Below are 208,829 nucleotides of genomic sequence, written 5' to 3' on the forward strand. Positions count from 1 at the left end.
TTCGCTGGGTTCAGTATGGGGACACATTTAGGACTGGGAACACATAACTACATTTTTATTTTCCAAGTGAACTTCGTGTAAGAAAGAGCATGTTCATCATGTTCATGTTCATCAGACTTAGGCCTGCAGCCAGTTAGATCTAAGACCCTTGCAGAAAGGAGTTCAAAGACTTACACCAGGTAGGACCTTTAGCCCAGCCACTGCTCACAAGCCAAGGCCAAAATACAAGCTAAAATATCTGTCACTAATACTCTAGAAACACCCTCCTCCTCACAAACCAGCTGCACAGGGACTGGACTAGAAATGAAAATCTAAAATTCCATTACAGCCTCTACCCTTTACAGCCAGCACAGCACACTCCAGAGCTTGTTTTAGACAGGGAAAAAAAAGTGGTTCAAGTTTCAACAGGCCATAGGCAAAGTGCATTAGCACAGCCTATCTGAAAGAGTCCTTTTTAATGTCAAGGGAGAGAAACACCTCCAGATGAATCATAACTGATTTCATTGTAGTCAGGATAAAGGCTTTGCTGGAAGAACATGCCTAGTCTGTTTTCTTTGTCAAAATGAGAATGGAAAGAGAAAGAAAACAGAGTGTCATCTCCCTTCTGATGTCTCTTGGGAGCACAGCTCGATGTTTTGAACTGGAATTTTGAGAACAGGAAAACAGTGATGAAAGATACACAATAAATCTCAGGGAGATGTTTTCTCCTCTGAGCTGTGCAATGTAAAAACCCTGACAGTGACTCTTCAAGCTACAATCATATTTGAAAAAGGGCATGGTGGAAATAAAATGAGTGTGAACTGATATATTATGCATGTCATCTTATCACAAGGGAATTCTGTATTTTCATATAAATCTGACTCAACTAATCTGTAGTAGTGGTTGACTCATATGTGTATGAATATTCATAATTCTTTAGAAATTAATTAAGAAATATGTATTATTAATCAATTAATTTCTATTAATTAAGAAAAAGATTGCTGAAGATCATTAAATAAAGAAGTAGCAGCATTTTATCTGGTTACATATCTGTATAATGCTAACTATTTATGCAGAAGAGTGGTAATATTGATATATTTACACTGATTATATACACAACATTTGAATGCATTTTCTTAAGTCTGTATTGTTTTTTTAACTCTTAAGATGAAACAGGTAATATATTTCACAATTTGCTACAGGTATGTCAGATAACAGTTTAAAGGAGGAAAAATCATGTCATTAAGGTTAATAAGTGATAACATTAAATTCACCAATGCAATATAATTCTGCTCAGAGGCACACACATTGTCTTAAATTCCTAAATTACATGACCATGTACCACTTTTCCCAAATTGCATAAGACAACCCTTTTCTTAAAATGACTCAGAGTTGTGTAGCTGTAACCTTTCTGCCAGATGTTATGAAGTGCAGCAGTGTTTCATAAAATTACCATTTTAAACGGGCTTGACTGGCTTGTCTTCCCCCAGGAAGTTGGGGGAAAAAAGTTTTTCCCAAGTTCTTAAGAAAAGCCACACACATCTCCATCTGGAAACACTGAGTCAGAGCATTGAAAGAAAGGGCATAAACATCAAAAGAGAAAACAACACTAACTAAGTGAACCGAGGGAATATAAGCGGCAGGGAATCAAGGATGTAGAAGTAAGAGGTAAAACATCCTCAATTTACCAAGACCTTGGCAGTAATTTGCCTGTTTCCTATTCTGGCAATAAGAGGGTTCTGTGGGTTTCTTGCATGCTGCACTTCCCCCCTCCCTCTTGTGACTCAGGCCAGTTTTTTGCCAGTCATTAAACTGGAAGCCTTTGATAAATCCCAGGAAAGCGTGGCAGTGCAGGTGTGTTCTGAGCTGTTCAATACAATTCCCTGATTTCCACCTCTGCAAATTGTACCAGGGGGATTTTCACCAGAGTCTGTTCACCTCTTTTATTCCCTCCATCACCAAGTCTCATTGCAAAGCTTCCACCATCTCCCAGCAAAACCTGGGGCTTGGGAACACTCTGCTCAGTGCACTGTACCATGCTGAGATGCCTGCTGCCTTCTGACTTCCTTCCCCTACACCCCTGGGTGTTTCATCCATTACAGTAAAGTATTCCTAAATACTTGTGCTTTCTTTCACTGAATTATGGAATGGTTTGGGTTTGGGTTGGAGGGGACCTTCAAGGTCATTTAATTACAACCTCCCTACTACTGGCAGGGATATTTCCATGGACTGTGGAGAGGCTCAAAGCCCCATCCAACCTGCCCTTGAACACTCTCAGGGATGGGGCATCCTCAGCTTCTCCGTGCAACCTGTGCCAGTGCCTCATCATTGTCACAATAAAGAATTTTCTTCTAATATCCATTCTAAACCTATTTTTTGTCCAGGTTAAGATCATTCCACCTTGTCCTATCACTATTTGCCTTTGTAAGAAGTCCCTTTGCAGCTCCCCTGTAGCCCCTTTCGGCGCTGGGAGGCGCTATGGCGAGGAAGGACCCTTCTCTTCCTTAGGCTGGGCGACCTCAATTCTCTCAGCCTCGAAACCTCTTGTCTGTAAATTGCCGTGGCGACATTCCCACGGCAGGAGAGCCCGCCGGTTCTCCCGGACTGAATCCCGCCTCGCCAGTCCCGGCGGCACCGAGAGGCGGCAGCAGAGACCGGCGGGCCCGGCGGAGTCCCGGTCCCGGGAGTGCCCCGCCCGGCCGCAGAATGGGTGTCGGGGGGTGACTCCCCTGACCCGCCCTGGGTGACAAATCCTGGTCCCGGCACGGAGTGTCCGAGCCCACCTGCCGCCACCGGGGCCACGAGCTGCGGCTCCGCGGAGAGGGGCTGGGGAACGGAGCCCGCGGTGCCCGAGAAACGGCGTCTGGCGTCCCACAGGACACGGGAAGGTGGCCTCAGCTCGTCAAGGCTTAGGCTGGATACTAGGAGAAATTTCTTCTCTGAAAGAGTGATCCAGCATTGGAACAGGCTGCCCAGGGAAATGGTGGGATCACCATCCCTGGAAGTGTGCAGAAAATGTGTAGGTGTGGTGCTTAGGGACATGGTTTAGCAGTGCACCGGGCAGTGCTGGGTTAATGGCTGGATTCAATGTTCTTAGAGGCTTTTTCCAGCCCTAATGATTCAATGATTTATTTGTTCAGTAATCTTCACACTGAAAAGGTGACATGATTTCAAGCATTCTCTTCCTTTCCCGCCTCCAATAGCCACCAAATTCCAGTTTCTCTGTCTCTCTGCTTTATCATTCACTGATTACTGGCTTTTTTTCCCCTCTGGCTCCACGGCCACCCCTTCCAATCTCATCCCTCTAACGAAAACTTATTTTCCTGTCCTTCCTGCCTGTTATTCCAAGCAGTCTCTCTTCTCCTTCTACACTTAATCTCTTGCTAATGGTTATTTCTCTCCCCACCCTCTCTGTGCTTTTCCTTTGACATTGTTGACAACAGCAGACTTCTGTCGTATTTAATTTTATTCTGGCTCTGGCTTTTCCAGTATCTTCCTCCTCCCCATCAGTGTCCAACCCTAATCCCACTGCCCAGACAGACACCTTGCCCCGAGTAGCCAGCTCCTCTCCCATGGCCATTTCGATCAGCATAGGCTCCCGTGCCTGCCTGGGAGAAGAGACACTGTCAAGGCAGGGCACAACATTCCTGTTCCAGCTCCTCAGCACACAAGAAATGGTCCTGGAAGGAAAATCTTGAAGAAGCATCTGGGGTCTTGTGGCTCTGGTGTGTGGGAAAGCTGCATGGAGCCACTGGAACATGGTCAATGGAATTGGATTTGCAGAAGCTTCAGCAGCTGCATTCCCACTGTGCCACATCGAGCTCATGTGAACCTCGAGCTTCACATTAATACCCGTGTCATGTTATGAAATTATGGTATAGCTAAAGGACAGCAAATCAAGAGTTATGGCTGCAACCCCTCCTCCCAAGAACAACACTGCCCTGATTATTAAAATAATAATAATACTGCTGAAAATTTGTGGTGCACTCATCTTGTTCTGATTCTTAAAACCTACTCTCAGAGCTACTGTGCTCTGCCTCCAAGTGACTATCAAGCGTTTAATCTAAACAGGTCAAATATAGCAACATTTCAAGCAACTGGAAACAATCTTGCAATGGAAATTGTTGGGCAATCTCAGGAACAGATGCTGCTCCTGAAACTCTTCTCTGACAACAGTAAATTACAGGACTAAGAAGATCATTTCTTGTCAAACGTGCCTTGAGCAGGGTCAGACAGCTGTCACGCTCACATAGAACTGATTTACTTAGGAAAGTGGCCTAAACACCATAAACACACACTGAATGTGGAAATGATAGCTATGCCTTGAAAAGCCAGTCCTCGGGCTTTGCAAAAAAATTGGCAAATTTGTCCACTAGTTAGGGTGGACAAACACAGCAGCTTGTTTGTAGAGCCTAACCTGACGGAGTGAGCTACCCAGGAGAGTTTTTAAACCCTTGCTATTCATCTTGGCCTGCCACTCTGCACCTCACACTGCCTTCAGGGGACTTCTGGAGGAGAGGGCCAGGCTCTCCCCTTCTTCACACAATTCCTCACTCCCCAGTGCAAGAGAGGTGAGAACCAAGTGGAAGGAGCCCAGTGGATAGGCGACTAGAGCTTTTTTATTGAGAAATCGGGATTTGTTTAGCCCGGGAAAGAGAAGTGCAAGGAGAGGCAAGGTCTTTAGCCTGTTCTCCTGAGTAAATGACATCTATGTGGCCATACTGCCAGTCAGTCCCCTTCCCAGTCAGATTTGATAAGAAATGGCATCTAGCATTGGTGCTGCTACCTAAAGGGTGGTGATAAGGAGGATGGACCAGTATAAAGAGGATGATTCAGCACTGGTTCAGGAGCCCAGAAAGTCTGGGAGCTTTCCAACCATGAAAATGCACAGCAATTACCCAGGCACTGCCCTGAGCAAATGGCTCCAGCCTTGAGTCCTGCTTGTGAGCTGCAGTTTGGATCAGAGAACCCCAGAGGTGAAACTCTGTGTGAGCCTCTGGCTGCTCCTCAGCTGAATTTGTGCACCCAAGTGACCCAGCAGGAAAATGGGAACACAAACAAGGGAAGAGGATCACATCCACTGCACCTGAAACTTCGGCTGGGGAGAACATGGGGCGCACACATGGACATGGACAGCTGCATGAGGGGACACACCTAAGAAAAGACCATCCAGCAGCTGAGTTATAGGGAGTCTGTGTGGGCCCAGCTGCTAAGTGATCAGAGAGTCACAGAATCCCAGAACTGCTAGGGTTGGGAGGAACCTCTGATAATCCAGTCCAGCCTCCCTGCCAAGACAGGGTCACTTAGAGCAGGTGACACCGGAATGCATCCCCGCAGGCTTTGAAGGTCTCCAGAGAGGGAGACTCCACAATCTCCCTGGGCAGCACGTTCAGCACTCGGCCACCCTCAGCGTAAGGAAGTTCTCAGTCATGGAGGTGGAACTTTTTGTAGTTTGGTTTATGGCCACCACTGACACGGGCCTGCTGCTGTGGCACACTGAGCCGGGTGCCACAGACACAGGGCATAGCACAGCTGCTGCCATAATGCCCGTGAGGGAAGCAGGCCCTGCTGGGCCACAGGAGCCAAGGACTGGGGATGTGTCCTGTGGGAGCCCCTGGGGCAGCGGGACCTGGCAGTGCCGGGGAGCTCCAGCAGCACTGCAACTGCAGCTGAGGCAGAGGCTGAGGCCAAGGCCAGGGACGGGGCTCTGGCCAAGGTCACGACTGAGGTCAGGGCCAAAGCCACAGCCGGGAGCCGGAGCCAATCAGCAGATCTGGACTCAGAGCTGGGCTCAGGCTTACACCCAGAGCCAGAGACGGGTTCGGGCTTACACCCACAGCCAGAGCTGGGCTCGGGCTCACACCCAGACCCGGAGCCGGGCTCGGCCTCACACCCGGACCCACGGCCAGGCTCGGGCTCGGGCTCACACCCAGACCCAGACCCGGGCTGCGGGCCCCGCGCGCGGCCCACGCGCCGCTGCCGCTCCCGCCCTCCCCGCGCGCGCCTCGTGTCCGCGAATAACCCCCGGCCCGCCCCGCCGCTCTCCTGTCCCTCCGCAGCCAATCGGGAGCCGCGCTCCGCCCCGCCCTCCCGGCCCCGCCCCGCCGGGCCCCCGACCCCGCCTCCGGCCGCCGTTCCCCCAATCATTGGCCGGCGGGGCCTGCCCGCGTCACCGCCCACTCGCGGGCAACCTTTGCCTTAGTGCGCGCAGGGCCCTGCCCCGCTGCCACCGCTGCCCAATGGCAGGCGCGGTGGGGCGGGGCCGGGCGGGCGCCGCAGCCAATGGGCGCGCAGGGGGCCGCGCGCGGTGCGGGGGCCGCGGTGGCTGGTGCCGCTGCCGGGTTCGGGGCGCGACCGGCCGGCGGGGCGGCCGGCGGCGAAGATGGCGGTGGCGGGGTCCGGCTGGAGCCTGGCGCGGCTGGCCGAGGCCCTGGGCTCCTCGGAGCAGGCGCTGCGCCTCATCCTGTCCATCCTCATGGGTAAGGCAGGGCGGGGGGAGACGGGGCTGGCGCCCCGGGCGGGGCTTCGCGCCCGCCGGGGGAACGAGCGACCCCGCCGCCGCCGCCGTGCCGCGCTGCGCGGTGGGCCGGGACCGGGCATCGCTTCGCCCGCGCGGAGCCGCACCTGTTCCAGCGCCGCCGCGCCAGGCCACGTGTGCGCGCCGAGCCGGCGGGCGAGATCCCGCGGGCAGCGGCACCGCCCGTCCCGCCCGGGCAGCCCGCGAAGTGCCCCCGCTGCGGCTGCCCCGGCCAGCCCCCCGCCCGGCCGGGGCGGAGGGGACCCCGCTCGGTTTCCCCGCGGAAGGTCGGGGTGCGGTCCTGGCAGGCCGCCTGCGGACGCGGGGCAAGGAGGAGCCTGCGAAAGACCCCGATTTGGGTGCGTGTCCCGGGCACGGGAACTTTGTTTGGGATTGTCCCGTGAGTGCCCGGTGATGCGTGTGCATCCCGTGCCCCGTGAGCAGGTGTCCGGAGCGGTGTCCGCTCGGTACTCTCCGCAGCCCCTCAGTGCTGCCCCGTCCGAGTGCAGGGACGTCACTGTGCGGGGACATCACCCGTGTGTGCGGCGGTGGCGGCACTGTGCAGGAAAGGCGTGTCATCGGGGCACTACCGGGCAGGCTGAGCTAAACCTTCCAGCTCCGTGCCAGGAGAACTGGGGTGATGTCCTGCGCTCCACCTGCAGCGCGAAGCGTGTTGCAAAACACAGGGTGCCTGCGCTTATGTAAACACGAGATACTTGAGTTCCATGCGAAATGGTTAAGGCAGGGCTGGAGTTGTGATGTGGGCTGGCGATTGAGGGGGAGGTTGTAGCTCCCAAAACATTAATTCAAGTGTGTGTATACATGCTATCTGTGTAAATCTCTGCAGATGCTCAGGGAAACTTTGGGTTGTGAAAGCATTTGGTGGTGTAGTCACCTAGCAGGAAAGAAATACAAGCTTTCCTCTGAACCTGAAAGTGTATTCGAAGTGATACAGCCACTACTGTGTCATCTGTCACAATAAAGTTGCTTTGGCTAACTAGAAGTATAATATTTTTAAAGGAAATGCAAGCAAGAAAAACTGTGCCACTTCATAACCGTGGTCTGCACCAGATTTATTTCTGCCTGATTTAGTTTATGATGTGTGAGATCAAACTGAGCCAAACATTCTTCCCATAAAGGGTCAAGGACACTGCACTGGCTATCATTTAGAACTCAGTGTAGAAGTTTGTTAAACCAGACTTCTACCAAGAAAAAAATGAAGTAATAGGAAACACACAGGACATGCACACAAGTCAGCATTAATTAGTCTAGCAGCTCCCCACCTCCGAACGAGAAAAGTCCTGCTTTCCTTTCTCCCACATCTCTCTCTGGTCCTTTAATTGCACTCTGATTGAATTTACTTGTTTGGCAGAAACCTAAACCAGAAAAGGCAGATAGCTCACTGCAAGGTTAGTCACCCGGATCAACCAAGGGACCAGTCTAACGAGTGCTGATGCAGAAAAGGTCCTAGAAAGTGTGTGTGGAGGCAGCCACAGCAGCAGAGATGGCTCTGCAGAATGCACCACCATCGTACTCTCCGAGTTGCTTCTTGCTAGCAGTAAGTTGGGGACATGACAATTCGGGAGGGTGTTTCCTGCTCAGCGTCTTGTGGGTGTGCAGCACCAGTACTTTGAAATGAACAGCAGATAATTATTGTCCCAATGATGATAAGAGCTGCCTGCTGCAGTCAGCAGATTAAGGAAGCGTGAGACTCCTGTGTGCTGTTACAAATGTTCCGTGTGCAGTGTCAACAGTGAGCCACTGGGATGCACAGTGTCCCTTCCCGAGGCAGGCCACTATCTGTTTTACATAGGCTCAGTGGATCTTTAGAATTTGTGTTAAAATTCTGGGGAGCAGGGTCCAGAAGACCACTCAGGTCCCTCCCTTGCGTGCCTCAAATGGATAAACCAAACCAGGAGGCTGGAGCTGCACTTTTCCCTGTCCTTCCTCCCTAGCTCTGTATTTTTTAATTAGATGCAGTGGGAGGCATAACTTCAGACAGAAGGCTTCAGGGCATGCAAAACAGCCTTGCCTGCAGTTTGGCACTCCTGCAGGTCATGTAGGTTGAACCACTCAGGCAGAGGGGACTGACTCCAGCTCTCCTGCTTAATGGATGGGTGAGCACTGGGTGGGAAAGCGTTATACCTGTACCATGACTTTAAAAGGAAGGGCCAAACACCACTCCAGAGCAACATGAGAGGAGAGGGAGTTCCTTAGCCCTGCACAAAGAAATGTTCATTTAATTGCAGCTTAGTTTACAATCCTTTTAATCTCACTGGTAATGCAGCTAGTGCTGATGACCACTTCAGAAGATGGCATGGGGTATAAATGAAAGGCATTTCTAGAAGCTGGAAGTGGCATTAGGACGTTAACTATGGCTTTTCCTTCACTTCCTCCATTTCAGGTGTTTACACAGATTCAGGAAGAAAACTATTTTTGTTGGCTGCAGTTAATGCTGCTGAATTATTTCAGGACAAGGCCATGAGGGTGAAGCATAGTTCCAAAGATGGACTAAAAAGTCGTTGCTTATTTCTTCCTCTGTGATGCAGTTTCCCATCGACACTGTGCAGTTTTACTCTGACAACAGTTTCTAGGGTTTCGCTTTCAGAGGATCACCACAAACGGGTAAAAATAGTCTTCTGAAAAAGAGGAAGAATCACAAAGGACTTTTCAACTTCTTACATTGATTTCTGAAGAAAGCTGAGTTATTGTTGAAAAAATAGTCTGAATTTACTCTCTTGATTCAGGATAAGTGTTTGCTTAGTAATGATCTGATATAACCGAAAGAGGTCATTTAAAACTGTTGGCATTCTGACATGACTGGAAAAAAAAAATAAATACAGGAGAGAACAAGAGAAGGAGAAAGAAAATTCAAGAACTAAGACTAGAGTAGTCCTAAAGAGCACCACGTTGTTTCAGTGGACAAGTAACAGCACATTGCTGAGCAAATTATGGGGATTTTAGTCACAGTTTTATATTTAAATCAGAGACAGGTTTATGCATGCTGCAATTTTGAAGTAGAGACTACAGCTAGAATAGAGTCCCTTACCTGGATTGTACAAGATGAAGAACTTACTGCAGACTTCCCCCACGTAAAAATTTGCATAGACAACCTTTGAAGAAAGTAATCTGCAATTTGGCAGCAGTGCCAACAGCAGGAATACCTGAAGCACTGTTCTGGACCCTGCCACAATAAAAATAGTGATATATCAGTTCGCTAATGTCTGCCAGTTGTGTGAGAATGTCTTTGAGAGATGAACTCTAGCTTGCACTCTTCAGTAGGTCCCAGTGTTCCCACTGGAGCTGCTCCAGCGGTGTGAAGGAGATAACAGGGTTTCTGTGCTGCTGCTCCTGTCCTCACATGAGAGGGGACACATTTCTTTCCTGCTGTCACTGCTCAAAGCATAAGCCAGGGTGCAGGAGGCCTTATGGCACTGTGTATTTAATACTTCATGTTGCTCATGTTTCTTGCACGGCAGTACGATCCCAAAGAATTAAAGCTATTTATCTGACCATAATATTACACAGTGCCTTGTGAGCTACCTGCATAATATGGAGGGGAGCCAACATGCTGTTTACAGCCCTGAGCCAGAAATGACCCTGCTGGTTTGCCCAGACCTGCCAGGAAAAGCACTGGGAAAGTGTTCTTTCATTCCGTGGACATAGCAGGGACCTGCAGAAAGTAACACATTCTTACCCAATGGGTGCCAGAAGCCTACTGCTTCCCTTGTAAGTTGTCTTATCTCCTCCTCTTCTACCTCTCATCAATTTTTCTACATGCTCTGCTTCATGCTCCCTGCATGTTGAAGATTTTTAGGGTCAGTGAAATTCTTGTGGTCACCCAAAGCTTATCCCAAATCAAGTTCCCAGCTGCTCAGCCAAGCAGGAACCTTTTCTGCAAGGGCCTGTGAGCAACTGATTCTGATGGGTAAGGGATGGGAAAAGTTTTAAGAGGCAGCAATGTCCTGCCATAAAACCAGGCCTGTCACAGTGTGTTTTCAGCTCAGTTTCATGTGAAAAGAGCCCTGTTCACATGCTTTGAGACAGTTTTGTTATGCAAACTGAAGCACCATAAGTGGACTTTCAAGGTAAGCTCCTGAGCTGAATTAAAATACTCATGTTTATGCACCCAGTGTTAAACAAGGTGTGGCACTTCTGCAGTGTTAGAAACAGAAGGGAATAACTTTGGAGTTAAAATCTTAGGTAAGGCTGATATTTTAACACTTTTCCCCCCTATTTTCCCATTCCTTTTAGTTTTAGCATTCTTATTAAAAATGGAGACAATTGCCTGTTGGATGTTAACAAGGGTGGAGTTAAATGTTCAGCAAAAAAGGGGAAGAGGAAAAATAGAGGTACTGGCTTGAAGATGAGATAGAGCTAGTGCATATCAAAGGGGAAATAAAGGGAGCAGAGATGAAATGAATCTTTGTGCTGTTCTTATTTGCAGCATTATCTCTGGAAAAAGAGAGGCATCTTAATCACCCGGTCCAGAAGATGGCAAACCTGACAGCACTATTTTTGCTTGGGATTAGTAGAACTTTTTTTCTGCCTAATCCACCTTCTTGATGATTTAACTTCTTTTGCTCAGTTAGATTCTTGTATCTGTGGACAAGCTGGGCTTTGTGCAGTGGCCCATTACTCTCCCAAATGGCCGTGGCCAAGAAGCTGAGCTTGTCCTTTCCTTCCTCCTCCATGGTTCTCTTAACCAGAGATCATCCTCTTGTTCCTGTCAAGTAAAAAAATAAAAATAATCTCAATTGCTAATTCTATTCTACAGGAGGTGTGCCTAGAGGGAAAACCCAGCTCTATGTGCAGGCTGTTTTTCAGCTCCGTGGTGCATAGGGAAGAATGAGTTTGGATCAGAGGTTCCCTGCTGTTTTCTCCAGGAGTCTTTCTGCTTGATCCACTCTGCTTAGGGAGCTGTGAAAGGGGAGTTTGGCAGAGTGGGAGCTGCTGGGCAGAGCCTCTTGGCAGCAAGGAGCAGGGACTCTTGTCCTGTTGCCTCTTAATGGCAGAAGCAAAGCAGCGCAGCGTTTCCTGCTGCTGGTGTATCCAAAGGTGCCATCCAGCTTGCCAGAAGGCAACCATAGCTCCAAAAGCTGCTCTGCTAATTCAGGCTGCTTCAAGGACGTGGTAGTAGGGCTGGAGTACTGGTGTTGTTATCAGCAGAAATTGTTTGTTGTTTAGTAGATAGTTTATCAGTGTTCAGAAGGGCACAGGCCACATCAGAATGACCATTGCTATCCACTGCTGTTTGGGGGTTAAAGTTTGTATCAGCAGCATGCATCTGGCCCAGTTGTAAAACTGAGAAAATTATCCCATGCAACAAAACTGTAGGTAAACTGCAGTCCAGAGTACTAACAAGCTACTCTAGATATCAGAAGAATTTAGGCTGATGTTGTGACTTTTGGACTGGAACAGCAGCCACATAGTGCAAGACCAGGGTTAAAGTTTATAGTTTCTAAAACCATGGATGCAGTGTGTATTATTAGTAACTCTCTATTTGCAAGGGTTCATCATTCTTTTTCCTTCAGAGCAGCATTACCCAAACCATGACATGATCTCCTGCGTAGAGCTAAAAAGGAGCACAGCTGACAAGTGAGACAGGTCTCAGAAAGAGTAGGAACACTAGTTGCGTTACAGTATTCAGTCATACTTTAACTATGTCCATAGAAATGGCTAGAGGGAAAAAAATTGGTAGAAATTGACTGGTTTGCAAAATATTAGTGGTTTTTAAGAGAGTGGGAGACTCCTTAAAGGGAAGGTTTAAAGCCATGCATATTGATGAGCAGCAATCAGTTGTGCTTTGCCTGTATTTATGATTTTTTTGCCCTTTGCTCAGAAGGGGGAAACATTTTTCCACAGTAAACCTCAGCTTTTAAACTTTTGATCTAATAAAACTTCATATTTTTTACCACTTTCCATTTGTCAAAGCCAGTTCTTCCTATGTTTTTTAAACTTCAGCAGGAAGATTGGCTCATGAACAAAGAATCCCCATTTGTATGTTTCTGAGTAAAAGGCCAGTAGAAAATACTACTTTTTTTTTTTTAAATCATTTGAATTGCTCTAATTCTTTGAGTTACTCCTGTATCCCCAGAGAGCCCGTGTGATGAACTCTCTTTGCCAATTCCCTCTTTCCCCCTCAGCTGGTGTTCAGGCCAGCAGTGGGAGTGGAACAGGACAGAAGTGGGCTGTGTAGAAAGCATGGAAGAGCGGGAAGGGAGAGGGATGGCCTGGGTAAGGCATTTTGTAGGGGAGTTTGGAGCTGCTGTTTTGGAAGGGAGGGCAGGCTGGATGTGCAGGAGGGAGGTTGCCAGGCTCTGGGAGCAGAGAGCCGTGGTATGTGGGGCTGGCCAGAAAGCAGCCTGTGGCATGGAAACCGGCGTGGGACACAAAAGGAGGAAGGAACAGCAACAAGGAGGCAGGGAAAACCAAAAGAGGGGTGGCAGGAGGCTGAGGAAATGGGGAGCAGCAGCTCGATTTCAGGAGACGGCAGGTACACATCTGGATGCAGCAGAACACGAGCCAAACAGGATCTAGAAAAGAGCCCCGAAGTCCCCAATTCCAGGGCTCCCTCCCAAGGGATTTGTAGGGTTGGAGAGGGCCTTAAAATGGCTCCAGCCTGTGAGCACTGCCAGGCTGCCAGACATGTATTTAAATAACATGACAGAGTTTCTCATTTCCTCTCACAGTAGTGACTAGACTTGGCCTTGCTTATTGGAAGCCTTCCATCCATCATACACTTCTCGGCAGAATGTGCATTTCATCACCTTTTATTACTGCTCCCTATAAAACATGACCACCTCCTGCTACTGCTGCTCCATTAGTGCAGGTAGCAGAGCTCCATCCACTGCTCCTGATCCCAGCCAGGATGATAACTAGTGTGGATGCCAGTATTGTGGTATGTGATGAATCTCCCCTTTTTCTGAGCAGGATAAGAGAACACACAGGCTTGCAAAGTACAGCAATAAAGTTACAAGATGCCAGAATTAAAGTATCCCAGCTTCTTGTATCCCAGTTCAGCGCCTTGTGCACATGCCTTTAGAAAAGCTAATTGCAACATTTCCTGTGCCACTGTGCATTAAGACTTATTATATTTACGGTCTGCTATGTGGCAGTGTTTATTGCATGCTTCATGAAACTCACCTAGACAACAGAATTTAATTGAATTGTGGTGTTCTGTGTGACGCTTCTCACTGTACTACCAGAGTGCTTCACAAATATTTACTTCTCACTCGTGCCACAGATGAATAATCTGGAGGCATTCCTAACTTAGACTAGGAGTTACCTCGCAGAAAATGCAAGGAAAAAACCCTTCCACTTTTCTTAGCTGCACCATATGAAATGCTTCTGACTGATTTTTTTTTCCAAAAATACCACATACGCAGTACCAGTGGATTTTAGCACAGCTTTGTGTACCCAGTAGTTCACAAATCAGATGCAAATCCAAAGTTGCAGAGTTAGAAAAGCAAGAGTATCTTACTGCAGGTCACCTGAGGAGATCTGAAATTAAAGCTGAAAGAACTCAGTGAGGTGGGAGTAGGACTGAGGTTTTTTGGACGTTGTAATGGTATTAAACATAAAGTTTTTCCCTTCCCCCTCCTTTTTTTTTTTTAATCTAGCTTCTTGCCATGTTCATTGTGTTTGTCGCATAATTTGGAAATGAATCACAGGCTACAGTGTGATTCATGTATTTCAGCATTATCCATCTCATACATTGAATGAGGCCAGAAAATGTAATCCTGTAATTTTTTTGCACTTCAATGTCAGTTTTGCTATAATTATGTTCCTGTTAAAGTATTTTCTTCTATACAGAGTAATTCATCTGGGAGTCCCAAGATGCAAATGCAGTATCAGGAATTAACACCATGCCCTGTGTTGATAATGTGTGATGTAAAGTACCTGTTCAGAAAAGCTATAGTTTGGTTCATGACAAATACTTGTCTAAACTTATTTACAACTCTTCCTTTTTTTTTTTTTTTCTCTCAGGATATCCTTTTGCCTTGTTCCAGCGCTATTTCCTCTTCCAGAAGGAGACCTACCTCGTTCACCTCTACAACGTGTTCACAGGACTCTCAATTGCTTACTTCAATTTTGGTAAGATGAGTTTGGGAAGAGAGAGCTGCATGTCCCAGGGCATGCTGCAATATGGGAGGATCTATATGTGTAATTTCTATTTCTCATCTCTCTCTTTGTTTTTCCTGCCCACAGGGACGCAGTTTTTTCACTCCCTGATATGTGTCCTAATCCAGTTCCTGATCCTGAGGCTAATGGGTCGCACAGTCACTGCCGTCATCACCACCTTTCTCTTTCAGATGGTAAACCCTCTTTTTTTATTCCCTGGGTTTGTAGAAGGGAGGCCTCTGTTCAGTTTAGCACTTCAGTAGCAACTGTGGGTGGAAAAGTGGAGGCAGATCAAAACCAGCTGGAGGAATTAGTTTGAATAACCCAAACAATGGTTTCTTTCAGACATACCTTATGGCTGGATATTACTTCACAGCCACAGAGCATTATGACATCAAGTGGACAATGCCACATTGTGTCTTGACACTTAAGTTGATTGGTGAGTGACACCTCTCTTCTCTTTCTTGCACTTTGCAAGCTGTGCCCATCCCAGGGCTTCAAGTTTTCACTGTTTCTCATGTCTAGGTCTGGCCATTGATTACTATGATGGAGGAAAAGATCCGGTGAGTTAGACACCATTTCTCCGTCATTCCATGCTGTCCCAGTGAGCTAGAGATCAGGAAATCAAGTTCAAAGGATGTGAGTTAGCAAGCTGCATTGTTAGGTAAAAGCCACAGCTGAGAGGGGAGCCTCTGGGAGTGTTTGAGGGCACTGAATTCTAGATTGGAACAAAATAATTTGGAACAGAGGCAGTAGTGATTAGAGATGGACGGAAGTTGTTCCAGTTATGTCAGAATATTACTCTGCACCCTTCCAAATCCCCCACCATCTCCTTCCCCCAAATCTGTTGCTTTAGATTCCCAATCCCTGATGCTCTGTGTCTTGTGGGTAGCATACCTTTAACTTGCAGACAATCAGTACTGGATCTCAGTTCCCATCTTCCTTTCCTTTGATTAGTCTTACCATGTCCTTGTCAATGGTTGCCCTTTACCATTTGTTAGGACCCTGTTTTTAGCTCAGACAAACAGAGAAGTTGCACAGTGTATGGGAGAGGGCACTACACATGCTACAGTCCCTCAATCCTGCTCCAAGTACCTGCATTCCCCATCTCCTGTCTGAGGCCTGACCAAGTCTGTAGCATCCATGGAATCACTGCTGACTGCAGGAAAATGAGGTCAATATGAAACTTCCTGAGCTGAAGCTTCAAGTATTTAAAAACAATTTTGGCATCAAGAAGTAGGGATTGTAGCACGATAAGGTCTTGGGAGTGTACATGAAATTGCAGTCAGGGACTGGAATAGGTCAGGTACTGCAGTGCTCCTACTATGCCTACTCTGCTGCCAGGGATGCATGTCAGTGGATCCCTTCCACGTTGGGAGCTTATTTGGGAATAGAGACCTGTGCAACCGGTCTCAACCATTGGATCTTGTTGCTGTTTGGAGGGGGTGGGCATAGAGAGGGCTGGGAAGAGGAACGGACATGAAGTACAAAGTGTAAAGTTCCATGTCCATGGGGAGCAAGAACAGAAACAGTAAGGAGGCAGGGTGAGGACATAACATGGAGAGCTAGGATGAAACCCCTGGGATGATGTTAATGCCACTCCCTTTGGTGCAGGAGTTCCTGACCCCTGAGCAGCGGCGATTTGCTGTTAGGGGGGTTCCTACCTTGCTGGAGGTCTCAGGATTCTCCTATTTCTATGGTGCCTTCATGGTTGGGCCTCAGTTCTCCATGACAGACTATCAGAAACTGGCAAGGGGTGAGATGACTGACGTTCCAGGCCAGAGACCCAATAGGTAATACAAAGCTGCTTGGCTTCTCCCCTTCCTACAATCCTAGAATGCCGACTCCTCCACATTCCCTGCAGCAGACTGCCTTCTTACCTGGACACAGAACTACTGGGGCCAGGAGTGATTTATGAGACAAGGCAGTCTTTCAAAAGTCACTCATAACTCTGCTTAATGTCCCAGCATTGTTGCAGGGCATGAACATCAACAACCATTTGACATCTTTAGTACAGACTCGGCGATGTTTGCATCCCAGCTTCCAAATGGAGGCAGCTGCTGCAGTGGAATGTGGTGACTCCCTGTCGCTGTCTCCCCCACCTCCAACTCTTCACCTCTGTTTTTAAAACTATGAGTTTGATGGTCTCTTTCCAAGGCATTTCTTTGACCTTGGTATTTTTCTTTCTCAGTTTTGTGCCTGCTCTCAAGCGCCTGAGCCTGGGTCTCTTGTTTCTAGTAACCTACACCTTGTCGAGCCCATACATCTCTGATGAGTACCTCACCTCAGATGACTATATGGTATGTATTCACTTGGCTTTGTGGAGTGTGGAAGAATTCCACTTCTCTGGTGGGCACTACATCTACAAGAGTAGAATTATTTTTTTATTTCTTTTTTTTTTATTTTTGCCTCAATTTAAAAATAAGTCAGCAACTAGTGATAAGATTTTCTACAGCTAATTTGGCTTTACTGCCTGTCCTGATGATTCCACCTGATGCAGAACAGGAATCTGTTAAACAGAACTAAAACAAATGAAAACTTTTACAAAGAGATAATTGATCTTAAATGCTACTGTTTTCATACCTAACATACGTATTTTATGACTTTTAATGACTTTCCATTTAACCATTATGTGCAAAGAATTTCACTATAGTAACTTGTAAGGCTTACCGTAATCTTTGACGTTCTTGGAAAGCTCCTAACAAGTAATTCCTACTGGCAGATTATCAGCAAGCATTTTGATTATGCTAATCCCAGAGTCTTCCCAAACTCTACCTATTTCAATACAGCCAAATATTACCAAAGAGAATGATGTGTAAGTTTGCATAAGCCTGGCAGCCCAGCCTGTATGTCTTAACACAGATTAAAACAAAAGATGGTGATGAAATACCATGTGTCATAATGGCCACTCAACTCCAGGTTTTATTTTTACTCTGTTTCACTCTTCTCTCTGCAGGAGAAGCCTTTCTGGTTCCGTTGTGGTTACATATTGATCTGGGGCAAAATTATACTCTACAAATACGTAACTTGCTGGCTTGTTACGGTGAGTCTAGATGTCGTTCCAGAAGCAAAAGACAAATGAATAAAGGTCCAAGCCTCTTGGACTTAGCACTAAATGGAAGAAATCCAAATATCTGGAGATCAGTGCGGGTCAGTTCTGCTTGCTTTAAGTTAGCAAAAGCTAGCTAACTAAAAGGCAGTTTTTAATCCATTTGTTCCATCTGTAGTGATGCTTTCAACACAGTGAGAGTCAGCATTTCCTCAGCTCTGCTTCTCCAGCAAAAATAGGGCAATATTTTCATCTTATCTTTCTTGTGCATTTTCTCATAGGAAGGTGTCTGCATCCTTGTTGGTCTGGGGTACAATGGCAAAGACCAGAATGGAAAGCCTTTGTGGAATGCCTGTGCCAACATGAAGGTCTGGCTGTATGAGACAACACCTTTGTTCACAGGGACCATTGCTTCTTTCAACATCAACACCAATGCTTGGGTGGCCCGGTGAGCAGGACACAATTCTCCTTCTATAATGTGTCGATTCTGTTCTGCCAGCAGAACCAAGACCTTAGGCTAAATGGGAGCACTAGAGGAAGAATCTGCCAGTTTTCACTTTGTGCACCTTTTCCCATGTTTTGCTGCTGTGCCCTTAGAAACAGGTTATTGGGGTACTGGGTTAGAGAGATCTCATAATTCACCTGGAAAGGCAGTTCATTAATAAAGGCAAGCAGCTGATGGCAGCAGAGACTAGAATGGGACTACAGCAAGCCCTTGGGGCTGCCTGCCTGCTCAGCCAGCCAGAGAGCTGCTCTGACAGCTGCTTCCTGCATCATGGCTCTTGGTGCTCCCCACTCCAAACTCAGATGGGTTTTGGTTCAGCACTTGCTGGGACCCACAGCCAAATTCTCCCCCTTATAGCTGGAATTTCTTTAAGATTGTTTGGATGTAGGTTTTGCCCTGGTCATGCTGTTCCTGCCACCACGGGGTGTGCAAAGGCATTGGGTCCCCTGGGCCCTTCATCCCTGACACAGCAGGGGAGGGCAGAGGATAACCTGCAAGCACTTTGTTTCTTTTCTGCTCTAGCTACATCTTCAAGCGCCTGAAGTTCCTGGGCAACAAACTGCTGTCACAGGCACTGGCCCTGTTCTTCCTGGCCATCTGGCATGGGCTGCACTCTGGCTACCTGGTGTGCTTTCAGATGGAGCTGCTGATAGTCATCGTGGAAAGACAGGTGAGCTTTGTCTGACTTACCAGAAAGGGGGGGAAGCTGTGTTAGCCTCTGCCCCTGGGTCTGGAAAGTGCCACACTGAAGGCTTTACTTGCGTTAAATATGAAAAATAGCTGCTCACTTTGGAATTGGTTTTCAAGCATGGCAGGGTTTTGTTCTCAAGAGTTTAGTAGGTTGCTGCCTTCTGCGTGGGCAAACCATAAATATATTGCAGAAGCTGACAGGGAGAGAACTGGAAAGCTTGGCATATGAGCAGAGGGCGGCTGAAGTGCTTGGCAGCTGGAAAGACTGGAGGACAAACACATGAGCTGAATGCCTCTGTTAAATCTCCTAGTACTGCAGGAACAATATTCCTTATTAAAATGTATTTTCTTAATTAAAACTTTGGCCAGGACAGGGCATTTAGCTGCTTTTTTAGACTAGCTGCCCACTAAAACACATTTTACACAGCTGGATAGAGAACTTTAGCCCCAGAGCCTGCATATACAGCCACAGGACATCCAACTGTTGAGAATTCTGGTTTCTCTCTCTAAATTAGGCCATGAACCTTGTTCGGGATAGTCCTGCCCTAAGCACTTTGGCCTCCATCACTGTCTTGCGGCCCATCTTCTACGTGCTGCAGCAGACTAACCACTGGATGTTCATGGGTTACTCCCTGGTGCCATTCTGCCTTTTCACCTGGGACAAATGGATGAAGGTATTTAAAAGCCACAAACAGACGACCCCACATGGTCAACCCTGTTCCCTCCATCCCCTCCCCTGTGTTCTTGGCTCAAAGATGGTTGCTGATCCCCAACCCTGCCTTTCTCTTTACAGGTGTACAGGTCTATTTATTTCTTTGGCCATGTGTTGTTCTTCACCTTACTGCTGGTGTTGCCTTACATTCGCAGATTAATCGTGCCACGGAAAGAAAAGCTAAAAAGAGCAGAATAACAGCCAAAAGGTGAGGCTGTATGAGGTAGAGACCAAGAGGTAAAGTGGGGCAGCAATGCTGCAGCCCAAGGTGAAAGGCAAACATGGAATCAACCGAAGCAAATATAGGGCACCTCTGTTTTTCAGATTGTACCACCTGTGCATTCGTAGGAGTTGATTTGACACTCCGGAAGCAAAGCATCACCTGCCAAGTTTGCTGTGTTGAAGTATGACTATTTTTCAACGCAAGGAGGGGGAAGGAGAAAGCACAGGGTCAGAGACCCGAAAGGAGGGGATGAGCAAGCCTCCTTGAACCCCTCCACCTTCTGTCCGTTGCCTTATCTTTGCCGCCCGCGGCCGGCGCTCGTCTCTCCGCTGACACCAGATGATTGTACCACACTCACGGCAGGTGCTGCATTGGATTGGAGCCACCTTCTGACTTTTCTACGTTTGTCATCTAAGATAAAAATTGCTCCTGGTCTTTTTAACATCAGCTTCAGCTCCTTTCCTCTTGGGTGCCTCAGTGTGGGAGTGTGAACTGTCACATGCCGCCGAGCAAGGCGATTCTACAGGACCGAGTGACACCAGGGTGAGCAGGGCACAGCTAAGAATTCCACTTCTATGTGACAAATTCGGGCCAAGTCCCTGCTGTAAGGGGATCCAGCCTGCCCACATATGAAAAATGAGAAAGTAAAATTCACGAGTGCTTTTTACTCAAAAAAGGTACCTTTAATAGGAGGAAAAAGGGTCAGTGGGGCAGTCCATTTAAAGTCTCATTGCTTCAGAAGCTACAAGGACGAAGTTGAAGTGTTTTCCAGGAGCCCAAAGCCCAAACCAAGTCCACACCCAAGTCAAAGAGCCCTTCCAGAATGTGAAGTCACTGTATACAAGTCCATCATGACAGCAGTAGCAGCAGAAGCTCATACTATTCCCCACACTTCCTCAAAGGCAGTAGTAATTTTAGCACACGTCAGGGCAGCAGAAAGGGGATAGTTGCTGATGGAGACCATCTTTTCTGTATAGTCAACATTGACCTGGGAGAAGAGGGGGGGAAACAGAACAAAAAAAAAATTACCAAGTTGCAAAAAGCTTTCACTGAGCCCCATCTCCATTAGTACAAGAAAGACAAGGAACCACTGGAGAGGGCTCAGCAGAGGCTGGACAGATTATTGAGACATGGAACCATCTTTTATGAGGAGAGACTGGAGGGCCTGTTTTGTCTAGGGAAGGGAAGACTGAGAGGGATCTCGTTAAAGCACATAAATATCTCAATGATGGGTGCCTAGAGGATTGTGCCAGACTCCTTCCTCTGGTGCTCAGTGACAGGGCAAGGAGCAGTGGCCACAAACTAAAACACAAGAAGTTTCACCAAGACAGGAGGAAGAACTTCTTTACACTGAGGGTGGCAGAGCACTGAACAGGCTGCCCAGGGAGGTTGTGGAGTCTCCCTCTCTGGAGGGATTCAAAATACACCTGGACATGTTCCTCTGTCACCTGCTCCAGGTGACCCTGCCTTGGCAGGGGGTTGATCTCCAGAGATCCCTTCCAACACTAACAACTACAGAGGCACAGTTTTTCCTCAGCAGGGAAACTGCCAGTTCACTTGGGAAGGACAACAGTCGCAAGTGTTGCAGTTGTGGGCCTTTTTTCTGATAAGCATACAGGGGAAAATGGGGGGCTGGGTGGAGGTGAAACCAAGCCAAAAAAGAGCAGATAAAACCTCCATACTCAGAACAAGACTGAAACCTTTTCACAGCCCCAGGTAAGGGATATACACACTTACCGAGCCGTGGGCAAAAGCTCCCACCACGATGACAACTGGCTCTGCTGCAGGAACCAGCTCACGCAGATCTGACACCTGTGATGCTGCAAAAGAGGTGCCAATCTTCATACAGCCCACGGGCAGATGGTCAGTCACTGGGTTTTTAATCACCTACAGAAAGCAGAAAATTAATAGGGGTGTAGAGGCAACAGATCCTGACACATAGCTAGATGCATTGTTTGCTAAAAGCAACAGACAAACAGAAAATTCATCAGCTGGTTGCAGGCTGCAGCTCATGACTGGTGCATCTGGAGCAGTCCACCCTCATTGTCCTTGGTGGTGCTGTTATTCCACAACCAACACTGTGTACGCAGTTCGACATCACAGACTGCCCTTGCCCAAAAATCAGATCCCCTTGGGGTACACACCCTGTTTCCCTGTCCCCCAGATTACCCACCAAGTACACCCAGGTCCTTGAGCAAAACCAATCCCAGATGGTTGAGATGTGCCCAGTATACAGGTGATGTAGAGGTAGATGAGTCTTGGCTGTGGGGAGCAGTAGAATGAGTAGCAGAGCTCCCCATGAGCAGCAGTGCAATTCCTCAGTAATTCAAAAATCAAAAAAGTCCACAAGACCTTCTCCAAGTGACAGTAGGCAATACAGAATAGCCAGGAGAAGCTGAATAGCCAGGCACAGCACTGCTCCCAGAAGAGCATCCCAAACACCACCTTCTCCTGCAAAGAAGCCATGAAGGACACATTGGGCAGCAGGGTCAGGATCCCCAGGCACAGGGACAGAATGAACCCCAGCAGATGTGTCCAGATGTGTGCCAGTCTCAGTGTGTACCTGGAAGATGCTCTTGAAACAGGCACAGAGGGATGGCATGGAGGACCTAGAGTCCCCTTTAGGCAGCTCTGTTTCATCTTGGCTGGCAAGCAGGCTGCTGCTGGGATTTAAAACCACTCTCCTTTGGGGAGTCTGAATTTTCCACAAGAAAGTTACAAAATACATTTAAGTCATGATTAGTTCTTCTTTGCTTCTGGGAGTCTTGCTGACCTGCCTGCTGATGCACTGGCTGGGGCCAAGCCTTCTCTGCCAAGGTGACATCACCATCAGCTTCCTCAGGCTGCTGCTTTTCTGGCATTTCCAGCAACAAGGGTAGTTTTTCATCCAAGGAATCCGATATCATGATAAATCCTTTGTCCCTGTGGTTAATCCAGTCTTGCCCTCTGTGACTGCAGAAGATGTTCAAGTTAATTATATCTTCATTTCCACCTCTCTCTGCCTTTTTGAAAGCTGTACCCAACACGTGTCAATGTCCAGGCGTGGCAGTCAGGCTCGGGTGAGGAAACAGATCCCTCAGCTACAAGGACAGGTGTGTTTGGGGTTTCCTTCCTGCAGCAGCAGCTCCTAGCCAGGTAGCACGTGGGAGAGCCCCCCTGAAGCCAGCACCCCCAGCAAGGATAGGACAGGAGAGAATAGCAACCACATCCACAACCAAAAAAAAACCACCTCCCCTCTAAAAAATCCCTCCTGCATTGCCGTTAGAATGTTGCAACATCAGCTGTGAACAGTTACAGAGTATTTACCTTCAGCAGTTTCTGAGGCCCATCAGCGGCTCTAACACTGAGCTTATGCAGCAACTGAACTGGCAAAGGGAAAACAAGAAAAAAATCACTTAAGCTGCGTGGTGATTTGCTGGATGAATCCCATGCTGTGCCTGAGCTGAGCTACACAAAAAGTCTCCCTTTAGAGTTCCCATCACAGTCTGAAAATCCTTATTTTGCTGACAGCACAGCCTTCTGCAGGCAGTCCCCACTGTGCTAGGGAGCACACAGCTGGAAGATGCTTTCACTTCCATGCTCTTTTCTCACCTTCACATTTTAAATTCAGTGCCAGTTTTTGACTTTTCCCAAAGTTCCCCCAGTCCTGACCAGCTTCTATTCCATAGCTGGTGTAGGGTTTGAATTGCTTACCCATAAGTCCACAGAATCGATCAAAAGTTCTTGGGATTCTGGTCTGGGGATTGACTTCAATGAGAACATTCTTCTTGGTGTGGATATAAACCTGCAGGAGCCCAGCCCGATTCAGGGGGCTGTCCATCAGCATCAGGAGACTCTGAAAGCAAAAAACACACGGTAGTGGAAATAGAAAGGCACAAGAGAGAGAATGCTAGGGAAATCGACAGTTAGCCCCCACAAATGCAGAAGGGACCGATGCTGAAGCTGAAAGCTCATCCCACTATGGGATGTAACGCTGTAACGCTAAGAAATCAAGCCCAGACACCAACAGCGACTGAACCCAAAACCCACCAACGTAGCGGGGAGGCCAAACTCGCCAACGGGCTCCAGGGGCACAAGCGGACCCGCGGGACGACGGCCCCGATCCGCCGTGCCGGGTACCCCGAGCAGCCCGGGCCGCCACAGGCGCGCCGCACCCCGCGGTACCTGGTGGGTGATGTCGGGCCGCACCTCCCCGGGGTCCCGGCCGTTCCGCAGCAGCAGCGCCTTGTGCTTGTCGCAGTTGAGCAGCTCGAACGTCTTCCCCACCTACGGGCAAAGCGCGGACAGGTCAGCAAGGAGCGAGAGCATCCCCAGCGCGGCCCGGCCGGACCCGCCCCGATCTCCCGCCGCCCGCACCTTCACGGTCTCCAGACTCGCGCCCTCCAGCACGACCAGGAGCCGGCGCTGCCCGCGGGGCCGCTTGCCGCCCATCGAGCGCCCTTCATCATCTTCATCCTCCTCCCGCGCGTCCCCACGTGCCCGCCTGGGCGCCGCCATTTTGTCACGCGGCCCCGCCGGCCCCGCCCCGGCCCCGCCCTTCCCGCCGCGGCCACCCAAGATGGCGCCGGGGCGCGCCCTCTATCTGGCTCCGGCCGGACCCGCTTCCGGAGCGCCTCGGCCGCCGCGCCGGAAGGCGAGTGCTGGGGGCGGGAAGGGGCAGCGGGGGCGCTCCCGGCGCCGCGGTTTCCCGCCGGAGCGGCACGGCGGTCGCTCCTTCCGGTGTCCTTCCCGGCGGGGGCGGCGGCGGGGCGGCCATGGCGCAGAACCTGAAGGACCTGGCGGGGCGGCTGCCGACCGGGCCCCGCGGCGTCGGAACCGCGCTTAAGCTGCTGCTGGGCGCCGGTGCCCTGGCCTACGGCGTGCGAGAGTCCGTCTTCATTGGTGAGTGGAGTCCCCCCCAACCCCTCGGATCCTTCGCGCCCGCCGCCTGTGCTGACCAAGCCTCCGCTCTCTCCCCGCAGTGGAGGGCGGCCAGCGCGCCATCTTCTTCAACCGCATCGGCGGCGTGCAGCAGGACACCATCCTGGCCGAGGGGCTGCACTTCAGGTAGGGCCCGGCCCCCCCGGCCCCCTCCCGGGCCCGGCGGGGCCCTCGCCCCTAACGCGCCTCCGCTCCCGCAGGATCCCCTGGTTCCAGTATCCCATCATCTACGACATCCGAGCGCGGCCGCGGAAAATCTCCTCCCCTACCGGTTCCAAAGGTGAGACCGAGGGGCCACGAGGGGGGAGGCACGGGACAGGAATTCCGCCATAGTGCTGGCGCTCCTCAGACAATTACAGATTGTTAAGGGCTTAGAATAGACCTTAAAAATCGTTTGGTCACAATCTCCTGCCGCGGATAGTGACACCTTGCACCAGACCAGGTTACTCAAAGCCCTATCCGACCTGGTCATGAGCACCTCCAGTGCTGGGCCATCCACAGCTTCCCTGCACAACCCGTGCCAGTGCCTCACCACCCTCACCACGCCCCTCTCCCCGTGGGTGCCGCCTGCTCCTTGTCCCATCCCGGCTGGGGGGCTGCAGGAGCTCTCGCTCTGCCCCGCGGCGCTGACCCGCCTGTGCCCCGCAGACCTGCAGATGGTGAACATTTCCCTGCGGGTGCTGACGCGGCCCAACGCGGCCGAGCTGCCCAGCATGTACCAGCGCCTGGGGCTGGACTACGAGGAGCGGGTGCTGCCCTCCATCGTCAACGAGGTGCTCAAGAGCGTCGTGGCCAAGTTCAACGCCTCGCAGCTCATCACGCAGAGGGCCCAGGTGAGCCCGGCCCGGCAGGCTCGGGTCGGAGCTGCTGGGTGGGGGAGCCTCCTGGCAGGGGAGGGAAGGGTGCCTGTGCTCAGCTGGGGAGTGCATCCACGTGGGAAGCGTGTCCCACGTACAGCTTGATTCCAGTACAGGTACAAAGACTGTGTTGGCAGCTTCCCAGGGGGAAACTGGGTCTGTTGGTGCACAGAGTGCAAAATTGCACCAGAATGTAACACTAGGGGAGGGAGAGCTGGTTTGCTTCATTGTCCACAGGTGTGGCTGTAAAAACACAGATCTTGGAATGACTGTCAGAGCAAATTAAAGAGTTTTGAAAGTTCTGAAAAACAATGGGAATGAGCAGTTAACAAAGCACTAGCCTGACAGTGATGGGTGCTTCAGAAGGTCACAAATAACTTCTGTTCACGATCACAGAAGGGGTCAGCTTGGAAGGGACCACAGTGGGTCATCTGGTGCAGCCTCCCTGCTCAAGCAAGGTCATCCCAGAGCACATGGCACAGGAGTGCATCCAGATGGTCCTGGAATGTCTCTAGTGAGGGAGACTCCACAAGCTCCTTGGCCAGCCTGTTACAGTGTTCTGTCACCTGCACAGTGAAGAAGTTATTCTTCATACTCAGGTGGAGCTTCCTGTGTCCTGGTTTCTGCACATTGCCTCTTGTTTTATTGTTTGACATCACTGAGAAGAGCCTGGCTCAGTTGTCTTGGCACCCTCCCTGCAGGCACTGATTAGAAAAGGCTTAGAGTGTCCTCTGGGGGAGTGTTGCAAAATATTAGAAACATTTAGCTTAAAAATGCCTGTTGTGAAAGTTTGTATTGTAATAGTTTGATTGCCAGGGATTCTGAGAGCTCTTGTCCCCTTTAGCAGCTGGTGCAGAGAGGGGGTGCTGGCCTTGTAAAAGGTTTTAGAGGAGGTCCTGCAGGACCAGGAGGGTGCTGAAGAGGAAGAGTTGTTAGATGAAGTACAAAGCATCTCTCAGCTACCAGAGACCACATCTCTCATCCATGTCAAAAGATCCAAAGAGTAAAACTGAGTGTCCTTAGGTTTTGTTGTAAGAAATGATCTGCATCCCCCTGGTGAGGGGCTTCAGCTTTTTGTGCTCATCCACATGGAGTGCACTGGAGGAATTTGTTGGTCTTCATGTAGAAAGAGAACACATGGAGAGGATGGGACAGCAAAGAATGTCTGTGAGGGTTTCAGCTGTGTTGGAACAAGGGCTGTTAAGCATCTGTGATCTCAGATAAGAATCATTCTTTGATCTCTGGAATTTTGGAACAAACTGAATTGCATTTGTCTTCTTGTCACGTATCCATCCAGTGCTTGTTATGATAAAGTGATGTGGTATTGAAGGGATTGATAGGAAAAAAAAATCAGTGATTTCATGTAGTTGTGCACTCACAGTTTCCTCAGGAAAGGTTTCTGCCACTATTTAGAGTTCTGCTCAGAAACAGCTGCAGTAAAAGTAAAAGCAAATGCTCTGCTGGCCAAGCATGTGATGCTGTAGCAGTAGTTTCTGTTTAAGTCAATATTTGGTGCAGCACTTGTCAGGCTGCCTGAAAAAGGTGCTGGGAACTAAGGGTAGAATAAATCAAAGTATCTAACAGCAACACCCGCCCAAAGCAGCCAAAAAAAGTGGAGTAGCTACACTAGACAAGTAGCTACTGTAATTAAGAGATGTGATACAGGTTAAAAAAATTATGTGGTCATTTCTTTTTTGTGTTGGAGTACAGTTATGAAAGCACAGCCTGCAAACAGTGGCAAACCCAGGGTGGATAAAGAAATGCTTATTGCCAAACTGTGGGAACTATGGAGCTGGATGTGGCAGGATGTGAAAGCAAAAGATGCTTTCAAGGTTTTTTGCTTTCACAGTGTTACTTGCATAGAACAGTTTAGTAGTAACTATAAATGAGCTGTAACAGAGTCTTGGAAATGCTTTTTGTGGCTGTGGATGTGTTACTCAGAGAAGATGTTGGTGTCCATGGTTTGGAGCTGGGGTTGGGGAATGTCTCTCCCAGCACGGTGAAGAGCAGTTGTGCTTTGCTTTTGGAGTGCTCAGGAAGTGAGAGCACCCTGGCTTGGTACTACTCTTGTTGCTGTGTGTGTGTTTCAGGTGTCTCTGCTCATTAGGAGAGAGCTGACAGAGAGAGCCAAGGATTTCAGCCTCATCCTGGATGATGTGGCTATCACAGAGCTCAGTTTCAGCCGTGAATACACAGCTGCTGTGGAGGCTAAGCAAGTGGGTGAGTTCCACTCGTGCTTGAAAAGGGTGGATTGCCTTTGCCTTTTCACTGAGCTGTTAAACAGGGAGGTGGAATTTGGGCTAGTGTGTCACTGCTGTGTCACTGTATAAGTTCAGGCACAGGGTTACAAATCTCTAAGCCTCCTTTGTAACAGAGCTGAACAGGTTTATTTTGCAAGTGTTACCAGAAAGCCTTAGCCAATGGAATAGACCACAGGAGGGGCTGAGTTCCCAAAACTAAGGTTCCTCTTCAGACTGGGACTCTGTCACTCACTGTGGAGGGTACGTGTGGAGGGTCTGGGTGCTGTGGGTTTTACGCAAGAAAAGGTAAAGTGCTCTCAGGTATGTTTTGTACTTGGATGTGTTCTCAGAATGTTACTGGTTCTTTGGGGAGCAGAGCCCTGGTCTCAGCTCTCAGGTTCTGATGGAAGACACAATGTGGTTCCAATGCCTGTGTCCCTTCTCCCTGCAGCCCAGCAGGAGGCACAGCGTGCCCAGTTCCTGGTGGAGAAGGCCAAGCAGGAGCAGAAGCAGAAGATAGTTCAGGCCGAGGGGGAAGCGACAGCTGCCAAGATGATATCCTGCTTCGGGAGGTTTTGTGGGATGTGGCTTGTGAGCTTGGCAGTGCTGAGAATCTGTCACACTGGGCTCATGCTTAGGAGACTGGGATCTGTTGATAGCTTCAAGTAGGTCACTGTTCTTTTTTCCCCTCCTGCAGTCGCCTGGAGCGAGGTTTGTCTGAGGTTACAGGCCATGGGCCTGCGCTCCTTGTTGTAAAGTTTAGCTTTCATTGGCTGTGTGTGACTGTAATCCATAGTGTTCTTATCTGGGCAGGTGAAAATATGCCTACCCAAAGGCCCATGTTACTGGGATAGAGATTGCTTTTTACCCACTGAGATGTTCTTTAATATGGCTTAGGAAGAATTCCTTGAGGGTAAGGCGCTTCTGTTTGCGGGATTTTCCTTAGCTTTGGTTCCCTTGTACCTCGGGGAAGCGCTCAGCAGGAATCCAGGCTACATCAAGCTACGTAAGATCCGAGCGGCTCAAAACATCTCAAAAACGGTGAGCGTTTGGGCACAGAATTCCCTTTGTCTTTTTGCAGTGCTTGTGTCTCCCCAGCCCAGTGGCCACATGATGAATTTAAGGCGAATGTGATTGCCCTGTCCTGATCTTTGTTCCTGCCCAGCCCTTCTCTGCTCAAGTAGAGCTTAAGACTTAGCAAGGATCTGCAATTAGATGTGAGGCTCAGAGTTCATGCCCTTCATATGACATGGCCAGATCCACATCAGATTCCATCACCCCGCCTCTGCTGCAGGCACCAAAAGCTTCTGGTTACCTGCAGCTGAGAAAGGGGGACAGATAAATGTGGGATCAAAGGTCTTTGGGACAGAGAGACAGAATGAACACTTCTTTTAGAAAGTCTGATGGCTCTGGGATGGGAACTCAGGAAGTAGGGAGTTGTTTTGGGGAATTGCATTGATTTAAATGAGATCTTAAGTAATTATGAGAGTGCTGTATCTGAAGGGGGAGATGGGTTCCTAGTGCTGTTTGTCCATGTGCATTTTTAGTCCTTGATGCCATGTCTGTAATGTATTTCTTTTTTAGATTGCTGCCTCACAAAACCGTGTGTATCTCACAGCAGATAACTTGGTACTGAACCTGCAGGATGAGGCCTTCACCAGGTAAAGGGGCTGGGTGCCTGGGTTTGTCTGCACCCTTCCTGGGAAGCTGCTCCCCTTTCTGGAGCTCTCTCAGGATCTTTTTCTGAGGGATGCCAGAGGATGTAGCCAAGTTGGGAGCAGCCTCTCCTACTGTGGGAATGGGGATTTTTGTTAAATCTCATCAATTTACTCTTGTTTTTTTTTTCTTTCCCACCCTCCACCCCTTACTGCATCTGCTGACGCAGAGGAAGGTAAGGCACTGCACGTTTTGATCCCTTTGTTAGTACTGGAGCCGGGGTGTTGCTGTTTCCTGGTGCCTGGCATGTTTCTGGCCTGGGCTGTTTTGGCCCCAGCAAGTTTATTCCAGTCTCTACCTCAATTCCCATTTCTGATGTGAAACTTGAAGCTTTCCTTGCAGGGAACCACACAAACATGTACATGGAGTGTGCAGTAATTGGAGCTCCATGTGTGCCTCGTAAGGAGCCTTGCATGGGAAAGGCAGCAGTAACTGTGGAGCCTTCTCTGAGCTACCACATGTACAGGGCATCCTGTGGTTATGGCAGACAGGGCTGGAAGGAGGCAGGCAGATGATCTTGGGAGTTTGTGATGGTTTGGGCTGATGATCTCTAGGGAAGATGCTTTTGTTATTCTCCAAAAGCTTTCCAGTTCGTGTGAGACCACCCCATCTCCTGCTTTCAGAGCTGTCAGTTTGGTGGCTTTGCCTGATCTGTCCAGTGTTTACTGAAAAAGGCAGTGCCAACTGAGCTGACAGGATGCAGCTGAAAGCTTAGATTTCTCAGAACAGAGAAGGGAAACCAGAGTTGGTTTCTTTTCTCTGGACTCTCGGATTACAACGTCCTTTTTCCTCACCTCTGACCACATTCTGTTATATTTGTTCCGGAAGATTTAAGGGGCTTTGAAAAAAAAACACCTGCCTAAGAGGAAGGACTTGGAAGTCCAGATCCTTTGGGTGTGACCCATACCTCAGAATCCATATTGAGGAGCTGGTAGAGCTTTGCTTGTCCTTTCTGGTGACTTGTACTGATGACTCCCTTCTGTCTCCCTTTCAGTGACAGTCTCCTACCCAAAGGCAAGAAATGAAAGAAGCTGAAGATTCCTAGAACCAGCGTTGCTGACCAGCAGAAGATAAGAGTGAGGATCTTTGAACTCCCTCCACTAGTATTGTTTGTCCTCACTATGAAGTTTTTAATCCAGTAGCCAGATTTTGTCCCCATGCCTCTGCTCCATCTGTGGTGATTCAGTTACAGGAATGGGCCCTGCCTCTAGGCAGCCGTAATTCCTTCCTCATCCCACCAGTTAAATTTGGAGAGGGGGCAAAGGGGTTTACTGGTATTAACCCACGTGGATATTTGCCTCTAATCTTCATTAATATTTAGATTTGTATGTAGGATATCAAATTATTTTTTGGCCAAGTGAGGGAGTTCTTCTGCCATCAGCACCAGGCTTTTTTTCTAGTAAATTTTGTTTCTCTTTCACTCTTGATCCCAAGAGAACCTGGGAGTGAATTCAGGACAATGCCATTCATTGGGTGCCTGTCACTGCTGGAAAATCTTACTTGTGTCACTGTCTGCTCAGTGATGCTTTCAGATATTTGTAAAAATTAAAAAAAAAAAACAACCAAATTTTTATTGTGTCTAAGTGTGCTTAGTGCATGGTGAAAAAAAAAAAAAGTGGTTGTTTTATGTAGTCGGAGGTGGAATAGAGATTTTATTTGGTTGAAATACACTTGTAGTCACTGGCAGATCATCACAGTGTGGGGAGAGAGATGTTTGGATGCTCATAGAGCTGTGTGGGTGACAGGCTGGTTCCTTAGCTGCCTGTGAGGGCTGCAGATGAGGGTAGGTTTACCTGCTTTTCCAGGTCACAGCAGCATCTCTATGCTGTGTCCTGGCCTCCATTGTTACACCTTGGGCTTTTTCCCCTCTCTGCTTTCGTGGTTGAAAAGAGGAGGAGAAATCTTCCTCCACTGACTAAACTCTCCTTTGCTTGTGTTTCAACAGCAAGATCTTGTGTCCTTCAGGGGGAGCTTCTTTGCTGTTTCTCTGGGCTGCCCTATACTAAGATTTAGGGCTTTCAGGTTATCACAGCGTCATAGAATCATAGAATGTCCTGAGTTGGAAGGAACTCACAAGGATCAAGTCCGGGGCAACCTAGAAGTTAAACTTTAGGTCAGAGCTTTGTCTAAACACATCTTGAACAGAGACAGACTCAGGGTTATGGCTGCTTCCCTGGGGAGCTTGGCCACCCTGTAAATTACTCTTTTTTCTGATATCCAACCTAAACTTCCCCCTGTACAATTTAATTACCCTTTTTTCTGATATCCAACCTGAATGCCCCCTGTGCAGCTTTAAGCCATTCCCTGTGTCCTGTTGCTGGACACCAAAGAAAAGAGATCAGCACCCCCCCTTCTGCTGCCCTTGAAGAGGAGGTATTAGGTCAGCCCTTGGTCTTCTCCAAGCTGAATTAACTTTGTATCTACAGCTGCTCCTTGTAAGTCACACATTTCCTTGCTGTCTTTGTTGCCCTCCTTTGGAGGCATTATAATATTTTTATATCCTCCTTGTATTGTGGAGCATGAAGCTGCACCCAGTGGTGGTGAGGCTGGAGCTGAGTGCAGTGGGACTCTCACTTCTCTGGCCAGTTAACTATTCTGTGCCTAGCACACCCCAGCATAACACACCTGGCAGGGCCTGCCATCACTCAGAATGCCCAGAGCCTTTTCTGCAGGGCTGTACCTCAGTCTCATCCTTTAGTCTGTACTCACATCCAGGATTGCAGCATTCTGGGTGCAGAATCTGGCATTTGCTCTTGTTCAGTTTTGTGTGGATGAAATTGTGTACACGTCTGGCTGTGTGCTGAACACTGTCCAGAGGGAGATGGTCACACTATCTAAAGCTTTGCCAAAACCAAAAAACAAACCCACACATCTGCCTTTCCTTTGACTGCTAGGTGGGTAGCCTTGTTGTGAAAGGTTATTAAATTTGTAAGGCAGGACTTTCCCTTCAAGGACTCGTGCACGCTTTGATCAATGACTGTGTTGCCTTTCAAGTCTTTTTCTTGATAGCTTCCAGACTAATTTTCTCCACTGTTTTACCAGGCACCAGTGAGACTGATTGACCTGTAATTACCAAGATCTTCTTTCTTGCCCTTCTTGAAAACTGGGACAACATTCCAGCGTCCATCTCAACTTACAGAGATTCCCAAGGCTGTTGATTAATAACTGAGAGAGGTTTCACAGTTAAATTGACCAACTCTTCAGTACCCTGGGAGGAATCCCACTGGGCCCCATAGACTTAGGTGCATGCTCTTGTAGCAGGAAATCCCATACAAGTTCCAAGTCAGCTGGGAGTTCATCGTTCATCATTCCCCCAGCCATGGCCATCCAGCCCAGGGCTCTGGCACCCCCCATCACCAGTGTCAGAGGAAGAAGCAAAGGCAGCATTAAATGTCTCTGCTTCATCACTGTTTGGGGATGAGGTGACCCACCTCATCAAGTGACATGCCTTTAGTCTTCCTTCTGCTCTTAACATGCTTAAAAATGCCTATTTTTACCCACCATAGTACCAGACAGCTTCAACTTGACCTTGGGCTTTTTTTCCCTAGATTGGCAAGGGGCATGTCTGTCCTGCTGCATAATCTGTCCTTTCCAAAGTCCAGACACTTCCTGTTAAATTGCAGAAAGAGATCCTTGCTCAGCCAAGCGAGGCCTCCGGGTCACTGGCTAGACTTCTGACACATAGTTGCCTGCTCCTGTGCTCTTGAAAAGAGGCCCCTTAAAAAGTGAGCAGCTTTTATGTACCCCACTATCCTCTAAAGCAGATTCCATGGGGACCTTACCAACTGCTTCCCTGCAGCCTAAAGTCTGCTCTCTCCAGGTCCAGGGCAGTAGCATTACTTACAGTTTTTCACCTGTCTCCAGGATTTTAAACTCAGCTGTTTCATGATCATGATGGTCAAGACAGCCACCCCAGAGACCATGTCTATTTACAACAAACCATCTCTTTTTACAAATAGACAATAGCTCCAACTTGAGCTCTCCAGGGAAGAAAAGAGGCCTTTGGGGGCTTCTTCCTCCGGTGAAGCAGAGCACAAGATCTTTAAAGGAACAGATAAAATCTATCGATTCCTGCTTTAAAGCTTACTGGCAATCAGAGCCATAACCAATACCCATATGTTTTGACTTGCAGTATCAAGAAAGCACAAATTCTTTGAACCAGCTTTGAAAATGCATTCTCAAATAGTCACCCCAAAGTATTTGTGTGTAACAGATCCTATGTAAAGAAGAGTAGACTGCTTATGACAGTGCTGTATTTCTTGATGTGCAGTCAGGAAAGTTCTTGTTCAGTCTAAATTTTTTGTAGACCGGACATTATGGGCACATTAGGCTCAGGGATTTGAACACAAATAAGGTTCTCAGTAACCTGAGCTTGTTCCACACAATGTCTTAATTTTCAAGCTTCAGGTAGAGTTTAAGCTAACCCTTGGTATGCCTTGGTATGCCAGGCTGTGGCAGCTGTTTAAGAAGACAACTGGGTCCTTGTCCTTTGAAGCTACCCAGGGGTCTCAGGCAAAGGTAGGTATTTCCTTAGGCTAGGACTTTAGCCATTCCCATTGCTTACAAGAGGCTATCTGGCATTGTGAAACACAGTACGTGTCCCTCCACCCATTTTTACTTCTGCCCCTTATTTCCCCCACTGCCCCTTTCCTGTTTCTTCCTCTAGTGGCAATGGAATTGCAGAGCCAGCTGGGAAATGCACACACAGGCCTATGGGCTCACAGGCTAAGGGAAGCTAAAGGCTGGCACACGGAAAGAGGGTCTGCTCACAAAGTGTCTTCTGCCTTCCAAATGCTTCCAACCAACTTTCTTGCCATATCAAATGACAGCAAGCAGTGTCCTTCCTCCCAATGCACTGTGTATAAATCCTGGTGGGAAGGGGGCTCTGGAGGCCTTTGGACCAGGCTGCTGCTGGAAGTGGCAGTTACCAGCACGAAGTCAGAGCAACTGTGGCTTTGTCTGTTCACATTTTGAAAACCCACAAGTAAAATTTAGATATAAAAGCTGTGTCAAAGTTTGTCACACCTGACTTGCCATGCTCAGACTTCCGTGCTGACCACCAACACTTGAGCCTCACAGCAAGGGGCCACCATAATTGGTCACAGCTTCTGTTCAGAAGCCTGAAGGCAACAGGAAATCAGGAAAACTAAGCTGGAGCCATCTTCATGAGTCTTTTCAGGTCTGCAGGTGAAATCAGGAGTACAGCTAACACTTGAAGAAGAAAACCTTTTGGGACCTGCTAGTCAAACACACAAGTTTATTTACAAACAAAAAGGAAAACATGGCCATCACATCAAATTCTGGTATATTTACAGCATCCAGGTGAAGGATGAGATAGCAAAAGGATAAGAGGGGCAGAAGGTTGGTATTAAGGAAGGAGGAAGTCTCCTGTTGAATTGCAGAGGAGCTGAGCTGAAACAGGCCAAAACCTTCATACTTGAAAAGCTGAGGCTTCAGGGAACACAAACAGGATAAACTCTTAACTCACAGCAGTAGGCAGAGATGTAGCTCCTGGATTGACCTTCCTTAGCTCTTGGCTGACAATTCCTCTGAAGCTGACACAGCAAAGGTGGGTTTGGGCCCGGTGCTCAGGGAGCAAGGGAGGGAGGGGCGTGACCTTTTCCTGCGAATGGATGATGAGGGGCAGTGCTTTGCTGGCCTGCACAGGCGCGGGACCATGGAGTCAGTCAGCTGAGCTACTGACTCCAGGGGTCACAGCACTGAAAGCTGGCACGGGAGAGAAGGGGAAGGCTTCGTTCCAGTCCAAGAGCAAGGAATGCGAGACAGGCCAGCTGGGATGTGAGCTCCAGTCCTGCAGCCCAAGTTCAAACCCCCATGGGGCTACCTGCAACGTATGATTATTTTTTCTTTAGTGAGCCTTTCAGCTTCTTCTCTGAGGAGCGTTGTTTCCGCACCTTCTCCTCCTTTTTCCCCAAGTTCTCATACACAGTTGACTCCTCTTTCTGCCTGTAAGACCAGGGAAAAAGTGAGGAAGAGGAAAAAGCCAGCCAAGCCAGCAGGCAGACTTGCCAGGGGCAGGCAGAGCTGGGTCTCTGCTTTGGGTGGGCTCTTACTTGGAGGGTTTTCGGGAAACCTTGGGGTGTGCATTCCTCACTGCAGGGGGGTAGGCGATGTTCCCATACTCACACTCGTTTGGCTTGCCTTTCTGAGACTGCAGGAGAGGAAAAACAGGCTTAGAAGAGTGATCTAGGAGAGGCACCGTGGAAGAGTTCTGGCTGTTAAACCCCACTTTGTGCTAGGATCCCAGTGGAAGCTGGTGGATTGCTGAAGTGCCTGGGCTCAGCACACTGCCACTGCCAGGGGTGAGCAGCAGGTGCAAATGCAGCCTTGTACAGGGGCAACAGTGGGGCAACATCTCTGGAGGCACTAGAACACCTAAAAGTCCCAAATTTCTGCTAAAGAATATTAAAACAGTAGGAGCTACAGCATGCTGCCAGAAGCTACAAGGAAAGAGAAAAGACACCACTTATCAAATAGCAGGAAAAGATTCTGCAGCTGCAAAACTGGGATGTGAAAGACAAAGAGGAAAGAAGAGGCAAGGAAAGTCTTTGCTTGTCCTAAAAAAAGTTTGTAACAAAACAGCACTAGGTGATATTATTCAGAACATAGTTAAAGTAACTGATTAAAATTTAACTGCTGTCTAGCGGTTCAGAAGGGATTGGTACTTGAACTGCTAATGAACTTGTCCTTTGAATTTAAAAGTCTTAGAAGAGAGGAACAGGGACACAGATCTTACTGCACGATTGTAGTCTGTGTAGGTCTCAGTATTAGCTTAAAACTTCTGAAAGAGAGCACTTGGGCTCAGAGCCAGCAGCATGCAGGACTTAGGCTCACAGGGCAGCAGAGCCCCTTTTCTCTCACCTGGATAACTTCCAGCTTTTTCTTGGTTGCCTCTATGAACTGGCAGATGGCCATGTAGATGAACTTGTACTGGGCCTCTGTCTGCACCATCCCAGATCGCTGGGCCCTCACCATCTGGATGGTCTTCTGGATGTCAATGTCGCAGTCCAGCCCTAGCAAGGAGCACCAGAAAAGCTTACGGACATATTCACTGCCCCCTCTCCCAGTTCTCCACCAAAAGCAGCCACAGTGGAGGACAGTCAAGAAGTTTCCACTCCTTCCATACTCTTTATTCCTGTATGGACCTCCCAGCTCTCCCCCTGCTCAGTATCTTTGAAGTCTGGCTGTGGATGAAAAGCCAAAGCTCAGGGAAGACTAAAGCCATAAGAAATGGATATGGTACAGAGATCCAGCAGAACAATTTTCTTAGGGCTGTGGCAGGATCTTCTCCCACTGACAGCTGATAGTTTTCATCCCTCTGCAGCTGAACTTAAAGGCAAAACCCTACTGGGTAGTCCAGTTCATTTTGAGTCCTCTTACCCTTGGTAGAGATTGTTTCCACTATCATATCAATGACGATGATAGTCCCAGTGCGGCCAATCCCAGCACTGCAAGGAGAGGACAAGCAGAGGTCAGAGCAAGACAGCTCCTGAAACAAAATGCAGCTGCTTCTGGGAAAGCTTGTGCCTCTTGTAGCAGCTGTTCAGCAATGCCACAAAAGAGTCATGGGTTCAACAGGTAGAGAGTGTGGTGTGGGGGCATTGAAGAAGAAAAAAGCAAATATTGGGACTGGCATATGCTTCACTCACAAGTCCTGGGGTACAGCTGGAAGCAGCAGGACTTTCTGTATCTCATGCTAGGTAAGCTATGGAGGATGCTTCAAACTCCAGCCTCTGTACCAACCTGCAGTGTACCAGAATAGGCCCTGCATTGGGGATGCTCTCTTGCTTCTGGTTTATCTGGTCGAGGAAGCTGAGGACTCCTCCCGGCTCACTGGGTACACCATGGTCAGGCCAGCTCAGGTACTGGTATTGCCAGATCTCACGCACAGCCTTGCCCTGAGAAGAGCAAAGCACCCCACTGGTAAAACTGCAACCCAGTCCTGTCCCTGGCCTCTGTCCCAGGGAGAGGTGAGTCTGGAGCCAGAGAGAATATCTGTCTCCTGCCCACTTCTTGGTGATTCTACCAGTGTGATTCCAGCCCAAACCAGGCGGGAACACCAGCCCCAGGAATGCTGGAACAGCAGCATCATCACGGCACCCAGGAGTTGCCAGGTTGAGGTGTTTGGTGGCTTGGATGGCAGCCCCTGGTCAGACACACTCACGTTATCCTTCGGGCACACGCAGAGGTGCCGCAGTTTGTACTCCAGTGCGTCGTGCTCCCCAGTGTTCTGCACAAGGTAGGGACCGTACTCCTTCGTGCTGCCCAGCTCTGGCCAGTAAGGCACACATTTGTTCTGTGTGGGCAGAGAGGGCAGGGTGAGGATGGGCAGAAGGCAGGAGAGAGAGAAAAAGCAGAGCAATGGTTGAAAGGGAAGAGACACCTCCGGACTGCTACTTACCCGGCCTTTTTCCACCTCCCGTGTTGTCATCACAATAATGCGTGTGTTCTCCTGCCACACCATTTGCCACAAGTCATTGACTGTGGCGTCCAGGCAGCCCTGGCTGGCGATGTAGGTCTTGGTGCACTCATCTGGGCTGATCAGGGTATTCTGAGTGCAGACAGGGAAGGGTCAGGAGGGCTGCAGAGGCAGCAGACCTTGCCCTGCTTTGGCACTGTTCTGGACAGGCACACAGCCGTCTTTCAAGAATCTCACCTTGACATAGTTGGCATTGATGTAGTCAGATCCAGGTATGTTTGGGTCCCTTCCCTGAAGGATGACTCTGGAGTGATCAACTGGGGGTGCAGTGAAAGAATGAACAGTGCAATGAGATACTCCATGCACAGCCACACAGAGCTCCCTCAATGCCCCGTGCCACCTCAGTCATGATTCCCAGGGATGCCCCATATCCTCAGCTCTCCCTCTCTGGGTTCAGACCAATCTCACTCCATCCTCCCATCTCTCAGTCTCTGTGATGGACCACAAAAGCTAATGAGTCTGATGCAACCCTCCCTCCTTCCTTCAAGGACAGGAAAAGGCTGTGACCTTCCTCATCAGTTCTTAAATCCTCAGTGCCATACACCTTGTAACCTGCTCTGGAGGACAGGGATGGTTTGGAGGGAGGGATGACTTCGACAGCTCTTCATTGTCTGTCTGTCCATTTGGTTTATTTTTTATAGTGGGGAAGCAAGACTCACAGGGCAATATGTTCTTGTATCGGTTCTTGCTCTTATTTTCAGGTCTCTGGCCCTCATGACGGTCAAACAGGTGCTTGGCTTCCTGTTTTTGCAGGCTCTGAGAGCAGAAGAAAGAACAGTCATGGCAAGGTCACAATGTATGACAGGGGAGGTGGGCACTAGGAGGCACAGTAGTGGTGGCTCTAATGACACATGGGCATGCTGTGGGGGAGCAGAGAAGTGAAAACCAAACCTAGACTTGAGAAGTCTAAGGCTTGTGCCCTTACTGTCTTGGTGACTCACTTTCCCAATCATAAAAAAGCACATTTCTACATCACTGGGTTCACTTAAAGATGAGACTCATTCCCTAGGGGAACTGGTTCCAAACAGACACTTCTTTCAGAAATAAATTGACAAGACACAAGAAATTTGTGTACAGGAAGAAATCGAGGATGGAGAATGAGGTGGTGTATACAGAATTCCCAAAAAGCCAAATAATGTCCCCCAACAGTTTCTTACATCAAATTCCTCCCAGAATCCAGCCTTGGACGTCTCCTCAGACAGACTTGTCTTCTTGTTCAGTTCGTGCACTCTGTTCTCAATGTCAGCAGCATTCACCCTCGTAGCATAGTAGGGCTGGGGATGGGAAAACACAATAGGTGAGAGAGAGAGAGGGATACTGCTGGAGAGCAAAGTGTCCTCTGTGCACCATGGAAAAAAGAAGGAAAGGGACATAAAGCAGAAAAAAACAACAATTCAGTCCCTCCAAAGGGCGCCTAAAAACCAGGAAACCGGACTTACCTGCTTCAGGTACACAAAGGAACCAGACATCTCCTCAATTCCAATCTTCTTGAAGTGCTCCACCAGATCTGTCAAGCTGTCAAACATCTCAGTCCCTCCAATTGTGTAGCGTCCATTCTAAACAGAGGAAGAACGTGTAATGTCTCACTCATAACACTCATAACAGAATCCTGGAATAGTTTGGGTTGGAAGGCATCATAAAAGGCAGCTAATTCCAAACCCCCTGCCATGGGTAGGGACACCTTCCACTAGACTGGGTTGCCCAGAGCCCCCTCCAGCCTTGCCTCAAACACTTCCAAGAATGGGGCATCCACAGTTTCTCTGGGAAACCTGAGCCAGTGCCTCACCAACCTCACAGTATTTTTTCCTATTAATCCATCTAAACCTGCCCTCTTTCAGTTTGCTCTATCACTCCATGCCCTCGTAAAAAGTCCCTCTCCTGCTTTCTCATGAACCTCCTTTAGGTACTGGAAGGTGCTGTAAGATCTCACCGGAGCTTTCTCCAGGCTGAACAGCCCCCACTCTCCCCACCTGTCCCATGAACAAAGCTGGTGAAAGGCAGGAAAAAGGCAATGGTGGGGTGCAGATTCATAGGCACCACCCTGCACCATCTAGGAAAACACTTCCTCTGGCAGGGAGGTCAGAGGAGTTTGCCCTGAGCACACGGAGTTCATGGCACTGTGCTCTCAGTGGATCAAAGCCCAGAGAAGGTGCATTGCCCTCCTATCCCACTTAAGGCCAGTTGCCTTCTCTCCATGGAATCTCATCATCCCACATGAAAGAAATAGGAGTAATAGTGAGAGCCATTCTGGTAGCATCCATCAGACCACTGCCTCTCCTCCTGCCCTCCCACTGCTCACCTCACACATGATCTTGATGTGTGTGACTTTGAGCCGCGTCCCAGAGGCACCGGCTGCCCCGGCTGCAGCATCAGAGCCAGGTTTAGGCTGGTCAGTGAGGACAGACAAGACAAAGTCCCCAGGTTTGCTGAGGCTCTCCCGCACCAAGAAGGTCCAAGGGGTAGCTTTGGCCTGGAGCAGGGACTCGGCTGCAGGGCCTGACAGATGCCCATGGTACCACCTAAGGAAAAGCAAGAGAGGGTTAAAAAAGAGGTGGAGATGTGAGAAGTGGATGCCCTTGAGCTGATGATCGAAGAACAGCAACACTGGGCAACGGTGAGGGAGGAAGAAAGGAAGGGGGAGACAGAGAGGAAGGAATGAGAGAAGAAAGGAGGAGCAGGATCTTGGGAAAAGCAGCTGAGACAGAAGGTGGAGAGCCGGGCAGAAGAGGAAAGTGCAGGGGATGAGGTGGAGACAGAAGGGACCTAGGGAGCAGAAGGCTGGTACTGGACGAGACAGTGGGAAAGCACCAAGTGTGATCCATTGTGTGACACACACAAAGGCACAGGTAAGTGATACTTTCTGCCTGGAACACCAGTTGGGAGAGGGTAGTCTGTGTGTTCCAGCACCTCACAGTATTATTGGGACTGTTGCCTTACTGCTGCAAGGGGCTCTGGAAATCCAAACACCAGGGAAACAAAAATAAGCCCCCACTGAGTCAGAAACTCTCCCATCAGAATTAGCAGCATGCAGATGGTTATGCTGAGATCAGATCCATTAAAGAACCATTCCAGCAACTCCTCTTTCTGAAACTCAGCCACCTCTTCACTCAAAGGATAATGCCCATTCTCTGAGCACTGCAGCAATCACCCTGGCCATAGGAGTGAGCAACAGGAGCTGATCCATGTGCACATTCCTGTCTTCAATACAAACACTCAGCAGCTCCTTCTCCTCCTAGCACAAGGTCAGGAGCATCCCCATTTGACCAAGGTGTTCCCTGCCTCGCCATGGGGATGTGGGAATGAATTTACTTCCATGGAGCAGCTAACAGGGAAGGCCTGGCGTGGTACTGGTGAACTTCACATTGTTAGGGGGCTGTTTGTTCCCACAAACTGAGATGGAGTTCAGGAGGCCACAGCCCAGTCACAGAGGCAGCTGGGGCATTTATTCATTCCCCCCTGCATCTGGTCAGAGCAAGGGGGTACAGCAAGAGGTTCACACAGTTATTACTGGGCTCAGCAAGTAACTTTTGCTGACCCTCACCTCATGCACTGCAAGAAGCAGCTGGTGACTCTCACTGCATGGCTATCATTAATTTCTGAACCTCCTCTCAGAGAATTGTTCAGCCACCATGTGCTCAGGTGCCACCTTGGGATCAGTTGGCCCCTCCTGCCCATCAAAGAGGTCTCCCAGCCTCCCCTCCCCACAGGGAGGAGGGGGTTAATGGGTCCCATTCCTCCCTCCCCCAGCAAAGCCCAGCTCTTCAAAGCCACGTGACGGAAAATCACTTGGGGAGAGAGTGAGAGGAGCTTTCGTAAGAGCCCGAGGGGGGGAGGGGGTAAGTTTCCAACCGCAGGAGGAAGGGAGGAAACTGCAGGGCCACGAAGCAATGGCCTTGACTGGAGAGGACAGCCAGCAGCAGACCTGCCCCTCTGCAGCCTGACTCCGAGCAAGCTGGGGTCTACCCCGATGTTTCAGCCTCTCTGCTCCCTGCCTCCAGGTGCCCAAGGAGGACCAGTGGAGGAAGGACTTGTCACCCCAGAGCAGGGCATGACAGCTCCCCCGAGCTGCATCAAAGGGCCTGAAAGCAAATCGCGAGGGCAAAGCCACCTGATTTGATTTAGGAACTTGGTGTCAGAGACACATGCAAAGCGGGGACAGGAAGGAGACTAAGCAGGCCAGGAATAGCAGGGGAGCATGGTCCTGCTCGCAGCTACGTGAGTCACCCAGGCCTAGAATAACCAGGGAGGTTTGGGGCACGACTGAGGGCTTCCACACAACGTGTCCCTCCACAGACCACTGCAGACCCACAGCGGACACCGCAACCTTTTCTTTCAAAAACAGTGTATAAATAGCAAAGGCAACCGGAAACCAGAAGTAAAAATAGATCCCTACTAGACCTGCTGTGATGGATCAAGGTACACACAGCTATTCCTGGGGATGCTACCCCCATGGACACAGAGGAGGTCAAGAAAGGCATTTTTTGCAGGATTTGCTCTGGGGATGCCGGCAGGACAGAAAGAGGCCATGAAACATTTAATCACAGACACAGCAGCTCCGTGCTGTCCCTGTACCTCTCTGTCGTGGGGTCAGAACAGTTGAGCGGGTATCTCAAGTCGATGATGGTTCCATCTTTGTCCTGCAGCGAGCCCTGTTGCTGTGTGTAGTACTCCACCAGTTCAGACAAGGTGGCAAACTTCTCCCCTCCATACAGGTCATAGAAATCCCCAGTATTCTGGATGCGGATGTGGGTTACCTGATCACCAACCCTGTGGAATAAAGCACAAGGCAGTCCAATGAGGTGGTTGGAAAAGGGGCAGGAAGGTGTCCTGCACTACCTCCCACCATGGAACCAGAGCAAACCACCTCCGTGAATGGAGATGACTGGAAAGAGAAGCTCCTTGGGCAGCTTGAGGGAAGCTCTAGAAGACACTGGGAAGCTGAGGTCATTTTACAGCTTGAGAAGAACTCAAAGGAATAGAGACAGGATGAAGAAGATGCCAGAGGACATGTGAGGATCTAGGCCATCTGTGTACGTGACACGGCAAAGACAGAAGCTGGAGTCCAAGTTACTGACCGGACTGAAAGGGAAAAATCCCCCTGATTCCTCCGACTGGGTCTGGCCAGGAAGCTCCCATGGACACCTCGTCCCTTCAGTAAGGCTTCAGCTTCCAGCCCACTCAGGTCACGGTGAAACCACCTAGCAGAGAAAATAACAGCAAGACCAAGTGAATAAAAAAGGCCAGGCACTATTGTGGAGATCTATAGGGTGCAGAATGGTCCCCAGTCAGCATCCCTAGGTGAAAATCAGCCGCAGCAACAGCATCCCTTGCTGCCTGATGCCTCCCCCAGCCTATGGACGGTTCCCATGAGAGATACGGCTTCCAGGGCCATCCCTGCCCTCATCCATCCTACTTCGCTGGTCCCATTCCTCACACACACACAGACCTCTCAGACCCTCTTACCTCACCATTGTGGAGGGAGAAAGAAGAGGCGGCCAAGTGGCTGCCACCAAAGCAACCCAAAAAACACAGAGGAAAAATCAGTTTGTGCTGGAAGGGAAAGGGAAGTCGGAGGTCTGTGCTGGGGCACCCAACGCCAAGCTGTTCCTGCGCCTCTTGGGAGCTGGCCATGTATCTCTCCAGGAGCTGACTGTCAGTCCATTCAGGCCCTCTCCATGCACCTTTCCCTGGGCAGGTGCCTTGATCCCTGGCCCGCTGTGCAGCGCTGCTGGGCACGGGCAGGCGCGAGCCCGAACACAGCGGGGCACGCACAGCTCCGGGAACAGGAAGCGCTCTGAGCCATCCACTCCGCAGCCCTGAGCTGCTTTGCATACACTTCTGCTTCTCCTTTTGTGTCTTTCCTCCCCATAGCCCCTATTATTTTTGGGTCCCCGTCTTTAGCACCCAAGGGCTGACTCTTTGCATGCATTTTGGGTTCTGGCCGTGTTCACAAAACACAGTTCTGCTCGTCCCCTGCTCCCCTTTTCCTCCAAAAGGCCAATGAGCAACACAAATGGTCCCAAATGTTCTACATGCTCCATACAGGCACAAGGGGGAATCCGTGTGAATCCAGAGCTGCAGACTTCAAGGTCCAGGCTGGTGCTCTGAGCACAGCAGTGCCTGCCTGAAACCAGCCTGCCACGGGATGGGACTGACACGGGCAGTGGTAGCTCAAAAGCAATGGGGAGGTTGGGAGAGGGTAGTGAAGCTGCTCAGGAAGGCAGGCAGAGACCAGGACAAACAGCTACTACCTACAGGGAGCCCACACAGCACTGAGGGAGCTGAGCCGAGGACCTTCAAAATCCTGGCACCCCACACTGAGGCCAAAGCTGACAACCTGGACAACCAGGTATAAAAGGATGGAAAACCATTCCAGTCACCTGGCTGCTTCCAGGTGTGGCCATGACTGCCCTGCCCACAACACTGGCTTCAGGGTCTGCAGGTCTGGTGAAAGAATGGGAGCTAAGCCGTGGCCTAAGAGTGCAATCCAGCTGGCAAAGGAGCCTGGCTTTTCCCTGGGGCCATCTCAGCTACCCTGTGTGGTGTGGGCAGCAGCAACAGCAAGAGCCTTGCTCATTTCAAGCAGCAGCAGCTGCAGACTTCCCCACACACCACCAGGCTGGGAAATCCTGCAAAAAGATGAACAGGCTGCTAGCTAAGACCTAGACAAAAACTCGTGGCCAAGAGAGAAACCAGTAACAAAGGGAAGTACAGGAGAGATGAGTGGGAAGCTAAACTTCATTGCTAGAAAGGCAACCCAGGCACCTACAGCAGCTTCCTTAGAAATGCTTCTGGTTTCATGCACATGGTGAGCTGGGCTGTGGTGAGCTGCAGGCAGCCAGAGGTACTGACTTAGAACTGATATTAAAAACCAAGGAGATTTTAAATGCACGGGATCAACTCAAGGGAACAACTTCTGCACAAAATTGTAGAAGTTGCACCAGAAAGGCGGCACCTAAATCAGTCTAGCAGGAACAGGAAACAAGTGTTGTTTATTGCCAAGGGAGAAAAGGCAGGAACTTCCAGGGAGAAGTCCCAAAAAATAATTCCTGATATCAAAAGCATATTAGAGTATGCTGAGTCAATATGAAGCCAAGGCAGACGAAAACCAAAACTTAGGCATCCCTGCACCCTACACTGAAGGAGAAAATCTGTCTGAGGAACTGAACATTAGCTGGACACAGGGGAACAGGGAAAGAACAAGATAGCAAAGAGCGCAGACCAGAATAAGAAAGGGTGAGAGAGCACGTATCCCATGTAACTCAGTATCCTCCAGAAGGACAAGCCACAGGGTGCAGTGTAATCTCTTGACAGTATTTTCGTGGACAAAAATCCTGTATCACATAATTTACAAGATGAGTTTATGCTACTGCTTGCTTTCATTTTAGGAAAAGAGTGGATGCATGCAGCAACACTGGTGTCTTTGATCTGGGCCATCCAACTAAAAACTACCAGTAAGGGAGGGAAATGTCACCATAGAGAAGCCATCAGTCAGTATCTTCGAGGCTGCTCTCCCAAATGGCTGCAGCATGGAACAGCTGAGCCACTACATATAATAAGACTATAACTGAGCCACTAAAACACTTTTAAAATATAATTAAGAGGTCAAGAGATTTCAGCAAAGAGACTACTCTTACACTGTTTGGCTTTCAGTACAACACAGGTGTTAGAACCTCATCTTGTAAATCCGTCATGGAAGCAGACCACAGCTAGCGCAGTAACAAATTTACAGCAGAAGATAAATGAAATAGCTAATTAAAAAACACACATCTGGATCACTGCAAGAAAAAAAAAGGCCCTGAGAAACTGGAAAGGATCCAGCATAATGCCACTAATGTAGTGAAGAGCCTGGAACATAGCAGAGAGCAAGCTGGGTTTATTCAACTTGAAGAAAAGATGCTTAAGGAGGGATTTAACACTTGCCTGAGACTACCTAAAAGGGGCCATGGGGGTTTAGAGCTGATAAGTCAGGTTCTTTTTTGTGGGACACAACCAAAAGAAAAGAGGCAACAGGCATGACTTGCAGCAAGGGAAATTCTGATTAGGTATCAGGAAAAACTGCACACGTGCTCCCCCCCAAGGGGGTTCAGCACTTGCCACAGGTCCTGAGAGCAGCGGAGGAACCTCCACCCTGGCAGGTGTCAGGACTCAGCCCAACAGGGCCCTGAGCCACCGAGCTAGTTTTGGGGCAGCAGGGGTGGGACTAGGCAGTGCAGAGGTCAAAATGGTTGTTAAAGGAAGAGCAGAGAGAAAGATTGTGTATAGAGTTTCTTTTGCCCTTGTACTTCCTAAGCCTCTGTTGGGAGCTACTTGTAGTCAACTGTCAAATGCATAACAGATTTTGCACCCCTTGGCAAAGAGCTCCATTGCTCAGTTACAGAAATGCCCCCTCCTTTGACTCATAACCTGCTCCCTGCCTCCTTTTTAGCACCTGGTTGTTGTAAAGAAAGGAAAATCAGTCTGTGGATCCTGTTTCTCTCCCCCTGCTCCAAGCCGCTCGTGGTAATAAATCTGAAACATCCGTATCCACCCTCAACTCTTTGCCAGGCTGAAGACTCCAGCCCTATTAAGGGTTTTTTTGCTTTTTTTTTTGTACAGAACTATTCTACACCTCTGACCACCTTTGCTGTCCCTCTCAGAGATATTTCCAATTCTGGCATTTTGATGTGGAGATAAGAGTGAAGGTGGGCGCAGAACTGTGGTATTCAAAATGTTGGTGAGTCATGGACAGTGGTGATTTCTGATGTTCACTACAACCAAGCATTAAGCTAACAACTGCATGGACTTCTATAATCAAAGAGAGGTTACCATTAGTTCACAGTCATTGTTTTATATGCAATTTTTGTATTGTTTTTCTGTATGAACATTGTTTTACATAAGCCTTTTCATCTGCTGTTCTACTGCCCACTCATTCACTGCCATTAGGTCTTTCTGAGATTATTCACAAGTCAACTCCCACTCTATTATCCTGAATAACTTTCTACCATCATCCAATTTTCTCACCTCACCAGTATTCCCAGGTCACTTGGGGATATACTGAACAGCACGTATTTCAGATAAGGCCCCTGTGATCTGACCACTGATGACTTCCCTTTGCTGTAAAAATGGGACGTTAAATCCCACCTTCCATTTACTATTCTCTAGTATTTCTTTACTCAAGAAAATCTTTATCTTTTTTAATCCTGTGATTTCAGCCTTATTTAAAGACTTTGATGAGAGAATCTTGTCCAATTCTTTAAATCCAAGCAAACTGTACTGGCCAGACCTGCCTTATCCACAAGTTTCCTACATCCCTCAAAACTCTCCAGGTTTACAGCACCATATTTGCCTTTACAAAAGCAGATGCTGGCACTTCCTTTAGTATCACATTCATTGCTCTCCCCATTATACTGTGCACCCTCTTGCTCAGATAATGACTTTATTGTTCCACGCTTTGGGGAGGAGCTAATTTGGAGCCCTTTTGGGAATGAGCATTGCCTTTGTTAATCTTTTTCTAAATCTCAGCACGGAGATGATTTCAGACAGGAGGTTTGCTGTTCTGTACAGAAGTCTGCTGTAGTTCAGTCATTAGTGCAGAGCAAAGGCTGCCTGGGGATGGGCTGATGGACCATCTTCCTGTGACCTGCCAAAGCCACATGCTCTCCACCAGGCCTTGGGGCTCCAGAACAGTGCTGGACCACTGTGGTTGCCCAAATTCTTACCAGAGAGTAATGCCAGTGTGAATCCCATTTCCTGACACCCTTCCAGAGCAGTCTCCAGAGCAGGGTGCCTGTTTGGACTGACTGTGGGGATTGTATGTCCTGCTTTTTGTTCCATAAAGGGCTAGAAAAGACTGCAGCAAATAAAGGAATAACCAGCATTTAAAAGGCCAGGCAGCTGACATCTCTCTCTGCAAAACCATTCAGAGATGCTGCAGCTGCAGGGTGGCAGAGGAACTGCAGCAGACTGGGCATCACAAACCCTGCTTGCTCCTTATCAAAGTGAGAAGGAGCAACAGTAATGTAAAGCACAGCGAGCTCCAGTCCTCTTGCTACCCCTACCAGAGGGTCGGCCCTCTGGCTACCTCCAGTAGGCAGCTCCTATTAGAAACTGGGTTTTTTTCCCTTCTGTGCCTGATTCCTACTGCTGCTATTTTTATTTTTCTCACCAACAACTCATTTTCTTGCCCTAACTAGCATTCACAGCACTCACCCACGGGATGGCATCAGGGTCTTGTCTCTCAGATCCCCACTGATGGAGGACTGACAGGAGCTGGTGGAGGAAGTACCACAGCCCTCAACCAAGGGGGTCCTACTAAAGAAAATAAAGCAACATTGGAATTACCAAGAAAGGATCTTGAAACGGATTTGGGAGGGAGATCAAAGACCTGGATAGAGGAGGGGCGGCCTGGCACCCTGGCGGCAGGGCTGGAGGCTCATGGCGGTGAGTGCGGGGCGCTGGAGCAGCAGCTGGCCGTGCCTGCGGGTGCAGCACCTCCCGTGACTCACCTGAGCCCGATCCGCACAGGGGAAGCCCCGAACTCCGCCTGCTCCCAGGCGGAATAAGGAGGAGGTAGCTCCAGGTCAGGCAAACCTCAGGCCTCAAGCCGCGGGCTTAATTTTCACCATTTGCAAAGCACTTCCTGGACTGCAGTTAATGAATAATCAAAGGGGTGGGGGAAGGCCAAGGCCAGGCTCGGAGAGGTAGATGGAGACGGAAGGGACCGACTGCTCTTCCTGCCTCCCATCCACGAGCTCACGCCCTCGCTGGCTGCATTCCTGCTCGCTTCGTAATTGGGAGCACAGAACTCCCGACGCAGCTCCCTCACACCTGGCTTGCAGCTCTCTGCTGTCCCAGGCCTGGCTCCTTCACTCTCAGCCCTTTCCCTCGCCTTTCTGTCGCCGAAGACCTGAATTCTTCCAAGGACAACAGGGACAGAGGGCAGGAGGCTACAAGCAGACATACCTGATGTCCCTCTGAATGACATTGGAAAGAAAACATTGCAAAGGAGCAACGCTGCACCACTAGGTTGATCCCTCTGCGGTCCAAAAAAAAAAGGTGAGATAAAAATTTTATGTTGTTTATGTTGTTGTAATCCAGTCTGCAGCCAAACGGGGCAAGCCCAGCCCTCCCACGCTCGGCCGCTCCCTGCGGCATCTCTCTGCTGCCTTTTTCACTAAGGATAATGTGATGGATTGCACATTCAGCCACAAAACAAGGCAGCCACAGGCACTGGGGGCAGGAGTAAACTAGCACTGACCCTGCTGGGACAGGGGCCTCAATGCCATTTACAACACTTGCTGAACAGTACTGGATCGTGTTGAGGGACACATTTCCTAGTATGCTTCAAACAGCACGTCTGAAAATGCTTGCCCTTGTAAAGTGTTTAATGCCTGTCTCTCTGATACCAGACCCTAGGGCTTCACACCGAGGCTCTGCACAAACCTTTTTGCAGAACATGGTGCATACTGGGCCTCCCAAAAGAGCATCACAAATGTCACGCAGAGAGCACTGCTGTACCTGCCTCTGCACCAGGGAGCAGCACTGCTGAGCTCACGGCCATTCATGAAACACGGGCATTTTCAACACACGCTTTATTCACGAGCAGACACATGAGTGGGCACGAAGCATCCCATTCCTTCCAGGACCGCATCTTCCTTGTTCAATGCCCCATTCCTAGGGCTGACAGGACCTGCACCTTGGAAGGAGGGCACCAGCCGGAGCACCGGGAGAGCTCCGCGGGCTCAGGAGGCAGCAACTCCGCCGGTGCCGGCCCCGTGCGGCGGCAGCGTCATGGGCGGCAGGAACATGGCCTTGAGCTTGCCGGACATGCTGGCGATCTCCGGGTCCTGCGACTCGTAGGACTTGATCAGCCGGGCGAACTTCAGGACGCCTGCAAGGGAAGGGGGTGGGCGGGACGCCCCGCTGCCGCGGCGGGCCCAGAGCATCCCGCCCGGCGGGGGAACAACCCACCTTCGCCGTCGCTGCTGAACCCGTAGGCCTTGATCACGTCCTGCTGGATCTGGGTGGCCACGGGCAGCAGGAACTGCAGCATCTTGCCCATGTCGTTGCAGGCGTTGTCCCGAGCCTCCTCCATGCGCTGTGCGTTCTCAGGCGCCCCGAACGCCTTGATCACCTCCGCCAGCACGGCTGCGGGACACGGGCACTCAGCCGCCCGCCGGCCTCCCGCATGCAGCGGAGCGGCACGGGCCCACCCGGGACACGGACCCGCCCGCACTCACCCTTCGCCTGCTCCGCGCTCAGCGCCGGCGCCACCGCGGGCTGCGCGGAGGCCGCCATGGGGCGCGGCGGGGCCGCGGCAGCCACGGTCCCACACCGATCAGCACCGGCTCCAGCCCGGCCCGGCCCGGCCCGGCCCGAGCGCGCCTGCGCCTCCCCGCCCCGTTCTGTCATTGCACCGCCTGTGGGAGCGGCTTCCCGCGGGCGCGGGAAACCTACTGGACAAATTCTAAAAGAGCTGAAATCACTGCCGGAAACTGCGCGCGGGCGAAGAGCCCCTCCGGGCCGACCCACCCCGAGGTGAGGGCGAGGGCCGCTCTTCTCGTGGACCGTCTCCCCTGCGGGTCCCCGACCCAGTGCCGCCCGCCTGCCCTGCTCAAAGCCGACACCGGCAGTCTCCGGTGCCGCCAAATGGGCCAGCCGTGCCGCTCGGATCGTATGCAAATTTATCGCTTCTCATTGGTCCGCCGTGCGCACGCTCCGCCCCTCCCCGCGGTGGCAGGGCTCCGGCCCAGCGGCTCCCGCACGCTGGGGAGTGCGGTGCCCACTTCCAGCTTCTCCCACTTTTCACCGGCAGTGTTTCTGCCCTTCCCCCCCGGCCCCACTGAAAAGAAATGACCACACCAGAGTCCCGTTTCTGAAAGGGTTTTTTTGTCTTTTTTTTTTCCTTTTTTAAGAGCTTCATATATATATTTATATATATAAATTATTAGAATGTGTGTCAGGGCTCGGGAGTGCGTGGGGAACATCGTTTGGGTGGTTGTTTTTTTTCTTTTCCATAGCTGGGTTGTTGGTTGTTTTTTCCTTTAATGGTTAAGTAAATATATATATATATATGGGGGACCAATCGAGAGATACAACTGTGAAATCAGAACACGCACGCGGGGGCAAGGGAGTCACAAGTTGCTACATAAAACTGCCACGTCTAATAGGATGTGCATGAGTTAAAGTACATCAATTAGGAGGGGTGAGGGGAAAGGGGCAGCCACCATCTTACAGACAGTCCCAGGACGCAGTGTCACCACTCGGCCACGCCTGCTTTCCCCACGGGGCTCAGAGGGGTCACGGTGCTGATGGCAGTCTCCAAAACAATATGCTGGTGCTTAGCACCTCATGGCCGTGCCCCTTCCCATCAGCTGGGGACAGCACAGCCCCGTCCTGCAAACAGTCCTGCGGTGCTTTGCACCCTGATGGCTGGGACCAGAGCCTCCGAAGACAGGAGAGGCCGCTCAGCAAGGGACCTGGAACACTTTGTTTGCATCTGAAGGAATGTTGGGAGAATGGGAAGCTGCTCTGGCTAATCTGAAAAAGTTCCACGTTGCTTTTCTGTATCGCTAAGCAGTATCTTACACTTAAAAGGGGGGTTGGGGTGTTGAGGAGGCATCTTGAAAAAAGGCTCTTTTGTGTTTGCAGTTATTTCTTGGCTGCATCTCCTCCTGCAGAAGCAGAAAAGGCAGGAGTACCCTGTACATGAAGTCCTGCAATGCTCTGCGCTTTTTATTTAATGCAACTGTTCCCCCAAAACAAAGGATGGAGCTCCTGCCACCCTGAATTCACATCAGTCTTTGTCTTTTTGAGCTCTGTGCAGTGCTGATTCTCTTCTCTTCAGAGCTCAGCTGAAATCACGTACCAATCGCTTCAGGTCCATTAGTGGCATGTCAGTCCCTCCCCATTTGCTCTCCTCCACTTTTCCCAGGATGCCATCCCATACTTTTTGTCATCTTCTCTTGTACTCTACTACATGGTGGGATCAGGATGTGTCACTTTGCAGCTTCCCCTCCCCCAGGATTTGGTTGATTGATTGCTCCTCTTGAAAGACATGATGATGTCACACTGACAGTGGAAGTCCATTTAAAGGGGTTTGTCACTTTCCTTCTTCAGGTGGCTAGGAGAAAAAAGAGGAACAAGGTGATAGTGAAAGGAAAAAAAGGCAATTTATATCATTCCCTGCCTTTGTTCATCTGGACCCACACAACACTGCTGGCTTGGGAGGTTTTCTAGATCCTTGAAGTAGGAGACACTGTTGAAAAAGTACAACATTCCACCCCTCTCTTTCTGAGTGTGCCTCCCCATGCACTTGCGAATTCCTTATCTTGGCAAAACCATCAAACCCTTATAAATGTTTTGTATTTTGGCAGGGGTATCGGTTAGTCATAACTGCATTAACATGTGTGAAAACACGTAAAAGTTATCTCCCCCCTCAGAGAGGAGGAGCTGAGATCTCCCAAGGGATTGAATAAACACTTGCCAAAGCAGACCTTCCTGGTGGCCAGCCACATCTGTGCCCCGTGGCAAAGCGTCCCTGTTCCCGGTGTGGGCTTGGCCACAGCCACCTGCTCCAGGGGCAATGCTTCCCTGCTCCCACTGCCTGTGCTAGCCCCATGCCAGGGCTGGAGGTGTTCCTGTGAGGAGAGAGCAGCTCCACGCACCTGTAGTAGTCCTCCTGCGTGGGGAGCGGCACGCCGTGCAGGGGGTGGTGGGCGTGGAGCCACTGCTGCTGCTCCAGAGCCAGGCGCTGCAGCTCGGCCGACTGCGCGTGCATGGCCTGCAGCTGGTGCGCCGCCGACATGGGCGCCGACAGCGAGCCCGGCAGGTCCCTGTAGGGCGCGGCTGCAGCCAGAGGTAACACAGAGAAGAGCCCAGTTAATGCTCCATCCAAGGCCCCACAGCTCAGTCAATACCCTGCTGCACCCCCATTCCCACATGCCTGCTCATCGGCCTGTCCTGACCTGTTTAACAGACCTTAGCCTGGCCCTGTGACGCCCCAGGATGCCCCTGCCCCGCGGAACTCTGCTGATGCTCTCTGGAGGAGAACAGCAGTCCCTGTGACGTTCCTTACCAAAGAGCTGGTGGCGCAGCACTTCATTCTCATGTAGAGGGTGAGGCAGAAGAGGGTTGGGGATGGTTCCAGCCGGGTATGGTATCCGGGTGAGGTGCGATCCCGAGGCAAGGGGGTCGATTAGAGGGTGAACAGAGGCTGAGGCTGGGAAGAAAAGACACCACAAGATAATTGTCCCAGGCTTTGTAGCAAGTAACACAGAGACAGGCACAAGGCCTCACAAAACAGATATGGAAGAGAGGATCAGAGTGTGTTAGGGATGGGATGATTTCACAGCTAAACAACATAGTGCCATCTCCTTCTGAGTGTTACTCTTTTTGCCTGCATCGAACTGCATGTGAACCAGTCTGGCAGAGCTTTGTCCCTACACTCCTCAGGAAGAAATACTGTTCTTTAGAAGTTCAGCAGGGCTCTGCAAGGACCTGCTCTGCAATCAGATCTGCACCCCATATCATGCCAATCTTTCACCCCCAACCACCATTCACGTGCATACTTGTACTGGGTGCTTTCTTTTCCAGGTCTTATTCAGGACAGATTCTCTTTCTAGTAGTTTGGACTCCCAGCCAGACTAAGGTACCCAGCCATGGATGGTAGGGGAAATGGACACTCACTTGTAACTTGTGCCATCTCTGACCAGCTGCTCAGAGCCACATCTGTGACTGACACCAGACCCCACTGACTGCTCATAGCACCCAAGCAGGCACAACACTTTTTTCCTATTGCACTGGAGCTTGGGCTTTGCTTCCCTGAGATTTTCATCCCTAAACATTTTACTTTGCTTTCCTGCAGGATGTGGAAATGGAAGGGACCACCATTCAATTCTGAAGAACAGCAGCCTCCAGTTCCTTATGATTAGCCCACCTCCTATCATATCCCACCCCACTATCTGCAGCCACTGAGAACCAGCATTTCATTAGTCCTAAGGACACTGCCAAAACTGTTCTAGGGCTCCCACACCCTCTGCAGATTCCAGTCTAAGGAATGCAGTTCACAGCAGCACCACCCAGGCAGTCAGTGGGACTCCAGCACTTGTACTGTGGCCCCACAGATCCATAACAAAAAGGACACTGCAAACAATTTTGCTGGCCACTGATCAGCAGTGTCAGTGCCTTTGCTGGGATGGGAGTGGGGGAAAGGAAGAATGACCATGATGTTGGGCTCTTCTGGCTGAAGATCTATGGCCTCAAAGTTTAACCTTGTCAGCTTTTAGGGTTCCCCAGGGCCAGAGGGAGGGAGTGCAAGGAAGGCACAGTAGGACAGAAATCAGGGCTTTGTGCAGGTCACCAGCACCATGTGCCCTTACCTGCGTGTATGGCATCCTGCTGGTGGAGATGGAGGTGGGAGTGGATGTGGGAATGCTGATGATGATGAGGTGTCACATTGAGCATCTGCAGCCGGGCCAGAGGGTCATTGCTGAGAGCGGCCACCCGCTCGGCGTGCTGGCGTTCGGCCGCCAAGCGCTCGGCGTAGGACATGTCGGGACGAAGGGTGGGGCCGGCTGCCAGCGCCAGCCTCTCCCGCTCCAAGTGGCCCAGCCCTGGGTGGAAGGGAAAAGCGGGATGAAGGCCGGGGGCCGTCTGCAGACTCAGCCCGCCGTGGCGTGGGAATGGATCCATGGCAGCGGCGGGCACGGCGTGGAGCTGCTCCAACTCGGCCGGTTTGACTTCAAAGCCAGGCTTGAGGCGTTCGCGCAGGTCCCGGTCCCTGAGGTCTCGTTCGCGGGCCTCCCTCTCGCGCAGCTCCCGCTCCCGTGTGGCCGGATCGCTGCTGTAGATGGCTGGCACGTTGTAGCCCAGCAGGCCTGGGTCCACGGCGCCCAGGGGCACGTAGAAAGGGTGGTTGCGGTTGCTGGGGGACATGACGTGGGGCCGGGCATACTCGCTAAGGGTGCGCAGAGCTGGGGTGTCGGGGCCCAGATATGGGGGAACAGTCGCTACAGCACTGCCCTGCTCGAAGGAGGGGCGGTGGGGAACCGGCCCCAGGGACGAGCACTCGACCGGACGGCCCTCCTGGGCCATCTTCTGCAAAAGACCAGAGAGACCGGCTTCAGGGTCCCAGCGGGGAGTGGCCAAGGGGGCCCTTGAGCATCCGCCCCGGCTGCGCTGTGGCAGTGGGGCTCCCAGACCTACCACACTCCTCTCCAGCTCCCGCTCCTTCTCCCGCTCCCGCTCCTTCTCCCGCTCCCGTTCCCGTTCACGCTCCTTTTCTTCACGGGCCTTCTGCTCAGCCTCTCGACGCACTTTCTCCACCAAATCTGCTCTTTTCTTGGCCAGCTTGGAGCCGTCAAGGGGCACAAAGTACAGGTCTGTGCGGGAGCAGGAGTTGAAGCCACGGTCCAGGTGTTTGTTGAATCTGGGGATGAGAGGGGAAGCCTGTCAGGGCTGGTGAGCAGGGACGGGGACAGGAACAGCTACTGTGGGAATGCGAAGGGCATCATGGAAAAGGCAAAAAGGCACAGCTGCACCTCAGGCTTGGAGTAATTTCCTCTTCCCTGCCCCACACAGCCCTCCCCATCCTTTGGAGAAACCAGTCTCCCCTCACCTGGCTGACTGGCTGGCATGGCTCGGCACATCCACCACCTTGGGGGGCGGTGAGGGGCTGCGAGCAGGGGGCACGGGGCTCTCCGGGGGCTCGTACTCCTCCGACGGCTCCTGCTTGATCTGAGCAGCGCTGAGGGGGAGCGGGGGTGGCGGCGGGGCCGGGGCAGCCATGCTCCCTGGCAAGGGTGGTGGGGCAGAGGGGGCGGGTGAGGGGGCTTTGTAGCCCCCTGCCACAGGGGAAGAGGCCACCCGGTAGCCAGGAGGGGTGGCTGCACGGAAAGCGGCGGCCGAGGAAGTGGGGGGCGAGCCCGGCTTGTAGGGGGCCGGGGGCTGGAAGGTGGGCACAGGGGAGGCCGCCCGCTTCCCATAGGGGGCCACAGCTGAGGGGGGTACTGGGGGCGAGACCGTCTTGTAGGGGGCTGCAGAGGGGGAGGCCATGGTGGCGATGACAGTGGAGAGGGTGGTGGCAGCAGAGGTGACTGGAGGGCCAGCCCCATGAGCAGGGGACGGGGGTGGCGGCGGGGGGAAGGTGTAGGTGGCAGGACTCTGCCCCGGTGGGTGCGTGCACATGCTGGGGTAGCTTCCCTGGGAAGAGGCAGCAGAGGAGGACGAGGAAGAGGATGAGGACGAGGAGGAGGAAGAGGGGGCAGCGGCCGCGGTGGCGGAGGGAGCCTGGCTGTAGGTGGCCTGGTTGTGGGGAGGGTAGAGGCGCAGCCCGTAGGTGGGATGGGAAGGGTGATGGCTGCTGGACTCCAGGCCGTGGGGGTAGCCCCCGGGGGGCTGGGGAGGCGCTGTGGCTGCTGGGGAGACGCCCCCGCTGCTCCCGTGACCGTGGTGGTGCTGCTGGGGAGGCTGCTGGTGATGGGGGGACTGGCCTGGGAAAGGGGCGGCGGGGTGGGAGCCGGCATTGCCCAGGGGGCGGCTGTAAGGGGGCGGCCCCTGGCTCCAGACGGGCTGCGAGGGCAGGGAGGGCTGGGTGTACTTGGGGGGCTGGCTGGAGACGGAGAGGCCGCTGGGCGGCGGGAAGGAGTGCCCGTAGGAGGCGCTGTAGCTGGGCAGGGGCTGGCCCGCCGAGGGCTGCGGGTACTGGGCAGAGGAGCTGGCGGGCGGCAGCGGCGGCGGCGCGTAGGGGTAGCGGGAGGGGGCCAGGGCCGGTGCCTTGTCCTGCCCCATGCTGTGGGGCGAGGGCAGGTGGCCGCTCAGGGCCTGCCCCACCATCCCTGGGGAGCTGGAGGCGGCCACCGCGTTGTTGAGGGGGCGCAGGGCCGGCGGGGGAGGCAGGTTGGAGGAGACGTGGGGGAAGGAAGGGGCCGAGGCCGGGGGAGCGGCCGGGGGGTTGGCTGGGGGCGTCTTTTGAGGGGGGAGCCCTCCTCCCACCGACGCCAGTGAGATTGGGGTGGTAGGGGGTGGATTGTGCTTGGCGCTGAGGGTCTGCTCGCGAGCCCCTGGTGCTGGGAGCCCCCCCACTCCACTGGCAATTTTGGCCCCAACCTGGACCACATTGGCAGCAGGATAAAGGGAAGTGTGGGAGGAAGAGGAGGAGGAAGAGGAAGAGGATGAGGAGGAGGAAGGCGGAGCAGAAGGGACAGCAACAGCAGAGGAGGAGGAAGACGAGGAGGAGGAGGCAGGAGTTTGTGGAGCTTGAGCCTGGAAAATGCGTGAGGCCTGGCCCTCCAGCTGGGAATGGTAACTTCCTGCGGGGGGTCCCTGGGGGTGCACCTCGCCCGGGAGCCCAAAGCTGGGCTCTGGGGGGCGGGCCAGGCTGTCGGGAGCGGGAGCTCCTGGCGGGCTCTCGGGGAAGAGCGGGGGGTGGTGGTAGGAGTGAGACGGCCCCTGGGACAGCACAGAAGAGGAGTCGGAGTCGTTCTCCACGCTCCCAGGGCTGTAGACACTGGGCGAGGTGCTCCTGTTATCCTGGTCAATGTCCCGTGGGTCGCTGCTCATCTCATCATTGAAGCTGTGGCCGTCAAGGCTGTCAACATCGGATGGGGATGGAGGACAGGGCAATTCCTGAAGTAGGAAGGAGGAGGAAAGGGGCATTATGAGGCTTCCCAGACTACACATGACACACTTCAAGTTCCCAGAGAACTTGTTTTCCCACCTTTCTCTGCCAGCTCCAGCACAGAGGAAAGGAGACATTGTCTGGCAAGGTACACATAACACCAGTCCTCCTGCCTCCTTTCCAGTGCTCTCAGGTCCTTCATGAGCATTCTGCCTTCAAGAAGGAGGTAACAGTGGGTACCTTGTGTAAAGAGGCAGTGAGGGAGGGCAGGAACTGCTACACACAAGGCTGAGAGGGAACAGATACAACACAGAGGATGGGCTGTTGGCCAGGACATGGTATCACCTGTGGCATGGAGCAGCACACACAACAGTGGTCCCAGCACAGGCCCCAGACCCAGAATTGGTCTTCCTGCCCCTGCAGAGCTCTCCCTGCTCAAGAAGACCAGCTCCCACCTAGACCCCTCTCACTGTTCCATTCCTTATTTTCAGGAGTTCCCCCTGTGCTTCCCAACCCCTGCTCCTCCCCACCACCTGCTGCCTCAGACAATGTGCACTGGTGATCAGCAGTCATCATGGGTGAGGGTAACTAACAAGTGCCACTCTAAGCAAGGGAGGCTAAGCTGAAAAAATACCACTGCTGAGCTGAACACACTGTCCATGTGGAGAAATGACAGAAGTGGAACCAAGGTGGTTGAATTATAAGAACCTCTTAAGATGAGCAAGCATCCCCATGTTTGCAGGCCTTTAAGGCCAGTTCTCTGAACAGGATAACAGGGAATGGAGAAGCACGAGAGCTGACTCTTCCAACCACCCAACCACCAATCCAGACTGGTGCTGTTGGTGTTTGGAAAAGCCCTGCCATGGCTCTGTGTGTGCATGAGCAGGTGTTGGATGACTGTCACCTGGAACTCACCATGACTTAAGCACCTCCATGTCACACTGTGCTGGGGATCAGAAGGGACTGACTCCAGCCCAACCTGTGGCTGCACACGCAGACAGGCTCTTAGCACTAAGCTGGAAAAGGCAGGCCACATCCCCGACAGCATAGCAGCCCCCTGAACACAAGGCAAATGAGACAGAGTGCCTCCATCTGCTCAGTCATCACTCCTGGTGGCATTTTTGTAGATGCCATTTAGGTTGGAAGAGCTGCACTGAAAAACCCAAGGTGTCAGGGCTCCCAAGCAGCCAGAACCTCGAGCAGCACAGACAGGGAACTGCAGACTCCTTTGCCCTGGACTGGGCACATGCCAGCAATCACAGCAGGGAGTGCTCACCTCAGTTTTGGTTTTTTTGGGAGCGTTGGTGTCCTCCCCTTCACTCTCTGAGATCTCTTCTGTTCGGCCCTGCTTGCTGCTCTTGGGGGTGCAGGATTCCTCCAACCGGCCTTTCTGCAAGGAGACAAGAACACGGAGATGGAGGGTCATGGGGAAATCTTCCAACCCGACAGGTCTTCACAGACTGCAGCAGGTGAGACACAGCCACCATGGCACGTGTGTCAATGACACCAGCAGACCAACATGGACCCAGCATATGGCAAAAATGCGCACTAAAAGGGTCTGGTGAGACTGGACACCAGTTCTTGGGAAAGTGCAAGATGGTGAGGACAAGAACAAAGAGGGATTCTGCCCATTTCAGAAAGCTAACCCAGCACAGGCTACATAGTGGATCCCTTCTGGTCTGTGTCCCTGGATCCTCAAATGGATCCCACCCAATCTGGGCAGTCCTTGGCCACCCCAAACTTGTGTTCCAGCTGGTATTACCTTTGTTGCTTGTCGGGATTTCTCAGCCTTGCCATCACTGCTGGAGGTGCTGACACCACCAGGGGAAGCTCGACCCCGTGACCTGAGCTCCTCTCGGGGCCCCGGAGTCTCTTTCTTCCGTCCACTCCGCATTGACATCTAAGAGAGGGATCACTGTGTCAGTCCTGCTTTGCTTCTCCCCCTGCCCCTGCTCTGTGCCCAGCCTCCCAAAACCCCTGAACCCCTTGCACTCCACTGTGCCAAACTCATGCCCACTAGGGAACCTCAGTTCCAACCCACACCTCCAGCCTGGCTCTCATGTCCCTCCCCCCTGTCCCACCCCACGTACTGAGTCCTTGTTCTGTCGTGTCTTCATTCTTTTGGGTGTGGGACCCCCATTCTCCTTGGCTCGGTTTGATGAAAACATAAATTTTTATGACTCCACAACCCCCTTCGGCTGTTTCCGAGGAGATGGAGATGGGCAGCTCTTCTGGAAGGGGGGATTACACCAGCCAGGCAATGAGATCCTGCTGAATCCTGAAAGGCAGACAAGCAGATGAGGGAGGAGGAACTATACAACACCCTTCCATGGTTTGCTATAGAAATATGACAAAATTATTATTGTTTCCATATTTAGAGACTCGAGTCTGTTCACCAAGAATGCAATTAACTCTCCCATCAGTGTGGGAAAAGATTTGCCCACTGCCATATCCGATTTCCAATTTCTAGGAGTGATATGTGCACGCGGCAAGGTATTCATTTTTAATGGCTTCAAACTCAAAGAGGGCAGATTTAAATTAGATATTAGGAAGAAACTCTTTTACTCTGAGGGTGATGAGGTACTGGAACAGGTTGCCTCAGGGATCCCCCAACCCTGGCAGTGTTCAAGGCCAGGCTGGATGGGGTTTTGAATAACCCGGTCTTGTGGAAGATGTCCCTGTGCACAGCAGGGGTGCTGGAAGTAGATGATCTTTAAGTCTCCTCTTAATCCAAGACATTCTGTGATTATCTAATTCTATGATTTGGGGCCCAATAACGCTGCTTTGGAGGATGCAAGAAGGGACAGTTATCAGGATATTATCTGTCTTTTGGAATAATTTTAGTATTTTCCTTTCCTTGGGAAAAAATAACAGGGAAGTGTTTTCAAATGTTTCCAGTTACAATTTTTTTAACTTCATTAGTTCATCTTTGCACTTGTTGTCAGTGCAGAAAGTTACACCACCCTTACCTGGCCATGTGCTGCCGTTTGCTAGCCCTGTGCCATCTGTCATTCAGCAAAGTGGCCTTTGCTGCAGGCACTGTACAGCCCTGCCCTCTCCAGAGCACATCCACATGCACTCACGCAGTACCACGTTATGCAGGAAATGTGACAAGTCTTGCTTGGGCTGTTCCATGCCCAAGGTACACAAATAGGTGCGAGAAAACACATTTAGCTCTGTTTTTACTCGACACCATCACCAGCTCTGTTTAGCCTGGCGTGCCTGCCAGGGTCTCCTCCTCCTCAACACTGGATGCTTCTGTGTACCACACCGAGTCACACCCAGCGATGCAGAGTGTATCTCTACACTTTGCAGCAGCAGGAAGAATTCTGAGATCCCTCTGGAACAATTTACAGCTTTGTGCCATGTCCAAAGCATTTTACTGTAGATATTTAACACCCTGTTGTATCACACAGTTCCTACTCCGGACTATGAAAGTACCATGTTTGTGTTAGCCTGGGAACTGGAGGAAATTATTCAGGGATACTGCTCCTGAAGTTAGCCTGCTTGAATCCAGCAAGATAAAGACCTTTTGCACTGCTCTGCACTGCACACACATAACCAAAAAGACTTTATCCTTCCCAAGCCTGTCATCTGAGTTGCTATACTCAGCCTCTGGAATGGACAATCTGAAAGAACAAGGGAATGTGTCCCATGGAAGAGGCACCAGCAGAAAAAAGCCACAATTACTGGGTTTTATTCTCTCATCTGAAAGCACAGAGGAATTTTGTGAATAAGAAGCCTATGGATTTGGGGCCTCTGAAGACCATCCCACACCTGGAAAAGTCAGCCAAGCAGTGCAGGAGCAATCTGGGTGACTTCCATTTCTCTGAGAAGGGAGCTGAAAACAGGGATCAGAGCAAAAGCACCCAACAGGAGAACTCTCAGATGTCCTGTGTAGCCCTGTTGCTGGACTGTGTGGCCCCAGGGTCACTGCTTTCCACTGTCTTCATTTGCCTGACCATGAAACAGGAGTAATGACACTGGCCTGTCTCTCCTGGGGCTCCACATCTTCCCTGACCAACGCTTACAGAAACCCATCCGGAAGGTACTTAGGAAAATCAGGGGATTGTTTGTTTTAATTCCATTAATATTTTATTTGACCTTCATCACAAGAGCCCCAGGGGGACTCATCCAGCATTAATTCCCACACACATCAATTCATTAACTGAGACCTCTTCTTTAATAGGAAAATAGCTGATGGTGGTTTGTAACTGACCTAATGGAGGCAGAGCCCACTCCCAATCCCCACCCGCTGACTTGTTTTACAGGCTCATATTTCTGTCACGCTTTGGCCTTTCGTTGTTAATTCAGCCAGTTACACTGATGCTATTCCAGATAAGCATCCAGAATCAACATGTCTTATGTGAAACAAAAGACTGTCATACCTAAGGTGATCCTAATTTAACTCAACTTTGACTCATGCCATGGTGGCAACCTGCAAGCATTAGCTCAGCTCTGAAGGGACAGCAGCAGCAACAGCAGGCTACCAATGTCACTGCTCCCTGCATTCCACAGGGATACCACCCACGCCTCCCACACCAAAGAAACCAGAGTGATAACGCAGCACACAGGTCTCGCTTCAGCTTTCCAGCAACCCCGGAATGACAATTACCATCCTCTTCCCAGAGAAGTCAGCAAGCAGGGAAATAACATGCAGCCAACCACACGAAACTTCCCTTTTTCAAAGGGATACCCACTCTGTACTTATCCAACCACTGAATATGCAGTAAGAAACAAAGCCAGAAACAAACAGTGGTATTTCAAGACACATAATCAACCACTGACTGAGGCAGAAGTTTCTGTCACTTAGACAGTGAAGACTTTACTAAAATATGTAAGGGAATTGATGCACACATTATTAGTATAGCAATATAGAAACTGTTACGGCCAGATGAGACGATCACAAATCCACCTTCTAATTTTAACATCTATGAAATAAAAGCCTGCAATGTGAGCCTTTACAATTAGTAAGTTACACCTAACCATTCCCATCACTGAAGATCCCTGCAAATGTCTCTGAAGGGTTCTTAGGGCTCCATGGTTTTGGTTAGGAGGTGAGACGTGACAGGCCTGCTGTGGAAGGGTTAACCTTTCCCTGGCCCTGTGAAGCCCTTCACAGGTTCAACTGAGTTATGAGGCATTGCGAATTGCAATTTTCTGTTTGCGTTTCATACAGCCCAGCTTGGCTTGGCTTATTGCCCAAACTGCTCCATATTCTCCTGTAAGCCCTGGTGAAGTCTCCTGTGAGCAACACACACTCATCAGGCATCCCCCACGTGGCATTCAAAATGGATCCTGCTCCTCCTCAGCTCCAAGTAATTCTCCTTCCCAAAGCCTGGACCGGCCTGCACCACCAGCCAGAGGCTTATGAGGTTCAGCTTTTCTTTTGTTGAAGGACACCTGCAAGTATGGTTCTCAAGACAGGTTCTCTCTCCTTCCCAGGCTGTCATGTGGAGCAATTCTCCCAGGTAACCAAACTGGAAATAAGTCCATCTCAAATATGAAGCACTCAGGTTTTACCTCTTAGAAAGCAGGCTGAATGTTTGTCCTTGGCTCAGGAGAACATTTACACATCAGACTGTGGCTTTGAGGAAATAAACTTTCCTAGACTGCAACAGAAGCAGAGGAAATGGGAACCAAGTTTCTGGGGTGGTGTTTGAGGGTTTGGGCAGAAGTGTAAATGACAAACCAAAGCACTGCAGGGGCTGCAGGCAGGGCTACACCCAGCATGTGTCCAGCGGCCAGGAGCCCGTTTCCACTGAGACCAGGAAAACAGGGAGATGCTGCCAGAGCCTTGCAGGGTTTTGACACTTCAGCAGGTGCTCAGTGGCAGAGCAAGCCCCAGGATGGGCAGCCTAAGTCCAGGGCTCCAGCCTGCTTGAGAAGATCAAACACCAGCTAAGGTCCAGCTAGCCATCTCTGAGGCCAGTGCCAGCAGAAGGGAGAGATGAAGGCTCCCAGCATCAGTGTCATTTAAGAAAAAGGGCTAACATTATCCTCTTTTTGGTTTATTTACTCAGACAAAGCCAGCTTCCACTAGATGCTAGTCTGTGCAAGTAGATGCTAGTCCACGGAAGTTTGGAGTAAGAAGTCAGTGGAATGCCTGCTTTAACCTAAGTACAGATGTTCCGAAGTGCAAACCTCTTGTCTTCTTCATTTGGGAACTGTTTAAAGTACACAGTGACTACTCTTTAAGTCATTTTCTGAAATGTAGGAATCATGTCCAAAATCCTACATGAAATCCAAGGTATTTGGTATGCAAAGGCAGGGATTCAGAAGTCAGATGTGAGAATTAAACTGAGTCTGCTTCTCTGCAATTCAATAGCTCTCTGTTCCCGTCCTGTTTTTTCTCTTCCCACTTCTACAAAGAGATGGACTAGCACTGGAGGCAGGAACCAGGGTGGCAAAATGAACACAGCTGCTTTTTAACACATTGCAGATGCTGAAAAGTGTCCTGAAAATAAGCTGGAATGTTAACTGATAGATCCCTCTTGATGGGTAAAGATCACTAAGAAGAAGAGCAGTATGTATAACATGACTGCCCAATGAATGATGGTCCCAAATATTTGTAACTCCTCTCTCAATCTGCCTCATTTTGTAAAATGAAGGGAAATTTTCCAGAAATGTATTCAGTTTTAACAATTGTGTACGATCTTGAAAACATTTTGTCCCAGATACTACAATCACACAACATGAAGTACAGCATTTCCCAATGGCTAATTACCTGATTTCATGCTTGAACCCTGGCATTTCACTATAGGGCATGATGGAGAAAGAGAGGGAAGGAAGGGGAAGGGCACCATGTTCATTGTCGGACAGCAATGAGAAAACACGCCAGGGTTGAGGCTGCACGTCATCATCTTTTGATACATACCTGGAGTGTGACATTACTGTAAAAGGGAAAATGACTCTGCAAGCAAAGGGATTAGGAAGCCAAAATGGTTGAATACCAAGATGGCAAACATTTGTGGCTAATATTATCCTGGGTGTGAATATTGCCATGACTGGCAAATCTTCTATATTCAGTAAATCTTGTTAAGAATAAATACACGAAGGTATACAAATGAAAGGTAGTTTTCAAACAAAGGCATTTTTCTGTCTCCTACACAGTAACTACAACACTGGGTGTATGCAGGGGCTGTGAACTCAGGCTGGGAAGTGAATTAATCAAGGAACAGGACTCCTGCAGGTCACTCTCATGCAGGTCACTGCACCCAGAGACCCCAGGATAAGAGCACATGCCTCCCAGAACTCTGCAGAGCCCTCCACAAGGGCTGGGACAGGCACATCCAACCACCAGCAGCCATCAGACACAGGCAGGAAGGGCTGAGACCTGCCCTGCCAGCGAGGTTTGGCAGCACAGTGTTATGTGGCAAACTCAGGCAGAGACACCTACAACACAAGTGCAAAGTCTGACTACTGTTCAAGAGGTCAAAATATAAATCCCGTATGAAAATAGTGACAGCTGTCAATTTTTGTTATTTTCCATTAAGACCTTGATTTCATATTGATAGTGTACTGGAATTTCACTGCATTCCTCTGTCTTCAAAATATAATGGCACAGAATGGGTCACTATGTGATGTGTTAAAATAAATATTAACAATAAATGTAAATGTATGCTTTCAGAAACTCCACTCTGTGCCAGAGGGTGAATCACACACACTTTTAATACACAAACTGAATGGACTCTCTCGATTTACATCTATCTACGTAAGAGCTGATTCACAATCCCACCCTAAGAAGTCAGGTTTGAGACCACCTGAGGAAACTGAACAAGTCCATGGGACCCAATGAGATGCATCCCAGGGTCTTGAGGGAGGTGACTGACATAGTTGCCAAGCCAGTCTCCATCATATTTGATAACTGGATGAATGGCTCCATCCAAAGAGTTACAGTCAACAGTTCAATGTCAAACTGGAAACCTTGAACCAGTGGTGTCCCCCAAGGATCTTGGACCAATACTATTTAATATCTTCATCAATGACACAGATGGTGGGATTGAGTGCACTCTCTGCAAGCTGGCAGATGACACCAAGTCAAGTGGTTGACAGGCTAAAGGGAAGAGATGCCATCCAGAGGGACCTTGGCAGGATTGAGGAGTGGAACCATGTGACATTCATGAAATTCAACAAGGTGAAGTGCAGGTCCTGCACATGGGTCAAGGCAATCACCAGGATCAGTACAGGCTGGGGAATGAAGAGGCTGAGAGCAGCACTGTGGCAAAAATCGTGCGATACAGGTGGACAAAAAAATTGTGCATGACCTAACAATGTGCACTTGCAACCCAGAAGGCCAAACGTGTCCTGAGCTGCATCAAAACCAGCACTGGCAGCAGAGTGAGGGAGGGAATTCTGCTCCTTTGCTCTGCTCTGGCAAGACCCCAGCTGGAGTGCTACATCCAGCTCTGGGGTCCCCAGCACAGGAAGGACAGGGACCTGGGACAATTCCCTGAAAGGAGAGTGTAGCCAGGTGAGGATCGGCCTCTTCTCCCAGGCAACAAGTAATGGGACGAGAGGAAATGGCCTCAAGATGTGGCAGGGGAGGTTCAGGTTGGACATCAGGATTTCTTCACTGAAAGGGTGGTGAAGCCTTGGAATGGGCTGCCCAGGGCAATAGTGGAATGACCATCCCGGGAAGTGCTCAAGAAACGAACGGACATGGCACTCAGTGCTATGGCTTAGTTGACAAGGTGATGTTTGGACAATGGTTGGACTTGATGATCATGGAAGTCTTTTCTAACCTTAATGATTCTGTGATTCTGAAATTCTAAGCATGTCAAAGTGGCTTATAAGAAAGGCAGAGAGACAATTTTTACCAGGGCCTGCAGTGACAGAACAAGGGGCAATGGTTTTAAACTGAAAGAGGGCAGGTTTAAATTGAATATAAGGAAGAAACTCTTTTCTATGAGGGTGGTGAGACACAGGAACCGGTTTCCCAGAGAAGCTGTGGATGTCCCAACCCTGGAAATGTTCAAGGCCAAGTTGCAAGGGACCAGGAACAACCTGGTCTAGTGGAAGGTGTCCTTGCCCATGGCAGGGGGGATGGAACTGGATGATGTTTAAGGCCCCTTTCAATCCATATCAGTCCATCATTGTATAAAATATCCAAAAAACATTCTAAAATAACACCTCCCATGCAAAAAAAAAGTCATCTTGAGGCAACCGCTTCCATCCTTCTTATATGTACTTGTTGACAAATTCACTTGTCAGGCTACCTGTGTGCTCCTTCTCTGCAGTAAAATAATAAATAAAAATTAAAATGCTCACGCTTCAGGAAAGGGTGCCAAATAAGAACACTAAAAATAACTGTGCAGAGCACTGGCAGTCTTAGGAGATAAAGCTAGTTTACATTTTATTAAGCCTATATTAATGTTTTGTTTTCTTAATTTTGCACAACCATGAGGAGCAGGAATGTTATTTTGAGTAGAAAAACTAATTCTGGAAGCTCCATTCAAATAAAAATGTATCTGTTAAAAAAAAAATTATGATTAACAGAGTGAAATAACAGAGCTAAAGCAAGGTAATAAATAATAAAAATATTCATGCATTTAACAATAGCTTAATTTACAGCATAGAAGAAGATATTAATTTTTGCAAAAGCAACTGAAAATAAAGTTTGATTCACTAAATGAAGGTTAGATGTACTAAAGAAGGTTATGTTAATCATAAAACAATTCCTGAGGGCACAGTAAAATGACTGTTAAGTATGTAACAGATTTACTTAAAAATCCCAGAAGAATCATTCTGTGTCCCCAGAGGAGGGCTTCCAGATCTCTCAGAGATACAGGCTGGCAGAGCCCAGTGGTGGATCAGGGAAAAAAAATCCACACTGGGCTCTGCCTTCTGCAAGTGGGATGGAGCCTACAGATGCATGCTCCAGAGGAAGGACACATCACATTTCCCACACTCACTATTTTATGAAGTGCAGCATCTTCTATATTTGCAACACCTGAGCACACCTTACCTGTGGAGCTGTTAGGGGCCAAGGGTTACTGTAATACCTCACAGCCCTCTTTTGATACACAGATGTCCCTTTGCTAAGAATGCGAAGCAAATTAATCAGAGACATCACAGGATGGTTGCCCAGAGATTCAAAGGAGGATGCTAGAGCTGGAAGGGACATCCAGACTCTGAGCTGACCAGTGCAACTCACAAGTGATACCCTTTGGATATAAGAGGCAGATCCATGAAAATCCATTAAAAACCTCGGCACCCAGCAGCCATCGAGAAAGTAAACTGCATGCTAGAATTTCCTAAGGAGAACATCGTTATGTCACCACACAAACCTATGGCTTTCCCACATCTTGAAATGTGTGTGCAATTCTGCTTCTTCCATAAGAACCAGAAGGGGCAATGAAGAGGCACGACTGAGTGGGTTAGACATCTCTGTCCACAGAGAAGGTTATTGAAGTGAGGATGTGACTAGGGACCATAAGGCCATATATAAAAATTAGAGGTTAGGAAAAGACATTTTTAATGTCTTTTCCAGTACAAATTTGATGACCTCAAACAACACTACAAAGAAACATGTTCAAAATCAACTAAAAAGAAAGAGTAGTTCTTGAAACAGGTAGCTGCAGAATTCCCAATTAAAGGACACCATGGGTGCTAGAAGGTTCTATGTATTTGATGGGAGACTGGAAAGTTTCATTCAAGAGACATTCACTGACACTTTCTGGATAGCTAGAAACCATATCTGGATATGGCAGGTGCTCCACTGAAAACAGCTGGAAGCTGTAGGAGCATCAGAGGAAAATGGCACAGGATTGGATTGGATTGGGATTAGATTAGATTAGATTCGATAAAATTAGAAAATTACATTATTAGATTAATGGTTGGACTCGATGATCCTGGAGGTCTCTTCCAACCTAAATGATTCCATGACTTTGCAGCCACTGACCCAAAGGACATCCTTCAGATTCTCCGTTTGCAGGGATTCATGACTGACAGCAAAGACAACATGAGAGCCACGTGTGCCAAGGGCAAGCATGTGAACAGGATGAAGATGGACAGACACATCCAGAAGGAAAGAAGTGAACTATGGCCAGGGAAATGGGCAGAGGAACAACAGTACAGCAGATATGAGTCACTGGTAAACTTTGAATCCCTCCTAGGCTTGGGATCCCTCAGCTTCTCCTTGGTCTACTGGCCAAGGACTAGCCAAGTGGGATGGTCCTGCACTCATCCCTCATCTCTCACCCCAGAAGTCTGAAAAGACTTCTAAGAAGGCTTTTCTGGAATGACTGAAATCCACCAGTGCACAGAGAAAGGACTATTCTTCAGGAGCAGGAAAAGAGGGGTGATTTTCACCTGACTATACCCAGGATAGGTAAGGCAATTATGGGAGTAGTGCACACCATTTTTACCTCTGTACTCCAAAAACGATGCTGACAAATTGAGAAATGTGATTAACTCCTCCCCCTTATAACCTTAAGCTGAATAAATACAGCTTACCAGAAAAAATGTTAAACAGAGACTTGAAAATGGCCTATGAGCACTACAAAGGAAGATTTCTGACAGCTCTTTAACCTACACAACAAAGACCCCCATATCCAATGGATAAACCCAGACAAATCGAACAGAGGAATGGTGCAAAATTTGAAAAGCAGGAGAAATCAATCACTTGAAAAACTTGCATAGGAATGTAGCATATCACTGAAATTTTTAAGGGTTTTCTTTTATTTTATTGAAAAATAAATGCTCTTAATATTTTCTGCACAGACCATCCAGTTGATGAGAATGGGTTTTTCAATACTAAACTCATTAGTAGTCATAGAATTTGGCCAAAAGGTGATGGGGTCTAGCTAGCTCTGGTGAAAATGGACTTTGAAAGCAATGGTCTAGCAATGTATGAGGAAAGCCTGATGGATAACCATGACTGGATAAATCATTCTTCATGGAGGGTGGGCCCTCTTTATGTGTCTGGCAAACCCTGAATAATTCTGAGGTAAATCACCTCATCTGTTGCACTGCCTGAAAGAAAAAAAACAGCAGTATATCCAAAATACTGTGCTATAGAAACACTTTATATCCAATACACTCTGCTATATATATCAATATAAAATTTAATAACTATATAACATTATATTTTATACAAGATATATTATATTATACAAACTACCATATATATTGTGATACACACACACACATAAATATATATACACACACATATAGTAAATCCAATTCGCTATCCAAACAGAAGAAGGTTGCTCAAATGCAACCTTCACTTAAGTGATCTATAGTGCAGAGGGACCTTGCGGAAGAAACAGGCTATCACCAAGTGCATTGTACAGCAGGGAAGTACAAGACTAAAATTTTCCAGCTAAACTCTCTGTGATGAAGAATGTCACCAGGGCAAGAGACATGAAGTAAGATTGAGAGCGACCAGCTCCCCTTCTTCAGCAAAGCCCAGACAGATCATCATTGGCTGAAATTGCCTGGAGAAGATATTGCAGTTAGCCTTTGGTTTGTAGGTGAAAATACTGCCACAACGATCAATCAAACATTGATATTTTTACAGGAGGAGACAACAACAAATCAGTGTTTGCTGCCACAACACACACAGAAAACAGACAGAAACTTCTGCAGGAGGATTATCAGAGCTGGAAGCCAGGCACTGCTTCTGAAGGGGTCGCTTCCTCACAAAGTTGACTTCTGTTGAACTTAAAACATGGCCAAATCCTTATCCCCAAACATATGAAGCCCAAACCAGACTGGTAGGAAGCCACTTGAACTGGAAACGTCCCCTTCTGTTTCACCATTCTCCATACACACCTCACTGGCAACATGGGCCGTGGGCCCACCACTGCCCAACATGTGACTGGAAGGACAGAAAGATTCTCAGTGCTCATCTCAACGGGACAAAGAGCAGTGGGACATGCACCTGGCCAGCCTGGCAACACATGCCTGGTCACTGCTGAGCCTCAGGAGGTCAGGGAAGGCACTGAGAGGGAGCATCTCATGTCCATGTTAAACCATCCGCTGTGACCAGACTCCAGCAGGGACCTCAGGAATTAGCTCTGCAGAGAGTACCTACCCTAGGTGTGCTCACTTGGTTAAAAGCAGATTTTTCAGCTTTTGAACAGTCAGAACTTGTGTTACCTTCTCCTTTAAGAAGTTTGTAAAGCACTGCTATTTTGTACTTCACTAGACATGGTCTTCAAGAAGTACAGATGGAAGAGATAAAGTGATAAACACAAGAAATATATATGTCATACTTCCAAAGCATCTCCTAATGGAGGAAGAATGAGACCAGAAAATCCAATGAAGGCAAGAAAATAGTTTATTTGTCCAGAAGAGATGGGGAGAAAGAAATGAACTGGTGAAGATAAAGTCTGACAGAAGAGAAAACCAGGTTCTCAGAAGAAAAGGCATTACACAAGGAGGAATAATATAAGATGGACTAACATTCAGGTAGGTATTTAAGGAGGTCTGGGCATAGCTAAACATGTGCACAGACCAATTCCAGAGATTGCATTTGCGAATGTATTACACCCCAGACCTGGTAAATAAATAAACCTTTCCTACACAGCTCTGTATTCCACATTCTCAACTCCACCTCCATCCCCAAGAAAAACACAGATGAACATGAGAGAGCTCCAAGACAAACTGGGAAGGTGTACAAGGAGGGACAGGGGCTGAACTTTGGAAGGAGAAAAACCTGCCTGATGTATTTCACCCACAAAATAAAATTAGGATGGAACATTTCAATTGGAAGGGACCTACAAAGATCACCTAGTCTGACTGGACTAGATGCTCCTCCTCCTCCTCCTCTTGAAGAACAATACAGATCAGGCTGCTTTTAGTACGGCAATCTCACCATGCCATAGAATCACAGTTCCTTGCAGGACCATTGTCATTTTGGAATACAAGTACACCCACAAGAAATGTCATCATAATTCCTTGTTCAGGCAAACCTAAAGGTGAGAATGCAGGAACCTTTCAGAGGTATCCAAGGGGTACAAAACCCAGGGGAGGAGGCAAATGCATATGAAGAGAGGTAAAGGCAGGTCACTGCAGCAGGTTAAACCTGTTCATCTTGTTCATTAAGATTCACTGCACATTTAATTTTCAAATGTTTGGAGATTTTTTATAATTTCCAGCAAGAACCACGGTACTACAAGTTCACTCTTTGGCCATGCTTGAAAAGCTCCATCATGAATCATAACTGGGAAAGTCTGGTTTCAAAGATCAGGTCATTCGTAAGAAGTTGGGGAAAAACACAAATGATTGGTTGTGCCATCACTAATGACAGACGTAAAATAACATTAACAACTTGGCCAAGAAACAGGACAAGAGAGAACGAGAATAATTCCAAATGAACAATTCAATCATTCACATTTACAAGTGTCCCATCCATGGGTAATGACCGTGGAGCTCCAGCCCCTTGGGAATGTGTGTGCAGCACAGCAGTGATTCACAACACCCTCGGGCTTAGAAGAAAAGACTCCAGCTTTCAAGTCAGACAGCTGTGCGATTCTCTAGTGGGAGGTCAAGGCTGAACTCTGCAGCTTTAGGCAGCTCACACCTGAAGGGTGTGTAACCACGCTCCAGCACTCAGGTGGACACAAAATGAACGGCTTTCCAACTTCTTCTTCACTCTCCTGCTGCACACCTAAGGATAATGGCCCACTACTTTCTCCTCACTTTTTTAAGGCTGGAAAGCATAGCAGCTCCAATCCACCCAGTACAACCAGAAATGATGACAACAGATTTGGGTGCCGAGCTCGGTAAGGACACGCTACTTCTCAAGGCACAGCCCAGCAAAAAACAGACCCTGCAGACAAAAGCCCTACAAATTCGTACCGTAGCCATCCTGGCAAATGAGGAATCGGCTGCAGAACTCAAGGCAGCCACGGCACTGAGGCAAACGCAAGGAAAGACACTGCCCATCTGGAAAGCAACTTCGGTAATGTACAATAGCTATCAGGGCACAACTCCACGGCGAGCAAAGGCGATGTGCAAAGTAATGCCACGGTGACCAAATGGCTGCCACTTCAACAGCACAGCGGCCACTCGGCAAAATACAGCCGCCAATTCGCTGGGCAACAGCAGCCAAGCCGGCCACAGGCCAGCAAGACAGAACAGCCACCGGCTCCATGGCATAGCCAAAAGGGCGACGTGGGAATGCCACTTCTCCAGGAATCCTGAATAACAAACGGACAACCAGCCGGACACACCGAGGGATCTGGGCCGGTTCAAGCGGAGCGCAGCCGCCACCCCGATGCCACCCAGTCGTACGGGCTCTGGCCAGCGCCCCGGTCCCAGGCGGCACCCTGGCGTGCCAGAGGAGTGGGCAGCGGCAAGGGGCGAATCCCACCCGTGCCCGCTGCAGCCACAGCGGGGGGAGCCGACGCTCTTCTCGGTCCCCCGATGGAAACGTTATTCCTCCTGCCCGCTCCCCGGCCGCACCTGGGCAAGCGGGGACAATACGAGCCCCCCACCGAAGGCAGGCGGGGCGGGAGCCGGTCCCCTCCGGCGCCGGGCCGCAAACTCCCAACTCCCGCCCGCCCGCGCCCCCCGGGCCCCTGCCCCCGCCGAACTTCCCGCCGCAGGGAAGGGGGGGCTCTGCGGGCGCTGACGTCACTCCGAGCGCGCGGCGGGGGGTGTCCCCGCCCCGGGACCCCCGCGGAGCCCCGCGCGACCCCCGCCCCCCGTTCCGGAGGGAAGGCGCCGCGCCGCCGTCCAGCGCAGCCCAGCCCGGGCGGGCGGCGAGCCCCGGGCGGGCAGCGCCCCCGGCGATGCCGGAGCGCCCCCAGCCGCGGCCGGGACCCCCGCCCCGCCGAGCCCCCGCGCCCCGCGGCGCTGTCCCGGCTCCTTGCCGGTCCCTGGCCGCATCCACGCCGGGGCAGGGACCGCCGGGGACCCTTCCCCAGCGCCGCGGGGGTTAATGGCACTCTCGCCCCTCCTGCCCCCCCCCCAAGTTTGGTGTTTCCCCCCCCCGCGCCGCCTCGCTCCCCATCCCGACAGACGGACCGGAGGGCTAAAATCCAGCCGCTAAAGAATGCAGCGAGTGGGCGACAATGACAAGCGGGGCGGGAGCGGCTGGGAGCGGGCGAGGGACTCACCGGCGGCTCCTGAGGGGAGGTCGAATGAAGGGAGGAATGGAGGCGGCGAGGAGCGGGGGGCAGGGATTTAAACGCTGCCCCCCCTTCTTTTCTTTTTTTTTTTTTTTCCCCTTTTCCTCCCTCCTCCTTTTCCGCGCTCCCTCGTTTCCTCTCGCGGCTCCGGAATAACCGGTCGGTGGCAGAGACAGCGGCTCCGGGAGGGGGGGTGCGGCGGGGAGCGGGGCCCCCCCGCCCCGCGGCTGTGTCGCCCCCTCTCCCGCCGCGCTCAGGCGCCTCCGCCTGCGCCCCGCCGCCCTCCCATCGCTCCCACCGCTGCCCGCCTTAGCCACCTCCCATTTCCGAAGGGCCCAGAACGAGCCCCCTCCCCCGCCCCTCCGCTCCGCTCTCGCCGCCGCCCCTCCCCGCGAAACACCCCACACGCCCCGCACCCCCCAACCCACCCGTGGGCAGCGTGGGACGGGGGAGGAGGAGACGCGGGCGCGGGGCGAGCAACCGCCCCGGCCCCGGCCGCGGCCGCGCCCCGCACCGCTGGGCCCCCGGCGCCGGCACAAAAGCCGAGCAAAGCGGGGAAGAGAGAGCCCGGAGGGGCGGTTTTTGGCAGGACAGGCCCGGGGCGGCCGAGGGCTGCGGGGGGTGGCGGCCGGCCGGGGCTGCGGCGGGGCCTCCCGGGGGCGGGGGCGGCGGCCGCCCGACGGGCGCTGCTCATCGGCGTGCGGCCGCGCGCGCATCCATCCCCCGATCCCGCTTCCCATCCCCCGCCCGGTTGCCAGGCAACGGCACAAAGGGAGCGCGAGCCTCGTGCGGGGGCCGCTCCGCACTGCCCGCACCGGGCCCGGCCCCCGGCACACGCACACGCGGCGGCGGCGAGCGGGGCCCCCGGCACACGCACACGCGGCGGCGGCGAGCGGGGCCCCCCGGCTCACTGGCGCACGGCAGCGGCGGGATGCGGGATCCGGCTGGCGCGGGCCTCGCCCGAGCGGCGCCACATCGCCCCCCCTGCCGCCTCCCGCGGCCGCGCGGTGCGGGGGAGCGGCGGGGCTCGGCCACGGAAACGTGAACGTCCCCCCACGGCTGCTCAGAAACGCGGCTGCCTCCCCTCGCTGGCCAAGTTCATGGCGTCCATGGCCATTTTAAAGAAGCTGCTGTCGGAGGAAGGGCTTTGGGAGGGAAGGCGGGAGCCCGCCGGCTCTGTCAGCCGGCCAGCCCGGGAAGGGGCTAATCCAGCTCCAGCCGCTGCCTGCTGCGGGAGCACGGCCAGCAGAGCGCGGGCTGGGGGCCGAGGAGGAGATGCCACAAGTGCCGCCCTTCCTGCCCCCTTTAGCTGCAGAAGGCACGGCAATCGTGGGGGCAGACCTGGAGCTGTGTCTCACAGACATGAACACGGCTGTATGTTTAAATAAGGGAGCCTTAGTGTGCAGATGGGCAAGTTTCACTCCGATGGCCTTCAAGCATAATCCCAAAATATTTCCTCGGCAGGACCTCTCAGCAAGCAGGCTGGATGGCGTGCTCTCCATGGGCTTTTATTCAGCAATTCTCATTGTCCGTTACATGGCTCCGAGCACTATTTACTGTACGGCGTCCAAACTCGGCACTGAATACAGATGTGGTCCTCTCCTCGTGGGTATTTCAGCAGTGCTATTCACCCCAAGGATTTAAAAATCATTAAGAGCAATGTCCCTTCTTAGCTGATGGCTCCCAATGCAAGTGTTCCACACCCACTTCCCAGGGGTACCCTGCCATTTCGGGGCCTCGCTATTTATCCTGGATGCAGAATTGCTCTCGGTGCCTCTCGTTCCCAAGCCAGCCCCACTGGCATGCAGCGCCCTGTTGCACAACATCAGCATGCTTCATGTCTCTAACTCTCATTCATTCTCCCATCCACCCTTCTCCCCAGCCTGCCTCTTTGTCCTGCCCCTCGCAGGGAGCCTCTGCCCTGCCAGCAGTAATCCTGAAGTGCTGTGGTTCCCTAGCACTCTCTGGTTCCCACACCTGGCATGAGAGATTGCAAAAGCCATGGCTAACGTTTGCAAAAATGCTCACTGGCTTTTGTGTGGTCAGTCCAAAAGATTTCACCGTCCTGTTTTGGAGAGGTGCTGTGTGGAGAAGAGCACCTGTGGATGCCAAGCACAGGGGTAAGTGTTATCTGCTTCACAAAGTGCCTGGCCAAGCTGAGCCCCAGACAAGAAGACAGAACATTATTATTGCTGTTGAGGTGGTGGCGCTTGCAGTTGTCACGGCTGCTTCAAACTGTCGCCTTTAGGAGCTGACAGCCTTGTGTCATGAGCTCACAGTGCGTGTGACCCTTAGAGGCCAGTGATGATTCATGAAGGGGGAAGATCTTGTCAAGATCCTTGTTCTCTGGATGCTAAACAAAATACCCAGATCCCCAAGGTTTGTGGTTTGAGGAAAAGCCTCTGTGGCAGCTACAGTGGTTGGTATGGCTGAGATCTTCTGGATGAGTAACGTGTGACACCAAGTTTATATAACCACAGTGTCAAGCCCCAAATGGTTTTCATGTCATCATCTTCCATAACCAGGTTAGTTGCTTCAGTTCAAAAGCTTGACTTAAATATTAAATTTATTATCAAGATTTTTAGTGTCATTTGTTTTTTCAATAAGTGAAGAGGCAGAGACTTCAATATCTTATGAAAATCATACTGGGCTTTGGTTTATTCCAAGAAGCCAGCCAAAGATGGCCTGCACTCTTAGTTTATGAAGAGACATCGGAGGTGATTCAAAAGAGAAGCAGGACCAAGGCAATCATTCCTTTTCTCCACTCCACTATAAATGCTCACAGCCAAATTGCTGCTAGGTCAAGCCACACTCTGCTCTGTTTCAGGGTGGTAAGCTCAGGTGGAAAATAGGCAAGAGAACCACGAGTGCTTGTGTGTGCTCGTGCAGCAAGACCATGGTGGGCTGGCTGCAGAACGTGGGAAATAAACTAATCTCACCTTTGAAATCAACAGACTGAAGGCCTTGGCAAAGCAAGAGCATTATAGCTGTGTCTCTTCAGGATAGATATATGACCTGGGAGTTCTGTGAGCCAGCCAGGAGCCAAACTTCCTGGGGTGTAGCTGGTTCTGCCTTGGATTAGGGAGATAGGACACGCCACCTCTCCAGCCACACCATCCCACTGCTTTCCAGTTCTACCAGGGGACAAACAGCTGCCTGCAAAAGGAGAGGCCCTGGCTGGGATGTAGCCTTCTTAGGGAAATACAGCACAAGAGAGGTGCTGATAGTCCTGTGGGGGAGGGAATGAGATAAGGTAGGTGCTGGAGCTCCTGGCATACAAGGGGAGGCTGAAAGAGCTGTTTCTTTCAGCCTGGGGTAAAGAAAAGTTAGGAGGTAACCAATTACTCTTTGCTTTGTTTGGTTTTTTTTTCTTTTTTTTCTCTTTGGTGTGGAGGGCTACAGAGAAGTGAGAGCCAAATTCTTCTGACAGATACACGGTGAAATGCCTATGAAATTTGCAAGAAGGGAAATTGTGACTACATAAAGGGAAAACCTCCTCCCTAAAGGTAGTTCAGCACCGACGCAAGTTTCAGGAGGGGCTGGGGAATCTCCTCACCTTGAGATGGTTAGAAACTGCCTGGCCAAGGCCCCAAGCAGCCTCATCTAGGTCTGGAGCTAGCCCTGCTGTTAGCAGGGGTTTGAAGTGTAGACCTCCAAACATCTCATCTGGATCTTCCTGTAAAACTCTTACTCTAAAAACACATGGAGCCCCCCTTCCCTTTTGACACACAGCATATAGTGGTCTCCTTGATGGAAGGAATAAGGAAGCAAGTTATAGCTGCTTCCACACCCAGATACACCATGCTCTAGTACGCTGATTTTTGCCTAGAGAGAGAGCTTCGTAATGTCCTCCCGCCAACCTGTCCAAGCTGTCTGTATTTAGTCTTCCAGCAGCAGAGACAAATACTCTTCTTTTGATTAAGTTGCGCAGCACCTCATAGGAATTACCCAGCACCCAAATTTTTGGACTTCTTGTCAGATGTTCATCAAAATGGTGTCCCTGACAGCCTCCTGTATGAAAGATATTGGTTTCTCAAGGCTGGACAACATTCCACTGTTCTTGAGACAGACGAGCGCATACTAGAGAAATTTGGTAGCTCTTCATCATTAAGGCTTTTCTCTGCACCCTGCAACAAGCCTAATTCAGACACACCTCCCCTTCCAGCTCATTTATGGGAGCACACACGTATTTAGGAAAAAAAAAAGAAAAATTCTGCAGGCGTTGGGGGGGCAGGGGGGAAGAGGCAGCAGCTAATGTTAAATTATCCCTTTAACAGCTGTACATTGCTCTGCAAATGTAATTTAAACTGAGTATGATTTGAGAGGTAAAAGAAAGCAAATCCCACAAATGTTTCCATTCACAGATAGCGTCACGTTGCCAGCCCATCCCCGCGCTGTTACTCGTACTCCGGCTGCATTCACGTTACAGCACAGCAATCTGATGGAGACATCAGCTCGTACAACAGGAGTGCTCAGGTGCCGGATCAGCCGAGGGCTTGGACATTCCTACCGCAAAGAAACTGCAACAAAATCTCTGCCGCCGAGCCAAAGGGAAAGCATCTTCGGATGCACTGGACGAGGACAAATATTTGCAGTGACCCAAACAAACATGCCAGCCTCACGTATTCCTTCTGTACATTGTGCCAGCAGCGACGAACTCTTTTGATTTAGAAAAGGCACCAAGGTGGGGTACTGCTATGGCGGGATGCACTCCCATCCCCTCAGGGCTTTCACGCACCTTCCCCGACACAGGGACGTGGTGATGCCTCCCTGGCAGAAACTCTTGCCTGACAAATTCTTCATGAACACCACTTCCCTGCTGTTGCAGCCTGGCTGCATTTAAATGGGCAACGCCGGCTACCTTGGGCGGTTAATTGCCTTCCTTGCGCAGAAAAGGACGAATGTTAGGGGCGGGGGGAAGGGGAGATGCTCTTGGGAATATGGAACGTAACAAAGTTTTTTTGGTTTTTTGTTGGTTGGGTTTTTTTCCCCAAAAAACTGCCCTGATTGCTAAGCAGTAGCCATACTGTTCTCAAAACCCCAGTATCTAAAACAAAGGAGCAGTGAGGTGTACAGCGGGAAAAGACAGCCCACTGGCGGTACCCAAAATGCACATTCCTGCAGGAAAACGGCGCTGTCACGCACAGAACCGCTTTCGAGGGAGGCAGGACCGCGGGGAGGGGGTCTGGGGGCCCACAGGACCCGCGGGGTGGCAGTGCCGCCGGGGGGGACGCGGGGCGGGGGAAGATGGAGCGGAGCCTTCCCCGGCGGCACCGCACTACAGCTCCCAGAGAGCACGGGCGGGAGCCGCGCTGCAGCCGGGGCACCCGCTATTCCTGCCGCTGGGATGTGCGCGGTGTGCGCTGGCGATGCCCTGGAAACCAATCCTGCCTCTAGCCGCACATTCTCCCTCCCACCCTCTTCTCAGTTCTGGGCATGTGTGCCAAAGTCTTTGTCTTCCCTTCTTGGACTTAGTCCTTAATCCATGCTGTTTAGTAAAGGATCAGCAGTGAAATGCCAGTGGTTTAAAGTTTTGTCTTTGGATTTTAAAGTCCACGTTAGGACACAGTCAAGGGGGATTGGGACTTGCTGAGCAACCTCAGAAACAAACTCAGACAAGAGTTAAGCAAAGGTCTGGAAACTTTCTGTAGGGAGATGGGGCAGGAGCTGAGTGTGCCCAAGAACATAGTAGGGCTACTGACGTGAATATAATGGTGGGCAAGGTGGTTTTATCATTTATTGTCCATTTGTTTTCTCACAGTAGCACCCCCACCCCCCCGCCTTCCTTTGAGTCAGTGCAGAACAAAGCTGTTTGTTGAGCAAGCGCTGGGATTTGCTGGCACCCAGCCTGCTGGGGCACTGGCTGGAGCATGGGCAGCTTTCCCCAAGTACTGCTGAGTTGCCCCTGTGAAAAAAGATGGAGCTGAGAGAGACTACCCATCCCACCTACACCGCCAGTCACTGCTCTACAAACCCCTTTTGGGGAAGGACAACCAGCGTTTTCTCTCTCAAAGACTTGCCATTTCTGTCCACCATCTGAGTCCAGCAGACAGACGGCTGGGGGCCCACCCTGAGGCCTTGACATCAGTGGAAGGCACAATTAAAGTCCCTGCAGAGCAGATCTTCATGCAACACGGTTTGGTGAAGATGACAGGGGCAAGTCATCACACACACCTTCCCTTCGGTGCTTCCCGGCTGGTGGCCCAGAGCAGTCAAAGCTGTGGGACAAAGCTGTGAAAGCAGGTGAGAGTAGCTGGGCCTTTCCTTCCCCTTGCCATTCCCCCCTGCCTTTTTTTTTTTGTTACCTTTCTGTGTGAGCATCTCCTGCTCTGGTGGCAAAATGTCCCCACTTCCCCAACACTGGCAACTAGAGATAAACATCAGGCCAAGTCAGGCAACTCAGGTGTGAAACACATTTTAATAGAGTTTAGGGATCTGTAGTTTGTCTGTTGCTCAGCTGAGCAGGGGCTGTCCAGAAGGTGAAGCAGACATCATGGGCGGAGGGGAGGGTGAAGGAGTGCAAGAGGGAAGGGAACAGAGAGAGAAAGGTCACAAGAAGCAGATGAGAGCATGGGTTTGTTTACGGATGTGCTTTAATCTATTGCCCCACAGTACTGTGTGCTGAGCCAGACACTGACAGCACACACACACACACCCACCCAGGGTGGGACAGCAGTGCCACAGACTGACAGCATGCACACACACACACCCAGGGTGGGACAGCAGTGCCACAGACTGACAGCACACACACACACACACACACACACACACACACACACACACCCAGGGTGGGACAGCAGTGCCACAGACTGACAGCACACACACACACACACACACACACACACACACACCCACCCAGGGTGGGACAGCAGTGCCACAGACTGACAGCACACACACACACACACACACATACACACACACACGCACACAGGGTGGGACAGCAGTGCCACAGACTGACAGCACACACACACACACACACACATACACACACACACGCACACAGGGTGGGACAGCAGTGCCACAGACTGACAGCACACGCACACCCCGGGTGGGACAGCAATGCACCTCAACACCAAGCTGCCGGCAAGCACAGCCCAACACAGCACAGCCCAACATGACACTGCCAGGGCTCAGTGCAGACACACGCCTGGGGCACAGGGACGCCGTAGGCCAGGACACAGACACACACCTACACACGTGCACAACGAGAGCGAGCGCTGGCAGCGCCCGGCTGGACGCAGCCGCAGCGTCCGAGCACACGGATGGTCACCGCACATGCTTCGGCACCAGGGACACGCTGGGCAGCCACTCCCGTGGTCTGACACGCGAGCAGAGCGGCCCGGGCATGGCCCTGCACAAACAACAGAGACACACAATGCCTGGGTCCAGGAATGCTTATGACCCCACAGCAAGGGACAGGGTGTAGGCCGCTCTCTCATCCTTCGCCTGGGTACATCTAGCCAGGGACACCTGAACTCAAGGGGTTTCAAGGTGAGAGGAAACCAGGTGACAGAGTGGGGAGAAAGAGCAAAAAAGGGAGCAGTGGAGGGAAAGGGGGGTTCAGAGTCTGTGAGGTGGGAAAGAGCAGCAGGGTGGCTGTGCCCTGGGGATGATGTTCAAAGAACACTTGGGTTGCGAAAGTTGTGTCCGGCAAAGCGTGCTTCATCGCCAAGTTCTTCCTCAATCCTGCAAGAGAGAGACAGCACAATCAGGCCCTTGCAGTGAGGGAGCATTGGAGGCACCAGGCTGCTGGAGAGGCAGCTCATCAGCAGGAAGTTGACGTGCCCAAGACTCAGCTCCTGCCAGCTGCTGTGACTGCAGGGCTGCACCCTCATGCCAAGGAGGAGGAAAGGAGTCTGCCCCAGAGGCCTCCCCAGGATGCTACTGTCATCTCTGTGCCTTGTCTTTGTAACATTTCACCCACAAGCCCCATCCACCCTCGGGATTTCAGCTTCTCCCACCCAATTGGTCACTCCCCTATTCTCTCTTCTGCATTCCCAGCCCTGGAGCCCCTTACCTCATGAGCTGGTTGTATTTAGCCAGGCGTTCAGACCTGCAGGGAGCACCCGTCTTTATCTGTAAAGCATTCCCCAAAGCAAACACTGTAAGACACTGTTATGACTTGTACCAGTTCCTCATGGCAGGGCAGGGGATTCTGTTTTGACACCCCTTTGCTTTCCTCCAGGCCTGTGCACAGCCTGGGTTTCACCTACCTGCCCAGTGCACAGTCCTACAACCAGATCAGCAATGAAGGTGTCTTCGGTCTCCCCAGACCGGTGGCTCACCATCACACCCCATCCATTCTCCTGGGCCAACTTGCAGCTGCAAGGAGTGAGAAATGCAGTCAGTAGCTCCTACTCCTACAATTACCACCTGCACAGGGAGAGATTCAGGCACACTCTGCTCCCACTCTCAGCATCCTACGCTTTGGTAGAGACACAAGTGTGTTCACCCAGTGCATGGCATGACACCTGGCTGTGGTTCATCACCAGCCCATTCACAGGACAACAAGGGCAGTGGGCTGGACTCACGCTTGGATGGCCTCTGTGACAGATCCAATCTGGTTGACTTTGAGCAGGAGGCAATTGCAGGCTTTCTCTTCAACAGCCCTCTCGATGCGCTTGGGGTTTGTCACTGTCAGGTCATCTCCCACTATCTGAATCCCCACATTGGCAGTGAACTTAGACCAGGCCTCCCAGTCATCCTGGTCAAAGGGATCCTCAATGGAGACCACTGAAAGGACAACCAAAGAGGCACGAGTCACAGCTGCCTCCCTTCCCACCCCTAAAACACAGAGGGTTTGTGCCTGGTCGGTGTGTGCAGCCCCAGTGCTGATTCCCTGTGGCCCCGCGCAGCAGCTCACCTGGGTAATCCCGTACAAAGCTTTGGTAGAGGTCTCCCAGCTCATCTCCAGAAATGTAGCGGCTTGGGTCATCCGGGGACTTGAAGTCCAGGTCGTATTTGCCGTCGCGGTAGAACTCGGAGGCTGCCACATCCATGCCAATGACAATCTTGTCCGTGTAGCCCGCCTTGTCAATGGCTTCCTTGAGCAGCTCCAGAGCTGAGGGGAGAACCGCAGTCAGGAGAGTCAGCCCATGCAGAGAGCTCTGCCTCTTGGAGGGAGCCTCCCTTGGGAAGGGCCCCGGAGTCACTGGGAGTTTGGTGGTGTGATGGAGAATTAGAAGGAAGCCCGGAACACAACAGAAACATGCCAAGGAGCTGTAGGGGCTGTGTCCAAAGGGACAAGGAGCAATTAAAATGTGATTCCACAGCTCAAAGACAAGTTTGTGGAAAGCCTTGTAAAAGCATGCACATCATAAGAGGTTTGTATGGAGAGACTGTGACAGATCAAGGCCACCTCAAGGAGAAGGAGCTCAGAAACATTCCCTAACACAGGAGGTCAATGACACTGAGGCGTCATCTTTTGAATCAGTCCAGGGAATGCTGTGAGCTGGGCATAGGGACCCATAGCATTGCAGGCAGGGGTACCCCATCTCTGTAGGGCTCTCACCTTCACTATTTTCCAGGATGTTGGGAGCAAAGCCTCCCTCATCACCCACATTGGTAGCATCTTTGCCATACTTCTCCTTGATGACGCTCTTGAGGTTGTGATAGACTTCAGCCCCGATGCGCATGGCATCGCGGAAGCTTTCGGCTCCCACAGGCAGGATCATGAACTCCTGCATGGCCAGTTTGTTGCCTGCGTGGGAACCTCCATTGATCACGTTGAAAGCCTGGAAGAGTCCATGAGAGAGTCAGAGCTGAAGGAACCGGTCTTGGCACCCCTGAGAGGCGGCTCTCAGATGTGTCACCATGCCCACACATGCCACATCCCACAGGGTAACGTAAGCACATCAGCTTCAACCATCCAACCAAAGACACATAAGCCTGGAGTCTTCCCTCCAGCAGTGGCTCAAACCACATGGTTAGGGAGGATTTTCCCACCTGTTTTCCTCTCAGAGATCTCCTGAGTTATGTGTGTTTATCTATGCTCTGTTTATCTGTATGTGTTTATCAACAATGCTGTCAGTCTCTCTTCAGGACCTTTCTTCTTGACCCTGAGAAAATTTCAGCATCCACAACTCCCCTTGTGAAAGAGTTTCTCAAGGCAGGTTCCCCCTGGTGTGAAGACCCCTATGCCCTTGTTTTGAACTGTGCCCCAGAGGGTTCACATGACGCCCTCTGCTTCTTGTGCTAAGAATGAGATCTTCAGTCAGCTCCCCACCACAACCTCTCCTCTATCCTCCTCAGGCTCCTTTTTTCCCATTGAAACTTGACCAATCTCAGGCCTTGGTTTGCTTCCCTGACAACTGCAGTGCACTCAGCTGATGTTTCAATCCCATATCCCTTCCTTATCTACCTCCCAACACCTCTGAAGTTTCTTTTGGGAACAACAAACACTCTTTTGGAGTTTCTGAAGGTGGATGTCAAGGAGGGAGGAGTCTTACTGGCACGGGCAGGATGAGGTCGGAGTTGCCGGCCAGGTCAGCGATGTGCCGGTACAGGGGCACATCCTTCTCTGCAGCTCCCGCCTTGCACACGGCCAGAGAAACTCCCAGGATAGCGTTGGCGCCAAACTTGGCTGTGGGCAAAGGAGGAGATTGACTTTTCAGGTGGCAACATCCTGCCCAGTGGGTGTGTGCCCTTGCCAGCCCAGCCTTGGGCCCGCCTCAGCTTGGGCAGTGCCCCCCTCTCCAGCCCTGCAGCCTCCCATGCTTGTAATTTCCCAGCCAAAAAGAGAGATGGATTACATTTGTTCTCTGTGCCGTCCATCTCAAGCATCAGATTGTCTATCTTCTCTTGATCCACAACAGAGAGGCCCTGCAAGAAAGAAACAGCTCCTGAGAAGGGGATGACTGGAAGAGCTGCTGGCTCTGGTGTGCAGGAGAGGAGGCGTTGATGGAGAAGCTGGGGGTAAAAGGACCTTTTCAGCTTGTGGGGAAACATTTACACACAAAGCTCTGGAAACTGGTGTCGTGGCATTTAGTCGGGTTAGGTAACCCTGACGGTGTTTCTGCAGTGCAGTGTGGATGTACCCATGGTGGAGAGAGGGTCAGCTGCAGCCCAGGCAAGGCCACGCATTGCTGGGGACATAGGACACCCTGGGGGGTTTCCCAGCCTTTTGGCAGCTTCCAGGGAGCTTTGTGGTGGTGCTGTGGTCACACAGAAGCTAGGCAGAACAACAGAACATGCTCAACCTCAAGCAAGCGAATGTAGACTGGATGGAGCCATCCCCAGAAGTGAGGTGGAGAGCAAGATTAGACCCAACACAGGCAGCCCTCCACCATGCTGGGTATTTTTCAAGGGTGGAGAGAACTGGGCTCTCAGCCAGAGCCAGCCATGGGCTGCATGGTGTCTAATATGTGGCTTTGGCTCAGCTCTCCTCAAAGCAGGCTCCAGGTCTTCAGGTGTAAACAGGCTGCAGATGTGACACCACTGCTCTGCAAGCTGTGCCAGACCCTGCATGGTACAACCATTGCTCATCACACCAGGATGAGGCCACAGACATGTGGATGTGATTCAGTGCTTGAGGGGGAGCACAGCTGAAAGAGGGGGTGAGCTCTACAGGGAGCACCGAGGGGACGAGTTAGGCTGCACAGATGCTGCGGTGGACCAGGAAGGTTAAATCCTTTCCTCCCAGAGAAAAGATTGCCGTGGACACACACAGGCATGGAGGGCAGGAGGGGTGTGCCCAGGTTCACAGAGAGCATCGCTGTGTCTGTTAACCCAGTGAGATGAAGAGAGCAGAGACAGAGATCAGGGGACAGACAGACCAGAGTAAGCGTTGGACAAGGGAGAACAAAGAGAAATCCTTACAGAGCCCACGAGAGCTGGGGCGACAGTGCTGTTGATATGATCCACGGCCTGCAGCACCCCTAAAGAAGGGAAGAGGCAGAGAAAGAAAGAGAGAGAGAGAGAGAGAGAGAGAGTGAGGCAGAGAGAAGAGTGGAAAGAGGGAGGGAGAGGACCGATGGAGAGACTGAGACAGGGAGACAGCAAGGGAAGATCGAGGCCTGATCTTTCACTTTACACTAGCTCTGTGCCTCTGTGGTCTCCCTGAGGGACACATCTGTACCCTCCAGCAGAGCCTCACACACAGGCAGCCCCAAGGATGAGCTGTGGAGCAGACATCTCCCCACCTTTTCCAAGGAAACGTGACTTGTCATTGTCCCGCAGCTCCAGCGCTTCGTAGATACCAGTGGATGCTCCACTGGGGACGGCTGCTCGAAACATGCCTGGGAAACAGCAAAACAGGGGTGTGAGACAGGCAGAGGGTGAAGAGGAAAAGCCCTCATGCACCTGCTTCTGCCCAGCTTTCATAGGAAAGGACGTAGCAACTGCTTGTGCAAATGGATGGTCTCGCTGGCTGGCTCCTCATGGCTGCTCTCCCTAGAGGTAGAGCACCTCAGTGGCAGAAGTAAATGGTACCCAGGGCTTCCAGGCTGAGGAACTTGGATGTCAGGCACCCAGAGATTCACACTGATCCCAGAACTGTGTGTGATGGGTGGAAGTTCCTCAGCCCTCCTCCTAGTTCAAGAAGCAGCCTGACTCACAGCCACCCTCAGCTTCCTCCCCCTCAGACTGAGGTTTCTGCCACACTGAAGAAGGAAGATGATGGTTGCATGCCTGCTCTGGCCTCTCACTGCTTCTCACCCCTCAGCCCAAGCAGTTTTGGGCCCCATGCAAATGCAGCTCCTCCAGCTGAGCCCCAAGCATGGACGTAGCTGCACAGAGATCTCAGGAACAAAGCTTTACCCCTGCCAGGAGCATGGCCATGGATGTGCTACCAAACATCTACTGCGCCCAGGACTAAAAGCACAGCTGCAGTAGGGGTATGATGAGAATGTGCAGACATTTATGATAAAAACACCTTCTGTCCCTGCTACGGGCAGGTGCATGGCTCAGGTCGCATGCAGTATCCTGCCAACTGTCTTGTCATGGTTTGCCTGGCACATATGCAGAGTTGCTGAGCACAGGCAGAGCTTTGGTCTCTGCCTCTTCCCCCGACTTGTTTTCTGCCGAGGTTCACCCGTGAGGAGCCTCCATGTGTGCCAGGCTGCTGCACAGCACCAGCTCTGCCGGGGTGGGCAGGGCTTGCCCTCCATCCCTTGTCTCACCCACATACCTTTGTGTGTGTAGAGGTCCACCTCAACGGTGGGGTTCCCACGGGAGTCCAGGATCTCACGGGCATGGATCCTCTCGACTGCCATGGTGAGTCTGTGGAGAGGAGAGAACAGGGTACGTTCAGCTCTGAGAGGTTCCAGGATGTGGTGCTTACCCCTTCTATGTCTAGACTGACAGAGAGAGGGAATTCAAGGAAAAGTGACTTTAGAAATTTGGGCTAAAACTATTTGCCCCAGGAAATTTAGGAATTCACCCAGACTACAGGAATCTATGAACATTTTTCCAGGAACTGGCTATCTATTTGAATTTACTCTGTCCCTCTGCTGCAGCTGACAAACTAGGAGCACTCTGCCTCTCCCTGCGTCACAGCACAGCGCCCGACACAAGCCGGGATGGCAGGGATGGGGAGGGTGCCACAGCAGCAGAGAGGGAGGGATCAGCTGGCACAGCAGGGAGGTGCCCCTGGCTCTGGTGTCAAGGACGGGGCAGCAGCTCCTGGCATCTCCTGTCCCCTTGCCGGGAGGCGAGGACAGCGCCTGCCAGCCAGAGAGCAAGCGGCTGCTGTGTCCCTGTGCAGCGCAGGGGAGCCAGCCCAGCGTGATGGGCAGGGCAGGGGGCAGCCAGCCAGGGGGCACCCCAGCCCCTCTCCAGCCCAGGGCAGGGGAGCCACCCCAGCCTGGCTGTCCCACACCCCAGCCTGGCTGTCCCACACCCCAGCCATGTCCCCCCTGCCATGTGCCTGCTCAGCGTCCCTGTGTCCCCGTGAGCTGCAGGGTCAGGCTGTGCCAAGGCAGCAGGGGCGTGGAGCCTGGCAGCCTGGGGAGCCATCTTGCTGAAGGCCACGGTGCCTCAGACATGGCAAAGAGGGCTCTGGAGGGAGGGGACACCTGGCCCAGCTGCCAGCCCTTCGCTCTGCTCCTGAGGCAGGGAAGCAGATGAGACTGGGCTGGATCTCTGTTGGGTGGGGCAAAGGGGGGTGAGGAAGCCTAGCATTTTGGGGCACCTGGTTAAACCTGAAGTAGAAAACATGCTGGTGGGTAATGATGGCTGTTTGAAAGAGCTTCTCTTGCTGCAGTTTGCTCTCGAGGGGTTCCAAATCAGCTCCTCATGCCACATTCTCTTTTCCCTGGCTGTGGGGCTGTGCTGAGGGGGTGCTGCATTGAGGTGTGTGACTTGTCATTGTCCCCCCATGCTCCCAGCACTGCCAAGTTTTCCTCCCCTGGCTCCTCCAGATGATTCCGTCAGCCCTGAGCAGGGCTGGCAGAGGCCAGAGTAGCCACAGAGCCCAGCCAGGACATCCCCATGGCGTGTCTGAGCAAGGATACAGCCAGCCCAGGGCCTCAGCACCAGGGCAGGGAAAATGAGCTTGAACCAGCTCATCCCAGCACCGAGGGGAGCTGAGAAGCAGGATGGGGAACCCGGAGCCAGTGCCTGATGCCACTGCCTCAGGTGGGTGGAAATCACGAGGGCATGGGGAATCGTGCTGCTGCTCTGAAGTTTCAGCCAGAGCTTCTCCTGTGGGGAGTTGTGGTCAGCATCTCCAGGGTTCCCTGGAGCCTGCACAGGGCCCTCCATCACGTCCATCTGGGCTGGGATCCCCCATCAGCCGCTTTGGCAGTGCTCCTCACGCCATCTGGCACACACCACAGGAACTTCCTCCAGAGTCGTGCCGGCGCAGCCAGCCGTGAGCTTCCTTTGCAGCAGTGTCCTGGCCGTGCCTCCACGGGGTACAGAGGGACAGGACCCCGCTTAGAGCCATCTTTGACAGCACAGCTGTGCCAGATGCTGTGGCTCTCTGCTCACGTTGCCCCTAGTCACATCCCTGCGGCCACATCCACCTGCCCCTCTTGGAGCCAGACCCGAGGAAGCCAAATGACAAGCCCAAATCCAGCCTTGCCTGCCCCTCCCCATCACTTACATGATCTTCTCTCCCTTGTAGTCCTTTAAGCCTTTTCTCCACTTGTGTTCCTGCCCCGTGTCCCCTGCGTTTGCTCTCTTTTGAACAGAAGCCCCCTGAAATCCCTGCTATCAGCGGCACTGGCCTGAAAGGAGGTCAGAGGCGGATAAGCTGGGATAAGGGATTGGGATGGAGCCATGGCTGGGAAGCCACAGACCACATCCAGGAAGAGAGAGGAGGCTGTGCAGCCCCCGTGAAGAGGGGCTGGGCAGCGTGCGCTGGGAGGCTGCTGCTGCTGCAGCAATGCCTTCCTGTGGAGCTGGCGCTGGCAGCAATTCCCTGTCCCTGCCGGGCCGGCACGGTGGAGACCTTTCCCCCAAGGCACCACCAGTCCGGTGTGCTGCTGCGGTTCCCCCGGGCTGGGCACTGCTCCCAGGAAGCCCGCACTGCTGCAGTGTCGTGACTGATGCAGCTATTGCTTGCCTGACTGTCACTCCTCTCCCTGCTCTCCCCCTCCCCTGTGGTGTGGGGCTGTGCAAATAGGAAAACATCCCCTCTTCTCCCTCCCTCCCCGCTCTCCCTGAGCGCCCGTGTTTATGTCAACACCTCGGGAGGCTGGGGGGGCCGCTCCGAGGCTGGATCCTTTCCCCAGCCGTGGCCAGACTGAGCGCTGCCTTCTCCCCACTGCCACCCCTCCCCCGGGGAACGCTCCATCCCGCAGCACCTCCCGACAGTGCCCTTGGGAGCAGCACCTATCCTCGCTGGTCGCCCCCCCACTCCTGCAATGCCCTGGGCTCACGTCTGAAATGATGATTGCCGGGAGGGGAAAGGGGGACTTGGGAAGGAGGAAGTACTTGAAACTAAAATATGAAAGAAAAGTCAGAAGGATGGGGGTGAGGAGACAGAGGTGGGAGGAGCAGGGGGAGGAAGCGAGGGGAGTTGAGTAGTTAATGCCGCTCGCCGTGGTTCTTCTCGGCAGGGACCCCAAAGTGCGTGTGGGGTTTGGGGGGCACAAGGGGGGCAGCAGAAACATGCACGCAGTGAGGGGTGTGCTGGCCGTGGGTAGACACTTACCTTCCTAGGACGGGGGTGGACGAAAAATTGAGAAAGTGCTGGTAGAAAGGAGAGAGGACGAAGCTGAGGAAGGATGCAGGACCTCAAGGGGAGATGATGTGTCCTCTAAGCCAACGGCGGCGGCAGCAGCAGGATGGAGACGCCCCTGATAGGGCCGGGACAGCAGCATGTGACCCAGAGCTGCGATGAGTCAGGATTTAGCAAAGCTTTGCAAACAGCACGTAGGGGATGGAGAGACAGAGAGAGGCAGGCAGCAAGGGATAGACGTAGACAGATGAGGGTGAGAGAGCCAGGGAATAGGAGTGGGTGTGCAGGATAAACAATCCCAGTCACTCCAGGCTCATTAATTATTTTTATTCAAATCAGAAAATCTTGCAGGGTTTTTGGGAATCAAATTGAACCACAGGACCTGTAACTCTCCCCTTTCCCCTCTCAGGCCTACTGAGAATAGAACACAGTGCAGTGACTGCAAAAACACTGCAGTGCCTCAGGGCAGCTTCCAGGACCAGGGTGGGTAGCACTCCTCTTTTCTACAAAGGTAAAACGAGGTGAAGCTGGTACCTACAGCTCTCACTTTCTCAGCCTCACAAACGAGGAAAGGCATCACTACATCTTGACAGCCTCTGGGAACAGGTGTTAAAAACGGGTCACTCAGGCACTGTATCCTCAAGAGATTCTTGCATTTCCTGAAGAAGGGAGGAGGGAGAAGTTAATGACTCCATGCCCAATGTCTCTTCCCCATTCACTGCCCTCTTTTGCTAGTGGGGTCAGGAATGGCAGCAGGGTGGCATGCTGGCCACCACAGCTAGACTGCCAAGCCTGGCCTCTTTTTCAGCCTCTTGTGCTCTTGAGACTGACATCCCTCACCCTCCTCCTCATGTAATATAGTGGAGGAGAGGCTTTATCAGCATGCTTGGTCCTTTTTCTTTCTCTCCACCTCCTTCTAGTCCCTGCACTGCATTGTTCTCACCTTTTCTTTTTCTTTTTCCTTTTCTTTTTCCTTCCTTGCCTGACGGATTTTCTCGGCCTCTTCCTGCTCCTCTTCCTCAACTGTTTCCTTGTCGAGGCGCTGCAGCCGTGGCAGCCAGGACAGGACCTGCAGCCGGTAATCGGGTTCTTGGGCACACGGATTGTCCATCAGCACCAGCGCCTGCAGCATGGGCAGCACCTGCAGCTTTCCCACCTCCTGAAAGCTTTTGATCCCATTGCTCCTGAAGAAAAGGAAGCACAGAGAGCAGGGCAAGGAGACCCGTGCGAGTAGTGAAATCCCTTTGGAACAAGAAGTGGGCATGACAGAAAAAGCAAAACTTAGCAGCATGAGGTACCATAGGCCTTAGACCACAGATCTGTCACCTAAGATGCAGATGCGTCTGCAGCTCCCCAGACTGAGGCACAAAAAGGACATCTCCTCTGGATTCCTCTGTGCTCAGCCAGCCATTGAACCGTGTGACATCACCATGGCAAACACCGGGAACTAAAGGGCATTTGCAGGCAGAACACAGAGAACAGGATTTGAGGGACCCAACTGACTTATGGCAAGGAATGAAAAGCCTGAGGTGGGGTATGAGAATGCCTGGAGAGGCTGATATTTTCTAAGAAGCCTAGGAAAGGCCCTGGCTGTTACAGCCTAGACAGCTGCTGAACACAAGTTAAGGATGGTAAATATCAACCCATCCCTATCAGGTCTTCAGCTTCCAAACAAACCCCCAGAAAATCCTAAATAGCTAAATGGGAGTGCAGTCTGATGAAGGGACCTCTGATCCCAACACAGAGCAGGGAGGACTCACCGTAGGTTGAGGTACTGCAGGCACTTCATGCTAGCAGAGAATCCATCCAGGGCCTCCAGCTTGTTGTCACGCAGGTGCAGAATCTCCAGCTGCTCAAACTCCTCAAGGCCTTCAAGGCTGCAAATGGTGTTCTTGGCCTGAGCACCAGGGAGGCAGGAAGAGAGAAGGAAAATGGGGACACACAGGAGAGGGAACAGCAGTTATTTCTGGCCTTTAAATCTCTTTCTATCCTTCAGACTCCTACCACTCATAACACAGCCTTGTCTGAAGCTCAATCAGATAGCTCAGAGTCTTGGCCAAGTGGGTTCTCAGAATTCAGATTCAAGGACCAAAAGTTTGCTGAAAAAGCATTTCCTGAAGCATTGCTTGGTGTCTGAGATAAAACCATCCCATGTGAACACTCCACTGCCAGCACAGCACACCTTCCCATGGCAGTGCCAAATCTGAGTCTCAGAGAGCAACAGTATGGAGGGGAAAGCACACCTGAGCCTACATTTAACGTGTTTAAAGGATGAGTAACCAGCCCCTCTCAGTCACACAGTCCATGTAGTCCAGGCACCTTCCAGTAGCTGCTTCTCTTGTGGGGAAAATCTATGACCAAGAAGTCCCTTCACAGAATTCACACAATCACTAGGTTGGAAGAGACCTTAAAGATCATAGAGTCCAACCCATGCCCAGCAGCTCAACTAAACCATGGCACTGAGTGCCACATCCAGTCTTAAACACACCCAGGGATGGTGACTCCACCACCTCCCTAGGCAGACCATTCCAGAACTTTATCATCCTTTCAGTAAAAAACTTTTCCTAATATCCAACCTATATTTCCCTTGGCACTGCTTAAGCCTGTGTCCTCTTGTTCTGTCAGCTGCTGCCTGGTGAAAGAGACCAACCCCCACCTGACTACAATCACCTTTCAGAAGTTGTAGGGAGTGATAAGGTCACCTCTGAGTCTCCTTTTCTCCAGGCTAAACAGCCCCAGCTACCTCAGTCGTTCCTCATAGGGCTTGTGTTCCAAGCCCCTCACCAGCCTTGTTTCCCTCCTCTGAACACACCCAAGTGTCTCAATGTCCTTCCCAAACTGAGGGCCCCAGAACTGGACACAGCACTTCTACTCCTCCGGGCTGTGTCTTACTTCAGGAAAAATTCCCCATCACTGAATTTCATTCACTTCACTGGGATGTGGATTAACGAAGCAGGGAAATGGAAGCTCTGAATTTCAGACACTGGTTTCACAGCAGGATTTCGGCTGGAAAAGGCCACTAGAGGTCTCCTGCCCGAGCGGAGGCTGCCCGCAGTGCCAGCTCCTACGCTCTGCTCTGTCGGGCTGCTCAGCGCCTTGTGCGGCCGAGTTTGGAGCATCCCTGGTAATTATCGTCTCCCCGCCACGTTCTCCAGCCTGCAGCTGAGCAGGGATTTCCTTGCCGAGGGGCTGCAGTCGCTAAGGAGCTGAGACCTGAATGGAAAAGGGTTGAGAGGTGCTGTTGTGCTCTCTCTTCCCCATAGGCACCCAAGCAATGACCTGGGCAGTACCTGAGACTGAAAAAGGGGCACAGGCTCAACTGGTGGATAGGATCACACTTCAGGACTGAGTCATTCAGGATGTGGACATTTTGTAGAAAAGGAGGATTTTCATAGAAACTGGACAAAGAAGAATCTGGACCAGCTGGGCCAAGTAAAAGGAGCAACACCAGGACAAAAAGAGCAAAGCTGGATATTTAGTGAAGGCCATGTGAGCAGATTTATCAGTCAGGAAGGATTAGGACATTGTACCTCAGAGAAAATTGTGGGCTGGTGTGGGTGGGGAGCTCACTGATCACTGGTTCACAAAAGGAATAGTAACCTCCCAACACTCTCACTTTCTTCATCACTTCAGTGTGAATTGTTTTACCAGTTCTAGCCTTGCCAGCACTAGCAGGACAATGCAGAATGAATATTTTTCAGAGCTGTTCCATTTTTCTCCCCTAAATCAAACAACATTCTGTCTGACACGCCATCACCTTCCCTTGGATACCAGTTCTTCACCCAGATGTGATGCCACTGTTCCTCATGGAAAGTTACCATACATTGCCCATGATTTCCTCTCCCCTTCCTGCACACTCCATCTTTTTCAGGTTAGCCTTTGCCACCACTGCTGCACCATGAGCAGGAGCTAACACAGCCCTACTGTGACCCTCAAAAATGATGCAAGTGCCACATGGCACACACCCAGCTTGTAGTCTTCCTAGCACATGCCACTTTTTATATATGAAATTTCATCTGTGGCTATGTCATACATTAACCAAACGTGGTTCAATTCCTTAAATTGAATCCTTTGTCTTGAACCCTGTCCTTGAGGAATCAGCTGCACTTACCCAAGGCTGAAATAACACCAAAGTCTTTACACAGAAACCAAAGCATTACTGGGGGAGATTTCCCTGCAAAATTATTTAATGGGCAGGTAGACATGGGAGACAAATTCAAGCCCCACAGATTCTTGTGAGTCAGTTGTTCTAGTTTTAACAAACACCCCTTGCAACTTTCCTGTTTCACATGGGCAGCTGAGAAACCCCTCAGTCATGCCAGGAACCTTCCCTCAGGAGAGATGCTCTGTTTGCTTCCCTGCAATAACTCACTAAAGTGACTGGGCATGCTTTGAAATTCTGTATTGTATGTAGTGACTGATCCACTTCATCCATTCTTGGAGCACCTCCAGTCATAAAATCCCAGTTTCCCATCAGAAAATTTCAGGCAATCTCAGCAAGCAATCTCCTCAGTGTTTTCTGCCAGGGAATCTTGATGAAAAGAAGCCACATAGTTTTTCAAAGCCTTTATCATATTTAATTGCTTTTCAAGACGTAGTGACTCAGGACATCTGTTTAGTCTTTGCAAGCTGTAGCACAGTGTGATCCATGGGGCTAAGCCATACATACTTTCTTCACTTGCATCTCTAGGAGTAAATGCTTCCTTGAAGTAATTGTTTATGATATTAAGAAACTGCTTCTCCTATCTTAGTTTCACTGCAATATTGAATCAATTTCTTTTTTGGCAGCTGTAGGTGTGAATCACATAACTGTGCTGGCTTTAAACCAGTATTTGATGAGGCCCATCAGAGAGGAGAAAGAGGCATTGCCTCCCTTTGTCACGCAAAGAGCAAAGCTGTTGCTTTGCCCAGTGATCTCCAGAGGTCCCAGGGCACACGGAATACAAGCTTGCCCAACACTGCCTGAAGGGAAAGCTGTCCCCTGCAGGAGGCTGTGAGGGAAGAACCTGATGCACTCAACATGGATTCCTCTGTGATTCCTGGTTCATGGCCACTCCCTTTGTGCTACCTGGGCTGCAGGTGCTGGGATCTGCAGCAGCTCTGTCCCACTCCCCAGGCTGGCTGATCCCTTACCAGATAGAGTTTCTTGAGCTTGGACACACCGAGCCCTGCTGTGGTGTTTATCTTGTTTCCTCGCAGCTCCAGGACTTGCAGGCTGAACAAATGGTCGTGACTCAGGCCCAGCACTGTCTCGATTTTATTTTCTGAGTGCCAGAGGAAGAAGAAACAAGAAAGTTAATCCCACCTTTCCAAGAGAGTGTCCCCACAAGACAGGTAACTTGTATCACCTTTCAGGCTGAGGTTGGCTAGGAGGGGGTGAGTAATGCCCTCAAAATCCACAATGTGGTTGCGATCAAAGCTGATGACTTGGAGGTAGGGCAGCTCCTGCATGCTGGCACTGGTGAGCAGATTCCTATCCACCTTCAGCCAAAGCAGCTGGGTTAGGCTGCTCAGGGGGGCCAAATCTTTCAGCTTGTTCTTTGACAAATCCACATACCGCAGGTGAATGAAGTGTTCGAGGAGGCTGATGTCTGTCAGGCCCCTGAGGGAGAGTGAATGTGAACAAAATATCTCTCATGTTTCCCCACTACCATCTTTTGGGTTGCTCCTTGCCACTACTGATGGCAGGGCAACCACCTCTCTTACTTCCCTGCTGTCCTAGAAAGCCCTGCTGAGAAAAGGAAGAAAAAGGCAGGTGATAGGGACAGGCCTGTAAGTAAAGATGAATGGTAAGATTGCACCTGCTTTCCTGGCAGCGGGAGTGCTTATTCCCATTGAATTCTATCTGTCAGGACAGGGCACAACCAGATCAGAGACAAGGTTAAGTCTTGGGGAGGGGTCTGTTAAACAATAGTGTCAGCACAAAGGGCTGTGTGGAAGGACTTTTCTAGTGGAAAAAATAGTGGTTGAGATACCCTATGAGGCTGCTGAAAGAAACAGTCTTAATGAGGCCTTACTTAGGTGGCTCTGCTGGGGAAGCTGAGGCTCCAAACTGTCCCAAGGCCATTGTGGCACTGTGTACTTACAGCTGCCTGCCTTAAAGGTTAGCAGTTAAAGGAGGACAGATGTCAATGGATATTTCTCAAGGTGCCTGTAGGGAGGTCACTCTGTTCAGGCCCCCTAGGAGAGCTCAGTCCAGAGCAATGGGCAGGCTGCCCTCAGCCCGGGGGACACTGATGTTCCCAGCAGTGTGTCTGGCTGTGCTAGAGACAGTGTCCAGCCAGGGCTGAGGATGGACAGGCTGTGCTGAGGCACGGACTGGAATCCAGGTGGCTGGAGAGCAGGGCCTGGCTACTCTCCTTCCCTGCATGGCCGGTCACCAGGTTGTGGCACAGCGGCTCCATGGCCATGGAGTAAGGGGCTTCTGCAGGGTCAGGCATTGCACACTCACTTGTCTTTGGCTTCAAACTTCACATAGGCGTGGGCCAGCCCGTTGCCGGTCTTAGAGAGGAGAGAGAGACCCTCCTTGAGGTGTTCCTCCGTCAGGGGACAGGGAGGCGGCTCCTGGGAGAGAAGGAGAGAGCACAACGCCAGAGCTGGCCCAGCCACAGCCGGGCGGTGCTGAGGGTCTCCCCCTCACCTCATCTTCCTTCTCCTCATCCTCCTCATCCTCCTCCTCTTCCTCCTCCTCCCCCTCTTCCTTCTCCTCCTCGTCCTCCATGCTGCCGGGGCAGGCCGCGCTTGCCGCCTCCCGCAGCGGCCGCTGGCCGAGGCCCAGCCGCTGCCATGGGAACGGGGGCGGGCCCGCCGCTGTGCCCAGCGCCGCGGCCCCGGGGCTCGGAACGCTCCGAGCGTGTCCCGCCCTCACCACCGGCGCTCTGCGATCCCGCTGCGCCTTCCCGGCTGGGTGACATCTGCGGCTGTTAGCGTATGCAGAGAACCGAAGGATTTTTTCGGTGGGAAGAGACCGCTGTGCGCACCCAGCTCAGAACGGGGCGGGTTCAAAGTCAGGCAGGGCTGGCCAGGGTGGTGGGCACTGGGGCGGTGAATGCCTAATTAACTCTTAATTTACCCTCTAGTAAATGTTTAATTAACGTGTTGAGCAGAATTAGCCTTGGGCTCTGCATGAAGCCTCCCCGAATATGAGCATGTGGATGCCAGGAAGGGGTTTTTGGGGTGCACTGCTCCATTCCCGTCCTCCAGGCTGTGGAGCTGGGAAGGGTTGAGGTCTCCCGTGCCCAGCCGATGCCAACAGCACTGGGTGTTTACCAGCCAGGAATGCTACTCAGAGCTGATGGTCAGCAGTGGTTTGCAGCTAATCCAAAGTCCAAGGCTCTGCTGCCTTTCCCTTCAGTGCCCTTTGCTCCTTTGCAGTGCCTGGATAAGGTTAGTGCTGGCTAAGCTGATCGAGGCAGAGCTGCTCACACAACCATCAGCCATGGCCTTTCCTGCACCACTCCCCTGCGCTCAGGGCTGCACAGCGAGCTGCCCCCTGCCTTGTCCTGCCAGGCTCCCCGGTGCCGAGCCCTTCTCCTGTGCTGCACATCTGAACGTCAATCTGAATTCACACCCTGCTCATTATCACACAGCCACAGATGGGTTTGGATTGGAAGGAACCTCAAAAATCAGCTCGTCTCAATCCCCCTGCCACGGGCAGGGATGCCACCCTCCAGACCAGACTGCCGAGGGGTCCATCCAACCTGGACTTGAACAGCTCCAAGGATGGGGCAGCCACAACTCCTCAGGGCAACCTGTTTCAGTGCCTCACCACCCTCAGAGTAAAGAAATAATCTACATATGAACACTTCCTTTCCTGCCTTTGCTTCCTGCCCTAAACATTCTCTAATTACAGAAGGAAACACAAATCTTTAAACTAGAGAAATTTTATTTAGATTATATATATCCCAAACCTAATTATACTGATAATTAGGGGGGGTATGTGCTAAAAGCTGGCCTGCACACTCACAGAGGAGCACAGGGTGACGATGGCAGGAGGGGGAGCCCCAGCAGCACCCGCCAGGCTGCTTCCAGGCCCGTCCCAGGAGCATCAGCCCAATAAATGCCCATTTCGAGGGACACAGGAGCACAGTGGCAGGTGGGAACCCAAATTAAGGACTCAGAGAAAGGAACACCCTGTCCAGCCCTATCCCAGGAGCCTCAGGCCCAGAGCACCTTTAGGATTAGGGGTGTAGCTGTCTTCAGGGGTGTGGGACACAGGAGATGCAGGGGAAGAGCATTTGGGGATTGCACAGGACTCATCGGGGAGTGATTAGGGCAGGAACCAGGGGTGATCTAGGTTTCCTGGCAGAGGGAGTACTCATTCCCATTGAATTCTATCTGTCAGGACAGGGCACAACCAGATCAGAGACAAGGTTCCTCACACAGAGAAACAAATATAGCATACAGGAATAAAAAGTGCCAGTCATGTGTCAATGGTTTGTGATGATTTGTCCATGTCCTGCACCTGATCAGTGCAGCCTGTCGGGTCTTCTCATTAAACTCCTTTTGCCCTTTGCCCTGCGTGAGAAACTCGTGGTCAGAGTGCCACAGGGAGCTGCTGCTGGGGGCTGGAGAGGCTGGGATTGAGGGGCAGCCCCTGGGCACTGCCTGAGCCCAGCTGCTGGAAGGGGACACACTGTACACGAGTGTAAATACTTCTGTAAATACACAGAGGCTCACTAGTGCACCTCTGTCCTGCTCAGCTGGAGCAGAGTGTGGGATGAGGCTGCCAGTGCCGCGTGGGAGGGCTCTGTGTGGATAGATCTGTGTGGCCAGCCATGGCCATGTTTAAGTGCAATGTATTCAAAATCACAAAATATTTTGAGTTTAAAGGGATACCCAAAAGGATCATTGAGTCCAACATGTGTGTGTGGTGCCTTCTGGGAATACCAGCTCAGCCTGGCTATTGTTTGGGGCTGAGGATGCAGAGCCATCGCAGCCTCTCTCAGGCTGTCACATCTGGCACACTGCCTTTTTCTCCAACAGCAACCTGTTTAACAGCCAACCACTACAATTTGCTGTGAGGATCTGGCAGTATTTCCATTCCAGAAAGCTGCAGTCCTGCCAGGAAGCAGACAAAAAGAAGAGAAACAAGATCTGGCATTCCTGCTGATATAGAAATTATTTTCCAAGAGTTTATTCCTCATTAAATGAATGTTTTCATGCCCCTGCATTCTCTCAAAGCAGCAAGATCAATGCCCAGCTCCCATCTGTTTTCTTCTATGTAGGTCACTCTCCTGGGCTCTTGTGCTGTGGGCAGGGCTGGGCAGGAGCTGACAGCAGAGCTGCAGCTGGTGGCCCAGCCCTGAGTGATCGTACCCAGTCCCTGCAGCCTTAGGAGCACTGTGTGCCCCTGCTGCACCACTGCTGCTCTGGTCTGTGTGACCCAACAGCCCCAAACTACAGCCATGGCCCAGCAGCCTCTCAGAAACACGTGCTCTGGTTGTAGAAAACAGTTTTCAGATTTTTTATATCTTGCCTTTGAATTATCCTCCTCCTTTCTCCATCACTCCACACACATACAGAGCTGGAAGCTGCCACCTCCTTGCTGCTGTCAGGCTCCTCCTTCTCAGACCACCTGATATCCTAGGAAGGAGATCCCTCCCATCCAGCTGGGCAGCAGGAAGCGCCCCCAGCAGCAGTAGCGCAGGAGTCCCCACAACATCAGGGTTTTCCCTCCTTGCTCCTCAGCTCCAGCCCCTTATCCCTCAGGTGATGCTGGCACTAGCAGCTGGAACACTGCCCATAGGGTCCCAAGGATGTACTGCCGCACAAACAAGCTCCTCCTTGTGAGGCACTTCATCATCCTCAGTACTCCCAAAAAAAAACCCAGCAGCTGGGAAGTAACACCAAGTCTTGCTTCCTCACCCACCAGCACAGGGCTGAAAGCATGCAGCAAGCACTGCCCCAACACAGGCCCTAAATAAAATCCTTCCCTGCAGAGACTGAGCTGCTCCACTCTACATGCAATGAGCAAAGTCAATTATCAGTCCTTATAGGCAAAAAGCAGGGATGAGCACATTACTGAGCCTGCCAGGGAAGACTGGCTCACTGGTGGAACATCCAGGTGCTCCAGCATCTACTGGAATAGAGGCACAGATATATCAGAATCACCACAGGCCCAAAGAAGAGCTGTTATATGACAGAAGCAAGATGCAGGTTGAACCTGGGCAGTGCCTACTGGGGTAACGGTGGGCTCTCAGGGAAAAGCCCACAAAACCCTCTCTGCAACCAGCCACCTCCACAAGCACTAAGTTCTATAGGCTGCTTGTCCCCAAGATGCTTCCAAATAAGATCCAGGACACACCTTTGCTTTTTCTGTTTTTCATTTATTGTTCAGTACGGGACACAGGTGAGGTAAGACATGTCACAAGGATCTAAGCTGACAGGTTCCTTGCTGATGGAGCTGAGGGATGCAAGACTGTGGTTCCTTTTTCCTCCCAGCAGCACCAGCGGCCCCCTCTCCCCGCAGGGCTGCAGGGAAAGGGAGAGATACTGGCCAGGTGGGCTGCGGGCTCTGAACAGGTCGGGGGAAACTGAGGATTCAGCTCAGAGAGGAGACTGCCAAGACTCTGCCGAGACAGGCTCCTGCTAACAGGACTCTGACATGGTGGGGGTGGTTAGCAGAACATCTACAACAATGACTGTGGAGGGGGAAAGCCTCGGGGAGGCCTCCGTACTGAGATGTGTGCAACAAAAGGTCCCTTCTTGCTTCCATTTCTTAACCACAAGGGACAGCTCCTCATGGGGTGCTTCAGTGTTTGGCATTGATAATATCCACGAACTCTGGCTTGAGAGAAGCTCCACCAACAAGGAAGCCATCCACATCGTGCTGAGAGGCCAGCTCCTTACAGTTGCTGCCAGTGACAGAGCCTAAGGAGGGAGCAGTGGTTTAAGGTCAGATGTGCCAGCTCTAGGAAAGTGGGGCCAGGGCAAAGGCAGGACTGGCTAGGTACCAGCCACCTCAGCAAGACTGTCTCCCATTTAGCCAAGCAAGCTACCCAGACAAGCTAGAAGGTGATTCTTTATGCTCTCAAAGTCAAGAGTTTCCTTGCCAGGGAGAGAATGATGTACAACAGTAGCAACAGGTAGAGAAACTAAGCACTTCCTGCCCTGGAAAGTCGCTCCAGACTCACTTACCTCCATAGATAATCCTAGTTGACTGAGCAACAGCATCAGACACGTGGCTTTTCAGCCACCCCCGCAGCTTCTCGTGAACTTCCTGAGCCTGCAATACAACACAGGAGTCACAATGAGGCCTGAGCCATGCTGCACACAGCTCCCTTCCAAAGACAAGGGAACAGATATTCTCTAAGTCACTAAGAATCTCCAGGAGATTCTCAGTAAGAATCTTCAGGAAGGTTTCCTGAGGGGGAAGGGTCAGTTGATCATTTAATCAGCCACCTCCCCTGCTCATACCTGCTGGGGAGTTGCAGTTTTACCAGTTCCAATAGCCCAAACTGGCTCATAGGCAAGAACCACTTTACCCCAGTCCTTCACGTTATCTAGGGAAGAGGGAGAAGGTAGAGGTGAGCACAATACCCCCATACTGGGAAGAGCAGAGCTGGAAAATGGCTAAAAAACCCATATCAACCATTTATTTTTCCTCTTACCAGCAATAGCCTTGGTCTGTTCAAAAACTACCTTCTCTGTTATGCCAGCTTCTCTCTCATCCAGCTTCTCTCCAATACAGGCAATGACTCCAAGGCCCTCAGCCAGAGCATGAGCCACCTTCTGCCCAATCAACTGGGAATGGAAAAGAAACAAGGCAGCCAATAAAACAGGATGGAGGTCTGTTTTAATCGCTCGCTTTTCCAATCTTTGTAGACCCATCTTAGCTGGACCGTGTCTCCACTGTATGAGGGCACTCACCTCATCAGACTCTCCAAAAACATGCCTTCGCTCTGAGTGGCCTAGGATCACCCATGCAGCTCCAATATCCTTGATCATTGCTGGGCTGGGGAGAAAGGAGATGACTCACTGGAGGAAATTCACATCCCAGAGGCACCCTGACTTGACTCTCTGAGGCTCACCTGATCTCTCCTGTGAAAGCTCCCTTTGGTACCTTGTAACAGTTCTGTGCTGCCACACCAATCTTTGCATCGAGCTTCTGACGGGCAAAGTCTAGGTAGATGGAGGGGGCTCCACAAACCACCTCTGCAAGGCAAAGCACCCTGTTACCCTTGTGACAGGAGAAGGGTAGAAACTGTACCCGACCACTGATCCCGGCCCCAAGAGGTCATCCCTCTCTCCTGGGAAGGCACAGCCCGCCCCTCCTCACTGACATTTGGGGGGCCCACTGCCACAGGACAATCCCTGCTATCTGATAACTCAACAGCAGGCAGGAAAGCCCTTTCCAGGGGGCTGGACACGCAATACCAGGCCGACGGCCAGGTCACAGGGGTCCCTTGGAAAGTGTCCAGATAAAAGATCGGGTGCGAATCCCACCCTGCAGCCTGGGCCTGGCCGAACCGGGAAGAGCCGCACCGGGCTGTGCCTGAGTTTATAACCTGGCACGGCGGCGGGGCGGGGGCAGCGCGGCTCGGCTGCAGCGCGGCGCTCCGAGAGCCCCGCTCCCAGGTGTGGGGGCCAGGCCGAGGGAGGCGCGGGGTCTGCGGGGACCGGCCGGGGGCGCCCCGGGGGTCGGCCGCACGTGGCGGCCGGGCCTGCGGGAACCCGGATCCGGTTTCGCGAGTATATTTAGCGCCGCTGCCGCGGGGTTATATTTAGGTCCCCGCCGCCCTCTGACATTTGCCGCTCCCCCGCCCGGGCCCGGGCCCGGTCCCCGGCTCCGCAGGGCCGTGTGGGACGTGCGCTACGTGCGGGCCGCGCCCTCACCGGTGTCGGCGGAGAGCTTGGCGCTGTTCAGCGTGTGGATGAGCTCGCCCAGGCTCTTCTTGTCGCCGTTCATCTTCCAGTTGCCCCCCACGAAGAACTTCCTGGGCGCCATGGCGGGAACGAACGGGAGCGGGGCCGGCACCGGAGGAGACGCGAAGGTCAGCGGCGGCACCGCGAGCGGCGACCGGCGCCTTTTATAGCCCGGCGGCGGCCGAGGCCCCGCCCCCACGTGCCCCGCCCCCCACCACGCCCCGCGGCGGAGCCCCGCCCCTTTCCCCGCCCGCGCTCCCCGCGGCCGGCGGGGTCAGACCGGAGCCAGGGGGGTATTTCGACTTTTATTTTGTCCCTCGTGTATTTTGGCATGTCAAGGGCACACAAGGGGAAGCGCTGCTCGTGGCCCGCCTTGCTGCCCGCCCCACGCCCCCGCCCGACAGGGCGGGCAGGAGGAACCCCCCCCATTCACAAGCCACACGTACACACAAGCCCCCTCCTCTCCTTCCGGACAGCAAGGAGGTGGCATCATCCCACCAAGCAGCGAAGCACTAGGGCTGTGTGTCACGGGGGTGAGGACAGTGAGGACATTTCCTATAGAAACAGATATTCCCAACCCCCCAAATCCCCTTCACTCATGTCCACGGGGGCTCCAGCCCCCAGTCGATTAGTCAGTGAACTCGTGTCTCCCCGTGTCTCCACAGAGAGGCTGTGAAGGGACTGGGGAAAGGAGCAGGGACAAGAAGGACCCTGCTCCCACCCTCACTGCCCCCACCCCTTTCCCCCCCACACCTTCAGCCCACTTTCCCCCCACCACACACAGCAAGAGGATGTTCTAGCTGGGAATCCGCTGGTAGAAGTAGATGTAGCCCAGGTCCTTGGGGGGCTTCTCAGAAGCACAGACTTTCTGGTCGTTGTAGATCACCCACCTGCAACAGGCACAAGAGGAGCTCAGAAATGCCATTCCACGGTTAAGACACAACTCGATTGCACTCACCTGCTCTCAGCCCCAACCCCCCAAGACCTCTAAGGAAACGGGGCAGGATGGGGATTTAAACCAGTCCCTCAGTTCCCTTACACTGTGGAAAAGCTTACCTGCCATCTTTCTTGATGTGACAAACATAATGTCCGCACATAGTTGAAGTGCCCATGTGGCTGATGAAGGCAAACAGCTGATATTCTTGAAAGAAGGCAGGAAGAGAGGATTGTCAGGGAAAGAGGAAAGACATCTTACTCCCTAACAACCTGTGAAAGGCCCTCTCTAGAGAAGGATCGCTGAAGGAAGCTCTGCTGGGTAATAATTTAGAACTGGATCCCAATCAAGTGTGACTGTGAGTGGTCTTAAGGTCAAACATACAAGGAAATGGGAGACTTCCATTGAGCCTTCTCTCTTTCAACTTTTTATTTGGGCCATGGGTGCTGGATGGGTAAGGCAGGGATTTCACCCCCCTACAGCATCCAGCAGCACTGGCACAAATTCTGCTTTTTTCAGTGGGAACCAAAAGGGCACAAAAAGCCTCCCAGAACCACTGGATAAAAGCAGCACAGCCCTTCCTGTCTTTCACTTGATGGCACTTCCCCAGCCCCTCTCTTATTGACTTCCATGTAATCCTCATCCAGCCTGAAGGGCCTAGGCTACTTTGCCATTCCTTCCCTCTTCCTCCCTGCTTCCACCTCTACAACCAGACCAGCTCTGCAATAGCTGCTGCTGCTAAAACCTGCAGTACTGCATGGATCAGGAATGACAAAGAAATGTTGAGTTTGCACCCCAAAATCCCCATTCCTCTGGCTTGGAACTCACTTCCAGGCCCATCGCGCACTTTGGGACCCACGGGGACGGACTCAGAGATGGACTCGGCTGCCGAGCGCCCCTCTGAGATATCCATAGCAGCTTCTGCATCAAGGTCATCAATGTGACTGAAGATCCAATCCACAGCACGCTCCAGACTGTTGTTCTGGAAGGATGAAGAAGACAGTGAACTTGGGAATTCCTGTTCCTGGGGAAATCCTTGCGCTCTGATGTCACCTGTGCCTCTCACCGTGGCTCTAAGCGCTTTCATCGCCTGGTCCCGGGAGAAGCCCATGGAGACAATGGTGGCCACACTGTCTTCTGAAGGAGGGTCTGGGCAGGCAATAGTTGACCCTGGCCCACTGGATCCAGGGAGAACTAACGGGTTAGCAAAGTCTGCAGCAGGAAACACAACACAGCTCAGAGTAATCAGATCTCTCCAAGAGGGTACAGCCCAAGTCCAAACTACTTCAGTTTTCCACTGTGGTAGTAGGACACAAGAACAGCCCAGAAGCAGTAAGCTTCACCACAGCCATGGCCTCGTACCTGGATCGTCCATATGTGACATGACCCAGTTCATGGCCGCCTCAACCCCACTGTTCCCTGTGTAATACACGGCTTTGCGGCAGGCATCCATGGGAAAGCCCATTTCCACTAGCTGGATAATCACCGACTCGTCCAGCATGGGTGCTGTGGGGAGACAGACGTTAGAGCCACCCACTCCCACCCATCCCTGCTGGCTCCATTTCATCTCGTGTCACACAGCCTCCAAAGCCACCACCTCCTAGCTTTATTTCACACCAAGTTCCATCTCTTGGCTTTTCTCAGCCACCTTTCTTCTTCCGTCTCACACACAGGCAAAAAACAAAATTATTCAACCCATGAACTCAGGAGCACTGGCTCTTCCGTAGGCTCTGAACCCGACCTCCCACTGTGGTTTGTGAAAATTAAATACCCCTACCAATTAAATTCTGTATAAATCCCAGCTCTACCTCCTCTAAATGCACCGGACACGCCACCCCATATTGCACAGAACAGGAATCAACAAACCCCCTTGCATAACACCCTTGCATAACAGGCATGCAAGGGAGGCAGCTGGCAATCGCTGACAAAAGGACAGGGAAAGTCTGAGCAAGTGGGAAACTGCTAGCATGGGACACAAGGCAAGGAGAGCAAGGAAATGAGTCAGGCATCAGGAAGAGAGGAGGAGAATCACTAACATGTCGGAGAGGAGAAGTGAGGGGAGCAGAAGGAGTCGTCGTCCTCGTTGCCATAGAACCCCAGGCTACCTTTGGGCTCATCTGGTGTCACCAGTGGGGGTGCGATGTCTGGCATTTCCTCTTCTCCTTCTTGCAGCCCCGTTCCCTGCAGTGCAGAGATATCCAGCTCCTCTGGCATTTCAATGGAAACATCTGCAAGATATGGTCTTGCTCAGCCTCCATGCAGGGGCACAAACAAAAGGCTCAGCTGGCAGATCTACAAGGGTAAGTCCCTGGGGATGCCTGCAGCATCTTTTGGATTGTTACTTTCCTCCTAGCAGTAATGACCACAATATCCATATGTGACTCCCAGTACCTATATGCTCTGCACTTCTCATCCTCCTTACCGAGCTTTTTGGGCACCCAGTCCAGACCGAAAGTGAACTTCTTGATCTGGATGACCAGATAATCTGGGAAAGAGGCGAACCGCGTCGTTCTGGAAGAGACATGTAACATTTTTAAATACCTTGTCAGCAGAGATTGAGGGTATCTAGCTGATCCAAGAAATCAGTGAGTAGGACAGAGCCATGTCCTGAGAAAGTTGGGGGATACATCTGTTTGTGCAGCTCTTCTGTGCTGAGCTTAAAGCTCCTCAAATACAGAACCATTTCTAAGGCAGAAACCCTGACAAGATGAGATGGAATGCAAGTCTTGGAGATGAGAAAAAATAGTACATATTCTCTACCTTCCAATCTTGTATTTTACAAGCCTGGTCAGATTTTGTTTAATTCAAGTCTAACCCTTAAGGAATGTAGTGGAAATAACATCTTTTATTAGACCAACAGATACACCTGCAGGAACTGTCAAGAGCACTTTTTTGGATACGAAACAGAAGCAGCGAATTTTAAGTTAACTGAATTTGATTAAACATTATTTAGTTAGACAATTTGAGAGAGAAAGTGTCTGGAATCTATGAAACAGAGGGGAACATTTGTGAAGGGAGAAGCACCTGTAAGTGAGAAAGATACTCATTACCAGGTGATAATTGCAACATGCTATAGAACTAAATTAAGTGACAGTAAAGTGTTTGAATACAAATCAGCAAAAATTAAAACAAAATGTTACTTTTCAGTGTGATGTTTATTTAAAATAGCTATTGCTTAATAATGGAGTATTTGTTTAATAATTAAATTAATTAATTACTCCATTAATAATGGAGTATAGAAAAGCACTTCCAACTCTTTGATGACATTCATTGCAAAAGAACACAGCATCACAGCAGAAAGCTGCTTACATTTGTAGTCTTGTCACTTCAACTTTGCACTGTTGCATGTGCTACAAGCAGTGAGAAAAATTAAAGCTGTTTTTTAAACCTTGCTACTAGCATTTAAACTAGCATTCTTTCGAAGAACTCATGCATCTGTTACACTCAGTGTTCTGCTCAGATCTTCACAGTTAAAAACTTGAAGAAATTTTAAAGATAGTGCAAGATCAGCGTCATCATACAGTCAGTACAGATTTCAAAATTAAATTTTAAATTTACAGTAAAAGATACTATTTTCTGAAATATCACTGTGTTTTCATAGCCTCTCAGCAACTGAAATCTGATGGCTAGGACTTCACTAGCACGGCTGTTCTGCCTAGTGAGGGTAACATCCAGCACTGATGATCCCCTCTCTGCTTCAGTGTTCTATGGAGCCAGGGTGTGGAGGACTACAAAGCTTCAGTAATGTTCTTCCCCCCAAGCCACTACAAGAAGTCCCCAGAGATGCAGCTATGGCCAGCTCATCACAGCATAGCTGGGACACACTTACTTGAGAGCCACAGACTTGGCCTGCAAGGCTGTGCTCCAGAAATCATCCACCTGCTCTGGAGCTCCATAGGCCTCTAGGCAGGAGCTGAAAGGCACCTTGGCTCGCACCAGCTCAGGCAGCGGCTGCTTCTCCTCCTCTGCCTGCCTCTTCTTCTCCTCATACTCCAGCAGTTCATCTAGAGAATAAAGCAGAGGAGTCAAGGACCACTTCTAGGTACCTACAAAGTGACTGGTGTAAGCTACAGACAGGGGCAGAGCAGGCCTATAGATACAGGAGAGAGCGGAGCACAGCTTCCAGGGCACAGTTCTGCTACTGCAGTCACTCCTGTTGTGCTGCTGAATCACAGCCCAGCTTGTGGTGGCCAAGGGAAAGGCTCTAGAGGGACATCACCATGTCACACCACCTCTGAAGAAATCAGCCCGATCCCTCAAAAGCAGGAGGAGAACCCAGCCTCAGAAGTGGCAAAGAAGTCCCTCTCTCATTTAAGGAGTTCTGTAAGAATAGTACAATATACAAACATAGGGCTTGCTACTGTTCTGGTGTTGGCACATTACTGACCTTTGTTGAGTGCAGCATCCATGGGCACAGGCAGCTGCATAATGTAGTCCACACGCTGGGTATATTTCACCTTTTCTGTGGCCAGGCACTTCAGCTTCTCCTCCACCAGAAAACGGAAGACCTCGTTAGGGTTCTCTGAGCTGCGGCAGTTCCTCTGGAGAAGGAGAAATCAGAAGGACAGATATAATATCAGAATGGCACAAAAAATGATCTGCAGTAACAGTGGTGTCACACAGCACATGGCTGAAGAGTAGTCACTTCTGTACCCAGTACCCTGGAAAAGACAGCAAAGAGGAAACTAAAGCCAGCCTCTGTGCTCCAGGAAGCCATGGCATTCCTGCTCCTACAGAAGAAACTTTACACCTCCAGCTGTGCCACTCCCAAAAGAGATTTCTCCATGGAATCAGCCCTGAAAACATGGCCAAGCACCTATTCTTCTCCACCCTGGCAAGTGCTAGAAGGCCCATTTCCCTGTGTTCTCTCCCTCTCTCTGCTCTGACTACCAGCTTCTCACCTCCACTCCTCACTCCTTGCTGTGGGAAGAAAATCAAGCTGGACTTTTCCATGATTTGCCAGATAGACTCAACCATTACCTCCACCATGTTGATGAAGTGCAGAAAGAATTCCTGGGCATCCTGCTGTCGGTTAGTGGAAAATTCTGGGTGCCCCTTTCCGATGAGGGACTTAAACATGCGTGGAGCAATGCCATTTTGCATACCCTGAAAAGAACAATGTGGAAGAGGAAGGTGGTCATAATTTGCCAAGCACGTGTCCTGGCATGTAGCACTCTATTCTTAGCCATGCTTTTCTTCAGGTGACATGCCTTGCAATAAGCCCCAGCACATGTTTTCAGAAAGAAGACTTGTTGCATACACAATACCTCATAAAACACACACAGCAAGAGGATGCCATATCCAAGCCTCACCTTCTGATCAGGCTGCTGCTCCCCATCTGCAGAAGCTGGCCTTGAATACTCCCCAGAAAGCAGGCCATGGCCCAGTTTGGCTCTGGAAGGACAAAGTCACTGTCAGTATCAATGTTTCTTCAATCTCACATGCTCCAGGAGCCACATCAACCCATCCAGCTTTAACACTGAGATGTCAGTCTCACAGGTAATAGCACTCTCTGCTGCACCAGGCAAGATTATCTTATTGTGGTCTGCCCTCTGGCCCCTGGAGACATCACTGACTTCAAAGTTACCAGGGCTTTAGGGTGGCAATCCCAACCACTGCTTGCACACTGAGCAGAACAAGAAGGAACAGCTGGTGCTGAGCTACAGAGCAGCTGTGCAAGAGCCAAGCTCAGCTGCAGCCTGATGGGGGAACGGAGCAGTGTCTGACTGTGCAGGAGACAACAGGCACAGAGAAATTGTCTGAGCCAGAAATAGCACTGCTCTGAGCAGACTGGTCACGTTTTCCCAGAGGAAAGATTGACTGCATCAGGCACTTAATGGACAACAGTGTGTGTTCAGAGATTTATTCCTATGCCCAGAGCCTCCTGCTATTCCATTTCACTCCAGTCCTTCCCCATCATTATTGCCATATTGCCACTCGTCTGGAACCAAACCTTACCAATTCCTCCCTTTGCCCAGGCAATCATCTTTCTGGCTGTCTCACCTTAATTCCCTCGCAGTGAACACCTCACTCCAGGCTGCCCAAATTTAGAATCCTCCTGTACCACTGAACTCCCTGTCCACAAATGCCACCTTCCATTCCTCCACCCCAAACTTCCACATGCTTGTTTGAAAGCAGCTGCAGCACAGACTTGACATCTTTGAAATGCAATCCCCTCCCAAATTGTGTCCCTTCTTCTGCATATTCTCCACACTTGAGGGAAGCCTCTTTTAGCATACATAAGTTAACCACTGAGAATAAAGCTGCCTAAACCTACATATCCCCATTACAACCTCCCTCCATTGAAGAGAGCAAGCCCCTTTTAACTGTTATGCAGACAGAAGCTGCCTCCCAGAAATCCCCCCACACATAATACATTTCAGAGCCTCTCATGAACAGGGGGTGCACTCTGTCCTCTCCATCCAGGGCATTCAGCTGAACTTCCTGGGCTTAGATCCTCCTTGATCACTGAGGATCAGTGTCTCTGGTGACAGGCAAGGAAAGAGAGGTGAGGCTTGAGGGAGAACCCTGGAGCAAAGCAGCACAGAGGGGATGCATCCAGGCAGCCTCAGCCTTCCTTCTCTCACCAAAATTCTACGTACACTTGTGTGCTGAAATCCTGCGTGGGGTCCGAAGGTGCACTTTGGAATATCTTCTCCAGCTTGTCCACATACCTGCAGAGCAAAACAGAGCAATCTAAGGGATATGCAGCTTCATCTGGTAAAAATGCAGTTCTGAGCATGATTACTGCCACAGAAGCGCCCAGCCCAAGGGGACCTTTGTACTGATCCCAGACTAATGGAAAGGAGTGATTAAGCTCACTTACTTTCTCTGGAAGTCTGGGATACTGAACAGCACCTGCATCACAGAATTGAGGTAGCAACTGTTGCCCAGGTTACGGATGCCAGTGTACCCAGGCCCATAGAGGGGCTTGAGCTGAACACCAGACTCCTGGATGAGCTCCCACTCGCCAATGCGCTGGTTCATGTCTATTTCCAGTTCTGTCATTGTCTTGTCTGTCTGCAGAGGGAAAGAACAGGAAAATCCTCAAAGAAGGCTCAAGGCAACATCAGAGGTGTGAAAAGTGCAATGCTGTAGAGAAATAGAGTCAATCCATTCTGGTTTATTCTGTAAGTGGAGGAGGAAGAAAAAGAGTTGTTTCCATATATAAGAATACCTGGGACAGAAAGATGAGGGAAAAGAAATATGGGAGAAATCTGAACCATTCCCTAGAAAGAGGCATGGAAACCACACACTAACAAAAAAAGGTCAGCACCTGGCAGCCTCCCTGCCCACAGTACTGACACATAATCTCAGGGAAATAATCCTGAGGGACATGAAAGAAAGGCAAAAAAGGCAATCAAAGAAGAGAGGCAGATGACACAACTCTATATGTGACAAAAAACCCCCAAGGTTTCTTGACCAGTAATGGTTCTGTATAGCCACAGAAAGTTGGAATCTAGAAAAGACACCTCAGAGCTGCTTCTCTCCCTCTGGGCCTATGGAGGACACCACTTCCTCCTCACCTTCTGCATCTTAAGCATGTCAATCCCAAAGTGTGCCAGGTGTTCTGCGAGGTTGGGATCCAACACCATGTCATCCTCATCATAGGAGTAGACATCTATGCAGGAAAACAGAAAAAAAAGGAACTTATAATGGCCTGTGATCTCAAATTCACAGCTGGATGAAGAAAGCACTCAGAACTGGGAGTTTTGACAAACTGAGCCATTGGACTTTCTGCCCTTTCTCAGTGGAATAACATTAACAGACAGAATGGTGTTCTAAATCCTCCTGAACATGTGACAAAACAACTTTGTTACTGATCAGGGTACAGAGGTACACTTATGCCAGGAGTAATGAAAGTGGGTTACTGTGCCATATACTCTCTGCTCATTTGAACACATGATTCTTTAATAAACACTCCAACACAGAAAATCAGATGGCAACCTGGATAACTATTCTAAAAGCTCCCAATTACAAGGGAGGGGCAGAGGAAGGCGAGGTTCTTTTATCAGCTCGTTCTTTGCCTCACACAAGCAGCAGGTCAGAGAGGCAAAGTTCACAATGGGATGACACTGTGTGTTCCGGGTCACAAGATGGCCAACACCACCCTGATACCTGCAAGAGATCTGCATCAGCCTGAGAGGTGCCTGGCCTCCCTAAGCCTGGGAGGAGCCCCGTTCTCACCTGCCCCATCAGGAGTGATTGTTCCCAGTTTCACAGCCAGAGGGTAGCCGGTTTCTCGGTAGTGCTCGACCGCGTGGTTGTTGCCGCCGCTGCCGTCGAAGTAGCGCCGACCACAGAGGATGGCTCCGTCAGTCATGTTCAGCCACAGGTTCTCCTTCATGTCACACTTGCTGCACTTCCAGCCACTATTGACAAGGAAACAGAGAAAAAGAGGTCAGAGGGAAAATCTCTAGGTTCTACCTCCCAAGCCCTCGCCATTGCTGCCCACTGCAATATCCGTAGTGTAAGTGATCCCATTCCTCTTCTACTACAGAACACTGAGAATCCTGACATACCCTAGTGTGCCATCTCCTCTGAATCCACTGTGACAAGGTGTCAGGACCCAGGACATCCCCCTGGCTGTCCTGAGCAGCCAAGACCCCTGCCAGGGGTCTCAGAGACCCTGGCACACAGCCCAAAATGCCTGTGGTTTTGATTATGACTCGTGGAGCAAGTTACCAACCTTAGATGAAGAACTGCAAGCCACGACAAATCAAGTAGAATGATAGTGAATTTATCACAAGGTGAAAAAGTAGATTTTGGGGCTCTTTAGAATGGAGGTTCAGAGGGCAAGATGGAGGGATCTGGGTGTGTCCTGACTTTCTCCTTCTTCTTCTTCTTGGCCTCCATCTTCTGCTGTGATGTTGGCACTTTTAGATTGGCTTAGAGTAGAAGCTCACTGTCTAACATAGGTGATAGGTATTGGAAAGTAATTGTAAATATTGTATACGTAGTTTTTAGTATAAAGACATAACACCACTCCAGGGACAGGTAGAGTGCCTGGGCTGTCTTGCTGAGCAGACCTCGACAGGACAGGAGAAAGAATTTTATAGCTAAGATACAATAAACAACCTTGAGACCAAGAAATGAAGAGCCCTGACTCCTTCTTCAACCTCCAGGCTGGGAAAAGAGACTTTCTAACACATCTCGGGGTCACTCTGACCAGCTAGAGACCCCGACAACAAGGCACACCTGGAGACTCCCAAAAGAAGTCTCATCTGCGGCTGCAACCCAGCACAGGAGAAGGGCCTGGGACACGAGTGCCACAGCAAGTTCCAGTACTATGCTCACCACGGTGGGATGCGGACATCGTTCTGAAGCTGGTGCAGGGAAAAAGCGTGCTTGGAAACACGGCGAACCTCCCCATCCCAGGCCTGCACCTCCTGCTTCCGTGAGGCTGAATCTGCTGTCAGGATGGCCTCAATTGCACTGGCAATCTGGAACCAGGACAGCAGGAGAAAACATGAAGGGCTGGCCTACCATGGTAAAGGCACAAGAAGCTTCCAGTGTCACAGCACTCCACATTTAGGGAAGTTAGTAGGACTTTTGGGAACCTCAGTCACACACCAGACAGAACTCTGTAATATACATATATATATTATATATATACAGCACTGTGTAAATGCAGAGCAATCCTGGTGACTGCCAGCTGAGACTTCACAGCAGCTCTGAGGATCCCTTTTACAGGGCAGTTTCCTTCTCTGCAGTGGTACGTTTCCTCATCAACAGTAAGCACAGCCCTCCAGCCAAACATACCCTGTCTTTGACCATGTCTGGTAGTCCCTCCAGCCCATCACGTGGAATATCCAAATGGTCTGGCAAAATCACTATTTTTACATCTTCATCATATTCAAACTTTTCTTCTGTGATGTCAAATCCGCCTTCTACACCTACAAGAAGAAAAAGCATTGTGGTAACAGGTGAAACCAAAGAGCTTAAAAAGCTTCGTTCCCCACAGCTTACATTAAATAAGGCACCATGACTAAGACAACAATCTAAATCAGCGAACCACAATCTTTCTTCCACTTCTGGATCCCAGAGCTTCTGCTGGTGATGTGGACTTCACAGGAACAATTATAAGCCTAGTGACAATAGATTTTGTTTTTCCCAGCTCTTTTTACAGATGCTTAAAAACAATCTCCAGACTCAGGCTACAAGCAGGAAGAAAACCAAACCTCCTCTAGAGAGGTATTGGCCAGAAGAGAGCCAAGATAAAGCACGGGTGTTCAACCTTAAGCAGAATACTCAAGACAACGAGTGGAGATGTGCATGAAGAGATCATATTGTAAGACAGGGCAAAGGTCAGGTCTCTCATCATCTTTAAGAAGCCTGCCTCTCTTTCTTGCCTTTTCCAGAAAGAACAGTCTAGAGTCCTGCACTTGAGCAAGAAGAACCAGGAGTTCCTCTGGAACCAGAACATCCAGAATTGCAGAAAAGGTCTGAGCAAAGGTACAGTGATAGTGGTTTCCATGTCCACCTAGCTGTGCTCTCCAGAGGTTGCACCAGAAACTGGAGATCCATACATAAAAGGTTATTTGCCAGTTGTAAAGAGCCATCATGGATGCCCACCAAAACATCTGCAGTTTCTGCAGCTTCCCCCACCTACTGTTTTTGGATTATATAGGTACTCAGAGGAAAAGCTTGGCCTTCTCGGTTCTGCAGATATTCACATCCTACGTCCCAAAAGGAAACAGGCAGAAGACACATGGCTAATTAGCAGCCTAAACCCCCTGTGTTTTTAAACTGAATTTCATTTATTCCTGGAAAAATTGCACACTGTGACTGCAATAATCTCTGCAACAAATATATGAACATCTGCAGCTGCAACAAATCTCTGAAGGGAAGAAAAGCTTTTGCTGCTCAGTGCCTCTGCCTCAAGAATCCTGTGTGCAACACAGTTCTGATAATCACTACTGCATTTCCTTAAAACATTCTTGTCAGAAACATCCAGTCCCATGATATCCCCCTCCTTAGATACCTACAATTTTTACACCATGCACAAACTGCTGCATATGAACACGATTGTAGAAAAGAGTCACCAGCGTCATGCAACAACATACCTAGATCATCCTCTTCTATGCCTCTCCAGCACAGCACAGAGATTTCCTGTCATCACCTCATAGAGTAAAGCAATAGACAACCCCCCAGGGCATTACACAATTCCTGAACCCTAAACAAACCAAACCAGATTAGTGATGTCCCCCTCAGGTGCTTATGTGAGCCTTCTGAGGCTCCAGATGAGGAAGAGGGTCTGTAGCCACCAGCTTGCCCTGAGGTACACTGCCTCCCTTTCCATGGTGGTACCTAAGTACCACATCCCACAAAAATCCAACCACCAACATGCAGGCATGGGAGGCAAGCACTGTGGATCTTTCATTGAGAGGGGGAAGTGAGCTACAGAGAGATCAAGGGCTACATTTTGTTCACAAATCTTTCTAGTACTTTAAAAAAATCTCCCATGTCAGGATTAGCTATACCACCACAGTTCAGCTAAAACAAAGATTAAAAAAAACTTCTCCTGAACTTGAGACCATTGTCTCACAGGGCCAATACTTTCTTTTATGCTCTCCTGCTCCATTCACACCACTAAGCTGTTATCACAGGCAGGTATTTGCCAACCCACTGACAACACTTGTTGCAAGACCTTTGTGGACTTCAGGGTGCAGAAATAATTCATAATGCAGACCAGGCCTCATCTCTCCCAAAGCACCATAATCATATTTATACATAAAAGCTCTGGCTATCTGAAGAAACAGAGATTCCAGCCTCAATTTTGCTAGAAGTGATCTTTGGGGCTTTATTCAGCTCACCAGCAAAACAGGGAGCAGCTGCCAGTCTTAATAGTGGTGTTTGTCCTCTGGCAGTAGACGAGTCACTGGGCGTCTACTCTAGGGAAAAAGTGAGCCAAAATCAAGACATTCACAGTCCAGATTCTGGATTTCCCTCTAGTGGTCAGCTCCCAGCAAGCCAAGAACCTCTTACTGCTACAAATGTTCCTGTTCCTTCCTTTATGTGTCTCCATAATGGCTCAGAAATTACCAGCTGAGGCTGCTCCAAACAAGCAGCATCTCCACTGATTACCATGACAGCCCTCTCAGTCAGCGAAAGACAGTAATGGGAACACCAGCCTTATTCTTCCAAAAAAAGGAATATTTAAAATATTTTTTATGTTTTAATGTCCATATGTATTTGCTCCAGTATCAGCCTTGTAAGACCTAATGAACCAAAAATGTTAACACAGCATTCCCCATTGATTTCTTCCCCACCTGTATCAATAGTGCTAGCTCAATATCAGAGGAGTTTAAAAACAGTTTATCTGCCAGGACCTTCAAGCTGATTTTTCTCAGACATAAATTTTCTCAAACTTACTTCAGCCCCATGCTGGGCACATTGTGCTTAAGCAACAGTCCCAGTCTGGTGATCTCCACACCAAGCTGAGCCAGGCATGCAGGGTCATGGCAGAGGATAATAAATATACTTACACACAGAAAACAAGATGCAACTCTGGACACAGAACACAACTACCACCTTAATAACTGTTCTACAGAAACTGCTCACCCCAGACACACTGGAAAACGTGAAGTCTGAATTTGGCCAGGCATACTAGCCAAGAAGAGACAAACCAGGCAGCTCCTGCCTGAACACAGGGACCATACAGCACTTAGGTGCTTCCTTACCAATGGCCAAGCGAGTTGGTTTCTTCCTTGGAGGGTCCCCAGCACTGGAGTTGGTGTCTTCTTCCTTCTGTGGCATTGAGAAGAAATAGGGAAATAAGAGTTAAGGGGACAGGCACGCTGTAGTAAGCCTTAGGGACTGAAATCAAGCTACTCTGAAAACAGAAGGAAACCAGGCAGAAACAACGCGGGCAATCCATACAACAACTCAGCACAAACAGAACTGAAGCACTGGTGTCCCTCAATTCACCAGGAAAAACAACAGCTGTATCTCAGGAGAGATTCCATGTATCTGATGGAATACACAGACACAGCCCGGCTCTCAATTTCAGAACAAGTTTGAGTGCATGCATTTTTATTTTTTACCGGTTTACGTGTTCTTTTGAGGTGCAGGTAGACCCGCTGGCCTGTTTTCTGATAGTGCTTTTCCACATACTGCTTCCCAAAGCCCAGGAACGTGTTCATGCAGATATACAAGCCGCCATCTGACTCCTGGAAGGAAGGACGGACAAAACTGAAGGGAGGTGGTCAGGAATGGCATTCCAGCTGCTAGGATAGGCATGGCAGACTAGTCATTATTCATTAAGTCATAGCAACAGCTCATTCCTACATAACAGCCACAAGTAGCTAGTAAGAAATAGGATGGCAAGCCCCAGCCTGGCTGTCCCAGAAGAACAGGTACTCCTGTCATGATGATGTATTTAAAAAACTATTTGTGTGTTCATTTATGGCAGGATGCTACCAAATCAGGAAAGCCTGAGTTTCTGTAAGAGTTTACCTTGTAAAAGGCCCCTAGCACACACAGTTACAAGTTCAGAGCATGGTACAATCATTACCAGCAAAACTGTGGCACCCTGTCCAAACACATGACTCCCAGTGCCACAGGGAATGCTGCCAAGCTACAGTGTGAGGAAGGTTAACAGACCACTGTTTACTTTTGCTGTTGTGTTCAAAAGCCTGTGAGCAGCTTGGAAACAGATACAGAATGTGCCCCACCATCCCATCAGCAGCTGGAAAACACCACACTCATTCAGCAGATACCCTTTTCAAACTGAAGGGGCAGGGGGTTTTGCTCCTTTCCAGCCCTTGCAAATGAAAGGGCTGGGAAGGAGCGAAACCACTCAGAAGCTGCTGGGACTGAGACAGAGTGGGCGGTGCAGGGTCAGACATCCCTGTAGAGCTCGGGGAGGGCAAGAAGGCCAGGATGCCATGTGGCGCTGCGCCGAAGGACCCGTATCTCCCAGCTCCAGCCCAGTTCTGCGGGATGGGGCTCAGCCCGGACGGGCGCCCTCCAAGAAGCGCAAGGAGCACCTCGCCCTCCCGCTGCCTTCGCCGCCCCTTAGGTCCCCTTAGGCCGAGCGGGGGAAGCGCAGGGATGTCAGCGGGGTGGAGACGGCTGAAGAAGGGACCACTGCCATCTTAATGACACAGCAGCGCCTCGCCCCCCGCCCGCCGGGCCAGGCCGCGCGGCGAGGCCGGGGAGGTGGCTCAGACCCGGGCAGGGCGGGACCCCCGGCCCGCCCCCCGCCGCCGAGGGCGGGCCCGGGACGCGCCCGACGCCCCGCCCCCCGCTGGACTACAAGTCCTGGCGAGCCGGGTACGGAGGGTTCGGGCCGGGGCCGCTCCCTCTCCAGGGGCTGCCGGCGGGCCGGGCCCCCGCTGATCGGGGGCGAGCGCCCTGCCCACGCCCGCCCCAGCCCCCGAACTACAGCGCCCAGCGCGCCGCGGGCGGGCGGGGCGCGACGCGGGGCACGCCGGGCGTAGTAGTCCACGAGGGCCCTGCGCGCCGCCCGGGGAACGGCCGCCGTGGCCACCGGGGAACTACAAATCCCGTGAGGCCACGCGCGGGCGGCGCCCCGGCTGGCGGCGGGGTGGGAGCCGGCCGCGGCGGGAGCAGCCCGGGCGAGCGGGCGGGCCGCCGGCGGGGCGCGCTTACCGGCGTGTCGAAGGAGAAGGCACACTCGTCCTTGTGGACGCGGTCGCCGGCCTTGGGCACCCGGATGGACGGCAACACCGACAGCAGCGCCTCGCTCAGCTCCGCCATGACAGCGGCTCACCGCGGCACCGCCCACAACCCCGCCCCGCCCAATCGCAGCCCGGCGCGGTCAGGCGGGTCCTAACCAATCGGCAGCGAGGCTGGAGGCCGGACTCGCCCTGCCGACCCGCCGGCTCGCCCAATCGCAACCGCCCTCCGGCCATGGTGGGAGGCGGTGCCGGGCTTCTTCACCAGTAACGGCGTACCAAGGGGCGAGGGGGCGGGACTGCCTCCGAAGATTGACAGCGGGGCGAGGCGGGACGTGACGGGCGGGGACTGCGGAGCCGACGGGCTGGCGGGGCGGGGAGGTGGGCGCGGCGCAGCGAGCCCCGCCCTCTGCGCAGTGGCCAATGGAAGGCGGCACCGCCCGGCGCGCGGGAGATTCGAACGGCGCGTCCGGCGGGGCCGGGGCGCAGTGCGGCCGCCGCCGCCATGGGCGCCTCCGGCAGCGCCCCCACCACCCCGGCCGCACCTCGCAACAAGCACCTGGCCCACGTCACCGACCCCCGCTCCCCCACCGCCGGCATCCTGCGCACCCCCATCGAGGTAGGCGTCTTCCCGCCGCCGCTTCCCCCTGCGTGGCTCCGGCCCGCCGCCCCCACGGCTGCCCTCTCCGCAGGTGGTGAGCTCCCCGGCGGGCAGCCCGCAGCCCAGCCCCGCCGAGCCGCCGGCGGGCACCGGCCAGGAGCGCGACCCACGGTCGCCCACGCCCGGCATCTCCCGCACGCCCATGAGAGCCGTGTCGAGTGGTGAGTGAAACGGCCGTGGGCGGGCGGGTTGGGGGCTGCCTGACTCGGAGGCTCACCCCGGCCCCCTCCGTCCCCGGCAGACAGCGTGGACCGCCTGGTGAAGCAGCTCAGCGAGGCCTTCGGGGCCGAGACCGCGGCCCCCGAGCCGGCGCCTCCGGCAGCGGCGGGCCCCGCCGAGGAGCCGGCCCGGCGGAGCTCCCTGCCCGCGGGCCAAGAGGCGGAGAGGCAGCCCTCGCCCAGCCAGGCCCGGCCCGCCCGCCCGGCCGGGCACGGCCTCTCCTCGGGTAAGTGCTCGGTGCGCGGGTGACGGGGCTCCGTGTGCCCGGAGAGCTGCCGGGATGGGCCGTGAGCAGTCGGGGCTCTCGGCACCGTCGGGTTGGGGTGCCTTCTCCAGGCGTGCTCCCCGGCAGAGCCTGTCGCACCCCCAGTTCGGCTGTGTTCCGCCGCCTGCAGCCTCTGCGGCCGGGACACCCTCTGGGAACTGCTATGTTACCGAACAGATTTCTGTCCAGGGATGAGAAATTGGTTTTAAACAGTATTCAAAATCTAGAGGTATGCACCAACTCTTCTCCACTCCGAAATAGGTTTGTGACTGTGGAGCCTGTCCAGAGGGACCTTCTAGTTTTTCATTGGGAAGAGCTGTGGAGCAAGGGTGGGCAGCACATCTCTGTTCTAAGGCTCAGCACTGCTGAGAGACTTTGATACAGACTGTGTTTTAGAAAGCTCTGTCTGCTCCTCGAAGGAGTGGCTGAGAGCTGTTCAGCCTGGAGAGGGAAATGCTCAGGGGGTATCTTGTTAATAGATACAAATACCTGAAGGAAGGGTGAGCCAGGCTCTTTTCAGCGGTGCCCAGTGATGGGACCAGAGGCCAAGGGGACAGAATGGTACACAGCAAGCTCCTGAACATCAGGAAGCACTTTTTTTTTCACCATGAGGGTGACCAAGCAGTGGAGCAGGTTGCAGAATCTCTGTTGAGATATTCAAGAGACGCCTGGACATGGCCCTGGACAATGGGCTCTAGGTGACCCTGCTGGAGTAGGTTCTCTAGAGTTCACTTCCAGCATCAACCTTTCTGTGATCCCTTTGCCTCAAAGCCCTTGGGTAAGTTTTTGATAAAGGCCAGGAGGCATTTAAAATTCAGGACCTTTGAGCCTTGCTGTGATGTGCTGGTGTGTTTCCTTTTGTCAACTAGTGAGCAAGCCCTTGAGACACAAGCCCAACAACAAATTCATGGCAACATCTGGAGGAACTGGCCGCTCTCCCCTCAGCATTCTACGAGATGATAATTCCCCCAGTGCTCCTGCCCCTCGCCAGGTAAAGCTTAATGGGTCATGCTGAGGGAGGGAGATTGAACTGAAAAAAAAACCAAATCCTTCAATTTCTGTATCTTGTAGGGTCCCAGTTGAGAATTGTGGCCTCCTAGGCCTGTAGAGACTAGAAACTTCACAAGTGTTTTTCTGTGGGTCAGTCTTGTCACTAAATGTCTCCGAGTCTTGTTCAGTGTCTGTCTTTGGCCTTACTGTGAAATTGTTCATTTGAGTGCATTCTTTCTCTCTGGGCTGTAGAAAAAAGTCACTCTTGTACGTTGTCACAAGAGAATCCAGGCTGAATGGCCTGAAAATAGGCTACATATTCTGCTGAGAATTAGCTAACCTTCGATAAACTTGTGTTTTACACTCTGTGTTTGGGTTTTTTATTCTCTAGGGCAAGAGGTACGTGTTGGGAGAGAACCTTGGGGAGAAGAAGGAAGTGGATCTGAGCAGGAGCCTTAAATCTGGGAACTGTGCTTGGAGTGACTTGAACAAGGAGAACCAAGAGTGCCCTTTTGTGGAGAACTAGACATTCCTTTTGCAGGATCTTGCTATAATTTGCTCCTGTGTTTTGAGAATTTTCTAGAGGGAAGAAATCCTACAATAGACTGAAGCCCCAAAGCAGTGGTCACATTTCTCACCTATCCCTGCTGGGGAAAGATTTCTCCCTACTCTTCCCAGTTTGTCATGTGTAATGTATAGCACAGACTTTGTCTCTTTTACTGTATATCAGCTGTATTGGTTTTTCCGTGGAGTTTTTATCTCTAGTAAATAAATTTGTGTTCAGCCTTTGCTGACTGTGTGTCCTGATATTGTGCTTGCTCAGCACAATATTTTCTCTGGGACAAGGGCTCAGGAGCAAATGGTTCAGCCTTCCATTAGCCTTAAAACTGCCTTGTCCCCTGCCTGGAGCATGCTGAAGGGTATGGCCTTGAATCCATGTACAACAGTGTGAGTGGGGAAGCTGCAGCTCCCTGCAGGAAACCCTTGTCTATCCAGTGTCACCTCTGGAGTTGTACTGCTCCTACACTGGCCTGAAACTGCGTTAGGCAAGGGTCTGTGTGAGGGTGAGATCCAAAATAACGTGAGATAGTGTTGTCAATTGATATTGACCTTCTGTTGGTAAGTTACTAACCCTTGTTAATCTCCAATTTTCCCAGCAGAGCCTGGGGCCCCCCAGGATGTTGCTCTGAGCCAACAAGTGGAATAAGGGCTGAGAAAAATGGTTGTGTAACTGAGCTAAAATATCCAAGCTTTGAAAGGATGCACTTGCATCTCACTATCCCAACTCCAGCCTCTTCTCACCTACAGCATGTGAGGAACACCCTCCCCTGAGGATGTGAGCTAAAGCAAGGGCTGTGGATGAGGTGTTGACTGGTTGAGACCAGCAGGCAATAGTCATAGGAAAGGAGTTCTGTTTGCAGTAGCTCATTGCAATGCTGGAAAGAACACAGCCTGCAGTGCTTCTGTGAGCTTTCTTTATTTGCCTGGGCTATGAAGATCTAAACAGACTTGAAAACATGGGCTGATGGCTACTGGTCAGACAGGGTCACCACACAATGCAGGAGTGAGGCAAAGAGGGAAGGAACAGCAAGAAGCAGATAACAAATAAGAATAAATATAATATTCCCTGATATTCTGGCAGGTCTTGAGGGCTACCTTTCTGCCATTTATGCATAGATAAGACTTGAACTAAGAAAAGAATAGATATAGTCCCTGCTATTCTGGCAGGTCTGAAGGCTGCCTTTCCCCCCTTTATGCATAGATAGGACTTGAGCTAAGTGTTCCCCTGTGAAAATGAGCCAAATTTACTCTAGATTTATGTTTGAGGTGGTGCCACAGAAATCTCAAATCCAGTGTGTCTCTGAGGCTGCCTGCATGGATACAGGACAGCTGCACAGAGAAGTTAGGTAGAGTCCAAGCAGGGAGAGAGCTTAGTCTGGGGTGGGTGTTGCATGAGGGGTCTCTGAAGGAGGAGGAGGAGGGGTACCAGTGTGGGCAGAGGTGTTTGAAGGAAGGTGCAGGGTGTCTGAATTGTACTGCAAAGTCCTGAGACATAAAGAACAGGTCTTCAAGCCTGCACAAGGCTGGAAACTGCTGGGGCTGTTTAGAGATGGAGAGAAGGGCCAGTGCCTGTGCTCCTGCTCTCCTGCTCCCCAGCTCCCCCTGCTTCTCCTCCCTGATCTCCTTTCACTCTGGGCGACTCCTACAAGTGATCTGTGTCTAGAGACAAGTGGGAGTGGTAGGTAGGCATTTCTGTTGTGCTCAGCTGCTGATGCTGTGTTGCATGGGCTTGGGCTGTGGGCCGTGCTTCCGCTGCTCTTCCCCTCCATGCTGCCGTCCTCAGTTCCAAATCTTGAGGAAACTGTCCCAGGAGCCAGTGGCAACAGCCATGCCATCTGCTGTCACCCCCAGGCAGCTCACTCGGTTGTCGTGGCCAGAAAGGATTCCTGAGGTGGGAAAGAAGAGGTCAGGCAGTGAAGGGGGGCCTGTGAGAGGTGACAGGGTGGCCCTGCTGAGGGGACGTGTGGCACAGGCTGTGCCTACATGCCATGTGTGGCCCTGTCTGTTCCTGCACAGCCTCTTGCAGTCAGTACATGGAGAATGGGAGCAAATGTGCCAAAGAACTTTTGTGTGTGGCATACAACCACCACCCAAGGGGTTCTTGGGAAGGCAAGGCCAGCTGAATCCTCATACAACTGCTTTCACCTGGCCAGCTGATTCCTCATACAACTGCTTTCACCCTGGAGCAACAGTAAGACTGAGGATAGGGTCCTTGGTAAGGCTGAGAAACAGTAGTGCTGTTAGTGAGCTCTGTTTCATGACTTTTCAGAAGGTAAGGGCCGCATCTGAAAGAAAAATGCTGTGTGTTCTGTGTATGAGCATCCAAAGATGTTGGATGGACGCCCAGGTGCATGCTTGGCTTGGTGCCTGGCCACCAAGTGGCACTGTGAGTACCTGGAACTGGCAGACTAGGAGGAAGTAGGATATTCTATAGCAGTTTTAGCTAATGGGAACCTTCTTGTCCCCCTTGATCAACGTTGTTTAAAGGCTTGACTTCCTTAACAATTAAAACCAATATCTCTTCTAGGCCAGTGAGAGTTGTTGGCCTAGTTCTGGTGTGCTCCCTAAGCACGAGGGAGCTTTGCTGGGTTTCAGTCACTACAGGATGTCTTCCTATGTTCAGGAAAAATAAATGCCTTATTATCCCTGAGGCAGGGAGAGGAGACCTTGCAGGGAGGGAAAGAGGGATCTGGAGGAGCCACTGACCCACACGCTCTGCTTTCAGGGAGTCCCAGATGTTGCAGTTGAAGTCGTCATAGCCGGCGAAGAGGAGGCGGCCGCTGCGGGAGAGGGCGATGGAGGTGATGCCGCAGATGATGGTCTCGTGCGAGTACATGATCAGCTCCTGGTCTGCCCGCAGGTCAAACAGGCGGCACGTGGCATCGTCGGAGCCCGTGCAGATGGCCTCGCCGTTGGGGAAGAACTGGGGAGGGCACACACCATGTTTGAATGAGGTTCTCCTCAGATCCCGAGGGAATTCCTCAGCTCATCACCCCCCCTGCTAACCACCGGGAAGCCACTGAGGCAGGAAAACCTGGTGGGACCAGACACTGGATCATGAAATTTGAATCTGCTGAAGGGGGAGACTGATGCTTCTCATAAGGCCTAATAAACCCCTTCCACTCCAAGAAAACAAATGGCAAGATATCTCAGTGCTTGAGGAAGGATTATTTTAACTCCAGCTGTTAGGTTGGGCCTTGACAAGTATTCACCCATTATCCCCCAGCTGAGGTCTGTCATAATTCTGGCTACCAGAGCCCTCCTCTGTCTGATCCTCATATCCCAGCCTTCTCATACATGCTCATTTTCTGTGGTCTTGCTCTGAGGAGTAAATAAAGGGCTCCTCAGGAGCAGGTATGGCAGAAAACCATGTGGCTGGCAAGGTAGCCATGGGACTACTGAGAAAGGTTTCACTGATGGATGTCAGTGGAGGGTGGTTTGAGCATGGGGTAACTGAGAAAGGTTTCACTAACTGATATCAGTGGAGGGTGGTTTGAGCAGCAGACTGCAGGAAGCTGGCATTTGGTTAGCTACAAGGAATAGTCTGCCATGTGTCTTGTCCTGCCATGTCTGCAGCTCTGAGGGAGGTGCTTCCTCCCAAATGTCTGAGCTGCCTCCCATGAAAATTTAATCTTCAGAAGATCTCCCTGTGATCCTACCTCTTCTGTCTGGAGCTGACCTCAGCTGAGTTAGGTATTCCTGCTGCCTCTCTTGAGTCTTGTGTCAGGGCTGCTGGAGCATGCCTGAAGCACAGCTGCCAACAGCTGTTGTGAGCAAAGCTGGACCAGCTCCTGTGTCAAGGTGCTCAGCTCCACAGACCACGGTGTGCTGCCTGTCCGAGATTGTGATGCTCTGGTGCCTGGGGAGAACCCTCCTCCAAACTTCAGTGAGCTTGGGCACTCCCTGCTTCAGGCTGGATATGGGGCCAAGGTCTAAGACCTGTTACCCTGCTGACTGTGACAGCTTCTTTCAACCTTGTCCCAAAGCTGTTTTGGAGCTGTTCCACCTCCCATTCTCCTCCCCAGCCCTGTGCAGAGAGCGTACGTACGGAGATGGCGTTGATGTCGGACTCGTGCCCGGAGAAGGTCTGGCGGCAGGAGCCCTCCCGCACGTCCCACAGTTTGGCAGTAGCATCACAAGCCCCCGAGATGAAGAGTTTGAAGTCAGGGGAGACAGCCAAGCTCATGCAGTCTCCAGTGTGACCAATGAACACAGTCTTCTGCTGCCCCGTCTCGATGTCCCAGAGCGCGCTGCAGGAGGGGACAGGAGAGGAGAGGAGCTCTCAGAGCCAGCCCAGGCAGAGCAGACCCACAGCCAGGCTGAGGAGCTGTCCCACTCACAAACAAAAGGAGGGATGCCGTGGTTACTGCACGGGAAAATATGTGAAAGCATCCCTGGAGTCAGCTGTACACAACAGGAGATAGCTTCACAGCTGTTGTTGGCAGTACCTTTGCCAAAACAGAGTTAGACTAAGGCTGGGGGTATGTGAAGTTTAGCATACAAGTGTAACAGCTGAAGGGAATACTGAGAGACTGTAAGAGGGACACAAACAGCAAAAAAATAGCAAACAGCTGAAAAAGGTCTTCTGTGTCCATGCTTGTAAGGTGCAAAGCTCTTGTTCAGCGGGATCCCACAGCACAGCCCGGCAAACAAACCCTGTGTAACCCTGATCTCTGATGGAAATGCCACATTTCCTTGGTCAAAAGGTGCTTCCAGAGCAGGTATTGGGATGGGTGGGGTGAATAAAGACTCAGGACTGTTCAGAGTCACAGCACAGCGAGCCTTGAGAACCAGGACCCAAAGGATCAAGGCACTGCCTCTGCAGTGCCCATGCACAGAGGGAGGACTTGAGAAGTGGAGAATGTGTGCATGCTCCACATAAAATTAAAACTCTTTCTGTCCTGGCATAAATGACACTGTTCTTTGTGAGAACTTTTGACATGGTCCCTACTGTTTGGCCTGGCCTCAGCTGAGGAAAGAAGCATCTGTTCTGCCAAGGGAGGAAGAATGGATTGGGCCTCCTAAGGTGTTCCTTGTGGTCTCCCTGTGTAGGAGCAATTCCTCCATAGATAGTGGAGAGCTGAAGAGCACAAGGACTGCACTTGCTGCTGTGCTAAGAGCAGAGATCATGTCACCAGGATGCAGGAGGGAGCACTCACCATGTGGTATCTCCAGAGCTAGTCACAATGTTGTTGTCATCAAGAAATCGGCAGCAGGAGAGGTATCCTGGGAAGCGGGAACAAGCAAATATGAGAAAAGGGGAGGGATAAAAGGGTGAAGTTTGGAAGCAGGGTGCACTCAGTTGCAGGCAGTGGACACACCTGTGTGGGCTGAGAGCTCCCTGCTCACTTTGACGTTGCCTTCACGGGACTTGAGGCTGTAGATGGAGCACATGTTGTCAAGGCCTCCACAGGCCACAAAATTGCCAGAGGGGGCATAGGCACACGTCATGACCCAGGAGGAACGCAAAGGGATGGCATGAACCTGGGAGGACCAGAAACTGTGTCAGGGCTGTTGGCAGCAGAGAGAGCAGGTCAAGGACACCATCTCCAAGAGGACCCACTCCAGCGTCCCGGTTTGCAGCCACCTGGCTCCTACCTTGTTAGTTGTGTATGTGTCCCACACAATCAGTTTCCCATCTTGTGAGGCACTGACCATAAGCCTGTGAGAAAGGAACAAGGTCATGTTAGCGGCTTTCTTCTCATCAGAGCCTTCCTGCCCCTCACACCCATGGCTGTCCGGCCCCTCACACCCATGTGCTGTCCTGCAGCCAGCAGGCCAGCAGCAGCTCTCACTTGGAGTCTGTGGACCAGTGCAAGGCATAGATCTTGGCCAGGTGTCCCCGCAGGGTCCTTCGGGTCCGCATCTGGATGCGTCCAACGACCTCCACTCCAGACACAATCTAAAGAAAGGGTGGCAGGAGAGAAAGAATTTATCTTGGACTAGCAGTACTGCTTTCCACATCTCTGCCTCCTAACTCCTTCCTGACTGGACACCAGCCCCTCAGAGTGGTGCTAGCTTGCCCAGGCAGCCCTGTCCCTTACCTGAGCAAGCGTTGTGTCTGCACAGGCTTTCCGGGCATCCTGGAGAAGAGACAACAGCAGATGAGACAAATTAAAAACGTGAGGGGAAGGCAATGACAAGTGAAATTTGGGGTCACTGTCTGAGGGCTACTAGCAGTAGAAACTGTGGCTTTGCTGTGTTTGGATTGTGGCCACCACAGGAGGATATCTGCCCGTGATCAGGGCACCTTGACACCAGTCAGTTGTCAGGAAAGTGAGCCAAAATTTGCTCAGCATCATGTTCACTGTGCTACACCCTTTCCATAGACTCTCCCACCTGACAGAATACCAGCTGTCTCACAGACAGAGGAGATCCTGGGGATTCACTACGCTTGTGGGACCCCTGTCCCCTCTTCTCTCCCTTCCCCCCACCATGGTGGGAAGATCTCCACTGGCATTTAAAGGGCTGTGGAGACCTGCAGAGGGCTCCAAGAATGTAGATGGAGAAAGCCCAACTCCAGCTTGTGGCTGAGGAGGAAAGTTTGGGCATGCAGTGGGGGGTAGACATGCTCTCAGCAGCTCCGTGGCTGTTGCCAGCATTACCGCAATCTGCTTCTTCAGCTGCTCAGCCTCCTGCTTCATCTGCTCCATTTCCCCCATCTTTCTGACCTAGGGGTGGCTCCTCCACGTGGGGCAGCCTGGATTCTGGGGAGACAGGTCAAAGGAGAGAGGTGTGAGTTAGATAGGATACCAATGTGGCTGCTCAGTTACAGAAATGTAGGTATTCTGACAAAGGATTGATGACAATTTCTTGGCTTAATACTCAATAATGTTGTGCTGTATCTGGCCACAGCCCTTAGCATTTGGGAAGATGGTGCTGGGCCTGATCAAAAGTCCACTTTGTCTTGGATCCTTCTTACACATACACGCACAGAAGCTAAAGAACTCCAGAGCCTCTTGCTGATGTTCTGGCCACACCTGTCCACTCATTTTTAACCTCTCCATTCCAAGCCCTGGGTCCTCTTCATCAGCTTCTCCCTGTTCATGGCTGAGCTGTCCATCTCAGCTCCAGGAGGAGGAAACATGATGGGGGGAGCCCATTGGCTATTTCCCACTGTTTGTCCTAAGCAAAGCCTCACCAGGCAGGACCAACCAACTCTCTGACCACCAAGGAAATCTACGGGGCTGCTGAGGTGCTCTCTCAGAGTTCCCTTCCAGTTTCACATCACAAACCAAACCAAACCAAAACCAACGAACCAAACAAAAAACCAAACCAAAATAAAACAAAAAGAAAGGTGGATGCCTGGGCAAGGATCTAAGAATAGCATAAGCTGATAGGGGTACATCTCCTACTTGCCCAGCCCCAGCTTTTCACTGACGTCCAAAGCTAGAGCAGCATTACTGTATGCAAGTCCTTGATGTTCTTTTCTTCTGTGCATTTGTCCACACCATTTTTGTGCCCATGCCAAGTTCAGCCTCCTCAGTGCCCCATGGTGATGATTTCCACAGCTGGGTGGCAGGCTCTGCAAAGAAGTTCCTGCTTCCATCACTTCCCAGTGGCACTGGTTCCACTTGACAGTAGCTATAGTTTGAGTTGGAAGAATCAGCAAATAACTGGTCTCTATTCACCTCTGCATCACTTGGTATTTCATACATCTTTGTCATACCTGTCCCATTTCCAGACTGCAGAGCAAACTTAGTCATTCCTCCCATGTAAGCTGTTACATCCTATTATGTCTGCTGTTCTGTGAGCTTTGTTTCATTGTTTACAGAGCAGAGATGATATGTTTTTGCAGGGAGAGCAGGGAGCCAGAATTGTAATCCATATTCAAGATGCAGGTGCACTGTGTCATTATACAGCACCTCTGTTTTGTTCTCTCTTTCTTGTTATGTGCACTTAAATCTCCATCAGTGATTCTAGCATCTCCCACTTTTGTAGACAAACGTGACCTTTAATTGCTCCAACATTTCACCTGGATGGATGTGTGTCCAGATGTGCTCCAGGTGTTGCCCAAGAAATGTTCCAGCATCATCTGCAGATTTTCTCCCAGTTCCCGTGGGTCACATCACTTCCATCCCTGTTGCCTGAAGGCCTCATTTCCTCTGGTCAGTGAGGCTTTGGGTCCTTCCATGCCAGACTTGCTCTCTTGCTGTGGGCAAGCACATCCATGCAGCTCCCAAGTCCCACCTTTGCTGGCTGCTTGGTAAAGCATTTTGAGTTTCCTTTAAGAATTCCTTCCCTTGAATGTCTCCACAGCTTTCCTTTGATTCCCCCAGGCACAGAGAGTTTTTGCTTGTTCAATGATTCCTGAGGCATGGCTTTGAGTGCAGGAAAGAGAACGAGACACAGGTTTCCCCTAGCTCCTGGGAGGCTATCCCAGCAGGAAGCTATTTCAGGATATGCTTTGCAGAGAGAGACTTATGCCCTGCTGCCTGCAAGGCTGGATAGAGGCACAGCACTGCTGACGGTTCCCTGCTCCCTGCCCATGCACGGAATGGGGCTGCCAGCCCCAGGAATGGTGAGGGAGCAGGAGGGCAGCACTGCCAGGACCCAGAGGAACGTGCCACAGCCACGGCCTGGGGCTGCCAGCCTCAGCCTCCTCCAGCTAAGGACAGGAACAGACCAGCACCTGAGCTGGGCCCATTCCACTGGTTTTTCTTCTCCCATTCCAACAGAACAGCAATGAGGGGGCTCATCCCAGCAAGGATGCACTGCTGCACCTCATTGAGTGAGCCTGGCCATGAAAGCCCACCTCCGTGCACTTCCCCTCCTTTGGGAGAGGGCTGGCATTCCACTGCACCTCCCAGCTGTCTGACAGAGCAGGGAGATGCTGGGGAAGGCCTTGCAGCTTTCAGTCAGAGGCTGCACATCCTCCTTTTGCTGGGTGTTTGCCCCTCATTTTCAGTGTACAGTCAGGCTGCAAGGCTCCATCCTGCTCTAGTCACAGTCTATGGCACCAAGTGGAACACCTGAACTTCCAGCCACCCTGTGCAGCCAGCCCTACCACTGTGGCCCACATTTTGCCCTCCTCCAGTGTTCCTTAGGACTGATCCATCGATCCTAAGCACTGGATTGCCTTTTCCTGCTAGGTAACCTCCTCCCCCTGACTGTCTCCTTCCAGCCTCCTTTGCTTGGTTCCCAAGTTCTTCAGGCTGTTATTTCATACACCTTTGGCTCTCTGAGATCACTGTCCATCCACCTGTCCCAATTTTTATTTGTAGACTTCTGGTTTTGCCCACCCAGACCTGCACAGAGGTGGGAACCTTGTTCTCCCTTCCTTCCAATTTCTGCTCCCGGTGAAGCTGGCTGTACACATCCTCCTCATTACCTGTCGGATCCCAGTCTGCCTTTCATTGCTCCTGCTTTTTCACTACCCTCTTCCCTTCTCTGGTTGTTTCTCAACTCTGGTACTAGCAAGGGAATGGCAGTTCACTGCTCAGTAAAGCTGCATGACCAGCTGAGGGGCTTTCAGAGCCATAGGCAGATCAAACAGCAGGGGCAGGATGTCGAGGACGGATAAAAAGGGCTAAATATAGAGAAGGTGCAGCTCAGGACTGTGTCCGAACCTTTAAATCCCTCTGAGGGAACACTCTAAATGAAGTTGGGAATTGTTCTCAGCCTCAGAAGGACAAGGAGCCACAGATGAGTGATAATAATAGCTCCATCTTTGCCTGTCGCCTCCATCTGTCATGTCCCAGTGCAATTTGTGGAGAGTGAGGTGTCCCCAGCGTAGCACAGCTGCCTCCCAGGAGGAGCAGGGCAGGTGTGCAAAAGAGCAGCTCGTTATGGTCATGTAAATTTAGGGCAGGAAATGGGAGGAACAAAATGGGGGAAGAAAAGAGGAAAGGGAAATGGAGTTTGGCCAAGGTACGTTCCTGCCTTGACCAGCAGGACCTTAGGGATACACATTTATAGTGGATCTAAGGATCAGCTCACAGTTGCTCATGGTGGTTGCCCAGGCTAGTTTTAATGTGAAAAGTTTTTAAATGGTGCACACTTGGTGCTTTCCGGAAGTAAGGGCTCTTTCCAGGGAATGCTAAGCAGAAGAGGAAACCAAGTCCTTAGGTACCTCTGAAAGAAACAATTCACCACTCTCAGCACAGCTACTGACAGGAGGACCTTGGCACCAGCGCAGTTCCAGAGTTTTGCCTCCTGCAAGGACCACCAGGAGCAAGCAGGGCACAACCAAACAGAGCCTGGGCTTGGCTGGTTCATGCTAGCCCTGTTCTGAGCTCTGCCTTAGCTGTGCTCAGCCAGTTCACAGCTTGGCTTTGGAAATCACGTTTTATTTCTTCTGCTCTCCAACTTGACAGTTCTTCCCCCTCCTGGCTTTTCTAACAAATTTCTTGCTGCAGCACTCCTGTCTGTGGGCAACTAAACCCATCCTGAGTCCTTTGGTGTCTGCTCATAGCAGATCAAATGCTTCTGCTGAGTTGCAAGACAGAGGGGGATCTGGAATCATCCATCTTCTGCCTTTTGCTGCCACACCCTGACTTTGCAGAGCAGTGGCCACATCCCTTGCACGATGCCATGGAGGTGGCCCAGCTTGCTCCCTGGGAGCTGTCCCTCCAAGTCACCTGCATCACTCCCTGGTGGGGATAAGGGTGCAAGGAATGGGTGAGAAAAAGAGGCAAGGTGAACCCTCTTATTATCTGCTCCTGGGTAGCTCCCCCACGCTGAGGAAGGAGTGGTTGCTCTGTGAAATGTTGGGAGAGGGCTGTGAATGGAACAGGGAAAGGGGCAAGAAGGACTCAGTGGGAACAGGCAGTGTCCCTGGGTCTCTGTGTAATCCTTGACCAGCTTCACAGGCTCGCCCTGGTGACCCCGGGCTCCTTGCAGAGCCGGATACAGAGATGATCCCTCTCTCCTGTGATGGAGATCAAAGGTCAGGATAAAATTACCCTGCTCTGCTCCTTGCTTTCTGAGGCTCCTTCTCCAGCCAGAACAGCAGCCAGCTGCAAAGAGGTCTGCACAGGGTGCACTGGGAGTGCAGGGCTGTGTACAGGCAGCGAGTGCCAGGTTGATCAGGAGAGATGTTACCCTCCCACTCCAGCCTGGAAACTGGTGAGATTTACCTGCCAAGTGGAGAACAAGCAACCCCATCCCAGTGCAAAACCCATCCACCACTGTGAAGACACCTCAGTGCTAACCCAACTCCTTTCCATGATCTTACCCTCCCTCATCCTCTGATGGGATGAGCCCTTCAAAGGTTCCCCACATCATCACTCCAAGAAACTCAGGGTCCCAATGCCAGGTTCACCAAGGTGACCTCAGGCATCGCAAGGCAGCAAACTTACCGGGATCTGTAGAGCAAGGTGGGTTGCAGTCCCCTCTGGATGGGACCCTCACAGCCTGCCTCCCTTGCTGAGAATGGCTCCTCCCTGCCCAGAAGTCCCTCGTACCTCTGCAGTCTCCAGGCAGTCCCGTTTGTCCACCCAGCGAGTCCCTCGCTCCCTCTCTGCTCCTCAGCCTCTCCCAGGACTGATCTCCCCATGGGGAGCTGGAAGGCTGTGCACGGGAGGGGTTGGGGGAGGGCTGATTCCAGGAGCAGCGTCAGGCAAATTAAATCAGACACCAGAGACTTGGGGAAATCGGATTGGGACGTAATGCAAAGCAGGTGGATGGGGAGGGGTGAAAAGAGAGAGTAGCACACTGCTCCTGAAGGGAAAGAAACAATCCCAGGCGGATTTGACTCCCTCTGTTTATATCAGCAACAAACTAATAAAGTGAAGATTAGCCAGAACAGCCTAGGATTATCAGCCACCAGGGCAGGGCTTGCTGTACCTCACAGTCATAGGAATTCCTGTTTTCCCAGGGACAGCATGCCACTCATGTCCTGGGCAGGGCAGAAAGAGGGATGATGCCGCCAGAGAGGGCCTGCAAAGGGAAAACCAATGGCAGGGCCACCACACCCTCTCTTGGCTGCAAATGGGGCTCTGGATGGGGAAAACAGAACTGGGCACAGGGGCCAGTGGTGGCAAAAGATTTGGTGGCATGCCTTTTGGCAGCCACTTTAGTGGGATGCTGCGAGGGGATTATCTTGGCCTCAATCTCTTTTAATCTCTCCCGCGGCTTTGGCCCAAGCCTGAGATAAATACCTTTTAACGGATCTCATCTGACGTCAGGAGGCCATCAGTCTAATCACCCAGGCCACCTTTGGGCAAAGCAAGCCAGAGATGTGGACACTGGCCCCTCATCCCCCAGCATGTCCTCATCAACCAGGAACCAGCCAGCATCCCCAACAAATCATCAGGATGGACATGTGGGTGCTGGGATGCGACAGGCCCCTCGCCAGGGAGAGGAAATTTGAAATGCACAATCAAACGTTTTCCTGGGACCCTGGGGAGGGCATGGGAAGCAAAAAGGGTTGCCAGCACAGGTTTCCCAAGCCTGCATGCTAAGAAGCGTCAGGATTCAGATTAAGGAAGGACTTCCCTTCCCATGGAGCAGGGGCCCTGTGCCAACAGTGACAAGGGGATCACTCACCCACCTCTTACACCACTGGCCCTGGTTCTACAGATTTCTTCCACTTGAACTGCACTTGGGGTCTCTCCATGCACAACTCATCAAGGCTTGAGTATGTCATGACCACAGATTGATCTCTTGCTCTAATGCTTCCCAGGAAAAGGGTCACTGCTCTTTTAGATACTCCATATCCACCCCATTCAATTCCTATTTGGCTACAATATAATCCCATCTCGGGACACTAATCCCCTGGGCAGTGACAGCAGATTGTCTTTCTATCAGGGTAGAAAATGATAAACAAAATCTCTCTTCTGCTTTCAGGGACAATTTAGTGCATGGAGAGGGAGGAAAAAATGAAAACAAAAGAAAAAAAAAAGAGAGGTCTTGCTACAGGAAAATGTGAGTGTACAGTGCTTTTTCTTAAAGGCACTCCTCACCCTTTCCACATTAGCCACGTCACAGCTGACTTTCTCTCTTGCTCTCCCTTATTGGAAGTAGCTGACATCTGGGTAAATACTCTGTTATCTTTCACTGAGGGCTCAATCCCCTCCCATAATTTGTTAATTAAATTTCAATCAGAAACAAGTGTACACATCTCCCTGGTAATACAGACTCAAGCTCCCATCAATATCTGTTGTCCAGCATTTGGCTTTTATTCTGTATATTCACAGTCCTTCACCTCTCCTGTCTCAGGTCACTTTGCAAGGTTCTGGAGTTTGCATGTGCTTAGGAAATTCAAAGGCTTTAGTTTTAAGTTCCTGAATGAGACAGCCCACACTGAAAGACTCCAGGCTCCTCCTCCCCGTGTCAGATTTAGCCCTGGATAGCCAAGAAGTTGGCAGTGAGAGGAGCGGAGTGAGAAAACCTTGTCTTCTTACTTCTGAGTGAGACAAACACAGTGAGGCAGTGAAGAAAGCTCCTTGTGTCACTGACTTCCACACTGTGTCCTTCTCCCATTTTTCAGCTGCTGGGACATCACAGAGAAGAAAGCTGCACCCCTCCCCATCACTACAGCTCTACCACACTACTACACTGCCCCAGGCCTCCGTGGTCTCCGTCCTCCTGTGACGTGCCAGGCCAGGCTGTGTGACAGTCCACAGGTCCCCATGCACTCAAAACTCATCTCTGGCCCGTAGCACCTTGGGCTGCTGCTTCCTGTCCAAGCCAGGCTTCTGTCTCTGATCTGCAGGCTTGGCTGCACGGCTGGGAGCACGAGGCTCTGAGGAGGATCTGCTGCTGCCATCAGTTCCTTGATGTTTATCTCCACCAGGCTGGTCCTGCTCCATGGCCCTCTTCTCCATCAGCTCCTCTGCCTTCACCCGTTCCTGCAGCCATGGAGACAGAAATTATGTGAATCCTCCTGCTGGGGTCTGGACAAAACACATCCACCTGACCTCTCCAGAGCCCAATCCCCCTCTGCAGGACCCATCCCAGGCTGGCCCCTCCACCACACACCCTGTCCAAGGGCAACCCCCAGCTGCTGCCCTGGGCCCTGCCCCAAGGCAAAGCCCAGAAGCTGTTCCTCAGTGAGATTTGATCTCACTTGGAGGTACTTTGTCCCTTCAGCATGCCCTTCACCTGCTCAGCGTGCTCCGGGGAGTGCGTGTACCAGAGGGCAATGGCGCAGCGCCTGCCGCGCCGCACGGCCCACACGCCATGGGGGTTCTCCTTGCCAGAGCTGAAGGCCACCAGCCTCCCACACTTGGGACGCACCTCGGCCTGCCAGGAGAGAGACAAGAGACTGTGAAGCCAGCAGACCCCTGCTCTGGATGACACAGTCCTTCTACAGAGGTGACACTGCCTGCGGGAACGTGGAAGAGCAGAGAGCTGCTAGGCATCTACAGCCAGTCTGTGAGCAAGGCAGGCCTTGGAGAGGGACAGAGAGAATCAATGGGATAACAAAGGTCACAGACACCCACAGACTGGGAAGAGCCTGGAAAATCTCAGCTAGGAAAGAGTCAAACTCCCCTGTCTGAGATTTGCCTCAATTTCCCTTTAGCTGCCCCTATTTGAATCTGACACTGCACCAGCACTGGATTGTTTTTGGTGTGGTGGGATCCAATAACCAACCGGTTTCCTCCTGCACAGACTAAGTCTCACCCTCAGCCCTCTCTCCCTCTTTTGGCCAGTCCCAGACTTACTGTGACAGTCACAGTGTCCATTTCAGTGAAGAAAAGGCCTCCACCTTGGAAGTCATCATTGAGGTAGAGAATGCCACTGTGGACAAAAAGAAAGAGTACATATGTATGGTGAAGCTTATTACCCCCAGGTGCTTCCCCACACTCCTTGTTACAGGTTGAAAAGCAAGTAGACCAGTTAGCAGGAGAATCCATCTGAGGGTGTTAAATACAGCAGTGCCTAGCTCAGGGGAGTCCCTGAGCTGCAAGCCATAGGAGGCTGGGAGAGTATGCCAGGGAATTAGCTCTACACACTTGTCCTGTTTTATTTTGGCTTGTTCTTAATCCCCCACAGCATGCATCTGTGGCACTGTTGTGACAATACCCTGGGCTTGATAGACCTTGTTTCTAACCTATTGTTTATGTTTCAAGGTTGGGAATAATCCAGCTTCTGGAAGAGGAGAGTGATCAGCAAAGAAAGCCGTGTCTTAACAGCCAAGGAATTTCAGGGTAACATTAGAATTGGAATGATCCAAAAGGGGCCTGGTGCATTTAGAAAAGAAAATTAAACCAAGAAACTTCTTTACTAAAGTTATACAAAAAGAGAAGCAGCGAGGCCACTGTACAGCACAGGTAGCCCACAGTCAAGCAGGTGAAAGAATGGACCACAAACTGCCCGGGTTCTTCTTGGTCTTCAATTAAGCTGATAGAAAACATCAGAGGAACAACACAGGCTCTTAACTAATGGGACTGAGAGGAAGAAATACAAATGAACACTGTGGTTGCTGAAGCAATGTTAAGGACATAAGGGCAGTGAGAGGATTACCAGCCCTGGAACCCAGGAAGTTGTAGCTCTTCTGCCACAGGGCTTTAATAAGGCTGTGAAGCCAGAGGGGTGACATGAGTGGAGAAAAGCAAGGACAGCTCTCTCACATCCAAAGGGACAGGAAAGTAGGGATAATGGTTGAAGCATAAACAGTGTTATCCTGACCTCAATAGTCTGCAGGGCTTTAGACTCCATTTCTGAGAAGGGTAATTGGAGGACAAGAAGCCAATGGAAAATGGTCTTAAAATGTAACACTGGGGTACTAAAAGCAGATTGGGCTACCCACATAATGTTTGAAAAAATAGTGCATTTTCCAAGGAAACACTACATGCTCAATCTCAGCAGTTTGGACTGTGGCAAAAGGACTCAGAATGGTGCCATAGGGGAAATTTCTAATGAAAAGAGAAGATGAAGATGCGCATGAACAGCACACAGGAGTACTGTGCACCTAGAGCAGCATCACTGGATGCTGGCCTGGATTGGTCCCTGGGTCCAATCCTGCTCAATATTATCATTAATGCCCATAGCACAGATTCACAGGAAAGATCCAGGAAGTTTGGAACACAGGCACTTCATTCAAAAGGACACTGCAAGAACTCAGCCCTTAAGATGGTTGGGCAGTCACAGCTCGAGCTGCAAGAGGACAGGGATGCTCCCAAAAATAGCTCAGTGGCATAGATCCCCAGAAGGTATTTTACCATCTATTCAAGTGGAAGTCAGAGAACCCAGGGAGCAGTGAAGGGACAGGACAGCTTTCTCAAGGAGGGACAGAGATCTAACTGGTTGCACAACAAAGTCTGGTAATTTTGCAATCTGGTTATACCAAGTAAACACTGGTATCCAAAGGGAATCAACTCAATGATAATGGAATTCCCTCTAAGTCCCATATCTTCATCATAGCTGCTTAGAGATTTCTGCTCTGGATACAGCTACCATTCAAAGAAAAGACAAGTAAAATTTCTGGATGCTCAGGGATGAGATGGCAAGTAGGAGGAATCAGCTGTAGTGAACTGACCTCATCTGGCTGCAGTGTGCAACAACTGGCATCACCATTAAACTATATTTCAGGTTCTTTCACAGAGGAGTAACAAAACCTGCCACAGGCTGGAAAAAACATAAACTCTCACGTGGAATGGAAAAACCCAACTTAAAGTATTTGCAGTGAATCTTGAGAGAATAGGCACTGAAGTACACTGACTGCTCAAACGAAAGGAATCCAAGGAGCCTGACTATCCCTTTCCTGTAATTCACAGAATTCTATAAAAGATGGAATTTGACTACAAGAAACAGCCTGTCAAAAGGGCTGGCAGCTGACTGTAGCACTGCGGCAGACCCACAAGATAGCAGTTTGATATCGTGGTTCTAATCTGTGCACCCTCCCAGCCTCATTCTGCTCTCTGTTAAAGCTGGCTGTGCCAAGCAAGGAGGGAAAAAGGGCAGGTCTTCCCAGCCCAGGGAAGGTGTTTCACACCTTGTTCTGAAGCTGCTGATGCAGCCTTCTGCCTGATGCTACAATCCTCGATGGTTTTGAGCCAACCATCACCAGGTTTCTATAAGCTAAGCTCATCCTCTGATGGGGCCAGGGATATCTTCATATGATCTAATGCAGGTGCTCTTACCTGTAGTCCCTGTACACATAGGCAGGAGGTTCTTTCCAGCACTCTTGCCCCTCAGGATCCAAGAGACAATTGTCAGCATGGACAGGATGACTAAGATCCATGCGACCTTCCTGTTCCCCTGAAAACATACAAAAAGGAATATGGACACTTTCAGCTTCAAGAAAGAATAAAGCAGAGAGAAAGGGATACAGTGAGAATAAAGGGAGGATAGTCTCCTGAGAGCACATGGCTGGGAGCGAGGAGACTCTCACAGACTAACAGGATGAAAGGTTCTTTACCATCTACAGCTCTGCGGCACACAAGGTGTGTGAATGAGAAATGGAGTTTCTTTCCAGGAGTGAAATAGGACTCTATGATTCTCCGAGATTTCTCACTAGCCTGCAGAAGCAATTTGGCGTCTCTCCATTCCACGTCCCCATTTTGGGCCAGCTACAAGTGAAAAACAAGTCTGTTACAATACTTACAAAGAACTGATACACGTACACAGCACAGAAGAAGAGACCTTTGTCTCCTGTGGTCACTCAGGCAAGAAAAAAACATATTTTCTCAATTATAACTCAGGAGTACAACTGTACAGCACAGCAATTATTTCCTTCTCCTTGGCCCATGAAGCCACATCTGGAAAGCTGCATCATTTTGGGTGTCCCACTACACAAGAGATATTTGGAAACTGAAGTGAGTCTTGAATGAAGAGTCCTAAGATGGCAGGAATGTTGGAACACATGACTTAGAAAAAGAGGCCAAAAGATTTGGCTTTCTTCAGTCTAGAGAAGAGAAGGCCAAAGGAACATCTAAGTACAGCCTCCTGTCACCTAAAAGAGGGTTACAGAGATGGAGACAATGTCTCCTCAGAGAGACACACTGAAAAGAGGCAGCAGACAAAAGATGCAGCAAGAGAAATTTTGGCTAGATATGAAGAAAAATTTCACCCTCACAAGACTGGTACAGCACCAAAAAAGGTGCCCAGAGAGGCTGGAGAATCTCCACCCTTGGAAATGTTCAGAACTTGCCTATGCAAAGAATCGAGGGATTTCATCGAGCTTTAGAATTAGACATGCTGCAAGCTGGAGGTCAGATTGGAGACCTCAAGAGGCTCCTTCTACCTTAATTTATTCTCCAACTCTAAACTAAGCACGTCTGTAGGGCTACCTCACAGGGACAAGCAGTCCCCAAACCCTGCCTCACAGAAGAGAAAGCACTTGTCAAGCCTTCCACGTACAACATCCCTGAATGTGACTGAGGAGGAAGCAGGCCAGAGAAGACCACAAGTGTTGTGAGGGAGACAGCACACCCATGACACCACCCAGAGTGCAATCCACAGAACAAAACACTCAGGTGGCAAACTCTCTTTCTGCACAATTAAGAAGGCAGCAGACTCACAGATGCATTTTACCTGCACAGCCTTCAAAACAGTTAACCCTTCAAATCTCTCATGTGGGGTGTGAGGTGACCGCCTTGCCCGGTACCCATCTCCTGCTTCCCCTGCTGCCTGGAACAGAAGGATACAGATGACATGCATTAGGCTGCCAGCTCTCCTCCATGCAAACCCTACTGCCCTGCCTGCTGAGGAGGAAAGTTCACACAGGAGTTCTTACGGGATCCTGGCCTCACCTTTGTCAGTTGGAGAAGGTCCTTACACTCAGACTCTGTCAGCACTCTGTCAAACACAACCCGCTGGGTTCCATTCATCTGCTGGGAATCCATCGTGACAGCAATACCCTCAAAAGGCAAAGCACCTGTTGAGAAGCAAGCACAGATAGGCATGAGCAGGCTTTGGACAAGAACCCCTCAGACACCAACCCCCAGCCTGGAAAAGGAAGTGGAGAGACACTCTACATTCTCTGAGAAGACAGGACAGCTCCCCAGAAGAGCCCGCTCCTCGCAGACCCCTCACATGCTTCAGGGGATCCAGGGCACCAGCTGGGGAAGCTGGCCTACAGCACGTGCTTCAGGAGCCAGCAGAGACTTGGGACTTGCTGGGAGAGCAGCAGGGAGCTGGGGGAAGTTGAGTGCACTGTGGATTGCAGCAGCAGAGCAGGTCCAGCCTACTGGAGTGAGGCTCTGGAGAAAAGAAGCAGGTAAACACCTCCATCAACCGTCCTTTCAACCATCTTTCATCAACATCTTATCCAAGAATTATCTCTGGTGAATCTTTCTGCTTTCTTCACCCCAAAGAGAAGCACTGGATATTAGCTGATGATTTAGCTTTTTGATCTTTGGCCTTTTTTCCCACTCTCTCTGACTTCTGGATGATGAGGAATGCCCTCATCAGGCCCTTAGAAGGCTCTGCTCTCACAAGTGCCACAGCAGAGAACCACTTGTGGTCATTTCAAGCAAAGACTCCATGACTGAGCCCTTCAAGAGGCTCTGTATCCACACATAAGAATAGGGGACCAGCAAGAACATGAGACTCTGCACTGCAACCTGCATCATTCAGCCACAAACCCCTTGGACTTCTGCTTTTCAGGGAAAGACTTGCCCAAGCTACATTGTCTGCTTCCAGTTTCCATTTTCCAGCCCCTGCCTTCGTGTCCCTTTCAGAAAAGTGTTGACTGAAGCTGGGCTGGTTGAGCTGAACCAGGTTTGATGTAGATACTGCTGGCACACTGAACAGGGATCTGCATGTCCACAGGCTTGTCACACATTCAGGCTGTCCTCAGCTTTTCCAGCCACAGTGCCCTTTGAGTTTGCATGCCAGACACGTACACAGTGAGATTTTGCAAGACTACACATGCATCAAAGAGGAAGAAAAGAACAGTGAGAAGATTTGCTGAGCCATTCAAGTCAGTCTGCATATATGCTAGCATTCAAATGTCTGAGGGTGGAAGACAGCACTTAGCCTGAGTAAGTCTGGCTGACTGCATCCAAGACCTCCTTCAAGCTCTTTTACTCACCCCTCTTCTCCCTCTCTTCCACATCCAGAGTTTCCTGCTTTTGCTTCTCCTGATCCTCTCTCGGGAGCAAGGGAAAGAACAGAGACCAGGGCTGTCAGTACACAGAGCTATGCCCCACCCTTCTCTGTAGCAGCATTTCACATCCTTCCTGTTCCTTCTGTGCCCATTTCTCTACACATTACTGTTCCTTGCACCACCCTTACTTATATTGCAGTCCTAGCTGACCTGCCCAATCTTACCTGTGTTTCTCCCTCAGGTTTTCGGGAATCAGCTCATCTGGAGTCCAAAGATCCTGTAAGGAAAAAAACACAGGTGGTTCAGACCACAACAAACCTCGCACTGCTTCTCCAGTGAGTATCAGACCAACCACTGTGGCCCACTTCTCAGGAGAGAATATTGAACCAATGCTTATGGTTACAGCAGCAATTTCAAATTAACTTCAGTCCTGGAGCAGAAGAAAGGCCTTAAATATCCACCTCATAAGGACTTGGGGGTCCTCCTCATCAGCATCTGATCCTTTCTGGATCATGGCCTACTAAAGTGAATTCTGATAACTGAGATAGTGAACAATTGGTGAAACCATGTCAGGAAGATTAAGATGGTATTGTTACTTACAGGGTCATTAAAAGTTTCTCCCAGATGCTCCACTGCATAATAAATCAACTTCTTCTCCATCAAAGATCTCTGCACATAATGCTGAATACTCTAAGGAAGCAAAGAGACTGTCAAACAACCACCTCACAAAAGACAACCCCATCCCTGTCCAGGGCAGAAGCCTGTCCCATCCCACTGTTGTGCACAATTAAAGCCCCTTTTTGTCCTCAAAGGACACTGACTGTGACAGACTAAACTCCAGATTCTTCAGTCCTGGCCCTGGCACATGTCTGCAGTGAAACACCTTCCCCTTTTTGTCTCTTGGACTGTGATCCTGTCCTGTGGGACAGGGCAGGACCAACAAGGACAGACCTGGAGCTGTAACTACCTGTCTGGCTGTGAGAGCGGCGTCCTCTCCCAGCTCTGCGCGATACTGCTTCATCTTCTCCAGCATGGGCTCATCCGTGGGATAGAACAGCAAGTAGGACGCAGCACATTCAGCGGCCAGGGTCTGGTTCCCAACTTGTGCAGGGACAGAAGAGAGCAAACACAGATGTCTCTGAAAGACTTGAGCAGGGATGTGTACAGGCCAGCAGCACCCAGTGTCCCTGCCAGGACCTGGCAGCTGGCCTTACACCAATACACACCAGCCCCTGCCTTGCAGGGCCTCCACCCAACGAGGGGAATGAACCTGGTACAGAACAGGCATGCCTTTAATACTTGTTGGGAGCTGGTTTAGAAGAAACATATTAAAATTAAGTGTATTTTGAAAGAGAGATGGTACCACTCCCTCATGCAACAGACAAGATGAGGGGTCTAGCAGCATCTTTGACATACAAGTTTCCCCAGTGGTCTGACAGAGGAAATAAGAAACAGTTGGGTCAGCGTGGGGAGGAACAGGGGTGTGCAAAAGAAGGGCTGAGGGATGTGTGAAGTGACAGAGTGACAGGATGACCAGTGTCATGCCAGGCCACCAGTTCAGCAGGTAGGGCTGCCTCAGAAGGAACACCACTGCTGAGGTGAGATGCATGTGGAGCCTCTAGGCAGGAAGTGGGAGCCTGGTCTGGAGCCAGGTACTGAAAAAGAGGGTATAAAACACTCAGCAAATAGCTGGAACAAGGGCCTGACAAAGTGTGCTGGAGAAAGACGTGGGAACAGCCTCACACCACAGAACCTGGGCAATGAGACTGAAGGAGACCACAAGGGACATCTCCCAAGGCGGCCACAGTCCTGAACAGAGGTTCTGGGAAGAGTTAGGGGGCAAACAGAAGTAGAGCTCAGGTCAGCGTGCCATTTTTCCCCACAACAAGCTGCCCTCCAGGATCAGAGGCAAAGGACAAGGGGTGCCACCGCACAATCTGCTGGTTTGTGGCTCTGCTCACCCTGGCTGTAGGCAAACTGCAGCAAATCAAGATGAGAGGGTATGAAATCTTCTGTGGCAGAAATTCTCCCCGGCTTTGTGGCAATTTCCAGGACACACTGCTGCCTGCACTTCAAAACCTGAATATAATGGGCTGCAAGACAGAGGAGCAAGAAAGGCAGTAGCCCACACATCTTCCAGACAGGAGTGCAGGGTGATGGGATGTGCCCAGGGTGGGGAGCACAGCCTTCCTACCCAACCCTCTGTGCCTCTAACACTACCTGCAATGGCTTCATACAGGCCAGGCTGCATTTTCTCCTCCTCGTCCTCATCCTCCCGAGGCCCTTCACACAGGGCACGACACTCTTCCAGTGCTGACAGTGCCTCTGAGAGTGACTCCTCCAGCCTGGCCACGGCCTGCAGGTACTCATCTGCACCATAGTGCTGCACACCAGTCTCATATGCTTCCTGTGAAGGACAGATCCAGGTCCCTTCATCGGTGTGGGTGACACCAAAGGATGTCCCAAGACTTCTGAGTTGCTCATAGGATGGTGCTGACATAAAGGGGCCTGCCTGCTCCTGCACAGTCAACCACACAGTGACAGCAAATCCCACACTAAAGCCAAATAACTGTCATCAAAAAGTCTCTCTGTCACACTCGCAGTGGAGTTTGTCCTCACCTGGAAGAGAAGGCTGCAGGGAGATCTTCCTGCAGCCTTTCAGACACAAAGGGGTCTGAGCAAGACTTCAGACCAAGGCCTGTAGTGACAGAACAAGGGGCAACAGTATTAAACTGAAAAAGTGTTTTGATGGAAGATAAAATATATTTTGGACTGGAGATAAGATACTTTGATGATAACTGTTAGGAGACACTGAAGCAGGTTGCCCGGAGAAGCTGTGGATATCCCATCCCTCAAAGTGTTCCAAGGCCAGATTGGATGGAGCTTTGAGCAACCTGATCTAGTGGAAGGCGTCCCTGCCTATGGCAGGGGACTTGGATTAGGCAATCATTAAAGGTTCCTTCCAGGCTAAATCTCTCTATGATTCTGTGTATGGGGGCCTGTCTCAAGCCATGGCCTTTGTGCAGGAACAGATCAGGGTCCCAGACCGGTCCCTAGTGGACTAAGAGCTGCTCATGCGTGGCTCTGCACTGAGCCCTCACCCAGTGTGGCGTGGCCTCCAGGTCCTGGAAGCTGTCTGACTTCACCCCTGACATTCGCCGGTACTTCTCGATGTCCTCCCGCATTTGGAGGTGCTGGGGATTAGCCACGAAGAACGTGTGAGCGGCAGACACGGCCTGATCCAGCTTCTTCAGCTGTGGAGAAAAGGCAGCAGTGCCTGTCATGCTCCTGCAGGTCTCTGCTGTTCACACCCACCCCTCACCCCAGCTGCTTCCCGGCTTCCCAGAATCACAGAATGGGTCAGATTGGAAGAGGCCACCGTGGGTCATCTGCTCCAACCTCTCGTCCTACAGCACATGGCACCAGATTGCATCCAGATGGTTTTGGAATGTCTCCAGTGAGGGAGATTCCACAACTGCTCTGAGCAATCTGTTCCAGTGTATGGTCAGTCGCATAGTAAAGTTCTTCCTAATATTCCACCTAAAGGTGGAACTTCTTGTGCATCAGTTTCTGCCTGTTGCCTCTTGTGGTGGCTGGCACCAGTGAGAAGAACCTGGCTCCATTCCCTTGGCAACCCCCTTGCAGATATTTATGCGCATCAGTAAGGTTCCCTCTCGGCTGTCTCTTCTCGAGGCTGAGGGAAAGGCGTCCACCCTCCGGCTGCCCGGCGACCCTCCAGGAGAGCCGCGCCACACCCGTCCCCTGCCGTGCACGACAGCACCCCGGGAGGCGGACACTCCCACCCGCGCCCGGGGCCGGTGCCCACCTGGAAGAAGGCCACCTGCAGGTAGTTGTAGGGCTCCCTGCGCTCGAAGTCACGGAGCACGGCACGGCTGGCGCGGTGCGCGGACGGCGCGGGGCGCAGCCGCCGGCCCAGGCACTGCTGCAGGCACCGGGCGCGCTGCAGCACCGGCCCGAGCAGCGCGGCCTCCCAGCGCCCGGGCCCGCCGCCCAAGGGCTCCTGGCGGGCGCAGGCGGCGCGGCAGGCGCGGCGGGCGGCCCGCAGCCCCGCGTAGCTGTGCAGGGCGCGCTGCAGCAGCTCGGCCGCCCGCGCCCAGTCCCGCGCCAGGTACGCCCTCACGCCGTCCGCGTACAGCAGGTCGAACGGCACCAGCCGGCCCGGCGACGTGGCGGCCGCGGCGGCGGCCAGGAGGCTGAGGCACAGCAGCGAGGCCATGGCTCCGCGAGGAGAAGGCGGAGGAGGAGGAAAAGGGGTCCTGGCGGGCCCCGGGCTCGGCCCACCCCGGGGGCGGCGCCGGTCCGGGGCCGCGGTGGGCGGGAAGGCTCGGCCCAGGTCCCGCTGCGCCGGCCGAGAGCCGCCGCTGCCTCGGGGGCTGCCGGTGCTGCCGCCGCCGCTGTGTCTGACGTGCCCCTGGTCCGGGCGGCCTCCCCAGCGCGAACCCTCCCTTTGGGGTGGGTCACTCAAAAGGCCTCCAAGGCCGCGTCTCCTTGGAGTCACGCTTGGACACTTCATACTCCCATCACACGGAGAACTGCTTTGGGCATGATGGGCTACCTATCTCTCTCTGACACTGCCTCCCCTGGGACAATGCCAAACCTTTGCCCTTGGCTGGAATGACAGCCAACACCAGCCAGAAGGTCCATCTCCCACATGGTACTCTTGCACCTCCCTGCCAAGAATTGTATCTGGGGCAGGAGCCTGCTTCAGACATCACCACTCCCAGTTTTGCTGGTGTGGGCAATTGAGGGGGACTTCCCTCAGAAGCCTCTGTCAGCTTTCGTGTTTGGCTGAGAAGTTTGGGCCATCTGAAGTTTCACACAAAGTTTGCACTGGAATCAACAGTTTGCACTGGTGAAATAACATGTTAAGGGTCAGAATCTTCTTGGAGAGAATTTCTTTCCAAGCCTGGAGTTGCTTCAAATCAAAACCTTTTGCTGAGCAGTGTTAAAAACTTGAGGCCTCTCCTGCTTAGCACCACATCTGAAACGGACAGAAGACCTTTCACCCAGTCTCCCATGACAACTCCTCTAAGGGCATCATTCACTTTCCTGGGCTGCTAAGCATCTGCTGCCTTTCAGAGAAACTGACAAGGAAGGATGAAGAGGGAGGAAAGGAGCCTCGCACATTTTGCATTTCCCTTCCAGAAGCCTGTGAAGCTTCATTAAACACCGGGCAAATAATTTTGTTTCTATGGAAACACAATTATTACTAATATAGTATTTTAAAAACAGACACACGATTGACACTCCAAATATAGAATTTTAATACCATTCTGCGCCTGCCTTGTCTCTTAGGGCAGAGCGGATGCGAGGGTGGAGTTCACAAAGGGACGGGACTGGCAAGGGTGCCAAGTGGCGGTGGCAGCGGTGGATGTGTTTGTAACCTGAGAGCAGGCACAGGCTGTCTGTCCGTCCATTGTGCTCCCTTCTGCGGATCTGTCCCACTTCTCTTTCCCCCACCAGCATGGGGTGCCGTGTTTTCTGCCTGCTGGCGAGAAAGATGAGAATGCAAATTAGTGATTGGGTCCCGGGACAAAGGGAACGCTTGAAGTTTTATTTAAAAACTGTGATGGCACTGAATGTTTTTGATGCTGTCTCTCATAGTTTGGGGTCCTGGAAGGTCTGTGGCTCGCAGGCCTCTGGGGTCCTTTCACATGGCGCCTGCTCTCCGTCCTGCAGATGCCAGACTTCGTTGCCAAGCACAGAGCAGCGCCGTGGCCGGTCGGAATTCTCCTCCTCCCTGCTGCCGAGGGAGAGGCGGCGGTCGCGGCGTGATGCGAGCAGGAGACGGGAGTGCCGTGGGCTGCAGGCTGGGCTGGGCTGCGGCGTCTCGTCGATGAACGTGGTGATCTCATCTCGGAAGAAGCAGGCGCTGGAGCTGGAGCCCCGGGGCAACAGCCCCCCCTCCAGAAACTGCCGTAGGGTCGTCAGCTCATCTTCTGGGGGCCGCCGGCGGTGCTGGTAGTCATGCAGCTGGGGAGGCAAGAAACCCGGGCCCCCGGGCTTGCGGGGGGTGGAAATGCGGATGTCGTCAGATGAAGACCACTTGTGTAGGAAGGATGGAGCAGAGCGGTGGGCGGAGAAGATGTTAGTCTCATCATGTGACATTCTCCGTGAGATAGGGACCTGGAAAACAGAGAAGGGGGCAGGTGATGGAAGACTTGAAGAGTCAGAACAGGAAGGGAGTAGCTGAGGTTCGCAGAGAAGAGAGTCAAGAGGACACAAAGGCGTGGGAACCTGACAGAGAAGGAAGTGGGTTGTGGGGCTGCCCTGCTAGCTCTTGGCTCACCTGCAGGTAATGCACCTTGTCCTGGGGCAACAACATGTGGTGCATGGGCAGCAGCTTGATGTCCCGAGAGTCCCGCTTCGCAGCTGCGGCGCCGTTCGCATCGAATCTCACTTTGCAGATCCTGCCATCTCCATAATCATCACACACACCATCTGTTGGCAAAGACGAGAATGGCAGTCAACACTTTTCAGTCAGAAGAGGAGCACTATCAGGGCACCTGGACACCATCCTAATGCTTATCTGACTTGTGCTGCCCTACTTGCAGCCCTCAGGGCTCACCTCTGAACAAGGACCTTGTCTTTCTGCTTGCAGCAGCACTAAAGCACCCACTCAGTGCCCTATTTCTTCTGTCTTGCCTCTGAATTGCTCACTGCCAGGTCTTGGACCCTTGAATGAGCGAGTTGGGCTGAGGCCCAGCACGTCACTTTGGTTGTGGTTTGGCAGCCATACACAATATATCTATGCTTGCAACTAGTGAGGAGGATGTTGCACTAATGCTTCCTGGATGCTAGTCCTAAGGCTGCGAGCGGCAGAGCCCTCCACAGAATAAATTTTCTTGTGGTTGCTGACTTCAAGCTGTAACATGAATGTCACTGAGCCACCCACAACACCACAAGATCCTTTTCCCAAAGACCCCCCCTCTTTCCTATGTAGTCTTTTGGGGAGGTTGGTTAGTGAAGAGAGGTGACTGTGGGTTGGTGAGCAGCTTACCATCCTCTGTGTCTTCCTCAGACATGATAGCCACACACTGCTCCCACACGGTGCGGAGATCTGCTCGGTAGCGCTCACAGGACCAGATGAAAGAGGGGAGCAGCAAGGTCTGCACCATGGAACACCACAGCACAGCCAGAACCATCCAGGTGGGGGCCGTATCATAGCGCAGGCTGAAAAAGCTCACGACCTTTAAGGCAAGAAAAAGCAACAATGCCAAGGAGACAGAAGTAGGGATCAAGGCAGAAAGGTAACGTGAATCAATTCTGTAGCAGAACATAATCTGTCTCTAAAGGATTCATCAAGTAATTATCCTGTATCCCCTTGAAAACCTGCTCCTGGGGTCTTGCCCCAGGTTTGCTGGACCACATTCCAAGCTGTCATATCTCTAACATGAGACCTGGTGCTAGCATCCCTTCTTCCTGTGCTCATTACCAGCTGGAGCTAAATAGGTGCTAACAAAGGACACAGCCGCTGGGGAAAAAAAATAATCTGTGACTCAGCCTCTCCCCTTTTAAGGGTTCTTTTTGAGAACTTCTCCAGCTCTCCAATTTTGCACATAATCAACCGGCTAGCCAAAACCTGAATGCTGCCTACAGCCACACAGGCAGAAGGAAAAAGACAACTGGATGCATCAGCTGTTAAAGCTGGTGTATCAGTTCTCCAGAAGCAAACTGGAGAAATAGAAATGTCATTGTTTTTACAAGTAAGTTTGCAGAATAATTTCCTCTCTTCTTAGCCACTTAAAACTTGCACAGTGGTTTTAGCTGTGTGGTGTGTATTCCCCAGGCTTAGATTTAAGAAAATGCTGCTGCGGAAGGATGAGAGAATTACTGCAATCTTTTTAAAACCACCGCTCAGAATAACACAGATTCAGATGCGGCAATTCTGCGGCTGGTGGGACAGGAGAGATCCTTCTCTAAAACTTGAGAGAAAAGCAAATCTGCTTTAACTGCAGACTCTGAAGGCAAAGGGAGAGCTGGATGCTTACCAAGATAGGCACCCCAGTGAGCGTGTCATACAGGAAGACAATGGCGCTTATGAGGTTGGTCATCTGCAAGGAGGTCTTGGCTGACTCAGAGCCATCCAGTGAAGACCTCCTTTTGCCTCGTACGTCCTCCACCACAATGGCTGGCACATTGAAAGTGGTGTGTGCTGATGAAGAGCAGGATGACGCTTCTTCTGCCCTCTGATGGTGGCACCGCCTGCGTCTCCTGTGTGCCCACAGGGTCTGATAGAAGGTGATACCCACGCACACCAAGCCCATGACGATTCCTCCGAGCAGCAGGAGGCTAAAGCAGACGCCGAAGCCCAGCCCTATTTTGCTGACAATGAACTGGCAGCCACGGGCATAGTAGCGCTCGCCGTTGTTGTGCCAGCCGATGGAGGGCAGGGTGGAGAGGATGAACGACACCATCCAGATCCCCATGACTGCGTGCAGAGCCTGCTTCTTGGCATTGCTCAGGCGGTAGTTGACCGGCCACCTCACCATCCACATGCGATGGTAGGAGAGGGAGGCCACTGTGAAGCAGGTGGCCAGTGCCAGGGTGTAGTAGGTGGAGACAAAGACCTTGCAGATGCTTTCGTTCCAGTCGTAGTCGGAGGACTCGCGCCGCAGCTGCACCACGGCATAGGTGGTGAGGGGTACTGCTGCCATAAGGATGTGTGTGCCAGCAAGGAAGCACAGCAGCAGCTCCAGAGGCTTGTGTTTCTGTTGTTTGGCCGTGATGCTGAGGATAATCCAAGAGTTGGCCAACAGAGCTAACATCCCACATGCCAGCCACCACAGCGAGTTGTTGTGCAAGGTGGACTCTGATTCAGAGTCCCCCATGCTGCCAACCCTGCTAGACTGCACCCTGCCTCTGCTGCTGGGATATTGTAAGAGGGTGAGTGGGACTCGGCACTGGGGAAGCCACGTCTCTCCTCATCTGCTGCTGCAATGTGAGTTGTTTGCACGCTGGAAGGGTTTCTCAAGGCATTGCCACCAGGTGCCAGGCAGAACAGCCATCAACTCTGTCTCGCTTCCAGTCTTCCCTTTCCCTCTTATTCGATTATATTTCTTCCCCTTGTTCTAACTTTTTCATCTGTTTTTTTCCCTTGTTCTCTTTTTCTTTCTTCCACCTTTTTTCTCTCTCATGAACACTTGCCAGTGCTTCTTCCCTCACTCGCTTGGGCTCACTTTTTTTTTTTCCTCCCCATCTATTACATCACTCTCCTCCACTCTTCTCCCAGATAAAAAGCTCTCCTTACTTCATGTGCCCACCAGACACCTTCTGACTCAGAGGCCACCTTCTGCTGGGACTGGTGAAGGCTACACACAAACAGGGACTTCTAGGGACTCCAAACACTTTGGCAGAAGCAAGTGCCTGCTTCCCAGTGTCCTAGGGAATAAGAAGGTAGGCAAGAGTTTCAGAGATGACAGGAAAAAGAGCAGAGGTCCCGATGAAGAAGTCAGGGTGGTGCATACACTGAGTGTAATTCCCCTCTCACCAAATGCCACTGTGCTGGTGGCCAGGTAGAGGTTCCTGCCAAGGCTGTCAGAGAGCTATCAACGAAGAGGGAAGGGTGAGAAACAAGATTCAAAGGGCTCCCTACCCAAGACCTCGCTACTCTCTCACTACATTGTCCTTTTCGCTGTTCTCTTTTTGCTGGTCTTTAAAGCTTTCCTGCGCAGGGCACAGCTGGCAAACAATAAGGAGATGGCAGGGAGGGGAAGATCCTTTTCAAAGGTTCCCTTGGAGATTCAGGGCATGAGTTTCACTGTAGAAGAGAGAAAAGAGAAAAAGTAATTTAAGATCATTCTATCTTCCCAGATCTCTCCCTCTCTCTCCCTCTCTCTCTCTCTCTCTCTCTCTCTCTCTCCTTGCCCACACTAACACCTTGTCATGATTTAGACAGTGTGGAGCATTCCCTATGTCTTTCAGGGAACAGAAGAGCCAAATATGCACCAGTCCCTGCACAGCTCAGGCTGGACTCTGGTCTCCACCACTCAATCCAGTGCTGCTGAGACATACCATGCTCCCTGCCCTTCCAGTCCTAGGCTCCCTACCCAAAGTGTTGCTAATGCCATTTCTGGCATGGAAGGTCTGATCTGCATCATCCCTTGCAATTCCAGCCCTGCCATTCCCATGCATGTGCTGCTACATCCCTTGTTTCAGTTGTACAGCTCCCACAGCTCCTGCAGTCTTTGGACCTCAGCTTCTCTCTGCCAATGATCTGCTTTTTAACGTGCTGCTCCTATCCATGGGTGCATTCCACCATTCCAATGGTACCCTGCCATTTCACCTTCTTGACACACAAGTCTTTCAGCCACATGTTTCTTCTGGAGCAGTTCTGGTCCCCAGAAACCCCCACAGTCACAAACCCAGGGAACAAGACTACTAACCTATTCCTGAGACTTCTTACCCTTGCCTTCCCTGGTCCTACCAGTCAGACCCCCTTCTCTGTCTTCATCCAGAGGGGACATCCAAGCAGTATATTCCAGGAAGGTACAGGCCTGCTCTGTGCCTTGACCAGTGCAGATGTAAACTTAATCTCTGTGTGGATGGCTCAGTACCCCAGCCTGACCTAGTGGCTCAGTTCCCACCCCCTGCTTCCTTCTGCCTCTCCATATTTTCTCACCCTCTCTGTGACCACCTGAGGCTTTGCCTCCTTTCCTCCCTGCTTGGAGCAGTTTGCCATGACTGGACTGGCGATGCCCCCATTCTACTCTGTTTCATCTTTTTCCCCCTAGTATCACCACTCTTGCAGTTAGGCCTGTGGCCTCTGGAGACAGTTAACGAACTACCCGTCTCTAATAATCCCAGGGGAATGAATTTCCTCGCAGCTTCTCCTTCTGCCGCCCTTCCCACCCCAGCTTGTTCTGCTAGCCCACACCGGTCCCTCGATGAGGCTGGAATCCTCCTGCTTCTGCTGGCTCTGGGGCCCAATTCTGCTTCAGGCTGTGGTCCTCTCGCTCGCAGAGACCGGAGTGCCCCCGAGCTAACGCAGGATGCCCAGGTCGGGGAAACCCGTCCTCACCTGGCCGCGCTCCCTGGGTGCGCCCCACCGCCCATCCCACCAGCGGGGGAGAGCGCGGGAGCCGCTCGCGGGGCCGCCGATGCAGGGGAGGCGCGGGAGGGGGCTCGCAGAGGAAGGTGACCCAGAATGATTGCAAAGGAGCGCGGAGAGAGCCGGGGTGCCGGGAGACGCGGCCGGCCGGGCCGAGCCGCGCCGGTGCCTCGCCGCCCCCTCCCCTCGCCCCCCGGCGGGCTCCGGCCGCCCCGAGCCTCGCCTCGCCCGGCGGCGGCGGCGGAGCGCAGCGGCTCGGCCGGGGCTGGGCTGGGCAGGGCTGGGCGGGGGCCGCGGAGCCCGCGGGGCGCCCGGGGGCGCGGCCGTGCCCGGCGGCGGCGGCGCCGCCCTGCGCCCGGCGGAGCGGGGCCGCCGGCGGCGGAGCGGGGGCCGATCGCGGCGGCGGCGGCGGGGGCCCGGGGGACCCATCTTACCTCTCGCCGGAGCAAGCGCTGCCATGGCGACGGGCGCCCCGCGCGGCTGTGCGCGCCTCTGCCCGGCTGTGCCGGCCCCCGGCCCGGCCGAGCCGCCGCAGCTCCGGCCGCCGCAGGCAGCCGCCCCGGCCCCGCGCTCCGGCCACCGCCGGGCGGGGCTCGGCGAGGGGCGAGGGGCGGGGAGCGCCGGCGGGGACGGCGGCGGGAGCACCGCCGGGCCGAGCAGCCAGGGGGCGGGACGGGCGGACGGGCGCGGGAGCCGCCGCCCCGGCACCGGCCCCCGCCCCGGCAGCAGCGGCCCCTCCGCTACTCCCGACGGGCCGCGGCGACGGGGCGCCGGCCGCGCTCCCGGAGCCCGGCTCGGACATGGCCCAGGCGCGGCGGCTCCTCGTCTTGTGCAGCCCTCCTGCCCCACGGGCCGGGGCCGCCCCCACAGGGCCGCTCGCAGGACAAGAAGGCACCGGCTCCCTTTCCCAAAGAGGGATGTGAGGGGGCACCCGGGCCGTGCGAGATATGGGGAAGATGGTTGCGAAGTGAGGGGAAAGGCAAAGAGCTGGTGCTGCAAAGGGTGCTTGGAGGGCAAGGTGCCCAGAGCATCGGATGCCCAGGGTGCCTTTGCACAACTGCTGTGGTGGCCTCTTCCATCACCAACCAACAGCGTGGCGCTACAGACAGGGGAAAGGTGGATGAGAGGACAGGAGATAGAGTAGGAGTAGTGCTCAGAGCAATGGTTTGATCATGTCAGAGGGGTAAGGCTCTCCTTCCAGATGTGTCACCTCAGCCAGGACAATCCTGGCTAGAAAGTCTTTACAAGACAAAAGACATCTCATTTTCCTGTTACCTGTCTTGCTGCTGGAGCGAAGGCACCAATAACTTCCTTGTCTTCATTCATTTTAGGGCCTGTTGTCTGCAAATATCTCTGTCCTCCTTTCCTCCATCAGAACTGGGATAGGAATCCATGTTGGTGGACAGTTAGGGTGCAGCTGCATTAGCACCTCAGTTTGGATCAGGAGAACATGAATAATTTTAGGTGAAAGGACCTGCAAGATGTGCAGCAAATGTGCTCTGACCAATATGAGAATTCTGCTTTGCTTTGGGCTAGGGCTAGTCTGAAGTAAGTCCCCAGACATTTATAGTGTGGCCAAAAAGTCTTCATCATCAGCTGTTTCCCTCTGCAGATTCGCTCCTGCTTCACCACCCTGTTCGCTAAAGTGGACCTACGGATCCAGGATCTGCTCTGTTTTATCACCCTGCTGACAGGGCAGATTTCATTTATCATTCTCAGTATTGGTTGAGGGGACCCCAAGCGTCTTAGATAGCAAGGATAGGATCAGCAGAGGGAGAGGCTCCTGAGGAAGAAAGCTGGAGCTACTGCTGGTTCTCGAGCCCAGGGGCAGCAGCCAAGGCAGTTCCAGAGGTAAAAAAGAGAATTGCACTGCAGTAGCTGTTGTGAGTAGGGTCTCTTTTGGAGACAGTAAGTAGAACCAGGAACCACTAGAAGAGATCCAGCTTGGTATCAGGTGGGTGGTAAGAGTTATTTTTGGGGAAGACAGGTGATGACAATGCTGCCGTGATCTGGCTTTTCTTTGGCATGAGGAACTCCCACAGAGGAACAATCTTGAGGTGGTTCAGCTCAGTTGCCAGTCCAGCAACAGCAGGAGCTAAAGAAGTGAGAAGGGACAGTAGTGTCCCCCCTCTGTCCCTTTTCAACCTGTATCATTTGCAGGAGGTTTATGCCTTGAAGTGAGAAGGTCTGTGTCCACAAATGTAAACATTTGTGCAGCTTCAATTGTGTCATCTGGATGAATCGCTTAATGTGATAACTTCCACATCACTGTCCTCTTCTGATTCAGGAGTTGAGTCTCCTTAGCATGAGTTGTTAGCCTGCTTGTGTGGGTGACTAAATCCTCGTGTTCTCTCAGGAAACAGCAAACCAAGCTTCCAGCATTTTCTGTACTGTCTGCCTGCCTCCTCTCACACAGGAAGGGACGAGCATCAGCCCAGCATTTCTTCATGGCTTAGGCTACACCTGACAGAAAGTGGTGAGCAGAGCTGGATGAGAACAGTCCTCCAGTCTCAAGGAAGCTTCTTGTGTTTGCAAATTAGTCTGGGTTATTACTTTGAATTAAAGAAAAAAATTGAAGATTTACTGTGAAGCAGAACGAACTCTGTTGGAAGAAGAGCTCTTACCCTAGGGCTGTCACACTCCCAAGCAGATGCTTGTCCATCCATCTCATCTAAATGTATTTTAAAGATTTCCAGACACCTGGTTTCACTGGTTTCTCTAAGAGGTGCATTGTAAGTGTGTATATGCGGCATATTGACAATGCGCATGCAAAGGAGCACCAATACTGAGACCTGGAAATCCTGAAGCCTCACAGTGCAGGGTTCCCTGTGTCTCTGAGAAGTCCAGGCTAGAAATGTGACACCCCCCCCCACCAAAACTCATCTCTTAAGAGGACTGACACAGCTGGGAGCAATTTTTAATTCCTACAGAGTCAGGCTGTACTCTGACCAGCAACCTGCTGTCTAAAGTCTCAGCTCACTAAAATAGTCCAAGGCATCCAGGCCTGAAGAAACAGTGTTGTTACAATGTCGGGGTATGAAATGGCTTCTGGAAAAGTTCACTGCATAAAGATCAGTTATTTCTGGACAGCAGCTCTGCAGGTCCAGGGAAATGCACTTCCCAGAGGTACCTTGGATCCTTAAAGGAACAGAGCTCATTAACCAAGGAACAAACAGCAGAATCCTAAAAGCAGAAGCATTTACACAACAGCCAAATGCGCTTCACAGGGTTTTGATGGTTTGCAGCTCTTACTCAGGACTTTGATGGACACCATGGGAGGTTTCATATGTTTCTCACAGATCATGGATGCAATTAAATCCACCCTCAGAGCCCCAACACGACTTATACAGCCTCCTGTGAGGCTACATTGGTGTGCTTGCAAGCAGGTTTCCTGGCATCCTTCCTGGCTCTCTGAGCAGGGTGTGGTTAATGGCTAACAAGAACCCAGCCAAGCATCTCCCTCCAGTGACAGCGACTGCAATGTAGATTTGTCATATCCAAACCTTGGGTTCTATTTCTAGCACCATACAGCAAGATTTAGTGAGATTTCTCGGATATTTCATCTGCAAAATGGACAACTGATAATAGCTCTCATGAGGGGACAGATGACTAGTGCTGGTTGTGAGCTTCACAGAAATACTTAGGGCTCACAATGTATAAACTAGGATTTGGACTTGAGGATGCCTATTTACCACTGAATGTTTTTACTTACACAGCCAGGCACCCTCAAAATATTTTCTCTGTCATGTGCATAAATATTTGTATATGATATTTACCATGAGAAAAGGAATTGCCAGGGTAGCCTTGTCAAATATATGATGTTGTGATGCTGCATGCTATTTTGCAGAGGTGTGTATGTCCTCCTTCTTCCCCCATCCCCCTTCCCATCCAGTGTAGTGCTTTATGTGTTCTTCTCTTCTGAGTGTTAGGGACCCGTTTTTCATCCCTCTTGCTCTTGTGGCATCACTGGTATCCCAGCTCAGTGAATTCCAGTCTGTAAGAGATGTAAAACTGTCATTTCGGAATTTAATTATGCTGCTTTCCAAAATTACCGAACACTTACTTGTTTGTTCTCATACACAGAAAAGATAATTAGGAGCTCTTGAATCATTAGTCTGGGAACCCACAATATCTGGAAGGAGCTAAAATTACTTCTTTGCTTCAAATTTGTAGCACTGGATTGCAATTTTCATTTTACCTCTAGCTTCTCTAGGTATGTTTGAGGTTTCCCAAGGCCAGAACAATCATTTAATTCAAACATAGCCTGGGCTTTCAGGAGCAGTGCTGACATGCTGGATGCAGCTGGCCTGTGCCAGGGAAGCTCTCTGGCTCTCCTCGTTTCAGGTGGCGTGCTGGCCTCTCGGGAGCCATGGTCCCCACGCAGCCAGCGCCGCTGTTCCTGCTGCCCATGCCCAGAGCCTCATCTCCACACAGCGCACGGACAAGCTCAGAGGAGGGACTTCCCAGCACTGGAGCCTGAAACAGGCACCTTGACACGAGCCAGCTGGTGCTGAAGCATTGAGGATTTCTCCTTTCTTCCTTTTTGATGCCTTGCCAGTGAGGCAATTTCTGCCACCACCTCTTATTCTGCTGTTCTTTCCTTCTCCAAATCTGGAAGTACCTCTAAGACTTGGCCAAGCTGGCTGGAAAATGAACTGAAGGAGAGCCAAAGGCTTTTTCAGGGGGGATGCCAAGGAAGGATGCTGACATGCATGAGGCAAAGGCTGTGATTTGGGTGTGTTGCTCAGAGGTGAGTGCGCTTACAGACCCTGGGCTTCCTCCTAGGAAACACACACTTGGGAATACTCTCAGAAAGGAACCAGGCCAAAGCTGAACATCTTGGAAGAGTCTGGTACTCCTGCTCTACCCTCACCTTTGAGAAGGGTGGATGGAAGCTACTCTTTCTCTGCAGCTGTGTTCGGCTAATGAGCCATTCAAATGGACACTGAATACTGCCCTTCCTCTCCTATCCCCCTCCCCCCTTCCCATCTCCAAGATAAAAAGAAATTAGAAGAGGCTGAAGTGCACAGCTTTTTCCCTTCTAGACCTTGGGAACATGGAAAGAAACACACAGGGTCATTTGGCTCTGAAGGCTGAGGGATGCGAGTGCTCTGCTGCAGAGCCTGCGGGGAGCATGAGTCACATGGATCGGCTCGGCAGATCCGGGCTGACAGCATCCACCGAATCACCGCCTCACGCTGCACTCAGAGGGCAGAGATAAACTGGCAAGCAGGAGGGGCTGGGGGAGCTAGCGCTGTGGGACGGGGTTATTTCAGCCCGAGTGTTTCTAGCTCAGCAGAACTGGACAGGGCAGTGTATCCTCAGCTGTGTCCAACCTCCTCCCTCCACTGGAGCAAGGAGGTCTGTGGATCCTGACTGAGGACCATGCAGTGGAGCTGGGTCCAAAGGACTGGAGCATGTGCTTCTCCCTTCTGCAGCCCAGAAACATGGGGGACTGTAGTACCAGCAAGACTGATGTAATAAGAAAAATCAGCACTTCGCATATTTTTCCAAACTCACGCTTTCTGTGGTGTTTCCACATCACTACACAGGGCTCTTGCTGACATTGTCATTTTGTAACTATTGCCACGTATGCCATCATCTCAGGGCTACTCTGATGAGCTGTCACCACATGATAAAATAAGTCTGTCATTGTGTTTGCTGCTTTGCAGAGTTGTTTATTGCTGTGGTCTGTGCCATTGCAAAGCATAGATACACCTTTGTCACACCTAGCGAAGGGAGAAGCCCCCAACACTTCCTGAGAAGGAGAACCAGGATATGTGGAAGGCAGCCTGTAAAGTCCTGGCTTGGGCAAGATGTAGCTGCCCTCCATTCCAGCTGGGGACTCATCTGCTTTGACACATTTTGTGCAAGCTTGCTCTTATCTGGTTTGAATCTCTACCTCTGCGCTGCCTTGAAGCCCACACTGAAGCTTTCAGTGTTCCACTCACATGGAAAGCAAAGCCCAACCAGGACACACTCTGTGGATGACTTTTCTCTCAATCAGGGCAGTCCGTGCATCTAGGGAACAAAGGAGGAAAATGAAAAGACACAGACAGTAGAGCTGCCAAAAAAGACAGATTTATAAGATAAGAGCCTACAGTGGTTTGTGCTTGCAGGTGAGCTTCAAGTAGAGTAGGGCAGGGTCACAACTTTTGAGATCAGGAGAGCCACTGAGGAATTGTGCAGTTTTGAGGAAGGCCCATCATTTTTGTTACACTCGTGCAGATGGGAGAACTGGAAGTTGCACATCTGTGGATGCAGCTCTGCACTTAGAGACATCCCAGTGGCACCACCCACCACATCTGCTGCCACGCCAGCCAGGCCACCTGGGACCTTCTGCATAGATGGCAGGGCTGTGAGCCTGAGTGCTCTTTGCAGGTGGGTCCCAGCTGTGCTTGGGGACAGAACCTTTGGTCACTTGTGAGCACTCAGTGTGCCTCTGCCAGCCTGTGCAAGAGAGGAGAGCTGCATCATGGCTTTGACAGCTGTCAGGCAGCTCAGGCACCTCCTGTTCTCCGAGCACCACTGCTGGCATTGTCTGCTGCCCATGCATTTTATCCTGGACAGCCCAGCTTTGATGGCCCCTGTGCTGAAAAGAAATTAACTCTACGCTGGCTGAAACTGGGACACAAGGTTTTTAATAAGCCCAATTAGCTTAGTCTTTTATTGTCAGGCTGATTCTCTTGTTGAAAAAGTCAAGGCTGGTGTTTTTATGTGAAGAGGTGGTTGGTTCAGCTGTCAGAAGCTCAGGTGAGCATCTGAACTGCTGGAGGTGGCTGCAGTGCTCAAGGAGCTCCCAACAGATGTTCACCCAGCCTGATTTTTTGTCCCATCCAGGTATCAGGTGGCACAGGATAATCCCTCTGCTGCAGATACCCATGTGAGTTTGGGTACTCAAGCAGTTCTTTAAGGTGAAGAGTCTGGACTGCAGAAACAGGGGTAGTTTTTTGTTGAGGGGATTGTGCCAAGCAGTTTGGCATGACCATTACACAGACCACCCCTGACTTTGCTCTCATTTTCCCACATACAGCCCCTAAAATGGACGTGTCCTTTAGCTGTGGTGATGCCTTGTTTAGCAGATTGATGGCTCCCAAGGTATGCTGGCAGTTCAGGGACAGGAGCAGGAGGAGCAGCTGCATGCACCAGGACATGCAGGCTTTTCCCAATTAATGTAGTCATGTGCATGCAAGCACGAGCTCTGGGAAGGAAAGTGATGTTGGTGTGAGCCTTTGCCACTCCTGTTTGAGTGAGGATGATGGTGGAGGAGCAGGCCTGACACCAGTGGGGCCCACACCTGCTGCCACAGCTGCCTGGGGCTGCGTCCCCACTCCAGGGCTTGTGGGCTGGAGGGTTCCCCGGGCTCACAGGTGCTGCCTGGGCCTGTCTGATGTCTGTCAGTAACAGCGTGGTGCTGGCATGACTGACACACAGAAAACCCCTCCTCCAGCAGCAGCAGGCATCCCTCTGAGGGTCTTCACCACAGGGAGCCCTTCCCACAGCCCAGTGCCCCTCTGTGCCTGTCCCCAGCAAGGCCAGCACAGACAAACAAACCAGGACTGCAGCCAGTGACAGCTGTAGGACCTCAAGGCCTTTTTGACCTGCCACTAGCAGACAAGACAGTGGAGTAACTTCTGTAAACACAAGACTTCTGTGTACATATTTTAACAGCATTTTTCTTTCAGGACATTCTGTCATCTCTGCAACATGCTTTTAGTTCCATCTGAAATTTCCTGAGCTTTTTACTCCCTCTTCTCATCTCCTTGAGCCAGAAAAGGGGGTCATTCGGTGAGAAACAATTTCAGTGGCTTTCTCAGAAGCATCTGCTTTCTGCACTCTGTGGGACTAGGCAGTTCAAGGCTGGTTTGTTCTCGTAGGCAATTACTTTCTCACATCATTCCCAAACTTACCTTCTAGATCAACATTCAGAACTTCTTCAGGCTCTGACTTCCAGAATCTATTGGTATCCTGGGCTGCCTTCCTGATAAAATTAGTTCTGAATTATCCCACTAATTGTGCTGGTTTTACTTGTTTGTTAGCTTGTTATGGGAGAGGTGAAAGCTACAGGCTGACAAATAGATATGGGGGATCAGATATGTAGGTCTAGGGGTAGATATGTAGGGCACAGAGTGCGCAGGAAAGGCACGTGAGCATGGACAGAGGGGTTTCACAGAGAACAAAGAGCTGGTGCATTTAGGAAGGCTCATGGCAGCCAGGGAGGTTGGAGATAGTGAAAATCAGCATTTCACATCCTAGCAGGAAAGAAAGAAATGTGAATTTGAACCAGACAAGAGTGCCTTAGAAAAAATGTAGTCCAGCTTGCAAAAAATAACTCCCAACCCCAAAGTAATTTATTGTCGCTCAGGCAGATAAAAGAAGCGCATAAAATTGGTTCCACAAGAAGGTCAAATTAAGTACATGAACAAAATGCAAGCATATTATATATGTGTGTGTGTGTGTATATATATATGTACACATCTTCTGTTCAGCATCTCTCGTTATAGAACTGAGGATCAATCATAACCCCCCGGGGTTTCTTGTCTGGTCCATTGGCTCCTAGCCAGACAACCTCCCTCCATGGTGTTAGACTGGGGGAATGATGAAGGAATAAAGAATTTCATTAGAACAGGAGAATGGGAGATGGATTCACAGAGCACTATGGGCTGCCAGGTGGTTATGTACAGGCAGAGACTTCATCAGTCCTTGTGATGTCAGTGCTGCAGTGTTACTTTCTCAGCCGGCTGCAAGAGAAAAGTACTACATGAGTATCACCCCCAACTTGTTTTTTTGCATAGAGAATGACTGCCTGCCTCTGTAGCTGAGGATGCAAACAGTTACTTGAGCATCCACACGGCTGCAGTTTAGGTTTCAGTTACGCTGAGCTGCTTACTTGGCAAAGAGAGTTAGAGAACAACTGTATCAGCACTTGTACTGCACAGATTTATCTAGATTTTGATGTATCTGTACAGACTTTGTCCTCTCTTTATGGAGATTATTTTTTAACCTGGATAAAATGTAGGTGAAAACAAGGTGAATTCTTTGACACGTTATGCTCTTCACCACATAAACATCCCAGCTGTGATGCAGTATTTGCCAATAAACATTCTCACTGAATTCTTGGGGACAGTGAAAAAAAATTAGGTGAAACTATCACAATTTGCCAATGTCACTGGTGAAAACAAAGTAGAAGTCTGGTTCTGTACCCAAACATTCATTGAGCTTGTTCATGCAGCCATTTATACTTCCCTTCATGCTCCCCTTCCAGTGACAGAATGGCTGTCAGTGTTTCCAACAGCTGCTTCTGATGCCTGATACCATATAAGCCTAAAGACATGGAAAAGGGCAGCTTCTCTGCTGAGAAATCCTTGCTCCCATGAAAAGGGTCATGACACAATGGTGTATTTCACATCACCCAAGGCCTTTAGGAAAGGGTACAAATCAGACTGTTCTGTGATTTTTTTTCCCTCCTCTTTTGTTACTCCTGGGAGATTATTGGCAATTTTCACCAAACGCAGTCCAGCAATGCTCTAGCAGAGCTGGAATTAAATTATGGACATCATGGATTTTTAAAATCTATGTTTCATCTTTGTGCTTGGTTTTGTGCCTTCCACCTCCACAACCTTGATATCCAGATCTCAGATTCACTGTGAACCCCACCAAAGGACTTTGGAACTCCTGCTTGGGTTCGGCTAACATCTCTCAACACCAAGATAATTTGAATGAAACAACTCTGCTCAAAAGTTTCCCAGCACAGTGCTGCCATGGGTGTGGGATTTAGCACAGCTCATAACTCTTGAGCAGGATTTAACATGAGTAAGAGCTGAAAATACTGAAATGCAGCTGTACTGTTTCACCAAAGAGGCTCAAGTTCAATTTCTCCCCGCTCAATCATCCAGCTCCTCTCTCTTGAAAACAGTCTTTGCCCATTCTGGGTGCCCTCATTGCCACTTACTGTTGACACTGACATGTCTTGTTTTCCAGCAAGTGTTGTCTTGCTTGTGCCATCCTTTTTGCCCGTTGCTGCCCGGAGAGAAGGGACAAAGAAAAATTGGATATTTTTATGCTTCAAGTGGTTTCCTCTGAAGTGGTAGTAAAGTGCTGTCTGACATCTGCAGACTGCCCATCTCAAAAATTTGCCTTGAGTCTAAGGCTTGACCCATTGTCTGTCCTGCCCTGCACCCAGACAGGAAATCTGACTCCTCCTGTGGTTTGGAGAGCCAGTAATCTCTGCACCTTTCACAGGGACCATGGCACTCACCCTTCTCCGCTGCCAGTTTACACCACTGATGATGCACAGGCACCCAAGGGCAAACGCCAATAAACTGCCTCCAATGCTTGCTCCAATTATCACATTGTTAATCCAAACAGAAGCTTCCTCTGTGGGAGGATACAAATATTTAGACACAGAAACAAATAGAATTTTATAGCTTTAGGGTCGGGGCAGGGATGTGATGCTAATTTCCATACCCACGTGGTAGTGAAAGCTGATCTTTTTGTCACTGTCTTCTATGAGGTGACAGCTCCACAGCCCTGCAGTGCTGATGTTCACCTCCAACTTTACTTCATGCTGCTTTGAGCTCTTAATGTCCATCTTGGTGCCATCCACACGTTCCCAGCTCAAGTAGGCATCGGGTGCCAGCGGTCCAGAGACCTGGCAGGTCAGGGTCACACTGGCCCCTCTGGAGAGTGGCCCAGCAGGGTTAGCTGAGACTGTAAAGGCAAGACAAGGACATGTGAGTGAGGGGATGGGAAGATGGGGCCATACCCATGCTTTTGGGGCTTGCAGGTTTCTGTAGCTCCTCCTCTTCATGACCCACTTCTCTTCCTTCCTCTCACCTTTCATCACCACCAGCTCTATCTTGCTCTGTGCATGTCTTCTTTCGTACTCCAGCTGGCACTGGTACTGGCCAGAGTGATTGAAATGGACTTTGGGGAGCTTCACTTCTATGGTACTTTCAGGTTTGCTTTCAGGTATCTCAAACAACAAGTTGTTGCTTTTTTTAGTCTCATGCAGCTGTCCTTCTGCTGTGACGATGAAATCAAGCAGCTCATGAGATTCTGCACCTTCCTGTTGTTTCCAATTCAGCTGTCCTGTGAAATCTTTTTTCCATTTTATCTTCTGGGAGTTCAGATGCCAGGACAAGATGACAGTACTATCAACAGTTGCATACTTTCTTTCCAAATCTGGATTCTGAAAACCTGAATTTAGAAGAGACAAGGAATACAGAGGCAGGAAAAGCCATGGTTACGCTTCCCCATGTCTGCCCTTGATCCAGAGTGAAGCACACTGCACTCAGTTTAAAAAGGACTTGGAGAAAAGCCATGACATCCTCCAGAAAGGTTAAACAGAGAAAGAATAAGACAGCAGAAAGATCCAAAGCTTCCGAGCACAGCAGAGCTGAGAAGAACAGACCCCGAAGAAAGGAGAATCTGCTCCTCACCAAGCCTGGAGAGAAAAATGAGTGCAAGAGTGGAACAGAACTCAGGCAGCAGAATAAGCCCCAAGCTGCATTGCTGGAAGCCCTGGGAAGTCAACCCTGGAGTACCACTGCTTGGAATGTGGAGATTAAAAGTTAAACTCATGAGCTGAAGGGAGCAGTGGTTCCCAAGCCTGTGTGTGAGTTCCATTTCTGTTGTCACATACCTAATACCTTCACTGCAAAGGAGATGTTCTGATTAATCAATGGAGAGTCTGAATGGATCTGACACACCCAGGTCCCACTGTCCATAGTCTTCAGTTTCTTTAAATTCACTATGTATTCTTGAAGGTTCTTGTTTTGTATTTCTGGTGTCACTCTGTTATTGTTACTGTCAAACAACGTGATGCTGAGATTGGGTAGAGGACTGGATGAATTTTGAGTTAAAATCAGCTCAGGGACTTCATTTTGCAAAAAATGCCCATCCAAAGAGATTTTCACTGTAAAAAGAAAATGCACAGGCAGTAAGTAAGTTCCTCTTCCTGCAAGAGAGACACAAGTGTTACAGCAAAGAGAACATGGAGACACTGTGCTCTGGAGATGGAGGAGAAATGAACCGTGATAGGCCGAGACAGAAGAAATGCAGCTGGATAAAGAATCCCAGCAGAGAGGTCTCCCCAAGCTCTATGGTCCCCTCCCCTCCTGATGACTAAAAGCCCTGCATTCACTCACAGTTAACGATGTGCAGTGAGGTGTGGACTTTGTGAGTGCCATATTCACAGGTGTAGATGCCGACGTCGGAGAGCTTCAAATCCCGCACGCTCAGTTTGTATTGCGTCTTGATGTCAGACCGGCCAGAAATGAAATTTGGTTCTTTTGAGAAAATAGGCTTGGTTAGGAGGGAAGAGGTTTCTCAGTTGTGTGAAGGGAGAAGGGGTAATGAATTGGAAGCCTTACTTCTCCAATATCTCTGATTATTTTCCATACGCCATAGAAGAGTATCAGAGTACTTCCATCTCACAACTGAGTCCCGAGGTAATTGTGATTCAGGAAGTATGTCTGGGCAGTTCAGGGTCACCTCCCCTCCTGCAAGCCCAGTCTGGAATTCATTTTTGTGAACCATACTGGAGGTCAGGCCTAAAAGTCAATACCCACCCAAAAAAAGGCGTAAGTTCACTTTCTGAAGGGTGGCTCAGTAAAAAATGCCCAGCCCTTCAAAAATACGTTGATATTTTTCCTCCCTTTCCCAGACAATGAAATTATCCTTAATTTCTGAATTTGTCACTCCTTTATATCATCAATCAATCAATCAATCAATCAATCAATCAAGCTCTTTTATTACCTGGTTATTCTCTTTCACATACATTCAGAAAAAAAGGAAAATACCAGTAGTTATGGCAGATTGACCATCATTCATAATTTTGAAATGTCGACAATTTTACTGAGACAACCCTTTTCCACTGGATAGGACTTAGTTATTCTACTGGTAGCAAATGAAGGACGGCATATGTCAGCCCTCCTTCACTCCCCAGTCAACACTTGATGCAGCACTGACAAATTTGCTCACACCTTCTTCCAGTTTTTGCATTGATGAAGACTGAAAATACAAAAAAATGAAGAAATAAAGTAAAAAAGAAAGAAAGAAGGCTGACCTAATGTCAGGCTCCTGTTCTTGGGAGGAGGGCTATGTGACAGTAAAAGAAATAGGTTGTATAAGATTGAAGAAACATTAGAAGTTGTTTCTTGGGAGAATAATTTCCTTTCCTTTACTGCAAAGAAGGTTTCTGCAGGAGACCTTAAGAAAGAGATGGAGTTGCCAGAGGTAAGATTGGGAATAACAGGATTGTGATCTCCTGCCTCGCTGCTGGTAAGCTCTTAGAGATGCAAATCCCTGAGGTGACCTGAGTACTGAAGAGCTATAGAAGTGTAAAATTAAAAGTTGACATGAGTTTAATGTAGGGTTTGCCAGAAGTTACATCCCTCTAAGAGGTCACCTGCAAGAGTACTCATACAGGTTTTTGGTAATTGGACACTGGACTACAGAAGTTTATGATTTTGTCTTTAATTGTGAAATTAGAAATGTTATTAATAAGAGTTGTTATCTTTTGCTTTTCATTTGGTTCTAGGATGCACAAAAGGTTTCCAATCTTTCCTCTGTGACCAGAGGAATCAAAGCTGAGTATCTGAGAATTGCAGGCTTGGCCTTATTCAGTGTCTTTCCTTTCTTGGAAAATGAGCACTAAAAAATCCACCAAAGCTTATAACATTAGCAGTCAAGCTAAGCAAGCTAGTAGCATTCCATTTGCAAGGGCAAATCTCTGATGAGATTCTGAAGATCACATCACAGATGTGGTTACGCATCACAGATATGTTTTTGCCCAGACAGCTAGAGGCAATGTGGAGGGCATATTTTCCACTCTGCTTGGTGTGTATCCTGGTTCTCACAGGACCCCACTCCTGTATCTCTGTGGGGCAGCTCCCCAAACCCTGGGTTTGGCTGGCAGGCTCAGCAGGTGGGCTGGGAACAACCTGAATCCCAAAGCTAAACTGTGTGAGGAAACTTATAGAACACATCAGAAAGAGCCTAGAAAATACACCGAGGGTTGTGAGGCTTGTGAAAAGTCTGTGAGAACCATGAGGGTTTGCTGGGCCCAGGACTCACCCAGATGCAGAAGCAGGAGGGCGGCAGGCATGCAGCTCAGGGCTGTGCCACTCAACTCCATCGCTGGGAATGCTCCTCCCCTCCCGGGACAGCAAGGCTGGAAATGCTGCCACTGCCAAGGGATCTTATCCTGGAAGACCCAAATGCTCTGTTAATAATGTTTGATTATTCAGACCTCGATGGATGAGACTTGTGTTCCCATTCAGCTCCCACCATCCTTCAGCACAGGAAAATGGAAGCTTATTGGGAAAGTCACCAGAGCCTTTTGTTTCAGCAAAGAATCCATCTGCAGCGTGCCCCTGGAGTTTGGTAATAAACATTTCATTTTACTCATCCCTAGGTTTCTGGCATTCATCAGGCAGCAGCTGTTTATACTGCCAAGAGTTCTGTGCTTTTTTACTTCTCTATGGTGGGTTATCATCACTCTTGCAGAGATTAAAGCTAAACACATACAGGGCTGCATTAGCAAGAGCACAGCCAGCTCTGCTGGAAGTAGAGTGAAGTAATTATTTCTCTCTATTTGGCACACCTGAGGTCTCATCTAGGATACAGGGTACAGTTTTGGGCCCCCAGTACAAGAAGGGTGCCAACAAACTGTACAGAGTTCAGTGGAGGGCTGGTGGCATGGTGAGGAAGTTGGAGCACCTGACATACAGGGAGAGGCAGAAAACTGGGCTTGACGGGGAGAAGGGAGCCAAAGTGGGATCTAATTTCAGTTTCCCATTATCTAATGGATATTAGCTAGAAGAATAAGCCACATTCTTCTCAGATGTGCACAGGGGAGGAGCAGGAGGCAGCAGCCATATGTTGAGCAGGGAAATGTTGACTAGACAGAGGGAAAACTTTCTTCCCACTGAAGGTGGTTCAGCAACGGAATAGATGCCAAGAGATGCCAGGCAATCTCCACCATTGGAGACGCTCAGAAGTTGCCTTGTCAAGCCCTGAGCAACATGTTGTAGTTAACTCAGCTCTGAGTAGGAGAACCAACTGCAGACCTCCCAATGTCCCTTGCCATCTAAATATTTCCATGTAATTTTGTGATTCTATGATTATAGCCATGTGTTATTAATATTTTTCTTCAGGTTTGGGTTTGGTTTTTTTTAACTTGTTACCTTAAAAATCTCAACAACCAGCAAGTCTGATGCAGGAAAGACCTGCTTGGATTCTTAGGACTATTCAATGAAAAGTATGGGGAGAAGGGAGGAATGAGGTCCAAAAGAAGAAGTTGCATTAATGGCAGCAAAACCTTAAGCGGGAACTGGAAGCTAATGGTCATGTTAAGGCGAGTTATCAAATTAGATGCAGCTTCTGACTGTAGCAAAGGCCAAGTGCTGGTAACAGCTGCAGCTGGGTGGGGTGACAAGGTGAAGGAGACCATGGCTGCTGGTGCAAGGACACTGCTGAGCTCTCCATCCCTAAACCAAGGCATAAACCACAGAAGGGAAGCCAAGCGGCTTAAATGCCCTGGGGAGTGAGCAAGCCAGTGAGGTGACCTCACTTCTCTGGAAGCAGGCAGTCCCCATGCCAGGTGTGTGACAAACTGAAGGGCTGGAGTCTTAATGGGATTAAACTCAAAAGAAATGCATGAATAATTTTCTACAGTATTTATATGTACAATGTGTAATATTAAGTGTAATATATTCTATTAGAGGATAATTTAATACTGAAATTAATTTAATGATCAGAGCATGTGAAGCTATCAAAGAGTAGATGAAAACATCAGCACTACATTTAAATGGAGATCAGGTCAGCACAACATCTGACATCCAGACCAATGTACAGACATGCACAGATGAAAAATATGTGTGCAAGAACAAGACAGCAGCCATATGCACCATCAGAAGAGAAACAGGTGGCAAAGAACAGTCAGAGGAGACTTGTGGCTTGCCTCGTGCAAAACAAAAAACCCATCCCAGGCCAGGAAATATTTGCATGAGCTGTTTTCTGCGAAAAGTGTAAAACAAAGGAGCAAGTGTGGATGATGGGAGATCACTCCTAACAAGATGCAGAGGCAGTGATGAAGCAGTTTGCTGGGTTAAGCTGCAGAATAAAGAAAGGGGCACTAACAAGGCAACTGTATGCATCTCACTCCGAAGGAACATCGATAACTGAGAACTGGCACAGGGCCCTGAGTAAGATCCATTCCTGAGGTGACAGGAGGAACCTCATCCCTGCTGTGAAATCTCGCATCACCTGTTCCTGTGGGATGAAAAAGTCAGCCCCCACTCTAAAGTAATATCTGTGAATTAACAGTTCAGTGATGGGTGTCAAATTTTTTAAGTCATTAAACTTTATATAAAACCTGAAGGTAATGGAACAAGTAAAAATTAATGAAATCGCTGAGTCACACCTCATAATTTTGTTTTGACTGGGAATCTCTATTCTCCTGTCATATGGCTTCAGTTTATTCTTTGTCTTCTTGCTTCCTGGTTATTGAGCAAAACCACACAACCAGAGCACTGTGGGACTGGTGAACTGCTGACCTTTTGCATCTTGGTAGATGCAGATTGATGCATCTTTGTTCTTCTGTTTTTTCTCTTGGTTTCACATCTTCTGCATTCCCACTTTGTTCACACTAATCTTTGTATTTCTGTGGCAGATCTCCACAGTGTGATGTTACCACCTCCATGCTACAAATCAGTGGGGAAAATGAGTTGCCTTCAGCTAGGATTTCTTTTACATACTTTCCCTCTCTCCCTGCTTCTTTCTGCTTCTCATGCATGCCACTTCCTATTCCCCCCTGCCTTTCTATGTCCTTCTGCATCCCTCCAGGCCAGATCCCCGGCAAGGCTGCTCCGGAGTTTACAGATCTCAGAGAGCAAGGCTCCGCTGTGTTAAGCGAGCAAGCTGCTCTCATTAGCGGATGCTTCTAGCAGACCCACAGCCTCCTTACAGGCAGCCCAGCTGCATCTTACGGTGGTACTCATAAATTAAGCGGTGTCACAGAATGTCCCCAGGCACTGGAACATACTCATCAGTCCTGTTAAATTGCTAGTACATTTCCTGACACATTTTTGGCCAGGGACAACTCTCCCTCTCCGGAGCAACTCTTGGGATGCATTTAGGTGTTAGCATGGGCCAGGGACCTCTCCCATTAGGTGGCTGGCATGTGGCCAGTTCATTTTGGAGGTTAAGTGAGTTTAATAGCCCAGACCATCTCATGCCAGCTGGCCTCTGTGCCAGAAACAGTCCAGGCATACTTGATTTATTAGCACATCTAGCAACGGAGGAGCAGGGCTCCCTCCCAAGTGAACATTGATTTCCTTTTCATTTTAACTTCCCCCTCTTATTAAACTGGTTTAATTTCCTTCTTGACTTATTTTAATGATCCTTGCCTCTCTGAGGGATAGGAAAAGGAGAGCTGAGGTAGTGAGTGAGCTTGCTTCAGAGAATGATGCCTGCAGGACCAAGTCATGCCTGGAGAACATCTGCTTGAGAGCAGGGCTGGCAGCCCCTCAGTACTGAACCCCAGTGGGTGATGGCTACAGAGACCTCTCCACAGGCTGGCACTGGCATGAGACAGGAGGAAACTTAAATTAAAAAAAACCCAACAAATAAAAACTCTGCAACCACTCCTGATGCAGAGCAGGCCATCTCCTTTTCTCTGTGTTTTTCTGTGACTCTTTCTTGCAGTGTGGTTTTGGTTTCTCCTTTCGCTCTTGCTTGTGGCTGTGCTTTTGATCTGGCAGCAGCTTGTTCTGTCAGGGTGGGGGGCCCCCAGCCCTCCGTCCCTCCACACCTCGGCTTCCGCTGTGGCATTTCCCCTGCGCTGCCTGCCGGGCCAGGGCTCAGGGATGCAGCTGCGCCTTGCCCTGCTCGAGAGTTAGCCTCAGCTGTGGGGCTCTGGGCTAAAGGGCTTCACCTCTCTTCCTCTCAGTTTAAAAATCTGAACCAAAGCTGACTTGACTCTTTTACCAAATAGTGGTTTCTTTGAATTTACTCCTTGACGTTAAAGCAAACGTCAGGCGAGCAGGGGGCAGGGTAAGAGACGAAGTGCAATGAAAATAGCCGGCAGAGAGCAAAGTTATGACAGCAGTGAAGGTCATTTCACGGTCCCTACTGCCTCCCTGGACTGTTTGACCCTCCCTCCATTTCCTCCTGAGCATCTCTGCTCATCCAAGAGCAGATGCCACCCTCCCATTGGAGCCCCTGGGAGAGGGAGGTGCCGGAGCAGGATCCATGGGTCACACAGGTGAAAGCCTAGTACTCAGAAAAGCAGGAATCGAACCTACACTAAAGGAATCAAAACCCTCCATACTTCCTTTATATTACTTTCTAGTAGGGTCAGCTAAACAAGCTCTTGGGCCCATACCCCAAAAATGATGGTTCAACTCCTTCCCCTGCTAATGAACCCCCAGGAAAAACTAATCACTAGCTTACTCGTAGGAACAACCATTACTATCTCAAGTAACCATTGAATTATGGCCTGGACCGGCCTTGAAATCAACACACTCGCCATTCTGCCATTAATATCAAAATCCCACCACACACAAGCCATTGAAGCTGCCACTAAATCCTCCCCAGGAGAGGTCCCACCATCAGGACAAGGAGGGTGCTGATGTCACTGTATCAGCACCAGCTCAGCTGCCCTCAGCCATGAAGTACCCCATGCCCAGTGACATGCCTGGAACCATGTGGAGGCCGCAAGAAGTGGCTCCATCTCCACAGCCCAGGCTGCTCCCTTCTGGCCAGAGGGGAAGCCAAGACCTGCCTTTCTAAAGCCACCAGAGGCTGTGACTAATCAAGGCACTGTGAGGCACTCTGAAATCAGCTCCTTCATCAGCCTTCCAAGCCCTGTATGTGCTTGGGATGACATTTGGGCATCATCCCTACTTAATTTTGCTGTTGTGAATACAGGGTCCACACGAGAGGCTGCGACAGATCCAGTGGGCACTGTCCCTGGGTGCTCAAGAACCTCTAGTGGGGATGAGGTGGATGCTCAGTTTGGATGAGCCAAGCCCTGCTGTGCTGCAGGCAGACATGTTTGTGAGACGCTGGAGGGGACAAAGGAAAAGCCAGGAAGACCTCATCACAGCCTTTCAGTACTTAAAGGGATCTTATAAAAAAGAGGAAGAGTGACTTTTTACATGATCAGATAGTGATAAGAGAAGGAAGAACGGTTTTAAACTGAAAGAGCGTTGGTTTAGATCAAATGATCAAATGTGTTAGGAAGAAATCTTTTACTCAGAGACTGATGAGGCACTGGAACAGGTTGCCCAGAGAAGCTGTGGCTGCTCCATCCCTGGAAGTGTTCAAGGCCAGGCTGGAAGGGGCTTTGAGTGACCTGGTCTAGTGGAAGGTATCCCTGCCTGTGACAGGGGTGTGTTGGAACGAGATGTTTTCTAAACGCTCCTTCCAACCCAAGCCATCCGGTGATCCTATGATTCCAACCTGCACCAGGGGCTGTTGAGTTCATAGTGGAGAACAATGAGCAGTAACCTGAGCTCAGCCCTCATGTGGAGGAATATCTGAGGTGGCTGATGGAGGCTGAGCAGGATATGCCGCCTGAAAGTTGAAAAATTCAACCAGAAACGGAACTCCTGCTTTCAACAGCACAGCAGCCCATGTAAGGGGAAAGCAAATCCCTTTTCTGTTGTCCTGAAATTGCAAGGATCCCTCTTTTTCCAAGAAATCCTGCTCGCTCAGCCCTGAGCTAATGGATCAGGCTGCATTGGCAGCTAGTGTCAGGCAGTGAGCCAGTCAGCCTGGATTAGCAGAACAGACCCCTCCAGTCTCAGCACGTACAGATGTAAGTAGACATCCTTACTTAGCTAGAGACTGGCATCTTCTTATTTTTGCAGGCTTTTTTTAGAATAAAGTTCCCCTTCCTGCAGGGTACATGGAGAAGGTGATAGCAAGTGGCAGCTGGTAGAGGGCTGCTTCCCAATGCATTTGCAGCCCTTGAGGATATGCAGTCACCAGTGACAGGCCCTCATATAGGACATATTTCCCTATATATGGGTTTAAAAGATCCATGAGATCCCCAGGCTCTGAGCTTTTCGTAACTCCCTTTTTTTATGCCCCTTTCAGCGAAAATTCCAGGGAGTCAAACAGTTTTTAGTTAAAATTAAAAGGCCTTGGAGAATTTCTCAGCCAGAAGTATTATCAAGTCAAAGGTTTGAGATGGTTTTACAACAGACCTTTAAGCAGGGCAAAACCAATCCATCCGTGCCGAAACAGCAACTTGAGCGGAGTAATAAAGTTCATAGCATTAAAAAACCCGAAAACAGGCTGGCCTCTTAGCAGAAGAAAGAGTTTCCTTACCTCTTTTCTCTCAGCCTCTGTGTTTCTTTCTCCTTGTGTTTGTCACCTGCCGTAGTTGATCTCACCCAACTACAGCTGAAATAAAAGAGGAGCGAAGTTGATGTTCACGAGCAGATGTAGGGCTGGCCTTGATGTCTCCTCCTCTCCAGCCAGAACGACAGCAGCAAGGTCTTGCTGCCCGTCCAGGCTCTGCCGACACCTGCCGACTCCTCTGGGCAGACGGTGATTTTCCAAAGGCACGTGATTTCCACTCTGGGTGTGGGCAGAAATGGACTTGAGCGGAAGGCGAGCCTTGGCAGCGGTGGGGAGGATGTGTGTGCGGAACAGAGAGAGCCTATTGGCCACGGGGCAGCTGATGGAGGCCCTGACGGGGCTGAAACCTCCACATGGATGGTTGGGAGCTGGTTCTGCTCTGCTGAGGAGGAAAGCTGACAAACAAACAGGTTAGCTGAGCAGATCCACACCCAGCGCACGCCTCCCGCACTCTGTAAGAGCCATCTGAGCTCCATTTCCCAGCCTGTCTCCTGCACCACCACTAAGAGGAGGCACCTCTGGGGGCTGACCCCAGCCCCATCTATCTATGGAGTTTGTCTCAGATTTAGGGTGAGATGAGAGAGTATTTTCTTTATAGCAGTGGTGGCTTTTCCTTGGCTGTTGGCCAGCACCCACCCAGCTGCTCTCTCATTCCCCCTCTTCAGCAAGGCACAGGGATAAGATGTGAAAAACCTTCTCAAGTCAGGATAAGGACAAGGAGATCTCCCCCCAGCTACCGTCATGGGCAAAACTGACTTAGCCTGGGGAAAGGTTAATTTAATTTATGGCAATTAAAAACAAACAGATAACATCGTGATAAATTTTAGAGAAACCCAACAACTTTAACAAGTTTCTCCCACCTCTCTTTTCTCCTCAGGCTGAACTTCACACCTGACTCTTCAACCCCCCTTCCTCCCCCAAAGTGTCACAGGGGACAGGTCATGGGTGTCATATTCAGTTCATAGCACTTAATCTCTGCTGCTTCCTCCTGCTTATGCTGTTCCTCTGCTGCACCATGGGGTCCTTCAAGAAATGCTCTGATGTGGATTCCTCCTATGGACTGCAGTTCTTCATATTGACCTTGACATTAGAAAGACCTTTTTTACAGTGAAAACAATCAGTCACCAGAACAACCTCCCCAGGGATGTGACAGAGTTGCCATTGCTGGAGGCTTTCAAGGTGTGATTGGGCAGGGTGCTAGATAATCTCATCCAGGAACCCAGTGTAGGTCCTCCATAGGCCACAGCTCCTGCCAGAAAGCCTATTCCAGTGCAGACTCTCTAGGGGCTGCCAGGGAATCTCGGCTCTGGCACCTGGAGCACCTCTTGCCCCTCCTTCTCCCCTGATCTTGGTGTCTGCATGGCTGTTTCTCCCACGTATTGTCCTTCCTGTCTCCCACAGCTGCTGCGCACAGCTTTTTACACTTCGTTAAACCCACTGTCACAAAGGTGCCACCAGCATCACTGATGAGCTCAGCCTTGGTCTGCTCTGGGGCTCTCTGGAGGTGGCTCTGACTGACATGGGGCCAGCTCCTCACATCTCACAAAAGCCGCTGATGCAGCCCCTCCGGTACCAAAGCCTCGCCCTGTAAAGCCAGTGTAAAGTTACTCTTCAGTAACCTGTGCCAACCTGCACCACTACTGAATCTCAGCTGTTTCCCTTCTCTGTAGGGTGGAGGAGGGGGCTTTTGTGGTTTCCCACCCACATTTGGTCTCTCTCTCTGAATCCCAGCCTCAGCCAAGGTGGCGGAAACCCACTGAGCCCCAGACATGGCTGAGATTTTATCTCTGCGCCGCCCACTCTCCTCCTTTTGGCAGTGACTTGCCCCTTTGTGTGAGGATGGGGCTGTGAGGTGCAGCCAGGCTTTGGGGGCAGCAGGGACAGACAGCCACAGCAGCGAGGCTCACAATGTGCTGCCAGCTGTGACAGGAACAGCCGTGATCAGGCCTCCAGCACAAGGGCTTCTCCACTGATTGGGACTTTGGACAAAGATGATGTCCTGCTTCAGAGAGGAAGCCACCTGCATGAGACAGGAACTTCCCAGTGTGGGATACAAACTGGGATGGGATGGGATGGGATGGGATGGGATGGGATGCGATGGCATGGCATGGCATGGGATGGGATGCGATGCGATGCGATGCGATGCGATGCGATGCGATGGGCACTCTGCTAGTGTCCAGAACTTGGGAATGCCCTTTTCTGAGACACTCTGAGCTCTCTGGCAAGAACCTGACATAGCCCATCAGCATCTTCAAAACTCTCTCACATGTGTCAAATAGAAATGTCCTTTTGGTCCCCAGCTGCCAGAGAGGGGATGTCCTGGGAAAAAAAGCAGCATTAAGAAAACTCAGGTTGGGATTGTAAGGCTTTGGCATCTCAGTGCTTGGGGATCTGAGGCATTGAGCTGATGCTTCAGTTTGTACAGATTCTGGCTCGCGTTTTGTCTCCCCAGCAGGCTGTAATGCAGAAACACTGGCTTGTTTTTAAACAGTTGGTTTATGTCACTGCAAATATCTACCAGAAATAGCATTCCCTGAAGGGGTAAAGCTTGCAAAATGCACTTGAACTTGCTGCAGAGTTGCAAGGAGAAGCAGGGCTGTGGTCTGAGGTGACAAAGCCTCAGGCTTGTCACGCTGTGAGAATGCCTGTTCTGGATCCACTGTCACCCTAGGGTGGGGATCCATCTCTTGGAGCTGCTGCAGTTGTGCAGGGAACAGGTGCCTCTGGGACCAAGGGTCACAGCGTGCAGTGACGTGTTTGTATCTCTTTCATCCAAGCATCTCAAAGCACTTTGCAAGCATTAATTAAACATCAGAATCCAGAAGGGATGAATAATATTAGCCAGTCAGTCTCTCTTCTGAATGTAATATTCCTCATAAATATTTAACTGGTTTTAGGTTCTTGGCAAGTCTGGTTCTCACCTCTCTGGGGCAGTTGCTGTACTGCACCCCTGGGGAAAGGGGGCTCATCCAGCATCACACAGTGACCCCCCAGCACAGCGAGAACAGCCTGAGCACTGCACACGGCTCTGCCCCCACCAATCAGTGGCTGTCATGTTTCCCTGCTTTATCCCCTGCAGAGACACTCTGCGCTGTCTCTCTTTGCTCTAATCCCATCACCAGCAATATTTTTGCAAGCTCTTGTTGGAGAGAAACAGATCCTCTCAGTGGAGAGAAGCAGCTTCCAGGCTGTGCTGGGTGATGGTCACAGCCTGCAGAGCCACTGAGTTTCTCTGAGGAAGTGAGAGATAAAGGGAGAAAAGGGCCTCAGAAGCCAGATGGTGAGAAAGACCTTTTAACTGGCGTCACTGGAAAGCCAAGATGCCTCCAGAGATCATCTCCTTAAAACCAAGTTCCCTGCACATCATGGGGGCTCTCAGTGTGCCTCTGTAGACTGAAAGATGAAAGATACCCAGATGTGCTGGAAATTTAGTGATTGCCAAGCGGCATTGGAGAGAAGGAAGGACAAGTGTTTGATGCAGCATAAAAAACAGGTCTTCAGGCACCTGACTATCAGCAGCTTCAAAGGCCAGGAGCGTTCTCTCTGCAACAGAATAGCTGACACCTGGTGAGCCTCTCCGGGGCATTTCTGGTGCCTGATGTGGGAGCTAGAAACAACAAGCTGGCTGCTGAGGGGGCCCAGCCCCAGCACAGCTGTGTTCCTCAGAAATGGGGCAAACTGGGGAGAGACCCTCTCTGCAGGAGCTTGGAAGCCTGAACTGGGAAGAAAAGGCTCTCTAAGCAGATATCATAAAGGTTCATTTGCTGATCACAGTGGAAAACCAGGAACCCTCCAGAGAGATCCTTCATGAGCAAGGGGTCCCCTGTATTTAGTCAGGAGGGGTGGAGCCTGATGGAGCAAGACAAGCCGGGTGTGCTGGGAAATCAGGGGCTGCTTGGCAGGCACTGACAGAGGAATCAAGAATGGAACCTGCAGAAGCATGTCACCAAAAGTGACAGGGGGTAAAGCAAGCCTAACCAAAAGCAAGCCCATGTTAAGGACATGTGAGAAACGCAACCGGCAGGAGGCAGGCGGCTGGAGGAGTTTTTAGGAACCTATATAGGATGCAATATTGCTTTACTATCTCACTACTCTGGCCTTGGCAAAAGCGAGGGGCAGAAGCTGGTGGCAGGGGTTGCTGCGGTGCGCAGCTGGCGGTGTTTCAGCAGCGCAGAATCCCGCGCACAGTGCGCTAGATGGCGGCATTGGCTCGGGACAAGGAGCTGGGAGGGACCGCGGAGCCGCCGCCGCCGCAGCCGCGGGGTCCCCGCCGAGCTCTGCCCGCCCTGCGAGCCCGAGGAATCACAGAGGGGTTTGTGTTGGAAGGAACCTGAAATATCATCCGCTCCGACATCCTGCCGTGGGCAGCAACACCTTCCAATAGACCAGGATCCAACCCGGCCTCGAACACTGCCAGGGATGGGGCATCCACAGCTTCTCTGGGAAGCCTGTGCCAGTGCCTCACCACCCTTACAGCGCAGGATTTCTTCCTAATAGCTAATTTGAGATTTCGAAGGGCTGGGGAGTGCCTGAGCACAGGGTCCTAACTGAGCTCCTGACAGCCCCCAAAGCTTGTAAGGGAGTTTGCTGGTGTGTCCTCCTTGGTCCAAAACCTGTGTCATTTTACATAGAAAAGGGGCAATGCTGACCTGGTGACAAGAAAGAAGACACACAGTGCTTGTAAAAGAAGAGGAATCCCAGTACGAATGAGAATTATCAAATCCTTACAAAATCTGCCCTTGTGTGTGACTTCCTGTGTTTCTGGGCTCCAGGAGTGTCCTATGTCCTCCTGCCAGGAGACCCTCTGAGACCCCTCTGTTCAGGTGGCACTGACACCCTTTTCAGGGCACGCCATATGACAGCTCTTGGAGGGAGAGGCATTGAACTGGCAGGCCAGAGGGATGGAAACCTAGGAGAGAAACTCTTGGGCATGATGGAATCCACAACTATGAAAAGACTGTCCCAGATGCTTTGGAACTTAGTGGGAGGCACAAGATGCACTGCCCACAACAACAGCATTCCCGTAAGAAACTTGGTTTGGCGGTTTTGCCTTTAGAAGGCAAAAGTGAAACCCTACATATTTTGAGTTTATTCATCAAAGTGTTGAAAAAACAGAAGCAGAGTACTAAGTCGTAGATTTTTTTGCAAGATTGGTGCTGATATTGTTCCCATAAATTTGCCAAGCAAATATAAAACTCCGTATGCTTTAGTAGCCTACATAATTTGATATCTGGTTTTAACATTGTATTGTTTTGAAAAGGCTGTGCAGAATGCACAAAGACCCCAATAGATCTATTTTTCTTGTTGCTCTTTTGTCAGATTATGCTATTTGCTAGAATTTAGCCTCTCACTGTAAATCCCTCAGAAGTCTGGGTTGCAGAACATCTGGACCTAGTTATGATTTTTTGTAATGATGCTGATCTTTCTTATTGAAAAAAGATTAGTTTGGGATTAAAGGTTGTCTTCCTATTCCTTTTGTAGGAGTCCTACGCAAAAGAATTTGCATGCATAACATTTTCTTTGCATTCCTTAAGCCCTCCTCTCTGCTAAAAGGGAATCCACTGGATTTCCTTGGTTTTTTTAAAGTTTTCATCCACTGTGCAATGAGTTTTCATGGCAAGGTCTAGATAGCTGGGGAGCTACAGAGTTGGCTTCTGTGAGAAGCTGCCAGAAGCTTCCCCCATGTCTGACACAGCCAAAGCCAGCTGGCTCCAAGACACTGATGGCCAAGGCTGAGCCACCAGTGATGGTGGTAGTGCCTCTGGGACAACATGGTTAAGTGGGATGAAAAGAACACGAACAACTGCAGCCAGAGAGAGGAGTGAGGATATGTGGTAGGAACAGCCCTGCAGACACCAAGGTTGGTGCAGGAGGTGCTCCAGGTGCCAGAGCACAGATTCCCCTGCAGACACCAAGGTCAGTGCAGGAGGAAGGGCAGGAGGTGCTCCAGGTGCCAGAGCACAGATTCCCCTGCAGCCCCGTGGTGCAGACCATGGTGAGGCAGGACACTCTCCTGCAGCCCATGGAGGTCAGGAGAACCATGCACCTGGAAAAACCTAACTGAAGCAGGTGGATGTGGAGGATGTGACCCCATGGGAAGCCAACATCAGAGCAGAGTCCTGGCAGGACCTGTGGCCTCTTGGAGAGAGAAGCCCAGGCTGGAGTAGGCTTGCAGTGTGACTGGTGACCCCAGAGGGAACCCATGCTGGAGCAGTTTGTATAAGAACTGCAGCCTAATGGGATGGACTCAAATTTGAGAAGTTAATGGAGGGCTCTCCCCAGTGGGAGGAACCCCACAGTGGAGCAGGGCAGAGTGAGGAGTCCTTCCACTGAGGAGGAAGGAGTGGCAGAGATAACAGCTGATGAACTGACAGCAACCCCTGTTCTCTGTCCCCCTGTGCTGCTGTGGGGAAGAAGGTAGAGGAAACTGTGAGTGAAGCTAAGCCTTGGAAGAATGGAGTGGTGGGATGGAGATATTTTAAGATTTGTGTTTATTTTCTCAATATCCTGCTTGGATTTTATTTGATTGGTAATAAATTCAGATAATTTTCCCATGGTGAGTCTGTTTTGATGTGGTGATAATCAGTGAGAGATCTCTCCCTATCCTTATCTGGATCAATGAGCCTCTTGTTATACTTTCTGTCTCCCATTCAGTTAGAGAAAGGAGTGATGGACCCAGCCAGGGTCAAACCACCACATTCTGGTATGTTGAAAATATTTATTTGAGTTGTGCACCTGTTGCTGTATCCTTATGGAAAAGCATCAGGTCTCTTTCCTTCATATGTAATTTGCTTTATTTCCTGTTTCTATTTATTGACTCCACTTGAAACAGGTTTCCAGATTTGTTTGCTTTATTGTGCAGACTCTTGGTCCTTCCACCTCAACTCCACCGACTTGCCTTGTGCCGTCTTGATTTGGAAATATTTTCCTACATATAGGAATAGTTTCTAGGAAGGAAAATCTAAACTGCATAAACACTTCCAGGCTTTTGCTCACTGTAACTGCACCATGTCAGGCATCTGCCTATCATGACAGGCACAGTGAACAGCTGGCTACAAGCTCAATGTTGTTGAACTTCTTTCAGAGAGGCAGACAAAACACGGAAGGGCTGGATGGAAGTGATGCAGAGAAAGGCTCTGTGTCTCTGTGTAAGCCAGCACTGCTCCCCTGCTGGGCTGCTGCCTCCTGTTCCAGAGCAAAGGGCCCAAGCAGAGCTGACAGTGCACAGAGATGGGCCTGTCCAAATGTCAGAGAGAATGTCCCAAAATCTGAGATTTGTACCTGAAAGGCAGAGAGTCAGGAGGGGATGGGGAAATAACAAAAAAGAGGATGTGATAAAACATGTTAAAATAATGGCCATCCAAGGTATGATAGATTTGGGAGTCCCTCTTTTCCCAGCCTTTGTGATGGGAGAAAAGAAAATGGTGAAAGTGGAAAGCTTTTAGTTCAAAACTGGGAGAGGAACCATTTTCACACAGTGAATAAGCAGATCCAAGGATGGATTGCCAGAGGAAGTCAGAGAGTACAAGGAACCAGGGAGGTTTAAAGAGAGACCAGGCACACATCTGAGCAATGAGAACATCCAGGCTGGTCACAGGCAGTGCTGAAAGTGTTACCCACAGGAGGAGAGAGCAGACCATTGTGTGTGAGAAGAGAGAGCAAACCACTGTCAGGCACTGAGAGAATATTATGTGATCCTGGTGGATATTGGATTGCCCCTCAGCCCCACAGGGGTTAACCAGCCTTTTCTCTACCTCCAAAGCATCTGGCAGAGAGAGGTGATTGAGCTAGACAGATCACTCCCACCCGAAAAAAAATGGCAGCATTATCATTTGCCTAGGAGATGCTGGTACCACGCTGGACTGTCTTGCCTTCTGCTCCAGGGTCTGCCTGAAATTGCATGGGATAGTTGGAGCAGACAAATCTACCTCACAGCTCTGCTGCACTTCTCTAGCATTCAGTGGTGAAAGAGGCGTCATTTTCAGTAAAATAGGTGGAGAGCTGAGTAGCTAAAGAGCTGAGGAGTCCAGACATGCTCCCTGGAGTGGGCTAGTTGTGACTTTTGGGTGTTGCTGCAGTCTAAGGATACCTGAGTGCATTCACTACCTGAGTACCTGAACCTTTTGGGGAGGGAAGGTGGGAGCCACACAGTAAGAAGGTCTGTTCATGTGCCTGCTGAAATAATGAAAAGCTGTTCTGGCTGTGGTGACCTTCTCTCAAGTCAAGAGAATCTTCCATCCATCATCTTAACCACCATGTCCATCATACTCCTCCCCCTCTCTCCCATAATCCCCAGCCTCATTTAAGAAACTTAGGATTACCTAAACCGAAGGCCTTCAAAGCCTTAAACAAGAGTTAAACTCTCTTAGTTTCTGCTAAAGTCCGCAGGCTATTACCCTGCATCCCCTAAATGCAACTCAGGTGCTTTAATTAAGCTAGGACCTTACGACCCACTAGACAGATGGGCTTCGATCCCACAACTCTATAGTTAACAGCTATATGCCCTAACCAACAGGCTTCTGCCTAAGACCCCGGCACACACTTAATGCGCATCAATGAGCTTGCAACTCACTATGAACTTCACCACAGGGCCGATAAGAAGAGGAATCGAACCTCTGTAAAAAGGACTACAGCCTAACGCTTATACACTCAGCCATCTTACCTATGACATTCATTACCCGATGACTATTCTCAACCAACCACAAAGACATTGGAACCCTATACCTAATTTTCGGCGCATGAGCCGGAATAGTAGGTACAGCCCTAAGCCTTCTCATCCGAGGAGGCTGAGGGAGCAGCCTCAGTGTGGGGCCCATATGGGAGAAATCCCACGTGTGACTCTCGTTACCAAGCGTTTCTTCTGGGGCTGCATTCAGTACCACAGTCCTCCATGGCTGCTCAGAGGGGACCTGAAGAGCATTCTGTGACTGCATGAAACCTAAACACATCCAAGGTCTTGAGAGGTGGGGCCTGGCAGACTCATGCTTACATTGCTAAGTACATCCTTAAAAGAGCCATAATGCCACTTGGGGATCTTTCAGGGAAATGTGAGGACTAAAGGAATAAATGAATGAATGAATGAACAAGGACAGTCAGATGGGAAAAAAAAAAGAAAAGAAGGCTGTGAAATGCAGCAAAAAGGAAAGACTGAACCTGTGATTCTTCCTTCTCTAGTGGCATTTAATTTCCCCTTCCTCACTGTGAAAATGTCAGAAATGAACAGGCAACTTCAGTAAAACAGAACTGAAAGAGAAAGAGAAGGCAGCAAAAGCCTTAGAAATGGCTTCACACAGGCAGAGGTACACCCAGCTCTGTCAAATAGGCACAATCCCCCACAAGCACACACAGGGGTCAGTGGGCTTTTTCATCACATGAATTTATTTTAAGTTCTAAAATTAGTTTCTAATAAGTTAAAATGCTCAAAATGTGCAACAGGGCAGTGAGCAGGGCAGTGCAGGGAGAGGGAGAGGAGAAGAGAGGGGGAAAAACATTGTCAGACTGCAGGGGAGATGGATTCCAGCCATGTACTGCATCCAAGTGTTCCACCAGAGAAAGCCTGAGAGGGAGGCGATGAAGGAGGGGCAAAGAGTGGGACAGACATGTGGCACTGAAGCAGGCAGTAGCTACTGGCTCAAATACTCCCGGCAGCTCCAAAGCATCTCTGCTGCTGGCCACTGACTGCAGGGGTGGGTCTGCCTCGCCCTGGCTGCAGCTTGCAGCCCCTCCCAAGGTCCCCAGCCCTGCTCATGCCATGCCTAGCCCCTCCTGCAGAGAGGGGTCTGCACGGTGCCCATCTCTCTCTCTCTCTGTGGCGCAGAGAGTTTCACCCTGCCATGCAGACCGCTCCGATGCCCTGCTTCCATCAGCACTCTGTTTGCTGGATCTTCCCTTTCTGCTTTTCCTCCATGGGCTTCCATGGCACACTGGCTGCAAACATCCCCTCCAGTGCTGGGAAGGCAGGAGCCTGTGCCTGAAAGGGAAGCAAGAGGCTACATCAGACACGGGGGAGAGGCTGAACGGCACAGGTCTGGGCTTCTCCCTGCCGTGGAAGACAATCCTACTGCTTGCAACCACAAGGCTCCCATTCCCTGCCAGAGCCAGGGAAGGAGACACTCTCTGAGACATGCAATTCCTTCTGGGGAAGGCTGGCTCAGCACAATCCTCTGTGATGTGATGGGCATAGGTAATAACAAAGACAGGACCTGGCTAAGGGAGAGCAATCACTGCTCTGGGCAATGGTCAGGCCCCTGTCAGTTTTGATGTATGTCAGATTGTACAACACCTTTTTGGAGAGGTAATAAAGGCGTGAAGGCTTGTGCAAAATGAGATAAGAACAAATTAGAGACAGAACCACTATCACAAGTGAAAAAGAGGTCGATCTCAGGGCTCCTGATAGCAGTATAGGGTTACACACAGACAGTACAGCAAGAAGGATGAGATTAGCTAGAGAATGGCATGGTAGGTGTGATCTCAGCAAAGAGGAAGGGACTGGGGTTTGCTGACAGGTTTCTGCCAGGCTGAAGGGAAATGAAAAGCACAAGTCTTCAAAGACCAGTCATTATTGGCACAGAGAGTGTGAAAGTGCTAATGAGTTAGGCAGCTGATAAAGTTGAGGAGCGTCATTTGGAAGAAAGAGGATGAGAATATCATGCAAGACACAGATATTTTAGCAGAAGGCAGCACTAACCTGTGACAGGATCAATGAAATGCAACAGTACCAATCAGACATTGATAGGATCAGGAGATTGGAATGGGAATTCCTAATGTGTGGGCAGCAGCCCATCGGGTGTGCACGGTACACCGCAGGGAGCATCCAGTTTCCAACCAGCATAGGAACAGCAAATGCAGTCTCAGAGGATGCCAGCAGAGAGAGAGAGAGAACCAGAGAAGAGCTGATATCTCTGCTCCAGGCACCACCTCATCTGCACTCTGAGGGAGGGTGAGCATGGTGAATCACAGAACCAGAGGGTGGCTGGGGTCAGAAGGACCTTTGGAGATGATCCAGTCCTGCTAAAGCAGGGCCATCCAGAGCTGGTTGAGGAATACCCATGGATAGAGGAGCTGCCACACAGGAGCCTGGCTTGCTCAGCACAGCAAGGCAATGAGGGCATATGCAAATGTTTTGGGATGATGAATATCCTGAATATCCTGGTGGGATGGGAGCTGTTTAGGCAAACAGCTGGACACCCATTTCCTGCTAGCTGAGGGTTTGCAGGTGCACTGTCAAGGGGTTCCAGTCCAAGGTTTTGGGCCAGAAAGGCTGGTTCTGATCACCTTGCCCTGGCCTTGCACACTTTAGAGAGTCTCACAGAAAGTGTAAATTTCTGCCTCATATTATCCTTTACCATCAGTGCTGATTAAGGACGGATGACGAAGAACATGTCACGAGCTGCTCTTGCACTACCCACAGTGGTTTCTTTAAAATTTCCACCTTGCTTCTTTTGTGATGCTGCCTGCCTTCACTCTCCAGCCACTGGGACTTGCTAAGACTTTTCATCAATTTTGTCACATCCCTCGTCTTCAGCTCGAGGCATTTTCAAGGCTCCCAGCTCTTTCACCAGGGTAAGCTCTTCCAAACTTATCTCACCCTGATCGCCCAGCCCCTTCCCCACCAGAATTGTCATCATGGGCCCTTTCCATGAGGCTAAGTAGGAGGCAGCTGCATCACAGCTGCTCCCTTGTCTGCAAAAGGAAACCCTAAAGGATGATTTTGCCACATTATTAATTTGCAGAGCAATAATATGAAAACTCCAGAGAAACAGTCTGACTTGTTTGTGCAGTTTTTTCCAGTGACGTGCTGGGGAGGGATTAGTCCTGGTCTGGTCTTGGGGGATCATAGAGGCAAGGTACAAGGCAGAGTTTTCAGAGAACAAGATACTGGAAGAAGCTAAGCAAATGAAGGGCATTAAGTTGCAGGAAGCTGAGAGCTGAGGTATGAGGGCTGAGCCAGAAACAGCAGCTCTGCATCAATATCTGTGTCTGGGCACCAGCAGGCATTGGTACAGAACAGGAGGTGGCTACATGACAGCATCCAGCTAAGGAATGAGAGACAGGACATCTACAAAAGCCTGGCAACTAGCCCTCCTCCCTCTACTACAGCATGGCTTGATCTCTCGGGGAATAAACATGAGCTTTTCAAAGCTGTGATTGTGCCTTAGGAGGTTTTCTTCCTGCTCTGAGGTGTCTGAGCTGCCCCTGAGGAATGCTGTGGTTAGCCAGACCTGCCAATGCCCAGGTACAATTTGCCAATGCCACAGCTTTCCCTGTGTGTCCATGACACCGTCAGCAGGCTGATCCAGCCCCACATCTCCTCTGGCCACTGTGTCCCCAGCACCTTTCACTGCTGTCTCTGGAGTAATCTGGGGAAGGTCAAATAAGGGTGGAGAAATAACAGGAGTGGGGTGATGGACACTTACCCTTTTTTGTAGGGCCAGAGCCACAACACAAGCGGCAAGCAGGAAGAAGAGGGTGAGTGTGAGCCCAAAGGTAATCTGCCCACTAAAGATGGAGGGAGCGCTGGAGACCTGGGCACCTGTGAGGAGGAACCACAGTTAGGAAGGAAGGGATGGTTGATTTTGCACCAAGGAATGGGTGCGACTGAACAGCAACAGGCAAAATAGGAAAGAGGTAGGTCAGGAACTGGAAGGAGCAGCATGAGGAACTGCTGAAAGCTAAGAAGATGGGATCCAAGTGGTCCAAGGGAAGAAGGACAGGATGAGGTTGGGAGAGAAAAGGGCACCAGAGAGCTAAGCAGGGTGAGGAGAAGAAGAGGTTGTTTGCAGAGCCATGGGGTACAGTACCTGTGATCTGCAGGTCATACTCCACTGCTCCCAGTCTGCCTTCTGGGCCATACACGCTGCATTCCCAGGTGCCCATGTCCTTTTGTGACACTCGGGGTATTTCCAAGGTAGGTCCCATCCGGGAGCTGTGGCTGTCCAAGCTATGGGGAGTAGCCACAGCCAGCTTGCTCTTGGTGGGGGCTGAGTCAAGGTGAGTCCACTGGAAACGCTCATGTCCCTGGGAGTGTGCGAGGCTGCAGATGAGCAGCAAACGATTCCCCTCAGAAACTGGTCCTTGGATGCTCGGAGTCACTGTGGCAAAGGGAAAAAACCAACCTCAGGAAAGCCTACAGGCATGTCCACATCTTTTGCTCGTCCATTCTTCTTCTATTGCATCTTTATTACTTCCTCTAAATTATTTTTTTTGTCTTTCTCATTCTCAAGAGGAATAATCAAGTCACCCAGGAAAGCCCCTGATTCCAGCAGTGTCCAATGCAGTGCAATGCCCTGAACAGAGATCTTGTTTCCTGCCCCAGAGTGGGAACCCATGACCAGGAGCTACCCATGTTCATTGCACAGACACGTGGGGATGTTTGTCTGCAGTGAGGGCCCCCAGTCTCTGCTCTCACCTGTAACCACGGCCAAGGTCACGTCCCTGCTGATTGTCCTGTGTCCCACCGAGACAGCGCAGCGGTACTGCCCTGCATCGCCCGGCCCCACCGCGGGGAGATGCAGGGGGAAGCTTCTGCTGCTCAGGTTCTGGGAGGTGCCCCTCTCTTCCAAATGTCCTCCTGCAAGATGGCTCCAGTGGGCTGCCACCACCCTCATGCCAAAGGCTCTGGGAAGGTAGCTCAGACTGCACGGTAGATCGACTGCAGAGCCAGCTGCTGCATAGACCACAGGGCTGCTTGGGCCATCAAAACCTGAGCCAGGGAAAGAAGGCAATGTGGGGTGGTGCCTGGAAAGAGCTCTGCAGGGACGTGACTGACCTGGGAAGTGAGGAAAGGTGGGAGCTGGGAAGCTTGGGCCATGGAGGTTAGTCAGTCACATCAAAGAGACCAGCTTGGAGATGTTGGGGTATCAACACAGAGGCTGAGCTCACCCAGAATTTGCAGGTTGAAGGTGGCAGAAATGACCTCCTTATCAGAGTACCGAAGCTGGCAGCGCCAGGAGCCCGCGTGGCTCATGGCTGGATGGATGATGGAGAGAGTCCCAGACATGTAGCAGAAGGTCCTGGAGGTGGGGCCCAGGTGCTCCTTGTGGAACCAGCACGTCTCCACAAGGCTGGCCCGGTGGCTGGAGTTGCAGCTCATCAAGAGCTGCTCACTTCCTATCACAGGACTGGGTGGACTGAGGGTCACTGCAAAAAAAGGGTTTGGGTTGGGGGTGAGCTAAGGTCATAGGGAGCCACCAAAGCAGCTCTTTGTGTCTGCACTGCCCCACTTTATCCCTCAGGCAGCTCTCCTTCAGAGCTGAGGGCAGACAGCAGCAAACTGCACTTTCCAGAGGATGCTGCCTCTGCTCTCTGCCTCTACCTTCCCTGCCAAACACAGCATCCCCACCCCATCCCACCTTTACAACCTCCCTGGCCCCAAAATCACCATTCCCCAGGTTTTCCATCCTCTCCTACCTGTGATCACCCCCAGCTCCACATGGCAGCTGTGCACCTCTGTCCTGTATTTCACCTGTGCCTCGTAGAGCCCCACGTCCTCGCTCCGGACGGGGACGATGCGCAGGGAGAAGTTGCCATTGCGCAAGGCGGGGTCCTGGAGCGACACCCGGGGCTTCATGAGCTGCGCTGTCTTCTGCAGGCCCGAGTAGCCAACCTCCAGCACCACGTGGGGCTCCTGGTGCACACTGCCAGCAGGACAAGGGAGCAGCTCATGCCAGAGGCAAACATGAGATCATGGGAAGGGGGCAGGAAGGAGGGAATATGGGGAAGGAAGGAATAAGGGGAAGGAGGGAACATGGGGAAGGAGAAAAGGGGCTCAAAGGGCCTCCAACCCCCCCATTCCCCCAGAAGGACTTGTGTCTCTTGTGGCCCTGGCATACCTTCCCCCATGCCTCTTCCACAGCACAGATATCTTGTCAGGCAGCTGCTTTGAGCTCTCCCTTGTCTTTCTGGGGCTCAAGTGGCAGGGCAGCACAGCTGAACTCCCCTCTCTGACCCACACTTTCTGCTCCCTGCTTCTCCCCTCCGATAATCCTGGTAGGATGTGGCCATCTGTAACAAGATGGAGAGTTGAGCAGAGAGCAGGATTCAGTATTATCCCACTCTGGGGGGGATGATGCCATCTTTGCCAGGCTGGGTTAGGATACAGCATGATATCTGGCCACCTTCTCTGGAGTTGGAAGGGCAGAAATTCTCCCTTCCAGCCTTTCCAGGGATCAAGTAACACCCAGACTCAGATTAGTGAGCTACTCTGCCCTCCCCAATATGTTCAACCCCTCTTACCAGTGAAAAGCAGCAGAGTGAAGATGAGGAACAGCAGCAGGGACACCAGCCTCATGGTGGCATCCAGGAGAGGGGCTGCTTCTCACTCAGCTCTGTGCTTAAGGAGGTCCAGAGCTCGAAGAGATCAGCAAAAATGAGGCATAGACAAAGAAGGTTGTCAGAAAGGGTGGGTGAGCACAGAGGGGTCAGTGGGATGTGCTTGCTGTCCTGCTCTCTCCCTCTCTCTGCCTCTGATCAAAGCATTTCCCTCAATGCCTTTATAGTGCAGGTGGGCAGCGAGTTTCCTCATATCACTAAGAGGATGCGTCACGACCAAGAAACCAGCAGGAGCCCGAGGCACGTGAGGGCAGAGAGGGAGGGACCAGAGGCACTGCTCTAAGCATCTTTTAGTGGAAATTCTTTGGGTCGCTGTTGTTTTTCTTACACGTTTCGCTTCTATATAGCCAGTGGAAAAAGTGTAGAAGACACTTCCCAGCAAGTACCCTTCATGTTTTTCTTTCATCTCTTGCCTTTTTTGGTTTGATCTTCCCGTCTCTTACAGATTCTCTCTAATTCTTTCAGGGCTTTTGAGAACATGTTGGTCTTTTTTTCTGCTGTTCTTTCTTTTGTTGGTTTTCTTATTATTATAAATTTTTTCCCCCTTCTTTAATCTTTCCAATGTGCTGACTTCTTGGCTTTTTCTCATTGGTCAGTTCACAGGCAGCATGAGGAAAGGCTAATGCTCCATGCTAAGCTCCAACCAGGACACATGTGACTCATCAATCTGGAGTCCAGGGATGGTATGGACACACCTGAAGTGGTCCACGGAGACAGAGGGGAGCATCCAGGAAGAAAAAATAAGCACTGAAAAGATGAGCTGTGTGCTGTGGCACTCTGAGGAGTGTGAGGAAGGAAGCCTCCTGCTCCAGCAGCTTTGGGGGAAACACACTCGAGCTCATGTGCTGAGGGGGCTCATCCTGGCCCCCATGCAGCTGCTGACCTTTGCACAGGGCAATACATTTCCATCCACGTGCCTCATCCTGGGCCCCCTTTTTGTCTCAGAGAACCCCCACTGTTGTGGTTCACAGTTTCCAGCTACCCACTGGCTCTGACTCTTTCAGATTATCAGCCCTTCGTGATGAGTGTCAGACAGCCAAGCCCCTCGGTGGCTCATCCACCAAGGGCTTGGGCTTTTTCTGAGGCTGAGGGAAGGGAGGTGACTCATAGTGGCTGCTTCTTGACTGTAGAAGGAATTCTTATGTGCTCTCTGGTTTTCCTCAGCTGCGTGGTGGAGGTGGAGGATAAAAGAGAGTCAGTCCTATGCTCCTCCTCAGCAGAGCTCTGTTGTTGGGACAGCTCTCAGATCTTTCATCCCACGTGGCTCCTCAGCCTCCTGAGTAGTGGGACTGGTGTTCAGGTGCAGCCTTGTGTGCCTCCATGCCCCTGAGGGGCTGCTCTGCAGTTGTCCTTCGTGCCCTCTTGTGTGACACTGCCCAGGGGATTGCATGAGACAAGAGGAGACAAGTGAAGATGGGGGAGAAGTTGTGACAGTTGTCAGGAGGTGTTTTTTCCTCCTGTTCAAGAAAAACAGTTTGTGGTGACCAGTTCAGGCAGAAAACATCAAGTTCTCTTTCCCTTGAATCAGCAGCGCAAGAATGGTGTGAGTGTGTGGGTGCAGACGAGAGAGAGACACAGAGAGAGAGGAGGGAGCTGGAACTGTGGTGGGGAGACACGTAGGGCTCCACAGTCCAGCAGCCTCTGCTCCCCTTCTCCTGGCTTTTTTCAGGGGACACACCGAGCTCACTGCTCTCCCCTTCATTTCAGCTCTCTCTGCACCCGTAGCCTTGGCACCCTGGCACTGTCCCCCTCTGGCCCCCCAGACCATCCTTAGTGGAATCTGTACCCCGGGAAAAGCTTGTCCCTTGTAAGGACCAGCAAAGGAGAGGACGCGCTTCCATCCCGAGAGGCGGTCCCAAGGGACTGACGGACAGCCCTGGAAAATGCCGGGCATTGCCTGGCTCCGGGGGACATCTGGGGCTCATTGTGCTGAGTGAGCACGTTGTGAAATGAAGGTTTTGGAGGCACTTTTTTACTCAGCACCAGGCTATCTTTAGCAGAGACACGGTGACGTTTCTGCCTAACGACCCGCTTTAAATGCTGACTCCTCGAGTGGCATTTTCGTCATCTCCCAGAACAGGACCCCGGCGCAGAGATGACAGTGACCGGAGGAACATCAGCATGGGAACCTCTTCCCAGAAGTGCCCGTGGGGGTCCCCTGGGCGGAGAGGCTGCCAGGCTCCTGTGGGACACTGCAGAGCCATGGGAAATGACAGGCAGGCTACACGGGAGCGCCAGGGGCAGGGGGACAGGAGCCCAGCTCACCAAATGCTCCTTTAGGAGCAGTGCCGGGCGTTAGGAGCTCCAGCCAGGCGCACCCAGAGCAGATCTCGGAGCTTTAGCTGGTCAGAGTGACCCCGAGATGTGTTAGAAAGTCTCTTTTCCCAGCCTGGCACTCGAAGAAGGAGTCAGGGCTCTTCAGTTCTCATTCTCAAGGTTGTTTATTGTATCTTATCTATAAAATTCTTTCTCCTGACCTGCCAAGGTCCGCTCAGCAAGACAGTCAGAGGCACTTTACCCACCTCAGAGGTGGTGTTATCTTTTTATACTAAAAACTACGTGTACAATATTTACAATTACTTTCCAATACCTATCACCTATCTTAGACAGTGAGCTTCTACTCTAAACCAATCCAAAAGTGCCAACATCACAGCAGAAGACGGAGGCCAAGAAGAAGAAGGAGAAAGGCTGGACACACCCAGATTCCTCCATCTTACCCCCTGAACCCCCATTCTAAAAACCCCAAAAATCTATTTTTCACCCCGTGACAAACTAATTATTATTCTACTTAGACTTTCATGGCTTGCAGATCCTCATATAAGGTTGGTAATTTGCTCCATGGATCATAATCAAAGTCACAGGCATCTTGGACTCTGTGCCAGGGTCTCTGAGCCCCCTGGCAGGGGTCCTGGCAACCCAGTTCAGCCAGAGGACGCCCTGAATTCCAACAAGCAGACACCTTGTGCATGACCTTAATACATGGCTTTTCTTGTCTGTCTTGGCATGTCTTACAGATGCAAACCACCCTGACCAAGAAAAATAGGAGTAGAAAAGTCTGTTCTGCAGTATCATCGAGTTAGTGTCACTGAAAGAATTTTTGGTTGTGTTTCCAGATTTGTGTGATACCATGTTTTCCTCTGAGACATTCCACCTTCTTGTTTTTGTCCTTGCAACACCAAGTCTGAAGCTAGTCACAATCTTCTGCTTTTATGCTGACTTTGTGAGGTGCTGCAGAATTTATTTGCAGGCTATAGCTGATCTAAGGAGCCACACTGTGGCTCGTAGCCTGGGTTATCAGCTGGTCTGGGTGTTCCTGAGATAGAGCACCCCGCAGAAGGAGCTCGTGTAAAACGTCCTGACTGCTGTTTGCCCAGTGCAAAAGCAAACACAGCAAGCAAAAACAAGTTACTTACTAATACGAGATAACTAATAACTCCATGGCAAGGGACTGTAAACAGAAAGCAGCCACACCTGGGGAAACAGAAGGGAAAGTCTGGCAGGGACGTGGGGTGAGCAAGAGCTGCTGGGCAGGTTGGTACTCAACAGGCGCCTGCACAGGCAGCAGGGTTCCAGGGATCAGGCTGGGATTAACTGCAACACTTCTGGCACTGCCTGGGAAGCTTAGGGAGCTAAAAGACGTCTGAGGTCAGCTGCAGAGGGGAAGGAGTGGAGCTGCCCCTCTCTGGGCACTGGGGACAGATGCAGTGGTCCCCAAGCCACCACCCTGCTGCAGCGGGGCCAGGCAGCCGAGCACTGAAACAGAAAGAGGCAGTGCCCACGTCTTTTCAGGCTTTGTGTGAAGTGCAGAGTGGGGAAACATCTCAAAACAGCACCCCTGGGGTAGAGGGGCACCGAAATAGCACCCCTGGAGTAGAGGGATGCAAGCTGCTCTATCCACAGAGAGCCACGGTGGTTTCTGCCAAGGCACCAACCCGAGATGCATTCTGTGTATGAAATTAAGTTGAGGGTGGGCACAAACTTCCTTTTTTGAGGGAGGAAGCGGCTGCTCCTGTCTTCTTTCTGTCCCTCTGTGATGCTTGGAAGCAGCAAATTATCCCCCTAGGGGCGGGATATACCACATGTCAGAGGGACCCATTCACCTGAGGTGAGGGTCCCAAAAAGGAGTGAGGAGAAGAGGATTGGAAAGGAGAAAGTTCACATCACTCAGGAGGCCTGGGTGAAACCAAAATGTGCCCCTGCAAAAGTTCTTGGAGTAGGAAGAGTGACTGGATGCCTGACTGGGAGGATTTTCTGGAAAGGGTTTTTTTCCAGGTTTTTAGAGGGTTTGCTGGATGGGCAGTGCCTGAGTCACCCCAGGTCTCTGATATGCTGCTGAAGAGAGTCTAGCAGTGGCCTGCTTCCCAGAATCCCACAGGAACACCTGTAGGAATGTGTAGCTGTATAGGGTTTTTGGACAAATCTGCAGGCTCTTTCTACAGCGCTATAGGCAAGCACCCTTTGTATGACAATCCTCAGCAGACAGCTGAATATCCCAGAGAAACCTGAATTAGAAAGTCAGGAACAGCACTGGGAGGTGCTGGCTGAAGCCGTGGGCTGCATTTCTGCTAAAAAAAACACAAAAACAAAAAACTGGTGATTTAATTACTGAAGAGAATCTGCAGCACTCATGGGCATGTTTGGCAGCTGCCAACTTGTATCTGGCCAGCATTCGCTGTGCAGAAGTGTGAAACTATTCTCTTCCAAAAGACCCTTCCTGCAGGAAAGATGGGATGCTGCAGGATCCCCTTCAGTTGTCCAAAATTACCTGTGGAGATGGTGATGGCTCATCAGGACCTTGGCCAGTATCTAGTTAAGTGATGTCTTTGGTGCCACAGCCCCTGTGTTTTGCAACACACAGGGTGAGGTGGATTAACTACAAAAATCCATGCAGCAGGCTGGGTTACGTTTTGACTCATCTGTCATTGCAGCATTCATGCTTTTACTGAAATGGAAAAACATGCAATAGCCTCCCAAACATCCCAGGGCTGCAGTGGGCTCTCTCAAGGGCAAAGAGGTACCCAGGAGCTCAACACGTGGTGGCAAGGCGGTGTCAGGACAGGCTCTGAGGCTGATGCTGGACATGCAGTGAAACCAGGGCACCCACATTTCCCCAACAGACTGCAAAAATAGTCCCTTCTTAGGTGTGGCTTCTTTGGTTTTCAGTCTCTTCACAGTTTTGCAGGGAGACTGTACAACTGCTTTTCCTGGAGATTTTTTTGGCCTGTGGGACCTCCAGAACAGATGTGGGTTATGTCTGCTGGTCTTAAGACCCAGCAGCAGATCTGGGGGAACAATAAATTTCTCCTGAAGCCAAGAGAGAAAGTTTGATCCACAAATTTCAGGCTCATATCCCCATTGCTGCTGTTTCTCTCAATTGAGAGTATAGAATTGCCTCAGAGAAAAATCACCACAAAAGGATGTGCCTTCTGCTCCTGGGGCTCAGATTCTTTCTGTGCCCTGCTCTGGGCAGCACCCTGGGTCTCTCCAACACAGAAGAGGCACCTTGGTCATGTCTCAGATGCTGCTGCTCAGGGCACGGAGGGTTCTGGCTCTGGGCTTAGCTGCATGTGTCCTGAGGAGCTGTGAAAAGTAGATGTGATCCATGTGCTGTGTTTTCATGGTGCATGGTGGCAGGAGAGGAGGAGCCCATGGTGCACTGCATCTCTGGAAGCTGCAGGCAATGCTTTCATAAATAGTGAATATGCTGTTTCTTTCTTAGTGGGAAAGCTAGATATGGAAAGTGTAGGGTAACTAAAGGAGCATGTGATGCTATGAGAAATCATTTGCAGAAGAGTACAGCCACAGGGAAGGTTGCTGTGGGTGATGGCACAGCAAGGAAGAGCACAGCAGTGCTCCAGAATAGTCCTGAAGAGAACAAAGTCTCTGATTTGGTGATCCCCAGCCACTTGGCTCTGAACAAAAAATTGCTAGGGAAGGAGATGGTGCATTTTTAAACTCAAAGGGCTCATTGTAAATCAAAATGGATTTATTCCTTTATAGTTTAGTTTTCAGCTGGATCAATTCTCTGCTGCTCATCAGTGTTGACAAAAGAGAGGCAGCAGGAGAGATGAAAGGGAGGATGGGATTGCCCCTCTCTGCAGCACTACCCATTTGTGCTGGGTTAACAGGATGGTGTGCCAGACTGCAATTCAGAGGGTGCTGGCAGCTGAGCTGTTTTTTCAATTTCCTCTCCACTTGGCACCTCATGGCAGGTAGCACCCTGTGTACTTCTGTAGGATACCTCCTACTGCCCCACTAAGAAAAAGGCCCACAATCCCAAACAAACCCTCCTGTTTGTTAGCCACAGCATCACAGGGAGATTCAGGTGGGAAGGCACCTCTGGGTCCCCACTCCACCCCTCTGCTCCCAGCAGGTGATTCTCAGGCCAGACTGGGTTGAAAATTCCCAGGGAGGGGTGGGGTCTCCTGTGTCACTATGAGAGATCTGGGTTCCCAAAATGGAAAGCACACTAAATATTAGAAAGTTGGTCACTGGGGTGCAATTGAGGTGACAGGGAGTAAACATGGGTTTAAGCTTGATTTTTTTTTTGTGCCATTTATAATTTTTCCTGGTTCTAAGAAGTTTCTGTTTACAGATACCAGATCCCATTCTCCAGAAGAAGAACACTCTGAGCAGCATTCTCTCCCCTGTGACAGGTTTCTCTGCCAGGTTTTTCTCTGAAAGCCACAAAAGACCCAAGGACTCTCTTTAGCTGCACAGCATGTGAGAGAGTAGAAGATAAAACAGCTAATGCTTTTGTGGCCTGTGCAAATACTTCAGACCCTTTGCTGAGGAGATGAAAGTGCCCTGGAAATTCAGACTATTTGAGCTTCCAGTGCTAGGCTGCCACAGGATTTGTTCAACATCCAAATGCCCGTGGATGTCTTATACTGCCAAGACACGGTGAGGAGGCTTCAGAGCCCTGCAGGTGTGACTGTCTCTGCTGGCAGGGCGCATCTATTTGGCAAGGTTCAGGGGAAGCCACTGCCTCCTAAGACCCCTGGTAAAGTCACACTTAGAATTCAAACATAAGGTTCTGTGTGGAGGAGCAAAGTATGTGGATCACACTTCCAGAAGAGAATACAGTATCCTGGGAAGACAAGACTCCAGGGAGGGAGATGGATGATAACATGCTGTATAAAATGGGATCTCAAAGAGTGAACAGATTGTGTTACCTCTGTTTACAGCACAAGTTACTGGAATGTGTCCATATTTCAAAAAAGGATGTGGAAAAATGGAAAAGGATTTAGAAGATTGGTACAAAAAAAAATCTCACTTGAGAGCCTGGGGAACTTGCTTTGAAACGAATGAACTTGAGGTGTTTGATTTCTTCTACCTAATCTGAAGAAAACAGTGGTGAACTCAGGCAGCAACTTTACTGCAAGCAAAAGGAAATTCATTTTATGTGTCACAAAGACTGTATAATTCTTGTTAGAGGATGATGTGGAGGCCAGGAGTACATATGAGTTCAAACACAGATGGGGTTATTTGTGGAGAATCAGTTCCTCTCGGGCTTTCAGATATGCTGACCTGGTCTGAGTGGCAGCTGAGGATGTCCCTGACTCTTGCACAACCCACCTTTGACATTTTTTCCCATGAGCAGAAGATGTGAGCTACAGGCAGGCTCTCCACTCCAGCAGAGGAACACACAGATGACCAGAGGCTCTAAATTAAACCCCAAAATCTGTCTGGAAAAGAGGTGCATGTTTCTCTTGTCGTGGCCTCTTCACCACCTGCAGACTGTTGACATGAAAAATGTTTGATGGCATCCCCTTGCTCAGCCCCAGGATACGGGACTCTGCAGGATTAAGGAAATTGAGCCAGGCAATCACCACCATAAGAATAAAACAGTATCTACTCAGATTTCTCCAGGCTTTTCCCTTACTCACAGCCCTGACTGGAAGGGCTCCCAGAGAGTTGGTGTGTGCCCTTTTCACGACTCAGAAGTAAAAGCCAGCTTGTCTTGCTCTGCAAGAAAACTCCACTGGAGGGAAACCATGGATGAGCATGACTGCTGAGCTGAGGCACACAGGGAAAAGGAAGGAAAAAGCTCCTGGACTGAGATGAAGTGAGGTGGTGGTGGCATGTGGGTGTGGGGACTTTCCTCTGAGTTTGGCAGGGACTGCCTGTTTTTTCCCTAGCTACAGGTGCTCAGAGGGCTCATTTGTTCCAGCCCTGAAGGAGATACAGGGGTTTCTATGTTTTCTTTGCTTTTTTTTTTCTTTTCAATTGCTATAATTTTCTTCTGTGTGCTGCTTATTAAGTCAAAATAAAAGTCACTCTGAAGGACTGCTAACCCCAATGGCTCTGTGTGTCCCCTGTCTGAACTGTAAAACCAGATCAGCTTGTGCAGAGGAGGAATTACAGGCAAAATGGTCCAGCCATGAGCCAAGGTAAAGTTCAGAACCCTTAATAATGGAAAAGGAGGCTACAGTCATACTGGCACAAGAGTAGTTATTCAAAAGGAGAAAAAAATTAAACCAAGCCAAGAGCAACAGCATTTCCTGGTCTGTGAAAAACAAATGTTTGGGGTCAATATAAAAAAAAAACCCAGAAGTCCTCAAAGTGAAGTGGCACACTCATTCAAGGGCCAGAAGATGATCTGGAAACCTTCCCAGGTTCTTGAGGGTGGGGTTCCACCTTGCAGCTGTTTTCATGAGGACTTAGATCCAAGAGATGCTCTTCCAAGCTTGCCTTCCTGTCTCAGTGCCACAGGGAATGACAGCCCCTGGCTACATACTCACTGCCACTGGCACAATTTCTGGTCATATGCTCCTTCATGGGGTTCTAGGACAGACCAATGTAAAATTTTGGTTTAAAAGGCGGAGGAGGAAAAAATGTGAGTGTGTAACTAGAATAGGGAATAACTAAAATTACTTCCATGGCATGTTCCTACAGACTGGGCACAGCTGAGTGGATGATAAACTGTGCTGAGGGTGGAAAGGACAGAAAACTTTTAAAATGCTATTGCTGCCATGTAGAACTGAAGCTGCAGACAGTGAGAAAACCTGGGCCTACCTCCTAAGGGTGGGACAGTCCAATCCAATGCTCTGCCCAGGGGATCCAATAAGGGAAGGAACACTTCTGGGAAAGGGTCCAAAATCCATATGTGCCTTTCTAGTGGAGGTCCCTTGGGCTTGCCTTGGACTGTCTATAGGCAAAGGACTGTGCCTCCTGAAGCCATAGAGACACTGTGTGTGTTCAAACCATCCTGGGGACAGCAGCCACGACCAGTCTGACCGTGAGTGACCACACAGGGACACCTCAGCTCTCCAGCTTCACCGCTGCTGGGTGAGCAGAGCCATCCCCAGCTCCAGCCCGCCCTGTGCCGGCATTTTGGGTACAGGGACCCTGGGATGGAGCCTGCTCCACTCGTGCCCTCAGGGACACGTGGGGCTGGGTGCCACCAGGGGCCTTGGCAGGTGGGAAAGCTGCGCTACGAGGGCTCCAGCCGCGCCTCTCCTGGGACAAATCTGTCCCGCAGGAGCAAGAAAAGCAGCTTGAAGTGAGCCCTCCACGCTGGGAGGTCTGAGCCACGTTTGGGTGTGCTGCCTGCTCTCCCAGGCTGCTGCTCTGCTTCAGCACAGGCTTGGGAAAAAAGGATTGGGCTCAGCCTTTGTGCCTCAAGCTGAGGCAGGAGGACTTGGTCCTGCTGGAGCTCACCCCGGGGTCCTCAGGGATAAGAACATGTGCAGCACTAAGGGTTGTGCTGTGCAGCAGCTGGGACACCACAGGTGTCACCTCTCCGTCCCAACCCCATGACACCCCGTCCTCCTTCCTGTCTGCAGTCTGGAATCCCATCTGTGGGCTTGGAAGGAAAAGCATAAACAGCCCTGGGGGATACTGGGAGCACCTAGAGGGATCCTGCCACAGATTTGAGATTTGATCTGGAGTCAGGATTTGATCTGCAAGCCCTTTAAAGCATAGAGATACTGAGGCAGAAGAGGATCCTCTGCCAATGAGGAACTAGAGTCAGCATGGCACACCATTAGCAATGCCATAGCAGAATGCTTATTTCCACAGCTATGGGAAGGCATTCACAGACCCTGAAGCAGTCAGTATTTTCTTTAGTTATGAGCAAAACCTTCTGACTCATTTGAATTACAAGGCTGGCTTTTCCAAACATCCCCACTGAATCTTCTGTGAAATTTACCTTGTGAAGAAACATCAAATTCCCAGCTCAAATCTGGGTCCATATTTACCATGCTGCTGTCCTGGAAGCTCAGGAGGTTTGTTGGAGCCATATTCAACAACTTCAGCTCTTTTCAAAACTGGATCTGACACAGGAAAATATTTATAAGTACTAAGAAACTTCCCAAAAGAAAACAGCAACCAGGTATAAGTTTTTTGGCACGCTGATGGACAAGCCTACCTGGGGTTGTGCTGGGCTTATGCTGGGAAATGCTGTCCAGCAAAGACCTTTTTGTGCAGCCCAAGGATGCTTCAGGCAAGGGGCTTTGAAAGTTTGCATTACAAATTGTGCAGCCTAGTAAATGCACCCTAAAATGATGCACGAATTGTTGTAAGACCAGGGAAAGTCTAAGCCATGACTCTGCCTGAGCTGCCAGCGAGGTATTGGCAGACACAGGTAATCACAGGGCTCTGGAAACTGGCTACTTTTGCTTCATCTTACATCCTTTACTGGTTGCAGGATCTTCTGTCTTGGATGCAGGGAGCCCTGGTAATGTTTTGTACTTAGGGACAAGATCCTTCACTGCAGGACATGCAGCAAACACCCTGCTGACATGACCCCACTGCATGGCTGAAGGGACTGAACTGAGAATAAAGCCCCTTGTACCCAGACAGGACACTGGAGAGGCTGACCTGGATGCTTTGAGAGGCAGAGTTTAAGATACAGGGTCGAGAAGCGGAGCAGTAAATGTCATTTCAAGAAACACCAGAGGTCTGCAGAATGTGCAGCTCCTCCAGCCCCCTGGTGACAAGCGGCATCAGTCAGATGTCACCCAGAGCACACACAGGAGTTGCGTGCTCCTCTGAGACAGGAAAGCATCTTCTTCTGTTGTGCCTCCCTCAAGAGCAAAGCTGTGCTTGGTGGCACCACGCTGGGCCCATGTTGTGTGGCTGAGATCCTTGAACACTGAGAGACCTTATGTCTTTCCTTACCCCTGTGGCTGCCCAGGCTTTGCTAAAACCATGAAAGCTCACCAGGAAATAGTACTGGGTTTGCATGGCAAGGTTTTAGTCATGGAGGGGCTCCATGGGGTGGTTTCTGTGAGGAATTGTTGTGATGAACTGGCTGCAAATCCCTGCACTGCTGGAGGGGAGGAGATGGAGAAAACTGGGAGTGAAACTGAGCCCAGGAAGAAAGGAGGGGTGAGAGGAAGGTGTTTTAAGATTTGGTTTTATTTTCTAATTTTCTCATTCTGATCTGGTTATTAATAAATTAAATTAAATTTTCCCTAAGTGAGCCCTGGTTTGCCTGTGACAGCAATTGGTGAATGATCTCTCCCTGTCCTTATCTTGACCCATGAACCTTTCTGGGCATGAGCCTTTACTGTATCTTCTATCCCCCATCGTGTTGAGGAGGGGAGCATTAGAGCAGCTTTGGTGGACTTCTGGGGTCCAGCTGGGGTCAGCTCAGCACAGAAGGAAACCCCAAATTCACCCGCTGATGAGACATCTGCAATCTGTCCTGAGCCTGAGCCCACACAGGCAAACACAGACTCCTTCCCTGCGACAGCAGACTGGAGCAGCCAGGAGCATGGCTGTCTTTGACTCTGTGTCTGAAATAAGGGAGAGGGGTGGGAGGGAAAAGTACACGGGCTTCCCAAGGATCTGGGAAGGAGAGTGCTTTCAGCTTCCCATATGGCATTTGGGACCTGGCAGAGCAATGTGTCCCCTAAGCAGAGGGACTCAAGAACCCCTGATCCCAGGGAGAGAGGAGGAATAATTGGTCTTCACTGGTTTTTTAAAGCTAGCGCAACAAGGTGATTATGGACTTTCCTGAAGCAAGAAGGGTTTTCCTCCCAGACCAGCAGTGCTGGAGGGCTCACTTTTTCCAGGTCTGAAGGAGGGTTCACAGCTCTGCCTGTGTGATGGTTTTGATTATTCCAGTCTTGTATCATCTATTGAGATAAAACCGGTGTGAAAGACAAAAGAAGCTGGGCAGAGGGGATCATTTGCCTAAGGGGAAATGAGGTGGTGATAGCTATAAGATACAAAGAGCATTCATCTCTGGGCTCAGCACTTCAAAATATCTTCAGACTCAGCTCATATTTTCAATGGCAGGCCTCTATTCCTTCACATATCACAGAAGTTGGTAGGTGGAAAGGGACATCTCAAGATCCCCAACTCTCTTGGTCACATCAGAGCTGATCCCAAAGCTACATCTGGTTTTATTCACCCAACAAGGCAGTGTTGTTGGTCACCTGCAGCAGCCAGAGCTGTCCCCAAAGGTTTGGCACCCCCTTCACAACCACAGCAGCCCTCAGGAGGTTTGCTCATCACTCTGGTGGGCCCAGGTCCCACCTGTCCAGTGATCCCTGCCAGGGAGCAAGGGGTCACTCGCTCATCCAAGCTAGGACAGGGACCCAGCTAAGACCTCCTCACAGGTGGCTCTACCTGCTCTCTGCGCTGCTGTACGGGTTTGCTTTTCCAGACCACACCAAAGGGCCATCAGAAGCAGAAATTGTCACTCTAGAGGGAAGTTTAGCAGAGCCTGCAAGAGCACGACTGCGACACCTCCTCAGTTCCCTCAAAGCAAGCAGACCTGGAGGAGGAGGAGGAGGAGGAGGAGGAAGAAGGAAATCTCTGGCACTGCTTGGCTGGCAGGAGCAGATCTGCTGTGAGCTCGCAAGGAGGGGACAGCTGAGGGAGTTCTGCCCCCAGCTGATGAGGTTAACAGATGGCCACAGGAATTAAATGAAATGAGTGGAGAATTAGCACAGGGACGAGGAAGGCAAATAAGGCCCCGAAAAGGCTTCATCATTTCTGAGGAATCACTGGTGAACACAGGCTTTGTTCTTACCCTGCTAACACCAGCACCACACGACTGATACCATTGTAGGAGAAGAATTAGGCTGAAAGATGGTTTGTGTCCTGCAGGCTCGGACACAAACCAAGCACACAGGCAGCTGGAAATGAGGCACAGTGCAAAGCCTTGCATCCTCAACTTTTTCTGGAAACCTGTGCCTCTGCTTGCTGGGCTCACTCTGTCAGCCAAAATACCACTGGATTCAGCATGGATCTTCGTAGATCTACAGGAGGGGAAGAAACTGTGTGATTTTCTATTGTGTTATCTGTAACCCTCACCTCAAGTCAGAGATGATGCCCTGAAGGTCACCAACGTGAAAAAAACCCCAAAGCAGATATTTTTCTATTTCTGTATCTCTAGTTGTATCTTCTAACTATCCCCAGACAATGACAAAGATGTTCAATAAAAATTAGTTAGGTGGAAGAAATAGTAGAAACTGGGGAGCCGAGGGGCCCATAGAGACATGGAGAAGCTGCCTGGCAGCCCTTTGTCACTTCCCTCTGTCCCACAGTATTCCCCTCAGAGCAAAGGAAGGGTGGCTGCTCACACTGCTAGTGCTGGCCTAACAATCAGCTGCTGCCCCACTTCCTTCTGGATGACTGCCTGGATAGAGCCAGTGGTACTGCTGCTGCATCCACATAGGAAGCAGAGATGGAATTATGCTTCCATAACTTCTCATTAGCAAGCACATTTTTCACTACCCCCAGCCAGGCGCTGCACGGGTGCTGGGGAGGAAGTATGAAAACTCGAATCTGCCTGTGCAGAGATGCTATCACCCGCTGATAATTCGGCTTCAGCGCTGAGCAGTAAAAGCTGGCTGCCAAGCAGAAAGTTTGGGGAAGTCCTGAGGACTTGCCCAAATCTGGAGCAGAGACTAGAATCTGTATTTTTATTTTTTAATGGAGGAACGCCGGGCATACCAAATGGCACCAGCGCGGCTCCGAGGTACGCGCGGGCTGGAGCAGCCCATGGATCCCGGCAGGAGCAGGCAGGGGCTGTGCGGGTCACTCCTGGGCTGGAGCAGCCCATGGATCCCATGGATCCCGGCGGGAGCAGGCAGGGGCGGAGCGGGTCCCTCGCCGGCAGCAGGAGCTGCTCTCGGACCGCGGCTCCCGGGGCAAGGAGCCCCCGCTGGCTGCGGCTCCACCGGGAACGGGCTGCGAGGTGCGGGGCGACCCCACGGGCAGCGGGGCTCGGCAGCAGCTCTGTCCCTGCGCTCAGCCCCGCCCCGGGAGAGAATGCCGGCGGATGCTCTGCCCCTCTGGAGACGAGTGAGTGCTGTCGCTCGCAGAGGCCGATCCGCCGCCGCAGCCGGAGCGGCACAAAGCCGCTAACGCCGACACAAAAGTTGGGATTATTTACAGCTCCCGGTGGCTCCTTGCGCGGCTGCCAAAGCACGGGCTCAAAGAGAAGAAACACGAACGGCAGCTTTAAAGGTCTGCTCAGATAAAAAGACAAACGCTTGACAGCTCTCCCCAAGGCAGCCGGTGGACAAAGAAGCGAAGCTGCCGCCTCTCGGAGCGCTGCCGGCCGCCGCGGCTGGAGCCGGGTGAGTCACGCCTGGAGGCAGCCAGGGCAGGGGCCACAGCCAGCAGCCACAGCTTGCTTCCCTTCCCAAACCCCTTCTGCCAAACAGCGCTTCCCAGAGACTCAGGACAGCCCTGGAGCCTCGTCCTGCGTTCGTGCCATGCCCTCGCTGTGACCGAGCAGGACCCCAACAAAGGGCCCCTAAACACCCAACACACGCCCCTTGATCAGCCTCCGGCTCCCCTCTCCACCCACTGCCGGGCTGGCCACCCCCTCTGCCCACAACTCCCACCGAGCCCTGCACGATGTGAAGGCACAGCCATGCACACCAGCGGTTTGAAACATTTTTAAACGCTTTTATTTACAGTGCTTGTTGAAAACAATATATATATTTATATCTATCATCCTCGTGATGTCTGTGCCATAGAAAACGCTGTGGCTATATTGCCTTTAATTTACAAAAAATGGTCACAAGAAAAATCTGAAGGGAAAAAATGGAAATCAAAGTTTGGTCCCCAATTGTGTCTCTCTTGATTTGTTTTAAAAAAGCCTCCAAATTAAAAAAATACACAGCTCAGATGAAATTCATATATAAAAGCAACCCTTATCTTCCGAAAAATTCACGAGGGCCAGCTTGCTGTCATGTAAACTTGGAAAAAAAAAAAAAGAAAAGCTTAAAATAAATCCTGTCTCCGTGTGTCGCTTAATAGAACCATTATTTGCTTGTAATATTCTTTGTCTCTCAGGGTTCAGCGGGAAAGCTGCGGGATGAGAAGAGGCCTGGCCTGGGACATGAGATCTGTGCCCGCACCTCCTGGCTCAGGGAGGAGCTCTGGCAGCAGGGAAGGGGGGGGGGGGAACTCTCAAGAATCTCACACCAGTGACAAAAACAGGTGGGCAGGTGACAAGTGACAAGGGAACAGGAGGGGCTTTGCCACGTGAAGCGCCTGGCCAGGTTGTGTGCCCAGGAAACCATGAGATTCTTGAGGGAAGAGGAGCACTGGGAAGTGGGGCGTGGTGAAGGGATGCAGGGACAGGGACAATTTCAGCTGGGGAATGATGTAATGGACGGGCCAGGTCTTTGGGTGAGAAGGGAACTGCTGTCTTCCCCGTCTGAGAGCTTTTCTAATCTTTCCTCATCTGAGATTGTGTGAAGCCAGAGGCTAACGGGCAGTGCAAGCACAGGCTGGAATGGAGGAGGAGAGATGGACGGAACAGGGGAGATGGGAGGGGAGGACTCAAGCTGAAGAGCCATTTTCTGTCTTCTGTCTCTTTGGATCCACTTCATCCTGCATCAGCCACAGGGAGGAAAAAGAAGGAAGTTACCATCTAACAGTTACCACCCCAAGGTACATAATTTCTACACAGAATTCTTAACTGCTGCTCTTTCCTCCATATGGAAATCTCTGTTAGGCCCACCCCAAATCCACTCCCCTCTAAAGCACCCTGGAGCGCCTGACACAGCTGGTTAAGATGTGGACAGCTCCATCCAGAGGGACACCACGCCCATGCTGTTACATCCAGGAGGTGTAAGAAGCCGAGGCTCACACCACTCCAGACAGACCTCAGGGTCTGCCCTCATGTGGAAGATCAGACCCTTCAGTCACCTCACCCTTACAGTTCCACCTCCTGGCCTGAAGCCCAGAAGACACAGGTAGTCCAGAGGTCATTGCCAAGCACAACCTCCAGCACCTCGACTCTCTCACTTACTCAGCACCACAACTGCTGGTGAAGGACCTGGATCCTACAAGGAGCATCCAGTGATTTACAATCCCCTTGCCAGATCAGACTTGTTTACCCATCTGCTCCTGAAGCAGTGAGACCCGAGGCCTATTTGAGATTCTCAGCAGCAGTATCCACAAGGATTTGATCAACAAGCAGCAAGTAGCCCCATTCCCTCTCCCCACCATTATTCTGACACTACTGCTCACCTCCTCCTCCTCTGCAGATCGTTTTTCTGCGTGGCCATCCTGCTCTTGCCCATTCTCATCTGCTTCTAAGCACCACCAAGAAAGGAAAACCATGAGTTAAACTGAAGCAGCATTTAAGGGAATCTTATCTCACAGTCAAGAGGGATCAGAGAGAGAATTTCCCTCCACAATCCTCTATTCCTCTGCAGCCTCCTTCAATTTTCCCTACCTTCATCCTCATCACCACCTTCTTCTTCATCCACATCATCGGGATTCTCTTCATCATCCTCATCAGCTCCGTTCTCCTCATCCTGAATGAAACACACCAGTCAGAGCAGAAACTGGTGCCAGGATGACATTTCCACGTGCTCTTTGCTACAAGCACAACAAGTCCCAGAGCTCCAGCCACTCCAGGTATGCATTTGAGTGCATTGTTGCTCCGACACCGTTATTCCCACCAGCCCTGCTGTACACTCCTCCCAACCAGCCCTCCTTCACAAAGCCCATCCTTCCGGTCCATGCCCAGCAACACGAAGCTCCTTGTCTTACATCCCGATGAGCTGCTGCCATCCCTCCCAACCACCACAGCATCTCTCTGATTACAGGCTAATGACTTAGCCGAGGCTCACGGTACATCTGCTTCCAGATCCCTCCCGACCTCCATCAATCTGTGCGTTTCCTCACTGCTCCTCCCCCCACCTTCTCCAACACATGCTCCTTGTGCACCGCGGGATACCCCAGTGGGCGCAGGACCACATCTCCCGTGCCACATTCTCCCACTCGTTCTCGGCTCCATTCCCTTCTCTGACCTTTTTTCTCCCCGATGGGCTGTGCTGACTACACCAAGTCCTTCAAGGCTCATTCTCCACAATTATCCAGGAGCTCACTACTCTCCCTTTACCTCTATGTGGATCTTCCTTGGCCTGCCCTCTTTCTTAATCTCCCACATTCCCTTCACATTTTCTACCCACAGCGAGCACAAAAACCTCCCCGACGTCACCAAATCCGTCCCTCAGAAGAGCCTCACCTCTACTATCTCCTTCTTCTTTTCTTTGTGGACTGCTTTCTCTTCGAGTTTTTCCTTCTTTTCTTTCCTTTCCTAGATATGAAACGAGGTGCGGGGGGAGTGGGGGGGAAAACCAACAACATTCCGGCGGTCAGAGGCAATAAAAGAATAAAAGACAGGGATGCCTAGACAAAGAAGGCTGGGAGGAGAGGCGGCATAGCGGGCAAGGAGAAGACATATTAGGCGTTAAATCCGCCCGCCTGACAAAGGAAAACAGCAGCGAACGCGCGTCACAGCTACTTTTAGCCTGCACACGCGTGTGGAAACCAGAAGCGGCACGGAAGAGTTTTAACGATTTATTACCAAAAAAAAAAAAAAGGCAACCTTGCCCGTAGGATCGAGGCGTTTCCGGACCTCTCTCTCTCCATTCCACCCCTCCCTCCTCCTCCTTCCCCCGCCACCCGAGGGCCCGCGCTTTGCTTTGTGTCCACACAACTTTCCCCCTGCTCCGCCGTGACACCGCTTCCCGCCCCCCCCCTCCCGCCGACCCCGCTCCGAGCGGAGCCGAGCGGAGCCGAACCCAGCGCGCGCTCGCGCCGCCCGGCCAATGGGGGGCGGGGGCGGGGCGGGGGCGCTCGGGGCCCCCCGCCCCGCCCCCCCCCCCCATTGGCCGGGCGGCGCGCGAAGGGGCCGCGCGCGCGCCCCCCGCCGCCAGGGCACCTCACGGAGCCCTCACCACCCCCCCCCGCCCCCTTCCCCCGCCGAGCCCGCTCCCTCCCCTCCCGCCGGGAGCGCCGCCGGTCGCGAGGGTGGGAAGAGGGGAGCGGGAGGGGAGGGAGGTGTCTCACCTTAGCGCTCAGCTCCGCCGGTGCCTCCTCAACGCGTTTTTCCGACATCCTGGCCCCCTGGTTGCGAAGGGAAGAGGCCGGTGGGAATCGTGCGAGGGAGGGAGAGCGAGAGTGACAAGGGGTCAGCGGCGGGAGCGCAAAGTCCCAGTGGTCCGCAGGCGGCGGCAGGATCCCGCCCCGGGGGCCAAAGTACCAGGGTCTCCCGCGGTGGGGGGATCCGCCGGGGCAGGGGATTTATACAGCGCCGGTGACGAGGGAAGGAGGGACCTGGGGAGGGAGGAGAGAGGGACAGGAGGCGGAGGAGGGAGGGGAGAGGGACGGGCCGCTAGAACAATGTGCGCTCAGCCGCGGCCGCCCGGCAGCGGGGGCGCTCCGCGGGTCCCCGCAAGGCGCCGCACGGCCCCGTCGAGGCCAGCCGAAAGCCCCGCTCCGCGCCGAGGGGCTGCGGCTCCGACGGGAAGTGTCCGGGGAGGGCAGGGGAGCCGAGCCCTCTGCCCGCAGCACGTCCAGGGAGCCGCCCGTACAGGCTGGCTGGCTCTCCAGGAGGAATCCGGGGGAGGCGAGAAGCGGCGCTGCGGGGCCGTGTGGGAGGGCAGCGCTGGCGACACGCGGCCTCCTGCCTGGAATTTTCCACTCCAGCTGCCCGCCCTTCCTCCGCTGGAAGCGCTCCCGGCGGCGGGGCTTCTGCCGTCCTTCCCCCTCTTCCCCCGCCTGCCCGCCCAGCACCGGGCGCTTTTCCCGCGCTCCGCGCGCAGCGGAGGGAGTGGGCGGGGCCTCGGGCAGGGGGTGGGCGGTGCTTCGCGGAGGGAGTGGGCGGGGCAGCCGCCGGCGGCGGGGGGGAGGATTAGCGATCGCATCCCCCGGTCCCCATATAAGGAGGGGCTGGGGCTGGGACGCCTGATTGGGCCATTCAAATGAGCTCTCTGCCTGGCAACAGGTTTCCCATTGGCTGGCGGCGGGCGGCGCGTCGGCGGGGCGGGGGCGCGGGGCCCTTTGGCGCAGTGCGAGGCGGGAGGGGCCGCTGGCACGTGGGGCGGCGGGAAGGCGCGCGAGGGCGCGGGAATTGTCCCGCTCGGCTCGGCTCGGCTCGGCTCGGCTCCGGCGCGCCCGGCACCGACCTCCCGCTCCCGGGCACCGGCCGGGCAGCGCACGGCGTCCTACACTGACCCCTGCCGCCCGCCTCGGGCCCGGAGTCCGGCAGACATTCTGCCGCTGCCTCTCTCCAGGCTGGGAAGGATCATCGCCCAACTCCTCGTCTCCCTTTAGCCAAAGGTCCTTCCTGCAGAACCGAGGTGGTGACGTGAATCTGCAGGGATTTGTTGCTAATGAAACAGATGTTCCTGTAGCCGCCACTCAGCCCTCTGGTTACCAGCTTGAGCAGACTGGGATGACTAAATTCCCTTCACCTTTCCCAGAAGGTTTATATTGTCCTGCTCTTAGTCACAGGCTCATACAAAAGAAAAAAGAAGATAAATCTGCACAAATTTGCAGGCCTACCTACATACAGAACTGAGCGCGTACAGATGTACATGTGAAAAATGCCAGTCACTTGTTTTTAAAATTTTAAAAGTTTAATAGTAATAAAATGGTTATAAAAATAGTAATACAATTAGAGGAATAATAATTTGGACAATTTTAATTAGGACAATATGAGACAATAGAGACAAAGAGTTACGGATGTCCAGGTAACTTTTTCTGGGCAGCATGAGCCCAAAAAGGAGCCATGTTAACAGAGGATTAACCCTTAAAAACAACAGCCTGTTGCATATTCATACACTTCACACATGATGCATAAATTCTGTTCAAATACAGGATTCTGTCTGGTCATTGTCAACTTCTTCCTCTGAATTCTAACAGCGCCTTCGAGGTGGGAAAAAGTTTGTTTCTTCTGATAAGAGAGCAATAAATTATTTTTCTCTGAAAGATTTAGGTGTCCTGTGGCTGCTATCTCGCTGCGAGTCCTTTCTTTACAAAAAAAAGTATCCCACATAGCATAGTTTCTATTTTAACATTTTTTATAACCTAAAACTATATTTAACACGCTACTTAAGAGAATTAATACCGCATTACTTTCTAACACAACACATATAATACTCATTTTAATATTTGCGAAAATCCAATCATAAAATACGCATTTTTCACATACACGTGTACACAGTCATTCTCGCAGGTGCAAGGCAAGATAAACCCATCTGGTTGGAAAATGTATTGAGGTACACAAGCCCTTCTTGTCCTCCAGACACAAACTCAGCCTCTGTGCAAAGTCAGGATTTAGAGCTGGTGCTCTTGAGTTTAATCGAATGTGTCTCAATTTGAGCATTTAATGGCAAAAGCCATTGGTATTCGTGGAACATAGAGCACTGAATATATATGTCCTGAAGGAAAGTATGAAAGGGATTGGATAAATTGTGATCTGTGTGACAGGGAGGTAGAAGGTCCCCACCTTGCCATCTCGTCTCCTCCACAGCTACAGCTGCTTCTCTGATGATCTGACTAATTGATGTTCTTCCCAGCTACACAGTGCAGAGTGCCTGCCCCAAAAACAGTCCTGTAACTCAGACACACACTCAGACTAGTACCAAAATAAACCAAATTATGAACATGCATGCACTAATTTTTTCCCCCTCCTGTTTCACAAAACCCATCTGGCCGATTTCTCAGGTCTAGCTGCTATGAGCATTCCAGCCCTGGTTTGGCTCAAGTACCCCTCTTTCATCCTTCTCTTCTGCATGAAGAAAATCTTAGTTTCTACATATACACTTAAAAATAGGACCCAAAATAATCCATATAGTGGCCAGATATTGTTCCTCTCTGCTTCTGCTTGTCAGAAGGTGCATGGCTCATTGCTCTGC

At 51.1% G+C, this 208,829-nt stretch overlaps 17 protein-coding genes and 1 non-coding gene across 21 annotated transcripts; 3 read left to right on the forward strand and 15 right to left on the reverse strand.

Moving 5' to 3' along the window:
* The first annotated feature begins 6,261 nt into the window (after nt 1–6,261).
* Nucleotides 6,262–20,151, forward strand: LPCAT3 (lysophosphatidylcholine acyltransferase 3). The gene is given in 14 exon segments (XM_030955119.1): nt 6,262–6,303; nt 6,305–6,458; nt 14,486–14,593; nt 14,708–14,814; nt 14,966–15,059; nt 15,146–15,183; nt 16,235–16,413; nt 16,812–16,920; nt 17,577–17,663; nt 17,951–18,117; nt 18,697–18,844; nt 19,380–19,538; nt 19,658–19,784; nt 19,901–20,151. Coding segments are annotated over 13 exon segments (1,509 nt in total). The 3' UTR covers nt 19,775–19,784; nt 19,901–20,151.
* Nucleotides 20,152–20,466: 315 nt separating this feature from the next.
* Nucleotides 20,467–24,309, reverse strand: EMG1 (EMG1 N1-specific pseudouridine methyltransferase). Its single transcript, XM_030955131.1, has 6 exons — nt 24,156–24,309; nt 23,964–24,065; nt 23,493–23,634; nt 23,106–23,164; nt 21,537–21,686; nt 20,467–20,787 (listed from the first exon to the last, which is right to left on the reverse strand). The coding sequence occupies exons 1-6, from the start codon at nt 24,294–24,296 to the stop codon at nt 20,674–20,676; spliced, it is 708 nt and encodes a 235-aa protein (XP_030810991.1). The 5' UTR covers nt 24,297–24,309; the 3' UTR covers nt 20,467–20,673.
* Nucleotides 24,310–24,478: 169 nt separating this feature from the next.
* PHB2 (prohibitin 2) lies at nt 24,479–31,099 on the forward strand. The gene is made up of 10 exons (XM_030958077.1): nt 24,479–24,680; nt 24,761–24,845; nt 24,920–24,999; nt 25,368–25,552; nt 27,667–27,796; nt 28,268–28,371; nt 28,780–28,857; nt 29,401–29,477; nt 29,702–29,707; nt 30,527–31,099. Exons 1-10 carry the CDS (start codon nt 24,554–24,556, stop codon nt 30,555–30,557), a joined length of 903 nt encoding a protein of 300 aa, XP_030813937.1. The 5' UTR covers nt 24,479–24,553; the 3' UTR covers nt 30,558–31,099.
* A 3,689-nt stretch (nt 31,100–34,788) lies between these two features.
* Nucleotides 34,789–43,805, reverse strand: PTPN6 (protein tyrosine phosphatase non-receptor type 6). 2 transcript variants are annotated; one of them, XM_030957142.1, is made up of 15 exons: nt 43,496–43,805; nt 43,108–43,230; nt 42,605–42,799; nt 40,332–40,551; nt 39,472–39,588; nt 39,190–39,306; nt 38,692–38,788; nt 38,210–38,289; nt 37,955–38,104; nt 37,718–37,849; nt 37,297–37,451; nt 36,934–37,001; nt 36,415–36,566; nt 35,607–35,704; nt 34,789–35,499 (listed from the first exon to the last, which is right to left on the reverse strand). In XM_030957142.1, exons 1-15 carry the CDS (start codon nt 43,501–43,503, stop codon nt 35,391–35,393), a joined length of 1,821 nt encoding a protein of 606 aa, XP_030813002.1. In that variant the 5' UTR covers nt 43,504–43,805; the 3' UTR covers nt 34,789–35,390. The 2 variants fall into 2 exon arrangements, with proteins under 2 accessions (XP_030813002.1, XP_030812994.1); XM_030957134.1 differs by having other exon boundaries at nt 37,718–38,104.
* Nucleotides 43,806–49,588: 5,783 nt separating this feature from the next.
* On the reverse strand, nt 49,589–50,414 carry C1H12orf57 (chromosome 1 C12orf57 homolog). The gene is made up of 3 exons (XM_030957157.1): nt 50,254–50,414; nt 49,985–50,161; nt 49,589–49,904 (listed from the first exon to the last, which is right to left on the reverse strand). The coding sequence occupies exons 1-3, from the start codon at nt 50,309–50,311 to the stop codon at nt 49,756–49,758; spliced, it is 384 nt and encodes a 127-aa protein (XP_030813017.1). The 5' UTR covers nt 50,312–50,414; the 3' UTR covers nt 49,589–49,755.
* Nucleotides 50,415–50,440: 26 nt separating this feature from the next.
* On the reverse strand, nt 50,441–50,501 carry LOC115911938. Its single transcript, XR_004061323.1, has one exon. It is a non-coding gene; the product is annotated as a U7 small nuclear RNA (small nuclear RNA).
* Nucleotides 50,502–50,888: 387 nt separating this feature from the next.
* On the reverse strand, nt 50,889–74,212 carry ATN1 (atrophin 1). Its single transcript, XM_030946100.1, has 10 exons — nt 73,703–74,212; nt 59,723–59,910; nt 59,395–59,532; nt 58,909–59,022; nt 55,632–57,640; nt 55,220–55,442; nt 54,394–55,111; nt 53,091–53,234; nt 52,681–52,861; nt 50,889–52,136 (listed from the first exon to the last, which is right to left on the reverse strand). Exons 2-10 carry the CDS (start codon nt 59,798–59,800, stop codon nt 52,103–52,105), a joined length of 3,639 nt encoding a protein of 1,212 aa, XP_030801960.1. The 5' UTR covers nt 59,801–59,910; nt 73,703–74,212; the 3' UTR covers nt 50,889–52,102.
* A 6,474-nt stretch (nt 74,213–80,686) lies between these two features.
* On the reverse strand, nt 80,687–86,925 carry ENO2 (enolase 2). Its single transcript, XM_030945220.1, has 11 exons — nt 86,841–86,925; nt 85,855–85,950; nt 85,532–85,590; nt 84,466–84,535; nt 84,163–84,296; nt 83,226–83,448; nt 82,578–82,775; nt 82,246–82,447; nt 81,928–82,036; nt 81,732–81,790; nt 80,687–81,400 (listed from the first exon to the last, which is right to left on the reverse strand). Exons 1-11 carry the CDS (start codon nt 86,923–86,925, stop codon nt 81,331–81,333), a joined length of 1,305 nt encoding a protein of 434 aa, XP_030801080.1. The 3' UTR covers nt 80,687–81,330.
* Nucleotides 86,926–90,162: 3,237 nt separating this feature from the next.
* LRRC23 (leucine rich repeat containing 23) lies at nt 90,163–96,558 on the reverse strand. The gene is made up of 7 exons (XM_030953941.1): nt 96,478–96,558; nt 96,289–96,401; nt 95,186–95,439; nt 94,971–95,101; nt 91,598–91,734; nt 90,781–91,021; nt 90,163–90,496 (listed from the first exon to the last, which is right to left on the reverse strand). The coding sequence occupies exons 1-7, from the start codon at nt 96,556–96,558 to the stop codon at nt 90,458–90,460; spliced, it is 996 nt and encodes a 331-aa protein (XP_030809801.1). The 3' UTR covers nt 90,163–90,457.
* Nucleotides 96,559–100,144: 3,586 nt separating this feature from the next.
* On the reverse strand, nt 100,145–102,878 carry TPI1 (triosephosphate isomerase 1). The gene is made up of 7 exons (XM_030945153.1): nt 102,675–102,878; nt 101,870–101,993; nt 101,709–101,793; nt 101,450–101,582; nt 101,256–101,341; nt 100,977–101,064; nt 100,145–100,709 (listed from the first exon to the last, which is right to left on the reverse strand). Exons 1-7 carry the CDS (start codon nt 102,784–102,786, stop codon nt 100,591–100,593), a joined length of 747 nt encoding a protein of 248 aa, XP_030801013.1. The 5' UTR covers nt 102,787–102,878; the 3' UTR covers nt 100,145–100,590.
* Nucleotides 102,879–103,001: 123 nt separating this feature from the next.
* USP5 (ubiquitin specific peptidase 5) lies at nt 103,002–118,409 on the reverse strand. 2 transcript variants are annotated; one of them, XM_030954950.1, is made up of 20 exons: nt 118,255–118,409; nt 116,685–116,810; nt 116,322–116,388; nt 113,401–113,534; nt 112,936–113,081; nt 111,826–112,010; nt 111,165–111,259; nt 110,465–110,658; nt 110,241–110,312; nt 108,951–109,032; nt 108,619–108,744; nt 108,026–108,179; nt 107,468–107,642; nt 106,061–106,149; nt 105,675–105,866; nt 105,001–105,144; nt 104,705–104,850; nt 104,467–104,620; nt 103,761–103,845; nt 103,002–103,594 (listed from the first exon to the last, which is right to left on the reverse strand). In XM_030954950.1, the coding sequence occupies exons 1-20, from the start codon at nt 118,360–118,362 to the stop codon at nt 103,501–103,503; spliced, it is 2,568 nt and encodes an 855-aa protein (XP_030810810.1). In that variant the 5' UTR covers nt 118,363–118,409; the 3' UTR covers nt 103,002–103,500. The 2 variants fall into 2 exon arrangements, with proteins under 2 accessions (XP_030810810.1, XP_030810819.1); XM_030954959.1 differs by having other exon boundaries at nt 103,235–103,594; nt 105,744–105,866.
* Nucleotides 118,410–118,723: 314 nt separating this feature from the next.
* On the forward strand, nt 118,724–121,206 carry CDCA3 (cell division cycle associated 3). Its single transcript, XM_030946015.1, has 5 exons — nt 118,724–118,899; nt 118,973–119,102; nt 119,183–119,386; nt 120,295–120,416; nt 120,807–121,206. The coding sequence occupies exons 1-5, from the start codon at nt 118,786–118,788 to the stop codon at nt 120,939–120,941; spliced, it is 705 nt and encodes a 234-aa protein (XP_030801875.1). The 5' UTR covers nt 118,724–118,785; the 3' UTR covers nt 120,942–121,206.
* Nucleotides 121,207–122,755: 1,549 nt separating this feature from the next.
* On the reverse strand, nt 122,756–127,667 carry GNB3 (G protein subunit beta 3). The gene is made up of 9 exons (XM_030946001.1): nt 127,582–127,667; nt 127,021–127,059; nt 126,772–126,878; nt 126,575–126,638; nt 126,298–126,460; nt 126,136–126,202; nt 125,025–125,226; nt 123,683–123,899; nt 122,756–122,862 (listed from the first exon to the last, which is right to left on the reverse strand). The coding sequence occupies exons 1-9, from the start codon at nt 127,636–127,638 to the stop codon at nt 122,756–122,758; spliced, it is 1,023 nt and encodes a 340-aa protein (XP_030801861.1). The 5' UTR covers nt 127,639–127,667.
* A 6,214-nt stretch (nt 127,668–133,881) lies between these two features.
* P3H3 (prolyl 3-hydroxylase 3) lies at nt 133,882–145,214 on the reverse strand. The gene is made up of 15 exons (XM_030960178.1): nt 144,742–145,214; nt 144,017–144,169; nt 143,136–143,322; nt 142,877–143,008; nt 141,883–142,016; nt 141,516–141,605; nt 141,140–141,192; nt 140,901–140,959; nt 139,618–139,742; nt 139,400–139,495; nt 138,285–138,435; nt 138,007–138,124; nt 135,586–135,661; nt 135,023–135,163; nt 133,882–134,769 (listed from the first exon to the last, which is right to left on the reverse strand). Exons 1-15 carry the CDS (start codon nt 145,150–145,152, stop codon nt 134,557–134,559), a joined length of 2,139 nt encoding a protein of 712 aa, XP_030816038.1. The 5' UTR covers nt 145,153–145,214; the 3' UTR covers nt 133,882–134,556.
* Nucleotides 145,215–146,474: 1,260 nt separating this feature from the next.
* GPR162 (G protein-coupled receptor 162) lies at nt 146,475–152,562 on the reverse strand. 2 transcript variants are annotated; one of them, XM_030957112.1, is made up of 5 exons: nt 152,421–152,562; nt 148,928–150,696; nt 147,937–148,126; nt 147,226–147,377; nt 146,475–147,062 (listed from the first exon to the last, which is right to left on the reverse strand). In XM_030957112.1, the coding sequence occupies exons 2-5, from the start codon at nt 149,765–149,767 to the stop codon at nt 146,535–146,537; spliced, it is 1,710 nt and encodes a 569-aa protein (XP_030812972.1). In that variant the 5' UTR covers nt 149,768–150,696; nt 152,421–152,562; the 3' UTR covers nt 146,475–146,534. The 2 variants fall into 2 exon arrangements, with proteins under 2 accessions (XP_030812972.1, XP_030812982.1); XM_030957122.1 differs by lacking the exon at nt 152,421–152,562 and adding an exon at nt 151,957–152,102.
* Nucleotides 152,563–157,985: 5,423 nt separating this feature from the next.
* LOC115903236 (T-cell surface glycoprotein CD4-like) lies at nt 157,986–172,348 on the reverse strand. The gene is made up of 10 exons (XM_030947549.1): nt 172,330–172,348; nt 166,066–166,195; nt 164,361–164,540; nt 164,136–164,276; nt 163,631–163,903; nt 162,823–163,185; nt 162,454–162,696; nt 162,245–162,363; nt 161,939–162,006; nt 157,986–158,007 (listed from the first exon to the last, which is right to left on the reverse strand). Exons 2-10 carry the CDS (start codon nt 166,124–166,126, stop codon nt 157,986–157,988), a joined length of 1,470 nt encoding a protein of 489 aa, XP_030803409.1. The 5' UTR covers nt 166,127–166,195; nt 172,330–172,348.
* A 9,876-nt stretch (nt 172,349–182,224) lies between these two features.
* LAG3 (lymphocyte activating 3) lies at nt 182,225–187,666 on the reverse strand. Its single transcript, XM_030958895.1, has 8 exons — nt 187,597–187,666; nt 187,194–187,365; nt 186,772–186,998; nt 186,244–186,501; nt 185,771–186,064; nt 185,163–185,453; nt 184,779–184,894; nt 182,225–182,332 (listed from the first exon to the last, which is right to left on the reverse strand). The coding sequence occupies exons 1-8, from the start codon at nt 187,649–187,651 to the stop codon at nt 182,225–182,227; spliced, it is 1,521 nt and encodes a 506-aa protein (XP_030814755.1). The 5' UTR covers nt 187,652–187,666.
* A 14,882-nt stretch (nt 187,667–202,548) lies between these two features.
* On the reverse strand, nt 202,549–206,657 carry PTMS (parathymosin). The gene is made up of 5 exons (XM_030958919.1): nt 205,978–206,657; nt 205,151–205,222; nt 204,353–204,434; nt 204,145–204,209; nt 202,549–203,502 (listed from the first exon to the last, which is right to left on the reverse strand). The coding sequence occupies exons 1-5, from the start codon at nt 206,023–206,025 to the stop codon at nt 203,452–203,454; spliced, it is 318 nt and encodes a 105-aa protein (XP_030814779.1). The 5' UTR covers nt 206,026–206,657; the 3' UTR covers nt 202,549–203,451.
* Between the last annotated feature and the right edge of the window lie 2,172 nt (nt 206,658–208,829).

The sequence above is a fragment of the Camarhynchus parvulus genome, chromosome 1 (genome assembly GCF_901933205.1).
Source record: "Camarhynchus parvulus chromosome 1, STF_HiC, whole genome shotgun sequence".
Lineage (NCBI taxonomy): Eukaryota > Metazoa > Chordata > Aves > Passeriformes > Thraupidae > Camarhynchus > Camarhynchus parvulus.

Bases quoted from the DNA above. Each gene is read 5' to 3' on its own strand.
- EMG1 (XM_030955131.1), bottom strand. From the start codon at position 24,296: ATGGCGGCGCCCAGGCGGGCACGTGGGGACGCGCGGGAGGAGGATGAA. The intron at 21,687-23,105 runs GTAAATACTCTG...TGCTTTCTGTAG, and splicing joins GGCCTCAGAAACTGCTGAAG to GTGATTAAAAACCCAGTGAC. The intron at 20,788-21,536 runs GTAAGTGTGTAT...CTCTTCTCCCAG, and splicing joins GAGCTTTTGCCCACGGCTCG to GTCAATGTTGACTATACAGA.
- PHB2 (XM_030958077.1), top strand. From the start codon at position 24,554: ATGGCGCAGAACCTGAAGGACCTGGCGGGGCGGCTGCCGACCGGGCCC. The intron at 24,846-24,919 runs GTAGGGCCCGGC...CCGCTCCCGCAG, and splicing joins GCCGAGGGGCTGCACTTCAG to GATCCCCTGGTTCCAGTATC. The intron at 28,372-28,779 runs ATATCCTGCTTC...GTTCCCTTGTAC, and splicing joins AAGCGACAGCTGCCAAGATG to CTCGGGGAAGCGCTCAGCAG.
- PTPN6 (XM_030957134.1), bottom strand. The intron at 36,567-36,933 runs GTAAGAGGACTC...GCTCCTTGCTAG, and splicing joins GGAAACAATCTCTACCAAGG to GGCTGGACTGCGACATTGAC. The intron at 35,500-35,606 runs GTAAGAGCCCAC...CTGGTCTTACAG, and splicing joins GTTTCCCGAAAACCCTCCAA to GCAGAAAGAGGAGTCAACTG.
- C1H12orf57 (XM_030957157.1), bottom strand. From the start codon at position 50,311: ATGGCGGCCTCCGCGCAGCCCGCGGTGGCGCCGGCGCTGAGCGCGGAG. The intron at 50,162-50,253 runs GTGAGTGCGGGC...CGTGTCCCGCAG, and splicing joins GAGCGCGGAGCAGGCGAAGG to CCGTGCTGGCGGAGGTGATC. The intron at 49,905-49,984 runs GTGGGTTGTTCC...CTTCCCTTGCAG, and splicing joins GTTCAGCAGCGACGGCGAAG to GCGTCCTGAAGTTCGCCCGG.
- ATN1 (XM_030946100.1), bottom strand. From the start codon at position 59,800: ATGTTTTCATCAAACCGAGCCAAGGAGAATGGGGGTCCCACACCCAAA. The intron at 53,235-54,393 runs GTAAGGGCACAT...TTTTCTTCCCAG, and splicing joins GCAGGATGCCATACACGCAG to CCTCAGCCTCTGTTCACCCT. The intron at 52,862-53,090 runs GTAAGGAACGTC...CTCTGGCTGCAG, and splicing joins GCTGCGCCACCAGCTCTTTG to CCGCGCCCTACAGGGACCTG.
- ENO2 (XM_030945220.1), bottom strand. From the start codon at position 86,925: ATGGCAGTCGAGAGGATCCATGCCCGTGAGATCCTGGACTCCCGTGGG. The intron at 84,297-84,465 runs GTAATCCATCTC...CTTTGCCCACAG, and splicing joins GGACGGCACAGAGAACAAAT to CCAAGTTTGGCGCCAACGCT. The intron at 81,401-81,731 runs GTAAGGGGCTCC...TCTCTCTTGCAG, and splicing joins AAATACAACCAGCTCATGAG to GATTGAGGAAGAACTTGGCG.
- LRRC23 (XM_030953941.1), bottom strand. From the start codon at position 96,558: ATGGAGGACGAGGAGGAGAAGGAAGAGGGGGAGGAGGAGGAAGAGGAG. The intron at 95,102-95,185 runs GTGATACAAGTT...TCTGGCACTCAG, and splicing joins AGCCAACCTCAGCCTGAAAG to AAAATAAAATCGAGACAGTG. The intron at 90,497-90,780 runs GTGAGAACAATG...TCCCTTCTTCAG, and splicing joins AGGAAAAAGAAAAAGAAAAG to GAAATGCAAGAATCTCTTGA.
- TPI1 (XM_030945153.1), bottom strand. From the start codon at position 102,786: ATGGCGCCCAGGAAGTTCTTCGTGGGGGGCAACTGGAAGATGAACGGC. The intron at 101,994-102,674 runs GTGAGGGCGCGG...TTTGCCTTGCAG, and splicing joins CAAGCTCTCCGCCGACACCG to AGGTGGTTTGTGGAGCCCCC. The intron at 101,583-101,708 runs GTGAGTGCCCTC...TTCCATTCCCAG, and splicing joins TTTTTGGAGAGTCTGATGAG to TTGATTGGGCAGAAGGTGGC.
- USP5 (XM_030954950.1), bottom strand. From the start codon at position 118,362: ATGGCGGAGCTGAGCGAGGCGCTGCTGTCGGTGTTGCCGTCCATCCGG. The intron at 113,535-116,321 runs GTAAGGAAGCAC...TTCTTCTTGTAG, and splicing joins ACCAACTCGCTTGGCCATTG to GTGTAGAAGGCGGATTTGAC. The intron at 105,867-106,060 runs GTAAGGAGGATG...CATATCTTGCAG, and splicing joins CTGGGTGCCCAAAAAGCTCG to ATGTTTCCATTGAAATGCCA.
- CDCA3 (XM_030946015.1), top strand. From the start codon at position 118,786: ATGGGCGCCTCCGGCAGCGCCCCCACCACCCCGGCCGCACCTCGCAAC. The intron at 118,900-118,972 runs GTAGGCGTCTTC...CCCTCTCCGCAG, and splicing joins TCCTGCGCACCCCCATCGAG to GTGGTGAGCTCCCCGGCGGG. The intron at 119,387-120,294 runs GTAAGTGCTCGG...TTTGTCAACTAG, and splicing joins CGGGCACGGCCTCTCCTCGG to TGAGCAAGCCCTTGAGACAC.
- GNB3 (XM_030946001.1), bottom strand. From the start codon at position 127,638: ATGGGGGAAATGGAGCAGATGAAGCAGGAGGCTGAGCAGCTGAAGAAG. The intron at 126,639-126,771 runs GTGAGAGCTGCT...CCTTTCTCACAG, and splicing joins CACTGGTCCACAGACTCCAA to GCTTATGGTCAGTGCCTCAC. The intron at 122,863-123,682 runs GTCAGTGGCTCC...TTCCCACCTCAG, and splicing joins CCTGAAAGCAGAGCGTGTGG to GAATCCTTTCTGGCCACGAC.
- P3H3 (XM_030960178.1), bottom strand. From the start codon at position 145,152: ATGGCCTCGCTGCTGTGCCTCAGCCTCCTGGCCGCCGCCGCGGCCGCC. The intron at 143,009-143,135 runs GTAGTGTTAGAG...TCTGTCTTGCAG, and splicing joins CCTGTATGAAGCCATTGCAG to CCCATTATATTCAGGTTTTG. The intron at 142,017-142,876 runs GTGAGCAGAGCC...TCCCTGCACAAG, and splicing joins GCAGTTTGCCTACAGCCAGG to TTGGGAACCAGACCCTGGCC.
- GPR162 (XM_030957112.1), bottom strand. From the start codon at position 149,767: ATGGGGGACTCTGAATCAGAGTCCACCTTGCACAACAACTCGCTGTGG. The intron at 148,127-148,927 runs GTAAGCATCCAG...CTTGCCTTAAAG, and splicing joins TCACTGGGGTGCCTATCTTG to GTCGTGAGCTTTTTCAGCCT. The intron at 147,063-147,225 runs GTGAGCCAAGAG...TCTGTTTTCCAG, and splicing joins ACAAGGTGCATTACCTGCAG to GTCCCTATCTCACGGAGAAT.
- LOC115903236 (XM_030947549.1), bottom strand. From the start codon at position 166,126: ATGGAGTTGAGTGGCACAGCCCTGAGCTGCATGCCTGCCGCCCTCCTG. The intron at 163,904-164,135 runs GTGAGTGAATGC...TTCTTTTTACAG, and splicing joins CTCACTGCACATCGTTAACT to TGAAAATCTCTTTGGATGGG. The intron at 162,697-162,822 runs GTGAGAGGAAGG...TTGCCTTTACAG, and splicing joins AGAGCTGGTGGTGATGAAAG to TCTCAGCTAACCCTGCTGGG.
- LAG3 (XM_030958895.1), bottom strand. From the start codon at position 187,651: ATGAGGCTGGTGTCCCTGCTGCTGTTCCTCATCTTCACTCTGCTGCTT. The intron at 186,999-187,193 runs GTATGCCAGGGC...TCCTGCTGGCAG, and splicing joins TGGAAGAGGCATGGGGGAAG to TGTGCACCAGGAGCCCCACG. The intron at 182,333-184,778 runs GTAAGTGTCCAT...CTTCCCTTTCAG, and splicing joins CTCTGGCCCTACAAAAAAGG to GCACAGGCTCCTGCCTTCCC.
- PTMS (XM_030958919.1), bottom strand. From the start codon at position 206,025: ATGTCGGAAAAACGCGTTGAGGAGGCACCGGCGGAGCTGAGCGCTAAG. The intron at 205,223-205,977 runs GTGAGACACCTC...TTTCATATCTAG, and splicing joins CGGCGGAGCTGAGCGCTAAG to GAAAGGAAAGAAAAGAAGGA. The intron at 204,210-204,352 runs GTAGGGAAAATT...GGTGGTGCTTAG, and splicing joins AGGTGGTGATGAGGATGAAG to AAGCAGATGAGAATGGGCAA.